Below are 250,916 nucleotides of genomic sequence, written 5' to 3' on the forward strand. Positions count from 1 at the left end.
TGTGTGTGTGTGTATATATATATATATATATATATATATATATATATATATATATATATATGTGTGTTTTTATTTGTGCTGATAAACTTTAAGTATATATATATATATATATATATATATATATATATATATATATATATATACATATATATATATATATATATATATATATATATATATATATATATATATATATATATATATATATATATATATATATATATATATATATATATATATACTTTTAAATTTGTTTTCTATTTCGCTCCTGTCCAAATCTTGATATATTTTTTGAACTTTTTTTTACTTGTTTGTCCTTGGCTGGGATTCTTGATTCTTCTCTTCTTTTGAATCTTGGCTCCAACTGACTGAAACGGTTTGGAGAATTTTTCTTCCATACAGTTCTGAGGGAAGGAAATAAATCTTTTTTCAGCTGCCTCAGCTGTTGTCTGCTTTCCTTTTGACTTTTCTCACTAGGGAAGCTTGTCTTTTAATTTCCCTCTTTATTCACTCCTGGCCTTTGGCTCCATTTATTCAGCCTGCTCTTTGCAAGGCCCATGGCAATATAAATGCAAACTTTACAGCTGGACACCACATTAAAGTCATTTGACCATATAGTAGAAATCGGAAGCTGGGGAAATGTCCTTTCATCCAGGATATTTTTAGATGGAAATTGTAAAAGTTTGAGTTATAAGCATCAGGTGTACAGGTGAAAGTTGAAGAATTCAAGAATGGGGGTAATGACAGCTGAAGGGTTATCAGAATACATCCAACTTACTAAAAATAATAAAGTACAAACTGAACACACTTAAATCACTGAGAAATGATAATAAGACATTGTAAAATGCAGGAAGAAAATCCAGAATTTCAAACAAAAGATCTTAATTGGTTTTTTTTTAATCGCCAGGAAAAATGGAGATTAAAATGTCAGAGACAAGAAAGTTAAGAACGATTTGAAACAATCAAAATGCTTTTAAGAGGGTCATAAATTACAAGACCTTTTGCAAATAACTAGAGAATAGTCTGCTGTAATTGATTAAGTCAATGGTTTCTAAATTCTCTTTAAAATGTTTTATTGTATTATAAATACAAGTAGTACATTATATTATTTGGCTACAGTGGTATTTATACATTATTGACGAGATTATTAACACTATTTTTTTGGATAACTTAAACCTTAAAAGATAAGTATTAACTATGATTTCGGAGATGACAGTGTTGATAAGCCTAAAGTTGTGTAAATTTTACATCCAAAGCTAAATGTGGCATTAATAAACTACTGGAAAATACACCCAACTCTTTGTTGAACAACAAAGGTTTTTGTCTTTATATTGTGACTAAGATATTCATTGAATTGCTACTTACTGTTTGTGCATATAAAAGGAAAGAGAGAGACAATACAAACAACTACAAAAATAAAGTTTAAAAATAGAAGTTATTTGGTTTCCTGTTGTTTTAGGCCTCTATTAAAGAATGAAGTCATTCCTGTGCTCTGAAAGGCCTCTGAGCTCTTCAGAAGATAAAGGATGAGAAGGGTGTTTGCCAGGTAGGGTGAGAATCAGGACTTAAGGCTTGGGAAGATCTGGTGGAAGTGGGGAAAAAGTCTGTTGGGATCCCAGGCACGGGAAGTGGAGCATGGGACATCTCAAGCCTTGGGTGTCACGGTTCCAAATAGCATCCAAAAGTAAATCAGAGTCCAAGGCAAAGTATTGTTCAAAGTTCCAATTTATTAAGAGAGCCATGTTGGCACATCTGGGAAAACCCGAAACTGAAAGCTTCCCAGTTTTTCCCACCCAGTTGAAAGTTCAAGATCTTGTCCCCACACCCACCAGTCTATCACATGATCCAATCTCCCACTGCCATGCTGGCAGTTTCACCCATCCAATTCCGGTCAGGTGCAGACGTGCAAAGACAAAGGATGACCTTGGCTTTCTGTTCTGACCCCCCCTCGTTCCACACCAAAGCACACTCCGAGCCAGAGATAAATTACGGCATTTAATTAACAGACAAACAGGTCCTTGGCAGCAACCCAGCACAGACAAGCTTGGGTAGCAATAAACACAGATAAGGCTTGGCAGCAATCCAGTCTGCCAAGCTCATACAAAGTTCTCTGACATTCGATTCTGTGTTGACTTCTGCACAGAGGGGCGTGTGCACAAGTAGCTTTTTATAGTCTGGAGAGGAGCCTAATGACCACCAGCTGAGTGCAATCACCTCCTATAATTGCGTAATTGTTCCTGACGCCTATTAGCTCTTCAATGGCATGCATCCAGGAACAATTCACTACTGGCTTCCGGCTCACTCTCCCTTGTCTCCTCCCCACTGGTCCAAGGCTCAGGTGCCTCCTGGTGGCCAACCAGCCTCTCTGCACCCTGCTCGGAGTCGGAATCCTGTCCAGGGTCCTCCACATCCTCCGGAGCCAACTCAGAGGGCCCCTCGCTGTCGGAGTGTGGTGGAAGCTCCAACGGCTCCTGCTGGACCACAACAGCTTTCTAGAAAGAATTTTGTTGTGACTACATAGTATGTGACTCCTTACAATTCCGCTTCCCAATTTCCCACAATAGAAAATGCATAGCAGAATAATAGAAAGTGTGGCAGGCCAAAGACCCAAAAGAAAAGATGGCTGCAGGCCTGACATTGGGAGGGCCAGGGCAGGAAGGCCTTCAATGGCCTCTCCCACCCAGGAAGGACCTCATGCTCCACCTAACAGCCTGCACATTCATTTTAAACAGATTAACAGATTTGAAAGGGATCTTGCAGGTCATCTAGTCCAACCTGTTGTGGCGATGAAGAAAAGATCCGCAGGCAGGAAGAAGGTTGTGAAGGCACTCTCAACAGCTTGTGAGAGCTCTCCTTTTATTGTCATAATAGCAATAGCAATAGCAGTTAGACTTATATACCGCTTCATAGGGCTTTCAGCCCTCTCTAAGCGGTTTACAGAGTCAGCATATTGCCCCCAACAATCCGGGTCCTCATTTTACCCACCTCGGAAGGATGGAAGGCTGAGTCAACCCTGAGCCGGTGAGATTTGAACAGCCGAACTGCAGAACTGCAGTCAGCTGACTAGCCTGCAGTGCTGCATTTAACCACTGTGCCACCTCAGCTCCGTTAAAAACAGTTTACGTGGTAGAAACTAATTCATTCATCAAAGTACCCTTGTACTGATTGGATTAGCTAGACAAAGTCCAGCTATGTTTGAGAAGGTTAATAGACAACCAGATGTTGTTGCAAGCAATGGAATGCGCCTACGTGCCAGATGTTGTCTCACATTTGTTAAGGAAGGATTAGGTTAATGATTATTGTGCTGAGTTGCGTTCCTCAGGCTTCACACTTATTAAGGAAGGATCATTGTGCTGATGTTGCATTCTTCAGCAGTGGTTTGCCAGCTTCTGAGAATAGCGCACATCCCCACGCCAACCCACCACTCACGCAAAAGATCCTACACCATTTCTGACAGACGACAATCCAGTCTCTTCTTGAAAGCTTCCAGTGATGAAGCTCCCACAACTTTTAATGGCAAGCTATTCCATTGGTTGATTGTTCTCACTGTCAGAAAATTTCTCCTTATTTCCAGGTTAAATCTCTCCTTGATCAGTTTCCATCCATTATTCCTTGTCTGGCCTTTGGGTGCTTTGGAAAATAGTTTGACCCCTTCTTCTCTGTGGCAGCTCCTCAAATATTGGAACACTGCTATCATGTCACCCCTGGTCCTTTATTTCATTAAACTAGACATACCCAATTCCAGCAGCCATTCTTCATATGTTTTAGCCTCCAGCCCCCTAATCATTTTGGTTGTTTTGCACTTTTTCTAGAGTCTCAACATCTTTTTTTTATAGTGTGTGAATTACTGTATTTCATGCTTCAGAAGGTTCCTGCTGCTAAAGCAGCTTTTTCCACACAGCAAGCATCTATGGCGTTTCTCTACTGCATGGATCCATTTACAGTGCATTAGATAAATGCTTGAAATGAAACATTTTCCACGCTCCAGGCATTTATATGGTTTCTCTCTGGTGTGAAGCCTGATACATTGTGTAAAACTAGTACTACTGTTGGAAGAAATGTCTATCTGGGTTCAGTTCCAAGTGGGGAAAAAAACACTGGATTCATGGAAGTTGCTTGGAAAGAAGGTTTATTGTTGAACAGGTTCACATGGCTTGAGATCCTGGACAAAAAAAGGGGGAAGAGATGCTGAGCGTGCCTGAATTTTATACCCTCTCTGGGCTTTTGAATTTGACCTTGTATTCTGATTGGTTGTCAGACTCCCATTGAGCCATGCAGGGGTAACTTTGTGCATGTATTTAGGAAGCCCCCCTCTCAAAGAATGAAATATTTTGGGGGATATTAAAAGTAGCAGAATATTATATTCCCCCAAAGAAGAAATGGAGAAACAGGTCCTGAAAGGCAGAAAGCAGCCCCAGTCTTTCTTAATAGCCTCCAGCAGATGCCTGAAGTCTTTAGAGATGGATATTTTGTGCCTGGGTCAATCTATTCACAAACAAAACATCTTCAGCTCCAGCTGATGGGATTAAGAAGGACAGGACATGAATTAGGACATAATAGGATTGACTCGCCACCATTAGAATAACAAAAGACACAAGACTCACTACATTGCACAATCCCCTAGCAGTTTCTGTCCCATAATCCAGCCTGAAACCTGATGGAAAGGAGTCCAGTAATTTTTGGATACTAAATTTCTCCGATTACATCTCTGTGCCTGAAGCTACAGCAAGAGTTCGGGAGATCACAGAGGAGATACTTCTCCCTATTATTATCAACACCATGGTCATTTGCCTGTTATTTTCCTCACTCATTCTCCAGAGATTCCAAAGATTGCCATTGACATAAACATCAGATTCAAGAGCAACACTATTTTGCATCAGAAATGCCAGGTAAATAAATGTCCCCAACACAACAAAGGACTTGGGATAAGGCTAACAAGAGGCCAGGGACTATGCTGGCCAATGTATTCTCGTCCCTTTTAGACGCAATGCCTCATCTGGGCTCTGTCTGAATTTGGAAAAGCCATTGTTGGAAGAAAAATCCATCTGGTTCCGTTCCAAGCTGGGGAAAAAACGCTGGAGAGAAATAGATGCTGAAAAGGCTGATTGGAAAGAAGGTTTAGTGATGAACAGAACCACCAGGGTTTGAGATTCTGGGGCAGCTGACCAAAGGGTTGAATAAGCGGTTGGATCTTTATAGGTTTCTGCAACTTTGAAGTTTGAACTGTTCTGGGGGGGTGCGCAATAAGGGGGCTTGTGTTTTGAAAGGGTGTTGGGCAGTTCCTATTGTGGCTAATGGCTTTCCTCCTGTGTGGGATCTTGGGCAAGGGGCTGCTTTCTAATCCTACAATTCTACGTTTGTACAGACTTAGCTGCAGGGAGTTTCAAAATATCCTGTCTTGAAAGGATGAACCAAGTTTCTAAAAGCTGGCCTCTTCAGTTTCTTCTTGGGGGTTATTAAGAAAGACTGAGTCTGCTTTCTGCCTTTAAGAGCATGTTTTTCCATTTCTCCCTTTGGGAAAATATAATATTTTGCCTGTTTTAATATTCCCCCAATATTTCATTCTTTTAGAATAGAGTAGAATAGAATAGAACAGAGTTGGAAGGGACCTTGAAGGTCTTCTAGTCCAACCCCTTGCTTAGGCAGAAAACCCTACATCACTTCAGGCAAATGGTTATCCAACATCTTCTTAAAAACGTCCAGTGTTGGAGCATTCACAACTTCTGGAGGCAAGTTGTTCCACTGATTAATTGTTCTAACTTGTCAGGAAATTTCTCCTCGGTTGCTTCTCCCCTTGATTAGTTTCCATCCATTGCTTCTTGTTCTACATTCAGGTGCCTTGGAGAATAGTTTGACTCCCTCTTCTTTGTGGCAACCCCTGAGATATTGGAAGACTGCTATCATGTCTCCCCTAGTCCTTCTTTCTATTAAACTAGACATACCCAGTTCCTGCAACTGTTCTTCATATGTTTTAGCCTCCAGTCCCCTAATCATCTTTGTTGCTCTTCTCTGCACTCTTTCTAGAGTCTCCACATCTTCCTGCTCATCTGACAACTGCCCAACATTCTTCTGAGAGGCGGGTGCTGACTTTCTACACCAGTGAAGCCTTGCAAAAGAGCCTTTGTCTCGTTCTCGTTCTCACCCTCCTTCTAGCCATCCGATTAAAACTTTCAGAATGCAGAAAGCCAAACCGGACAGACCAAAAATGATCCTTTTGCTTCTACTGCTGCTGCTGCTGCCCAGTAAAATCTCCGGCATGCTTCCAGCCAAATGTCCCTTAACTCTGGGGAGAGATGAAGTAGAGATATCGAATCACTACAGGCCAGGAGACTATCTCATCGGTGGGCTGATCTCCGCAACCAAAGCTTGGTTCCTACAGCACAGTTTCCGCACAACTCCCTCGGTTAAATTCTTCCTGTAAGTCGCCCTGTGGCTAATTCCACTTAGCTGATTTCTAAAGCTCTCAAACTGCTTTTGAATTTTTAAAGTAAGGTTCCAAAATAAGAGTTCTGGAATCTCTCTCTCACACTTAAACATTTGTTTTAAGATAATCTGTCTGATTGCTTGAAATATCAGTTCCTCAATTTCTCTAGCACTACTGCAAAAATGTCTGCTCACTCTTGTAAAGGACCTTCCAGCAGATCTCAAAACATAAATCTCATTACTTAAGTGTGAATACCACTTTATAATGCCTTGGTAAGGCCACACTTGGAGTATTGCATTCAGTTATGGTCGCCACAATGTAAAAAAGATGTGGAGACTCTAGAAAGAGTGCAGAGAAGAGCAACCAAGATGATGAGGGCAGGTGCAGGAACTGGGTATGTCTAGTTTAATGAAAAGAAGGACTAGGGGAGACATGATAGCAGTGATCCAATATCATTGGCAGAAGAAGAGGCAGGGGAGCTTTGGGAAATTACGGTTGTTACTGAAGTCATGTGATTCACATACATCTGCAGGAAAGGACCTACAGAACATTGGAACATCCTCTCCTTCTACTTTGCCATTCAGGAGATCAACCGGGATCCCAAGGTTTTACCTAACATCACCCTGGGCTACAACATCCATGAAAACTATTTCAACAAGATCATAACATCTGATGCTTTATTGGACCAACTTTCGACTGGCCGGACCAATGTTCCAAATTATAGATGTGGTAAATCAAGAAACCTCCTGGCTCTCCTTGAAGGGGCCAACTCTGACATCTCCATCCAGATTTCAACCATGCTGGGCACCTACAAAATCCCACAGGTAGGGCTTTCTGGGACTCTGATCTCTTTGGACTTCTTTCTCCTTTCTTTCCATTGTGATAGGGCTTTGACATGGTCAAAATGGATATTGATGCATTAACTTCCCAGTCTAGATCAGAAGCCTATGTTGGCTCCTTGCAAAATGAACATTCACCAGAATATCCATGAGCTTCTCCAAAGGATCCTCTTTGATAGAGCTGACCATTTATTATTATTTTCATTTTCTATTAAGGATGGCACCACCTCAGTGAAAGGCTCCCTAGTTGTATCTTATGATTAAGGATTGTAACTGATTTATGATCTACGGCCTAGCACTTTGTTGTTTGATGTGTGCACTTTTGAGAATTTATGCACCAGAGATAAATTCCTTGTGTGTTCAATCACACTTTGCCAATAAAGAATTATATTTTATTCCGATCCGTTCTGTTCCATTCCTGTATTCTATTCTGTTCTCTTCTGTTCCGTTCTGTTCTGTTCCATTCCTGTATTCCATTCTGTTCCATTCCATTCTGTTCCATTCCATTCTGTTCCATTCCATTCAGTTCCATTCCATTCTGTTCCATTATATTGATTCCATTCCATTCCATTCCATTCCACTCCACTCCACTCCACTATTCCATCCCATCCCATCCCATCCCATCCCATCCCATCCCATCCCATCCCATCCCATCCTATCCTATCCTATTGGCATTCCACTTGCTGAAACTTCTTCCTTTCTGTTTCAGATCAGTTATACTTTTGTTTCACAAGTTTTCAGTGATAAAACACTCTTCCCCTTTTTCTACCACATGGTCCCAAAAGAAGGCGCTCACTATCCAGGGATTGTCAAACTGCTACTGCACCTCGGGTGGACTTTGGTGGGGCTCCTTGCCCCAGATACCGACACCGGTGAGAGAGCCATGAAGACTTTGAGCCCAATGCTTCTCAAGAATGGCATTTGTATTGTTATAGCGCAAAGCTTTTCTGAGGAAGCCAGCTCTATGATCATCAAGGCCGCTCTGTTCCAGAGATGGCGACAAGTCAATGTCTTTGTTTACTGTGCTGAGATGAGCTCCTTCCTCCAAGGATTGTATCTGATTCACAAGACAGCTGAGAGCTTGACCCAGCCCGTGGTAGGCAAAGTCATGATCATCACAGCCTTGTGGGATGTCTCATTGCCCCTGAACAATAACCAACTCTCCTTCCAGTACTTCCACGGGCTCTTCTCTTTCCTCATCCAGTCGCACGACAGGATGAAATTTGACTTTCAGGTCCCTTATTCTGCTATTGAGCAATTTGCGAGTCGGTCGTTTGATTGCAATGATGCAAGACGGGCTCCGTCTGTGAAAGAATGGAGGAGATGCATGGAGAAAGAGCGACTGGACACTCTGCCCGAAGAGGAGATCGAAGCGATCTTATCTCTAGACAGGTTCTACATTCACAATACCATCTGGGCTGTTGCCCGTTCTTTAGATGCTGCCTGTTCGTCCAGATCCAAAAGGATGGAAGCGAAGCACGGGAGGAGAAGAGGTGCTCCAACGTTGGAACCATGGCAGGTATTTTCCCTCCTGTGCCTGGGAATCCATTCTCCGATTCCTTCCTAGTTTAATGAAACTGAGCACAACATCTATGTTGCTAAATGAAAAATTTGCAAAGTTAGTTTGTCCCCGTTTACAACTTTTCTTGCCACCGTTGTTAAGTAAATCATTGCATTTGTTAAATTAGCAACATGGTTGCTAAGCAAATCTGGCTCCCCCATTGACTTTGCTGGTCAGAAGGTTGCATGACCATGGGACCCTGCAACCGTCATAAATATGAAGCAATTGCCAATCATCTGGATTTTGAGCACGTGACCGTGAGGGATGCTGCAATTGTTGTAAGTGTGAAAAACAATCATAAGTCACTTTTTTTCAGTGCTGTTGTGACTTTGAAGAGTCACATTAAATAGATCAATATGTCTAGCAGAGGTCTAGAATAATCCCTGGACTGTAAAAAATGCATTTACGAAATGGGCGGCTGAGATAAGAAATGTTACTTCGTGTTTTCTACAGGCTGCAGTTTTCTCTTCCACTCTAGCTTCACCCTCTCCTTCAGAGCTCCGGGTTCCACAATTCTTCCATGAAAGGGGTACGTTTGGATGAGATGGGAGTCGTAACAGCCGACTTTGACATCATAAATTGGGTCGTCCTCTCCAACGAGTCAATGACCAGGGTGAACTTTGCAACGCTGGAAAGCCAAGGAGCTGAAAACTTCAAATTTGTTATTAACCAGGATGGTATTGAGGATTTGAATTGGCTTAACAAGGTAGGGACATTTAATTGCTTCATTTCACTGTCTGCTGGTTTTTGAAGAATATCAGTAGATCTTCCAAGCAATTGTTTTCAATATTTGCTGTTGTTAGTCGTGAAGTCATGTCTGATCAATCATGACTCCATGGACAAGGTTCTTCCAGGCCTTCCTGCCCTCTACCATCCCCTGGACTCCATTCAGTGACTCCATCCAGCCACTTCATTCTCTGTCATCCTGGACACCTTCACACCTGAGGGGCTCATCTTCCAGGGTCATATCTTTTTGCCTTTTGGTACCATCCATAGGGTTTTCATGACAAATATACTGGAGTGGGTAGCCACTTCCTTCTCCAATGGACCACGTTTTGTCAGAGCTCTCTGCTTTGACCTGTCCGTCTTGGGTTGCCCTGCATGGAATAGCTCATAGCTTCATTGAGCTACATAAGCCCCTTTGCCACGACAAGGCAGTGATCTATGAAGGGGTTGTCAATATTAGTCAGGGTCAAATAAGTGGATTCTTTTCAATAAGATAGAGGGCATTTTTCTTAGCTCTGCTTCTCAGGTCCAACAAGAGGAAATAATGCCACATGAGATACTTCCCCCTCCCTATTACTGAATTAGTGTTGTCCACATAATCCCCATTTAGTGATCCTACGTTCCTTGCTTCTCTTCCGGTCCATGTCAGTTCTCTAAGAAAAATAAAGAAGTCCAGTTGCCTCTTGAGAAAAACAACATAATTGTCACCTTTGGGACAATTATGACCTGGATGACTGAGAATCCCCATAAACATTTATCTGACATCCTTTCAAAGAAATAGGTGGAGTGGCAAAGCCTAACAGGTTATATACACACTTTAAGCTGCCCTTGGATACTGTCAGAATACTGTAAGAGTCCATTGGAGCTGAGTGGCTAGTACATTCAAATCAGAGGTGGGTTCCTACCAGTTCACACCAGTTCGGTAGAACTGGTTCGTCAAATCTAACCGGTTAGAAGAGGTTCCACCAATGGACCCGGAAAGCAGGCCACACCTACAGAAGAGGTTTCAAAATTTTTTGAAACACACACACACACACACACAGACTCACAGAGAGAGAAAGAGAAAGGAAGAAAGAAATAAAGAAAAAAAGAAAAAGTGAGAGATGAAAAAAAAGGAAAAAGGGACAGAGAGACAAATGGAAGAGAAAGAAAGAAAGAAAGCATGCGCTGGCTAAGGAATTCTGGGAGTTGAAGTCCACAAGTCGTAAAGTTGCCAAGGTTGGAGACCCCTGCCCTAGGCTATTTTTCTGGTAAACTTGCAGGATTCATTTTTCTCGCCATGTACATGTAAACATGCAAACTAGACTCATGTTGTTTTTCTGTGTCATATAATATATGTGGGTATATGCATATTCATTTATTTATTTTGTCATGGCGTAGTGGCCTAGAGGTGGAGCCCTCGCCTCATAATCAGGAGGCGGTGAGTTCAATCCTAGGTAGAGGCAGATATTTCTCTCTCTGGGAACAATGAGAATATATCTGCTGAAAAACAACAAAAACTCCGCATTGGCGACAGGAAGGGTATCCGGCCAGTAAATGCTCAGCTTCATTTAGTTGCCTGGACTCACCCCGCAAGGGATTATGGGGTCATTAAAAGAAGGTGATGTTTATTCAGTGTACATTGGAAGTGGTGACCCTTTGGGAGCTGTATGCAATTAAATGTCATTGTAATGTATGACGATGAGTGTATATCTAAAGTGACAATAAAGTTATTCTAAGTGTTAAGTCTAAGTCCTATAGAGAATTGAGTCCTGGTTCCATTTCCTTGATCTTTTCTCTTTCTCTGTGTAGACTTTCCCTCCATCCCAGTGTGTGGAAAATTGCCGGCCTGGATCCATCAAAGTGGCCCGTGAAAGCGAACCTATTTGTTGCTACGATTGTGTTCCTTGTGCAGAAGGGACTATGTCTACTCAAGAAGGTAAGAAGGAGACTTTAGGGAAAAACAGACAGTTTTCAGTGAGAAAGTACTGGAAGACCTTCCTTAATGACTGTTCTTACAATCTTGGAAATGGTGTTTTATGGCCTGTAAAGCACTTCAGCCATAATAAAACATTGTGTTGCCCATCAGTCACACGACTGCATTTTAGGCACTTGGCAACAGACCAGGGGTGGGTTTCAAAAATTTTTGGAACCTACTCTGTGGGTGTGGCCTCCTTTGTGGGAGTGGCTTGCCGGCCATGTGACCTGGTGGGAGTGGCTTGCTGGCCATGTGTTTTCTTTCTTTCTTTCTTTCTTTCTCTCCCTCTCTCTCTCTCTCTCTCTCTCTCTCTCTCTCTCTCTCTCCCCTTCCTTTTCTCTCTGTCCCTTTTTTCTTTTTTTCTTTCATCTCACTCTTTTTCTTTATTTATTTATTTATTTATTTCTTCCTTTCTTTCTCTTTCTCTCTCTCTCTATGTTAGTCTCTCTCTCTCTCTCTCTCTCTCTCTCTCTCTCTGTGTGTGTGTGTGTGTGACAGTGGTGGGTTTCAAAAATTTTTGGAACCTCTTCTGTAGGTGTGGCCTGCTTTCCGGGTCCATTGGTGGAACCTCTTCTAACCAGTTCGGTAGATTTGACGAACCGGTTCTACCGAATAGGTGCAAACTGGTAGGAACCCACCTCTGCAACAGACTCACATTTATAATCAGCTGAAGGATCCTCTGGCCCCATGATCACATTTTGCATCATTTTTTGCCAATTTCTGGCAAAATAAAATGCCCATTCAGAAGAATGGATACATTTAAAAATATGATTTGATTAATGACCAGAATAAAAAAAAAATTGTAAAAGCAACCATAAAAATAAAAATGCATGGGAAAAACCTAAGGGTAGCAAGTTTGAGGTTACTTGTCTACAGTGTTGGAATAAATAGGAAAAATATCACCTTAATGCAAACACGGCAAACAATGAGAAAAAGTAACTGTGAGATTCAAAGTTTTCCAATTTTCATCCATACTACTGACTCCCACAGTTCTCCTTACCCAGAAACATGCAGGATATCAGTTATGCATTTTCTGGCTCTTGAAAATCATCTTTACCCAAAACAATCATGAGTGATTAAAGGTAAAGGTTCCCCTCGCATATATGTGCTAGTCATTCCTGGCTCTGGGGGGGGGGGGGTACTCATCTCCGTTTCAAAGCCGAAGAGCCAGCGCTGTCCAAAGACGTTTCCATGGTCATGTGGCCGGCATGACTAAATGCTGAAGGTGCATGGAACGCTGTTATCTCAGCACCAAAGATTTTTCTACTTGCATTTTTACATGCTTTCAAACTGCTAGGTTGGCAGAAGCTGGGAGCTCACTCTGTTATGCAGTTCTAGGGATTTCAACTGCTGAACTGCCGATCTTCTGATCGACAAGCTCAGCATCTTAGCCACTGAGCCACTGCGTCCCTTTCATGAATGATTAGGTTCCCTTAAACTCCACTGAAGATGTTACTAGCCAGGTAATGAAACGTTCAGAAACCAACCCACAAGCTTGGAGAATGAATCTTCACCCTCCATCATGAGTGAATTTAAAAGAATAAGTTGTAAGATATTGTTTTTCCTCTTTTCAGATGCAGAGGAATGCACCAAATGTCCAGAAGATGAGTACCCGAATGAAGACCGAGATCAATGTATCCCTAAAGTTATAAATTTTCTGAGTTATCAAGGACATTTGGGGATCATCTTAGCTTCTTTTTCCCTCCTCTTATCCTTAATGACAGGCTTTGTGTTGGGAATCTTCATTAAATTCCTAGAAACCCCCATCATCAAAGCCAACAACCGGGACCTCTCTTATGTCCTCCTTGTCTCCCTCCTGCTGTCCTTCTTGTCCTGCTTCCTCTTCATTGGCCAGCCAAGCAAAGCCACCTGCCTCCTCCGACAAACAGCCTTCAGCATCATCTTCTCAACAGCTGTCTCTTCTGTCTTGGCCAAAACAATCACAGTGGTGATGGCCTTCCTGGCAACAAAGCCAGGGAATCGGGTAAGGAGATGGCTGGGAAAGAGCTTCACCAACAGTCTCATTCTTCTCTGTTCTAGTGTCCAAATTGTTCTGTGCTCCTCTTGGTTAGGGCTATACCCCCCATTTCCGGACTCTGATAAGAACTCTCAGCCAGGACAAATCCTCCTGCTGTGCAATGAAGGATCTCTGACCATGTTCTATGGTGCTCTCGGCTACATGGGCTTCCTGGCTGCCATTTGCTTTGTGGTGGCTTTCCTGGCCAGGAAGTTGCCAGGATCCTTCAATGAAGCCAAGTTGATCACCTTCAGCATGCTGGTCTTCTGCAGTGTTTGGGTGTCCTTCGTGCCTACCTACCTGAGCACCAAGGGGAAATACATGGTGGCCGTGCAGGTCTTCTCTATCTTGGCTTCCAGTGCTGGGCTACTGGGCTGCATCTTCTTTCCCAAGTGTTACATTATTGTACTAAGGCCTGATCTGAATACGAAGGAGCATTTAATGATAAAAATAAAATAGAAAAGTGATCCTTACACAAGATTTCTTCAAGAGTGTTATCTAAAATCTGCCATTCATATTTAATAATTGATCATATTATCAATCAGCATCTCACCATCTTCATCCCACCCATTTGTGCTTAGATCAGATGTAAGTAATTGTTCTTGGGATGTAATTGGTGTGTTTATGTCTGTGCGCATTTTACATTTCTAAAATGTACACAATGCTTCTTATACATGCTAGTTTTCCATAATAAAAAGAATGAGTTGTCGTATGAAACAAATGAGTCATGTTCATTAAGTGGCATAAAGAAGAATAGAACTGAGAGTTATCACAGACCAATATCAATTCAGGTCTCATATCAATTCAGATTTTTCAAGCACCATCTTTTATAACTAGTTTGCCAAGGCTCCAAGTAATGAACGCAACCAATCCAGCAACTCATAGGCTTTCTGCCTTCTCAAAAATTCCTTTATTGAGTACATAATTTCAGCACGTTTGAAATGCAAAACCAGCTCTGGCTATTTCCCCACGCTTTCAGTATAATTAAAGAATAGACAGCTCCCTCCCTCCTTGTCACAGGTCATGTTATCCAATTAGGTATTCTGGAATCTCCTTGGTAACCTCTTCCAGCCTCTGGCCAGCAGCTGGTAGGATGACCTTGGTTCCCACGAGATAGTAAGTTGTTGATGTCTGGTCTGACATTCCAAAGCTCCCTCCCTGACCCAAAGTGTGGAGAGACACATCATCTATGTCCAGTCTACAACACAATCCTTTCAACAGTTCCAAGAAGGCTCCAAACCCATTTGCAATACTCAGGTGACCCTGATGACACAGATAAACCTCCAGATGGCCTTAATGACTCTCTAAAAAAATGCAAATGACCAGCTGTCTGCAAGAAGTATAAACCCTTCCATTCCCATCCAGCCAGAGCTGAAGAAGTTTCTTGGATGAAAAGCAAAGCATCACCAAACAAAAAACCAGAAAGTCGGGTTGCCTCCTGAGAAAACACCTGTGGGACCTTGGAGTCATTCTGGTTGTTTGGGCCCAACACCAGGGCTGTATACATAGCAATAGCAATAGTCTCATATACCGCTCCGTAGTGTTTTCTTTACAACAATTTATAATGTCAGCCTCTTGCCCCCATCAAACTGGGTCCTCATGTTACTGACCTCGGAAGATGGAAGGCTGAGTCAGCCTTGAGCCCATCAGGATCAAATTCCAGACTGTGAACAGAGTCAGCCTGCAATACTGCATTCTAACCACTGCACCACCAGGGCTCTGCAACCCAGATTCAACATGTCCGTCCGTCCCCAAGACCACAAGTTTGCAATTAGGGCTGTGAGGTTCTGCTCGGGCAGCCAGTTAACTCCACGCTTAGGAATCTCTTTCAGACCACGTTTATTATCAGGTATCCTTAATAGCAAAACTTACAGTTCAGTGTTAAGATTCTTCTGACTTTCCATGATCTGTCCCATCACGTAGTGTAAAAAGATGATGATTTTATCCCCATGCTGAGTGGAGATGTAGAATGCTACTATTCCGGTTCACAAAAGCAATTGAACTGCCCGGCTATAAACTTTGCATGTGGGCAAGATGCCCCAGTGGCCAATCATAAACAGAGATGTTATCACATGTCATGGAACTACATTTCCCATAAGGCAGTCTCTGCCTGCATTTCCCATGAGGTAGTTTCTTAAAGGAGACAGTTCTTAATTCCTACACTAGCTATATACTGCTGGGGCAGCACAAGGGCACTTGACAACTAGTCCACATTTACATCCATTTGCAGCATCCTACATACATGGGACGATGATTTGCAAGGTTTTTGTTGGAATCAGTGTTTACAGGTACTGTATGAGTGCAATGGTTAGAATGCAGTATTGCAAGTTAATTATGCTGACTGCCAATTGCCGGCAGTTCGGCAGTTCGATTCTCATGGGCTCAAGGTTGACTCAGCCTTCCATCCTTCCAAGGTCAGTCAAATGAGGACCCAGATTGTTGGGGGTAATGTGCTGACTCTGTAAACCGCTTAGAGAGGGCTGTAAGCACTGTGAAGCAGTATATAAGTCTATGTGCTATTGCTTCTGGTCGTAACTCATGAGGATCATAAAGTAGGTCAGTCACATGACCAACCTGATTTTACAATTTTTATTGCCATGGTTGTTAAGCAGACCCAATGGTTCCCTATGGATGTGATTTTGCTGGAAATTGGAAGACAATTCTGGCTAAAAATCAGGAATTTGGTAGACGTTTTCCAAATATCACATTTTATTCAAAGGCATAAGCTTTTGTGAGCTGCAGCTCACTTCATCAGATGCATAGACTGGCCAGACAAATAAGAGGATTTAAATTGGAACAAACAAGAGGAGGTGGGGAGGAAGGGGAAATAGAGAGGGAAAGATAAGTTAGTTATTTAGATTACATGTGAGACAAATTACAAGTACCTTATCATTTAGCAAATGTCATGTATTAAAAAGCTTAGTGGTTCTTCTGCTAACATGATCCTTAATAATTTTAGCACTCTATGGATTGTAGGAAGAAATATCCATCTGGTTCAGTTCCAAGTAGGGAGAAAGACACTGGAAATATGGAGGGTGATTGGAAAGATGGTTTATTGGTGAACAGGACCACATGGGTTTGAGGTCCTGGGCAGCTGACCACATGGAGTGGAGAGTGAGGGTTATTTACACCTTCTCTTGGGCCTTGCCCGTGAGCTTCCTGTTCCTGTGGCAAAAACAAGTATTCTATTGGTTGCTGTAGGATCACAGTTAACTTTGTAGGCTATCCCAGGCTTGATTGAAGCTTGCTGGGTGATGCAATGAAAGGCAATTCCTGTTGTGGCTAAGTGGCTTTGCCCTGCCTTTGTTCAGAGCCAGACCTTGCTGTAGGCAGTAATGGATTGCCAAATCTGCATTTCTAAAGCTGCCCCAGCTCAGTATCTGCTTGGATGGGGGGGCTGCAGGGAGTTGAGGCTCTGAGTTTCTGTCTCCAAGAGCATGTTTCTCAATTTCTCAACCAGGGAAATATAATATTCTGTCTTTTTAATATTTCCTAAAATATTTCATTATTCTAGGAGATGGGTGGGTGGTACCTTTCTACAGGATCAAAATCAATACTTCCCCATGGCCTCTCTTTACTACTCAAGGAAGTCTCTTTGCTGGAACTTATAACAGAAAAGCAGAATTGGAAGGGACCTTGGAGAGCTTCTAGTCCAACCCTCTGCTCATGCATGGATCTCTACACCACTTCAGGCAAATGGCTGTCCAATCTCTTCTTAAAAACATCCAGTGTTGGAGCATTCACAACTTCTGGAGGCAAGGCCTTCCACCAGTGGTGGGATTAAAATAATTTAATAACCGGTTCTCTGCCCTAATGGCCATCTGGGTAGATGGTCATGTGATTGGGTGGGCATGGCCAACTTAACATCACTCAGGTCGAGCTATTACAATGTAACAAGGGTTAACCGGAGAGGCAGTTTCTATAAGCAGGGCAATAAAGATTAGGCTAGAAACAACACCAGACTGTTTCCTTCCCGCCTTCCTACAGGGATTAGCCCTGTAAAGTGGGAAAAAACAAAAGGAGATTTTTTCCAACAACCGGTTCTCCAAACTGCTTAGAAAGTTAACAATCCGTTCTCCCGAATAGGTGCGAACTGGCTGAATCCCACCACTGCCTTCCACTGATTAATTGTTCCAACTGTCAGGAAATTTCTCCTTCATTCTAGGTTGCTTCTATTAAAGTGCTTTCTACTTAAAGAGAAATTGCATTGTTAGACCAGATTCTGACATATGCCTGCTACTAAGGATTACACTGCATGGCTCGTTTTTATCATAAGTTGTTCTTTTGTATTTAAAGCAGGCCTCAGTACAATAATGTAGCATTTAGGAAGAAAAATGCAGGCCAGCAACCCAGCACTGGAGGCCAAGATAGAAAAGATCTGCACGGCCACCATGTATTTCCCTTTGGTGCTTAAGTAGGTGGGTATGAAGGAAACCCAAACACTGCAGAAGACCAGCATGCTGAAGGTGATCAACTTGGCTTCATTGAAAGTCCCAGGCAGCTTCCTAGCTAGGAAAGCCACCAAAAAGCAGATGGCAGCAAGGAAGCTCATGTAGCCAAGAGCACCATAAAACATGACAAGAGAGCCTTCGTTACATTGCAGGATGATTTCTCCAGGTTGAGAGTTCATATCAGAGTCAGGAAAGGGGGGCGAAGAGCCCAGCCAAATTGCACAGAGAACAACTTGGACAATGGAGCAAGAAAAGACAATGGTGTTGCTCAAAGTCTTCCCCAGCCATCTTCTTACCTGGTTCCCTGGCTTTGTGGCCAGGAAAGCCAGCACCACCATGATTGTTTTGGCCAAGACAGAAGAGACAGCAATTGAGAAGATGATGCTGAAGGCTGTTTGTCGGAGGAGACAGGTGGCTTTGCTCGGTTTGCCAATGAAGAGGAAGGAGGACAAGAAGGAAAGCAGAAGAGAGACAAGGAGGACATAAGAGAGGTCCCGATTGTTGGCTTTGACAATGGGAGTTTCTAGGAATTTAATAAAAATTAACAACACTAACCCTGTGGATAAGGACAAGAACAATGCAAAGGAAGCAAGGATAATTCCTAAATTTTCATCGTAAGAGAGAAAAGATATAATCTTGGGTACACAGTGATCTTGAGCCTTGTTTGGATGCTGATAGTCCCCACACAGGATGCAAAGATCTGCATCTAAAGAGGAAAAAATAGATCAATTTCAGTGTTGCACGGTAGCCCAGTAAGATCTGCAACAACATTTGCTTTAATTGTCACAGCATCTAGGTAACTTTAGTTCAGCTCAGAAAAGCTAACCAGGATTGGTCCCCATTGTTCCTTTGATAGAAGATCACCAGGTCAGAATGGAAACTTGAAGAAACATTCTGGAAATAGGGAGCTGCAAACTATTTTAGGAATATTTTGGTACTCATCGTTAATTGGTTCAGGAAGCCATGATGAGTACTCAGAACAACAGGTACCAAACAAACTAAGTGAGTTAACCACATGGCCCTTTGTTTCAGCTAGGAAGGACTATCTGTCTCTCCATTTTCCTATGTCAGTGACCTTCCCAGCATGGCCAACTTCCTGTCCACCTTCTGTGGCCATCCCCCTTTTGCAGAGACCTTCCCAGCATGGCCAACTTCCTGCCTGTTCTCTGTGGTTGTCCCACTTTTCCCATCACAATGTTATGAGTACCAAACAAATGAGTACCAAGATAATATTTTTGCATCAAAATGCATTTAGAACCAAATTTGAGGAGTTTTGAAGCAATCAAGTACTGAGGTACCACTGTATTCAAAATACTTATAAGTATACAGACTAAAGTCACCAACTTTGATAAGGAATCTCTCATTGTTATTTATCTTCACTTTTAACCTGTCAATTGATGCTATGAATGATTTAGTTGTATTTTGAGGGGGAAACACTCCAAGTAGCAGCTGGAGTACAGCATGGCAGAGTGTCAGTACCATCTGGGTGGAATTAAACTTCTGAAAATGATGTGCTTTTTTCCTTCACTATAAGGAGAACTATAAATCCAAAAATCTGATACTATCCTGAAAAAACTCAACGTTTGGAAAAAAATGAGAAGTTTCTCCAACAGTGTTTCTCAATCTTGGCAATTTGAAGATGTGTGGACATCAACTTCCAGAATTCTCTAGCCAGTATGCTGAGGAATTCTGGGAGCTAAAATCCATGCATGATAAAGGTTACCAAGCAGTGGTGGGATTCAATTTTTTTTACACCAATTCTGTGGGCATGGCTTGGTGGCAGGAGAAGGATACTGCAAAATCCCCATTCCCTCCCCACTCCTGGGGGAAGGATACTGCAAAATCCCCCTTCCCTCCCCACTCCTGGGGGAAGGAAACTGCAAAATCTCCATTCCCACCCCACTCCAGGGGAAGGATACTGTAAAATCTCCATTCCCTCCCCACTCCAGGGGAAGGATACTGTAAAATCTCCATTCCCACCCCACTCCAGGGGAAGGATACTGTAAAATCTCCATTCCCTCCCCACTCCAGTGGAAGGATACTGTAAAATCTCCATTCCCACCCCACTCCAGGGGAAGGATACTGTAAAATCTCCATTTCCTCCAGATCAGCTGGGACTTGGGAGGCAGAGAATAGCTGGGGGCGGGGCCAGTCAGAGGTAGTATTTACTGGTTTTCTGAACTACTCAAAACTTCCGCTACCAGTTCTCCAGAACTGGTCAGAACCTGCTGAATACCACCTTTGTTACCAAGGCTGAGTAACAGACTTATTTAGAGACTATCTAAGGGCATTCTTGTCCTTTCTCTCAAAGGAAGGAGCTGTGTATCAGAGCTACCTACCTTCCTGAGTAGAAATGGTCCCTCCTGGGCAGGGAGCACAATCATAGCAGCAGACAGGCTGCCCCTTTCGAGCTGCCTTGGCGTAGCCAGTCCTACAGCTTTTGGTGCACCTGGAATAAGGTGTGATCTAATAAAAGAGACAAGAGACATCCAGAAGAAAACATTAAATGAAATCTTGGTCTACGGAATGGAATTCTAGCTGGCAACTCTTAGCTTCTTTCAGCCTTCTCAAAACTGGTGTTTTCCAGATGCAAGACTGTGACTCCTAGCCTTTCCAGTCAATAACTGGGTTGGAAGGATCTGAGGTTGTTATCTCACAATTGGCGTCAATAGGTGGTACAACAATGGAAACCTTGGATAATCTCCAAAGCTAAACTGGGTTAGGCACTTTTTTGGGGGGACCACCTGGACTTCTGGAAGAAGGCAATGGCAAAGCCTTCTGTATGACATAGGTAGTCCTTGACTTACAACCATTTATTTACTGACCATTCCAAGTTACAATAGCAATAGCAATTAAACTTGTACACCACTTTACAGCCTTCTCTAAGCGATGTCAACGTCTAATGCGTTTCCATGACTACTATCAACTTGAGAAGGGAGGAAAATGCCATGCATACTTTTGGCCAGAGTAAAAAGTCGCATATTTCTGTAAATGGGATGTGAATGCGCATGTCCAGAACCCTGCTGTAACGTCCAGTTGGAGGATGTGATTGATGACTTCAGGCAGAGGGGAGGGGACACAGGGGTAAAATTCAGATGATGTTAAGTGGGATTTAGTTTTGGCTCCACAGAAGTCCGTGCCAAGATGTTAGTCTTAATAAATGAATGTTTTTTTTAAACTTTGTCTGGAGGCTTGTAAATTAATTAGGCCAACTCTTGGAAACTTCACAAGCAGTTTACACAGTCAGCTTATTGCCCCCAACAATCTGAATCCTCATTTCACCAACCTTGGAAGGATGAAAGGCTGAGTCAACCTTCAGCCGGTGAGAATCGAATTGCCGAACTGCTGGCAGCTGGCAGTCAGCAGAAGTAGCCTGCAGTACTGCCTTCTAACCACTGCACCACAACTATGGCATTGAAAAAAGTGACTTACAACCATTTTCACGCTTACTACCATTGCAGCATCTTAACCAACAAGGCAAGTCTTTTCACTGATTAATTGTTCTCACTGTTAGGAAATTTCTCCTTAGTTCTAAGTTGTTTCTCTCCTTGATTAGTTTCCACCCATTGCTTCTTGTCCTGCCCTCAGGTGCTTTGGAGAATAGCTTGACTCCCTCTTCTTTGTGGCAGCCCTGAGATATTGAAAGCCTGCCACCATGTCTCCCTGTTCTGACCCCCCTCCGTACAGTGAGTCACTCCGACACAAGATTACTCCTAGACAATTTATTCTCAGTAAATTAACACACCGACAAGACTTTGGCAGCAACCCAGGATTCCACAGATAAGAAATACACCCAAGAGCTTCTCCAGCTTTAGTATAATAGTTGAGTCCTGCAAAAAGCCTCCTCCCAAAGTCTCTTCTTATATACTCTCTTGGGAGGAGCCTAATCACAACCACCTAGCCCCAATTATCTTCTATATCTCCGTAGTTGCTGTCGGCGCTTATCTGCCTGTCTTTGCCTGTCGTCCGGGACCCTTAGCTCCTCCCCACTGCTCCAGGGCCTGACGGCACGGACAACTCCCCTTTGGCTTTCACTGCTGCTCCATGCCTCAGGCGCCTCCGGGTGGCCAACCAGCCTCTCTGATCCCTGCTCGGAGTCTGAACCCTGTCCAGGGTCCTCCACATCTTCCAGAACCAACTCATAGGGTCCCTCGCTATCGGAGTCTGTTTGCAGCTCCAACGGCTCCTGCTTGGCCACAACATCTCCCCTAGTCCTTCTTTTCATCAGCCTAGACATACCCAGTTCCTGCAACCATTTTTCTTATGTTTTAGCCTCCAGTCCCCTAATCCTCTTTGTTGCTCTCTACCTTATTAAACTGCAAGGGCCATAAAATAGCCTCAGGGTGGATCGTGAACTTGAGTCCGGCATCCGCTGCCTTCTCTATGCTCCCAATTTTCACTCTGCCATGAGTCCCATTGGGAAACTGCACCCAGTTCATAATGTCAAAATTGGCCGTCAATTCGCCATCCTTGTCCATGTAGAGCCCGCTTGAGGAATCATTTGAAAACTGGATCACTCTTAAGAAATAGTGAAGCTGGAAAGGTGGAGAAGACAAGAGGAGATTCATGTCCTATTATAAAACAAAGGGAGAGGGATTTTTTGGAGATCACAGATCTCCAGAAGGCTGGTTCATGCAGCACTTGCTTGCTGAATTAGAGGTAAACCTCGCTTAATGGTTGCCCTGTTTAGCAACCATTAGTAGTTTCAATAGTATTAAAACTAAAACCTTTATAAGTAGTCCTTGCACTTAACGAGTGTTGCAGCATCTTTGACTGTACTTCACAACCAGCTGCATTGACAACCATCAGAGTGTCTCATGATCACCAATGTGGTCACCATTTGCGAGCTTCACAATCGGCTTCTGACAAGTAGAGTCAACCAGGGATGGGTTGCTGCTGGTGTTGCTGCCGGTTTGCTTTGTGCGTGCTTTGCACATGCGCCAGAACATGAAAAAATGAGTTAAACCCATGCCGGCAACGGGATTGCCGAACGGGGAATCGGTTCAGGGGCATGGCCAGCCTGGATCGCTGCAGGTTCGAGCGACCAAGGCCAACATACCACTATCGATTCACCTGAACCAGTGTGAACCGGTAGCAACCCACCTCTGGAGTCAAATGATGTTGTAAGTCTATTGCTAATTTATTTAAGAGATTTACATGAACTGACTCTGGGCGTCATACAGCAATAAGAAGAAACTGTCAGACGCAAGGAACTGGAACAACTCTGTGAATGGGCCAAAGCAGATTCCTTATTGTTGATCACCTGTTTTACAGGAATCTCACCAGACTGACTTGGGAATCCGTAGAAAAAAAGCTTCATTAGTCTAGCCCCGGGATGGCGAACCTATGGTATGCGTGCCACAGGAACTAGTCCCTGGTGCCCAAAAGGTTGGGGGAAGGGGTGGGCTTCAAAAATTGCAGCAAAGAGTTCGCTGCCCTGTTGCTGGGTGGGCATGGCCTAGTAGGCTTCCTGCACCACGGCAGGGGTGGATGTTTTTCAACCTCCCAGGCTCTGGAGGCTTTCCTCGGGCCTCTGGGAGGGCGAAAAATGTTTCCCCCAGGCTCCGGAGGCCCCCCAGAGACCAGAAAAGGGCTTCCCCCATTTCCCCCCTTCTCTGAGCCTCCGTTCAGGCCCTGCACTTACCTAGCAGGATGAACGGGCCACATGAAGACTCCTGGGAGGGGAGGGGAGGGGTGGGCAGAGCCAGCTAGGAGTGGCATTTGGGGGTTCACCAAACTGGGCAGTTTGCCCGAACCTGTGCGAACCCCCAACAGCCCACCCTTGGTTGGGGGCTGTTGCCCTAAGCTACATGCTTAGTATATTGTGGAATTACTGTTGTTTGGTTTTTAGCTGTTGGAATTTAGCCAGCTGTGTGAACACAGTCAAATCGTCACAATGAAATAACGTCATTTTTCATAAAAATTATGTAGAGGAAGCCCTCGATTTAAGATCAGTCACTCAGCAACTATTGAAAGTTATGACGGACTGCCCTGGGGGTACTTATGTCCTGGATTCAAAGAGCCATAGATGCCCCCCTCCCCATGGTCACATGACCATGTCAGATGCTTGCCAACTGGCCCACATGTTTAGCCCTCTGCTAAATTTCCATGTCTGCTTTTGCGGAAAACCAACATTTTCTTCCATTTTTTGGCAAAAGTGTCCCATAGCGAACAATGAGCTCACTTTAAGACAGCAACATTCATTTAATGGTTGGTTGAAAAATCACATGGGTGAACTGCTTTACGACCAACCAGAATTACAAGTGTAATTGGCAGGTTCCATTATGGTTGTAAGCCGAGGGCTACCCGCACATTCTAGGAATGATAAGCAAGTCAGAAGAACCCTTTGTAAAGTGAGCTTCTTTGGAGGGAGACAAGTTGAGGAGAATACCTGCCATGGTTGCAACCTGGAAGCGTCCAACCTATTTTCGCTTGACCCTGGGTTCCTCCTGGATCTGGACAGAAGGGCAATCTGTAAACTCCGTATCACAATTTTGATAGTGTTGTAAATGGTGTATCTGTCTTGGGACAGGACTCTCTCCAGCTCCTTGGGAGGTAAGGTCTCCACATTCCCATTCTCCTTGCATCTTCTCCAACCTTTCACCGAGAGACCCAGCTTGGAGTAGGAACAGGAGAATGCTTCTTTCCAAAATGTTTCCAGGAAGAAGGAACGGGGCTCATGAGAGTCTAACGTTGCCCTTGTGCTTGACCTGTCTAAGGAGAAGGAACCTTGGATGTCCTGGAATAAAAAAGGTGAATAAGCCAAGATCAACTTGATGTCCCACACAACTGTCGTGACCCAGACTTTCCCCACTTTTGAATCGAAGTTGCTGTTGAAGATTTGATGGAAACGGATAATTGGACCGAAAGCAAAGTCTGTGTCTGCATAACATAGAAATACGTTGACCTGCTTCCACAGGGTGGTTGGTACACTGTGGGATGTCCTTGTGTAGGAAATCATGCGGGAATATCGTCTTGAGAAGGCAACACAAACATCATTCTGGATCAGCATGGTGGTCAATGTCCTAGTGAACCTTTCTCCATTGGCACTATCGGGAGCAAACAAGCCAATCCATGTCCATCCGAAATGCAGGAGCAGTTGGACAATCCCTTCGTACTGGGTTTCTTCTTTCGGAACCATGCGGTAAAAAAAGGGGAATTGAGATTTGTCACTATGAAGAGAAGGAGCCAGTCCATAACTAACCTAAACAAAAACCCCAAAAGGAAAAAAAAAACATTGGGAAAAATATTCATATTTTATGAGTTCATTTAAAAAAAGATTATTGTTTAACATTGCTCTCCATTTGTTCTTATTTCAATCTGTAACTTCTATTATAGTGTATTTATTTATTTATTTGATTCCACTCTGTACTCCCTTTTTATGACCCTGTAATCCCTTAATTCAGGACAGAGTCATGGCGACTGGATGGAGCTGAGGATTTACTGGCTGTCTGTCCTTCCTAACGGCTATAGGGAGTTCACAGCAGGTATTTTCTCTTTGTATCCTGATAGAGAAACATCTGTCACTGCCTAGGATTGAATTATCAACCTTCTGAGTGGGAGGCGAGCGTCTTCACCACTAGGCCACCACACTGCTATCTTGTCACTCCAACGGCTTACAATAATAAAAAGGAAGAAAATTGAAAAAGCATGTAAATAGAACGGAAATAAAATGAACGACGACAAAAGAACACAATGAGAAAGACCATCTTTTTGGCCTGGATACATGGAAGAGGGGAGTCAGCACTGGCTCCTGGCCATATTTTTGGAAATAGTTTCTTCTTCCTAGAAACAAGTGACCAGGAATGGCCCAAAGTCACTTAACTGGATTTGTGCCATTTTGTGCCAATCTGTGTGATGTCTTAAACCACTACACCAAACTGTCTTTCTACCTCCAATTAGGGGTGGATAACTGCTTGGAAATCACATTGTTTTGAGAAAAAGAGAGCCTTGGGACAGTCATTTTCTGCCCATTAGACCAGGGATGGGTTTCAATTTTTTTTACTACCGGTCCGATGGGCGTGGCTAGATGGGGGGCATGTGACTGAATGGGTGTGGCCAACTTGACGTCACTCTTGCACACTCAGTCACATGACCCCCCCCCTCACCAAACCATGCCCACCAAAACTGTGGTGAAAAGTTTTGATGGGGGGGGTGGCCTCTAGCGTTGACGGAGCTAAGCCTTCAAACTACTCAGTAAGAAAAAAAAAGTTTTTGTCCTCCCTGGCCCCCAGGAACACTCTGCAGACTTCAGCAGGGCTGGGGGAAGGGGAAAGTGCTCTCGTTTTTTTAAAAAATGGGTGGAAAACGGGACATTTTTGCAAAAAAATGGAGGCATTTTTCCCTTCCCCTAGCCCTGCTGAAGCCTGCAGAGTGCTTCTGGAGACTGGGGGAAGGCAAAAAGGCCTCCGTTTTTATTTCTTTGAAAAACAGTTCTAAGCTTACTGGGAGCATACACCAGTCTTTTTTTCCCTAGCCTGGAGAAATCACAAAATTAAAACCTACACAATTGGTTGCTGTCCTCTTGTATAGTGTTTTGAATAGTATTTGTCAGGTCTGCCATCATAAACACTTCAGCGTGCCTTGCTTCACTGGTATCCTGCCATAAAATGCAGGAGGGATGGAGGAAGGGACTGTAAGGAGGGAGGGATGACAGGAATCAGAGGTGCCAATCAGCAACGGACCAGAGCATCCAAGGACAATGAACATGTGAATGGAATTGAAACTATACCAAAGAGGTGCTAAATCTCAAAGTTTAGTTACCAAGACACAGAATTCAAATACTATTGGACATTCATGAACTGGTCAAAGGGTGAGGGTCCAGGGAATGGGGGAAAGGCAGGTTTTGAGCAGGAATATTCAGATCCAGCTTTGCTTATGCTGCAACCACTTGGCTTTAGTAAAAGCTATACCTTTCGCTATAAATGGAGTCGAGGGTCTTTCTTTCCTAAATGCCCAAGCTGGGACAAGCCTGACAGTATTCCAATTTCTACCTGTGGGATTTTGTAGATGCCCAGAAGAGTGGCGATTTGGTTGGAGATTTCAGAGTCAGCCCGTTCCAAAACAGCAAGGAGAGGATTTGGTTTCCCACAGCTGAAGTTGGGGATACTGCTTTTCCCACCAGCGAGAAGATCTATCACAGCATCAGAAGTGATTCTTTTATCAGAGTAGTTCTCGTAGAGATTGTAGCCCAGGGTGATATTTGGTGAGAACTCAGAATTCTGACTGATCTCCTGAATGGCAAACCAGAAGGACAGCACATGCCAAAATCTCATTTGTGACTCACTGCACAAAAATATAGGTATAGGTAGATGATCAGATGGTCATTTCAGTCCTAATAAAATTCACACCAGTCCTAGTAAAATTCACAGCTTTTTTCTGTGCTCTAATCTAGAGCAATGTTTCTCAACCTTGAAGGATAGGATCTTTGGAGAAAATCAATCTAGGTGGTTGTTAAGAGTCAAGACCGATTTGACAGCACATCAATCAAATGAATTAGTTCCTTAAAGCAACAGCATTTAGCTTTCAGGCTTCCTCAGGAAAAGATCAGATTCCCTTAATAAAATTAGTGGCCACGGGAAGTTTTGTAGGGGAAGACTCATTTTTAGCCTAATTGTCTAACACTGGGAAATTCTAGCTAACGTATCAACTGAGATATGGATTAACAAGGCCTCTCCAATTGCTACATTAGAAAAAAAATACAGACAACATTAAAATAATGAGACATCAGAGGCAGGAACCACAAATTTACCACAGTTAAGTGATAGTTTACCACACATCTGTGGCCGTTCTCTCCGGTTCAGGAGAACTGGTAGGAGCAGCTGCAGGAGGCTTCGCCCACCCGTCCCTACGTAATACATGAGCATTGCGCATGTGCAGACAGGGGGCGTGCTTGCTTTGCTCGCACACGCCCTTTTGCGAACCAGTAGGCAAGGTAAGTGAATCTCACCTTTGATCTGAGGTAAGATGGTGGCCAATGAATTTTATAAATAAATAAAATTAAAATTTGGATGTTGGGTGAATATGGAATACACTTTCCTCAATAAATGAAGTAAATCTGAGAATTTCCCTCCACTCTATTCTATTCTCTATTCCCTCAGCTCTATTCCCCCCACCTCGTCCCAGCAAATATTTTCATGCACAGTTACACAAAAGCAGTTACTCTTGGTGCAACCATTCCACAGGTGCAACATTACCTATAAAGTTTCAATTGAGAAGGCTTGGAGAAGGCAAACGGCTCAAAGAAACCAATTTTTGGAGAGACGATGCCGCTTATGATGTAGCTTCCAGGTCTGTAGTAATTCACAGCCTTGTGTCCATCTTGGACTAGATTCAATGGGCATTTTGCCCTCAGGGCTCTGTAGGATGCTGTGGGCAGCAGCCAAAGCAGGAGGAGGAAGAGGAAGGAGAGAGGGACCATGGTGGCATATAGTCACCTCCTTTCCCACCGTTGTCACTGCCTTGCCTTCGCTGCCCCAGATGGGAGCCCACCAATTCTTCACAAGAAGGAAGACATTTCAAGAACAAAGAACATGTTTGGGTTGTGGGTTATTTGCAGTAAACAGTCACAGCAAGGTAGCAATGCTTCGTTAACTTTGATTGATTCTGAAGAAGCCAAATGTTTGACTTAGCCGACGGAAGAGGCTGTCATGTGATAGGGTAGTTTGTCATTCAATCAAAGTCTTCCAAAAGAGACTTCCCAAAAAATGGAAATCTGGTAAAGATAATCCTGTATGTGGCAATGGATAGGATGGGATTCCCTTGTCCCTTTTAGTGCTAGAGTTGTAGGAATACATAGATGGAAAATCATCAGAAACTCCCTGGTAGTAGATTTGGCTAAGAAATCAAAAACATCATTCTAGAAGAGTGTTTTTCAACCTTGACCTCTTTAAGATGTGTGGACTTCAATTACAGGAAGAAAAGTGAGCATCAGAGAGAGGAAGGGGGTCAAGCTATTTTCCAAGCCACCTGAAGGCCAGACAAGGAAGAATGGATGGAAACTGATCAAGGAGAGATTCGACCTGGAAATAAGGAGATTTTTTTTCTGACAGTGAGAACAATCAACCCATGGAACAGAAGTTGCCTTCAGAAGTTGTGGGAGCTTTGTCACTGGGGGCTTTCAAGAAGAGATTGGACTGCCATTTGTCAGAAACGGTGTAGGGTCTTTTGCCTTGTGGGGGGGGAATAGATGACTTACAAGGTCCCTTCCAACTCTGTTAATCTGTTAAAGGTTTAAATGGAAATCCTGTAGTATTGTCAAAAAAAAAAAAACTTGAGAGGTCCATATGGTCACCTGGATTCAAGCCAAACTCAAAGTTTTCTTTATCTTGAAGAGTCGAGGTGGCGCAGTGGTTAAATGCAGCACTGCAGGCTACTGCAGTTCTGCAGTTCGGCTGTTCAAATCTCACCGGCTCAGGGTTGACTCAGCCTTCCATCCTTCCGAGGTGGGTAAAATGAGGACCCGGATTGTTGTTGGGGGCAATATGCTGACTCTGTAAACCGCTTAGAGAGGGCTGAAAGCCCTATGAAGCGGTATATAAGTCTAACTGCTATTGCTAACTGCTATTGCTATCTTTAATAATACACTGGAGAGACCTGGTGTAATGTAATGATTGAAGAGCTGGATTAGGACTGGAGAACCCACATGCAAATTCATTCTTAGCAGGACAGCCAAGCTGTGATGAGAGAGGGAAGATAAATACAGCTCTGCCCCTAAATAGGAAGGAAGGTGAATTTACTTCCAGCAATTCCTTGAAACCCTCAGGGATGGGCTGTGAAAGGAAAACTGGAATAATCAAAGATTGCTCTCTTTACAATGCTAATTCCACATATGGATAGTTTCCAGCAGCTCTAAAAAGTCTGGCGTCTTTTAAGATATTTATACACTCATAAATACAGACCAGTGTTTCTCTTTTTAAAAAAATTTTTTTTTATTAACAAACATGTAAAATACACATACACAAAACTTAGACGTACACCACATTTACACAATACAATACGAATAGGAGCTTCCTGTTCTTTCTAATAGCAATTATCAATCGATACCACTCACCTTATATTATTTCCCCTTCTATTGTATTTCATTTGGATTTCACCATTCTTAATTTATTTTACTCATAACTATTATTTTTTGAGTTTTGTTATATTCCTTCAGTGTTTCTCAACCATGGCAATTTTAAGATGTATGGACTTCAACTTCCAGAATCCTTCAGCCAGCATAGCTGGAAAATTCTGGGGGACATTACGTTATCTTACAGATACTGCAATATAAATTCTTGCTTTTTGTTCATGTTACTCTCTCCCTCACTGTTTTTTTTTTTTTGCTTACCTTTATCCCATTTTCCCAGCTGAATTTCCCCACTTTTTGTCTTTGCTGATCATTAATAATAAGCAAAGTTGTATTATTATTGTTGTTATTGTTGTTACTTCACGGAATCGAGTGGTGTCTGTGCTTGTTCTGATTGGGATCAGGGGTGAAATGCTACTGGTTCAGGCTGATTTGCCCGAACCAGTAGTAAAAATGCTACTGCTTCGCCCGAATAGGTAGTAAAAAAATATATGCTACCGGTTTAGATGAACCAGTTTTTCCAACGATCAGCTGTGCTGCACGATTTATATTAGCTAGAAAACAGGATCTCCAGCTTTTTAGCTAATCTAAATTGCATGGCACAGCAGATTCCCTCCACCTTCTTGCTGTTCACTTACCTTTGCAGGTTGCACTCAGTAGCAGGCTCTGCCCACCTACCCGGGTGTCATTTTGATGCTCTGTATACACACAGAAGGTCCTGCACATGTGCGGAGGTGCACGCTCACATTGCTACCGAACTGGTAGAAAAGGTAAGTGGATTTCACCCCTGATCTGGATGTAAGGATAAACATTTCATTTACTGGAACAAACTAAACTGAAATTCTCCCACTGTTGGTTCTTCTTATCATAACTGAAATTCACCCAATGACTGTGAGCCAGTCACGATTTTTCAGCCTACTCTGCAAAGCTGCCATTAAATAGAAAATAATGGGAAGCCCTGCTATCAACACCACCTTAAACTCTAGCGAAAAGTTGGGGCAGAAATCAGCAATCAAATAATTAATATGAATCAGTTGTATGTCTGAAATGGACTGAATAGGACCACTTGTCTGAAATGGTATAGGGGTTTTTGCTGGAGCAAAAGACCTCCAAGGTCCCTTCCAGCCCTGTTATTCTGCTATTCTATGCTGTTATTCTATTAATACCTTTATGGTGCTTTTAAAAGCAATTCTTTAGCATTCAGTCTAATAACTTTAATACTGTGAGCTTCACATCATTTAATCTGCACACTGCCCCCTGATAAAGAACAGAGACAAGTTTGAAATGCTGCATTAAAAAAAACAGAATTGGGTAACGATTCAATCTCATGGCAGCTTTAACTTAAATGGTTGAAGTTTGCACTGCTGGTATATTACTCTGTTCTGGGACTATTTCTACTTAATTTCCTCTGTAGTGAGAAAAAGCTTGTCATACATGAATTCTTGATATATTATGAATTAATAAAATGATCAGCCTATTCTCATTCTGCAAAGAACCTTGAAGTTTCTTGGAAAGGAAATAAAAATGGAACTAAACCAAAAGATCTAAAACTCTGCTCCCAGCAATCCCCATCTGCGTTATTTCTAGAGAACATTTATCATGAGGCTCTTGTTCTGTTTGGCTCCGACATGGAAAATATTTTCAATCCCTGATAATTTTGCATTTTGCTCTTATCTCTTTTTGTTTTTGGCCATGGAAGCTGAAAGCTCAGGGGAAGAAGAGCAAAAGATGACAAAGCAGGGAGCCAAAAGGTTTCCTACTACTGAGATTTATTATTTATCATATGGCACGTTTGCATCACATTTTGGAGACAAAAACACAAGAGATTAAAACCTAAAACATTATAAATTTATGTTTTGTCTTCAAGACTAAATAGAATGGAATTCCAGTACTGGCAGGAAAATTCTGGGGGTTGAATTAAAGTTGCCAAGGTTGAAAGACAACTTTATTATACTGGAGACAAAGATTTGGGCTCCAAAATAATAAGTATAATATGGGTATTGTAGTACTAGTCTCAAAATAGCCTTTAATCTGACCCAGGAAATTAAAAGATTATTTGCTAAAGCTTGTAGTGACATGTGAAACTCTGCTGAACACTACACCAAGGAGCAAGCAAACCCCCCCCCCCAGCCCAACATACACTACCTTGAGAAGGAGGACAAGGTTTCAGTCCAACTGGAAATGTTAAATGGAGAGCAAGCTTACTTCACACGTTCATACAGACAGGCGTCTCTGCCTTAAACTCTTCTCACAAACTCCCAGGGACTGGGAGGAAATGGAGGCTTCTGCCAAGGTTTTCGAGCCAACTTCAAGATATTCCCTTGTGCTGCATTCTGGTATTTTTAAACTGGCTTGAAACCCAAGGCCATTCTGGAAAGGAGGCTAAACAAATGAATGCAACAGCCCCTGGGTTTTCGGCAAGAATAAAATAAGTGATCTGATCGCGATAATTATAGGGGAAAGAAAAATCGTTCTTTTCCCAATATGAATTGGGAATATGGTTGGATGCACAGGTGCACCGTTGGAGGAAAACATGTTTGTGTAAATGCTCACAAACTCATTGGTGCAAAAAAAAAAGGAAGAGAGGGAGGGAGAGGAAGAGAGAGAGAGGGAGGGAGGGAGGGAGAGAGAGAGAGAATGAACAAGTCATAATACTTCAAACATGCATAGGGAGATGCACACACATTTTGTTCATCTCCCTATGAAAAAGGAGAACCCCGAGCCCCATGTTATATTCCTTTTTATAGTTAACACAACCAAGAAAATGCAAGAGAAAAGTTGGTTGGACACTGGCTGCACTTGATGCTTAATCAGCATGTCGATTGTAAAGCAACTAGGCATACGGACAAGACCTCTAGCCTGTCCCATTCGGGTAGATGGAATGCTGACAGCGTCAGTTACGGTAGTAAACATGTTACCTATTCGCATCCCATCGAATCACACATGTTCATTAAAATGAGGTCTGAGTCAGAAGGGGCGTAAATTGTAAGGGGAAAAGGTTGTTTGGAGTTCATGAAAGATATAAAACAGATCCCCAATTTGTACTAACAAACTTTTTTCTTATCTGGAGCCAGTCTCCAGCCTGTTTATCAGTTTAGGAATGTTCAAAGCTAATGAACCCTAACGTCATTTTAAAAGAGAGAAAATAAATCAAAATAAAATGCAGAGTAGCTATGTTAGTTAGCAAGTTACAAAGCCCATGTCATGTGCCCTTCACCCCCTCAGCTGAGACCTGAAGCACCCCCATCTGAGGGGACACTGGGACCCCCTCCCCAAAAGCCAGAATGAAGCTCCTGAGGAAAAGAAACACAATTACTGAAAGGAATCAAGTATGTGGGTAGAAAAAACAGTTGAGAGGACGAACATTCTGGAACAAATTACCTCAGAAAATGCTCAACAGCCAAGAAGCGAGTCTGTTCCGAGGGTGGGGAAATGGCCACCTTCAAAAAGGAGGAGGAGGAGAGATAGCAACTAAATGAAGCTAATTTAATCAAGAAAGAAATTAAAAAAGGAATATTCCTCTTGGGAATGCTTCATATTATTATTAGGCTCTTGGTAGCATGTGAAGTGGACAAAACTGAAGCTAAATTAGCCAGGCACAAAGACCAGTCTGAATGCCCTGGATCTTAAAAGAGCTGAAGAGAAGTCCTGAGGAGAGATGGACATTCAGAGCAACCCAACGGGGAGGAAGAAGGTGGCAAGACCCTGTAAAGGAGGGGCACAGGAAGCCAGGCGTGGGTGAGAGATAGAACAGAGGTGAAACAGCTAACATTCCAAATGAACTTCTCCTTTTTCGAAATGTCATGCTTGTCTCGTGTATGGAAACACCTTGAGAATGCACAGTATGGAACACGGCATAAAAGTAGCATCCTGGGCAGAGCCCAGGCAGTTCAGATTTTGGTGTGTGAACACGCTGAACTCGATGCATCAAATAAACCTGTTTCTCTCGCACCTTCGTGGTCTCGAGTCCTGGTCTTTCGTAAGTAGATTGCAAACCTCAAATCTGCTGCAACAAGGTAAATAAGTAAATTCTGAATCTACTGCTAACCAGAGCAGACAAAACATTTACTAGACCAATTCTTGAATACAGCTCATCTGTCTGGAACCCACACTATATATCGGACATTAATACAATTGAGCGAGCCCAGAGATATTTTATGAGAAGAGTCCACCACTCCTCTGCTCACAACAGAATACCTTATACCACCAGGCTCGAAATTGTGGGCTTAGACAACTTAGAACTATGCCGCTTTCGGTCTGACCTAAGCATAGTACATAAAATTATCTGCTACAATGTCCTACCTGTTAACAACTACTTCAACCACAATACATGAGCACGCAGTAGATACAAACTCAAGGTAAACTGCTCCAAACTCAATTGCAGAAAATGTGACTTCAGCAACAGAGTGGTCAACGCCTGGAATGCTCTACCTGACTCTGTTGTTACATCCACAAACCCCCACAGCTTCAACCTTAAACTATCCACTGTAGACCTCACCCCATTCCTAAGAGGTCCGTAAAGGGGGCGTGCATAAGCGCATCAACATGCCTACCGTCCCTGTCCTAATGTTCCCTTTTATTCATATCCATTTCATGTATTCAAAATCATGCTTATACTTATATGTTATCTAATACATGCTTGACTGTTCTGAACTCCCTTCTCCGCCCAGGAATGAAAGCCAAAAGCCACGTAACTCAAAAGATTTCTTTTAATCAGTCCAAGCTCTTGTTGGCTGCAAGCCCAAATAAACAAAGATAATAGCTCTGGCAAAAGTCCTATAACTCACAAAACACTGCAAGCCACTTATCCAAGTTAGTGGATCTGGCTATTTGAGAGACCGCCTTCTGCCAATTACCTCCCTGCGTCCCATCAGATCGCATAGAGTTGGCCTCCTCCGTATTCCATCCGCCAGTCAGTGTCGACTGGCGACTACTCGGAGGAGAGCCTTCTCTGTTGCGGCTCCGACACTATGGAACAATCTCCCCGTGGAGATTCGTACCCTCACCACCGTCCAGGCCTTCCGCACAGCCCTCAAGAACTGGCTAGCCCGTCAGGCCTGGGGATAAGTTTACTTTTGCCCCTCCCGAATGTTGAGTGAATGTTGAGTTTTACTATTTAATTTACCTTTGTGCACATTTCTTTTTGTATTGTCTGACACTCCCTTCCCTTTTGACTGTAAGCCGCCCTGAGTCCCCTCAGGGAAAAGGGCGGCCTATAAATGTCTAATAAAACAAAAAAACAAAAAATAAAAAAAACAAAAAGCTTCTCTCGATGTGTGAACGCGAACAAGAACAATCACTAGAACAGGAACGGAACGTTGACTTCTGCCACCAGGGCGTGGCACCATCAGTCCCTTTTATCAGCAGGAGGAGATCCTGATCAGCCTCAGCTGTTCGCAATCACCTCCTGTAGTTAACTCCTTTGTCCTTTACGCTGAGTAGACCTGCATGCATCCTGATACAACTCCCAAATGCTTTCATGAACATTCCCTTTGATCCAATGCTCTGCCGCCACCTGGTGGCCAACCAGTCTCTTCTCGCCCTGCTCGAAGTCGACACCCTGTCCAGGGTCTTCCACCTCCTCCAAGACCGACTCAGAAGACCCCTTGCTGTCGGAGTCTGGTGACAGCTCTAACGGCTCCTGCCGGGCCACAACCCCTGACTAAATAAATAAATAAAATAAATAGTTAGCTCTTCAGATAGGATCCAACCTCCTTCTCTTTTTCTCTTTCCCCCCCGTTAAGTCACCAGCTTGCAGGCTGCCATTTCCTCTGGAGAGCTTGGGACAAGGCTGATCATTCCTAGTTCATCTGGTCTCTGCCACAGAGAGGAGTTGTTCTTTCTAAAAATGCAATGCCAGACCCAGCCTCGGTCCAGAAAAACCAAAGAAGGGCGTTCTGCAAATGAAGTCAAACTGGAGCTGAACTGGTCAGTCTCTACCAGGTCGGGGTTCCGCTTCCTTCCCATTTCCTTGCTTCGGGAGTGACCAGCCCCTTCCCAGTCCCCAGGAAATCCATTTGGATGGTTTTTTATTTCACTATTGTTGCTCAAAGAATAAAAATGGGATAGAAACAAATGAATAAATAAAAGCAGGTGACAGAAGATGCGGGCAGGAAACAAAAGAAACAAGGCTGTATTAGCAATAGCAATTAAACTTATATACTGCTTCATAGGGCTTTCAGCCCTCTCTAAGCGGTTTACAGAGTCAGCATATCGCCCCCAACAACAATCCAGGTCCTCATTTCACCCACCTCGGAAGGATGGAAGGCTGAGTCAACCTTGAGCCTGGTGAGATTTGAACCGCCAAACTGCAGCTAGCAGTCAGCTGAAGTGGCTTGCAGTACTGCACTCTACCCACTGCGCCACCTCGGCTCATTCTCAGCTATGGGTCTGACATCTTCACTGCTACCTTTTTGCAATAAAATGATACAGGTAATAAGAAGTCTATCACCCCCAGGAGAACCAATTATGTGACGGAGTCATTTTTACTGTCCATATCATATGAATCTAAACAGAAGGTTCAATTGAATAGCTTTGCCTTGGCAGGTTATGTGAAATCAACCTTTTCTGAGCTTTCAGGTGGAAAGGGCTATCTGTCACTTGTCCCAAAGCTGCTTTTTTCCCAAGAGGCTTTCTTGTTTTTCTTTGAAGACGTTTTGCTTCTCATCCAAGATGATTCTTCAGCTCTGACTGGGTGGTGGGAAATGAAAAGATTGATACTCCTTGCAGACAGCTGGTCATTTGCATTCTTTTAGAGAGCTGTTGAGGCCACCTGGAGGTTTATCTGTGTCGTCAGGATCACCTGAATGCTTTAAATGAGTGTGGAGCCTTCTTGGAACTGTTGAAAGAACTGTGTTGTAGATTGAAGATAAATGTGTTGTATCCAGAGGTGGGTTCCTACCAGTTCACACCTATTCGGTAGAACCGGTTCGTCAAATCTACCGAACCGGTTAGAAGAGGTTCCACCAGTGGACCCGGAAAGCAGGCCACACCTACAGAAGAGGTCCCAAATTTTTTTTTGAAACCCACCACTGGTCCTTGGAGATGATTATTCTACACTATCATGCTCATACTTATAAAACTCAGTGCCTCTGTGAAAGGTAAGGATGACTACTGCATTTGTGGTGCAATGAGAACATTGCCAAGAGCCAAGGTGGCGCAGTGGTTAAATGCAGCACTGCAGGCTACTGCTAGATCAGCAGGTCAGCGGTTCAAATCTCACCGGCTCAGGGTTGACTCAGCCTTCCATCCTTCCGAGGTGGGTAAAATGAGGACCCAGATTGTTGGGGGCAATATGCTGACTCTCTGTAAACCGCTTAGAGAGGCCTGAAAGGCCTATGAAGCGGTATATAAGTCTACTGCTATTACTGCTATTGCCTGTGTTGAAGTTGTTTTAACGCAAACCAAAGATGCCTTTTAAAAAGCAAGTTTACATCATATTCTTATAGCAATAGCAGTAGACTTATATACCGCTTCATAGGCCTTTCAGGCCTCTCTATGCATGCCAGTGCTGTGTGTGAGGTAATTTAAGGTGGTTCTGACAAGTGTCGTTGGCATCTTCATATCCGGTCACATGGGCGGCAAGCCATTCCCAAAAAGGAGCCACACCCACAGAGTAGGTTCGAACAATTTTTGAAACCCCACTGGTTGTATCCCTCTCCCTCTGCTGAGAGAGGGATGTTCAATTTTGACATAGACGGCTTCTTTAACCCCTCTTTCAGATCAGTGGTCCTCTCTGTCTAAAATGTGGATGTTGCTGTTTTCAAAAGAGTGTCCTTTGTGTTTCAAATAAGAAATGGTTATTCAAACTTAGTTATCCACCCTTTTTAACATATTGTCCCCCCTACCTTTTTACTACATTTTCCTGTATTGTTTTAAATATATATTTGTATCAAAAAATTCTTTGAAATCATGGTAATATACAAATAATGATACCTTTATTTTTTAAGTGGAAGTACTTACAAGTCAAGAAATCATTGGCAATGAAGATAAATACAAGAAAATGCTTAATACACAGGAAATAACAAGAATCTCCAACAGACAACTTTACACATGAGAAAACATCAGGCTGTGGGGTGATGTCAAATCCGTTTTTGCCCTCCTCCACCTCACTCCCCAAGCTAAAACATATAAAAAGATTACAGAAACTGGGCATGGCTAGTCTAGTGAAGAGAAGAACCAGGGGTGACATGATAGCACTGCTCCCATACTTTAGGAGCTGTCAGAGAGTGGAGGAGGACAACCTATTTTCCAAAGCACTCGAAGGCCAGACAAGGAACAATGGATGGAAACTGATCAAGGAGAGATTTAATCTAGAAATTAGGAGAAATTTTCTGACAGTGAGAACAATCAACAGCTTGCCTTCAAAAGTTGTGGTGGCTTCATCACTAGAAGCTTTACAGAAGAGATTGGACTGCCATCTGTCAGAAATGGTATAGGGAGTGAGGCTTTTTCTCGTGTGCCAAAATTGTGTGTTTTTGCCCTCCCCAGGCTCAAGGAGGCTTTCATCGAGCCTCCGAGAAGGCAAAAATTGCTTCTCCCGGGCTCTGGAGGCCCTCCAGAGTCCGGAAACAGGCCCATTTCTGGACTTCCGAAACTTCTGGGAGGGCAAAAACAGCCTCCCCCAGGTTCCAGAGGTCCTCCCTGAAGCCTCCTGGCACCAAAAACAGAGTGTGGGGGGAGGCGCACTGAAACCCCCCGTGCTCCTCCCACGCATGCATGCACATCTCCCGCGTGTACATCTCCCACATACGCGGTACACAAAAATCAACTGACTGGCAGGAGGGCGCGTACATGTGGTGGATCTGAACTGGTCAACCGCTCACATGCCCGCAGAGAGGGTTCCACGTGCCACCTGTGGCATGCGTGCCATAGGTTTACCGTCGCGGGTGTAGGGCCTCTTGTTTGCGCAGGAGGTTGGACTAGATGACCCACGAGATACCTTCTTATTCAAAGTCTTAAGAGTATTTGACAGTTTTACCATTACCATCATCATGACATTTTTGTAAAATTCAACTACTCATTCAGCACTATAGAACAATTCAGGACAAACTTTTTCTTTCTTCTAAAGGGCATCTCATCAAATGCTTCGACAGGGATATGATATCCCTGTTGGTGGCCTTTTTTTAAACAACGCTAAGCATGCTTCAGTCTATTTTCCCGGCGCTTAACTTGAACTCTCTGATGGACTCCACTCTGCCCCAATCTAATTCCAGTCTGAATCTCTTAAATGGTGGTAAATACTCGCAATGCATTCTCACAATGGGGAGAGGGATTCATACTTCCTTGATCACAACAAATGAAGCAAAATAAAAATTCAGTTCATTCCCCCTCCCTTTTTTTTTTGGCCAAATCTATAGAACATTTGGTATACTGATAGCTTTTCTTTTATAAGTCTTTTTTTAATATCCCTTGCAAACCTTTTCATTTCATTTTCAACCTAAACATTTTGGGTGACTTTTGCCAATCACTCTCTCTCTCAGCCTGACCCATGCCACTCCACAGGATTTGGGAAAAACAAGAGAGATTTGGGTATAACGAATGAAGGTAAAGGTGTCCAAATGTAAAAAAAAAAGTGAGACAAAAATATGATAATGCCAAATCCAGTCTAAACTGGGTGACTGTGGACAAACCATAAGAATATGAAGACCAATCCTAGTTAAAAGAAGTGGTGGCTATGATTTCACATTCTGGTATATATAATAATAATAAATAGCAATAATTCCTCCTCCTTCAGGCATTCCTCTTTGGCGTCCTTTCAATCTTTTCACTTCTTTCACATTATCAGAGAAAATATTTTGGATGTATATTTAGGATTTATTTTGTTCCAACAAATGACAGCAGTTACCGAGGCCTATTTCAGGAACTAAGCTAGAAAGCCTAACTTGGGGCCACTTAGAACATTAACACTTGTGTTAATTAACACAAATTGGAAGAAAAATAATAATTACAAAGTGTCATAATTACTGGTTTGGTAATAATACTGAAAAGAACCAAATGGTTTACTTCTTATAAGAAGTGAAGTTCAGATCCAGGATTTTAATCAGAGATCTCTTCAGGGGATCAAAATGATATCCACATCATGATCCAAACTGTTCATGTCTTGAGTGCATCACATTCAAAGAAAAATGGCGTCTCATGGGGGATTAACCAATCAGAAATATTAGTTGGCAATGATTATGATTCCTTTTTGAGGAACAATATGAAGTTGTTCTTTATTAGGGCCACTTTACAGGTCCAACTGTCACTATCCTTTCCACATTCCGCTCATTTAGTGTTTCTCTCCTGAGTGAAATGTTTCTAGGATGTAAGATGATAGGCCTTATTAAAAGTCTTTTTGACCCATTCCTAGGTATACTTTTTATACCAAATGGATATGGCCTTCCCACACATCGCTGCATATTTAAGTCCATGTAGCTCAACTAAATGTACCATGTTTTCTCCTGTTATTTTTTTTAAGGGGATAAAAGGCCGGTCCCGGTAATTCCATTTACTCCAGGCATCCTTCCGACAATACAATCTCTTATGAGAAATAAGTGCAACATTCTTTTAAATTTATTTCCACACTTCAGGGTTCGCAACTTGGGAGTCCTCCTGGACCCACAGATCTGGCTGTCCCGGCTGGCCTGGGGCTAAGATTATAGCCCCACTCGAATGGTATGATTGTTGCATTTTTTTCTCTTTTAATATGTTGTATTGTTTATTGTTTGTTGTTTCCCCCTCCCTTTTGAATTGTGAGCCGCCCTGAGTCCCCTTAGGGAAAAGGGCAGCATACAAATAAAGGCAAACTAAACTAAACTAAACTTCAGGGGTTTTTATGGTTCTGCCATGTGGATTCCTTTAAGTCTGACAAGGCTACTGAACTTTACAGTCAACATATTACTATTTTTCCCTTTATAAAAAGAAAATATGTGTGATGAAAGCTCCCAAGTTATTGTTTTTCTCTTGTGTGGATTATTTTGTGTTTCGTGAGGTGACTATTTCGGCTAAAACTCTTTCCACAATCTGTGCACTTACAGGGTTTCTCTCCCGTGTGGATTTTTTTATGTCTCATGAGGTGACTTTTGTGACTGAAGTGCTTTCCACATTCTGCACATTCGTATGGTTTCTCTCCCGTGTGAATTATTTTATGTATGATAAGATTACTGTTCTGACGGAAGTTCTTGCCGCACTCCATGCATTTGTACGGTTTTTCTCCTGTGTGGATCCTTTTATGGCAAATAAAGACGCTGTTCTGACGGAAGCTCTTTCCACACTCGGTGCATTTATACGGTTTCTCCCCAGTGTGGATTCTTATATGCATCATAAGGTTTGCACTTGCACTGAACTTCTTTCCACACTTCAAGCAGGCATATGGTTTCTCTCCAGTATGGAGTCTTTGATGGTACCTAAGACCATTTTTATATGAAAAGCTCTTTCCACAGTCTGTGCACTTATATGGTTTCTCTCCTGTATGCATCCTTTTATGATAAGCGAGATGACTGTTCCTATTGAATCGCTTCCCGCATTCCAGGCATTTATATGGTTTCTCCCCTGTGTGGATCCTTTTATGGCAAATAAAATAACTGCTGCAATTGAAACTCTTTCCACATTCCAAACACTTGTAAGGTTTTTCCCCCGTGTGCATTCTTCTGTGATATGTAAGATGTAAGGCTGCAGTGAAGCTTTTTCCACACTCCAGGCATTGATAGGGTTTTTCCCCTGTGTGAATCCTTTTATGTTTGACCAGGTGACTGTTCTGACTGAAACTCTTTCCGCACTCCAAGCACTTGTATGGTTTTTCTCCTGTGTGGATCTTTTTGTGGCGAATAAAGTAACGGTTGCAATTGAAGCTCTTTCCACATTCCAAACACTTAAATGATTTCTCTTCTGTGTGCATTTTTCTATGATATGTAAGATCTGAGCGTACACTGAATCTCTTTCCACAGTCCAGGCATTGGTACGGTTTTTCCCCTGTATGAATTCTTTTATGTTTCAAAAGGCTACTGTTCTGACTGAAGTTCTTTCCGCACTCTGTGCATTTGTATGGTTTTTCTCCAGTGTGGATCCTTTTATGGCAAACAAAGACGCTGTTTTGACGGAAGCTCTTTCCACATTCTGTACATATATATGGTTTCTCTCCTGTGTGGCTTCTCACGTGCATCACAAGGCTTGAACTTTCACTGAACTTCCTTCCACACTTCAGGCACGTATACGGTTTCTCCCCAGTGTGGGTTCTTTTATGTCTTGTTAGGTGGCCACTCTGATTGAATCGTCTTCCACACACCTGGCATATATATGGTTTCTCCCCTGTATGGATCCTTTCGTGTATGATTAGTTTACATCTCTGTGTGAAGGTCTTTCCACAGACCAGGCACACATATGGTTTTTCCCCTGTGTGGATTCTTTCATGTATGGTAAGTTTACATCTCTGTGTGAAGGCCTTTCCGCACTGTGAACATTTGTATGGTTTTTCCTTTGGAGGAGTTTCTGCGGGTAAAATAAGCAACTGTTTCTTATTGGAGCCCTCTTCATACTCACGCTGCTTTTCATTATTATCAGAAATACGATGACTGCTTAAATTGACACCTTCCTCACAATTTATAAATGCATATGGTGCGTCCTTGAGATGCGATCGGTAATGTAAATTAATGGAAGAAATATGATTGACACTCTTCCCAGCCTCTTGATATGTGTTTTGTTCCTCTTCAGTCTGGTATTTACGGAAATCAAATTTCTTGTCGCCTCTCTCACCACATCTATTATATATTCCTTTATCTTCTCGTTGTTGAACTGGCTGGGTTGGGAAGTCATGGACTGCATTATATTCAGAAGAAGGCGAATTCTTCCCTTCCTTCCATATGCAGGTTTTCTTACTTCTTTGTGATGCCTCTTGGTTTCCAAGCGTGGCTTCTTCAGACTTGATCATGTGTAATAGGGTTACCCTGGTCTCCTTATAATTACTTTGTTTCTGGTCATAACCTTTGAAAAGGAAAGAGAAACTTAGTCACTAAATTTCCAATAGGAAAAAAAAAAGCTGGACCTGTTATTTTGGACTATCTAAGATAGTGATGACGAACCTTTTTTGCCTCAGGTGCCAAAAGCATGCACGTGCATGCGTGCCCACCCCCTTAATTTAATGCCCTCCCTGCTGCCCCGCACTTGCACGCACAGCTTTCTTGGAGCCTGGGGAGGGCGGAAAAAAATGGCCACCTGAGCCCCCCCCCCTCTCCCCTGCAAGGCCCTACGGAGGCTAGAAATGGCCTGTTTTACGACTTCCAGTGGGCCCAGTAGGTCCGTTTTTCGCCCTCCTCGGGCTCCAGGGGCTTTCTAGGAGCCTGGTAAGGGCAAAAACGGCCTCCTGAGCGCCCCCCCCCCCCAAGCCCTGTGGTGGCTGGAAATGGCCTGTTTTCTGAGGAGGACACAGATAAACCTCCAGGTGGCCTTAATGACTCTCTAAAACAATGCAAATGACCAGCTGTCTGCAAGAAATATAAATCCTTCCATTCCTCACCATCCAGACAAAGCTGAAGAAGCTTCTTTGATGAGAAATGTCTTAAAAAACAAAAAACAAAACAGAAACCCAGTTTCCTCTTGAAAAAGCACTTTTGGGATCTCCTCCTTCTCATAGTTTGCCACTCCATCGAGTAAGAGGACCAGGAGGAAGATTGACTGGAAAAGCGATAAACTGATGAAAGGAAACTTTAAATGCGTGAGAATGTTCAGAAGATGCTAAACTGCCAATACATATGGTATCAATGCAAGAATGTTAAAATACGAATCTGCTTATGCAGAAGTTGTGTGCCATCTGCCTAGTCCAGCACTAAAATTAAACTTATGTGGCTTCTTGAAATCTTTCCAGATTTCCAAACAGCGGTTTTTAAAAAGCTGCCGAGAGTTCTCAGCCCTATAGGGAGTTTACACATGATTTACTCAGAGCCAAAGGAGGGCCTTTTGACCAAACAGCTAGTATGAGAACTGCCACTGGTTATTAGGTAACCTAGGAAACTGGATGGTTATGAGGAACAGAAGTCAGAGAGATACAGGACACTTTCTTCCTGTGCTTATTCTAGTTAAGTGCTCTTTTCTTTGCACTTACGACAATTAACTAAGCCCAAACAAAGCAAGGCCTTACCCAGAGCGGCCACATTCCTAAAATTCTCCAGCATGACTTCCTCATGCAAGGCTCTTTGGCTGGGATCCAGCAGCGCCCACTCCTCCTCCGTGAAATACACAGCCACCTCCTCGAAGGACACCGAATCCTGGAATTCAAAGGATACGTTCCTCAGCAGAAGTCCCAGGAAGTTCTGTCCCAGATTTCATATATCTTAAATAGCAAAAAGTTTTGCAAAAGAGAAAATGCTCCTTTTTTTTGACCTAATCAGTTCTCATAGGGGGTTGGACTAGAGTTGGTCCCTTCCAACTCGGTTACTGTTAACCTAACTGGCAGGTGCCTCTTGAAAGATTCACTACCACTCTGAAATATTCACAAGCGCACAAAGGCGGAACTGGAATCTCTAGGTTGGAGTTGAACAATGCAGCCATCTTTGAAAGCCTTTCCTTGGTTGAACATGGAATCATAGAGATGCACGAGGAAGGAGAGGCACCGTGACCCATTTGCAGGTTGGAATTTCTTCCTGGAACACTTTGTCTTCAGGACTAAGTGTATTTGTCCGACATGTTTCACTTGGAAATCTTTTGTTTCTTTTTTATACTCCAAAGATATTATCTTCTTCAGGAGCAATCCTCTTGCATAAATGCAAACCTCATATAAACATCTTTTAATCCGATGTGTTTATGTAACTTATTTAATGCTAATCAATTCTCAGTGTTGTAATTTGCTTTGTTTATTAACACATTGAGTAGTCTTAAAGGTAAAGGTTCCCCTTGCACATAGGTGCTAGTCGTTCCCAACTCTAGGGGGCGGTGCTCATCCCCGTTTCAAAGCCGAAGAGCCAGCACTGTCCGAAGACATCATGTAGCCAGCATGACTAAATGCCAATGCACACGGAACACTGTTACCTTCCCATCAAAAGTGGTCCCTATTTTTCTACTTGAATTTTTACATGCTTTTGAACTGCTAGGTTGGCAGAAGCTGGGATGAGTAACGGGAGCTTACTCTGTTACGTGGGGTTAGGGATTCGAACCACCAAACTGTAGACCTTTCTGATTGACAAGCTCAGCGCCTTAGCCACTAGCTACCACGTCTGTCAGCATTCCAGAGGCTGAGGTGGCGCAGTGGTTAGGGTGCAGTACTGCAGGCCACTTCAGCTGACTGTTATCTGCAGTTCAGCGGTTCTAATCTCACCGGCTCAAGATTGACTCAGCCTTCCATCCTTCCGAGGTGGGTGAAATGAGGACCCAGACTGTGGGGGCGATATGCTGACTCTGTAAACCGCTTAGAGAGGGCTGAAAGCCCTATGAAGCGGTATATAAGTCTAACTGCTATTGCTATTGCTATTCCAAATATCATCCAAAATTAAATCCGAGTCCAAGGCAAAGCTTTCCTCAAACTTCCAATTTATTAAGAGAGACACTGAGCCACCGCATCCCCTTTGAGTAGTCTTACCAAGGGTTTAATAAAAGTAAATAAATCAAAATGACTCTTTGCTTTCACACGCTAGCTCAGTGGTAGTCAACCTGGTCCCTACCGCCCACTAGTGGTCGTTCCAGCTTTCATGGTGGGCGGTAGGGGTTTGCTGTAACTCTGCTTTATAAATTTTATAAAGTAAATTTACTTCCCTACTTTATAAATCACCATTACTGTGGAACCGATGGGCGGTTAGAAAACGTTACTACTAACAGAGATACAAAAGTGGGCGGTAGGTATAAAAAGGTTGACTACCTCTGCGCTAGCTGGTTCTTCTCCTTGCATCTGCCTTAGGCTGCAAGGGATTTATTTTAAACCAATGCAGAAATTTGAATTTAAACAAATTTAAATATTCAGCTGTTTACATGAATAAATAATATTGATTTGTGGGGTTGTGCTTAAATAATCATTTGAAAGTGAGAGTGAGCCAACTCCTGACCTCAACACGTAATCTCTTTAACAGGCACTGCATTGTCCCATGATCAAACCAGACATCCCCATTTCCCCCCAAAGATTTCTGTGCTTTAAGGAAGCTCTCCTACCTGAGCTGTGGCTGCCTCGCCATGCAGAGATGTTTCAGTCACTTCCATCAACAGCCTTCCGCTCCCTGCGATTGAGGTAAAAGGGAAGCACTATAAACTAACCCCAGCCCAGAACGTGTGTGTAAAAACAGCACATGAATGAAAGCACTTCAAGGCTTCCATGCCCTCAAGAACCAACCTTCACTTACGTGGCAACGTGACCCAAATTGGATCCTCCTCCAGGATCCTTCCCGACAGCTGCTCCATCGAGGGGCCGGAAAGACCTTCTCTTCCTTCAGGTGGTACCAAAACTGCCTTCATGAAGGGCTCCTGCATCTGAAACAACAGCCAGAATCACAGGAGGACAACAGTTAAAACAACTGAAGATTGGAACAAGAGAAGTTTTCTATGCCTTCAAAGATGGATTATTTTATATCCATAGGTAAAGATGCAAATCCTCCCTCCTGTGCGATAATCTGGATGGGGAAACGTCAAACTGGAGATGAAATGGAGGGAAACCACAGTCTCTTCTAGTACTACAAAGTGCATTTGAGGCAGACAAGTCAGTGAAGGGACAATATTGTTGTGGAGCGAAGCTAGGAGCAGATTCGGGCAGTGAGGAGGTTGGGGAGGAAGATGGGCCAGTCCTGGAGTCTGTGGAAGGCTCTGATGAGCCAAGGTGGCGCAGTGGTTAAATGCAGCACTGCAGGCTACTGCTAGATCAGCAGGTCAGCGGTTCAAATCTCACCGGCTCAGGGTTGACTCAGCCTTCCATCCTTCCGAGGTGGGTAAAATGAGGACCCAGATTGTTGGGGGCAATATGCTGACTCTCTGTAAACCGCTTAGAGAGGCCTGAAAGGCCTATGAAGCGGTATATGTCTACTGCTATTGCTATTGCTATTGCTATGATGAGGGCTCTGTGTCGGAGGCAGAGAGGGGGCCAGGGCCAGTTATCAGCTGCCTTCAGAGTCAGACATTAGTGAGGCAGACGAACAGCTGGAGCCTGTTCCCAGTGTGCGCATGCACAGAATTGCCAGACGAAGGGAACAGTTAAAAGAACAGGGGTCGACTTGGGGGTAAGGCCACACCACAGTGGATGATGAATGGCCCCTCCCAGAGGAAATAAAAGGGGAGCGAAAGGGGAGTGGAGTTTGCAGGAGACAATTAGTTCGCTTAATTGGTTTGTGACTCTCCGAGGCTCCTTGCCAAGTTTTGCAGATATCGGCGGCAGCTCTCCAAGCCAGATAAGGTCTGTGACTGTAAATCCTCCCTTGAAAGACTTTGCTGGATGTGAATGAGCAGAATTCACAGTAAATTAATAAAGGGTTTTTTTGTGGGGAACAACTACATCTCAAGGGGATCCTCCCAGGAAGATCGAGTCTCTCACCTGTTGTCGCCGCTCCATGTGGCTGAGCAGGAAGCCTTCGGCCAGGGCCACCGCCTGGGAACAGCTCTCCGTCCCGCACTCCCTCGACTAGCCCACCATCTCCAGGGGCAGCACGGCCAGGAACTGCTCTAGGATCACCACCTAAGCTCGGCTGCTCTTCTTGGGCTTCGGCAACCAATGGCAAAGCTGCTGCAGGTGACTGCAAACTTCCCCGCGGACTCCAGGTAGCAAAAGCAGCGGAAGCTCTCGACCTCTGAGCCGAGGGGCTCCTCAGGGATGGTCTCCCGCCTGGCTCCAGCCCTCCCTGCCGTCCTCGGCCTCAGCTGCAGGAAGGTCTGGAGCTCCTCTCCACCCTCCGCCTGACTTCGACATGTCCATCTTGACGGCTTCCTCACAGCGGTGTCTATTCCGCTCCTCTCCTTCTCAGCTGCATGTAAGCCAGGAGCCTCTGGATGCTGAACCGCTTTCCTGTGGACAAGCCAGACACTCAAAAGAGCAAAGAAAGCTTCTCATTTCTTTGTTTTTTTTGCACCTCCCCTTCTAAGTCACCGGAAGAACAGTTTAAAGCAAAGGCGGAGCCAATCAGTCAAGCCATTGGAATAGAGAGCCAAAAGGAACCGGAGATCATCTAGTCCAGTTGTCACCAGCTGGTGGCCCGCGAGAAAATTTTGGTGGCCTACCGAAAAATTATTTGCATTTTTATATCGCACTGAATACTATTTATCTTTAAAAAGTGGCCATATTAGTGGTGCGTGGGATTTAAAATTATGAATTTAGTGGTCCCTGAGGTCCGAAAGGTTGGTGACCCCTGATCTAGACCAACCCCGTTCAAGCAGAACATCTATCCTTTCAGACAGGTGACTATCCAATCTTTTCTTTAAAAACCTCCAGCGATGGAGAGCACGTCATACAGGCTACTTCTGCTGTAATGGTGTATGTAGTCCCCTGCTTGGGCAGGGGGTTGGACTAGATGACCTACAAGGTCCCTTCCAACTCTGTTAATCTGCTGACTGCCGGCAGTTTGAACCTCCCCAGGCTCATGGTTGACTCAACCTTCCATCCTTCCGAGGCTGCAAAACGAGGACACAGATAGTTGGGGGAAATAGGCTGACTCTGTAAACCGCTAAGAGAGGGCTGTAAAAGCCCTATGAAGCGATATATGTCTAAACGCTATTGCTTACATTACAACTTCGGAAAGTCCTCCTTGCCAATTTCCCACGATCGGGTTCCCGGGCCACCCATCTAAGTCGTTCACCCGCGCCCCCGTCCTCTCCAACAGGACCATAAACCCAAATGCAAACCAAGACAATGCGTTGCCTCATCTTTGGCTCCCCGGTCTTCTTAAATCGATCCCACGGCTGGCCGGCGGGGAAGGCGCTTTAAAAAGCTCCCAGGATCGCGCCACCCGCGGGGGGATCTCCATGGGAGACACAGCGGGGCTGAACCGGCCAGGTGTGTGTGTGGGGGGGCTCTCTCTGTCTGCGGTGGGCTTCCCACCCACCCCTTTTTGGGGGACACCCCCACCCCACCTCTTTCCCAGGCTTCCCGGGAAAGGAAGCCTTTCGGACGGCGCGGGTTTGCGCTTCCCCACGACCCCGATCCGGGCAACTCGCTCCCGGCTCTTCTATTAGCCATAAATCACCTCCGAGGGTGGAGGGGGGGGGAAGATGGGGAGGTCTCGGAATGCGGGGCGAGAGAGCGCTTCTTCCTAGAGAGGCATCGTTCCCGGCAGCCTCCCGTTCCTCCTCGCTCCCCCCACTTTTTTTAAAGGGCCGTCGCCGCCCCCTCCCTCCCCGCCTCTTTCTCCTGCGGTAGCCGAGCGCTCGCAAAGCTCTGCGGCGCATGCTCCGTCCGAAGGTTGGTGGGGTGGGGTGGGGTGGGGTGGAAACTGCAAGATGCGCGGTGCGTTGCAGAATTCCTTGGCTGGATTGGCGCTGAGATTTCCTGGGGGAGTTGGAAGAGAGGATCTTGCCAACCGATTTTGAGAGGGGATCCGCAGGGCTCGCCCAGTGTCCCTAACAGAGGTGGAAGGGACCTTGGAGGTCATCTAGTGACTAGTCCACCACCCCCTTGCTCAGGCAGGAGATCCTGTACCATTTCTGACAATAACCAGTTGAGGCTTCCTTTCCCTTCTGGGAGAAGGAAGATGCAAAAAAACCCCAAAACGTTCAGACATTATGTCTTTTTCTCGTCACCCACTACTGATTCACAACTTTCTCTTCATAACTACCACCACCCTAAGAACACAGTAACAGAGTTGGAAGGGACCTTGGTGGTCATCTAGTCCAACCCCCTTCTCAAGCAGGAGATCTGGTACCATTTCTGACACGTGGTTGTCCAGTCTCTTCTTGAAAGCCTCCAGTGATGAAGCACCCACAACCTCTGGATGGAAGCAGTGCCATGGGTTGATCTCACTGTCAGAAAATTCCTCCTTAGTTCTAAGTTTGGTTTGGTTTGATTTATTGGATTTATATTCCACCCTTCTCCCAGGGACTCAGGGCGGCGTACAACATTAAAAAAACACATATTACAAAAGTTTAAAAAAAAATAGAATATCCAAAAAAGTTGCTTCCCTCCTGGATCAGTTTCCATCCACTGTTTCTTGTCTGGCCTTCTGGTGCTTTAGAAAATGCAGTAGGTTCTCCCCCTCCCCTCTGTGGCAACCCCTCAAATATTGGAAGACTGCTATGATGTCACCCTTGGTCCGTCTCTTCACTAGACTAGCCATGCCCAGTTCCTGCAACTGTTCTTCATAAGCTTTAGCCATCCAGGCCCCTAATCATCTTTGTTGCTCTTCTCTGCACTTTCTTTATCATAAAGTTTAGAGATAAGTAGTAGCAGCTTTCTTCACTCTTTATTTCTTTATTTCTCCTGAAGTTGAGAAATGAATAATAGCCTTCTGAGTAGAAGAAGAATTTTGGGGGTTAAAGCAAAGCTGCTCTAAGGTCTACAAAGAAAAAAAAAGTGGGGTTTACAAGTTGTCTTCTCTGAAGAAATTGTAAATCAGAGCATGGTTGGAGATGAAGCTACACACTCCAAATCTGTCCAATCCACAAGCTTAACCAAAATGTGTTTGGGTTTCCTGCCTGAGCAGGGGGTTGGACTAGAAGACCTCCAAGGTCCCTTTCAACTGTTATTTTGTATTCTATACATTTCTAATTATTCCAAGGAGACTCGTGCATCAGTCATCATCTAAAATCTTCCCATTTTCTTTTTTATTACAAGCAAAGCAAGACCCCGATCTTTGGTATCCATCACTTTGCAGTTGGTAAACACAAAGAGGCAAATCCACAGTAGCATGTAGCATGGAGACTCTTATCTTGTACTTCCCCAGGTTTAGCTGCTGAATTTGGTCTGCAATTTTGCTGCTATTCCAGATCAAACTTTTTTTAAAAAAAGCTGGAGCCTGTTCCCAGTGTGCACATGCGCAGGATTGCCAGATGAAGGGAACAGTTAAAGAACAGGGGTCGACTTGGGAGTAAGGCCACAGGCCCCTCCCAGAGGAAATAAAAGAGGAGCTAAAGGGAAGTGGAGTTTGCAGGAGACAATTAGTTCGCTTAATTGACTTATGACTCTCCGAGACTCCTTGCCAAGGTTTTCCAGAAATCAGCCTGGCAGCTCTCCAAGCCAGAGGTTTATGACTGTAAATCCTCCCTTTAAGGACTTTACTGGTTGTGAATGAACAGAATTCACAGTCAATTAATAAAAGGAGATTTTGCAGGACCAGGAATTGGCTTCATGTTCTTGGAAAGCCTCGGTGAGAACAGGCATTGTGCATTGAACTAAGTAAGTGGCCCTTCCTGGTGCAATTTGGTTTATTAAATTACCTGTGCTCCCTTTTCACTGGGAGTTCATGTTTCTAAGATTCAATCATTTCATCACAAAGGTGCTTTTTCAAGAGGCAACTGGACTTTCTTGTTTTCTTTCAAGACGTTTCAGTTCTCATCCAAAAAAAACTGCTTCATTTGCACTTCATTTGAAATATTTGCACTTCAGTTTGAGATGCAGACAACACAGACTCATGGCCAACAGCCTGTCTCTGTGTTCAACAGGGAAGGGACACTGGACAGAAAACATCCTGCAAAAGGCTTCACACCCATTTGCACCACTCAGGGGACTCTGAGGACACAGATAAAGCCTCCAAGTGACCTCAATGACTCTCTGAAAGAATGCAAAGGACCAGCTGGCTGCAAGGACTATAAATCCTTCCATTCCCCACTATTCAGTCAGAGCTGAAGAAGCTTCTAATTTGAAGGAACCGATCTCTAACTAAAGATACAAATGGAAAATGGGGGAAAAATCCCTCAAATATTTTATTCTGAAATTAAAGGAGAAACACTGTAGCAGAGGTACAGCAGGGGAACAATTTGCATTGTTCTAGAGAACTGGTAGTGGATCTATCTCCATCTATTCTCTGCCTCCCAAGTCCCATCTGATTGGGAGGGAATGAGGATTTTGCAGTAACCTTCCCCTGCCATGCCCACCAAGCAACACCCACCATACCACGCCTCCAAGCCACACTCAGAGAACCGGTATTAAAAAAAATTGAATCCCACCATTGCACTGTGGTAAACTTTTTGCAAAGTTGCATAATATGTGGATTCTTGGAGAGAAGATGTAATCCAGTTTTTTTTTTTACTATGAGGTTGGTGTTAACAGAGGTAGCTATTGTGTGTTTAACAGTTTTACCACTATCATAGTAGTTTTTAACATTAAATCTGATTCTGCCATGTTTATTCTGCATTGCGGGATAAACCTTTCCTTTCTTCTATAGGGCACTACATTAAATGCTTCCACGGGGATATTATATTTTTCTTGGCTGTTGTTGTTTTACAAGGCTAAACATTCCCATCATCCTCAATCTGTTTTCATGGGACTTAACCTGATCCAATATAATCCTTGTCAGCCTCTGATATAACAGTCCTTGATTATATCAGGAAAAATATTCAAAATTGATCTAACAATGTGGCTGATATGTTGGTGAAGAGAAGCCAAAAAACCCAAAACACCAACCCTATCCACATTCCACTCTTTCATAGTTTTTTCCTGAGTGAAACTTTTATGGTATTTAAGAACACACGTTCTTTTAAAATAGTTGCTGTGTTCCATTTCTTGGTGTACTGGGTCTCCTGTATGGATCAGTTCTTCCTACAATCTGCAGGTTTTCCATCCATTAAGTTCATCCAAACTCACACATATATTTTCTTTGGGGGGGGGGATGATCAGTACTGTCACCAAAAGTTTGTCCATATTCAGACTTTCCTATGGGAAATAAGCGCAGTGCCACATTTGCACACCATTTTTACGGTTCTCTAACATGGATTCATTTCGATCTGATGAGACGACGTTTTGAACTGAATATGTCTGCAAAGTCAACTTATTTCTGGTGTGTTTCACACGTGGGCCTTCCCTTGTGATGGAAGCTCCCAAGCTACGGTTTCTCTCTTGTGTGGATTCCGTTATGTTGTAAAAGGTGATTTTTTTGACTGAAGCTCTTTCCGCACTCTGAGCACTTGAATGGTTTTTCCCGTGTGTGAACCCTTTTATGGGAAATAAAATGACCGCTGCATTTGAAACTCTTTCCACATGCCAAACACTTATATGGCCTCTCCCCTGTATGAATCCTCCTATGACAGTTCAGATCTGAGCGAACACTGAAGTTCTTTCCACACTCCAAACACTTATAGGGTTTCTCGCCGGTGTGCATCCGTTTATGTTTAGTAAGGTGACAGTTTCGCCTGAAGTTCTTCCCACACTCTAGGCATTTGTAGGGTTTTTCTCCCGTATGGATCCTTCGATGGTAAATGTAGGTAGTTCTCTGACGGAAACACCTTCCACATTCTGTACATTTATATGGTTTCTCCCCTGTGTGGATTCTTACATGTATCACAAGGCTGGACCGTCCACTGAAGTTTCTTCCACATTTCATGCACACGTATGGTTTCTCCCCAGTGTGGGTTCTTTTATGTCTTGTTAGGTGGCCGCTCTGACTGAATCTCCTTCCGCACACCAGGCATATGTACGGTTTCTGCCCTGTGTGCTTTCTTTTGTGAGCTGTAAGGCGACTTCTCCTACTGAATCGCTTTCCGCACTCCGGGCATTTATACGGTGTCTCCCCTGTATGAATCCTCTTGTGGTACATGAGATCCGAGGATCCACTGAAACTCTTTCCACATACCAAGCATTGGTACGGTTTCTCCCCGGTGTGAGTCCTTTTATGTTGCATAAGGCTACTATTCCGTCCGAAGCTCTTCCCACACTCCAGGCATGTGTACGGTTTTTCTCCCGTATGGATCCTTTTATGATAAATAAAGGTAGTTTTCCGACTGAAGCTCTTATCACAGTCTGTACATTTATACGGTCTCTCCCCTGTGTGGCCCCTTACATGCTTGATAAGGTTTGAACTTCCACTGAACTTTCTTCCGCAGTGAAGACACGTATATGGTTTCTCCCCAGTGTGGGTTCGTTGATGTCTGGTAAGGTGACCAGTTTGACTGAATCTTTTCCCACAGACCTGGCATGTATACGGTTTCTCCCCTGTGTGGGTCCGTTCATGGACAGTAAGTTTACATTTGTGAGTGAAGGTCTTTCCGCACTCCAGACATTTGTATCGTTTTTCCATGGGGGGATTTTCTGGGGGTAAAATAAGCAACTGTTTCTGGCTGAAAACCTTTCCACACTCATATGGGTTATCCTCTCCATCGGACATAAGATGACGGTTTAAAGTGAATTTTTCTACACAATTTATAAGTGCATATGGTGTCTCTTGGATGTATGATGGGTGATGTAAAACAAGAGAAGAGCTGATACTTTGCACATATTCTGGATGTTCATATTGTTCCTCTTCAGTCTGGTTTGTACAATATTTACTAAAAACAAATTTCCCTCTGTCTATCTTGTCACCGCCAAAATATTTTTCACTTCTTGCTCGTTGATGAAGTTGCTGAGTTGGGAGGCCGAGAACTTCACTGTGACCAGAGGGAGAAGATTTCTTCCTTCCATTCTTTAGAAAACTTTTCACACTCCTTTGAAGTACTCCCTGAATTCCAAGCATCATTTCTTTTGACGGGAATAGCATTAAGCTGGGCTCCTGGTAGTTCTTATGCTCCTGCCCATAACCTGATTTTGCAAAAAAAGAAAAGAAAAAATAATTAATCATTATGTTCATTACAGAAAAATGCCAGCAACTGCTTTTTTTGCTTGTTCTGATCTCTACAGGGAACTTACACATCTTCAACTCAGAGATAAAGGGAGGACCCTTTTGTCCAAACAAATGGTATGAGAAACTGTTAGAATATTCATGACTGGGAGAGACGTGGTAACAAGGTCAACCAATGAATAAGCATAGTAACTAAGTCAGCCAATGGGACCTGAAACAGAACTGAGTCTGTGCTGAGAATTGAAACTGAAACAAAACTTAAGACTCTGTCTGCTCTGAACTCTGAAAAGAAACTGTTCTCTCCTGCTTGTGTTCTGCTTGTAACTTCTACCACGTTGGAAGAATCTACTATTGGTATTGTACATTTATTCATCTGTTGTTATGTATATAAAGAAGTTAATGAATCCAGCTGAATCAGTTATCTGCGTGTGCTTTCCGGATTTGATTTTTCTGCAAGAAACTCTGACAGAAACTGCCACTGATTATGAGGCAACCTAAGAAACGGAGCAGTTATAGGGAACAGATATTCAAGGCAGGGTCTTCCTCACCTAAAGCTGTTTTGGTTATCTGCTCTGGAATCAGACTAAAGAGAAACCGTCATCTTGGCTAAAGAACTTCCTCAAAAACCCAGATGAGAAAGGGTCCTTGTAAAGTGTCTACCATCTCTTCCACTTACTCTGGTCTTAGAAAAACAAAAAGGAATCCTAGAACGTCCTTCTTCTAGGTAGAAATGGATTTCTGAGCACTTATGGCAACAAAAGACTTCCGCAAATGTCTGAATATCAGAGCAAAACCGGTCCTTACCCACAGCAGCCAGATTCCTGGAATTCTCCAGCATGACTTCTCTGTGTAAGGCTCTTTGGCTAGAATCCAGCAGAGCCCACTCCTCCTCCGAGAAATACACAGCCACGTCCTCAAAGGATACAGAGCCCTGAAAGTCAAAGGAAATGTTACTCACCCCAGATTCCCCAGAATGTTCTCTTCCACATTTCCAATTTCCTAAAAGTAAGTTTTTGTAAGACAGAAAATGCTCCTTTTCTGATTCAATGTACAACTCAGTTTCATGGCTGCCTCTCCAACAATCCACCTATTAGAATTTCTTCCTACCACAATTCATTTCCATGAAAGACTTTGAAGAATTATGCTATTTTGGCCCATCTCTTTCTGTGTGAATCTTTTTTGTGGGCAGAAGCTACCATTTTGATGTAATAACTCCATTCCTCATATATATCACTTTTCACTGAACCCATTTGAACAAGTCAGACTAATGTTTTAGACTTTAAGAGAACTGACTTCAACAAGAATTTGTGTGTGTGTTTTCCCAAGTATCTTGAACTGTTTTTCCTTTTATACTTTTAACTGGTTCTGCTTGGTTATCTTCCATAATTTAGCTGCTCTGATTTCTTTAATTAGTTCTGAATTGGCCTACTAATCTTTTAATGAAACTTAATGAATTAAAAGTGACTCCCGCTTTTCATTTTCTGCTAGCCAATTTTTTTTATTTTTTATTTTATTAGACATTTATAGGCCGCCCTTTTCCCTGAGGGGACTCAGGGCGGCTTACAGTCAAAAGGGAAGGGAGTGTCAGACAATACAAAAAGAAATGTGCACAAAAGTAAATTAAATAGTAAAACTCAACATTCACTCAACATTCGGGAGGGGCAAAAGTAAACTTATCCCCAGGCCTGACAGGCTAGCCAGTTCTTGAGGGCTGTGCGGAAGGCCTGGACGGTGGTGAGGGTACGAATCTCCACGGGGAGATTGTTCCATAGTGTCGGAGCCGCAACAGAGAAGGCTCTCCTCCGAGTAGTCGCCAGTCGGCACTGACTGGCGGATGGAATACGGAGGAGGCCAACTCTATGCGATCTGATGGGACGCAGGGAGGTAATTGGCAGAAGGCGGTCTCTCAAATAGCCAGATCCACTACCATGGAGCGCTTTATAGGTGGTGAGTAGGACCTTGAAGTGCACCCGGAGATCGACAGGTAGCCAGTGCAGCTCACGGAGGATCGGTGTTATGTGGGCGAACCGTGGTGCGCCCACAATCACTCGCGCGGCCGTATTCTGGACTAGCTGAAGTCTCCGGATGCTCTTCAAGGGCAGCCCCATGTAGAGCACATTACAGTATTCCAGCCTGGAGATCACAAGGGCTCGAGTGACTGTTGTGAGGGCCTCCCGATTCAGGTAGGGCCGCAACTGGCGCACCAGGCGAATTCTTGGTTTTGCACACACTTCAGATAGCAAAGGAGGCATTTTAAATAAATTAATGTAACCCACTGAAAGGTACAAGAAACTTAAAACCCCAACTGATTCCATAAATGAATCCAGTATCTCAGTATGGCTATAATGGGGCAAACCAATAAGGAAGATAGGAAAAGCACCTAGCAAGGCAATGGGTCATACAAAAGTAATCTGAATCTGGGACAGATATTTAATTTGAGAAAATATCTCAGGGGTGACTCTCCCTAGTTCTCATCAAGACAAACAAGGGGGGGGGGCAGAGGCACTCAGATTTGCAAGACTCTGTTACCATAATCCTACAAAGAACCTCCCATGTTGTTGGATTCAATTTTGGCCTCCCTTGGAGAGCTTCTGTAGCTTGTGCTTAAACAATCATCTTGAAAGCGGAACCAGCTAAATTTCGATCTTGACACTTGATCTCCTCAATAAGCTTTGTGTAGACTCTCTTACTTGTCCCAGCTTCTACCAAACTAGCAGTTCGAAAGCATATAAAAATGCAAGTAGAAAAATGGGGACCACCTTTGGTGGGAAGGTAACAGCGTTTCGTGCACCTTCGGCATTTAGTCATGCCAGCCACATGACCACGGAGACGTTTTTGGACAACACTGGCTCTTGAAACAGAGATGAGCACTGCCCCCTAGAGTCGGGAACGACTAGCACCTATGTGCGAGGGGAACCTTTACCTTTTCGACTCTCATGACACAAACTAATCACCTATAGGACTTTCTGCTCTGATAAAGCTCTTTACCTGAGCTGTTGCAGCTCCACCAGACAGAGGAGAAGTTTCAGCGGTTTCCAATGACAACCTTGGGTTCCCTATGATCAAGATAAAAGGAGATGGAGCAAAAATATTTGGAAGCTGGGGGAGTCAGCTATCGAGAAATGCTATGAATTAAAAGCAGAAGTATGTGTAGGAGAAGCACAAGAATGAAACGATTTCAGATTTCATGGGCCCGCAGAAGTAGCCTTTCACTTACATGGCAACAAGTCCTGAGCTGGATCCTCCTCTGAAAAGCCCAATCGTCGCTCCACAGAGCGGACAGACAGAGATTCTCCACCATCAGGGTGTCCCGTCGCCATCTTCATCGGCTGGCCCTGCCATTTAAAATATAGCCAGGATGAAAAAAAGAAGAAATCTTAAAACAATTAAGGATGGTGTCTCCAAAGCTGGACCATGTTAGATCCATAGTTGGAGATGCACATTCCCTTGGGATTCCTTTTCCCCCCTGAATACTCCAACACTGGAAGTTTTTAACAAGATGTTGCATAACCACTTGACTGAAGTGGTGTAGTAGGGATTCCTGCCTGAGCAGGGGGTTGGACTAGAACAGTGTTTTTCAACCACTGTGCCGCGGCACACTAGTGTGCCGTGACATAGTGTAAGGTGTGCCGTGGGAAAAACACCTGCCTATAGTCAATATAGGCACAGAGTTAAAATTTTTAAACATTTTCTAATGGTGGTGTGCCTCGTGATTTTTTTCATGAAAAAAGTGTGCCTTTGCACAAAAAAGGTTGAAAAACACTGGACTAGAAGACCTCCAGGGTCCCTTCCAACTCTTGTTATTCTATTCCATTCTATCCTGGGTGGGGAACCAGAATTGTGGGGCTCAAAGTGGAGGGAAAAATAAAGTCTCTTCCAGGGCAACAACCCGCATCTGAGCCGGGCAAGGGAACTGGATCTTCCTCCCGGGAGGGGATCCCCTTCACCTGCCGCCGCCTCCGCTCCTCGGCCTGGCTGAGCAGGGAGCCTTCGGCTAGGACCGCCAGCTCTCCGCCCGCACCTCCCGCAGCAGCCAGCCCTCTATTTGCGGGGGCAGCCCGGCCAGGAGCCGCTTCGGGATCTCCCGCTCCTCCTCGGGGCTACAGACCGCCCGGGGCCCCGCCAACGCCCGGCAGCCCAAGCGGCGGAAGCGCTCGGCCTCTGAATCCGCGGGAGACTCTCCGCTACGCCTGGCTCCGGCCCGGGCCTTTTCCCCCTCCCCGCCCTCCTCCTCGGGCTCAGCGGCGCTGCTCCCGACCTCCTTCTCCTCCGCCAGGCCATCGGGCTGCCTCGCCGCGCCTCTAGCCCGCTCTTCTTCTCTCTTGCCCGGCCGCTCAGCTGCTCCGTTGCACTCAGCCACCCTCCGCGATCCTCCGGATGCACTTGTCCACCTCCTTCCCGGGTAAGCGAGGTCGCGCTTCCTCGGAGTCTGGATAAGGGGAAACCCAGCTGCAATTCACCTCCGCCCTCCGCTCCGACTTCAGCGCAACGCCCCCTCGGCCTCTGGGAAGAGGAGGCGAGGGCTCCTTTGCTTCTTCTCCCTTTGGAAGGGGAGCGAGGCTCCTTTGCAACCTCCCCGGCGGCCAGCCACTCCGTCTTTTTCCTCCGGGACGGCACTGGCTAGCGAAGAGTCCCGCCTCGTGCTTCAGCCCAAACGTCTGAAGTTGTCAGCCCCCGGTTGGCTTTGAATAGAATAGAATAACTTTATTGTCACTTTGAATGCACGTTAATCGGCACACATTGAAAAAAAAATTCGTTACATTTCAGCCCTCCAAGGATCACCACCTCCAAGATATGCCACATGAACATGACAATTAATCATCAATCTATTTTATTGATTTAATGTACAAAATTATGTACATTAATCGGCGTACATTGCAATGAAATTTCCTTGCATACAGCTCTCAAAGGGTCACCACCTGCAATGTACCCTAAGTGGCAATAAATAAATAAATAAATCAAAAACATATGTACACTCATTGGCATACATTACAATGAAATTTCCTTGCATACAGCTCTCAAAGGGTCACCACTTCAAAGATGCACTATAATAGAAACATGACAAGAAATGAATGAATGAGTATATATACCCACTTATGTTATGTGACACAGAGAAACAAAACAATCTAGTTCGGATATATACATACACAAAGGAATCTTGCAAGTTTACGGATGGCCTAGGCCCCAGGGGACAAAGCTGTAACAGACTGTTAAACCTGCTAGAATCTGGTATTTCTGCCTTTGTTAGGTCTCTCCAAGGATTCTCCTGCTTGAGCAAGGGGGCTGGACTAGAAGACCTCAAAGGTCCCTTCGAAGTCTATTCTATTCTGAAATGCATTCTGATTGAGGAAAGATCCCAAGCAACCTAGGGGAGCAATTGTAGATCTTAAATGATTCAGAGAGAATTTCAATCAGGGTAGGGAGCAACTCTCTCCACAACCCCCCCCCCCACTTGGTATGGGTAGTCCTCGACTTACAACAGTTCATTTCGTGACTACTCAAATTTACAATGGCACAGAGAAAAAGTGACTTATGTCTTGTTGAAAGAAATGTCCTTTTGGGTTCAGCTCCAAGTGGGGAAGTAGACACTGGAGACATGGAGGCTGCTTGGAAAGATGGTTTATTGTTGGACAGGGCCACATGGCTTGAGCCCTGTACAGAAAAGGGGATCACATGTTTCAATGTTGATGGAGAAGAAGAGAGAAAAAGGGCTGAGGAAGGGGCTTGCTAGGCTTTTTATAACCTGTTCAGTCCCACCTCTCTGTTTCCTGTTCCTGTGTAAGAAATGTATTCTGACTGGTTGTCAGACTCCCATGGTGCCATGCAGGGTCTACTCTCTAGGCTGTGATGAGACCAGGTATAGATGAGTTCTCAGATGCCATGTGGAGAGTTGAGTAATATCCCTTCCCCCTACAGCTGCAGTGAGGAGAAGTCTTTATTATGTAAAGTGGGCTAGCCTGGCCATCTTAATGGCCCATTAGCTGGGGATGGGCAGAAAGCTATAGGCAACTATTCTGTCTTTTAAAACATGTTTCTTTTCACATCCAAAGAAATATTCTGCCTTTTCAATATTTCCTAGGATATTTCATTTTTCTGGGAGAGGGCTGGATGATAACTTCCCACAGTCTGTTTTTCACATTTACGATCATTGCAGAATCCACATGGTAACATAATTAAAATTCAGATGCTTGGTACATAACAGGTTCATATTTATGAAGGTTGCGGTATCCCAGGATCATGTGATTGCCTTTTGCGATCTTCTGACAAGCAAAGTCACTGGGGAAGCCAGATTTACGTAACATCCATCTTAATAACTCAACAAATGCAGTGATTTGCTTAACAACTTGCAAAAAGGTCATAAGATAGGGCAAAAGTCACTTAACAAATGTTTCACTTAACAACATAATTTTTTGGCTCAATTGTGGTCGTAACTTAAGGACTACCAGTATTCTTAAGCCATGGAAGGGATCCCTTCCTGGAGGGTCTGAATCCAAAGTTGGTCGGGAATTTGCCTGGGCTGAGAATCGGAGGGATTGGACTAGAAGATCTCCACATCCACGATGGACATGGGCTACTTCTTTTTTTTAAATATTTTATTTTTATTTTTTATTTTCAAAACAAACACAACACATCCTTCTTTACATACTGTAGAAAGTGTATCAGTTGGTTACAAAAAGATTTTCGTGCATCTCTTCCACAGTCAACAAACATAATTCATATTAACTCAAGTATTTTAACTCAGATACTTATACATGTCACCATCATCATACCTCCATTTTCATTTGACTATAATTGTTTAAACGTCCTTCATCATAAAATATACCAAGATTTAATACATAACCACATGCTGGCCTTTCAATTACTATTTCTAAAATCCTCCACTAACACTAAATCCTTATGTCTTATTCTAGCTAAACATCCATAATATTTAGTAACAAAATTTTCTAATCCTCCTTTTCAAATCACTGTTTACAATTTACATCCAGTTTCCTTATGTTGTACCCATACCTATATATATGTTGTTATCCTTATCCCTCCTTTATTTAACTATATCCTGTATTTCCACCCTGATAATCAAGACTTTACAGCTGGTTTTGTCATTCTATGTTCACATGATATAATTTATGGCTTTTTTTTGCTGGAAATCAGACTTTTTAAAGTTTGTAAATACTTCTTTGAGGCAGAGAGTTCCCTGCCCCACGTGCTGAATAGATAGTCCTTGACTTACAACAGTTCATTTAGTGACCATTCGAAGTTACAACAGCACTGAAAATAGTGACTTGTCTTTTACTCCTACGACCATTGCAGCATTCCAATGGTCGCGTGATTTATCTTCAGATGCTTGTCAATGGACTCACATCTGTGATGGTTGCAGGGTTCAGGAGTTGTTTTGCAACCTTTTGACGAGCAAAGTCGACGCTGGATTCATTTAACAACCGTTTTACTGGTTGAACAGCTGCAGTGACCCACTTAACAAATGTGGCAAGGAAAGTCATAAAATGGGACAAGTTCACTTAGGAAAGTTTTTCACTTCACAACATCAATGTTGGGCTCCATTGTGGCCGATGAGGACTGCCCGTATCTTGCCCTGCACCCTTTCAAGGGCACACTCCAAATTGAGTAGCATCCAGCAAGAAAAGGTGTTAGCTGCACATGAAAAGGTTCTTCTCTTGCACTCAGCTCCAAAGCGTTCCCATAAACAACCAATTATATATGCGCTGATATCGACAATAGTGGGAAGGCCTTGAAAGCAACCGTGAAATCAAAATTTGGTTCGAATATGCTGGAGAAAGGGGACCAGCAGAAGCCACAGAATGTGCCTTTCGGCAGCCATGGGATCGAAGGCCAGCGTAAAAACCGCCCTACAATGTGGAACTACAGAAAGCCTCACCCTCTTCTGCCTCTCCCACCGTATCGCATTGCAGCCCACTTTCCCTTAAATGCCGAGACAAAGGTGTGATGTCATTGGCCCACATGGAAGCTTTTTCCTGGTCTTCCAGTGACCTAATCCAATATATTTTCACCTGTCTAATCTAGAAATTGGATGTGACATCTGTATAATATTGCTACAAATGCTACATATCTGTATAGTATTCTACAAAGAACAGTGGGGCGGGGGTCAACTTATTTTCCAAAGCACCAGAGGTCAGGACAAGAGACCATTGATGGAAACTAATCAAGGAGAGAAGCAACCTGGAATGAAGGAAGTTCAGGAACAGACTTCCGGTTTGCTCGTAGGACCATTTTTCGCCCTCTGGAGCTTTCAGGGAAGCCTCCTGAAGGCCCCTGAAGGCTCCGGAGGGCAAAAACCAGCCCTAGGAGCAAACCGGCTTCCAGTTTGTCCATAGGTCCATTTTTCACTCTCCGGAGCCTTCAGGGAAGCTTGGAGGTCAAAAATCGGACAAACCGGAAGTCACTATTCCTGAACTTCCAGGTTTCCCATAGGTCTGTTTTTCACTCTCCAGAGCCTGAGGCCCCCAGAAAGCGTAGGGGTGGGTGGTGGGTGAGGCTGTTTTGGCCCTACCCAGGCTCCTAGAAACCTCTGGAGTCTGGGGAAGGCGAAAAAACTGCACCAAAAGCAGGGGGGAGGGGCCTTGCACCAGCGTGTTTTTTTGCATGCATAGCATGGGTGTGGCATGCTCACGCATGCCCCCCCCCTGTGTTCGCCCCGCTTTTGGCATGGGAGCCCAAAAAGGTTCGTCATTACTAGTGTAGAGCCTCCTGTTTGAGGAACGGATTGGACTAGGCCTCAAAGGTCACTTCAAGCTCTATTCTGAACTGAAAAATTGAATTGTTATAACAGTGCATAGAATTTATTTAGTTATTTAGCGTATGGCAAATACATGGACTTCTAGTAGTTCAAATGTGAATGTCCAGTCCACCCAGCCATTCAAGAAAAGGGTGGTCTATGTTGAAAAAAAATCAGACATTGGGCCGGTGTAAGCTCTTGATGGACATTCGGACACAATGTAGTGGATATTTTGTCGAGGAGCACCACAGTCACACTGAGGGGTAGAGACAAGACCCCACTTCACGGTATTGTAAGTTGCAGTAAGGTCAATGAATACAACTGTGGTTTTTAGGCCTCGCTGGAAACCAGTCTCAATATGTCCTGTTAGGACTCTTTTGTTTATCCGTTGCCCTGTATTTAGAGAGCCATGTGATACTTGGTCGGCTGGTTATTCAAGACCTCGTAGACAGCCATCTCTATTTTATCACTGCTTAATGTAGTTATAGACAAAAAAGCATATTTAACGGGGAAATCTACACAATCAGACACAGGGATTTCAAATCCTGCCCCCCGCCCCAGTAGCTTCTACTCCCACAGAACTAAAGCTTTTCCTCCAAATTAGGGAACCTTTGCTCCCTCAGTCAGGAAGATCCTGTTTGCATCAAGAAATGCTGCTGCCTTGACAGCAAGACTGTTGGTGGCGCAGTACTGGAAGAAGGAAGAATTGCCTACTATTCAAGAATGGACGTTAAAAGTAACAAATTTAGCAGAGATGGCTAAAATATCAGCATACCTTAAGGACTATTCAGATGCGAAATATAAGCTGGAATGGAGAAGATGGATTGATTATATTCAGAATAAATATGGGACTAAGAAACTCCAGAGAGCTTATGAGTGAGTGAGCAAGGAATGATACAACTTGTTTAAAGCCAGGTTTACAAAAGGGGAGGTACAAGCGAGGGATGACGCTAAAGTTAGTTTATTTTAGTATATGGTTGCTAAATGTTTATACCCTGTATTTGCTCTGGGAGGTTGTGGGGGAAGGGATGTGGGATCGGGGGGGGAGGGAGGGAAGGGGAAAGATATATAATTGTAAAACTCATTAAAACTTTTAATAATAATAAAAAAGAAATGCTGCTGCCTTGTCCTGGGAAGCAGCCTCCATCTAGTAAATGCCAACAGCATCCCAGTTCCCAACATTTCAAGATCATATACAGTTGAACATAGGAAACCCCCAAACCAGACCAAGGAATGTCCAACTTCAGCTGGGCAGCAGCCAGCAATCTAAGCCTGTGACGGCATGGCTTTGACTGGGTGGGAAATTATGGCCAACAAACCCATCATTTGATGAGTAACAGACAACAGGATCCTTTCCGATTAACACAGTCAGGGCATTATTTTTGATGATGTCATTCTATGAATGGCGCTTCATGTAATCCAGAATTTGAATTTGTCTTTCCCGATCCAATTCAGTTTCTCAACTTCAGCGTTTTCCCTTGTCACTTTGTGTGGGCAGGTTCCTAAGATTCATTCTCTCCCCATATTCCACGCTCTACCTTTAAATATCCTGAGAAGTAAACAACACCAATTTGAAGCAATCGACCTCTAATGAGAAATGTGAAATAAAAAGGGGGGGAAATTTATTTACAAACTTTAAAAAGTCTGATTTCCAGCAAAAAAAGCCATAAATTATATCATGTGAACATAGAATGACATAACCAGCTGTAAAGGTGAGGCAGTTACCCAGGGCCTGAAATGCAGTCATGTCTTATTTTCCAACGTACCAAAAGACAAGACAAGAAACAACGGATGTATTGAATTCTGGACGAAGAAAGAGGCGTCGGACTCGTTGAGGTACTGACAACCACTTTATTTGAACAGATCAACTAGAAAACAGCAAGGTAACTGTTGGGAGTATACTCCTAGTGTTGGGTAGGCAATATATATCTTTATACAACAAATGGTTGTTGTTGCTTTAAAGGAGTGGATGTACTTATCAGGTGTAATTAACTTTACTATAAGGAGGAGTCAAAAGAGGTCACTCTCTCTCTCTGCTTGTCCTATGCTTGATGACTGGAATGAGAACTGCGACTGTCAGCTATTGTTTGTTCTCTGAATTGCGTTTGGACTAATATCTACTATCACTGCTTGTGAAGCAATTATCAGTAGTAAAGCTATTAGCAGTGTCTGAAACTCTATTCATGTTTCTACTAGCAACATTCTTTTTCTCTAGCTGTACATTCCGCTGCACTACTTTCTATCTCCCAACGGAGATACCCCTAACAGTAACAACTTCAGCACCTTGCTCTGCTTGACACCTATTTATATTGGAGCGGTCAAGCAGAGCAACAAATAGGAACATTGTAAAAAGCCTGCTTCCAGACAGGCACATCTTAACCAATAGGCACGAGCCTTTGGTTGCTGGGCTGTCAGTTGTAAGTCGAGGAATTGCAGCCGGTCGCAAGTCAAGGACTTTACACTTCTTCCCCCCCCCAAGTGGGTGCGTGCACAGTAGCTGCGCATGCATAATCTGCGGGGAGGAGCTCCGGGTGATGTCACGCTGTTCTAACCCTGGAGGCAGGCCCGGCTCCTCAGGTAAGTCCTGCGGCGGTAGCGAGGTGGATTGAGGCGGAGTCCCAGTGAGCTGCTAGAAGGCAGTGGCTGGTTGCGGGTCTTTATAGGAGAGGCCTGACTGGGGGAAGGCCTCAGTTGGAAGACAGCGCCTCAATTGGTCGATGTGGCGCCACCATTCTTGCCTGTCTTGCAAGACAACCCTATAGGGACAGGGCCCCATTAAGTGTGCGACGATGGCTGGCACCCACCTAGGTTCCCCTGCAAAGTTCTTGGCAAAGACAGGGTCCTCCTCCAGGAACTGGCGTGTGGGAGTCCCTAGGCTTTTGGGCCATAGGTCACTGTATTGGGGGTACAGCTTGTCCAGGATTGTCTGGCCCATCAGCAGCTCCGCAGGGCTTTTATTAGTGGTGGGGCATGGAGTGGAATGTTGCCCAAGGAGGTAGGCTGCCATCTTGTCAGGCCACCCTCCCTGGCCCATACACCCCAGCACTTCCTTGGCCGAGTGGACAGCCTGGAGGGGTGGTATGGAGCCATGAGGGCATGGCGGATCCCCAAGCCGGCTAGGAACCCCTGGAACCCTGCAGCTGTAAATTGGGGCTCATTGTCAGATAACAAGGTATCTGGCAAACTGTGGGTGGTGAAAATGCACCACAACCCTCTTATAGTGGCCTCAGTGCTGGTGAACGGCATAAGGAGTAGTTCTACCCATTTAGAGTAAGTGTCCACTACCACCAGGAAGTTCTAGCCATGGAATGGACCTGCATAAGCCATGTGGACCCTGGACCAGGGTCCTCTGGGCAGTTCCCATTCGTGGACTGGTGTGGCAGGAGGCACTGGCCAGGACTCCTGGCAGGGGTGGCAATTAGCCACCCATGACGTGATGACATCATCCATCTTGGGCCACCAGACATAGCTGCGGGCGAGGGCCTTCATGCGATCTATGCCGGGATGGCCCAAGTGAAGGCACCTGGGTTCTCAAAGTGGGGGGAACCACCACCCTGTCTCCCCAGAGTAGGCACCCGACCTGGGTTGAGAGCTCTAGCTGGCGGGTCCTGGAGACCTTTATTGATGGTTGACTTATAGTTGGTGCAAATCCTGATGGACCCGTCAGCCTTAATGGGAATGGCTATAGGAGTCTCCCATTTAGAATGGTTGACAGGCTCCAGGACACCTTGCGCCAGGAGCTTATCCAGCTCCGCATCAACTTTCGGTCTCAAGGCAAACGGCACCCTGTGAGCCTTCAGGCAAATGGGGGCTACCTGTGGGTCTATATTTAAACTAATAGGGGATCCCCTGTATTTACCCAAAGAGCCATCAAAGACATCTGCAAACTCCTCAATGACGTCAGGCAGCGGCAGGGTAGTTGGCACGGATGCCCACTAGGGAGAGACCGAGAAGGGGAACCAATCCAGCCCAAGGAGAGCAGGCAGGGGTTTGGTTACCACGATCACCGGTAGATGACTATGGAAATTGGCATAGTCCACCAAAACAGACAGGCAGCCTAAGGTAGGGATTGAGCGTCCCTGACAGTCACGCAAGGCTGTGGTTGGTTCTTTCAGGTGGGCTCTGGTGATGGTCAGAATCAGGTGAGTCAGAGTGTCCCATGAAAGAATGGACTTTGAAGAACCAGAGTCCACCTCTGTGGTGCACGGGGCCCCTCCGATGTGTAGGGAGATGTGGATTCTGGCCATCCTCCATGTGGGACGAGTTGCTGCTCACGGAAACGGCTGGGCAGTCGATGTTGAAGCAGTCCTTTCGGAGCACGAAGGCCAGTCGGAGGGCAGATTGGCCCTGCAGACATGGGCCAAGGGTCCTTTTTTGTTGCAGCGGCGGCAGGTTGCAGACATGAATGGGCAAGCCGCGCGGGGGTAGGCTCCGCCACAGCCCAGGCAGTTGCCGGGAGAGGCTTTGGCCAGAGCAGTTGGCCGCTTAGATGGTTATGCCTTCAGGCGGTCCACTTGGTCGTCATCTGCGAAGGTTTTGTCAAGTGGAATGAGGTCATCAATTAGGCAGGTTTTGGGGCTTGGAGAGGAGAACTGCTGGCTCTGCTGGATCTCAGCAGTGGATCCATCAGACATCTCTACTGCTCTGGCTTCGTCCATGGCTGCTTGCAAGGTCACTTCAGAGCGAACCAGCAGTCTTTGTTTTAGGCGAATGTCCTGCACCCACAGACAAATTGCTCAGTTTGCCTTTAGAAGTTGTGGGTGCTCCATCACTGGAGTTTTTCAAGATGGGACTGGACAGTCACTTGTCTGAAATTGTATAGGATCTCCTGCTTGAGCAGAGGGTCGGACTGACCTCCAAGCTCTCTCCCAGTTTCATTCTGATTGGTGTGTGCCGCCATTCCAAGTCCAGAACTGGTTCATAATTATATTGGGGGGAAGAGTCCATTGGAAATTCAAAGCGTTGCTAAGCAAATACTACCCACAACACTTAGTTTCATCACTATCATAATTTGTGTAACATTGAACCTAATTCTGCTGTGTCTATTCTGCATGGTAGGACAAACCTTTCCTTTCTCCTCTGGGACACCGCATCAAATGCTTCTACGGGGATGTTATAAACTTCTTGGTTACTTTCTTTGCAAGATTAAACATACCAATCAGCCTCAGTCTGTTTTCATGGAACTTGAAACCTCAGCAACCATATAAATCCTTGTCAGCCTCCAATACAAGTCCTTGATTAGATTAAAAAAAATATATTCAAGACTGGCTAAAAATGTGGAAAGGGACTCATAATTTGTTGGCGAAGACATTAAGCAAAAAAGCCACCAATTCTCTTCATGTTCCACTCTTTTATACAGTCCCTGAGTGGAACTTTTATGTTATTTAAGAAGACACGTCCTCTTAAAATAGTTGCTTTGCTCCATTTCTTGATGTACTACCACTCCTGCATGGATCAGCTTTTTCAGTCCGCATCCATGAAGTTCATCCAAACTCATATATGCATTTTCTTGGGGGTGGGTGGGAGGGAATGACCAATATTGGCACCAAAGGTTTGTTCATGGTCATAGGCTTTCCTATGGGAAATAAGGACAGTGACACATTTTAAACAATTTCCACACTTCAGGAATTTTTATGGTTCTCTAATGTGGATTCATTTTGATCTGATGAAACACCCTTTGGAACTGAATGTTACTGGAAAGTCAACACATTTCTGGTGTGTTTAGAAAGCACTTGTGATGAAAGCTCCCAAGCTATGATTGTTCTCCTCTGTGGATTGTCTTATGTAGTGAAAGGTGATTGTGTCGACTAAAGCTCTTTCCACACTCTGAGCATTCAAATGGTTTCTCCCCTGTGTGGCTCCTTTTATGACAAATAAAATGACTGCTGCATTTGAAACTCTTTCCACACTCCAAACATTTATACGGTCTCTCCCCTGTGTGGCTCCTTACATGTTTGGTAAGGTCTGAACTTTCACTGAACTTCCTTCCACAGTGAAGGCACGTATATGGTTTCTCCCCAGTGTGGGTCCGTCGATGTCTCGAAAGGTGACCAGTCTGCCTGAATCTTTTCCCACAGACCTGGCATATATATGGCTTCTCCCCCGAGTGAATCCATTCATGGACAGTAAGCCTACATCTGTGAGGGAAGGTCTTTCCGCACTCCGGACATTTGTATGGTTTTTCCATGGGGGGATTTTCTGGGGGTAAAATAAGCAACTGTTTCTGGCTAAAACCCTTTCCATACTCATATGGGTTATTCTCTCCATCGGACATAAGATGACTGTTCAAAGTGAAGTTTTCTACACAATTTATAAGTGCATATGGTGTCTCTTGGATGTATGACGGGTGATGTAACACAAGAGAGGAGCTAAGATTGATATTTTGCCCATACTCTTGATGTTCATATTGTTCCTCTTCAGTCTGGTTTGTACAATATTCAATGAAAACAATTTTAGCGCTCTCTGTCTTGTCACCACCAAAATATTTTTCACTTCCTACTGGTTGCTGAAGTTGTGGAGGTGGGAGGCCAACGACTTCATTGCGATCAGAGGGAGAAGATTTCTTCCTTCGATTCTTTAGGAAACTTTTCGCTCTCTTTTGAAGTACCCCCTGAATTCCAAACATCTTTTCTACAGACTCGAATAGCGCTAAGCTGGGCCCCTGGTAGTCTTTATGCTCCTGCCCATAACCTGGTTCGACGAAAAACAAAGAGAAAAAAAAATCATTACATTCGTCACATAAATTTTCCACATTTTTGCATTTACAAGATTGTCTGAGTTCCTCTTTAAATGCCTGAGACTTTCATATCATTTTTAGTTCTGCCTCAAACATTATGTTTTGAATAGTTCCCCACTTATTTTTATGAGGTATGTCTAGTTCCCCACCTCCTGGGAATCTCTCTTCCTCCTGTGAAAGACCCCTGGGGGGGGACGCAAACCTTGTTTTGTCATCTGAAGTGTGAATAATCAAGTACAAGAGATATCAAGAACAAAATGTATGAAGCAATTGTGATGTTTATCACTGCAAATGTAGTTTCAAGAGGGCCCTACAATATATTCTGACACACCTAGCCTCAATTCCTGAAGGCATTTGAAATGACATCTTATAATCATGAATCTATCTTTGCTAAGGTGAACATCATCCTCAAATATAACGGAATCTCCTGGTTGAAAGTAAAAACTAAAATAGAGTTTCCCTGGTAAGGCTAAGCTTCCCTCTGCCCCACTCTCTGCGGCCTAGGATCAGACAGGGGAGGCAGCTGTTCCTTGTCAAAGGGGACATGTTGTCTCTTATCACCGCTGCACTCGGCAGCCGATCCTTCCCTGCCTTTCTTTCCTGAGGAGGAAATAAACGTAACAAACAAAATGGAGGCTGTACCTCTTTGTATCCCCGTCTTTTAGACATGAGCAGGGTTAAACCCCGTCATCTCTTTGCCTAGCCCTATGAGACCTGAATTGGCCTCCCTGCTCCAGACACCCACCCCCCGTCCCATCAAACCAAATAAAAGTCTCATCCATTCCCAGTACAGCCCTTAAGCACCAACCTTCCATCCTCCATCAGCTGATGGCCTCGACCTTCCACCTCCTGAACCTCTTCGGTTATGCTGCCCATCTTGCCTAACAGCAGAACTACAGGCATTCCTTGTTTAGTAATAACTGCCCCAGACAGTGACCGTTTAGATATGATGAAAAAGTTGACTAATCCCCACATTCATGACAGTCACAGCATTTCTCTCAGTCGTGTCCCCCCCAATGAAATCAGTCAGTACATCTTTGTTTCTCTCCCCTTCCTCACAGGGTGGAGAGATTGCCTAAACAAGCTATTTCTTCCTTAGCTGCTTTTCTGCACAGAGCAGGGCATCGCTGTCAATGTCAAGTTAACAAAATAGACCAGAATTGTTGCCAATAAACCAGGAAGCTGGTTGGCATATAGCCTAAGAAAGGGAAAAGAGAACAATTGAAAAAATTCATGAAGGCAATAATGTAATAACCGAAAATGAGCAAATTAAAGAAAGCGTTTCATAACTTTAACTCAGGGGTGTCAAACTGGCGTCCTGTGTGGTCCAGGCCACACCCACCCCAGCTCCATAAAAAACACCACGAAATGTCACGTGACAGACAAGATGAGAAAATAAGATATAAATATTAAGAAGGAAGTTTATAAGCTGAGGGATTTGGTGGTATTTCTGCAAGACCAAAAAAATAATATAGAATATTAGATGATGAAATTAAATGAGTTTGGGTCTTTAGCAGAAAACAAAATAGACCAGAATTGTTGATTAGAGGCTGGATTGCAGCTGCTGCCTAGCATGATAAGACTCTAATGTCACCATCAAGGCATTTTTTTCCCTTCCTCTGGGTGAACAGCCTGCATTCTTCCAGTGTACATTCCCCTGTGTGTCTCAGCTTGTAATTCCTGTCTCCAATGAATATGGAAACAAACAATTCTCTTGCAAATTATCCAAGCATTAGGGCGAGCATTCCAAAGCACGAATGGTGAGATTTACTATGTTACCCAACTTCCTCACGTCACACTTCCACAAAGCTTTCCCCTTTGGGATTACCCAGCTGTAAAGCAAAGGAAAGCTGAAGTAAACTCCTAAGTGAAGTCATGGTCACGTAATTTATTACTTACTGATTGCTTTGATTAACAGAATAGTAACCCCAGGTTACAATCAGACTAAAAAGAAACTGTCGTTTTGGCTAAAGAACATCCTGAAAAGCTCAGATGAGAAAAGCTCTTGTAAATATCTACCATCTTCTCCACTTACTCTGGTCTTAAGAAAAACAGAAAGAAACCCCAGAACGTCTTTCTAGGTAGAAGCTGCTTTATGAGCAACTTATGGCAACAGAAGACTTCCGCAACAGATCCTCCTGCAGAATGGTGACACAAAACCGGTCCTTACCCACAGCAGCCAGATTCCTAGAGTTCTCCAGCATGACTTCTCTGTGTAAGGCTCTTTGGCTGGAATCCAGCAGAGCCCACTCCTCCTCTGAGAAATACACAACCACGTCCTCAAAGGATACAGAGCCCTGAAAGTCAGAGGAAATGTTACTCAGCCCAGATACCCCAGAATGTTCTCTTCCACATTTCCAATTTCCTAAAAGTAAGTTTTTGTAAGACAGAAAATGCTCCTTTTCTGACACAATGTATGACTCGGTTTCATGGCTGCCTCACTGACAATCTACCTGCTTGGTTAAAAAAAAATTCTTAGCAAAATTCGTTTCGGTGAAAGACTTTGAAGAGGGACGCCATTTTGGCCCATCTCTATCTGTGTGAAGCTTTTTTTTTTTTTTTTGCAGAAGCTACCATTTTGATGTAATAACTCCATTCTTCACATATATCACTTTTCATTGAATCCACTTGAACAAGTCAGACTAATGTTTTAGACTTTAAGGATTTCCTGCTCTGATAAGGCTCCTTACCTGAGATGTTGTGGCAGAGAGATCAGATAGAGCTTCTCCACGGTCAGGGGGTACCCTGGCCATCTTCATCGGCTGGCCCTGCCATTCAAAATATATCCAGGATGAAAGACATGTCAAAGGAATTAAACAAAAGAATGATGGTGTCTCTAAAGCTGGACTATGTTACAGCTTAGTTCAGGAATGTCAAACTCAATTTAATTGAGGGCCACATTATAATTGCCCTCAAAGGACCAGTTGCATGTAAGACTAAGATGACTCACCCCTCACTGGGCGCGGCTGACTCAAGACGGTTTGGGTCGGGATGGAGCAAGTGGCACTGGTTAATTCAATGTGGGGACAACTTGGTGCCCCACAATCCCCCTTCCCCAAACTACTGGCAGCTAATTGCATTGTCCTGCCCTTGTCGGAGTCTGAATCTGCGGGGGGGGGGGGGAGGGGGGAGATGAGCTGGAATAAGAGCTGACAAATATGGAGAGGGCGGCTCTGTTGGCCTTGGAGGAAACTGTGGAGGAGCAGAGTCGGTCCATGCCTAGCTTTTCTGAATTGGAAAGGCTTGCAGACGGGGAGGAGCAGGAGAGGCAGAGCTCAGGCAAAGAGCAAGGACCACCTCCTCCTGATCCTAGAGCACGAAGAGAAAAGAGAAGGAGAGAACAACGCAGACTGAGACAGCTATGAGGGAGGGGAGTGCCCTGCCCCCCCCCCTTCACAAGGCACACCTGGGGACTGAGGTGTAAGGGGGTGCCGGTGGGAGGGGCATTTGTTGGGAACAAGCGTTGAATTTGTGTAGCCTCGTGTGCACTTGCCAAGATTACTGTGCTGTGCCTTGTGGCACTTGCCAGGTTTATCTGCTTTGCTGAACGTCTTGCTCTGGTTACTGCTTGGCTAACTTGGCTTACTGGACTACTCACAGCCAGAGGCTGAAGGTGTTTGTGAGAGCTTTGCTGCGGGACTTGTAGTAAACATGGGGACATTTGGGGGAAAGTTGGAGCAATCAAGGGGAGTTAGTCCTGTTCTCTGGCTGTGTTGCTTTCATGTCGTGCCCCGGGTCATCACATGTGCACAGGCACACACTGTATTCCACGTTTTGAGACTTTTATCTACAGAGGAAGGAGAGGGCCGTCTCCCCAAGCCCTAGCAGTTTGCTAGCTCAGATGTGGATAAGTCTCCAAACTTGGAATTGTGTGTGTGTGTGAATGTGTGTTTCCTCCGAATCCAACTTCTGCCTTGACAGCTCTCTGGAGAGCAAGAGGAGGAGGCAGGGGAACAACTCTCCCCAGTTCTGCACAAGTGAGGCTGGCCCTTATCGAAAGGGAATCCCTGTTTCCAATTGTGTCTGGTAAGGATGCTGGCTTGTTGGAGCAGCCTTCCCTTAACCTGCCACCCTCTCCTCCTATCCAGATTATCTTTCAAGGCAGAAATTTGACTTGGAGGAAACTACTTCCTACAAACCTTTGCCACATTAGCATTATGGTTGCCCTCAAAAGGGCCAATGGCATGTAAGACTATTGCATCACGTTAGTTCAGGAGTGCATTATGTCTAAGACCTGGGCCAAACAATATTAACATTTCAAATATGAACAAATAATTAGTTCAAACAAATCTGCAAAAACAAATTTAAAACAAAGGAAAAAAACCCCAAACTTTGTTGTTCTCTCTCTCTCACCTTTTTTTCTGACCTGGATGTTTGGCACCTTTTCCTGGCTACAAGTTCATCCATGTTCAGAGTTAGGTTTTGAGCTGTGGAAACTCTCAGGATAGAGCGGAGGTGTGCATCAGTGAGAAGACTCCTGTGGGCTCTTTTGTTCGCCCTGATCACAGAGAAAACTTTCTCACACAGGTGTGTGTTACCAAACATGCAGAGCATTCGAGCAGCTCGCAGGCGGAGTTGGGGCATCGTTTCAGGGATGAACCTGGCAAACTGCGCGGACCCTACCGAATCATACTTTGCCTTAAGCGTGTCGCTACACTGGAGTTCCATCAGCTCCATCTGGATGTCTGCGGGTGCCTCCTTCACGTCGACCGAAAATGGATTACTGAGCAGTCCAAAATCGAATGTCTGCACTTCAAACTCAACAAAGCGGCGGGCAAACTCCATGTGAAGCGTGCTCAGTTGATCCGCAAACTGAGCGTGTGAGAACACAGCGGTGGAGACTTGGCTGATGATTGTTTGGCAACAGGGAAAGTCGCTCAAGTTTCCGTGCTGCATCTGAGCTTCCCAGAGTTGCAGCTTTACTTGAAAGCTTTTCACTGCATCATACATGTCCGTGATCGCAAAGTCCCGTCCCTGAAGCTGAAGCTTTAGTGCCGCGAGATGTTTCGTAACATCGCACAGGAAGGCTAATTCGCACAGCCACTTTTCATCCCGCAGTACCGTGGAGTCTTTTCCTTTACTTTCAACAAACTGACAAATGTCCAGGCGCAACTCAAAAAACCTACTGAGCACTTTTTCTTGACTTATCCCCCGCGCCGCTGCGTGATAGGGCAGATCGCCAAGTTCAGAATGCATTTCCTCAAGGAAAGACTTAAATTGATGATGATTTAAACCATTGGCTCTTATAAAGTTAATTGTCTGTGTTACAGTGCCCATTATATGTTCCATCTTCAGAATGTTGCCGCACAGTGTTTCCTGGTGTATGATGCAGTGATATGCCGTCAGCTCACCTGTGCAATTCTCGCTCTTCATCTTCTCTCGCACCCTTCCCACTAATCCACTCTCTTCCCCGCGCATCGAAGGTGTCCCATTTGTTGTCAGTCCCGTAAGTTTGTCCCAGGGCAGCTTCATGTCATTTACACATTTAGACACTGCTTCAAATATGTCTTTTCCTGTGGTAGTGCCATGCATTGATTTCATATCCAAAAATTCCTCTGTAATGCATAAACTTGGGTCCACTCCACGGATGAAGATTGTCAGCTGTGCCACGTCAGAGATGTCACTGCTCTCATCCACAGCAAGTGAATACGCAATGAAATCTTTTCCCTTTTCAACCAACTGTCCTTGTAAAACCGTGGCAAGCTCACCTATCCGCCCAGCAATAGTATTTCTGCTCAGGCTTAAGTTCAAAAACGCTTCCTTTTGGTCAGGACACAAGACTTCGCACACTTTAACCATGCAGCGCTTCAAAAACTCGCCTTCTGTAAATGGCCAGGCCGCTTTAGCGATCTCTTCCGCCACTATAAAAGTAGCTTTCACAGCAGCTTCACGCTGTGTCTTGGCTTTTATGAACGACATCAGGTTCTTTCTCAACTCTTCCACCGTCTTTATCTTTTGCTGTATGCTCATGTTTTTGTACCTGTCATGATGTTTGGTCTCATAGTGCCATCTCATATTATATTCTTCAAATACAGCCATAATATCTCTGCAAACAAGGCACACGGCCGTACCTTCAATATCAACAAACAGATACTCTGCCTCCCACCTCTTTTGAAAGCAGCTGTTTTCAATGTCCACTCTGAGTTCGGCCATTTTTTGGGGGGGGGGGTTAGTTATCGTCTTCTTCACACAGATGTTGTATATATGGAGTTTGAGACTGTACAGGAAGCTCAAAGCCCCAGGTGCTGCGTGAAGCAAGCAGTTGTGAGCGCTCTAGGTATCCACTCCGGAGGATCAGTAGGATGCTGTGAGTCCAGATGTTTTGAGCAGGGTTAACAACGTCCCAGCATCTATGGAGAGAAAGCAAGTGACTACAGCTCTCTTTGATACAATTGAAATTATATGTTTTATACAGGAGAGATCATGGATGGATGGAGTGGGGAGAATCACCAATCTACCATCACTCTTGTGGGAAGCCCCCTCCCTTAGAAAAATTTAGTATTTTGGGAAATATTAAAAAAGCAGGATAGAATATCTCCCTTGAATGAGAAATAGGAAAAATCTTAAGGGATTTTTAAGCTCCCGTTTCCCTGCCCAAGGCAGGAAGTGAGGAGGCCAGCTTTTAGAAAGGCAGATTTGGTAATTCATTCAGAAAGACTGGGTCAAGACACAAACTCAGATAAGCAACAAACCAAAGGTTGACAAAATTAGCTCAGACAGACACCTAGGATTTGCCTTTCCCCTTTTGCCTAGAGCGCCAGCCATAGGACCCCTTAGGAATCCAGAAGGTATAAAGCCCACCCACTCTCAATTCCATTTTGTAAGCCATACGAGAATCACGTGTGGTTGGCGGTTGTGCTTTATCAATAAATGGATTCCAATAAATGGATTTCCAATCAGCCTCTATTTTATTTCCGGTGCCTTTCCTCCCAGCTTGCAACTGAACCAGATGGATTTTTCTTCCAAGCTGGTCTAGCAGCCACAAGGGCTACTCAATCTCTCTAGTTAAGCTACCCCCATTTCTGATCAGATTCTGATATTTTCAGGGCTGTCTTTTGGCCTCGGATTGTAAAGGGGGGGGGGGAGATCAAGACCCACCCATCTTTCCCAAATAGGAAACCAGGAAGCCATTTCTCCCCAACAATTCTCCTGCCTCCAAGAAGCCCAGAAATATAGCTCAAAATCCCTGAAATATCCACCCGAAATTTAGCTTTGCAGGCAATGCAAAGACTTCCATGTGGAATAATCTGGGCAAGGAAAGAGAACTCTATGACTGAAAGGGGAGGGAAACTAAAGTATCTTCTATTGTTATAATCTGAATGACTGTTTCCAAAGCTGGACCATGTTATATCCATAGTTGGGGATGCAAAATTCCCTAAGGATTCCCTCTTCCTCCTGTGGAATCATCTGGGTGGGGAAAGAGAATTCTAGGACTGAAAATGGAGGGAAACCATTTCTTTTTAAAAAAATAAATAGTTTTTATTAAACATTTTTACCTTTAAAAACAGAAAAACACAACAAAAAGGTAGAGAAAAACAAGACAAACAATATAAAGTAGTTATAAAGCCTTCTGTATCAACATTCATGTTTAGCCTTTGTACTTCTCCATTCTCCAATGCCTTCCTATCAGTTTTAATAAGGTAAGAACAGCCGTACTAACACTTGTAATATTAATTGTTCGTATCACCATTATATTTACATTGTAAAAGTTTGATAGTAATTAGTAATTTTGGTTAACCAAAGTAACCAAGGGAAATCATTTCTTAACAGCCCACAGCTGATATTTTGCGCCCATTAAGAAAGGTGGGGCCAGCCTATGCAGAAACAAAAGACCTTTCAACTCCAGTGATGGGATCAAACGTTTACATTCTCCTCCACCCAAATTCTCAAAATAGGATATGACCATTTAGGATTAACCCACTACTATTTAGCAGAAGACACAGAATTCACTACATTGCACAATTTCTTAAGGGCATTTCACACAGTGCACAACCTCCCCCCCCCCGCACCCCACAGCCTTTGAGGATCTCTATAAAAATCCTGGCACTCCTCTAGCTAATGGTTCAGCTGACCCACAACTGCTGTTGGTTCTGTTCATCATTAACATTTTCCTTCCCATCAGCCTCTCACCACTTGCATTTGTGTCTCCAAAGATGGACTGTGTTAGAGTCACAGTTGGAGATGCAAATTCCCTTGGGATTCTCTCTTCCTCCCGTGGAATAATCGGGGCGGGGAAAGAGGACTCTGGGACTGAGCTGGAAGCCTCCGCCGCCCGAAGGCAGCTCTCCTCTCCGCCCTCCTTCTCGGGCTCAGCGGCAGGAGGGCCCGGCGCTGCTCCCGACCTCTTCCGCAAGGCCCATTGTGCTTACCCCGTGGCTGCTCTCCTGCCCGACCGCCTCCGGACGCTTCGCTTCCCGGGTAAGCGAGATCGCGCTTCCTCGTGGTCTGGATCGGGAGGGGGGGCGGGGGGGAGCTCAGCTGCAATCCGTTCCCTGCTCTCCGCTCCGACTTCAGCGCCACTCCGGCCTCCGGGAAGGCGAGAGCGGCTTCTTGCTTCAAAAGGGAGCGAGTCCCCTTCGCGACCTCCCCGGGCTGCCAGCCACCCCGTGTCTTTCCTGCGGGACGGGACGGCTAGCGAAGACTCCCGCCACGTGCCTCCGCCCGGGTCCCCAGTTTTGCAAAGCCCGCCGGTGGATTTGGCTCCGCGGATTGGAGAAGATCCCGAGCAGCCTGAAGGAGGGAGGAGCCTCAGCTGATTGGGCGAGAATTCCAAATCCGCCTAGGGAGCAACTCCCCCCCACTTGGTATTCTCAATAGAGTGGAGTGGAGTAGGATGGAATGGAACGGAACAGAATAGAAAATATGGAATGAAATAAGAAACAGGAACAGGAGGAAGAACAAGAACAGAACCAGGAATATTCCAAAGCACCCGAAGGGCAGACAGGGAACAATGGATGGAAACTGAACAAGGAGAAATTCAACCTGGAAATAAGGAGGAATTTTCTGACAGTGAGAGCAATCAACAAGTTGCCTTCGGACATTGTGGGAGCTTCATCACTGGAAGCTTTCGAGACTGGACTGCCATCTGTCAGAAATGTGTAGGTAGGGTCTCCTCTCTGGGGAGGGGGTTGGACTAGATGACCTACAAGGTCCCTTCCAACTCAGTTAATCTGTTGGCCAAGTGTGATTGGACAGACAAGGAATTCATTTCTGGTGCATAAGCCTGTGACAGCATGGCTTTGACCAGATGAGAAACGATGGCAAACAAAAACTATTTGATGAGTTAGGAAGAACAGTCAGCAGGATCCTTTCTGAATAACACGGCCAGGGTATTGTTTTTGGATGGTGCTCATTCTACGAATGGCACTTCAACTAATCCAGGATTTGAATTTCCCTTTCCTGATCCAATTCAGTTTCCTAAATTCTGTGTGTTCCCTTTTCACTCTGTGTGTGCAAGTTCCTAAGGTACATTTTTTTTCAAATTTCATGTCCCACCTTTACGTATCTTGAGGAGTAAACAATATTAATTTGAAGCAACTGGCCTCTTATCTGGAAATGTGAAATAAAAAGAGAGGAAAGTTTCTTTACAATTTCAGCAGCACAAGAAAGTAGAGATAGTCCTCGACTTATAACTATAATGGAGGCTGGAATTGTATGTCGTAACAGTCACAAATTGAGGTACCCACCTGAGCAATCTGATTTTATTACCTTTTTTGCAGCAGTTGTGAAGCATATGCCGCAGTCGTTTAAAAACGTCTATGGGTTCTATGGGTGTTTTTTTTGCCAGAAACTTTGAAAAGTCCTGTTCCAAGAAATAACAGATAGCAACTAATCAAGAACATAAGCAGTCTGGAATTAAGGAGAAACTTCCTAACACTGAGAACAATTAATCAGAGTTAATTCAACTAATTCAGATGTTGAGGGGCTTCATCACTGGAGGCTTTCAAATGGTATAAAATGGTACAGGGTCTCCTGTTTGAGCAGGGGGTTGGACTAGAAGATCTCCAAAGTCTTCCGATTGGGGTGTGCTGCCATTCCAAGTCTACAACTGGTTCATATTTATCTTTTGAATCGTAAATTCAAAGAGTTGCTAAGCAAGTACTATCCACAGTCTTTAGAAAATTCCAATATTTTATTGTGAAATTAAAGGACAAGCACCGTAGTAAATTTGTACAAAGTTGCATCAAATGGGGATTTGTTGAGAGGGGGAAGGATTTTCCTGTATTTATTAAGGGAGGAGGGTCAGCAGAGGTAGTTATTGAGTGTTTGAGAATTTCATCACTATCATAATATTTTTGTAACATTAAACCTGATTCTACTATATTTATTCTGCACTGCAGGACAAACCTTTCATCTATGGGATATCGCATTAAATGCTTCAAGAGATATCAAATCTTTCTTATTTGCTTTTTTTACAAGGCTAAACATTCCCATCGGCATCAGTCTATTTTCATGGGATTTGAACCCTGCCCAACCATATAATCCTCATCAGCCTCTCATACAACAGCCCCAGATTACATCAAGAAAAATATTCAAGATTGGCCTAACAATGTGGAGTGTGGCTCATAATTTGTTGATGAAGACTTATGAAATTAAAAACACGAACTCTTTCCATGTTCCACTCTTTTATAGAGTTTCTCTCCCAAGTGGAACTTTTCTAGTATTTAAGAAGACATGTCCTCTTAAATAGTGGCTTTGCTTCATGTCTTGATATATTATCTCTCCCGCATGGATCAGCTCTTCAGTCTGGAGGTTTAGCTTTCCTGAAGATCAATCAAATTCAGATATGTATGTATTTTCTTGAGGGAGGGGGGGGAGAATACTGGTACCAAAAGTTCATTTACGCTCATAGGGAAACAAAAGCAGTGCCGTGTTTTAATCCATTCCCACATTTTTATGGTTCTTCCCATCTGGATTTATTTAGGTGTGATGAGACAGCATTTCCCATTGAATGTCACTCCAGTCATCATCATCACTTCAGTATTTCACATACGGGTCTCTTTTTTCAGTGTCGTTGTATCTTTGAACGGTCACTAAATGAACTGCTATTAAGTCAAGGACTACCTGTGCTTCTATGATAAGCCACATTTGAGTGAAAGTGGACGTTCTTTTCGCAGTCCTAGCGCTGGTACAATTTCTTCCCAGCGTGCATCCGTTTATGCTTCTTAAGGTGACAGTTTCGCCTGAAGTTCTTTCCACACTCCAGGCATTTGAAAGGTTTTTCTCCGGTGTGGATCCTTCGATGGTAAATGTAGGTAGTTCTCTGACGGAAGCCCTTCCCGCACTCTGTACATTTATATGGGCTCTCCCCCGTGTGGATTCTCACGTGGATCACAAGGCTTGATCTTCTACTAAACTTCCTTCCGCATTTCAAGCACGCGAATGGTTTCTCCCCGGTGTGGGTTCTTTTATGACTTGTTAGGTGGCCGCTCTGACTGAATCTCCTTCCGCACACCAGGCATATGTACGGTTTCTGCCCTGTGTGTTTTCTTTTGTGAGCTGTAAGGCGACTTCTCCTACTGAATCGCTTTCCGCACTCCGGACATTTATACGGTCTCTCCCCTGTATGAATCCTCTTGTGGTACATGAGGTCTGAGGATCCACTGAAACTCTTTCCACATACCAAGCATTGGTATGGTTTCTCCCCGGTGTGAGTCCTTTTATGTTGCATAAGGCTAAAGTTACGCCCGAAGCTCTTCCCGCACTCCAGGCACTTATAAGGTTTTTCACCTGTATGGATCATTTTATGGCGGATATAGTGACTGCTCTGATTGAAGCTCTTATCACACTCTGTACATTTATATGGTTTCTCCCCCGTGTGGGTCCTTACATGCTTGATAAGGCTGGAACTTCCACTATACTTCCTTCCACACTGCAGGCACGAATATGGTTTTTCCCCCGTGTGGGTTCGTTGATGTCTGGTAAGGTGACCAGTTTGACTGAATTGTCTTCCACATACCAGACACGTATACGGTTTCTCCCCTGTGTGGGTCCGTTCATGGATAGTAAGTTTACATTTGTGAGTGAAGGTCTTTCCGCATTCCGGACATTTATATCGTTTTTCCAAGGGGGGATTTTCTGGGGGTAAAATAAGCAACTGCTTCTGGCTAGCACTCTTTTCACACTCATATGGGTCCTTCTCTTTATGGGGCCTAAAATGACTGTTCAAAGTGAGTTTTTCCGCACAATCGATAAATGCATATGGTGTCTCTGAGATGTATGGTGGGTGATGTAAAACAAGAGAGGAGCTAAGATTGATATTTTGCCCATACTCTTGATGTTCACGCTGTTCCTCTTCAATTCGGTTCGTATAATATTTACCGAAAACAGATTTTGCTTTGTCTATTTTGCCATACCCGAAATGTTTTCCAACTTCTTCCCGTTGCTGAAGTGGCTGGGTTGGGAGGCCGAGGACTTCATTGTGACTGGAAGGAGTTTTCTTCCTTCCATTTCTTAGACAGCTCTTCACACTCTTCGAAGCTGCTCCCCGATTTCCAACCATCCTGTTTTCAGACTGGATCCCTTGCGCTAGGCTTGGCTCCTGGTTATTTGGCTCCTGGTTATGCGCCTGCCCATAAGCTTATTTGAAAAAAGAAAAAAAAAGTTCGTTATTTTCATCACAGAAAAATGGTTCACCTTTTATTTCTGCACATTTCCTGGACTGCGTTCTTTGTGTGTTTTTCTTATATATAGGTAGTCCCCCAAGTTGCAATTATTCGTTCAACAGTGGTGCTTGATTAATGATATTTATCTCCCAAAGTTGCAACTTTTTCAGGTGTTATGACCCACATCTGTCTCTGAACATCCCCCTAAACATAAAATAAAACTTTGACAATCTCCCGGTAGAAATATAAACAGAAACTGAATTTTCCTGTCAAGGATAAGAACTGGGCAGAGGTGGCTTAGAAGTTCTTCTAAGACGATAATCCTATGATAAAGGTTAGATTCAGAATAAAGTTGGTTACCAGCCACAGTTCTACCCAGCTGGTGTGCCATCAATCAGTATTGGCATCAAGACTGAACCACTTTACTTCTTTCAAACCTTATAGCTATTCAGGATCGTGGGAGCCTGGAAACCATCAAGGTGGTCACTCCATTTACGTTTAGTCTTTGAGAGAAAAAGCCCCAGAATGTCTTTCTGAGCACTTATGGCAACCCAAGTCTTTCCACAAATACCTGAATCCAGAGCAAAACAGGTCCTTACCCAGAGCGGCCACGTTCCTAGAATTCTCCAGCATGACTTCCTCGTGCAAGGCTCTCTGGCTGGGATCCAGCAGCGCCCACTCCTCCTCCGTGAAATACACAGCCACCTCCTCAAAGGTTACTGAGCCCTGAAGATCAAAGTAAACGTTCCTCAAAAGAAGAAGTGCCAGGAAGTGCCCTCCCAAATTTCCAATATCTTAAAAGTGAGTTTGATAAGGCAGAAAATGCTTCTTTTCTGACATAATGTACTACAAGGTTTTTATAAGCTGCCTCTCCACAATCCACCTGTCTGGTTAGAACTTCTTCCTACCACAATTCGTTTTTTTTTCCTTTGCACGAGCTATCATTTTGATGAAATAACTGCACAAATTGCACATATATAGCTTTTAATGGTATCTCCGTGGACATATGCCATAATTTGATTGCTGTGGTTTTTAAACATTTTTTCCGAGTTGTCATACTAATACTTCCATAAAATGTAATGTTAAAACTAATTCCTGGCTTTTATTTATTTGTAACCTGCCTTTATTGTTTTTACAACACACCTTCCTCTTTCTATTGATCTCCACAACAACCCTGTGAAGTTAATGGACTTAGTGTCACTGGTGCAAAGCCACCCAGCTGCTGTGCATGGTTAAAGCAGGACAAGAACTCACCGTCTCCTGCTTTCTAGCCGGTGCCTTAACCACTAGACCAAACTGTCTTTATTTCTTGCAAGCCGATTGCTGGGGTTTTCCACATACTTTGGATAGCAAAGGATTTATCTTTAAAAAAATTAATGTAACCCATTGTGGAAAGTTAGCATCCACCCCTCTCCTAGAAGAATGAAATCTTTTGAGAAATATTAAAAAGGCAGAATGTTATATTTCCCCGGATAAGAAATAAGAGAAACATGCTGTTGGAGACAGAATGCAGCCCCAACCCTTCTTGATGGCCCTCAGCAGATCTCTTAAGTGTAAATTCAGCACTTAAGAGATAAAGAGATAGCTAGCTCTATTCATAGGCAAAAATTCCCTGCAGTAAGGTCTAAACAAAGGTAGGATTAGCCCTCAGCCACCAGAGGAATCGCCCAACAAGTCCCTTCATTGTGTCAGCCAAACTTCAACCAAGCTTAGCTGAGACAAACTCCTATGATTTGAACATGGTACCGTGGGAGTCTGACAACAGCCAACAGAATACATGTTCTTGCACAGGAAGAGGGAGTTCAAGTGCAAAGCCCAAGAGAAGATATAAAAACCTGTCACTCCCAACTCCATGTGGTCAGCTGTCCAGAACCATGTGCTTGGTGGGTCTGCTTCACCATTAAACCATCATTCCAATTAGCTGCCATGTTTCCAGTGTCTTTCTCCCAGCATGGAACTGAACCAGATGGATATTTCTTCCAACACCATTACAGGTACAAGAAACTTAAAAGCTCAAATGATTCCAAGAAAAAGGGAGAGTGGGGGTGGGTGGGTAGGTTCACTCAGACTTGCAAGGCTCTGTTAAAACTAATTTAAGAATTAGTTTTACTCACAAAGAAAGTGATATTATACCTTCTGTATCTTTGGTTTAAAATTTGGTCTGCCTTGGAGGGCTGCCTCTTCTGTAGCTTAAACCATCACCTTGAAAGCAGAATCAAGCAAAATCTTGACACTTGGCTTAATAAGCTTTGTGTAGAGTCTCACGATACAAACTTTTTAATACCGCACTAAATACTGTTTACCTTTAAAAAAAAATCATATTAATGGTCCACGGAATTTAAAAACATGAATTTTAAATGGTCTCTGAGGTCCGAAAGGTTGGTGACCCCTGCCCTAAAGGACATCCTGTTCTCATGAAGGCTCCTTACCTGAAATGTTGCGGCTCCACCAGACAGAGGAGATGTTGCAGCCATTTCCATCCACAATTTTGAGTTCCCTGTAATAATCAAGATAAAAGAAGACGGATAAAGAATATTTGGAAGTTGGGTTAGGTTAGGTTAGGTTTATTGGATTTATATGCCGCCCTTCTCCCAAGGATTCAGGGTGGCGTACAACATAAAAGAAAACACATATTACAAAAATTAAAAGGGACATTAAATAAAGTATCCAAAAACAAACCCAATTAATATGAACAATACAATTTTAAAAATTAGATTAAAATTGACAATTAAATTAATCATTTATTTTATTCTGTTCAGGCCAGGCTGGCTTGCTGGAAAAGCCAACTTTTAGGGCGCGTCGGAAGGACCAGAGGTTGGGGATTATACGAAGCTCTGGGGAAGCTCATTCCAGAGGGAAGGCACTCCCACAGAGAAGGCTCTCCCCCTGGGGGTTGCTAGCCAACACTGTTTGGCCGACAGCACCCTAAGGAGGCCAACTCTGTGGGGTCGCACTGGGTGGTGGGAGGCAACTGGCGGCAATAGGTGGTACCCTGGGCCTAAGCCATGGAGCGCTTTAAAGGTCATAATTAGTACCTTGAATCATACCTGGAAGACAACCGGCAACCAGTGCAGGCCGCTTAAAAGGCGCATAACATGGGAGCACCTAGGTACCCCCTTGATAACCCGCACAGCTGCATTCTGGACCAGCTGAAGCCTCCGGGTGCTCTTCAAGGGCAGCCCCATGTAGAGAGTGTTGCAGTAGTCCAGGCGAGAAAGGATGAGGGCATGAGTGACTGTGCACAGAGCATCCCGATCCAGGTAGGGGCGCAACTGACGTACCAGGCGAACCTGGTAAAAGCCCCCACTGGTCACGGCCGTCAGGTGTTCTTCTAAACTAAGCCGTGTATCCAGGAAGATTCCCAGATTGCGGTCCCTCTGTGAGGGGGCTAAAGTTTCTCCCCCTGTCATCAAAGATGGAACAAGATGCACACATTGGGATGACGGAAACCACAGGCACAGTGTAAATTAAAGGCAAAATGATGTGTAGAAGAAACACAAGAATGAAATGACTTAAAAGATTCACGCCCTGCAGAAGCAAGTTTCCACTTACCAGGCAACAAGACCTGAGTTGGATGCTCCTCAGAGAAGCCCATCACCTGCTCCATAGAAAGACCAGAGAGAACTTCTCCGCCTTCAGGAGACACCGTGGCCATCTTCATCAGCTTGCCCTGCCAAAAACATAGCCAGGGTTAAAGAAGAACAAAATTTAAAAAGAATTTAACATTGGAACAAGGGGATTCTTTTGGGCGTCCAGAGCTGGACCATGTTTTACATCCATAGTTGGAGATGTGAATTCCCTTGGGATTCCCTCTTCCTCCTCTGGGATAATCTGGACTGGGGGGAAAGAGAATCGTGGGACTGAAAATGGGGGAAAACCAAAGTCTCTTCTATTGTTGCAACTTGTGTTTGTGCCTCCAAAGATGGTTATATCCATAGTTGAAGATGGGAATTCCCTTGGGATTCCCTTTCTTCCCAAGGAATAAACTGGATGGAGAAAGAGAACTCTGGGCCTGAAAGGGGAGGGAAACCAAAGTCTCTTCTATTGCTAATCACCTGCATTTGAGGTGGGCAACTAGTTAAAGGAAACCACGCCACGGGGAGATCATCCCGGGAGGAGAGATTCCCATCACCTGCCGCCGATCTGCCTCCGTTCGTTCCTGGGCCCGAGGAGGAAGCCTCTGACCAGGGCAGCCGCCAAGCGGGGGCAGCTCTCCGCCCGGCCCTCCCGCAGCAGTCAGCCCACCATCTCCGGAGGCAGTCCGGCTAGGAACCGCTCCGGGATCCCCCCTCCTTCCTCCATCCCCGGGAGCTCGGCTGCTCTTCTTCCTCCTTCTCCCGGGGCTTCGCCGAGGGCGAAGCTGCTGCAGGCGGCTGCAGAGCGCCCGGGGCCCCGCCGACACCCGGGAGCCCAAAGCGGCGGAAGCGCTCGGCCTCTGAGCCCGGCGGCTCCTCGGGGAGGCTCTCTTCCACGCCTGGCTCCGGCCCCGGCCTCCTCCTTCTCCTCCTCCCCGCCGGGCTCAGCGGCGCTGCTCCCGACCTCCTACTACGCAAGGCCAGCGGGTTGTCCCCGCCACGCCTCTAGCCCGCTCCCCTCCTCTCCTGCCCGGCCAGCCTCCGGACGCTCAGCCGCTCCGCTGCCGATTTCCCTTCCCTGCAGCCGCCTCTCCTCCCCCGGGAAAAGCGAGATCGCGCTTCCTAGCGGTAAACGATCCGGCAGCTGTAACCGATTCCCGGGAATCCGCTCTCACCGGAACGTCCCGGCCCCCTCTCTGCTTCCTGGGACCCGAGGCGAGAGAGCGAGCGAGGCGGCTTCTTCCTACAGAGACGAGGCTCCGACAGCCTCCCTCCCCTCCTGCCTCCCCCCTTCCTCCTTTATAAGGTCCCCGACGACCACCCCTCCCCGCCCCCTTTCCTACCAGAGGAAACTGCTGACGGAAGCTGGTCTTGTGTTCTCCGACCCAGAGGGAAAAGAGCCTCGGGAGGGGCGCCAGGCACCGGGGTGGGGAGCAGATGTTGTGTATTGAACTCGCGCCTCCCCTCCCCGCTTTTTGTACAGGCAGTCCTCGACTTGCAGCAGTTCGTTTAGTGGCCGATTGAAGTTGCAGTGGCACTGGGAAAGGGAGCCTAATGACTTTTTTCCCAGACTCATGACTGTTGCACATGGTCACATGACCAAATTTTGGATGCTTGGCAACTGGTTCATGTTTATGACCACTGTCAAAATGGGCAGCAATGTACTATTTATATGTAGGTATGTATGTGCCTGTCCATCTATCTATCCTTATCTGTCATCTATCAATCATCCACCTATCATCTATCATCCATCTACCGATCATCTATCAATCTATCACCTGTCCTTCCACCCATCAATCCATCATCCATCTACCTATCATCTATCAATGTCTATCATTCATCCACCTATCATCTATCAATCTATCATCCATCTACCGATCATCTATCAATCTGACTATCACCTGTCCGTCCACCCATCAATCCATCATCCATCTACCTATCATCTATCAATCTATCATTCATCTACCTATCATCTATCAATCTATCATCCATCTACCTGTCTTATCAATTTGTCTGTCTGTCTTATCTATCAATCTCTCATCCGTCCATCCATCCATCCATCATCCATCTACCTGTCACCTATCAATCTATCATCGATCTACCTATCATCTATCATTCTATCATTCATCTACCTGTTTTATCAATCTGTCTGTCTGTCTTATCTATCAATTGGTCTATCATCCGTCCATCCATCCATCCATCCATCCATCCATCCATCCATCCATCCATCCATCTATCATCTAGCTAGCTAGCTAGTTAATCTGTTGCATGTGTATATGTGTGTTATGTATGTATGAGTAGATATATATTTTTTCTTTTGAGAGTGGGCAAAAATTTCATTTTTAATATGGGGTCAGTGTACTCACAGTAATAAATGACAATAAAGGTTATTTTATCTTTTCTCGACTTTCTGACAAGCAGTCAGTGGGGAAGCCAGATTCACTTAACAGCCAGGTTATTCACTTAAAAACTGCAGTGATTCACTTAACGACTGCAGTGGGAGAGCTCGTAAAATGGGGGCAAAATTCACTTAAGAAATGTCTCCCTTAACAGTGGAAATTTTGGGCTCAGTTGTGGCCACACGGGTCAAGGACTACCTATATATTCTTAAGCTGTGGCAGGGCTACCTCACTAGAGGTTCTGAATCAGGATTGTACTGGAATTCGTCTGGGTGACTGAGGGATTCCTGTCCTGTTCAGAGATCGGACTGGAATACCCCCCCCCCCCAAATCCCTCCCAACCTTTGGAGATGAGATACATATTTCTTTGGGGTATGAAGTTTTGTGCTCCACATCAACGAAAAAGGGGTTAATTGTACATTTCACTTTTTAGGCTTTTTTTGTTGTTGTTAAAATATCATCTTCTTGCACTTATCCCCAAACTGTTCCTGTAATAATCTGGAAACCAGCTCAAAGCAATTGTGAAATCAAAGTTTAATTTTAGCATCTTGGGGACACCCCCCCCCCAAAAAAAACCTCACAGAAGGTGCCTTTAGACATCCAATGGATCTCAAAGGATAGCTGTAAAATCCTTTGTCCGGGATGCCAACAAAATTGAAGGCTCATCGATGCAATGCCATGGATTTTTTTAAAAAATCCTGTGACAAAGAAATCTACACAGGATATCATGTGCAGGGGAGATTTATTTATTTAATCTGCATCCTGCCTTTATTTTTTAGAAACAGCTGAAGGCAGTGAACATATCCTACACACCTTCCTCCTCCTATTTTCCTCGCAACAACCCTGTGAGGTGGGTTAGGCCGAGAATGACTGACCCAGTCACCTATCTGGCTTTATTGAGCCACGGTGGCACAGTTGTTAATGAATTATGGACAAGCACAGAGTCACCAGGATCCTCTCTGAATTTTCATCCTATTGGTTTGGATGATCTCATGCTTTGAACAGGGTTTCTCATAAGCATTACATTTAAACTGGCCCTTCTTGGCATGGTTCAGTTCATTTAGTTCAGCCTCTGCTCCCTCTTCACTTTGTGGTTTCAACTTTTCCAGGTCCATTCTTTTCACATTTCCTAAACAACCCCAACACCATCATTGCAACCTCATGCTCTTGACTTCATGCTTCTATGACAGTATTCCCCTTGGAGGCTCTTTCAATCTTTTCTCCTCCTTTTGGTTGTTGCGTTCCACATATTTTCTTTATCAATACTCTTTTTTTTATAGAACACTTTTTGTGAATATACATTTAAGCCTCAACAAGTAGCAGCGGTTACCAACCCAGACAGAGATCAGAAGGTCAGCTAGACCACCAGAATCTGGATCACCTGGAACATCACTGGTGCAGGCTGGAAGAAAAGATATAATTAAAAAGATCAAGTAATACTGCTGAGAACATAATGTATGGATTCAAATTCAGCTCCAGTATCTGTCAAAATGGTGTGTTTTTTTTTTTGTGTGTGTGTGTGTGTGTGTGTGTGTGTGTGAAAATGAGATCCACAAGGGTGCAATCAATCCTTCCCTCTTTTTACGTGGATCAAATTCAAATGCTACTCATGTTGTGGCTTTGCTTGTTGGGTGAACAGATCGGAAACATAAAAATTCACTCCTCGCTGATTATAAGGCATCAGCTGGGCCAGGCACACACGGTGAAGGTCAATCTATTCATTCAGGGGGCGGGGGGAGAGGTTTGCATGACTGTCTACTTGCTATGATCCTTGGGGAGGACCAAGCTGACAAGAGAGGCAAAGATATTCATCCAATAGAGAAAAAAAAACCTCCAAACAAAGCCGTCAGTAGAAAAAAATAGGGAGAGAAGTCTACAGTGCAGACGTCAGAAGTGGCTCCAGGAGGACAGAAGAAGTGGCAGAATCGGATTTACTCCCCCCACCCTGGAGTACTATGGGAGGTGGAAAAGGGTCAAAACAAGTCAAGATATCATCCAGGAAGCTGTGGAGCCCCAGGAGCGGTGGTGGGATTCAGCCAGTTCGCACCTATTCGGGAGAACCGGTTGGTAACTTTCTAAGTAGTTCAGAGAACCGGTTGTTGGAAGAAATCTCATTTTGGTTTTTTTCCAACTTCACTGGGCTAATCCTGTAAGAAAGGCAGGAAGGAAACATTCTGGTGTTGTTTCTAGCTTAATCTTTATTGCCCTGCTTACAGAAACTGCCTCTCCGGTTAACCCTTAGTACATTGTAACAGCTAAGGCGAAGCGCCCATCGACCTGAGTGACCTTGAGTTGGCCACGCCCACCCAGTCACATGACCACTGAGCCCCACCTACCCAGATGGTCATTACGACAGAGAACTGGTTGTTAAATTATTTGAATCCCACCACTGCCCAGGAGAAAGGGGAAAAGAAGACCTTGGAGAAGTCTTGTAACCCTGAAAGTGCCAAGCGATGTGCACTGAGCATACTGCAGCTGGTCTCCAGGAATAAAGGAGGCCATGAGGGAAAGGCAAACCAGGGAAGCCCAGTGGTCTCCCAGGAGACTGCAGAATCCCAGGAACAGAGGAGCCGCTAGAACAGTTGAGAGAAACCCTAGAACAGTGATGGCTAACCTTTTTGTTGTGTGCCGAAAGTGTTTAAAACCCATAATGCAATGCGTGCACGCCCCCCCCGTATCCCCATTTGCATATGTGCGCAATTCCCCCTGCCCCCCGTTTTGTGCCTAGTAGGCCTCCCTGCAGCCTCCTGGGAGCAAAAATGGGCCACGGGGGGACGGACGGACGGATGACGACACTTGCCATACCTCCCGTGCCCCATTTTGGGCCTAGTAGGCCTCTCTCTAGCCTCATAGGAGCAAAAACAGACAGTGGGGGAACTGTGCCGTTCCCCCCCCCCATGCTCCATTTTGGGCCTAGTAGGCCTGCAGCCTCCTGGGAGCAAAAACGGGGTTACGGGTGCCGCACCCTCCACCCCCTTGCATGTGTGCAGGTCACCCCCTCCTGCCTGCGTAGCAGAGACCCAAAAATAGCTGGCCATCAAGAGGTGCCCGTGCATGCACGGTGGAGTCAAGCTGGGGTGAGGGCTCGTGTGCCCACACACATGCCATAGGTTCACCATCACGGCCCTAGAGGTAAAATGGATGGCCATGGAAGAGAGTTCTAGAGAGAACCAGAGGAAGACTTTAGCGTTACCCAGAGGGATGGCCTGGAAGACAGAGACTGGGTTATCGTGAAGGGGTGGTTGCGGGAAACAAATCTATTTCCCCCAATGTTTACCCACAGGTGCACTTACCTCACAACTGAAGGGCCCTGAGGTGGCCACCTTCTTTATAACACGCAAAGACATCTGGGGGGAAAAAAATGTTGGCAACAACTCCGATTCATTTTCAAGTAATGGAAAGGAAGCGGTGTTTTCTCAAGGCCACCTTGAAGAAGTTTCAGCCATCATTACCCTTTCCATGTTCATTTAGTTTCTCTCGGGAATGGAGCCACTTTGGAATCTACAATTGTAGATCTTTGTAAAAAAAATAAATCTTGGCCACGTTCTTACGTTTTCTCCTAAATGAATCAACTCACTGCACATTTAAATTCCATCTAACTTACTTGAATGCACTTATTTGTCTTTATGTGAGTTTGCGCCTGTAATTTCTCTTAAAAAGCCAGGGCTGGTATTGAAAGTTCCAGCAATTCTCACAAAATAAAACCTTTTATGGGAAACAATGGCCCTTTTGCGTCTTTCCCCACACTTTGGGTATTTTTATAGTTCTCCCACATGGATTCCTTTAGGTCTGATAAGGCTACTCTCCAACTGAACATTGCTGTACGGTACACACATTTCTATTCTTTCCACTAGGTTCTTTATGAAAGGGAAAAAAACCATTTGGAATGAAAGCTCCCGAATTATGATTTTTCTCTTTTGTGGGTCTGTACGTGTTGAGAAAGGTGATTTTTCTGGTTGAAGCTTTTTTCACATGCCACACATTTGTAGGGTTTCTCTCCCGTGTGAATTCTTTTGTGTTTGATAAGGTTTGCATTCTGAGTGAAGCTCTTTCCGCACTCCATGCATTTGTACGGTTTTTCTCCTGTGTGGATCCTTTTGTGGCAAATAAAGTTACTGTCCTTACGGAAGCTCTTTCCGCACTCCATACACTTATGTGGTTTTTCTCCTGTGTGGATTCTTATGTGGATTCTAAGGTTTGAACGTCCACTGAACTTCTTTCCACAAATCAGGCAAGTATATGGTTTTTCCCCGGTATGCGTTCGTTGATGGTATCGGAGGATAAAATTATAGGAAAACCTCTTCCCGCACTCTGTGCATTGATATGGCTTCTCTCCTGTGTGCTTTCTTTTATGAGATGTAAGACGGCTGCTTTTATTAAAACCTTTTCCGCACTCCAGACATTTATATGGTTTCTCCCCCGTGTGAATTCTTTTATGGCAAATAAAATAACTGCTGCAACTGAAGCTCTTCCCACATTCCTTGCATGTGTACGGTTTCTCCCCCGTGTGAATCCTTTTGTGCTGCAAGAGTTTATAGTTCTTACTGAAGCCTTTTCCACACTCGGTGCATTTGAATGGATTGTCTCCTGTGTGAATTCTTTTATGTTGCAAAAGGCTACCATTCTGGCTGAAATCTTTTCCACACTCCATGCATTTGTACGGTTTTTCTCCCGTGTGAACCCTTTTATGGCAAATAAAATGACTGCTCTGATTGAAACTCTTTCCACATTCCGGGCACGTATAGGGTTTCTCCCCGGTGTGCATCCTTCTATGTTGCAAAAGGCTGCTTTTCTGACGGAAGCTCTTTCCGCACTCCAGGCATTGATACGGCTTCTCGCCTGTGTGAATTCTTTTATGTCGCAAGAGGCTACTGTTTTGACTGAAGCTCTTTCCACACTCCGTGCATTTGTATGGTTTTTCCCCGGTGTGGATCCTTTTATGGCAAACAAGGACGCTGTTGTCACGGAAGCTTTTTCCACACTCCAAGCATCTATATGGTTTCTCCTCCGTGTGTCTCCTTACATGTATCATAAGGTTTGAACTGCCACTGAATTTCTTTCCACACTGCAGGCACGTATACGGCTTCTCCCCTGTGTGGGTTCGTTGATGTCTTGTAAGTTGGCCGCTCTGATTGAATTTTCTTCCGCACACCAGGCATATATACGGTTTCTCCCCTGTGTGGATCCTTTCATGTATGATAAGCTTACGCCTCTCGGTGAAAATCTTTTCACACTCCAGACATTTGTAGGTTTTCTCCCCCGTGTGGATCCTTTCATGTATGGTAAGTTTACCTTTCTGGGTGAAAGTCTTTTCACACTGCGGACACTTATAGGGTTTCTCTCTTAAGGGATTTTGGGGGGGTAAAACATGCAATTGTTTCTGATTACATTCCTTTCCAAACTCACGTGGTTCCTCATTTTTATGGGAAATAAGACGACTGTTCAAACTGAAAATTCCCCCACAATTTATAAATGTATAAGATGTCTCTTTGATATATGATGGGTTATGTAAAGCAAGAGAGGGACTAGGATTGATAATCTGCCCATTCTTTTCATATTCATATTCTTCCTTTTTATTCTGCATTGGGCAATGTTTACTGAAATCAGATTTCTCTCTGTCTCTTTTAACGTATCTGAGGTATTTTCCTTCTTTTCGTTGGGGAATTTGCTGGATTGGAAGGTCATGGATTTCACTGTGACCAGGAGAAAATTTCTTTCCTTCATTCATTATGCAACCTTTTGTACTCCTTTGTGATGGTTCTTGATTTGCAAGCAGGCTTTCTTCAGACTTTATCATTTGGAATACTACCATGCTGGGCTTCTTATTCTCGTGTTCTTGCTCATAAGCTAATTTGAAAAAAGAAAAGAAAAAAGAAATTGTTACTTTCATCATAGAAAATGGTGCCTCTGTGATTTCCGCATATCCAAGATTTTGCTCTTTGTATGATTCACTTATATACAGGTAGTCCTCAAGTTACGACCATTTGTCGAGCCACCATTCAAAGTCACAATGGCACTGAACAAATGGTACTCCCCCCCCCACCCCAGTTTCCAAAGTTACAGCTGTTGCAACACATCTTTGATCACATGAGCAAAAGTGGACATTTGGCAGTCTACCCAAACTTACAATTGCAAAGATGCATCAACTATCCACATCCGCTTATCTCCACCCATCTCAATCAGAATAGAGCTGGTGAGGGACTTTGGAGGTCTTCTAGTCCACCTTGCTGCTCAAGCAGGAGAACCTATACCAGGGATGTCAAACTCAAGGCCCATGGGCCACATGCGGCTTGTGGGGTTCTTAAATCTGGCCCACGGGACCAGCCTAGAAATAGCAAAGGACCAGCCCACAGTGCCTCTGGCAGCCAAAACTGGGTGTAGGAGGTCCTGCACGCAGCAAGCATGCCCCATTTTTGGCCTTCTGCAGCACTCTGCCGGTGAAAACGGGGCTCAGGGGGCCCGCATGTTTTGGCTGGCAGGATGCTGCAGGAGGATGTCCAGGCAAAAAATGGGGCACGGGGAAGGTGCGCGCAGACCTCCTGTGCCCCGTTCTGGTCAGCAGGCTGCTGTAAGAGGCATCCGTCCCATCTCCCCTCCCCCCAAGCCAGCCCACGGAGGAGAGTTACAATGCTGATTTGCCCCTCGAAGAAAACCAGTTTGACACCCCTACCTATACCATTTCAGACAGGTGACTGTCCAATCTTTTCTTAAAAACCTCCAGTGACGAAGCCCCTACAACATCTGAAGGCAAGATGTTCCACTAGTTAATTATCCTCACTGTTAGGAAGTTTCTCCTTAATTCCAGGTTGCTTCTCTCCTTGATTAGTTTCCAACCGCTGTTTCTTTCTCCTTTTGTCCTTTGGAAAATAAATTGACCCACTCCTCTTTGTAGCAGCCTCTCAAATACTGGAATGCTGCTATCATGTCCTCTCTAAGCCTTCTTTTCTCTAGACTAGCTAGACAGCCAGCTTAGCACAAAACACACATCTACCATTGCCAGTTCACACTCTTCTTGCTCTGCCACTTTGCTGGCCTACACTCTGCTCACCTTACCACCCTGGCCTACCTTCATTCTTCTGGCTTTGCTGGCCCTGCTGCCCTTAGCTGCCCTTCACCGTCTTCCTCCTGCTGAGGACAAGGCACATCTGGCCTGGCCTTATGCGAGGCAGCTGCTGAACGCAGCGGGCTTTCTTCCTGTGGGCACTCACGTAGTTCTCCAAACAATGTGGACTGTTCTAGCAGAGCTTCAGAAAGCTTCTGTGGCCTCACAAGAAGGTCAGACTTGCCTTCAAATTACATGGAAGACATCAGTGCCAGCAAGGGCAGAGTGGCAAAGGGTAGTCTTACCTCTTACACTGAAATCTCCCTTCCAATCAGATCACTTTGCCCCTTCTCAGCCATAAAAAAAATCAAACAAATCAGCACCTGCATTTCGTGCGTCGGATGAGGAGAGCACATCTTTCTCCAGTCCTGGCCACTTTGTGAGCATTTTAACAAACTGCATCACTATTTGGTTTGGTGGCAGCAGTGACTCAGATAGAAAGTCCATACAGAGACTGGTAAGGACAACCGAGATTATAGAAAGCTCACTTCCCATTATTTGGGATACTGCTTATAAGTACTATGTACTTAGACCTCAAAGCATTATTAGAGATCCCACAGACCCACTTTACGGTCAGTTTCTGTTGCTCCCCTCTGGGAGGAGGTGTCGAAGTATTTCTAGCAGGACTACTAGATTCTGTAATTCCCTATGCCACCCATTTAGTAAACCCACAAGATTCATTTTTCTTGCCATGAACAGGTAGGCATCCGAACTAGACTGTTTTTGTGTCAGATAATATATGTGGGTGCATGCATGCATGTATGTATGTATGTATTTAATCATGTTTATGTAGTATATATTGAAGGTGGTGTCCCTTTGAGAGCTGTATGCAATGAAATTTCATTTTAATGTATGCCGATTAGTGTACATTCATAGTGACAATAAAGTTATTCTAAGTTCTAAATCAGGTCAGGCATATGACCACTATTAAGTGTTGGGCCCCGGATGACCTGGATGGACCCTTGGCTGTCATGGTGGCTATGAACATCTGAGCCTATATATGAATAGTAAGAAACCAGACCATTTGAATGACCAATCAACAAGAGAACCAATCAGCTGTCAGAATTTAAATATAGCTCCAAATGAACAACCAATCACATGACCAACTGACCAAACTGGCACACAAGACATTTATAAATGAAGGAGAAAGGACAAGAAAATCCTGCTGATGATGTTACCTAGACTGGTAGCGAAACGTTCAGAAACTAGATCAAAACAAGTTTGGAGAGAAAACAACTGCCAAAAATCTAAAACCTGAGTTACAAGTAGTTTCTATTATTTCACTCCTGAGCTGAGCCCACGTTACTTTCTGTGGGTGTAACCTCTTCAACTTGGTATTTATCCTGGCAAATGCAGTTTCAAGAATATCCTCCACTGTTTAGTCACACGCTGACTGAAATTCATGAGGGCATTTCAAGTAACAGGAAAAAGGACATCTAATACATCCCTATCCTGTCCTGTTCCACAGTAAAGTTTTCCCACAAACATCAAGAAATCTCTGAAAATACATTGAACTACAAACTGAAATTGAATATTTCCGGCAAGGATAAGAACGTGTGAAAGGGATGACCTTGAGGAACAAGGTTTATCACCAAGACAAGAGTTAGATAAAAGAAACATGACTTCAGGGCAGAACTGTAAGCTGAGAAAATTGTCTCAGAAAAATACCTTCCTTGTTATCGCAAAGAGAAAGGAAGGAAGGAATACACGGAAGGGAGGACTGAGGCAGATGGGGGAATGATGTAATGGGCAATAGAAATTATCTTGAAAGAAAGCCCCTTTTCTGTATATCTCTTGCCAACTTTAGATCATTCGGCCTGAACATTCCTGAGACCACCACTGTAACTCCATGCTATTTTGACAGGATTCGTATTTGAGGAATCTCTTTCAACCTTTTCTCCTCTTTCAAATATTCATTTTCAAACAGGGGTCTCCTTGGCAAGTTTTAAAACTTGTGGACTTCAACTCCCCGAATTCCCCAGCCAGCATGGCTAACTGAAGAATTCTGGGAGTTGAAGCCCACAAGTTTTAAAGTGGCCAGAGACCCCTGATTTAACACATTTTCTTTGTCAATTTTATTCCAGTGATGGTCCTGAAGATTTCTCCACCCTCCAGACATATCTCCCAAAAGAAGGCTCTTTCTGGAAAATAAGGGTGGAATCCTTTCTGAATCTCTTCCCTGTGCATTGTTGTGGTTCTCCCACATGGATTCCTTTGGACCTGATAAGGCAACTCTTCCAACTGAATGTTGTTCCACAGACTACATATTTCTACTGTTTTTCCACAAGGGAAAATTGTCTCAGAAAAATACCTTCCTACTAGTTATCACAAAGAGGAAGGGTGGAAGTAATGCATTCAGGCTTGCTAGATTCGGTTACTGTAATTTTATAATAAGAGTAATATTGTTATGCATGATTACTTTAATTTCCTAGTCTGGTCCATTATTCCCTTTCTAGAGTGGTAGAAGATCCCACTTTGGTTTCTAGAGATGGCAGGCTGAATAAAAATTGATGATTTTTAAAAAAATAAATAAATCAGGTTTTTAAAATTTAAATCAGATTTTTAAATTTAAATTAGATTTTTTTTATTTTTATCAAATTTATTTTAATGAAATGCTTTTGGGATAAAAATCTATCTAAAGATAGTTTTCTACTTAAGATACATTAATAATTTACGGTAGTTCATTCAGCATGAAATGGAGCTTGGTTAGCATGAGGCTGTATATTCTGTAATATTTACATTTTTGGGAAACTCATTCAATGAATCCAAGCTCTGCAAGCTAAATAGAAATCCTTTATTTTGTTTGCAAACAATAATATTAAAGATTCTAACTACCAGCAGGAATGAGTCCTTTCATTTAAAGAGCTCCTGTCATTTCAGATTCATCATGGCAGTGCCTGTTACTGGGCATCCACTCAGCTGCTGCCTGCCACATCACTCACCTTGTATCACTGCCGCATCACCAGCCGTCCCATTAAAGTGAATGGGACTGTCGGTGAGTCAATAGCAGGTCAGAGGAGGAGCCGCTGCGGGACAGAGATGACAGTTGCACTTTAAAAATTATGATTTAAACTGAGTTGATTTAAATCAAATCCACGCTGTGTGACGGCCTCTGATACTCAGGGCATGCAAAATGGAGCAGCTCATCTGCACTTCATTCCTATGGTTCAGACCAGGGGTGGGTTCCTGCCAGTTCTAACCTCTTCTATAGAAGAGGTTCCACAAATCTACAGTGCTGTTTAGAACCGGTTCCAGCTCCCTCCCCCCCGCCCATCCGCACATCATCAAGAGGAAGAGCGAGAGGAAGAATGCTGGGAGTTGAAGTCCACAAGTCTTAAAGCTGTCAAGTTTGAACACCCCTGGATTTTTTTTTCTAAAGGGTTAGGGGTGCAAGGGTCTTGTAACTTGACAGCTTTAAGACTTGCATGCTTCAAATGCCAGAGTTTCTGAGCCAACATTTTGGTTGCTAAGCAAGAGCGTTGGTGTTAATTTTACAAGTTGGCCATGCCCACCCAGTCACATGACTGCCAAGCCACTCCAACTCGGTCACATGGCTAACAAGCCACTCCCACAAAGCAGGCCACACCTACCGAAGACGTTCTTAAAATTTTTGAAACCTACCGCTGGTCCAGACTCAGATTTCTCTGGGTACATGGAAGGGAGGACTGAGACAGATGAGGGAGGTGATGTAATGGGCAGAAGAAATGACCTTGAAAGACAAGCGAAAGAGCCATTCAGGGAGTCCAAACAGAACTGTAATATGAGAAAACCTCTCAGACAAGGCCTTCACTATTCTCAGAAAGGAGGGAGGGGGACAGGGAAGTAAATTTAGACTTGCAGTATTCTCTTAAAGTAAAGGTTCCCCTTGCACATATGTGCTAGTCGTTCCCGACTCTAGGGGCGGTGCTCATCTCCGTTTCAAAGCTGAAGAGCCAGCGCTGTCCAAAGACGTCTCCGTGGTCATGTGGCTGGCATGACTAAATGCCGAAGGCACACAGAACACTGTTACTTTCCCACCAAAGGTGGTCCCTATTTTTCTACTTGCATTTTTACATGCTTTTGAACTGCTAGGTTGGCAGAAGCTGGGACAAGTAACGGGAGCTCACTCCATTACGCAGCACTGGGGATTTGACCTGCCGACCTTTCTGATCGACAAGTTCAGCGTCTTAGCCACTGAGTCACCGTGTCCCTTCAGGATTCTCTTACTATACTAAAAACCCAGTTTTAGCCTGTGTGACCTTTGTTTCTTAGTCTGGTGTCCCTTGAATGGTTGAGAACTGAGCAGAGGTGAATTAGAAGAACCTCAAGATCCCTTCCAACCTTGAAACAAGAGGGGAATAAAAGCTCAGTTGAGAAAGGATCCTGGGAAGTATCGACCAATTTTTCCATGTATTTACTCTGGAATCACAATAAAAAAACAAAATGAAAACAGAACTTCTCCCTCAACCTTGAACATGCTTTGTCCGAGTTTGGATGATAAAAAGACTTTCCACAATTAAGTGAGTCCAGAGCAAAATGGATTCTTACCCAGAGCAGCCACATTCCTAGAATTCTCCAGCATGACTTCTCCATATAAAGCTCTCTGGCTGGGATCCAGCAGCTCCCACTCGTCCTCTGTGAAATACACAGCCACCTCCTCAAAGGTTACCAAGCCCTGGAGTTCAAAAGAGATATAAGTTTCCTCAGCGGAAGTGCCAGAAACCTCCCTTCAACATTTCCAATATCCTAAAAAAATGATCTGCACAAGAGAGAAAATGCTCCTTTTCTGACACTATGTACTGCTAGGTTTAATACCTGTCTCTCTGACCAGCTAGCTACCTGTCTGGTTAGAATTTCTTCCTTCCGCAATTCATCTCAGATAATCCAGCTTGTCGCATCTCCTTTTGTGTCAAACTTTCCATTTTTTTCAAACAAGAAACCATTTTGATGTAAAAAAATTCCACACCTCACATATATAAGAACTTTTAACTGGATCTGCTTCAATATGCCCCACAATGTAACTGATTTGTTTAACTGGTTGTGAGATGGCCTATTAATGTTTTAATGGAGGTTGTTGGAAGAAGTACCGTATTTTTCGGAGTATAAGGTGCACCGGAGTTTAAGACGCACCAAGGTTTTGAAGAGGCAAATAGGTAGGTAGATAGATAGATAGAGGGAGAGAAAGAGAAATACAGTAGGTAGGGAGGGAGAGAGAGAGAGAGTAGTTAGATAGGTAGGTAAAGGGATATATATATAGAGAGAGAGAGAAAAAGAGAGGGAGAGAAATATAGTAGGTAGGGAGAGAGTGTGTGTAGGTAGGTAGGTAGAGGGATAGAGAGAGAGAAATACAGTAGATAGGTAGGGAGAGAGAGTAGGTGGGTAAGTAGATGTTTCCAGGTGTATGTATCCATGTGCTGTAGAAGGAAATCGCTGACAATCTGCAGCACCTAAGATTTTGTTTCTGCTGGCACAGCACTTGATCAATATAATTCTCACCAATCAGTTAAAGAGCTTTCCAAAGGGGGAAAAAACCTCCCCAGAACAGTCCATTTTTTGCTCATTCCTGCCCTCCCCAGCCCCCAGGAGCTCTCTGAAAGCCTCCATAAGGCTATACACGGCCATTTTGGTGAAGGAGGGGGGGGGTTCGGGACACAAAAAATGCTGTATTCAGTGTATAAGACGCACCCAGATTTTCAGCCTCTTTTTTGAGAAAAAAGGTGCATCTTATACTCTGAAAAATACGGTATATCCACCTGGTTCAGCTTCGAAGCGAGGAGAAAGACTCTGGAAACACGGAGGCTGATTGGAAAGATAGTTTAGTGGAGCAGAATCATCAAGCACATGGTCCTGGTACAGCTGAATACATGGAGTGGAGAGTGAGGGTTGTTTATACCCTCTTGAACCTTGCTCTTGAGCTTCCTGTTCCTGTGGCAAGAGCATGTACTCTATTGGTTGCTGTCAGACTCCCATGGGGCCAAGTGTGATCATGTTTGTCTGAGTCAGGTTTGGTTGAACCTTGGGCTGATGCAGTGAAGGGACTTTTTGTGCAATTCCTATTGTGGCTGAAGGCTAACCCTACCTTTATTCAGAGCCAGATCTTGCTGCCGGCAGTAATGGATTGCCAAATCTGCATTTCTAAAGCTGCCCCAGCTCAGTATCTGCTTGGGTTAGGGGAGGAGGCAGCAAGGATCTGAGGCTCTGTCTCCCTTCATATTTCTATTTCTCTTTTAGGGGAAATACAATATTCTGCCTTTTTAATATTTCCTAAAATATTTCACTCTTCTAGGAGAGGAGTGGGGTGCTAACTTTCTATAAAGTTGACAAATTTAAAACGACTCGGTGCTTTCATTTTTTGCTAGATAATTCATTCTTTGACACATACCTCTGGGTACAAAGGATTTATTTTAAATAAATTAATGTAATCCACTGCAGGTTCAAGAAACTTGATTCCTTAAATAAAGGAACTGATTCTTTAAATGAACTCAATATCTCGATATGAATGTAATGGTCCAGGAGGAAACGTTCCTGCCAGGACAATGATCCTACCACAGAAATCCGAGTCTGGGACAGAAATGTAATTTGAGAACATTTCTCAAGTGTCCCACTATCAAGTTCTCACCAAGATAAAGTGAGGAAGGAGGCAGGTTTACTCAGACTTGCAAGATTCTGTTACTATAACCCTGCAGAGAAAGTAGCATTACCTTCTATAGCTTTAGTTTTAAAATTGGTCTACTTTGGAGGACTAACTCTTCAGTAGGTTGTGCTTAATCAGTCATCCTGAAAGAAGAATCAAGCTATTTTTTTTTATTTTAACCACCTGACCTCCTTAATAATCTTTGTGTGGACAATTCACAGCACAAATGCCCCCTCCCTCCCGATTTTCCTGCCCTAGTGAGGCTCCACACCTGAGCTGTTGCAGCTCCACCACATGTAGATGTTTCAGTGGTTTCCATCCTCAACCTTGGGTTCCCTGTGATCAAGATAAAAAAAGATGTATGAAGAATAGCAATAGCACTTAAGACTTATATACCACTTCACAGTGCTGTACAGCACTGTCTGAGTGGTTTAGAGAGTCAGCCTATTGCCCCCAACAATCTGGGTCCTTATTTTTACTAACCTCAGAAGGATGGAAAGCTGAGTCAACCTTGAGCCAATCAGGATCGAATTCCTGGCAGTGGGGCAGAGTTAGCCCGCAATACTCCATTTTAACCACTGCACACCAACGCAGCTCCTTTTTGGGAATATTTGGAAGCTGGCTGAACCAGCTATTGGGACACGCTATAAATTAAAGCCGGAATGATGTGTAGAAAAGACACAAGAATGAAATGACTCCAGAATCACTGCCTGCTGAAGCAATTTTCCCATACCTGGCAACAAGACCTGAGTTGGATTCTCCTCCGAGAAACCCAACATCTGTTCCAGAGAGAGACCAGAAAGATCTTCTCCACCTTCAGGAGGTATCGTGGCCATCTTCATCAGCTGGCCCTGCAACTTAAAATAAAGCCAGGATCAATGAAGGGTGGAAGTTAAAACAATTAAAACATTGCAACAAGGAGATTCTTCTCTGCTTCCAAAACTGGACAATATCCCTTGATGGAGATTTGCCTGGGATTCCTTCTTCCTCCTGTAGAATCATCTGGAGGGGAAAACAGAATTCCGAGACTGGAAACAGGGGGAAACCAAAGTCACTTCTATTGTTACAACTTGCATTTGTGTCTCCAAAACTGGACCGTATTCTATCCATAGATGGAGATTCAAATTCTCTCGGGATTCCTTCTTCCTCCCGTGGAATAATCTGGATGGGGAACCAGGATTCTGGGGCTGAAAGTGGAGGGAAACCGGAGCATTGTCTATTGCCTTTTGAGCAGGGCAAGGGAACTGGATCTTATTCCCAGGAGGGAAGAGACCCTCGCTTTCTGTTGTAATTTCCAATGGTCACTAAATGAATTGTTGTAAGTCGAGGACTACCTCTAATTTGGACAAGCAAAGACAACCCTGGGACTGAAATTGTTGGGCAAACCAAGGCATCTTCTATTGGCAGGATCTGCCTTTGTGCTGGGCAAAGGAACTGGCTCTGCCTCCCGGGAGGGGATATCCCCTCACCTGCCACCCCTCCTGGGCCCGAGCAGGAAGCCTGAGTTACAACTTGCATTTGGGTCTCCAAAGTTGGACAAGGTTATATCCATAGTTGGAGATGGGAATTCCCTTCTTTCTCCTGTGGAATAATCTGGACCTGGAAACGGGACTCTGGGACTGAAAGGGAAGGGAATCCAACCTGCTTTTGAGGTGGACGACTAGTTAAAGGAAACCACACCACGAGGAGATCCTCCCGGGAGGGAATACCCCCTCATCTGCCTCTCCTCCTGCGCCCGAGGAGAGCTGAGCGGGAAGCTCTCCGTCCCGCCCTTCTCCGGGGGCAACCTGGCCAGGAGCCTCTCCGGGATCCCCCGCTTCTCCTCCACCCCCGCTCCTCCTACTCCTCTCGGGGCTTCTGCCAGCCGGGGCGAAGCCGGTGCAGGCGGCTGCAGACCGCCCGGGAGCCCGAAGCGGCGGAAGAGCTCAGGCTCTGAGCGCTGCGGTTCTTTGGGGACCCTCCCCCGCCTGGCTCCAGCCCGACCCTCCTCCTCCTCCTCCTCCTCTCGCCCAGCGGCGCTGCTCCCGACCTCCTCCTCCTCCTCCTCCGCAAGGCCATAGGGATGCCCCGCTGCTCCTTCTTTCTCCTACCCGAACAGCCTCCGGACGCCCAGCCGCTCCGCTCCAGATTCCCCTTCCCCGCAGCCGCCTCCTTCCCGGGAAAAGCGTGGAGGGAAAAACACCAAAAGGTTTGGAAAAACGGAACGCAAACTCCCTCCCCACTCTCCCCCCCTCCCCGCAGCAGCGCAACGCCCCCTCCCTCCCCCGGGAAGGCAAACGAGAGCCTCCTCCTAGAGCGGCTTAGTTCCCCCCTCCTTTAAATGGAAACAGTAACAGAATTGGAAGGGATCTTAGAGGTCACCTAGTCCAACTCCCTGCTCACGCAGGAGACCTACACTAGGGTTTCGAACCACGGAACTGCCGGTCTTTCTGATCAACAAGCTCAGTGTCTTAGCCACTGAGCCACCTTCCATCCCTCTGTGTTTTGTTTTTTTTCTTGTGGGTGGCAGCTGCTGGCAATATAGCACTGCAGGCTACTGCTAGATCAGCAGGTCATCGGTTCAAATCTCACCGGCTCAGGGTTGACTCAGCCTTCCATCCTTCCGAGGTAGGTAAAATGAGGACCCAGATTGTTGGGGGCAATATGCTGACTCTCTGTAAACCGCTTAGAGAGGGCTGAAAGCCCTATGAAGCGGTATATAAGTCTACTGCTATTGCTATTGCTATAGATAGTCCTCAACTTCCAACGGTTCCTTCAGGGACCGTTCAAAGTCACAATGGCTCTGAAAAAAGTGACTTAGGGCCACTGTTCACACTTACAACCGCACATGATCGAAGCACAGGCGCTTGGCCACTGACTCATATTTATGATGGTTGCAGTCAGTGTCCCGAGGTCATGGGATTCTCTTTTTGTGACCTTCCGGCAAGTGAAAAATCCACAGGGGAAGCCGGACTCACTGAACAACCAGGTTACTAATTTAACAAGTGCGCTGATTCACTTAACGACGGTGGGGAAGAAAGTTGTTAAAATGGTAAAGTAAAACTTATTTGACAAATGCCTCACTTGGCAACAGAATTTTTTTGGGTTCAGCTGTGGTCGTAAGTCGAGGACTGCCTGCAATCTCTATCGCGCCTGATGCGTTACATTCGGAAGGGAGGAAGCTGGCTGGGGAATTCTGGGAGTCGAAGTCCACAGGACTTAAAGTCGCCAAGGTTAAGAAACACTGCGCTCAAGGGTGCTGGAGGTTTGAAGAGCAGATGGATGCCACGCAGATTTGGGAAGGAATCGCTGGGAGTGGAAACTATTGTCTGGCTCTCAAATAACCCTCCTCCTCGCTACAGGTAGTCCTCCACTTACAACAGCTCACTTACAGATTGTTCGAAGTTACATCAGCACTGGAAGAAGTCACGCATAACGACTGTTGTGGCATCCCCTTGGTCACGTGATTTACATCCGGATGCTTGCCAACTGGTTCATATTGATGACCGTTGCAGTGTCCCGGGCTCAACAGGAAAGCCGGATTTGCTTAACCACCGGGTTACTAATTTTAACAACTACAGTGGTTTCACTCAACAAATGTGGTGAGAAAGGTCATATAATGGGGCAAAACTCACTTAACAAATGTGTTACTTAGCAACATCAGTTCTGGGCTCAACTGTCGTCATAGGTCGTAGGGTTACCTGTGTTCTTTTTTTTTTTTATAATACATTTTATTTATTTCATTTTCATTTTCATTTTATACAATCACTTATATACTGTGCATAAAAAAAAAAGGAAAAAAAAACCCAACATAACACTTCATTCCCCCATACACCCTCTCTTCTCCCCCTCCAACTTTCCTTTCACCCCTCCAGCATTCCCCTCTTCTACTTCCCTACCCCCTCAGACATCTCCCCCTCCCTCCATCTCACCCTCCTTACATTCCCTCTCACTCCCTCTTTACTTCTCCCTTCTCTTTCCCTCTTCTCCTCACTTTGGTGTATCCATACAATTCAGTTTGTTTTTAAAATAAAAGTAGAAAAAGAAAAAAAGAAAAAAAAAAGAAAAACGAGCCGCAGTATACAAGTGAATTCTTATTGTTCTAAGGATTGAAACTGTAATTCCACCCTCCCCCCTCCCCCCTATAATCCCCCCTCCCTAACCCCCTTACGGCTTCGCAGGTCCCATACCCGGCATAATTCTTTAACAAGCATTTGAGTATAATAAGGCCAGCTAACTTTAAAATTAAAAAAATAAGATAAAAGTAAAGCCAAAAAGAAAAAGGAAAAATAGTAGAAAATAAGAAATTAAAAAAAAACACACACTCACACACAAAAAGAAGAAAGAAACAAAAAGGGTCAATAAACCCACTACGTTAACACAGCTTCCCATTATCTGTAAATCTTAAACAATGTAGCTCATTCCAAATTTCGGTTATTTTGCTACTTGCAGGGTTTCAAACTGTATTAGAGCCAGGTAAGTTGATCAATTAGGATTCCCCAACTAAAAGTCTCATTGCTTTGTCTATCTATTCAGACCTTTAATTTATCTCTTTTTTATCCAAATATCCAAACCTTTCTATAACACCATTAAACTCAAATACTTCTTTCGTTTTTCATTTCCAACACCTCCCTTTCTATCCTTACCCACCTCCACATATAAATTTTTTACCTTCCACCCTGCCTTTATCCATATCCACATATATATTTTATCCACATTCATTGCTCCTCCCATGTTTACTCCACTTTCCTGAAGATTCTCCGACCAATCTTTCTTAACCTTATATTGAGATAGCAACTCAAACAAACATCAGCTTGCGTTCTAGCCCCAGGTAATCTAGTTAAGCTTTCGCTACCCCTCCCTCTCCCACGCACCTCCCAACTCCGTTCGTCCCAAACCACAACTCAAAAAGATCACAATTTCCGCTCTCCTCGCCTAAGAAAATAGTTCATGCGCAATTTGAGTTAGAGTTCAGACAAAACTTATGTACAATATATGTCCACAATCAGCAACGCTTCTTTCAGTCTCCATGTCTTATCATCGATATGCCACTTTTCCATTTTATCCCAGACGGAAATCATAAAGCTTTAAGAACATCGCTTAGTCTTTATTCTTTAGTCTTCTGCCCTTCCGGAAGAGGAAAGCAACACCCTCCGCCTTGTAGCCACGTGTCTCGCTGTTTGTCTTCTCCTTCTCCTTGTCTCTCTCCAGGTCCGGATGAATCAGGAAGTCCCGCCTTCAGGGTCTCGTAGTAAAATTTTCGGGCTTCACAGACAGAATTAATGCGATGTTTTTGGTTGCCAAATGTAACTGTAATACCAGCTGGGACTTCCCATTTGTATGGAATCTGAGAGTTTCTGAGTTCTTCGGTTAAGAAAGCGTACTGTCTCCTTGTTCTTAATATTTGAAATGGTATCTCTTTAAAAACAATCAAGTCCTCCCCATCAATTCTCAACCTCTTTCCGTAAAGCCTCTGTATTATCTCATTTCTAGATTCCCTTGTAGTAAAGTATATTATTATGTCCCTCGGAAGCTGTCGCTGTTTTGCTACCCAGGAATTCTGGCGGTAAATTCTTTGAATCTGCCAATCAAAGTTAAGTCCCGGACTTCCCACCAAGCGGCTGAAAGCCTCAAAGAAAGTCTGTTTCAAATTCTCCTGTTGGTTTTCACGCAGTCCTCTAACTCTTATAGCAAAGGCAGTCTTATCATAATTTATCATGACAAGTTCTTTTTGAGCAGTTTCAATTTCCTGTTGCAACGTTTGAATTTTTGATATCAGATTAAGGTTAGTTTCTTCCAAAAGTTCCAATTTGTCCTCCGTTTCAGCAATATAATCTGTCATGACTGTCATTACTCCGATCATATCCTGCTTTGCCTGAGCAATTTTAGCATCAAATTGATCACATAAATCCGATATCAGTTGATTAATCTCCTGTCTGAAATCATTAAGCGTTTTGAGAAGAAATTCTTGTGTTAGCAAATCTCCCATGGAGGGTGTAGGAGACAAGGGTAGCGACTTCATAGCAGTTTTTGGAGATATGTTATTAAGGAAGCGCTTCTGTTTAGATTTGGGAGCCATTCCAGAATAAAAATAAAAGACAAGCAATCAAGCGAGCCAAAAATCAAAGTCTCTGCTCCCCTCAGTTAATCTTTTAGCAATTAGTACGGAGAAGCCTTCAGGAGGGTAGGGCTAACTAAGTACGTCACATCAAACACAAAAGCTACGAGATCGCCATCTTGTGACGCAGCTAAAAAAGAAAGGGAGCCTTTTGCGAAATTGAAGCTGGTATTTTAAATAGTAATGGAAGAAATTCCTCGGGAATGGTCCCCGCCCGGATTGACTTTTAAATAGCTTAGCTTTGTCCTGGGGGGGGAGGCAATCTGCCTAGGCTGCAAAAAAGGCAGCGCGGAAAACTGGCCGGAGTAAAGGCTCAGCTAATGTTGAACCTCTTCTCCATTCACAGCAAAAAGAAAAGCTATGAATTACAAAGAGATCCTAACGACTGACCTTCTCCCTGCCCCTTTCTGCCAGAAAGGGGAGATATCTATAGATCTTATAAGATATACGAACCAGAGTCCTGGCAGGAGCTTTGTTGAGCTCCCGACGGTGGCAGCTCCACCCCCCGAAGCCAGGTTACCTGTGTTCTTAAAGTCATCGCAGGGCTCTCTCACTGGAGACTGGAATCCTTGAAGGTGAATCCACAGTTAGAAGTGGATTCTTCTAGACTCACTGAGGATTTTGTCTTGCGATCGGACCAACCCAGTCTGATCCATGGACTGGCATCGGGCTGCAGCATACGAGAAACCGGGCCATACAAAAAAGCAATGGCTCATCCATGGGATGCAGGCAACATGGAAAACAACGTCCCCTCTGATCCACCGAAAAACCTCTCTTCATGGAACTGGTCCCTGGTGCTCAAAGGTTTCGGGGCCTCTAGACTAGAAGATCAAGGATGCTCCAAACTTTAGGATTCCATGATGGAGAAATTCTTGCTATGACCATCTTATTACGCCTCTGCTAAGAAATAGCAATCGCTGTTATAGCAATGGACGTATATACTGCTTCACAGCCCTCTCTAAGCGGTTTTACAGAGTCAGCCTATTGCCCCCAACAATCTGGGTCCTCATTTTATTGATCTCGGAAGGATGGAAAGCTGAGTTAACTTTTAACCTGATGAGAGTCGAACTGCCAAATTGCAGTCAGCAGAAGTAGCCTGCAGTATCGGCATTCTAACCACTGATCCATTGCCCCAAACTGAGTTACACCCAATAAGTGGTGGGTTTCAAATTTTTTTAGAACCTCTTCTGTAGGTGCGGCCAGGGTTGTGGGAGTGGCTTGCCAGCCATGTGACTGGGTGGGAGTGGGCAACTTGTAAAATGTGCTGAAACTCACTTAACAACACCCTTGCTTAGCAACCAAAATGTTGGCTCAGAAACTCTGGCATTTGAAGCACACAAGTCTTAAAGCTGTCAAGTTACAAGACCCTTGCACCCCTAACCCTTTAGAGAAAAAAACCCAGGGGTGTTCAAACTTGACAACTTTAAGACTTGTGGACTTCAACTCCCAGAATTCCTCCTCCAGTCATGTTGGCTCAGGAACTCTGGGAGTGAAGTGTGCAAGTCTTAAAGCTGTCAGGTTACAAGACCCTAGCACCCCTAACCCTCTAGGAAACAAATCCCAGGGGTATTCAAACTTGACAGCTTTAAGACTTGTGGACTTCAACTCCCAGAATTCCTTCTCTTGCTCTTCATCTTGATGATGTGCAGACGGGCAGTGGGGAGGGAGCTGGAACCGGTTCTAGATGGCACTGTAGATTTTTGGAACCTCTTCTATAGAAGAGGTTAGAACTGGCAGGAACCCACCCCGGCACCCAATGGAAAAAGGGGTTAGTTGCACATTTCACCTTGTGTGTTTGATACTTGTGTGACAAGGTTATTCTCTTGCGTTCAGCTCCAATCTGCATCAAAGCAACAGTGATATCAAGCTTAATTTAGCACCTTGGGTGGGGATCAAAGGGGCTTTAAAAGCTCAGTCTGATGGGGATGTCTGGAACCTCCTCTGCCCCTCCCACTCTATCCCAGGGCTACCAGAGGGGTATCACCCCTACCACCTTCCCTTAAGCTCTCAGAGCAGTTTAGAATTTTATAATGTCATAGTCCCTTAAGTAAACTTTTCCCATGATTTGCACATTGTGATAATCTACAATACTTTCATAGAGACTCCTTAACTAGAAACTGGAGATCTCTATAGTGTTGCTGTAACTTATTAATAATGTATAGAATAAATTGGACATTTGATACAGAAACTGCTGGTAATTGAAGACTTCTCGGCTATCCTTCTGTATTTCACCACTTATATTGAAATTTGTCCCTCTTTTTCACTGTGTTTTATATTTTTATACCTTTATTCATATGGACATTTTTTTTCCTTGTATGTACAACCAAAAATGAAGAAATAAATGAATTTAAACATTTAGGTCTTGAGTTACATATCAAAAATTGAGTGGCAAAAGAGATAAAATACTATGAAGTAATAGAATATTTATAGCTTGTTTATTTCTTGTAGACATTTCATTACCATACTAGGTAAGTATCATCAGTGCAATTTCGTAATGAAACACGTGCAACGAAACCACCAAGCTCAGAGAGCACCAAGGACCTCTGCATACCAGGAACTGCTCAATACAATCATAAACTAAAAAGTGTTTCTGATTTTTTCCTTCTATTGGCCAAATCTAGAGAGCACCGTTTTCCGATAGATCTTTTTTTTAATTAGCCCCTTTTCTGAATATCCCTTGCCAACTTTTGATTATTCAGCCTGAACATTCCTGAGACCTCACTGCAATACCATGCTATTTTGACAGGATTCCTATTTGGGCCTCTTTCAATCTTTTCTCCTTTTTCAAGCATTCCTTTTCAAACAGGGATCTCCAACCTCGTCCATTTTAAGACTTGTGGAGTTCAACTCCCAGAATTCCCCCTTCAGCATGGCTGACTGAGGAATTCTGGGAGTTGAAATTCACAAGAGGTTGGAGACCTCTGATTTAACATCTTTTCTTTGCCAATTCTACTTCAGTGATGGTCCTGAAAGGTTTCTCCACCATCCAGACATTCCTCCCAGCAGAAAGCTTTTTCTGGAAAATAAGGGCGAAATTCTTTCTCAATCTCTCCCTGAAACTCTCTGCATTTTTATGGTTCTCCCACATGGATTCCTTTAGGCCAGATAGGGCTACTCTTCCAACTGAACATTTTACCACAGACCACATATTTCTAAGTTTTTTTCCTTTTGGAAGAGAAAACAGTTGGAATAAAGCTCCCAAGTTGTGATTTTTCTCTTTTGTGGGTCTGTTCGTGTTGAGAAAGGTGATTTTTCTGGCTGAAGCTTTTTTCACACGCCACACATTTGTAGGGTTTCTCTCCCGTGTGTATTCTTTTGTGTTTGATAAGATTTGCATTCTGAGTGAAGCTCTTTCCGCACTCCAAGCATTTGTACGGTTTTTCTCCAGTGTGGATCCTTTTGTGACGAATAAAGTCACTGTCCTTACGGAAGCTCTTTCCGCACTCCGGACAGTTATATGGTTTCTCCCCTGTATGGATTCTTAGATGGATTTTAAGATTTGAACATCTACTAAAAGCCTTTTCACACTTCAAGCATTTATACGGTTTCTCTCCAGTATGGATTTGTTGATGGTATCTGAGGACAAATTTATAAGAAAATCTCTTTCCACAGTCTGTGCATTGATACGGCTTCTCTCCCGTGTGTTTTCTTTTATGAGATGTAAGGCAACTCCTTTTATTAAAACCCTTTCCGCATTCCAGACATTTATATGGTTTCTCCCCCGTGTGAATCTTTTTATGGCAACTAAAGTCACTGCTGCAACTGAAACACTTCCCGCATTGCTCGCACTTGTACGGCTTCTCCCCCGTGTGAATCCTTTTGTGCTGTAGGAGTTTATAGTTCTGACTGAAGCTCTTTCCGCACTCCAGGCATGCGTATGGTTTCTCTCCTGTATGAATGGCTTTGTGTTGGAAAAGAGTGCTATTCTGACTGAAGCCTTTCCCACATTCCAAGCACTGGTAGGGCCTTTCCCCCGTGTGAATGGTTTTATGTTGTACGAGGCTACTTTTCAGATGGAAAGTCTTTCCACACTCCAAGCACTGGTAGGGTTTCTCCCCGCTGTGAATTCTTCGGTGTTTCGCAAGGTGAGAGTCTTGCCTGAAGCTCTTTCCACACTCTATACATTTGTATGGTTTTTCTCCCGTGTGGATCTTTTTGTGGTAATCAAGGACACCGATGTCGTGGAAGCTCTTCCCACACTCTGTACATAGATACGGTTTCTCCTCCGTGTGTCTTCTTTCATGCTTCAGAAGGCTGGAACGTCCACTGAACTTCTTCCCACACTGCAGGCAGGTGTACGGTTTCTCCCCTGTGTGCGTTCGTTGATGTCTCGTAAGGTGACCGCTCTGATTGAAACTTTTCCCGCACAGCAGGCATATGTATGGCTTCTCCCCCATATGGATCCTTTTGTGGGTGACAAGGTTGGTTCTCTCAGCAAAAGTCTTTCCACAATCCAGGCACTGATAGGGTTTCTCTCCCGTGTGGATCCTTTCATGTATAGTAAGGTTACCCCTCTGAGTAAATGTCTTTTCACACTGAAGACATTTGTAGGGTTTCTCCTTTGGAGGAATTTGGGGAGGTAAAAGCAGCAATCGTTTCTTACTGAAATCCATTCCACGTCCGTATGGTTTCCCCTCTTTATGGGAAACTATATGATTGCTGAAATTAAAAGTTTCCCCAGAATTTATAAACGGTGTTTCTTGGATGTACGATGGGCGATGTAAAGCAAGGTAGGAGGTAGAGCTGATACTTTGCCCATCCTCTTGATATTCATATTGTTCTTCTTCAGTCTGGGTTGCATAATATTTAGTGAAACCAGAGTTCTCTTCGTCTCCTTTGCCGCATCTGAGATATATTCCCTTTTCTTCTCCTTGGTGAACTTCCTGGGCTGGGAGATAAAGGACTTTACTGTATCCAGAGGATTCCTTCCCTCCATTCACTTTACAGCTTTTCTTACTCCCTTGGGATGGTTCTTGACCAACAACCGTGCCTTCTTCAGATTTGATCATTCGGAATACGATTATGCTGGGCTCCTTGTAGTACTCATGCTCCAGCCCACAAGCTGATTTGAAGAAAGTGAAAAATAAAAAGTTAATCATTGCATTCATGACAGAAAAACAGTGCACTCGTTCCTTGACTTACGACTCTAATTGAGTCCGGAATAAATATCATAGCTTGTGGTGGTCATTAAACGGATCACCACGTGAAAGTGCCCGATACTATGATGTGCTTTGCAGCATTTGTTAAACAAATGTGGCAATTGTTAATCAAATTGGTTTGCTCCTATGGACATTCCTGGCAGGAATCAGAAGTAAACACCCGAAACCATCAAAAAATACCAAATGTTCTAGTCATGTGACTGTGTGGGATGTTGCAGATAACTGTAAATACAAGCTTGTTGCCAAGGGCCCAAAATGCTATCAAGTGACCTGCAGGTTAGGAATTGGCAGCCATGGAGGTGGGTGGACATAGATCAGAAATTCAGAAACAGTTCATTTATTCTTTACGGTAGATGTATGATAAAGCAAAGAAATATTGGCGTAGGATACATATCTTAATACAGAAAATTCTTAAAGTGAATATAAAGAGAAAACCAGAGACTTTTCTTTTTAGTTTAACGGAAAAAGATCTGGAAAACAAATTCGGAGGTCTGATGTTATATATGTTGAAGGCAGCAAGATTACTCTAAGCACAGAAATGGAAGGGCACCTTGATCCCCACAATGGATGCATAGCTGCAAAAATTAAGAGTTAGCAGAGATGGCTGGATCGACTGCTTTGATCAAAGAAAAATAAATATATACTTTTATTTCTACCTGGAAACTGTTTCTGGACTCTGTGCTTGAAAAAAAATGAAAACTTTGATTCTGGGTTTTACCGATGAGTTAGATTTGTTGCTATAGAAATGGACAGTTTAAACTATTTTGTAAAAATAAAAAGTTGAGGTTTGATGTAAAATGCCTTATTGTTCTGCACCAAAGGGAGTTGGAAGTCCATGCCTTTTTTTTTCTTTTCCCCCTTTTCTTTTCCTCCCTTTTCCCTTTCCCTATTTCCCCTACTATTTATTTTGCATTTTCTTTGTATGCTATATTATTAACTAATAGAAAACGGTTTAAAAGGAAACTAGAAAAACAGGTCATAATTAGCTCTGAGGAAGTCCACTGTAACTTCAAATGGTTACTAAGCAGGGAGTCAGTTAAGCAAGAATGATATTGCATATCGAAGATTCTGCTGGCTAGAAGAAACCAAACTTTCATTTAGTTATGGTTCTTGCTGAACCAATAAAGTGGCACGCAAAGCCCTCTCTGCGGGCACGTCAGCTGCCGCCCTGCCCTAATTCCTTTGCGCGTGTGTGTGTGCCTCCTGCTGGCAAGCTCGTCTTCAGGTCTCTGCTGCGCATGCATAGGGCACATGACTGGGACACAGCCACACATGCATGGGGAGCAGGGCACATGTTCAGGGAGCGCTCGCATTGCATTTTGGGGATTTGCGCACATGTGCTGGAACCAGCAGCGACCCAGGCCTGCCACGCCCCCAAACATCTTGTTTTTTGCTTCTGCACATGCGCAGAGCAATGTTTATTGCACTGTGCATGCGTGTGTGGCGCGCCTACAAGCGAACCGGCAGTAGTGTAAGCATTAAGGTAAAACAATGCCAGTTGTTCTCAGCTTTACATGGGGTTTACAAATGATTTACTCAGGGTCAAACCAGGGCCTTTTGACTAAACATGCTAGTATGAGAACTGTCACTGGTTCTTAAGCAACCTAGAAAAGTGGGTGTTTGTAAGGAACAAATGTCAGAGACATTCAGAGCAGTATCTTCCTTTCCTGAAGGGTTTTAAAGTGTCTTCTCTTGAATCAGACCAAACATCTTTACTTAAAGAATATCCTCAAACACTTAGATGAAAAAGAATCCTATGCAATATCTACAGTATCAAATCTATTTATATATTTGTTTTGGCCTTAGAAAAGTCCCAGAATGTCCTTCTCCTAACTGGAAGTTGCTTTCTGAGCCTTCATGGCAACCAAAGATTTCCCACAAATACCAGAATCCAGAGCAAAACAGGTCCTTACCCAGAGCGGCTACATTCCTAGAATTTTCCAGCATGACTTCCTCGTGCAAGGCTCTCTGGCTGGGATCCAGCAGCGCCCACTCCTCCTCCGTGAAATACACAGCCACCTCCTCAAAGGATACCAAACTCTGAAAGTCAAAGGATATGTTCCTCAGCAGAAGTCCCAGGAAGTTTCCTTCCAGATTTCCAATTTGAGTTTTGCAAGAGAGAAAATGCTCCTCTTCTGACATGACATACTACCAATGGTAGTATTATAGTAGATTTTCTAAAGATTCACAAGTGCACAACGATGGAATTAAAATATGCATGTTGAAGTAACAACATAGCCATCCCAGAGAGATTTTCTTTAGATCAAAATGTAACCCTAAATTTGAGAGAAAATGTAACCCCCAAAAAGCCAATGCAATACTAAATTGCATTAACAGAGGGATTCAATCAAGACCACGTGAGGTACTAATACTATTCTATAAAGGCTTAGTAAGACCACACCTAGAATACTACATCCAGTTTGATCACCATGCTATAAAAAGATGTTGAGACTCTAGAAAAAGTGCAGAGAAGATGATTAGGGGTTTCGAGACTAAAACATATGATGAACGGTTGCAAGATCTGAGCATGACTATAGCAGTAGCAATAACAGTTAGGCTTATATACCGCTTCATAGAGCTTTCAGCCCTCTCTAAGCGGTTTACAGAGTCAGCATATTGCCCCCAACAACAATCTGGGTCCTCATTTTAATAGATGACTATTCTAGTGAAGGACCAGGGGAGACATGATAGCATCTTCCAATATTTGAGGGGTTGTCACAGAGAGGAGGGGGCCAACCCATTTTTCAAAGTACCTATAGGCCACACAAGAAATAATGGATGGAAACTGATCTAGGAGAGATTCAACCTAGAAAGAAGGAGAAATTTTCTGACAGTGAGAAAAATCAACCAATGGAACAGAAGTTGCCTTCAGAAGTTGTGGGAACTTCATCATTAGAAGAAGAAACTGGACATCCACTTGTCAGAAATGGTGTAGGGTCTCCTGCTTGTGCAGGGGGGTTAGACTAGATAGCAATAGCAATAGCAGTTAGACTTATATACCGCTTCATAGGGCTTTCAGCCCTCTCTAAGCGGTTTACAGAGTCAGCATATTGCCCCCAAGAACAATCCGGGTCCTCATTTTACCCACCTCGGAAGGATGGAAGGCTGAGTCAACCCTGAGCCGGTGAGATTTGAACAGCCGAACTGCAGTCAGCTGAAGTAGCCTGCAGTGCTGCATTTAACCAATGCGCCACCTCGGCTTGGTTAGATGACCTTCCAACCTGCCTGGTTGGAATTAATTCCTGGCAAAATTAATCTCAAAGAAAGACTTAAAAGGTCTACTAAGCACGTGTGTTTTTATCTCCTTTTGCAATAATGTTACTTCTTCGATTATTTTGATGGGTTTAAGTAAACCTACTAATGTGTTTATAAAGGTGAATAAACAAAGGACCCAATTCCTCTTCTTGCACATCCCTAAGATGAGAAACCATAGCATAGAGTCGCTCACTGATATGGGTGTTTGTATGTCTAAGTGTGATATATAAACATAATAAAAATAAAATAACTTTCCTCTTAGATACAATACTATAACCTGTTGCTTAACCTGCGTTCATAAGAACCTTAAATACTCAATTGATCCCATAAATGAGTTCGATTTCTCCAAATGTTGCATGTCAACAAGCAACTTGAACACAGGACCAAGCCGTTAAATCTTGATCACATTACTTGATCACAATCTGCATTCAGTCTCATGAAAAAACAGATCCCCAAATGTTTCCCAGCTCTGATGAAATTTCCTACCTGAGCAGTCACTGATCTACCACAAAGAGGATTTTGATTCTCTTCAGAATTATTCCTTCCCAATAACTGCTCCATAGAGGGACGGGAGAGAGTTTCTCTTCCTTCGGGAGGTACCAAGACCATCTGCTTCAAGGGCTCCTGCATCTGAAATTAACAGCCGGAATCACAGAAGAACGAAAGTTAAAACAATTGAGCATTGGAAGAAGGGGATTCTTTTCTGCCTCCAAAGCTGGATCACTTTATATCCCTGGGTGGAGATGCAAACTGCCCATGGGATTCTTTGGGGTTATTCCACCTGGAGAATAATCTGAAAGGGGAAATAGCACATTGGGTTTGAAAGCGGAGGGAAACCAAAGTCTCTTCTATGGTTACTGCCTGCATTTGTGTCTTCAAAACTGGACGGGGTTATATCCATAGTTGGAGATGTGAATTCCCTTGGGATTCCCTTCTTTCTCCTGTGGAATATCTGGACTGGGAAACAAGACTCTTGGACTGAAAGTGGAGGGAAACTTGAAAGCTGGATTTTGAAGTTTGCTTTTAAATTAAACTCCCCCTTCCCTCCATCTCTTCTTGATTTTAAGGTATTTCTGTAAGGGTCTGATGGTTGAACAGGGGTTTGGACTAGATGACCTCCAAGGTCCCTTCCAACTCTGTTCTGTGATTCTTCTATCGTTACAACTTGCATTTGGGTCTCCAAAGCTGGGCTGTATTATAACCAGAGTTGGGGATGGGAATTCCCTTCTTGCTGTGGGATAAACTGGACGGGGAAACAGGACTCTGGGACTGAAAGGGGAGGGAAACCAATGTCTCTTCTATTGCTACCTGCCACCTGCGTTTGAGGCGGACCACTAGTTAAAGGAAATAACGCCACGAGGAGATCCTCCGGGGGGGGGGTAGGGATCAGCTTACCTGCAGCCTCCGTTCCTGGGCACGATGAGGGCTGAGCGGGAAGCCTCCAGCCAGGACCGCCGCAGCCCGGGAGTAGCTCTCCGCCATCTCCGGGGGCAGCCCGGCCAGGACCCGCTCCGGGATCCTCCTCCTCTCGAGCCAGCCGGGGGCGAAGCTGCTGCAGGCGGCTGCAGAGCGCCCGGGGCCCCGCCGACGCCCGGCAGCGTAAAGCGGCGGAAGCTCTCGGCCTCGGCTTCGCTGCCGATTCCCCTCCCCGCCTTCCTACCCGAGAAAAGCGGGATCTCGCTTCGTCCCGTTCTGGATTCGGGGAAAGCGCAGCTGCCATTCACTCCGGGTCTCCGCCTAAGGGAAACCTGGGACTAGGGGCGAGAGAGAGCGCTCCTTCCTAGAGCGTCGACCCTCCCTCTCCTGCCCTCCTTTGAAATGTCCCCGGAGGCCGCCCCCTCCCTCCCTCCCTTCCTACCCCTTTCCTGCACAAGGCGACGGCTGTCAAAGCTCTCTCGCGCATGCTCCGTCCCACTCCCAAGGGAGGAAGCTAATGAGCTGTGTGTGTGTGTGGTTCCTGCGGCTTTGGAAGAAGCTCAAGCAGCCTCTGGGGAGGGGATCAGCATAGGACTAGAGCTTGGAGGTCTTCTAGTCCAGTGGTCTCCAACCTTGGCAACTTTAAGACCTGTGGACTTCAATTCCCAGAATTCCTCAGCCAGCTTTGCTGGCTGAGGAATTCTGGGAATTGAAGTCCACAGGTCTTAAAGTTGCCAAGATTGGAGACCACTGTTCTAGTCCACCCCAATCCCCCCCACCCCTCCAGCAGGAGAACCTTTCAGAGAGGTTCTTCAAAACTGGATTCCAGTTGTGCTCCAAGGAGGGAGCTGTTGTCATGCTGTCTAATTTCCCTCCTCTGACTTACAAGTTTTGTTTAGTGGCCGTTCAAAGTTACAACGGCACTGCAAAATGTGATTTATGACCCTTTTCCAGTTACCCCGGTGATTAAAATTTGGATGTTTGGCAACCCATTCATACTGATGGCTGTTGTGGTGTCCCAGGAGCCCTTTTGCGACTTTCTGACAAGCAAAGTTCAGTTTTGGTCGCCACGATAAGAAAAGATGTGGAGACTCTGGAAAGAGTGCAGAGAAGAGAAACAAAGATGATTAGGGGACTGGAGGCTAAAACATGAACGGTTACAGGAACTGGGTATGTCTAGTTTAATGAAAAGAAGGACTAGGGAAGATATGATAGCAGTCTTCCAATATCTCAGGGGTTGCCACAAAGAAGAGGGAGTCAAACTATTCTTCAAGGCACCTGAGGGTAGAACAAGAAGCAATGGGTGGAAAATAATCAAGGAGAGAAGCAACTTAGAACTGAGGAGAAATTTCCTGAAAGTGAGAACAATTAATCAGTAGAACAACTTGCCTCCAGAAGTTGTGAATGCCCAAACACTGGAAGCCTTTAAGATGTTGGATAGCCATTTGTCTGAAATGGTATAGGGTTTCCTGCCTAGGCAGGGGGTTGGACTAGAAGACCTCCAAGGTCCCTTCCAACTCTGCTATTGTATTGTATGAAGTCAAGTGGGAAGCCAGATTCACTGAACAACTGGGACACTCACTTATCAACTGCGGTGATTCACTTAACAGCTGTGGGAAGAAAGTTTATGAAATGGGGCAAAACTCATCACTTCTGGGCTCCATTGTGGTCGTAAGTCGAGGACTATCTGTATTCTTAAGCTGTGATGGGGGCTCCCTTATTGGAAGTTTGGGATCCAAGATTGGACAGGAATTTGTCTGGCCTGCCAAAGGATTCCTATCCCGTGCTGGGATCCCACTAGGAAACCTCCAAGGCACCTCCCAATCTTAGGAATCCATAGTGGAGATGGGCTATTTCTTTGGATTTCTTCTTACTAAACAAAATCTTACTAATTTTGTTCTCATCTTACATAGCAACCGTTTGAACCAGAGGTGGGTTCCTACCAGTTCGCACCAGTTCAGTAGAACCGGTTAGAAGAGGTTCCACCAGTGGACCCGGAAAACAGGCCACACCTATAGAAGAGGTTCCAAAAATTTTTGAAATCCACCACTGACACACACACACACACACACACACACACACACACACACACACAGACTCACACAGAGAAAGAAAAAGAGAAAGAAAGGACGAAATAAATAAAAAAAGAAAGAAAGAAAAAGTGAGAGAGAGATGAAATAAAAAAAGGAAAAAGGGACAGACACAAAAGGAAGGAGAGAGAGAGAGAGGGAGAGAGAGAGAGAGAGAGAGAGAACACATGGGCGGCAACAGGGGTGGGTTTCAACCGGTTCGCGGTGGTCCCTGTGAACCGGTTGGTCGGCGAACCCGGAAGTAAGTAACTTCCGGGAACGGCGAAGGGCGCACCCGCCCGCCCACGGTCCTTACCCGGTTTTGACAAGTTCTGCGCTTCCACGCATGTGCAGGATGCATACAGCGCCTGCGCAATCCTCCAGGAGCAGCTGGAGCGTCGCGCAGACGCTAGTACGCATGCGTGCGCCGCGCGCGTGCATGAGGACGCCGCCGGCCCCGTTCCAACTGAATCGGTTGGAACGGGGCGAGAAACCCATCCCTGGGTGGCAAGCCACTCCCACCAGGTCACATGGCCAGCAAGCCACTCCCACAAAGGAGGCCACACCCACAGAATAGGTTCGAAAAAATTTGGAAACCCACCACTGGTTTGAACCTATGATGGATGTCCCTGGGGATACTTATACTCCTGTTCCAACAGACACATATACCCCCAGTCACATGATCACATTGGGTGCTCAGCAGCCAACCCACATTTATCGCTGTTTGCAGCATGCTGTAGTCATGTAACTGCATTTTACGTTTTTGCCAGAAAGCAACTTCTACTTTTCAGTAAAACTAAACCATAGCAAAGTGTCGGCTCACTTAAGGACCACTGCAAAAAAGAAAAAAAAAGGTACAAATGGGTGTACTTCCAAAAGAACTAAAGCTTTTTTCCCAAATAAGGAGTTATTTATTATCACCCCATTCCTAAGAGGTCCGTAAAAGGGGCATGCATAAGCGCACCAGCATCCCTACTGTCCCCATTTACTTGTATTCATTTCTTTCGTTCCTGTCCATGTTTATATTTATACCTGCTATCTTGTACATGTTTGACAAACTAATAAATACAAATACACTTCTTTCAGTCTCGGGCTTTGACCAGAAGGGAAACAAACTTCGTCATTTCATGAGTTATGGATAAAAATATCTTATTTACGCCTAGAGATTGATAAGAAAAAAAGAGGAAAAATTATCTATACTTTTACAAAAGATACATCCCTAGAAAGTCGCATGTTCCAAGAGAAAGGGGAAAAAAAAACCCTCATTTCATATAGATTCTTCAATAATTAAATTAAGAGACAACTCTAATCAAATTTTTGAATAATTGTCTAAAATAAGCTTGTGGAGATGAGGAAGTTGGTATTAGCCTTTATTAAGGTTGGAGTCCGAGATATTTGTGTATCCGTCAGTTTCACACTATTATCACAACATTTTTAATCCGTGCAGCACATCCAAACTCGTATTGTTGTGGGTTTAGGGTCAGTCCTGGAGTTTGTAAATATGCGAGGTGTTTCTCCCAAAATAAGATCTCTTATGGGAAAATAAGGGCCTAAATTCAAAGGGAGATTTGAATCTTTTCTCAGAGTGGGCATTTTTATTCTCACACATGGTTTCTTTTAGGCCTGATCATGTTACTCCTCTGATTGAACATTTTTCCACGGTACACATATTTATATTATTCCCCCCATACCCCCATGGTCCTTTTTTCAGGGGAAAAGGTTTAGAAGGAAAGCTTGGGTCTTACGTTTTTTCTCGTTTGTGGATTCTTTCATGTTGTGAAAGGTGATTGGTCTGATTGAAGCTTTTCCCGCAATCTGCACATTTGTAAGGCTTCTCTCCCGTGTGGATTCTTTTGTGCTTGACAAGGTTCGCGTTCTGTGTGAAGCTCTTTCCGCATTCTGTGCACTTATACGGTTTTTCTCCTGTGTGGATCCTTTTATGGCAAAGGAAATTACTGTATTTACAGAAGCTCTTTCCACAGTCCGTGCACCTGTAGGGTTTCTCCCCCGTGTGGATTCTGACGTGGATTCTGAGACCTGAATGTCCACCGAATTTCTTTCCGCATATCAAGCATATATATGGTTTCTCCCCAGTGTGGGTTCGTTGGTGTCTTGTGAGGCAATCCCTATAGGAAAACCTCTTTCCGCACTCTGTGCATTTATATGGCTTCTCTCCTGTGTGTTTTCTTCGATGTGATGTAAGCCGACTGCTTTTATTAAAACCCTTTCCACACTCCAGGCAGGTATATGGTTTCTCTCCTGTGTGAATCCTTTTATGACAAATAAAGTCACTGCTGCAACTGAAACTCCTTCCACACTCCTTGCACTGGTATGGCTTCTCCCCTGTGTGAATCCGTTGGTGTTGCAAAAGTTTATAGTTCTGATTGAAGCATTTCCCACACTCCGCACATTTATAGGGATTTTCTCCTGTGTGAATTTTCTTATGCTGCAAAAGGCTACCATTGTGACCGAACCGTTTCCCACATATAACGCACCGGTACGGTTTTTCTCCCGTGTGAATCCTTTTATGGCATATAAATTGACTGCTCTGATTGAAACTCTTTCCACATTCCGGGCACGTGTAAGGTTTCTCTCCAGTGTGAATTCGTTTATGTTGCAAAAGGTTGCTTTTCTGACTGAAACTCTTCCCACACTCCAAGCACCGGTAGGGTTTCTCTCCTGTATGGATCCTCTTGTGTTCCACAAGGTGACAGTTTCGCCTGAAGTTCTTCCCGCACTCCAGGCATTTGAATGGCTTTTCTCCTGTGTGGATCCTCATGTGGCACAGCAGGACACTGTTGTCCCTGAAGCTCTTTCCACACTCCGTACATATGTATGGTTTCTCCTCCGTGTGGCTCCTTATGTGCTTCACCAGATTCGAACGTCCACTGAACTGCCTTCCACACTGCAAGCATGTGTAAGGTTTCTCCCCTGTGTGGGATCGTTGGTGTCTCGTAAGGTGACCGCTTTGACTGAATCTTCGCCCACATACCAGGCATACGTATGGCTTCTCCCCTGTGTGTGTCCGTTCATGTATGATCAAGTTTCCTCTCTGAGCAAATGTCTTTTCACACCTCAGACATTCATATGGTTTCTCCCTCGGGGGAATTTTGGGGGGTAAAATAAGTAATTGTTTCCTACTGAAATCCACTCCACACTCATATGGTTTCTCCTCTTTATGGGAAATTATATGACCGCTGAAAGTGAAATTCTCCCCATAATTTATAAATGCATATGGTGTCTCTTGGCTGTACGATGGGCGAGGTAGGGCAAGGTAGGAGGTAGAGCTGATACTTTGCCCATCCTCTTGATATTCATATTGTTCTTCTTCAGTCTGGGTTGCATAATATTTAGTGAAACCAGAGTTCTCTTCGTCTCCTTTGCCACATCTGAGATATATTCCCTTTTCTTCTCCTTGGTGACCTTCCTGGGTTGGGAGAGAGAGGACGTCATTGGATGCCGGAGATTCCTCCCCTCCGCTCACTTTACAGATTTTCTTAATCCTTTGGGATTGTTCTTGACCAACAAGCATGTCTACTTCAGACTTGATCATTTGCTCCCTGTAGTTCTCATGCTCTTGTCCATAAGCTGATTTGAAGAAAGCAAAAGCCATAAAAAGAAAAAGAAAAACAAGTCTTATAAATTGTTCATGAACAAAAAGCGCTGCAAACATTGTTTCTCGCATAAACAAAATTTTGCTGGTCTCGTCTATGTATTCCTAGAACACTATAAATTTATGATTTCCTTTAAAAGCCATGTGAATGCTGAGAAGATGCTAAACTGCCAATGCAGGCAGTATCACTGCAGAAATATGAATTTCAATTGCTTGTGTAGTTGCTGTGTAATGGTTTATAGTACGAACTGGATTCACCGCTACTTACATTCTTGAAATCGTATCAGGCTTCTCTAACAGCAGTCTATGCAACTATCTTGGGCTGAAGCACTCAAAGGGGGGCGGGGAAACCCACTTATTTTCAACCTTGCGGGAAGTTTAAAAATGATTTACTCAGAGCCAAAAGAAAGACCCTCTGACTTAACTGCCAATATGAAAAATTCTCACCGATTTTCAGACAACCTAAGAAATTGGAGGGCTGTAAAGAACAGATGTCAGGGACATTTGGCTCAGTACCTTCCTCTCCTGAAGCTGTTTACTGTGTTTCCCCAAAAATACAACCTGGCCTGATAATAAGGCCATGCCACATTTTTCTAGTGGGCAAAAATATAAGCCTTCCCCTGCAAATAAGTCCCCTGGACCACCCCCCACCTCTGGACAGGCAGAGCGCCGCTCACCAACCTGGCAGTATCCCGAAGGTGCCAAGCTGCGGGAACTGGGGGGGAGGCAAAGGTGATCACGTTGCTTGGCACCTTCGGGATACTGCTAGGTTGGTGAGCAGCGCTGTGCCCAGCTGAAGAGGGGGGTTGCCGGGCACAGTCTCAGGGGCGAATGGTTGTGTAACCACAGCCATGAAGCGACCACGCTTACGAGCAGCCACCCGGCAAACCCCCTTTCCAGCTGGGCACAGCACCATTCACTGACCTAGAGGTATCGCCAAGCCACGTGAGTGCCTGTTTGCCGCCGCCTGGCTCCCGTGGCTTGGCGCCTTCGAAATGCCAGTGAATGGGGCTCTGCACAGATGGAGAGGGGGGTTGTGCGAGTAGCAGTTCCGCTCTCGCTCACGTGCGTCCCAGCCTCACAATGCCCTGGCCCAGCTCTCCCTGCAGAGCCAGAGCACCTCTGCTGTCGCCGCCACCACGACCACCATCCCAGCATGGCTTTTCCAGCGGCTTCCAAACCGAGTCTTCCAGCAGTGGCCGCTCTGGGCGTACGCTCTATGGTTGTGGGCCAGCTGCCGGCAGAGCGTTCAACCATACAGCGTACACCTCTTTTTTGTGGGTAAAAAGAAAACAAGACCCTGTCTTATTTTCGGGGAAATACAGTAGGTTACCTGCTCTACAATCAGATCAGAGAGAAACTACACTCTTCACTAAAGAACTTCCTCAAACACTCAAATAATAAAGGTTCCATAAAGCAGGGGTCTCCAAACTGTGGTCTGTGGCCCACTACCGGACCGTGGGCTAATCGCCACTGGGCTGCATGAGAAGACGCCCCACTTGTGTGAACCTTGTCCTGGATCCACTTGTGCAAGTGTCCTCATGGACACTCATAGCCCCACTTGTGTGAGCCTTGTTGCGGGTGCTCATGGCCCCACTCATGCTCATGTTGATGCAAACATCGTATGCGCTCATGCATGCACACAGAGAAACACATGTGCTGGCCCCTCCCACAAAATCATCCCATCCTCTCTTACCCCCCCCCCCCCGCCTCCAGTTCCAGGTTGCCAATCCGGTAAGGTTGAGGGAACTGTGCAATAAAGTATCTCTAGTATCAACTTCTACGTAAATTTATTTTCATCTTAGAAATAAAAAGGCCCAGAATGCCCTTCTTCTAGCTAAAAGGTGCCATCTCACCACATGGCAACAATTTCCACCATTATTTGAACCCAGAGCAAAGTGGAGCCTTACCCAGAGCGGCCACACTCCTAAAATTCTCCAGCATGACTTCCCCATGTAAGGCTCTTTGGCTGGGATCCAGCAGCGCCCACTCATCCTCTGTGAAATACACAGCCACCTCCTCGAAGGACACCGAATCCTGAAAGTCAAATGAAACATTCCTTAACAGAGACTCCAAAATGTTCTCTCCCAGACTTTCCAACATCCTAAAAATGAGTTTTGCAAGAGAGAAAATGCTCTTCTTTTGGACATGATACTAGGTTTTATCGCTGCCTTTCCAAAGATTTCATATTTCATATGTGCCACTTAATTTGGTTAGAATTTAATGTTAATGCTGTTCTCTTGCTATAAATAGACTTCTTTGGTTGTTTTGTGAGTACTCCCAACTAATATATTAATAGCTAGATGATAACCCGGTATTTATTTTTCCAACCCTCCTTCCATGAACGTCTCCACAATTTCTAATGTTGGATTTTCCCCCTTACCAGAGGGAGCCCTCTTGTGGAGTACTGTGAAGCCATTACCATGGCAACTCCACAGCGCTCCAAATATCATCCAAAATTCAATCAGAGTTCAAGGCAGAGCTTTCCTCAAAGTTCCAATTTATTAAGAGAGGCACGTTGGCCCATCTGTGGAAAACCTGAATCTGAAAGCTTCCTGTGTTTCCCACCCAGTTGAAATGTCATGATCTTCCCCCCTCCCCACCACGCACCCACAAGTCCATCACATGGTCCAATCTTCCACTGCCATTTTGGCAGTTCCACCAATCCAGTTCCGGTCAGGTTCAGAGGTGCAGAGACAAAAGATGACCTTGGTTTCTAAAAAGGATTTTTTTATTTTGACAACAACACATTCTACTCCTTACTATTCCTCCTCCCAATTCCCCACTAATGAAACAGCATCGTAAAATAAGACAGAGTGTGGCAGGCCAAAGATCCTAAAAGGAACCGGCTGCAGGCCTGACATGCTGTACAGTTGAAGCCATTTTAAGGCAGTACAGTAGAAGCCGTTTTAAGACACAACATGCTGTATACAGAACACACACCCCGAGGGGTGTCTTACCACTCTCCCCCCTGAGTATTTTTTTCCAGAGAGTAAGTCATCTGTGTAGTGATTCCTCTTCTTGCATATGCCTAACATTGCGAGGCATTTGTTTTAAGGCACAAAACCCCCACAAACATGGAAGTGATTCTATAAATATATTCAGCTTCTAATATGTTGCGCTTCAACAGTGAACTTGGAAACCATGCCAATGAATCCTGATCTCAACACTTGACCTCCTTATCATGATCTGCATTGAGTTTCATGACAGAACCAGATCCCGAAATGTTTCCCTGTTAGGTTCCCCACCTGAGCTGTTGCTGATCCATGACAACGAGGATTTTGATCCTCCTCAGAGATGCTTCCCCAGAGCTGCTTCATAGAGGAGGGATGAGAGAGAGCTTCTCTTCCTTCAGGAGTTACCAAGACTGACTGCTTCAGAAGCTCCTGCATCTGAAATCAACAGCCGGGATCACAGAAAAATAATTAGATTAAAACAACTGAACATAGGATGAAGGGGATTCTTCTCTCTCTCCCCCCTACCCCAACTGGAGCATGTTATATAGCAATAGCACTTAAGGCTTATATACCGCTTCACAGTGCTTTACAGCCCTCTCCAAGCTGTTTACAGAGTCGCTATATTGCCGCCACAACCTGAGTCCTCATTTTGCTGAACTCGGAAGGTTTATAGAGGTTTATAGAGGTTTATTTGCATTTGTAGGCCGCCCTTTTCCCTGAGGGGACTCAGGGCGGCGCACAGAAAACCAGGGAAGGGGCGATACAACGTTGAGACAACAACACATAATAAAATAATGAGCAACATGCATACAACATTCGGGCGGGGTAGCAATCCTTATCCCCAGGCCTGACGGGCGAGCCAGTTCTTCAAGGCTGTGCGGAAGGCCTGGACGGTGGAGAGGGTACGAATCTCTACGGGGAGCTCGTTCCAAAGGGTCGGGGCCACTGCTGAAAAGGCCCTCCTCCTTGTAGTTGCCAGCCGACACTGGCTGGCCGATGGAATACGGAGGAGGCCTAATCTATGAGATCGTATAGGTCGTAGGGAGGTAATTGGCAGAAGGCGGTCTCTCAAGTATCCAGATCCACTGCCATGTAGGGCTTTATGGGTGATCAATAGCACCTTGAAGCGCATCCGGAGATCGACAAAGGAAGGACGGAAGGCTGAGTCACACCTTATATTCATAGTTGGAGATGCAAATTCCCTTAGGATATTTCTCCATGTTGTGGAATAATCTGGATGGGGGAAAACACGACTCTGGGACTGAAAATCATGTGATGCCACAACGGTTATTAAGTGTGAAAAATGGTCGAAGTCACTTTTTCCCCAGTGCCATTGTCACTTTGAATGGTCACTAAAGAAATTGTTAAGTTGAGGGCTACCTATAATCTGGATGGGGAAAGAGGGAATTCTGGGACTGCAACTGGCGGGAAACCAGAGCGTCTTCTATTGATAGGACCTGCCTTTGAGCTGGGCAAGGGAACTGGATCTTCCTCCCAGGAGGGGATACCTGCTTCCCCTCCTGGACTGGAGGAGAGCTGAGCAGGAAGCCCGAGTTACAACTTGCATTTGGATATCCAAAGCTGGACGGGGTTTTATCTATAGTTGGAGATGGGAAATTCCCTATTAGTCTTCTCATCGTTCCTATCACCCATCTCCTCCCACGTATGACTGCAGGATGATAACTTTATCGCTTGTATCCTTACGATTGATATTGTTATTGTTTCCTGATTGCTTATTTGTACCCCATGACAATCATTAAGTACTGTACCTTATGATTCTTGACGAATGTATCTTTTATGTACACCAGAGATAGTCAACCCTTTTATAACTACCGCCCACTTTTGTATCTCTCTTAGCAGTAAAAATATTCTAACCGCCCACCGGTTCCACAATAATGGTGATTTATAAAGTAGGGAAGTAACTTTACTTTATAAATTTATAAAGCAAACCCCTACCGCCCACCATGAAAGCTGGAACGCCCACTAGTGGGCGGTAGGGACCAGGTTGATTACCACTGATGTACAGAGAGGTTATGCATCAAAGACAAATTCGTTGTGTGTCCAATCACACTTGGCTAATAAAGAATTCTACTTCTACTTCTATTCTTCCTGTGGAATAAACTGGATGGGAAACAGGACTCTGGGACTGAAAGGGAAGGGAAAACAAAGTCTCTTCTATTGCTACCTGCCACCTGCATTTGAGGCGGAGGACAAGTTAAAGGAAACCACACCACGAGGAGATCATCCCGGGAGGGAATATCCCCCTCACCTGCCTCACCTGCCTCCCCTCCTGGGCCGGAGGAGAGCTGAGCGGGAAGCCTCCGGCCAGGGCCGCCGCCACCCGGGAGCAGCTCTCCGCCCGGCCCTCCTGCAGCCACCCACCCACCCATCTCCGAGGGCAGCCCGGCCAGGATCCGCTCCGGAATCCCCCATCCCGCTCCTCCTTCATCCCCGGGAGCTCGGCTGCTCTTCCTCCTCCTCCTCTCGGGGCTTCAGCGAGCTTGGGGCGAAGCTGCTGCAGACGGCTGTACAGCGCCCGAGACCCCGCCGAGGCTCGGCAGCCCAAAGCAACGGAAGCGCTCGGCCTCTAGCCCGGCGGCTCCTCGGGGAGGCTCTGACTCCGGCCCGGCCTCCTCCTTCTCCTGGGGCTCAACGGCGCTGTTGCCGACCTCCTTCTCCTCCTCCTTCCATCGGGATGCCCCGCCGCGTCTCTAGCCCGCTCCTCTCCTCCCCTGCCCGGCCGCTCCGCTGCAGATTCACCTTCCCCGCCTCCTCCTCCTCCTCCTCCTCCCCCGGGAAAAGCGAGATCGCGCTTCCCAGCGATCAGGAGAAATGCAGGTGCTACCGATTCCCGGGAATCCGCTCACGGGGAAACGCCCCCCCCCCCTGCACTCCTCCGGGAGGCTGGTGCTACGGGTGAGAGAGAACTCCTTCCTAGAGAGGCACGGCTCCTCCGGCCTCTCTCTCCCTCTCTTGATCCTCCCCTTTAAACATGTCCTTGAAGGCTCCCCCTTCCCCCCACCTTCTTTCCCGCAGGAGCCCCCTGCTTGTCAAAGATCCCTCTTGCGCATGCTCCGTCTCACTCCTGGTCATGCTGGGTTTTTGATTCTTCTTGCTCCTTTCTGGTCTTTGGAAAGAGGAGGGGATTCCCCCCCCCCCCCCAGTACAGCCAGCAATAGCGGTAGCACTTAGACTTATATACCACTTCACAGTGCTTTTACAGCCCTCTCTAAGCAGTTTTACAGAGTCAGCCTATCACCCCCAACAATCTGGGTCCTCATTTTACCCACCTGGGAAGGACGGAAGGCTGAGTCAACCTTGAGCCTGGTGGGATTTGAACTGCCGAACTGCAGTTAGCAGCTGAAGTAGCCTGTAGTACTGCACTCTAACCACTGTGCCACCTCAGCTAGTCCTCGACTTATGACCATAATGGAGCCCAACATTCCCTCGGCCAAGTCAGATGTTTCTTTGTGACCCGTTTTGCTACCTTTCACACCACAATTAAGCGAATCATTGCAGTTGATAAAATTAGTACCACGGTTGTTAAGTGAATCCGGCTCCCCATTGTCTTTGCTGGTCGGGAGGTCGTAAAAGGGGACCACATGACCTTGGGACACAGCAACGGTCCTAAGTATGAAGCAGTTGCCCAGCATCTTTAATTTTGATCACGGGGGAGGTTGTAACTCTAAAAAATGGCCGTAAGTCACATTCAGTGAATGGTCATTAAGTGAACTGCTGTTGGTCGAGGACTACCTGCATTTGAGTCTTTGGGCTCCTTACAGATCTTTTAAAAGTCAGGATCCCCAGTACAGCTAGTCCTCAACTTACGACCACAATGGAGGCCAACGTTCCTACGGCTAAGTGAAACATTTGTTAAACAAGAGGGACAAAAGAGAAGAAGAGCCCCCAAAACTAGACAAGGCATATCAAACCACAACTGGGCAAGAGCCACTGGTATCACAAACTTATGGCGTGGCTTTGACCAAATGGACGGGATGGCAAATAAACCCTATCGTTTAATGAGTTATAGATAGATAGAAGCATCTCACTTATGCTAGGAGATTTAGGATACCAAAAAGAAGGAAAACCATCTACACTTTTAAAGAAGATACAGCCCCAGAGAATAGCATTTTCCATTGGAAAGGAGGAAAAGAATAAATTCAACAATTAAATTAACGAAGAACTCCAGCCAAATATTTGAAGAGTTGGCTAAAAGTAAAAGATTTTGGAGAGAAGGACGTATATATCTGTCTTTATTAAGGTCCGTTGAGGTATTTGTGCATTGGTCAGTTTTACATTATTATCATGACATTTGTGTAACATTCACCTGGATTCTGTCACACTTATTCTGTACTGTGGGACAGTGCTGGCCAAGGTTTTCCTCTCTTCTGAGGGGCACCTCATCAAATACTTCTATATCCCTCTTGTTGGAGGCTTTTTTTTACAAGGCTAAACATTTTCCCCCAGCCTCATGGGAGTTGATTCCAACTCTGTTAATCTGTTCATTGATAATCCCTGTTAGCCTTCTTCATGTTAGACCTTCATTCATGGTCTTTTCCCATTGCCAAGATTGGCAACGTTGCCAAGACAATCTCAATCTTACATGGGAAAAGACCCGAATATAACAAGACCAGCGTACCTACACCCATGAAAATCTACGAAAACACACACACACAAAGTTGTTTTCATAGATTTTCACAGGTGTTAGGTATGCTGATGTTTGGGCATCCCAACATCTGCAGCACGGCAAGAGATAAGATCTTATGGGGTGCCGCAGGGTTCGGTCTTATCCCCCCTACTATTCAACATCTACATGAAACCGCTGGGAGAGATCATCCGCAGGCACGGGATTAGATACCATCAATATGCGGACGATACTCAATTGTATCTGTCCGCCCCGTGCCAAATCAATGAAGCGGTTGACGTGATGGGCCGGGGGCTTGAAGCCGTCATGGACTGGATGAGGATTAACAAGCTCGTGCTCAACCCAGAAAAGACCGAGTGGCTGTTGTGTTTTCCTCCCAAAAATTTGGCCAATAATCCAACACTCAGGCTGGGGGGTCAAATTTTACACCCCTCAGAGAGGGTTCGCAACTTGGGAGTCCTCCTGGATCCACAGCTGTCATTCGACCACCATATAGCGGCTGTGACCAGGGGGGCATTCGCCCAGGTACGCCTGGTGCGCCAGTTGCGACCCTACCTGAATCGGGAGGCCCTCACAACAGTCACTCGGGCCCTTGTGACCTCTAGGCTGGAATACTGCAATGTGCTCTACATGGGGCTGCCCTTGAGGAGCATCCGGCGACTTCAGCTAGTACAGAACGCAGCCGCGCGAGTGATCGCGGGTGCACCCCGATTCACCCGCATTACACCTATCCTCCGCGAGCTGCGCTGGCTACCTGTCGATCTCCGGATGCGCTTCAAGGTGCTATTGATCACCCATAAAGCCCTACATGGCAGTGGATCTGGATACTTGAGAGACCGCCTTCTGCCAATTACCTCCCTACGACCTATACGATCTCATAGATTAGGCCTCCTCCGTATTCCATCGGCCAGCCAGTGTCGGCTGGCAACTACAAGGAGGAGGGCCTTTTCAGCAGTGGCCCCGACCCTTTGGAACGAGCTCCCCGTAGAGATTCGTACCCTCTCCACCGTCCAGGCCTTCCGCACAGCCTTGAAGAACTGGCTCGCCCGTCAGGCCTGGGGATAAGGATTGCTACCCCGCCCGAATGTTGTATGCATGTTGCTCATTATTTTATTATGTGTTGTTGTCTCAACGTTGTATCCCCCCTTCCCTGGTTTTCTGTGCGCCGCCCTGAGTCCCCTCAGGGAAAAGGGCGGCCTACAAATGCAAATAAACCTCTATAAACCTCTATCTTTTTCTTTCATAAACTTCTGTTTTGTCATTTGCAAGGAAACAGAAACTCATGCAAGAAATGCCATACAGATCTGTTCTGGGGTCATGGCAAGTCACGTTTAAGTGTCTTTAGGGTCAGTCCTGATAGTCAAGAGTTTGTACGTACTTGAGGTGTTCCTCCCAAAATAAAATCTTTTATGGGAAATAAGGGCCTAAATCCAAAGGGCCATTTGAATCTTTTCTCACTCAGGGCATTTTTAAGGTTGGCCCATGTGGTTTCCTTTAGGTCTGATAAGTCTATTCTTCCAATTGAATATTTCTGCACAGACCCCATATTTCTATAGTTTCCCCCCACAAGGGTCCCATTTTTAGAAGAAAACATTAGAGAGGAAAGCTTCCGAGTTTTGGTTTCTCTGTGGTTGTGGATTTGTGTTGCGAAAGACAATTTGACTGGTTTTCCCCATTGTTGGCGCATTTATACGGTTTTTCTTCTACATGGATTCTTTTGTGATAAGGTTTGCGTTCTGAGTGAAGCTTTTTCCGCACTCTGGGCATTTGTACAGTTTTTCTCCTGTGTGGACCATTTTGTGGCGAGTGAAATTACTGTACTTCTGGAAGCTGTTCCCACATTCGATACACTCGTAGGGTTTCTCCCCCGTGTGGATCCTTTCGTGGTTTCTGTGCTCAGCTCGTCCACTAAATGTCTTTCCACACATCAGGCATGCATATGGCTTCTCCCCAGTGTGGGTGCGTTGGTGTCTCATCAGGCCGTCCTTATAGGAAAACTTTCCACATTCCGTGCATTTATATGGCTTCTTTCCGGTGTGTTTCCTTTTATGAGATGCAAGGCGACTGCTACAATTAAAGTCCTTTCCGCATTCTAAGCATTTATACGGCTTCTCCCACGTGTGAATTCTTTTATGGCAAATAAAAGAATTGCTGCAACTGAAGCTCTTCCCACATTCCCTGCACGTATACGGTTTCTCCCCCGTGTGGGATTGTTGGTGTGTTTTAAGGTGACCGCTCTGACTGAATCCTCTTCCACATACCGGGCACACATATGGTTTCTCCCCTGTGTGGGTCCGTTCATGTACGACAAGGTTACTTCTCTGAGTGAACATCTTTTCACACCTCAAACACTTATAAGGTTTCTTCTCCCTTGGGGGAGTTTTTTTGGGGAAAGTAAGTAACTGTTTCACATTGAAATCCACTTTTCACACTTATAACCATTGCAGCATCCCCACATGATCATGTGGGAAGTTATCACCCAGCCCTCTCCCAGAAAAATGAAATATCCTAGGAAATATTGAAAAGGCAGAATATTTCTCTGGATATGAAAAGAAAGAAACATGTTTTAAAAGGCAGAATAGTTACCTGTAGCTTCCTGCCCATCCCCACTGTTAATGGGCCATTAAGAAGGCCAAGCTAGTCCCTTTTACATAATAAAGATTTCTCCACTGCAGCCCTAGGGGGGATGGGAGTAAAGGCATGATAATATTGACTCTTTACTCAACTGACCACATGGCATCTGAGAACTCAACTAAACCTGGATTCAAAACACAGCCCAGAGAGTTGCCCCGCATGGCCCTATGGGAGTCTGACAATCAATTAGAATACATTTCTTACACAGGAACAGGAAACAGAGAGGTGGGACTAAACAGGGTATAAATAGCCTAGCAAGCCCCTCCCTCAGCCCTTCTCTTCTTCTCCACCAACATTGAAGCATGTGATCACCTTTTCTGTACAAGGCTCAAGCCATGTGGACCTGTCCAACAATAAACCATCTTTCCAAGCAGCCTCCATGTCTCCAGTGTCTTCTTCCCCACTTGGAGCCAAACCCAGAAGGACATTTCTTTCATCAATCACATGATCAGAATTCAGGCTCCTGGCAATCAGCATGTATTTATGTTGGTTGCAGTGTCCTGGAGTCCTGGGATCACTTTTGCGACATTCTGTGAAGCAAGTCCATGGGAAAGCCTGATTCACTTAACAACCATGTTACTAATTTAACAACTCTCAGGGATCCACTTAACGGTGGTGGCCAGAAAGCCGTAAAAGCGGGCAAAACTCAGTTAACAACTGTCTTGTGTAGTTAGCACAATGGAAATTTTGGGATCAATTGTGGTTGTGTTCTGACCTAGGCTTTCCGAGAGCATGAAGCAAACAAAAAAACCCTTTTATTAATTTCCTGTGAATTCTGCTCATTCACATCCAGCAAAGTCTTTCAAGGGAGGATTTATAGTCACAGACCTTATCTGGCTTGGAGAGCTGACAGGCCGATATCTGCAAAACTTGGCAAGGAGTCTCGGAGAGTCACAAACCAATTAAGCAAACTATTTGTCTCCTGCAAACTCCATTCCTCTTTAGCTCCTCTTTTATTTTCTCTGGGAGGGGCCATTCATCATCCACCTGTGGCCTTACTCCCAAGTTGACCCCTGTTCTTTAACTGTTCCCTTCATCTGGCAATCCTGCGCATGTGCACACTGGGAATAGACTCCAGCTGTTTGTCTGCCTCACTGATGTCTGACTTTGAAGGCAGCTGATAATTGTCAGATGGCTCTGGCCCCCTCTCTGCCTCCGACACAGAGCCCTCATCAGAGCCCCCCCAGACTCCAGGACTGGCCCATGTTCCTCCCCAACCTCCTCACTGTCCGAATCTGCTGCCAGCTCTGCTAGTGGGCCACAACAGGTTGTAAGTTAAGGACTTTCACAGGATTCCTCCTGTTTATCAAAAATAAGAGGACTGCCTCAACTAAAATTCTGCAGATATTGTGTGTGTGTGTGTGTGTGTATTTTGTTTTATGTATAATTCTTGATGTCAGAGAGAAGACTACGTGGAGACTGATATTACTGATACCATGCCATTAGTATTCAAATTAATTTTCTACCTTGACAATTCACAACATGCAGACTTCAACTCCCAGAATTCCCTAATGAGCAGAAGATCAGATAAGGGCAAAAGTGGTTTTCAACAAAAGAGAGGAAGGAGAGAGAAGGGCTTGTGTACCAAGATATTAGTTCCTTGGACATGTCTTTCCTCCCCATTCTCTCTTGGATTTCATTTCCATCAGAATGGAAAAGGCTCTAATGCTGGAAAAAGGTAGAAGGAAATTGAAATTATGGCCTGTAGAAGAGCCGAAGGACCAGGTTAGTGACAGATTATCATGGAGAAAATCATGTGATCACTCAGACCTGACCTTGATTTGATGGCACATAAGCGACGCGATGACTCAGTGGCTAAGACGCTTAGCTTGTCGATCAGAAAGGTCGGCAGTTCGAATCCCTAGCGCCGCATAATGGAGTGAGCTCCTGTTACTTGTCCCAGCTTCTGCCAACCTAGCAGTTCGAAAGCACGTAAAACATGCAACTAGGAAAATAGGAACCACCTTTGGTGGGAAGGTAACAGCGTTCCGTCCGCCTTCGGCATTTAGTCATGCCGGCCACATGACCACAAGATGTCTTCGGACAGAATTGGCTCTTCGGCTTTGAAATGGGGATGAGCACCACCCCCTAGAGTCGGGAACGACCAGCACATATATGCGAGGGGAACCTTTACTTAGTTAATTACAACTGTTAAGTACATCCACTCATTTAAAGCAACAATGACCATTTGTTATTGTATTTAGATATATATTGCCTACCCAACACTAGGAGTAAACTCCCAACAGACTTTTCCTCCTCTGCATTTGGCCAGACATTGTTGAATGAAAAGGAGTTCGATCATCACCAGCTCAGGTTTGACTCAGCCTTCCGTCCTTCGAATACATGTTGGGGGCAACAGGCTGTCATATAACATCATTGACATGATGGCGCAGTGGTTAGAATGCAGGATCGAACTGCTGACACTGGGCTGAGTTAGCCTGCAATGCTGCATTCTAACCACTGCGCCACTACAGCGATGGTGAATATTACCTCTAACAATTCAAGGTGTGGACTTTGAATGCAGTTGTAGGTAGTCCTTGATTTAGGACCAAAATTGGGATTGGAACCTCTGCGCTAAGTGAAGCAGCCCTTAAGTTTCACCCATTTTACAACCTTTTTTGCAATGGTCATTAAGCAAATGCAGTTTCTCCCATTGACGTCACTTGTTGGAAGTCCTCTGGGAAGGCTACAAATGGCAGTCATGTGACTTAAGATTGCTGCAACTGTCTACAGACACGTCAGTTGCCAAATACCTGCCTGACCATTGTTCTGACCCCCCTCTGTACGGTGAGTCACGCCAACACAAGATTACTGCTAGACAATTTATTCACAGTAAATTAACACACCGACAAGACTTTGGCAGCAACCCAGACTTCCACAGATAAGAAATACACACCAGAGCTTCTCCAGCTTTAGTATAATAGTTGAGTCCTGCTTGAGCAGGGGTTGGACTAGAAGACCTCCAAGGTCCCTTCCAACTGTGGTATTCTGTTAAAGATAAAATTCAGAGACATATTACTACTCAAATACAGCTGCTGACTTATCTAGGCACGTTTCGGTGACCAGGAGAATTTTTACAGCTTTGTCCAGTCCCCACTCCCCCCACAAATGTTGCTTTTTGAGATGAAGTTTCCTATCTGGCTACAATGAAAAGCACAAAATAGGCTGTCCACGACTTACGACCTCGAGTCCAACATTTTTGTCATTAAGCAAGGCAGCAAATACAGCAATCACTGTCCCATTTCAACAACCTTTTCTTGCCACAGTTGTTAAGTGAATGACCAGTTAAGCTAAGTGAAACATTTTGTCCCGTTTTACAACCTTTTGTGCCACCGTTGTTAAGTGAATCACCACCACTGTTCAGTTAGTAAGACTGTTGTTAAGTGAATCTGTCTTCCCCATTGACCTGGCTTGTCAGAAGGTTGCAGAAGGGGATCACATGAACCCGGGATACTGCAGCCGTCATAAATATGAGTCAGTTACCAAGCTTAGATCATATGACCATGGGGATGCTGCAATGGTGATAAGTGTGAAAAAACAGTCACTTTTTAAAAGTGCTGTTGCAATTTCATATGGTCCCTAAGTGAAGTGTTGTAAGTCAAGGACCACTTGTCAATATGGCAGCATTTTCTTGCCTTAGTTCAAACAATTTCACATGTCAATGACAGATGAGCAATATTAAGGATGCCTGGTGCTATTATGCAATGTGGCCACAAGGTGGCAGTAATGTCAAATGGATGGAGACACATTCTTGGAAAAAGACCAAAAATGGCTGTCTCTAAGTTTCTCACTGGTGCTCCCATGACAATAGTTTCCTCCTTTTTAATATATATATTTGTTGTAATTATGACAGATGTTCTCATGACTTCTCCATTGGTATAGCCCCTCTCTCTCACACACAGAAACCTATATTTAAGCCTTACTTAGCTTATGAGCAGCCTTCACAACACTTAAGCATGCAACTGTAGGAAGTTATCACCCAGGCCTCTCCCAGAAAAATGAAATATCCTAGGAAATATTGAAAAGGCAGAATATTTCTCTGGATGTGAAAAGAAAGAAACATGTTTTAAAAGACAGAATAGCTGCCTGCAGCTTCCTCCCCACCCCCACTTTGTCATTGAGCCATTAAAGCCTGAGCTAGTCCACTTTACATAATAAAGAATTCTCCCCTTCAGCTCCAGAGTGATGGGATTAAGGCATGATAATATCGGCCCTTTACCCAACTCCCCACATGACATCTGAGAACTCAACCAAACCTGGATTCAAAACGCAGCCTAGAGAGTTGTCCCTGCATGGCCCAAGGGAGTCTGACAACCAGAATACAAACTCAAGATCAGAATACAAGCTCAAGATCAAAGGCCAGAGAGAGCATAAAACCAGGGACTCAGCTTCTCTTCTGCCCCTTTCCCCCTTCCCTTCTCTTCTCCACCAGCCATGTGGTCCTGTCCACCATTAAAACCATCTTTCCAAGCAGCCTCCATGTCTCCAGTGTCTTTTTTCCCACTTGGAGCCGAACCCAGAAGGACATTTCTTCCAACACAATGTAAGTCATCTATGTTTGGCTTACATTAAATGTAGTGGTCCTTTTGCTTTGACAAATGAACATTTTTTCCCCATTTTAGGGCATGAACATCAACTAGGCCTTTGAGTACTGCCTAATATAAGGGATCCCCAACTCCTGCTCCATGGAATGGCCCCTGCAGCATGCCAGAAATCGGTCCGCGCAAACAAATGAAGCCCCATCCATGAGATGCAGGCAGCACACAAAACCATGACTCCTCCGGTCCGCGGAAAAACCTTCTCCATGGAACCAGTCCCTGGTGCCCAAAAGGTTGGGAGCCTCTGGCCTAATATGATCCCAAATGAAATTTAAAAACAGGAAAATAAACAGAAATGGCAAGGAGTGACTTTCGTACAAGAAGACGTAGTGCAGAAAAGTTTTCAATCACACATGTTCACTCTAACAACTATAAGATGTCTGGACTCCAACCACTCCTAATTCTAAATCTGGGAGTTGGACTCCAAACATTTTAAAGTTTGAGAAATACTGACCTACAGAATCTTAGCTGAAGTGACTAAGAAACATACTGGAACCATAAATGTTAAATTAGTGAGTTTCTTCAATTTCACGCTTCTCAAGGAAGTCAAGAGGACCTAGACAAAAATGATAGATTTATGATGGTTTAGTTTCTGAGAAATATATAGCTATCCTGCCTTGCTTTGTGCACTTCCGCTTCACATTTGCTTCTTGGGATTTCCTGATGAGATACTGTGCTAAGACAAAAAAATTTATTCCACAAAAAGAATAATTATGGTGCCTTACTCTGCAAATTTTTGGTAAATAATTGCTGGACATAGAGCATGACAACTTTTGTCCCATTCTGATCACGACTAATAATTTTCTCCTCTTCAAATTCTTATAGCAATAGCAATAGCAGTTAGACTTATATACCGCTTCATAGGGCTTTCAGCCCTCTCTAAGCGGTTTACAGAGTCAGCATATTGCCCCCAACCATCTGGGTGCTCATTTTACCCACCTCGGAAGGATGGAAGGCTGAGTCAACCCTGAGCTGGTAAGATTTGAACTGCCGAACTGCAGATAACAGTCAGCTGAAGTAGCCTGCAGTACTGCACTCTACCCACTGCGTCACCTCGGCTCTTGTCGTCTCAAACAATTCCTGATGGGTTTTCCACACTCCAAATATTCAGTGGTTTCCCCCCTGTGTGAGTCCTCTGATGTCGAATAAGAAGCGTGCTAGAGAAAAAATTATTTCCACACTCCAAACATTTGAAGGGTTTTTCCCCTGTGTGACGCTGCTGGTGCTTACTAAGAAGTGATCTCTCACTAAAGCCCTTGCCACACTCTGGGCATTTAAAAGGTTTCTCCCCCGTGTGAGTTCGTTCGTGTCTAATCAGGAGGTTGCTCCAGGTGAAGCTCTTTCCACACTCCAAGCATTTGTAAGGTTTGTCTCCGGTGTGGGTTCTCACATGAGAAATAAGGATGGAGTTGTGACTGAAGCTCTTGCCACACTCCTGGCACTGGAAGGGTTTCTCCCCGGTGTGAATCCTTTTGTGAGAGGTGAGGTGTATATGCTGACGGAAGCTCCTTCCACAATCCGGGCATTTAAACGGCTTCTCACCCGTGTGAATTCTTCGGTGGGAGGTCAGGTGGATGTGCTGACGAAACCTCTTTCCACACTCCACACATTTAAAGGGTTTCTGTCCCGTGTGCATGCCTTGGTGTGCGGCAAGGATCCCACTCTGACTAAAGCATTTCCCACACTCCTGGCACTTAAAGGGCTTCTCCCCTGTGTGAATCCGTTGATGTGCCGTAAGGCTTCTGCTCTGACTGAAGCATTTCCCACACTCTGGACACTTGTACGGTTTCTCCCCCGTGTGGCTTATCTGGTGCCTAATAAGGTTCGTGCTGTCGACGAAGCTCTTGTCGCATTCCAAGCATTTATAGGGTTTCTCCCCAGTGTGGATTCTTTTATGTCGAATGAGTTCAGAGCTGCGACTGAAGCTTTTCTCACACTCGGGACATTTAAAGGGTTTCTCCCCCGTGTGGGTTCTTTCGTGTCGAACCAGTTCAGAGCTGTGACTGAAGTTCTTTGCGCACAAGAGGCATTTAAATGGCTTCTCTCCCGTGTGGGTCCTTTCATGCCGAATCAGGTGTGAACTCTGGCTGAAGGTCTTCCCGCACTCTTGGCACCGGAAGGGTTTCTCTCCCGTGTGGGTTCTCTTGTGAGAAGTCAGGTGTATATGTTGACGGAAACTCTTCCCGCACTCCGGACACTGGAAGGGTTTCTCTCCCGTGTGGATTCTCTCGTGGGAGGTAAGGTGTATGAGCTGGCGGAACCTCTTCCCGCACTCCAGGCATGGGAAGGGCTTTTGTCCCGTGTGCATGGCTTGGTGCGCCATGAGAATGCCGCTTTGGCTGAAGCACTTCCCGCACTCTGAACATTGATAGGGTTTCTCTCCGGTGTGGCTCCTCTGGTGGGAAGTGAGAATGCCGCTGTTGCTGAAACACTTCCCGCACTCCAAGCATTTGTAAGGCTTCTCTCCCATGTGGCTCCTTTGATGGGAAGTGAGGTTTCTGCTTTGGCTGAAGCTCTTTCCGCACTCGGGGCATTTGTAGGGTTTCTCTCCTGCATGAAGCCTTTTGTGCCTAATCAGTTCGGAGTTGCTACCAAAACTCTTCCCACATTCAAGACATTGAAACGGCTTCTCTCCTGGGTGGGTTTTCCAATGCATGTTCCTATCTGACGTTTCATCCCAACTTTCTACGTAGGAAGAAGCCTCGTGGTTTTTTCCATCTTTTGGAAGGTCTGGGTGGACTGAAATTTCATGGGAACCAATGTCCAAATTAGCGAAAGTTTCATTCCTTTCACCAACCAGGTTTCCGTTTTCCTTCATGGCCCCTGAATTTCCAAAAGTGTCTTCTACATCTTGGCATGTGTAACTGTTCTCCAGCACAGATTGTGACACCTCTCCATCATTTCTTCTGATCCACACCTGCCCATCTGAAATGAAGAGAAACATCTGATGTAAGTCAAAGTCCAGTTGAGGAATCAGTACAGTCAGATACTTAAACCAGATAACTAACTCTACACCCTGTCTGGAAAAAATATATTTAAAGGAACAACCTGCTGTCCAATTCATTAATGCTAGACATGAGTTAGTGTTTGCTTGGCAAGAACTCCATCCCAATGTCTGTCCTCACTAGCTTCTTTGAAAGTGTCCACTCTAAAATAATTAGGAAACTTTCTCTATAAACAACTCAGTATTCGACAAAGGCCCCGATTCCTGGAGGTGAAGTTGGCTCAACTACTTGAAAGGTATAAGGGGCTACCCAAGGAAATGTAAGAGTATAAAGCAAGTTTTGACAGCCAGTTTGGTTTTGTGACTTAGGCATCAGGCTAGAAAGCAGGAGAATTTGAGTTCAAGCCCCTCCTTAGCCATGACAGCCAGCTGGGTGACTTTGGGCCAGTCACTTTCTCTCAGGCCACTCCGCCCCACAGGGTTGTTGTCGTGGGAAAAATAGGAGGCAGTTATGTTGGACGTAGTTGCCGGCTTGATTTATTTGTAAAAATAATAAAAGCAGGATACCAATAAGTAAATATAAATTAGATGGATAGATAGATAGATATAGATGGATGGACGGATGGACGGAAGGACAGATGGACAGACAGAGGTGATAGATGGATGATGGATGAATGGATGGATAGATGGATAGATGATTAGATGAGAGAATATGGATGGATGAATGGATGGATGAATGGATGGATGGAAGGATGGATAGAGGCAGATAGATGGATAGATGGATGGATGGATGGATGGATGGATGGATAGATAGATGGATAGATGATTAGAGAGAGATATGGATGAATGGGTGGATGGATGGATAGATGGATAGATGATTAGATGAGAGAGATGGATGGATGGATAGATGGATAGATAGATGATTAGATGAGAGAGATATGGATGGATGAATGGATGCATGGAAGGATGGATGGATAGAAGCAGATAGATGGATAGATGGATGGATGGATAGATTGATGGATGGATAGATAGATGGATAGATAGATGATTAGATGAGAGAGATGAATGGATGGATAGATGGATAGATAGATATTAGATGAGAGAGATATGGATGGATGAATGGATGGATGGAAGGATGGATGGATAGAGGCAGATAGATGGATAGATGGATGGATGGATGGATGGATAGATGATTAGAGATAGATATGGATGAATGTATGGATGGATGAATGGATGGATGGAAGGATGGATGGATAGAGGCAGATAGATGGATGGATGGATTGATAGATGGATGGATAAATTGATGGATGGATGGATAGATAGATAGATGAAATAGATGGAGGGGGGAGAGATATATTAGATAATCTCTCAGTTCATGGTATCCACACACTGTGTATCCCCTGTAAAAAAGGTGAACATTTTCTCCTTCCCAAAATACCAGAACCAGAGGTCACCCAATGAAATTAAATCTTGAAAAAAAAACAGGACAGACAACAGGAAGTCTGCAACATACTTTGACTTTGAATCCGACTTGGAATTCAACAATTCAATTTTGCTACCACGAAACGTGTTGCCGGCTCTCCGATTGGCCGGCTTCAAACAAGAGGTGAGCCAATTTATGGAAGCCATGGAGAGCAATGCCTATTAGTTGTGATGACAGAGTGAGGCCCTCTGAAGGCCATACGCTGGGATACCAGTAGGCTTCCTTGTGCAGTTGGTTGTGAGAATAGATTGCCAGACTAGATAAGCTAAGGGTCTGATCCAGCATGTTCTTCTTATATTATTTTTTTTCTTGTTCCTCTGGCATTTCTAGCCTTTTTTCTCTCTCCTGCTTATACTAGCACATCTTTTCTCTCACGCTTGCAATGCTTACGTTCCTCCGCCACATTCTGGAAGGGGATACTATTGTAGGTCCTTCCAGCTGAAGCGACAGGACTTTCCTGTGATAAGAAGCCTTCTTTTTGGAATGGGTCCACGGCAGAAGCTTCCATGCTCCTGTAAGGTTTGGAAAGAACAGACAGAAAATGAATTGGGCACCTGGGAGGAAGAGATCACTCACTAAGCAATATATCTGCCAAGTCTGAAAAGAAACAAAAAAAGAATCTGCCAATAAGGTAGAAGTAGAAGTGATGTGCCAGCGCCTGGAGGCTGTTAGAGTCTGGATGGGAGCAAACAAGTTGGCACTCAATCCAGACAAGACCGAGTGGCTTCTGATGTTCCCTCCCAAAGATTGTCCAACTGTTCCATCTCTCAGGCTGGGGGGGCGAAATTATATGCCCCTCAGAGAGGGTTCGCAATTTGGGAGTCCTCCTGGACCCACAGCTGACTCTAGAACACCATCTGTCGGCTGTGACCAGGGGGACCTTTGCCCAGGTTCGCCTGGTGCACCAATTGCGACCCTACCTGGATCGGGAGGCCCTTCAGACAGTCACTCACGCCCTTGTGACCTCAAGACTGGATTATTGTAATGCGCTCTACATGGGGCTGCCCTTGAAGAGTATTCAAAGACTCCAATTAGTCCAGAATGCAGCCGCGCGAGCGATTGTGGGTGCACCAAGGTACACCCATGTTACACCTATCCTCCGCGAGCTGCACTGGCTACCTATTAGTCTCCGAATCCGCTTCAAGGTGCTGGTCGCTACCTATAAAGCCCTACATGGCATCGGACCTGGGTACCTGAGAGACCGCCTCCTGCCGATTACCTCCCATAGACCGATTAGATCTCACAGGTTGGGTCTCCTCCGGATTCCATCTGCCAGCCAATGTCGGCTGGCGACTCCCCGGGGGAGAGCCTTCTCTGTTGCAGCTCCGGCCCTCTGGAACGATCTCCCTGTCGAGATCCGGATCCTTACTACCCTCCCAGCCTTTCGCAAAGCCATCAAGTCCTGGCTGTTCCAGCAGGCTGGGGGGAGCTGAGAAGCATCTACCTCCACAGAAATTGTGAATGTTGGTTTTGTTTTTAATATGTTGTCTTTGTCTTGTTCCCGGAGTCCTCTGAGAGTGGGCGGCATACAAGACAAACAAACAAACAAACAAACAAACAAACAAACAAATAAATAAATAAAGGTGTATGGAGAGTATAAATATATATATTGTTGGAAGAAATATCCACCTGGTTCAGCTTCGAAGCGAGGAGAAAGACACTGGAAACATGGAAGTTGGTTGGAAAGAAGATTTAATGGTGAACAGAACCACCAACCATATGGTCCTGGTGTAGCTGAACACATGGAGTTGAGAATGAGGATTTTTTAATAGCTTCTCTTGGGCTTTGCACTTGAACTTCCTGTTCCTGTGCAAGAACATGTACTCTATTGGTTCTTGTCAGACTTCTGTGGGATCATGTTTGTCTGAGCTGACAGGTTTGGTTGAAGCTTTTCTGGGTGATGCAATGTTTTTAGGAGATTGCAATGCAGTGAGCTCTGTGTCTCCTGCTAAATAGTCCTATGATGTCCTAAAGGGTCATGTCTCTTATTCCCATCACCCTGGAGCTGAAGGCCTTTTGTCTTGTAGATAGGCTGGCCCAAGAAAGGTGAGGGCTGCTTTCCAAGAGCATGTTTCTCCTTTAGGGAAATATAATATTCTGCCTTTTTAAATATTTCTCCAAATATTCCATTCTTCTAGGAGGGGGGTGGGTGCTAACTTTGTACAATATATCTTCAGGCTTATCCTTAGGAAACTTACAGTTATTTAATAAAGATGGATCATGTTGGCAAGCATTTATCCATTCAATCCTAAGGAATTAAGATTTTTGTGATGACACCTCTTCCTTTAAAAGCCAGTTGAGCTTGACTTCAATATACACTCTATTGCCAAATGTATTCGCTCCCCTGCCTTTCCTCGCCAATGAACTTACTGTAAGTGACATCCCATCCCAATCCATAGGGTTCAATAGGACGTTGGTCCACCCTTTGCAGCTATAACAGCTTCAACTCTTCTGGGAAGGCTGTCCACAAGGTTCAGGAGTCTGTTTATGGGAATTTTTGACCATTTTTCCACAAGTGCATTTGTGAGGTCACGCACTGATGTTGGACGGGTTTACGTGGCCTACCACTTCGTGGCTGAGTTGCTGTCATTCCCAAACACTTCCACGTTCTTATAATACAGCTGACAGTTGACTGTGGGATATTTAGGAGCGAGGAAATTTCACGACTGGATTTGTTGCACAGGTGGCATCCTATCACAGTTCCACGCTGGAATTCACTGAGCTCCTGAGAGGACCCATTCTTTCACAAATGTTTGTCAAAACAGTCTGCATGCCTAGGTACTTGATTTTATACACCTGTGGCCATGGAAGTGATTGGGAACACCTGGTTCTGATTATTTGGATGGGTGAGTGAATTCTTTTGGCAATATAGTGTATCTTGAATGCATATATACCCAGACGGTGAATAGATATCGAATCAATGCACATGCAATTGTAGGAAGTACACACACACACACACACACACACACACACCAGAAAGAAGGCTTTCCTAGGATCAAATCATTCACATATCTCCAGTACCCGCAAAACCCTCCAGGTAGTCCATCCAATGATTAAGTTTTATGAATGAAATACTTTTATATCTTTTGAGAAAACTGGAGAATTCCATTCAGTATTCATTTACAGAAATCCAAAATGCCTTCAGCCAGAGCTTCCCCAGGCTGGAGCTGACGGGGTTACGAATTTAGATTCCTCCCACCCAAATTCTAAGGACAGGGCATGACCTTTTAGGACCTCATAGGATTTACCCACCACGATTAGAATAGCAAAAGTTACAAGGCTCACTAAATTGCACAACCCCCTGGAGCATCTCAATCACCAAACCCCAGAACCCCTAGCAAAATCCACCCATTCACTCAGCCATTTTGTCAGCCACCCCAGGAACAGGTTGCTGTCACTGACGTTTCCAGAAAGTCAAATAAAGAGAGACCTTCTGTCCTTGTAGCCAGCCTCCATTTTATTTCCAGCGTTCCCGTCCCATCCCGGATTGGGACAGGACTGGATTTTTTTCTTCCAACACAGTTATGTTCGCAACAACATACAGGATTTTGCCCTTGTCTTTCTTCCCAGACGTTTTTGGACTTCCTAGTTCATCTTACAGATGTGAAATTTCTTGGTGATGATCTCCTCTCAGAGTCCTAACCAGAGCCAACCCTGTTTGGCCTTTTGAACGAAGCTAGATGCCCATATTGTCAGCAACCACTAAAAGCCTCTTTCCTCCCAATTCAGACAGAGGCTTTCAAATAAATTTAGGCAGACCTGACTCCTTCTAATGTAAATGAGTTCACGAGCCGAGTTGCTTGAAATCTTGAAAGTAAGATTTGGGGCCGACTCTGAGAGAAGCAAATCCCTTCTTCCTTTTGTTGGAAGAAATATCCCTCTGGTTCAGTTCCAAGCTGGGAGAAAGACACTGGAAATAACATGGAGGCCGACTGGAAATGTAGGAAGTTAGCACCCAGCCCTCTTCTCTAGGAAAATGAAATATTTTAGGAAATATTAAAAAGGCAGAATATTATATTTCCTTGGATGAGAAAAGGAGAAACATGTTTTAAAGACACAGCAGCTCCCTGCCCCCTCCTTTGTCAATGAGCCATTAAGGCCTTAGCCAGTCTATTCTACATAACAAAGTTCTCCCCACTTCAGGCAGAGACATAATAGGAATCCCAAAGCCCTTTCATTACATCATCACCCAGCAAGGCTCAACCAAACCTGGGACTCAGGACAGTCTACTGAGTTGCCCCTCCATGGCCCCATGGGAGTCTGACAACCAATCAGAATACAAGCTCAAATTCAAAAGCCCAGAGAGGGCATAAAACCCAGGGACTCTCAGCATCTCTGCACTTTTTCTTCAAGATCCTGAAACATGTGATCCTGTCCACCATTAAAAAACCATCTTTCCAAATAGCCACCCTATTTCCAGTGTCTTTCTCCTCACCTGGAACTGAACCCAGAAGGACATTTCTTCCAACAGAAAGATTCTGTTTATTGGTGAACAGAACCATCTGGGCTTGGGGTTCTGGGGCACCTGACCAATTAGATAGATGAATGGCAGGATTTTTTATACAGGACCTGAAATGCTGCTTGGTGAGGGGAGTTGTGCAACGAAGGGGCTTGTGTTCTGAAAGGATGTTGGGCAATTCCCATTGTGGCTAATGGCTTTCTTCGTGTGCTGGATCTTGGGCGAGGGGGCTGCTGTGATAAATCCTGCCATTCTGCTTTCGTTAGCTGTCAAACCTGGCAGCAAGGCTTTTCAAAATAGCCCGCCTTGAATGGATTTCTGCCCGCAGTATTTGCTTTGCTTATGAATGGAGCCATCTAGATAGCTGGCTTCCTCTTTCAATTAGCTCTTTATCGCCTTAAGCGCTGGCACCTGCTGTGGGCTATTGCTAAAGACTTGGGGGCTGCTTTCCACCTCTAAAAAACATGCTTTTCCATTCCTCCTTTAGGGAAATATAATATTCGGCCTTTTATTTTTAATAGTTCCCAAAACATTTCATTCTTGGTGTGTGTGTGTCTGTGTGGCTTCACACACTTTTAAAGGTGCAGCCTGCATCTTTGAGCATTTGATGACAAGGAAAATCCCTTCTCAAAACAAAACCACAGTGACTTTTGCAATAAAGGAGGAGGAGCCTGGGATGGATTTATTGCAAAAGGCGTGCAGGGGGGGGGGGGAGGAGAGGGGGCGTGGACTCTTCCCTGCCTCTCTCTGCCTTTTCATTTCTCAGCCTTCTCTGGGCTGGCTGGGCTTTTGTGCATTGCAAGCTCCCTCCTGCCTTCCCTACTACAGCCAAGCCGAACTTACCAGCTACGGGGACAGCTGCGCTCCTGAATGCTAATCTCGCCAGAAAGGCTCAGCTTCCATAGAAAAGCAAAGCCAGGAAGAGGGGGGGGGGGAAATATGGGGGGGGGGGAGGGAAGAAGGAGGATTCAGCCGGAAATGGGTTTTCACCTGTTTCCCCCCCCCCATTGCCCCCCTAATGCCTTTCTAGGACTGTTTTGTTCACTCTCTTTAACCCTTGGAGGAAAGCTAGCAACTTTGTTCTTTTCTGTCACGGGGGGGGGGGCGGGGAGAGGAGGAAGAAAGAGAGAGAGAGGGAGGAAGAGAGAAAAAGGAAGAGAGAAAAAGGGAGAGAGAAAGAGGGAGAGAGAGAAAAAGAGAGGAGAGGGAGAGAGAAAAAGAGGGAGTGATAAAGAGAGGGAGAGAGAAAGAGAGAGAGAGAAAGAGGGAGGGAGAGGGAAAGAGGAAGGGGGAGAGAGAGGGATTGGGAGAGGGAGAAAGAGAAAAAGGGAGGGAGGAAGAGAGGGAGAGAGAAAGAGAGGGGGGAAGAGGAGAGGGAGAGAGAGAGAGAAAGAGGGAGGGAGAAAGGAAGGGAGAGAGAGAGGGACTGAGAGAGGGAGAAAGAGAAAGAGGGAGGGAGAGAGAGAAAGAGAGAGGAAGAGAGAGGGAGAGAGAGGAAGGGAGAGAGAGAAAAAGGGAGAAAGAGGGAGAAAGAGAAAAAGAGAGGAGAGGGAGAGAGAAAAAGAGGGAGAGAGAAAGAGAGAGAGGGAGGAAGAGGAGAGAGAGAGAGAGTGAGGGAGAGAGAAAGAGGAAGGGAGAGAGGGATTGAGAGAGGGAGAAAGAGGGAGGGAGAAAGAGAGGAAGAGAGAAAGAGAGAGAGGAAGGAAGAGTGTGGGGGGGGGGAGAGAAATGGAGGTAAAAAATGGGATCAGTTTGGATGAGGTGGGCGCATGCAAGGTTGAAGAGCAGTGATTTGGCTCCTGAGCCCAAGCAGAAACTTTCTACCTCAAACAAAACAATAAAGAAAATTCCGTAGCCTGAATATTCGGGAGCTTGGGAACCGGGTGGCCAGTTACATTGCGCTCTTTTTCCATCTCTGCCGCGTGTCTCTGCAGATTCTCAGTCACCCAGGTCATGGTTGTCCCAAAAGTGGTTTCTTCCCTAAACCCCCAAAACTTTAACCTTAGACTCTCTACTGTCAACCACACCCCATTCCCAAGAGGTCCGTAAAGGGGGCGTGCATAAGCGCACCAGCGTGCCCACCGCCCCTGTCCTTCCCTTTTATTCATACCCATTTCATGTATTCATCATCATGTCTAGACTTATATCTGTTATCTAATTCATAGTTGACGAAATAAATAAAGTACTTTTTCAAGAGGCGTTTGGACTTTCAACTCTTCAGAGCTGAAGAAGCTTCTTGGATGAGAAAAGAAACGACTTCAAAGAAAAAACCAGAAAGTCTAGTTCACTCTTGAAAAAGCATCTTTGGGACGTCTCTGCTGCATTTCCTGCTTGAAAAAGGGTAAAGACTGATTTTACGTATTGTACAATGCAGTCTAGCAAATGCAGTGGTGGGTTTCAAAATTTTTTCGAACCTACTCTGTGGGTGTGGCCTCCTTTGTGGGAGTGGCTTGCTGGCCATGTGACCTGGTGGGAGTGGCTTGCCGGCCATGTGTTTTCTTTCTTTCTTTCTTTCTTTCTTTCTTTCTTTCTTTCTTTCTTTCTTTCTTTCTTTCTTTCTTTCTCTCTTTCTTTTTTTCTTTCTTTCTTTCTTTCTTTCTCTCTCTCTCTCTCTCTTTCCTTCCTTTTCTCTCTGTCCCTTTTTCCTTTTTTTCTTTCATCTCTCTCACTTTTTCTTTTTTTCTTTTTTTCTTTATTTCTTTCTTCCTTTCTTTCTCTTTCTGTGTGTGTGTCTGTGTGTGTGTCAGTGGTGGGTTTCAAAATTTTTTGGAACCTCTTCTGTAGGTGTGGCCTGCTTTCTGGTGGAACCTCTTCTAACCGGTTCGGTATATTTGACGAACCGGTTCTACCGAACTGGTGCGAACTGGTAGGAACCCACCTCTGATAGGATGGGACAGGATAGGATAGAATAGGATAGGATTAAGAAGAGAAGAGTGAAGAGAATAATATAAAGAATAGAATAATAGAATAGAATAATAGAATAGAATAAATTGAGAATAGAATAGCAATAGAATTCTTTATTGGTCAAGTCTGATCGGACACTCACAAGGAATTTGCCTCCGGTGCATACGCTCTCAGTGTGCATATAAACAACTAAGTAATATAATCATAAAATGTAAGCCAAATTGACTTCAGTGGGGTTCTCTCCTGTAATGAGAGATAATAGGTATCTTTGAGATGAACCAGCCCTTCTGGGACCTGTGGGAAGAAGCTATAAACATTACAGCTGTGTTAGAAATATTGTAAAGGGAATGATGTGTTAATTGATCCAAATCAGGTCTCCGTAAAGTTACTGATTTACAGCCTCTGACATCCTTTAAACTTACTCAAGCAGAAGAATTAATTAAACACTTATTTCAAACGGTAAAAATAGGTAAACACACACAAGCAGACACACAAAATGCAATGTCAACATAACAGGATTCAACTGAAGAGACTCAGTCCACATCACTTGATTTAATCAACTCCTTCTCTGGGATCCCATACGCCTCTGGGGTCACCCTAAAATCAGGACCTAGACATGTCCACACCCAGGACAAGCTCCCCTTATAAAACAATTCCTATGTACCCCATTTTCTCTGCAGCTGCCCCCATAAGGCAAATTTCTTGGCTCTGGGGAATGAATCATTCTCCTTTCCTCACAGCTGTTTGGATTTAATTTTTATTTATTCCTACATAACGTCGGTTTGGGTTGGGACCCGAAATTATTCTTCTGATAGGGCCTTCGCTTCTGAAGTACAGGTAGTCCTTATAACAGTTCATTTAGTGACCGAAGTTATGATGGCACTGAAAAAAGTGACCTTTTTCACACTTACGACCACTTACATGATTTACATCCACATGTTTGGCAACCGACTCACATTTATGATGGCTGCAGGGTTCTGGGTCATGTGATCCCCTTTTGTGACCTTCTGACAAGCAAAGTCAACCAGATTCACTTAACAGCCATTTGACTAATTTAAGAACTGCAGTCATTCACTTAACAAAGGTGGCGGGAAAAGTTGTAAAATGCAACAAAATTCACTTAATAAATGTCTCACTTAGCAACATAAATGGGCTCAATTCGTAAGCAAGGTTTCTGGTTTTATCTTTACATTCACTGTGAGAATATGAATCTTAGTCCAATATGTCTTTGCAAACTGGATTAGTCTTTCTCAACCTCGGCCACTTTAAGTTGTGTGGACTTCATCTCCCAGAATTCCAGCTGAGAATTCAGCTGGGAATTCTGGGAGATGAAGTCCACACGTCTTAAAGTGGTGGAGGCTGAGACACACTACATTAGATGGTTCTCCCATCAGTAACACAGCAGCATGCTTTGGGTGGTGTGGGGTTTCCCCATTTCCCCCAGCATTTCTTTCACTACACACTTCCACAGTGTTGTTCCCTGACACAAAATCAGAAAGTCTCCTCCCCAAGGAAGGGATACATGGAGCGTATCTGGACAGGGACTTTTGGGGAGGCCCACCGTTGATAAGAATGCAAAGAAGTAAATTAAAATCTTAACTTGTTTTTACTTAGTTAAATAAAGTACAGAGGGCCAGCAGGAAGGGGTGGGCGTAAGATCCAGCCTGAGCTGCTATGTTGCCCCTTCTCGCCTCTTAGAGGTTAAAGCAAGAGAGGCGAGATGGCTAGAAAGGCCAAGAGGAAGGAAAGAGAAGGGGAAACCAGCTGTTTCCTCTCCTGTGTCCTGTCTTGCCCCTCCTTCTCCCCCCCTCCCCGCAAAGGGGTCTTTGTCTAGGGATGCCTGGTGAGTTCCTCCCTGGGAGGGGAGGGAGGCTACCTGGGATGGCGGTGCCAGGTGAAGGCAGTAGGAAGGGGGGCAGCTATGGAGAGCCCACGCCTGCGGAGGGATGGAGACCCAAGGGGGAGGGAGGGAGGAGGGAACCATTGGAGGATTCAAAGAGGTCCAAAAGACCACCCTCTCCCAGACATCTGGCACTCTTGGTCTCGAGCCCACCGCCCACCCACCACCTTTTAAAATGAAATGCAATCCATGGAGGAGGAAAGTTTAACTCAAGCTCGAGTCCCTTCCTGTGCAGGTGGTCTTTGGTGTTAAACATCTGGGGGTGCAGACAATGAACCATCCGCTTGGTCTTTTCATATGTTATGCTCTGACCCAGCTTCCCAAACACAACAAGCCCTCTGCAGGGAACTCAAAAGATTCCTTTATTTGGAGTGCCGGCAGCCCCGGTAAAATTTTTCTCTCTCAGCCTAACAAGTCCGGCTGGCCGGAAGATCAATAGTTGTCTGCCACATCTATTCATCTCTGCCCCCTGCCTTTCATCCCCAGAGCTCGGGTGGGGCTTCGCTAGCAGCGGTGGCTCTTCCTTCCCCAGGATCGGCCCATGGATTTCCACTGCTCTCCTCTCCTCTGCTGTCTGCACATCCGTGCATCAGGCACTGGAACCAGTTGTTCCTCCTCTTCCTCATCAGCGACCTCCAGACCTGGGGGCTGTTGACTCTCCATCTGAGGGCTGATGGATGGGCCAGGCTCCATTTCTTTCTCTCTCTCTCTGCCAGCTCCATTCCCTCTCCCCCCTCGGAGCTCTCAGGTTGCCTTGATGCTGACCCTGACTCCCACGCCTCCTCCCCCTGCTCTGATTCGGCTGCTGGAGGGGCCTGACACGTTATCTTCAGCAAGTGTGCTGCAACCTTGGGACGCAACAGTCATAAATATGAATCAGTTGCCAAGCATCTGAATTTTGATCATGTGATCCAGGGGAATGCCGCCACGGTCGTAAGTGTGGGAAAATGATCATAAAGTCACTTTTCCCAGTGCCGTTGCAACTTTGGATGGCCACTAAAGGAAATGTTGTAAATCGAGGACTCCCTGTATAACACTTGGAATGCCTTAAAAAAAAAGAAAAATGTGCATGTGCGTGTGTGTGTGTATGTATGTTCCAATATCTCAGGGGTTGCTACAAAGAAGAGGGAGTCAAATTATTCTCCAAGGCACCTGAGGGTAGAACAAGAAGCAATGGGTGGAAACTGATCAAGGAGAGAAGCAACTTAGAATTGAGGATAAATTTCCTGACAGAACAATTAATCAGTGGAACAACTTACCTCCAGAAGTTGTGAATGCCCAAACACTGGAAGTCTTTAAGAAGATGTTGGATAGCCATTTGTCTGAAATGGTATAGGGTTTCCTGCCTAGGCAGGGGGTTGGACTAGAAGACCTCCAAGGTCCCTTCCAACTCTGCTATTGTATTGTATTGTATTGTATTTCTCTCTCTGTGTGTGTATGTATATCTATATATCTATATCTATATCTATATCTATATTGACAAGGGCTCTGAATTGAGTGCTTCTCAATCAAATTAATTCAGCCTTCTCCAGGCTGATACCCTCCAGATGGGAAGTTTTTCCATTGGGTCTATGACAATTCGCAACGGCCAATTGCTACCACCAACTTGCCACGGCCAATTCACTGCAGGACCCCTGGCCATGGCCATCTCACCACACGACAGCTCTCTGTGGGACAAGAGTTACTACATATTATAACAAAGAAATGGTGGGATAGAATCATGAAAGAAAGGATGCGCAAGGAGGGACAGAATGAACCATAAATGGCAAACAGTAAAATAATTTTTTTATTTATTTTAAATAATTAAATAGAATTGTTAAATTGTCCCTCAGAGTTACCCCATGGCAAGTTGGCCGTGGCAACTTATCCAGCGATTTATCTAGTTGGCCATGGTGAGTAGGCTACAACAAGTTGCCTGTGGTAAGTTGTCCCGTTCCCTTTCCATCTTCCTAGGTATTCTGAGATTTGCAGTTCAGCACATCTGGGAAGCCCCAAGTTGTGGAAAGTAGGCTTATGGCTTTGTTCTCTATTGTTACAGGTGTGATCATCTCTATGGTACTTGCTCTTTGAGGTCTAACGTTTCTCCACCAGAAGATGCCACAGTTATCAGCTGGCATTGCTTACCAGATCCTTTACCACTTTGAGAATGTGCTACACCCTGGCTTTTTATAGCTTTGGACCCTGTTTCCTTTAAGAAGAAGTTTCAGAGATTTGCACTCCCCTGCTCCTGATGGGATCTACCCTGGAACAATTCAAAAATGGAGCAAAATCTGGCTGGACCAGAAGCAGGAAGGAACTCTGATGCTCTCCAGGTGGAGCTGGGGGCTGCTAAGATGATGCCAGGGGAGTCCATCCACATGGGGGATGCCCGATGCCTTCACTTCCGGCACTTCCGCTACCCAGAGATCTGGGGACCTCGAGAGGTGTTCAACCAGCTCCGTGATCTTTGCTTCCTGTGGCTCCAACCTGAGCTTCGTACAAAGAATCAGATTCTGGATTTGGTGATCCTGGAGCAGTTCCTCGCTGTCCTTCCTCCAGAGATGGAGAGCTGGCTTCGAGAATGTGGGCCGGAAACCAGTTCTCAGGCAGTGGCCCTGGCCGAAGGATTCCTGCTGAGTAAGGCTGAAGAAAAGGAAGAGCAGCAGGTGAGTATCCTGGTCCAGGTATTCCTCGATTTATGACCACAGTGTGAGCTCAGGATTTCCGTCGCTAAGCAAGACAGCTGTTAAGTCAGTTCTCCAACCTTTTTCAACCTCTCTCGCCACAGTTGTTAACTGAATCACTGCAATTGTTTTTAATAACAATTTTATTAATTTATTATTATAATTAATAAAATTATATGGGAGACATGATAGCAGTATTTCGATATCTCAGGGGTTGCCACAAAGAAGAGGGAGTCCAGCTATTCTCCAAAGCAGGACAAGAAGCAATGAATGGAAATTAATCAAGAAGAGAAGCAACTTAGAACTGAGGAGAAATTAATCAATTAATCAATGGAACAACTTGCCTCCAGAAGTTGTAGATGTTCCAACACTGGAAGTTTTAAAGAAGATGTTGGATAATCATTTGTCTGAAGGGTTTCCTGTCTAAGCACTGGGTTGGACTAGAAGACCTCCAAGGTCCTTCCAACGGTATTCTATTCTATTCTATTCTATTCTATTCTATTCTATTCTATTCTATTCCATTCCATTCCATTCCATTCCATTCTATTCTATTCTATTCTATTCCATTCCATTCCATTCTAAATAAAAAGTGTGGAGAAGAAGGGGAAAGAAGAAAGAAAAGGCATTGCCTTCTAACTCCCGTAGGGCAATAACATCAAACCACATTTTTTTAGTCTTACATAGTACTTTACACTAGCCATTTCCATGACGCCATATCTATCTAATTGGTAAAGCCCCAAATCAAAGTTTCATATTTTTTTTCTACCACGAAGTCCAGAAACGGTTTCCAGGTAGAAACAAAAATAAGTGTGCTTTTTCTTTAATCAAATTAGTCGATTTAGCCACCTCTGCTAACTCCATCAACCTTTGCAGCCATTTGCCCATTGTGGGGATCAAAGTGTCCTTCCATTTCTGAGTGTGCATCACTGCAATTGTGAAGTTGGTACTATGGTTGTTGTTGTGGCCCCAGCAGGAGCCGTTGGAGCTGCCACCAGACTCCAACAGCGAGGGGCCCTATGAGTCGGCTCTGGAGGATGTGGAGGACCCTGGACAGGGTTCCGACTCCGAGCAGGGCGCAGAGAGGCTGGTTGGCCACTAGGAGGCGCCTGAGCCTTGGACCAGTGGGGAGGAGACAAGGGAGTGTGATCCGGAGGTCAGCAGTGGGGAGGAGCCAAGGGAGTTGTTCCTAGATGCCTGGCACCGGAGAGCTAATAGGCATAAGGAACAATTACGCAATTACAGGAGGTAATTGCACTCAGCTGGTGGTCATGAGGCTCCTCTCCAGACTATAAAAGGAATGCTTGTGCACACGCCCCTTTTGCAGAAGTCAACGCAGGAACTAATGTTGGAGAACATGATCGTGAGCTTGGCAGGCTGGATTGCTGCCATGGCTTATCTGTGCTGGATTGCTGCCCAAGCTTATCTGTGTCGGTTTGCTGCCAAGGACCTGTCTGTCTGTTAATTAAATGCCGTAACTTATCTTTGGCTCAGAGAGTGTGTTGGTGTGGGACGAGGGGAGTCAGAACAGTTGTTAAGTGACTCTGGCTTTGCCACTGATTTTGCTTATCAGCAGGTTGCAAAAAGGGATCACATGACCCCGGGAGACTGCAATTGTCATAAATATGAGTCAGGGTGGCCAAGCAGCTGAATTTTGATCATGTGATAATGCAGATGTTGAAATGGTCATAAGTGTGAAAACTGGCCACGAATCCCTTTTTTCAGTGCTGTTGTAACTTTGTACGGTCACTAAACAAACGGTGGTAAGTCGAAGATTATCTGTAGTTGCAAGGAGCAAGTAGCCACAATCCTGAGAAAAACGTGGTGATCCATTGCAGGTAGTCATCCAGTTACGATCACAATTGAGCCCAAAATGTACTCGGGTGAGTGAAACGTTTGCTAAGGGAGTTTTGTCCCTTGATCCCTTGTTCTTTGATCTCTCTTGCCATGTTAAGGGAATCACTGCAATTGTTAGTAACACCGTTGTTAAGTGAATCTGGCTTCCCTGCTAGGAATATAAATCTAACGGTTGGGTTGGCAATCATGTAACAATGCTATACCTGTTTCTTTAAATCATACTGTAAAATGTGATTGGTTGCTGTTTTCTTCAATCAGCCATAAGAGGGAGCCAGAACAACTGTTAGCTCTCTGTTCGTTAGATGCTGGGCTGATCTGATCTGATCTGAGTGCCGTGAGCTATTGTAAGTTTTGCAACTGCTAGCAAACTTTGTGTACTGTTTGTATGTTTATGGACTATGTTATTTGGATTATCCTTAACTGAAAAACGTTGATGACTGACTGTCTTATGCGTGTATGACTTGGACTGTTTGATGAACTCAGGTACCTCTATGTCCACGAAAGTAAAAGCCTATTGAAACTGCAATGTCTCTGTACGATGGTTTGAGTGTTCTCCAACACAACTCTCACAACGCTTCTCTGAACATACTCGCTCTCCCAACGGGGAGCTTACCTAACATTCCCAATTGGCAATTTCCGCAAGACATTGCAACTGCCATAAATATGAACCAATTGCTAAGCATCTGAATTTTGATCATGTGATCATGGGGATGCTGCAATGGCTGTAAGTGTGGGAAAATATACATAAATCACTTTTTATGAGGTGGCGCAGTGGTTAGAATGCAGTACTACAGGCTACTTCAGCTGATTGCTAGCTGCAGTTCGGTAGTTCAATCCTGACTGGCTCAAGGTTGACTCAGCCTTCCATCCTTCCAAGATGGCTAAAATGAGGACCCAGATTGTTGGGGGCAAGAGGCTGACTCTGTAAACCACTTAGAGAGGGCTGTAAAGCACTGTGAAGCGGTATATAAATTTAAGTGCTATTGTACTTCCTTCCCTTCCTTGGTGGTGCAGTGAATAGAATGGAGTATTGCAGGCTAACTCTGCCCACAGCCTAGAGTCTGATCATGACCGGCTCAAGGTTGAGTCAGCCTTCCATCCTTCCAAGATGGCTAAAATGAGGATCCAGATTGTTGGGGGCAAGAGGCTGACTCTATAAACCGCTTAGAGAGGGCTGTAAAAGAACTATGCAGCGGTACATAAGTGCTATTGCTCTTGCTGTTTTGGTGCTGTTGTGACTTTCAATGGTTGTAAGTTGAAGGCTATCTGTAGTTGCAAGGAGCAAAGAACAGCAATCTTTAGAATAACACCGTGATCCCTTATGGTCCCTTTCTCACCTGGGAACTTTCTACTCTTCTTTTCCAGGCTCAGGAGAATTTCCCAGACTTGGCCAATGAGAAGGAGAAAACTCCTTCGAGCATCAGACCCAGAACATTTTTCAGGTGGATTGTGGAGGAGGAGGAGCCTGAACAGGTTGCTTCTTGTCAAGGTAAGGCCTTCCTTGATGGATTTCTCCTTCAGATCCCTGTCTCACCTCTATTTGAAATCTGGAAAGATTTTTTTGGGGGGGGGGATAATTTGCAGCCTTTTACAGTTGCTTTGTTTCACCAGAGACAAAAGTTTGAATGGCTTCTTTTTCATTAACTGTATTTATAAACCTTTCGAGGCAGTGTACAATAATCCAACAAATAGATCAAAATCCATATTAAAAACAAAAAAAATTGAAGGGAAAAAAAAGCCAAGATAAATCCCTTCCGTGTCCCCCCACAGGTGAAGGGATGACACCTGTGATCCAGTCGTGGTGGCCCCCGTATGGAAATGGAATAGAAACAGCTGGCGAAGAACCACCTCAGGTATGAGAAGGACTCTTGAATAGATAAGCAAGGGATTTGAAGTCTCCACCCTCTCCATAGTTTAATGGGACCAGTTACTATTGTCCAGACCGGATTACAAGAGGCTCATCTGGGTTCGGGTGCTTGAAAACTGCAGGCAGTCGGTCATTTGCGTTCTTTGAGAGAGTCGTTGAGGCCACCTGGAGGTTTATCTGTGTCGTTAGGGTCGCCTTAGCAGCGCAAATGGGGGGTGGAGCCTTGTCGGAACTGTACTGTGTTGTAGACTGGAGATAGATGATCTACAATCAGAGGTGGGTTTCCCATAATTTTACCACTGGTTCGCCGTGTACCGAAAATGTGTGTGCGCGCATGTGTGCCTTCCACGTTTGCATGTGGCCTTCTGCGCACGTGCTTTGCTCACCCGTGTGGCTTGCACACATGCATGCGGCTTAGAAAATGTGGGGAAAATAGAACGGCATAGTGCCGGGGCGGATGGGTGGGCAGGTCCAGTTCATCTGAACCGGTCCGAACCGGCTGAATATTACCACTGTCTACAACACAGTCCTTTCAACAGTTCCAAGAAGGCTCCACACCCATTTGCACTACTCGGGTGACCCTGATGACACAGGTAAGCCTCCAGGTGGCCTCAATGACTCTCTCAAAGAATGCAAATGACCCAACTGTCTGCTAGGAGTATTGATCCCTCCATTCCTCACCATCCAGTCAAAGTTTTCAGTCTTGCGTGAGAAGTGAAATGTCTTCAAAGAAAAACCAGAAAGTCCAGTCTTGAAAAAGCACCTTTGGGACAACCATGGCCTGGATGATTGGGAACCTCCATGGACTCGTTATCCCCCTGGTCTGAAAATAGGTTTTAAAAGAATTCACGTCCTTCCCTTTGGTCCTTCAGGATCTGGTGACTTTTGAAGATGTGGCAGTCTACTTCACGGATGAGGAGTGGGCCTTGCTGGATCCAGACCAACGAGCCCTCCACGTGGAAGTGATGGAGGACAACTGTGGAAATTTGGCTTTTCTGGGTAAGTTGTGTTTCTTGAGGGCCCTTGATGGAGCAAATGGATGAGGCCAAAAGGCCTACTTCTTTTTTCAGGACTTGTTCTATTCTTTTTTTTTTTTTTTTTTTTGCAGATTTTTAAAATTATTTTTTCCCTTCTACAACACCTTACAGTCATTACATCAACATTGTTATGTCATCATACCTATACATGTATGTAATATTTCGCTTCTATATTTACACACCTTTATACACAGTTCTCTCTATATATATTTATATATAATTTTTTGGCTTAATTAATGTTATTCTTGTTTTGCAGCCATTTGTACCAATTGTTCCAAATTTCATAATATTCTGACTCTTCTTTATCTTTATCTTTTAATTTCAGTGTTAATTTGTCCATCTCTGCACAATCCAAAGTTTTTTTTAATCACTAATTCATCCGAGGGGGTATTGTTTTGTTTCCAGCAAATGCTATTCTAGCTGTAGTTAGCAGATGTGTTAATATGTACTTAGTTTTCTTTGTATATTTCCCTTTGATTATTCCCAGTAGAAAGATTTCGGGTTTGTATTTTATCTGTTCTCCTGTAATTTCTTGCACCCATTTCCAAATTTTTATCCAACATTTTTGTGTTTCCGGGCAGGTCCACCATATGTGATAATAGGTCCCTTGTACTTTTTTACACTTCCAGCAGGTCGGCTTCATGTTTGGGTACATTTTAGCCAATCTTGTTGGTGATAAATGCCAACGATAAAACATTTTGTATATATTTTTTTAAAGTGCTGCTGATCGTGTTAGTTTATAATTTGTGTTCCAAATTCTTTCCCAATCCACTACTTACCTGGCAGGGGAGTTGCCTTGATCACGAAGGACTTGTTCTATTCTTAGGAATTTTTTTCACCAGAGATCCCAACATCCAGCAGCATCTGTGGATGGAGGGAGATGATGGGTGGCTGGTTTTGTAAGAGAGTCAGGTTGTTCAAAACGTAATTGCATTGCAAACTCACCCCTTCATATGAATGATATCACTTGCTCGTGTAACGTCAGGCTGCTGCATTCCTCATTCCAACAAAAGTGGCCAGATCTCACAGACCCCGCCCCCCCAGATATAATATCTGGAATTATTGTAGGAAGCATGTGAAACCAGTCCCCAACACTTTAAAACTGCATATTCTTCATAGCATAGCAGTTAGACTTATATACCGCTTCATAGGGCTTTCAGTCCTCTCTAAGCGGTTTACAGAGTCAGCCTATTGCCCCCAACAATGATCCGGGTCCTCATTTTACCCACCTCGGAAGGATGGAAGGCTGAGTCAACTTTGAGCTGGTGAGATTTGAACAGCCGAACTGCAGAACTGCAGTCAGCTGAAGTAGCCTGCAGTGCTGCACTCTAACCACTGCGCCACCTTGGCTCTCTAGCTTGAGCATTGTTTCTCATTGTTTGTCAACTTTTAAGATGAATCAGAATAGAACTGGAAGGGGCCTTGGAGGTCTTCTAGTCCAGCCCCCTGGCTGAAGCAGGAGATTCTATATCATGTCAGACAAGCGACTGTTCGGTCTCTTCTTAAAAACCTCCAGAGATAAAAGCACCCAAAACTTCTGGAGGCAAGCTGTTCTATTGGTTAATCATCCTCATTGTTGGGAAGTTTTTCCTTAGTTCTAGATTATCTGTCTCCTTGATTAGTTTCCATCCATTGTTTCTTGTCCTGCCTTCTGGTGCTCTGGAAAATAAATTGACCCCCCTCTTCTTTGTGGCAGCCCCTCAAATACTGGAATACTGCTATCACCCACCTAGTCTTTCTTTTCTCTAGACTAGCCAAACCCAAATCCTGCAACTATTCTTCATATGTTTTAGTCTCCAGGCCCTTAATCATCTTTGCTGCTTTTCTTTGCACTTTTTTCCAAAGTCTCAACATCTTTTTTGTAATGTGGTGACCAAAACTGGATGTCGTATTCCAGGTGGGGGATCTTACTTTATAAAGTGGTACTAATGCATCACGTGATTTTGATTCCGATTTTGATGCATGGACTTCATCTGCCAGGATTATCCAAATGTGAAGGTGGAGTTTGTGGTTGCATGATGACACTCCATCCCTTTTTAACACCTTTCTCTCTTTGTTCCAGCCGGGGACAGCTGGAAGGCCAAAACAGAGGAAAAAATCAATGGACTGTTTTTAGAGAAGGCTGTGGATAAGGAAGAGGAAAAGCAGAGCTGGAAGGTGGAAGAGAAAAAAAAGAGGACGACTCCATCCCCTGTTTTTCGGGATGCTTCCACCTGTAAATTCCCAGTTCTAGAAACCAAATGCAACAGGAAAAGGAGCAGCCAGGGCCTGGTGTGCGGGGAAAGCTTCAGCTGCAAGTTGAGTCTCAACGCACATTTGAAAACCCACAAAGAGGAGAAACCCTTTAAGTGTCCTGACTGTGGGAAAAGCTTCTCCCAGAGGAAAGGGCTGATAAGGCACGAGAGGATTCACACGGGGGAGAAGCCCTACGCCTGCCTGGAATGTGGGAAGAGCTTCTGTCAGAGCGCGGCCCTCATCACCCACCAGCGCATTCACACTGGGGAGAAGCCGTACACTTGCCTGGAGTGCGGAAAGAGTTTCTGCCAGAAGACCACACTGGTCCGCCACCAGCGAATCCACACAGGCGAGAAGCCCTACGCGTGCGGGGAGTGCGGGAAAAGTTTCAGCCATCGGTCACAACTGACGTCCCACCTGAGAGTCCACACAGGGGAGAGACCGTACAAATGTTCGGAATGCGGGAAGAGTTTCAGCCAGAACACAAACCTGACGTTGCACCAACGAACTCACACCGGGGAGAAACCCTTCCGGTGCCTGGAGTGCGGGAGGAGCTTTAGCCACAGCTCGACTCTAATGGCCCATCAGAGAACTCACACGGGAGAGAAGCCGTTCACCTGCTTGGACTGCGGGCAGAGTTTTGCCCAAAACGCCAGCCTTATTTTCCATCAAAGAACCCACACGGGGGAAAAACCCTACATGTGTCCAGACTGTGGTAAAAGTTTTAGCACCAGCACCAGCCTGACTTCGCACCGCCGGATTCACACAGGCGAGAAGCCCTATGTGTGTGCCGAGTGCGGGAAGAGCTTCTGCACGAGTACAAATCTTGTCACCCATCAAAGGATCCACACAGGCGAAAAGCCATTCAAATGTTCTGAGTGTGGGGAGAACTTCCGTAAAAAAGCCCATCTTCTGCGCCACCACCTCACGCACACCGGAGAGAAGCCGTACAAGTGCGTGGTGTGTGGGAAGAGATTTAGTGAGAAAAGGAACCTTAATTCACATCAAAGGATCCACTCGGCGTATTGGAGTGAGGATCCTCGCAGCAGCGGTTGGGGGCTCCCTTCCCTAAATTCAGATTGTCCTCCCATTTCACAGGATGATGGTTCTTTCCAGAGCCATTTGCAGCACAAATCTAATCCAGAAGGAAATTTGGAGTGTTCTGCACTCCATTTCTCAGTGAACAGATGACAGGATGCAGGGTGGGTGGGGCAGCTCCACCCTCCCCCCCAGCTTAATTTTTACGCTTGCACCTCAGCCCACCGGTACAACCACAGGGTGGGCAGGGCTTAATTTGGGCTTATTTGGGGTGTGTAGGGCTTATATTAGGCACAGGTGGGAAAATTGGTCTAGGGCTTGTTTTGGGGGTAGGTCGTATATTCGGGGAAACATGGTAGATTGCCAGTTTAAATGTAAAATAACAAAATAGCCTTACGTTTCTGTTTTGGATAATGGATCGTGTGAATTGCTCTTTGTTCTTATCCATTTGGCCAGTGAAGGTTCCTCAAAATACACTAACAGTAGAAGGAAAAAAAGTAGAGTACAATACACTCCAATCCAGGCAGTCCTCGGCTTACAATTATTCGTTTACTGACCACTCAAAGTTGTGATGGCACTAGAAACAGTGATTTATCAGTCCTCAGGCTTAGTGACCCTGAAGGGTCCCCCTGTCACGTGGTCAAAATTTAGGAGCTTGGCAACTGCCTGTATAGGACTCACCAAGGTTTACAGCAGAGTTCCCCACATTTTCCAGGTTGGCAGCCCAGAGTGGGGAGAGAGGGGATGATTTGTGGGAGAGGGAGGCAAACACCTGTAGCTTGTGCGAGTGGGGCTGTGAATGCCCATGTGAGTAGGGCTGCAAGCACCCGCAATGACGCTTGTGCAAGTGGGGGGTGTGGGCACCCGTGATGATGTTTACGCGAGTGGCACCACAAGCGTTAGCGATGATGCTTGTGAGAGTGGGGCTGTGAGCGTCCCCAACAATGCTTTCAGAAGTGGGACTGCGAGTACCTGCCATGCTAGTGGCGATGCCCATGCAAATGGGCTCCACTGTGTGAGTAGGGCTGTGTGTGCCCGCAATGCTGCTTGTGCAAATGGGGCGACAAATGCATGCGATGATGCTTGTGTGAGTGGGGCCATGAGTACCCATGAAGCTCGTGGCAACACTCATGTGAATGGGCTACGAGTGCCTGCGCGGGTGAGGCTGCATGTGCCAGCAATGACACTTGTGTGAGTGGAGCTGTAAGCACCCCTGATGAGTGCATGAGTGGGGCTGTGAGTATCCACCAGTGGTGGGATTCAGCCAGTTCGCACCTATTCAGGAGAACCGGTTGGTAACTTTCTAAGTAGTTCAGAGAACCGATTGTTGGACGAAATTTCCTTTTGTTTTCTTCCACTTTACAGGGCTAATCCTGTAAGGAAGGCAGGAAGGAAACATTCTGGTGTTGTTTCTAGCCTAATCTTTATTGCCCTGCTTACAGAAACTGCCTCTCCGGTTAACCCTTATTACATTGCAACAGCTAAGGCGAAGCGCCCATCGACCTGAGTGACCTTGAGTTGGCCACGCCCACCCAGTCACATGACCACCGAGCCCCACCTACCCAGATGGTCATTAGGACAGAGAACTGGTTGTTAAATTATTTGAATCCCACCACTAGTATCCACGATACTCGTGGTGACGCTCACATGAATGGACTGTGTGTGCCTGCGTGAGGACTGCATGTGCCCGTAATAAATCTTGTATGAATGGGGCCACAAGCGCCTGCAATGATGCTTGTGCATTAGTGGCGCCATGAGCACTCACAACGACAGTTACGCAAATGGGGAGACTTCCTGCGATGATGCTTGTGAATGGGGTTGCGAGGCTGGCTAGGAGCACTTGCCACAATGCTCATGTAAGTGGGGCTACGAGCTCCCGCGATCTTTGCCACAATGTTCATGAGTGGGGCCATACCTGCAGGCGCATGTGCTTGCACCGGCCAGCTACTCACGTAGCCCGATGACCAGTATGGTCATTTTGAAAAATCCTTTCTTAGCGAGCACTTAGAAGCCAAGAGGAACATATGTGTCAAATTTCAAGTTTGTAGGCTTTACGGTCCTGGAGATTTTGCGATGAGTGGTTGATATTTGGCTTTTATATATATAGATTTATCCCTAGTAATTTAGCTTTTAAATAGGCGAGAAATGTACTGAAAAATCTCATAACGGAGGCAGGAAACTCTTGATGGGAGGCTGTCCGCCATTCAGGTGAATATGGTACCACTGTCTCCCCCTCCCGCCGCCAGAACTAGACTAAAATCTATGAATCAATATCTATTCATCTTGAAAGTGAGATGCCATCGCTGGAACCTAAAAGTTGTGTGTTGAAATTAGAGCCACTCTGGAACAAAACTGGAAATAGGTGATTCTTCCTTGGAGATTTCCAGTTTCATTATTTTGGGGCCATGAATGCTCAGTGAGAGGAGCTTTAATTTTTCCTTTTTAAATATTTTTTTTTCTTTGCTAGCCTTCCTCTTGAGCAGTTGGTCAACTCCCGAATATGGATCCTTAAAACATTAGTGTAGAATAATTCCAAGTTTAACTGAATACAAAAATCATTTCAAGGCCTCTATTAAATTTTATGCTGAGTTTTTTAGTCGAGAAGGGGTGTCAATTACATCTATCTGTCTGTCTGTCTATCTATCATCTATCTATCATCTAAAAATGGCTATGTGTGTATATATGTTCCAGCATAACTCTGGAATGCCTTGAGCAATTTCAACAAAACTTGGTACACAGATGTCTTACTCTCTGGAAAAAATATTGGGGTAAGACACCTCTAACACCCCTCAAGGTGTGTGTTCTGTTAAGATACAGCCTGTTGTGCCTTAAAATGGCTTCTGCTGTACTGCGTAAAATGGCTTCTACTGTATAGTGCAGTGGAGTTGCCATGGTAACGGCTTCACAGTACTCCACAAGGGGGCTCCCCTAGTAAGGGAGAAAATCCAACATTAGAAATTACGTTTGGCCTGGACATTTTCCCCCTATAAATAAATACCTGGGCAATACCGGGTTATCAGCTAATTTGATATACAAATGCTGAGAGGAAGTGTATTACGTTGAAATAAACCGATTTTTAAGTTCTTATGTGGTCAGAACAGTATAATAATACCACACAGTGGAAGTGTTAATCTCTGGTATTAAAGGATCCAAACCATGTGCCCTATATCAAATATTTAGGATTCCTGGAAAGTCCATGTAACATTTAAAAAGGGTGTGCAATTAGTTTTACCAAGAGGTTGAGGGAAGAACGAAATATTTTGGGAAATATTAAAAAGGCAAAATGTTATATTTCCCTAAAGGAGAAATGAAGAAACATGCTCTTGGAGAGTCTTTCTTAAGAGCCTCAGGAGATGCTAAGGCCAGCTTTTAGAAATACAGATTTGGTAATCCATTCAAGGCAGGATATTTTGAAACTGTAAAGCAGAATGGTAGGATTAGAAGCAGCCATCACCCAAGATCCAATACAGGGAAAAACCATTAAGCCACAATAGGAATTGGGGATACCCTTTCAGAACACAGGTGCCTTCACTGTATCATCCCCAGCAAATTTCCACCATACCTGGGAGCTCAGACAATAGAGCCAGCTATAACCCCTACATAACCACTACGACACCCAATAGAACACATGTTCTTGCACAGGAACAGGAAGCTCAAATACAAAGCCCAGAGAAGGTATAAAAGCCGCCCACTTTCAACTCCATGTGTTCAGCTGCACCAGAGAACCATGTGCTTGGTGGTTCTGCTTCGTCATTAAACCATCTTTCCAATCAGCCTCCGTGTTTCCAGTGTCTTTCTCCTCGCTTGGAACTGAACCAGATGGATATTTCTTCCCGTAGGGTCACATGAGCAACTAGCAGTGTTGTGGAAGGTCATTCTTTCTTTCTCCCTCCCTCCTCCCCCCCTCTCACACTCGTACCTGCCACAAGCTGGACAGGGATAGTGAAAAGGCCACATATAGCCCACGGGGTGTAAAATGAACTTCCAGTTTCTGGCACATGCATATGCAGTGGCCAGCTAATCTTCCGGTTACTGGCGCACATGTGCATGTGATGATCAGGTGGCTGGCATGCACGTTCACGCTGGAAAAAGGAAGACCAGCTCTTCCAGTTTCCGGCACTGCTGCATGCATAAAGGCCAGCTGATCACCGTGCGCACAGCACCAGAAGCCCGGAAGAGGAAAGGGTGACGATGCACGTGCCAGGTGAAATGGCTCCGCATGCCACTTTGGGCATGCGTGCCATAGATTTGCCATCACAGGTATAAGCAATACTGAGGAAAATCATTTCATATTTGTGATAACAAACTAACAAGAGTTGGAAGGGACCTTGTGTCAACTCAGTTGCCATAGTGAGGAAGGAGGGGGGGAGCGCATTCCACGTATACCTTCGGCTAGAGTCAGATTACTACAGCAGGCTTGTGAGGGGGCATCTCGTTGGAGAATGTGATTTATGACACAGACTGAGGGGAGGGAAGGAACGGGGGTAAAGTTCAATCATAATTCATATGAGGCTCAGATCTGATTGCATTTGGTATTGCCGAAATGGTGTTCCTAATAAAAGACTGGTTTTCTTTTGAAACTTGGCTCAAGGCTCATGAATCTATTAGGGCATCTTTTGGAAATCTGACACCTTGGAGATTTTCTAGTTCAACCCTTTGCTCAACAGGAGACCCTCTACCATTCCAAACAAATGGCTGCCTAATTTCTTCTTAAAAACCTCCAGTGATGGAACTCCAGTGGTGGAATTCAATTTTTTTTTACTACCGGTTCTGTGGGCGTGGCTTGGCAGGCATGGCTTAATGGGCCGGGTGGGGGAGCGATACTGCAAAATCTCCATTCCCACCCTACTCTGGGGCCAGCCAGAGGTGGCATTTGTTGGTTCTCTGAACTACTCAAAATTTCCGCTACCAGTTCTCCAGAACCTGTCAGAACCTCTGATTTCACCTCTGGATTTCACCTCTGTGGAACTCCCATAACTTCTGAAGGCTACCTGTTCCATGGACAACAAATCCTATCCTTAAATAAACTCTTTTCAAGTATCTGAAGAGGGCCATCATATCTACCCAACTTCTGAAGAGTGAGTACACCAAGTTCCTTTTGCTTTCTTTCTTAAGGGAACCACATGTCCAGTTCTCCTGGTGAACTTTATTCTCCACCTCTGAATGTGATGTTATGTATCCACATTATATGAGGATTATTGCACTGATGATGTTACCTTGTTTGGATAATGAAACATCTGCAAGAAAACACCAAGTTCAGGGAACACCGTATTTGGACTAGTTAGACTAGAAGACCTCCAAGGTCCTTTCCAACTCTGTTATTCTGTTCTGTTATATCCACTGTTTAAAATGCATTTCCAACAACTGGACAATATACTTAAAATAGGGCTGAAATAATGCACAACAGTAGAGTTAGTATGCCATTCACAGGTTATAAACCATTCTAGCAATAGTCTACAGTTAGAATTTCCTGTTTTAAAGTCACATCAAATGATTTACTAATATATTGATTATGAAGGATGCCTATCTTGAAGGTTGATGAACATGATAGATACAAGATCATTTTCAACCTAGCTTATGAAGTTTGTTATCCAGGCGATGCTGAACGAGCTTGCAAATCATAACATAGTGTGGTTCATTGTCAAAGGCCTGAAACAAAGATATTGCATCATCATTCCACAATCTGCTAAAACGTTATAGCACTGAGGTCTTTGATTTCTTTCCCTTTGACACTATCAAACGATCTCATCTTCTGCTCTCCTTTTCTCCTTTGGCCTTCAGTCTTTCCTAATGTCACTTTTCCACTCTTCTCTCTTCTTATTTGAAAGTCTTCTCATTTAGCAGCCAAAGTATTTGAGCTTCGGCTTCAGTAGCTGTCCTTCCAAAGAACAATCAGGGTTGATTTCCTTCAGTTTGATCTCCTTGCAGTCCAAGTGTCTTCTCCGACACCCCAATTCAAAAGTGTCAATTCTTCGGCGCTCAGTCTTCCTTATGGTCCAGCTCTCACAGCCATACCTTACTGCAGGGAAATCCATAGCTTTGAGCTTAATTTGAAAGAGACTTGATCTTTTTTATGCAGTACCACCACATGCAGTTTTAAAACAGCAATCGGAGAGTTGAGCCTTTTCTGTATTTCTGGTAAGAATTTAGTGATTCCTGAACATTATCCTCTCATCCCACTTATCAGCATGCACTGACCAGCCTCCCTTTGAGGTGTGTTCTTTCATGCCTGCGAAGGTGTGTGTTTGAACTGAAGCACTTGCCACATTCCAAGCACTTGTACGGCTTCTCCCCGGTGTGAATTCTCTGATGGGTCACGAGTGAGCTGCTCACGCTGAAACTTTTCCCACACACAGAGCACGTGTAAGGCCTCTCCCCCGTGTGGGTTCTCTGGTGGGTACTGAGGTGCGCGTTCCAATTGAAACACTTCCCGCACTCCAGGCATTTGTATGATTTCTCCCCCGTGTGATTTTTTTCATGGGTGCTGAGGTTGATCTTCGTAATGAAGCACTTCCCGCACTCCGCGCACTTATACGGCTTCTCTCCGCGGTGAATCCTCTCGTGTATGATTAGGTGAGAGCTGCGAAGGAAGCCTTTCCCACACTCTGCGCATTTGTAGCGTCTCTCGTCGGTATGAATCCTCTGGTGAGAGGCGAGGTTGCTGCTGACGTTGAAACTCTTCCCACACTTTGGGCATTTGAACGGTCTCTCCCTGGTGTGGGTTCGCTCGTGGCGACAGAGGTGTGCGTTGGAAGTGAAGCACTTTCCGCATTCTGCGCATGTGTAGGGCCTCTCCCCCGTATGGGTCCGTTGGTGTCTGCGCAAGTGTGTGTTTGAACTGAAACACTTCATGCATTCCAGACACTTATACGGCTTCTCTCCCATGTGCGTGGTCTGATGGGTAATCAGAGAAGAACTCTGCGTGAAGCTTTTCCCACATTCCAGACATTGATACGGCTTCTTCTCACTGTGCGATCTCTGATGTCGGCTTAGTTCGGCCCGCTCACTGTAGCACTTTCCACAGTCCAAGCACTGATGCGGCTTTTCTCCTGTGTGTGTCCTTTCATGCCTCCGTAAGTGCGTGCTCGAACTGAAGCATTTTTCACACGCCGAGCATTTGTACGGTTTCTCCCCCGTGTGCGTGATCTGATGGGTAGTAAGAGAATAACTCTGCGTGAAGCTTTGGCCGCATTCCAAACATTTATATGGCCTCTCTCCGGTATGAGTTTTTTGATGCCGGTTCAGCTGGGCGACTTGAATAAAAGACTTGCCACACTCCTGGCATGGAAACGGCCTCTCTCCTGTGTGGTTTCGCTTGTGCAGGCTCAGTTTGGTCCTCGTGATGAAGCCCTTCCCACATTCCAGACACTTATGGGGCTTCTCTCCCGTGTGGATTTTTTTATGCTTGATCAGGTCCGAGCTGCGAGCGAAGCCTATCCCGCATTCGGAGCACTTATGAGGCTTCTCACCGGTGTGAATTTTTTTGTGCTTCAGGAGATCTGAACGGCAAGTGAAACGTTTTTCGCACGCGGGGCATTCATGCGACTTCTCCCCCGTGTGAATTTGTCGGTGTTTGACAAGATCGGAACTGCGAGTAAAACATTTGCCACACTCTGCGCATCGGTAGGGTTTCTCGCCGGTGTGAATTCTCTGGTGGGAGGCAAGGTTACTGCTCATGCGGAAACTCTTTCCGCATTTTGAACATTTGTAGGGTTTATCGCCTATATGGGTTCTTTGATGGACCCTGAGGTGTCTTTCTGAACTGAAACACTTTTCGCATTCCAAACATTTGGAGGGTTTCTCCCCACTATGCGTCCTGCGATGGGAAGCTAGATTGCTGCTCTCGCTGAAGCTCCTTCCGCACTCTAAACATTTGTATGGTTTCTCCCCTGTGTGCGTTCTCTGATGCACGCTTAGGTGCATATTCGATGAGAAGCACTTCCCGCACTCCAAACACTTGTACGGTTTCTCCTCCATATGAATCATTTGGTGCGTAATCAGGGCCGAACTCTCCACAAACCTTTTTCCACATTCCAAGCATTTAAAGGGCTTTTCCCCTGTGTGGGTCCCCTGGTGCCTCTCTAAATTTGCCTTCCAAACGAAGCTTTTCACACAATCCGGGCATTTGTACGGTTTCCCCCCCGTGTGAGTGTTTTGATGCCTGCTCAGTTGTGCGCTTTGGGTGAAACACTTTCCGCACTCCAGGCATTTATGCAGGCGGTCAGCCGTGTGGGTTGTTTTGTGCGTGGTAAGATTCGTCTTCGTCGCGAAGGCCTTTCCACATTCCGAGCATCTGTACGGCTTCCCTTCTAGGTGAAATCTTTGGTTTGTATTTGGTTTGCTTTTATCCCTGATTCTCCATTCATCACCTTAAGAGATGAAGAGCAAAAATGGGTAATTAGGTCTAAATTTGTAAACTCCCCCCTCCCCCCCAATCACTATTTTATGTAAAAAACTGCAGTAATAAGAGGAACTTAAAACACTTCTGCACAAATAGCAATTGTCATCCATCCCACTTAAGTTAGTTAGCAAAAAAAAAAAAAAAAGACTCCTGGCCCATTATTAAAGTAGCGTATACTTTATGAAGCACAAAGTGATTACAGATGTAGAAAGGCAAAATCTATTGGCTTGGTACGAAAAACATATAATTAAGTTCCTCTTTTTCTCTGGCTACTCTGTTATCAATCAATGTCCAATTAGAACTTCTCAAGTTGTTTAAGAAATGGGACCTGTGTTTACACCTTCTCCATCTCTGCATTTTTTTGACCTTGTGTTGGATTGGGCCAGCACAGCTTCACTCCTAATCCCCTCTGTCCTTAACCCTCCATGTTCCAATCTTTCCTCTCCCCCTGTTGCAAATGTCAGGCTGGCAAGATGCGATGTGAAGCACTAGAACTTAGACTTAACTACCGCTTCACAGTACTTTACAGCCCTCTCTAGGCGGTTTACAGAGTCAGCCTCTTACCCCCAACAATCTGGGTCCTCATTTTACCGACCGCAGAAGGATGGGGGACTGAGTCAACCTTGAGCCAGCCAGGATCAAACTGCTGGCAGTTGGCAGAATTAGCCTGCAATACTACATTCTAACCACTATGCCACCCTGGCTTTTGACGTTTGGCTCAAGTGCACCAAATTGCTCCATTTTTAACTGCAAGGTAATGTTGATTGTAAGCAGCGTCTGCAAAATTCACCCTTCCTCCACTGAATTGGCCAGAGGGAGATGGGACACCTGGATGTCTATCACCTAAACTAGAACAATAGGAAATGCTCACAGAGGTACAGTTGTCCTGCCACTTAGGCTCATTGCAGCATCCCTGCAGTCACATGATCAAAATTCAACTGTTTGGCAACAAACATGTACTTTATGACATACAGTTGCTGTATGCCAGGGTCACGTGTCCTTCCCAGCCAGTTTCCAACAAGCAATGTTAGAAGCCAGCTTCACTTAACAACTGTGGTTAAAAAGATCATAAAATCAGGTGGAAATCACTCAATGACCACTTCACTTAGCGATGGGAATTCTGGGCTGATTTGGGACCATAACTCAAGGATTACCTATATAAATGCCTTAGAGGAGTGCAGATAGAATAAGAGAATTGGAAGCAACATTAGAAGACATCTAATCCAACCGCTTGGTCAATATAGAACCTTTCCGGATTAGCGGTCCGGAGCAGGGGATGAGTCATGGGGGAAGGTTTCATGCAGAGGTGGGTTCCTACCAGTTTGCACCTATTCAGTAGAACTGGTTCATCAAATCTACCGAACCGGTTAGAAGAGGTTCCACCAGTGGACCCGGAAAGCAGGCCACACTTACAGAAGAGGTTCCAAAATTTTTTGAAACCCACCACTGGTCCTTGGATCTACACTATCATGCTCATATTTATAAAACTCAGTGCGTCTGTGAAAGGTAAGGATGACTACTGCGTTTGTGGTGCAATCAGAACATTGCGTGTGTTGAAGTTGTTTTAAAGCAAACCAAAGATGCCTTGTAAAAAACAAGTTTACATCCTATTCTTATGCATGCCAGTGCTGTGTGTGAGGTAATTTAAGGTGGTTCTGACAAGTGTCGTCGGCATCTTCATATCCGGTCACATGGGCGGCAAGCCACTCCCACAAAGGAGGCCACACCCATAGAGTAGGTTCGAACAATTTTTGAAACCCACCACTGGTTTCGTGGGAGGGGCAGATGCATGTGAGGCCCACGTGAGTAAAGTCCCAAGCACTTGTGACGCTCGTGCGAGTGGGACAATGAGCCCCTGAAATGCTTCAGCCGGCCACTCAGGCGGCCCGGTTGTGAATAGGCCACGGCCCGCAGGTTGGGGACCTGATAGAGAACATCCCTGAGCTATCACTTTTTCCAAACTGACCTGGATGTGTGATATTATTTCTAAAAACATTTTGGTACACACAATGAAAAAGAGCCATGGTAGCACAGTAGCTAGGAAGTGGAATTGCAGGCTAACTCTGCTCACTGTCAGGAGTACGATTGTGACTGGCTCAAGGTTGCCTCAGCCTACCATCCTTCCAAGGATGGTGAAATGAGGAGCCAGATTGTTGGGAGCAAGAGGCTGACTCTGCAAACTGCTTAGAGAGCGCTGTAGAGCACTGTGAAGCGGTCTATAAGTCTATTGCTAAAAGGTGAGGGTGAAAACAGTGGAAGGCTACCTATTGTGAGCTGGCAGCAGAGCTGGCAGCGGATTCGGACAGTGAGGAGGTTGGGGAGGAACATGGGCCAGCCCTGGAGTCCGGGGAAGACTCTGACGAGGGCTCTGCATCGGCGGCAGAGATGGGGCCAGTCTGACAGTTATCAGCTGCCTTCAGAGTCAGATATCCGTGAGGCAGACGAACAGCTGGAGCCTGTTCCCAGTGTGTGCCTATGCAGTTACCAGGCAAAGGGAACAGCTAAGGAACAAGGGTTGACTTGGGAGTAAAGCCCCAGGTGGATGGTAAATGGCCCCTCCCACCGGGAATAAAAGAGGAGCAAAAGGGGAGGGGAATGCAGGAATGAACTAATTGCAGGAGACAATTAGTTCATTCCTGCATTCTTGCCAAGTATTGCAGCGTCTGAAAGATATTGGCCTGGCTACTCTCCAAGCCTGATAAAGGTCGGTAATTGTGAACTCTCTTGAAAGACTGTGGGGCCGGGACTTTGCTGGAGAGGAATTTACTGTAAATTAAATAAAAGGGGTTTATTGGGACGAGGACTCGGCTTCGTGCTGCTGGGGAAGTTTAGGTCAGAACACTACCTAAGGATGATATTGGGGTTGGGGAATGCATCTTCAGCTACTGTTTCCGCCTCAGAAACACTGAATTGATTCCTAGGAAAGAAAGTGCCTTACCAAGAGATGCCAAAATCCCTTTGATCTCCTCTATGATTTCTCTATGCAAAGCTTTCTGGGCAGGATCCAGCAGTGCCCATTCTTCCTGGGTGAAATGCACAGTCACATCCTCCAAGGTGAACAGCCTCTAACAAAAGAGAGAAAAATCTTCCTGGCTCACAGATCACTTAGAACAGGGATCCCCGACCCCCACAGTCCATGGACTGGCACCAGTCTGTAGCATGCCAGAAACTGGGAATGTGGAAAAATCTCTCTCCACGGAACCAGCCCTTGGTGTCCAAAAGGTTGGAGGCCACTGACTTAAGAGGTTTCTCTGCATACGAAGCAGACTCTTACCCAGAGTGACCAATTTTATTTATTTATTTCATTTATATTACTGTCAGAGGTTTGGTAGCACTACGTTTTGGCAAAAGCAAAAAGAAAGAGGATTAGGGGGCTGGAGGCTAAAACATATGAAGAACGGTTGAAGGAACTGGGTATGTCTAGTTTAATAGAAAGAAGGACTAGGGGAGACATGATAGCAGTGATCCCATATCTCAGGGGTTGCCACAAAGAAGGGGGAGTCAAACTATTCTCCAGGGCACCTGAGGGTAGAACAAGAAGCAATGGGTGGAAACTAATCAAGGAGAGAAGCAACTTAAAACTGAGGAGAAATTTCCTAACAGTGAGAACAATTAATCAGCGGAACAGCTTGCCTCCAGAAGTTGTGAATGCTCCAACACTGGAAGTTTTTAAGAAGAGATTGCACAACCATTTGTCTAAAATGGTACTATAGGTGCTCACAGCTGTATGGGCACAAATGGGGCAATTCGTGTGCAAATGCACGCACACCGGCCAGACACTCATGCGGCCTGGTAGCAATTATGCCATGGCCCACAGGTTTGGGACCCTTGCCTTACCTGATCCCAATGCACAGCAGCCATTTCCCCTCCATCTTTAATCTCAGGCGGCTGAAGCTGTTTTTCCCAAATGACTCCATCTCCTGCGGGAGAAAGTGGGTGTCAAGATCATGAACATTCACTTCAGACAATGCTCGTTTCCTAGCAGGCTGGAGAAAAAGCCCATTTATTTCCTCATTTATACCAAAAAATTTTTAAAAAAGAAGGTACTACAGGTAGCCCTTAACAATTCATTTAGTGACAGTTTGAAGTTAGTGCGGCATTGACAAAAGTTAGCAATGACTTTTTCTCACTTTTCTCATATTTATGATGCTTGAAGTGTTGTAGCAAAACTCGCATAACAAATATCTTGCTTAGTAAACAAAAAATTGGGGCTCAACTGTGGCCATAAGTCGAAGACTATCTGTATCTGCCTCCTAAGCTCCTCTTTCCCCATTGAGCAAGGGTGGGTTCCTGCCAGTTCTAAGCTCTTCTATAGAAGAGGTTCCACAAATCTACAGTGCCGTTTAGAACCGGTTCCAGCTCCCTCTCCCCACCCGTCCGCACATCATCAAGAGGAAGAGTGAGAGGAGGAATTCTGGGAGTTGAAGTTCACAAGTCTTAAAGTTGTCAAGTTTGAACACCCCTGGTTTTTTTTTTTCTAAAGGGTTAGGGGTGCTGTAACTTGACAGCTTTAAGACTTGCGTGCTTCAAATGCCAGAGTTTCTGAACCAACATTTTGGTTGCTAAGCAAGAGCGTTGTTAAGTGAGATTCACCACATTTTGCAAGTTGGCCACGTCCATCCCATCACATGACTGGCAAGCCACTCCCACCCAGTCACATGACTGGCAAGCCACTCCCACCCAATCACATGGCCGGCAAGCCCTTGAAGAGTGTTCGAAGACTCCAATTAGTCCAGAATGCAGCCGCGCAAGCAATTGTGGGTGCACCAAGGTACACCCACGTTACACCTATCCTCCGCGAGCTGCACTGGCTACCTATTAGTCTCTGAATCCGCTTCAAGGTGCTGGTCACTACCTATAAAGCCCTACATGGCATCGGACCTGGGTACCTGAGAGACCGCCTCCTGCCGATTACCTCTCTCAGACCAATTAGATCGCACAGGTTAGGTCTCCTCCGGATTCCATCTGCCAGCCAATGTCAGCTGGCGACTCCCCGGGGGAGAGCCTTCTCTGTTGCAGCTCCGGCCCTCTGGAACGAGCTCCCTGTTGAGATCCGGATCCTTACTACCCTCCCGGCCTTCCGCAAAGCCACCAAGTCCTGGCTGTTCCAGCAGGCTGGGGGGGGGGGGGGGGGGGCTGAGAAGCATTTACCTCCACGGAAATTGTGAATGTTGGTTTTGTTTTTAATATGTTGTCTTTGTCTCATTTTCCCCCTTTCCCTTGTCTTTTGTGAGCCGCCCGGAGTCCTCCAGGAGTGGGCGGCATACAAGACAAACAAACAAACAAACAAACAAACAAACAAATAAATAAATAAATAAATAAGCCACTCCCACAAAGCAGGCCACACCTACAGAAGAGGTTCTAACATTTTTTGAAACCCATCACTGCCATTGAGCCATGAGTGACAGGGCTGAGTCTCATGTATAAAATGTTGGAGGTGTTAAGCACCCCGGTTTATGTTAATAACACTGGAGACTGGAGTCTTTCCCGCTTCATTAAAACCCTATTTAAATATGTGATATAGTTCCTTACTTAATGAAGCAGTGGTTCCTTTTACTTCCTGCAAGAACTTCAGCCTATCATCCTTTGAATCTTCATATGCTCCACAAAACTCTGGGTCAGTAAATCCATCATTTTCCTTAAAAAAAAAGAAAGTTGTGAATAAAAAATTAGCAAATTAATGATATGGAGTCGCTGCTTCTGAGATTGGCAGCCATTTAAATTTGATAGACAGACAGATAAATTATAGAGATGAGAGGCAGATGTATAGGATAGATGGATGATAGGTACCAGTAGATAGGTAAGATAGATAGATAATAGATGATAAATGGATAGATAATTGATAGATGATAAATGGATAGACAGATATAGATAGATAAGTAGATAGATATAGATTGATGATATAGAGATTGATAGATGATAGATAGATAGATATAGACAGATAAGTAGCTATAGATAGATGATAGATATAGACAGATAAGTAGATAGATATAGATTGATTATAGAGATTGATAGATGATAGATAGATATAGACAGAAAGATTGATACATGATAAATGATAAATGGATAGATAGATATAGATAGATAAATGATATAGAGATTGATAGATAATAGATAGATAGACAGACACACAGATGATAAGTAGATAGATAAAATAGATTGATAGACGATAGATGGCCGGGGTCATGTGATTCCTTTTTCCGACCACTTGACAAGGAAAGTCCATGGGAAGACAGGATTCACTTAACAACCGTTACTGATTTAACAACTGCAGTGATTCAATTAACAAATGTGACAAGAAAAGTTGTAAAATGGGGTAAAACTCAGTTAACAAATTTCTCACTTAGCAACATAGGTTTTGGGCTCAATTGTGGTCATTAAGTTGAGGACTACCTGTACGAGCCGAGGTGGCGCAGTGGTTAAATGCAGCACTGCAGGCTACTTCAGCTGACTGCAGTTCTGTTGTTCAAATCTCACCGGCTCAGGGTTGACTCAGCCTTCCATCCTTCCGAGGTGGGTAAAATGAGGACCCGGATTGTTGGGGGCAATATGCTGACTCTGTAAACGGCTTAGAGAGGGCTGAAAGCCCTATGAAGCGGTATATAAGTCTAACTGCTATTGCTATTGCTATTGTACGGGATGCCTAGATTGAAATGTTTCCCTGATCTCCCGGCCAAGTTCACTCACCCAACTCTGCAGCTGTGATGGAAAGCCTACTAGGGATGGCTCTGGGATCTCCACGTCTTGGATTGGCTTCTTGGTGCATTGATCCAGGTTCTGTTCCTGAAGATCCAGAGCGCAGATCTGGTTGCAAAAACGTTGAAGGAAGCGCTCTTGGAAGTGTTGCTGTAGCTCTGCGCTGAGTCTACCTGGGCACTTCTGAACTCCACTTCCTGAGAATTCCCTGCTGCTTCCAACCTGAATGGTGTTGAGATGTCCTACTTGACAGTCTGCTAAGTTCTGTTGCTCCATGATGGACATTTCTTCAAGGAAGCTTCGGAGAAAACCACCAGGGATTAATTCCCACTCTGGGCAAACTACAGAATTTTTCAGAGTATACACCTATTTCCCTCAAAAAAGAGGGTGAAAATCTGGGTGCGTCTTATACACTGAATATAGCATTTTTGGCTTCCAGAAACCCTGCCCCCTTTGCAAAAATGGCTGTGCATAGCCTTCAGGAGGCTTTCAAAGTGCTTCTGGGGGCTTGGGAGGGCAAAAATGAGCAGAAAATGGACCGTTTTTTGCTCTTTTTTCCCCCCGCCCCCAGGAGGATTCTATAAGCATTCTAAAGGCTATGCATGCCCTTTTTTTTCACAAAAAAATGGGCCATTTTTTGCTCGCTCCCCCCAAGCTCCCAGGAGCATTCTACAAGCCTCCTAAAGGCTACACATGCCCTTTCCCCCCAAATTCCCATCTTATACTCCCATGCATCTTATACTCTGAAAAATACCGTAAAGGTAAAAGTTCCCCTCGCTCTTCACTTTGGCCCCCTTTGTTACTTGAAGGGCATACAGATAGTCCTCGACTTACAACAATTCATTCAGTGACCAAAGTTATGACGGCATTGGAAAAAGGGACTCGTGGCCAATTTTCACAGTTAACAACCTTTGTAGCATCTCCATGATCATGTGATCAAAATTCAGAATGTTGGCAACTGGTTCCTACTTATGACCGTTGCTGTATCCCAAGGTCCCCTTCTGAGACCTCCTGATAACCTAAGTCAATGGGGAAATCACATTCATTTAACAACCGGGTTACTCACTTATCAACTACGGTGATTCACTAAAGAATAGTGGCAAAAAAGGGTTGTAAAAAGGGGGCAAAGCTCGCTTAACAAATATCTCACGTAACAATAGAAATTTCGGGCTCGATGGCGGTCATAAGTTGAGGACTAGCTGTATGTAATGGACTCAAACCGTGGTGGCAGGGGGTGCATCCATGGTGATCTGGAGAAGGCCTTGCATGCTTGCACTCAGCATCCTTTTTACGTACAAAAGCTAACACGTGTTTATCCTTGAGAGGCACAAAATAGTCCAGTCCTGCAGAGCTCCATCAGTACTTGGAGAAGTACTGGGAGGAAAAGCTGGGGAACCTAAGTGCCCCAATCAATCAATCAATCAATCAATCAATCAATCAATCAACCAAGCCATCAACCAACCAGCCCATCAGCCAGTCAACCAACCCATTAATCAACCAACCAACCCTCCAATCAACCCACCCACCCACCAACCCATCAGCCAGTCAAACAACCCATTAATCAATCAATCAATCAATCAACCAACCAACCCATCAATCAATCAACCCACCCACCAACCTATCAATCAATCAACCCTCCAACCAACCCATCAATCAATCAACCCTCCAGCCAACCCATTAATCAATCAACCCATTAACCAACCAATCAACCAACCAACCAACCCATCAATCAATCAATCAATCAATCAATCAATCAATCAATAACCCTCCAACCAACCCATCAATCAATCAACCCTCCAGCCAACCCATTAATCAATCAACCCATTAACCAACCAATCAACCAACCAACCAACCAACCAACCCATCAATCAATCAATCAATCAATCAATCAATCAATCAATCAATCAATCAATCAATCAATCAATCAATCAATCAATAACCCTCCAACCAACCCATCAATCAATCAACCCACCCACCCACCCACCAAATTATCAACCCACCCACCAAACTATCTACCAACCAACCTACCTACCATCAACCAACCCACCCACCCACCCACCAACCAACCAACCAAAACAGAGCTGGAAGGGACCTTGGAGGTCTTCTAATCCAACCCCCGGAGGCGGTGGCTGGAGTAGCTCCGAAGGCGGAGAATCATTCCAGGGTGGCTCCCTGTGCTTCTCCCGGGGATCCCTGAGTCGATCTCCGCCCAGATCTCACGTCCGCCGGGTCCCCGGAGAAGCACTAAGGCGACGGCAGCAACCGGAGCGGCCGTCCCAACACGAAAGACGCCCTGATTGCGGGAGGAGCTTCTTTCCTCCCGCTCTAGGAATTCCTTCTCCATACTTTTAACTCTTTCCAGGTCTGCAGCGGCCTGGGGAAGGGGGGGGGGGAGTCCCCTCGGCGGAATGCTGAGCCCGAGGGAAGTTCCTCCTGGCGCCTCCACTCCCGCCGCTGCTCATGGGACGCCCGAAGGAGGAGAGCGCGAGGGAATCCTCCGGGAGGAGTCGCCCTTGCAAAAGAAAGAAAGCGGGATCCGCTTAACGACTGAGGGAGGGCTGGGGGTTATGGCGAAGAAGGCAGAGGCTGCCGGTCACGCCATTGCATGATGATGATGATGAGGAGGAGGAGGAGGTGGAAGAGCCATCAAGACTTTTTTGACCCTACATATCTGTGATGCTTCTTCATGGCTGGGAGCTTCCTTTTGGGGGGAGAGGGGAGGCGGGAGAGCCATTGCAAGAGGGAGAAGCGATGCCTGGGAAGGGGGTGGGAGTAGAAATGGGGGAGAGAGATTCTTACAACTGGGTCACAACAAATGGATCATGGCTAGTCTAGTGAAGAGAAGGACTAGGAGAGACATGATAGCAGGGTTCTGATATCTCAGGGGCTGCCCCAAATAAGAGGGAGTCAAGCTATTCTCCAAAGCACCCGAGGGCAGAACAAGAAGCAATGGATGGAAACTAATCAGGGAGAGAAGCAACCTAGAACTAGGGAGCAATTTCCTGACAGAACAATTAACCAGTGGAACAACTTGCCTCCAGAAGTTGGGAATGCCCCAACACTTGAAGTTTTAAAGAAGAGATTGGACAATCGTTGATCTGAAATGTCGCAGTGCCTGCCTGAGCAGGAGATTGGACAAGAAGACCTCTAATGTCCCATCCACCTGTTTATTCTATTCTGTCCTATCCCCCATCCCTATTCTATTCCATTCTAGAGAAGGATTAGGGTGACATGATAGCAGTGTTCCAATATTTGAGGGGCTGTCACAGAGAAGAGGGGGACAGCCTATTTTCCAAAGGCCAGACAAGGAACAATGGAGGGAAACTAATGAAGGAGGGAAGCAACTTAGAACTAAGGAGAAATTACCTGACAATTAGAACCGTTAATCAGTGGAACAACTTGCCTCCACAAGTTGCAGGTGCCTCCTCACTTGGAAACTTGGAAAAGAAGAGATTGGAGAGCCATTTGTCTGAAATGGCATAAGGCAGGGGTGTGAAACTCACTGCCCGTGGGCTGGATGTGTCATGTGCTGGCCATGCATCCCCTTCCCGTTTTAGCGAAGGGGAAAAAACATCCCGATATGTCATGTGATGACCTGTGTTTGACACCCCTGGTATAGGGTCTCCAGCTTAAGCAGGTGGTTGCACTAGAAGACATCCAAGGTCCCTCCCAACTCAGTTATTCTGTAATTCACTTTAAGTGTTGCTGCCGATTTGCGTGCTGATGCTTAGGAGTGGTAGATTTCAATGAACAAGAACTCCAAGCGAGATTCCAGGACAGCAATAAACTTTTAAGGTCATTTATTGCCTCATGGTGCCAGGGTGGGTGGGTGTCCTTCCTCCCATCTATCGCAACTCCCTTAAGTGTGGAGAATGATCTCCAGAATTGGACTCACAAGGAAATCAAGGGGTAAATCTTATAGACTCCCCCCCCCCCCAACTCCACATCCCCTTTGAAAGATTAACAGGGAAGGAAATTAAAGTTTGTATTTACATTCCTTGGGGAGGCAGAGAATACAAGGAAGTCAATAGACACGCCCGGAGGGAATTCACATTGAGAGGTTTTGAATAGCACTTGGGGCTGTGAACTGCATGCCAATTGTTAATTTATCACAGTCAAGGCAGGGATGTTACACATTTCAGGGAGCAGAATTCCAGGGAGTAGCAGCAGGCCGTGCCAGAGGCCACTAATAAACTAATTATGGTTTTCAGAGTGGATAACAGTTATTAGGGAAGCACCAGATTTACAGGGGAAAAAAGTTTCTGAGGAAGAGATGTGCTTTACTAGGAAGAAAAAAAAGGGGTGGTGGTGGAAAAAAGGAGCAGGATCCCTGGTCAGCAATGTGTTCTGCGGACTATTCTTAGATAAAATATCGTTACTTTTGGCTTAACTCAAGCATTGTCTGCAGAGATAGCAAACTTTCACCTATTCCCAATATTTTTCCTTTCCGTGATGAGAGGATAAATTTGAGTTATTATATATTGAAGTGTCTGTTTGTCTGTCTATCCTCTCTCTCTCTCTCTCCTACCTATCATCTGCCTGCCTATTATTTATCATCTATCATCTCTCTCTCTCTTCTCTCTCTCTCCATCTCTCTATCATCTCTCTCTCCATCTCTCTATCATATCTCACTCCATCTCTCTATTATCTCTCTATCATCTCTCTCTCTCTCTCTACCTATCATCTGCCTGCCTGCCTATTATTTATCATCTCTCATCTCTCTCTCTCATCTCTCATTTCTCTCTCTTCTCTCTTTCTTCATCTTTCTCATCTCTTTCCATCTTTATTATCTCTCTCTCTATCATCTCTATCATCTCTCTCTCTCTCGTCTGTCTGTCTGTCTATCTATCTATCTATCTATCTATCTATCTATCTATCTATCTATCTATCTATCTATCCTTATCTATATCTATTCATCCTTTTCTATCTATCCTTTTATCTTTCTATCATCTTGCCATCCACCCTTCCATAGAAGAGAATATTTGTAGTTCAGGATTGAACTGTGGAGTCCCTTTTGCGTGCTCCTCCCCCTCCCTCCTTCCCTTGATGTGACATGGAGAAAATCTATGTGGGCTGCTAAGAATCCACAACAACTTGATGGCTTCTAACCAACCAATCAATCAAAGCATTTGAAATAGGCGACTTGCTTAAAGATCTTTTCCTTCTTACTTTGGTTTGCTTGGTTTCAAGTCTAGAAACTTACTCTCCAAAGCACCGGAGGGCAGGATAAGAAGCAATGGCTAGAAGCTCGTTAAAGAGAGATCCAATCGGGAAGTAAGGAGAAATTTCCTGGGCAGTGAGAACACTTGATCAATGAAACAGCTTGATTCCCGGAGTTGTGGGTTCTCCATCACTTGATAGCCATTTGTTCCTGATGCAATAAGGCCTCCTGTTCTGGGCAGGGGTTGGACTAGAAGACCTCTGAGGTCCCTTCCAGCCCTATGCTCTTCTGATTCTAGATATATTTTTGCTCAGAATATTCAAATCCTTCAGGAAACAGCCACCAGGTGGCGCCTTGTGCACCTAGCGGCTTCCAGCCTCAAAAAAGAACATGATTGGATCAGTTATGGCAACTCTTTAGCTCCTTGCCCAGAATCTTGCCACTCTAGGAAATAACACAACCTCTTTCTTTAACCCTTACATAGACGGTAGAAGAGTCTAGAGATAAATTGCTTCTCATAAAGAGCAAAAGTATGGCTGCTACCAATAACAATAACAACAGAGGCAGCACGCTGCAACACTGCTTATCCAGAAGGGGGGGGTTAGAGTGATGGGCATATATGTATGCAGACCCTCCTAAAGCAGGAGACAGTGGCATCACATTATTCTCTCCTTGCTTGCAAGAGAGATCTCATGCCTGCAGTCCTGGGAAAACCAGGGCTAATCTGGGAAAGCTTGTCCCCTTCCTGTCTTGGGGGATTCTGGAGAGTAAGTTTGAGCTGCAAGAGAGACATTTCCCTGCTGGAAAACCTGCCAGAGGTGAGCATGAAAGCCTTAGGAGGGGGAATCTGGGTGATTTTGGAGAGTTGGAAAATACTTCTGTGGCATCCTACCCTAAGGTGATGGAATCTAGATCCTGTTTGCCTCCAGCCCCTAAACAAAGATGATTAGGAGACTAGAAGCTAAAACATACAAAGAACAGTTGCTGGAATTGGGTAGGTCTAGTCTAGTGAAAAGAAGGATTAAGGATAACATGATAGCAGTATTACAGTATTTGAGGGGCTACCACAATACAATACAATAATACAATACAATAGCAGAGTTGGAAGGGGCCCTGGAGGTCTTCTAGTCCAACCCCCTGCCTAGGCAGGAAATCCTATGCCATTTCAGACAAATGGTTATCCAACCTTAAAAAGTGTTGCAGCATTCACAACTTCTGGAGGCAAGCTGTTCCACTGATTGAAATTTCTCCTTAGTTCTAGGTTGCTTCTCTCCTTGATTAGTTTCCATCCATTGCTTCTTGTTCTGCCCTCAGGTGCCTTGGAGAATAGCTCGACTCCCTCTTCTTTGTGGCAACCCCTGAGATATTGGAACTCTGCTATCATGTCTCCCCTAGTCCTTCTTTTCATTAAACTAGACATACCCAGTTCCTGCAACCGTTCTTCATATGTTTTAGCCTCCAGCCCCCTAATCATCTTTGTTGCTCTTCTAGAAGAACAAAGAAAAGGGGGTCAGCCTATTTTCCAAAGCACCTGAGGGCAGAACAAGAAGCAATGGGTGGAAACTAATCAAGGAGAGAAGCAACCTAGAACTAAGGAGAAATTTCCTGACCGTTAGAACAATTAATCAGTGGAACAACTTACCTCCAGAAGTTGTGAATGCTCCAACATGGGAAGTTTTAAAGAAGAGATTGGACAATTGTTTGTCTGAAAAGGTGTAGTTGTTCCCGCCTGAGCAGGGGGCTGGACTAGAAGACCTCCAAGGTCCCTTCCAATTCTGTTATTCTGTATTCTGGCCACCTATCTGGCCAAACCTTGCAGCTATGTTTGGGAAACCTGGATAGAGGTAGGGTGAGGTCTGTCTTGGCAGAAGGAGGTAAATAAAATGTCATTTTATTAGAGACGGAATGTGATGGTAATACTTCCAGTTTTTCTCCAGATCTGGTTCTTTCAGGCAAAGCTGCTTCGGAGGTCCGAGAGCTCTCAGAAATGGTTTCCACTGTGCAATAACTCAGAGAGGAGATGGATGCAAAAGGCCAAGGAGGCACGGGAGCAGGGAAATGCCTTCCCGCAGCTCAGGTTGAGACCCACATGGAAGCAGGTGAAAGAACTGGGCAGGAGGATCCGGAAGAAGACACATCCGCTTCAACTGAACTGCGCCAGCTTTTCAGGGGATTCTTCTACCAGGAGGCCAAGGGCCCCCGAGACGGCTGCAGCCGACTCCACCAGCTTTGCCAGCAATGGCTGAAGCCAGAACAGAACACGAAAGCTAAGATGCTGGATTTGGTGGTCCTGGAGCAGTTCCTGGCTGTCCTGCCCCCAGAGATGGAGAGGTGGATCAGGGAATGTGGAGCAGAGACCTGTTCCCAGGCGGTGGCCTTGGCAGAAGGCTTTCTTCTGAGCCAGGTGGAAGACAAACCTGAGCAGGTGAGAATATTTAAATCCGGTAACCGAGAATATTTGTACCTTGGGGTTGAAATGAGGGGTCCTTGGTGCTGTTGTGGCCCGCCAGCAGCCAGCAAGGAGGTTGGGGAGGAACATGGGCTAATCCTGGGGGGGCTGAGGAAAGCTCAGACGAGGGTGTTGCGTTGGAGGCAGAGAGGGAGTTAGACAGCAGTGAGGCAGAAGAACAGCTGGAGCCTGTTCCCAGTCTGCCAGAAGACAAGAACAAGAAATCAAGGTTGACTTGGAAGTAAAGCCACACCTTGGAGGTGATTGGCCCCTCCCATAGGAAACAAAAGAGGAGAGAACGGGGAGGGGGCTTTTGCAGGAAACAATTCGTTTATTTGGCCGGTTCAAGAGTGGAAAGTTCTGTGTGTGACTTTAAGAGACTCTGTGCCAAATCTGCCTTGCCCTGCGTTTGGAAACTAGTTATCTGGCAGCTCTCCAAACGAGATAAGGTGCATGTGGAGAAACATTCCTCTGAAAGACTGTTTACCAAACCTTGCTGACTGTGAATGAAAGTGAATGTGACTGTGAATTTTAGTCGTGTAAATAAAAGGAGTTTTGCAGGGACCAAGACTTTGCTTCTTGCTTTCTAAGGAAGCCTGGGTCAGAACAGGTGTTCTATTCAAAGTTGCAATAACACTGAAAGAAGTGACTTGGGACCCCTTTTCACACTTACGACTGGCTGTTGCACCCTCCCCATAATTGCGTAATCAAAATTCGGATGCTTGGCAACCGGCATGTATTTATGACAGTTGCAGTGTGCCGGGGTCAAGTCGATCCCCTTTTGTGACCTTCTGTCAAGCAAAGTCAATGGGGAAGCTAGATTCACTTAACAGCCGTGTTGCTAATTGAACAACTGCAGGGATTCACTTAATAACTGATAAGCAAGGTCATAAAACGGGGCAAAACTTAGATAACAACTCTCTGGCTTTGCAATGGAAATTCTGCGCTTAATTGCAGGGGTGGGCTTCAAAAACTTTAGCAAGGGGTTCTCTGCCAGGTTGCTGGGTGGGTGGCCATGGTGGGCGTGGCCTAGTCAACCTCCTGCACCATGGTGAGGGGAGGGGGGGTGTTTTTGCCCTCCCCGGGCTCTGGTGGCTTTCCTCGTGTCTCCGGGAGGGTGAAAACAGCCTCCCCAGGCTCTGGAGGACCTCTGAACCTTCAGTAGGCCCATTTTTCACTCTCCCTGAGCCTCTGTACACACCCTGCACTTATCTGCATTCAAAACGGGCCGTGTGGGGACTCCTGGGAGGGGTGGGGTGGGTGGGGCCAGCCAGGAGTGGGATTTGGGGGTATTCCGAACTGCACAGAATCTTAGTGAGAGGTTTTAAGTTGAGAATTACCTATATGGATTTCTTAACTGTTTCTATGTCAGAACTTAACTCTTTTTTTTTAGTTCCTCACATGACCAGACCTTACTATCTTTTCCCAGAAGAGATGGGAATTGAAAACTTATTCTACCTCAATTCAACAGAATAACGGAGTTGAAAGGGACCTTGGAGGTCTTCTAGTCCACCCCCCTGCTTAGGCAGAAAACCCTATACTTATTTCTGACAAGTGGCAGCCCAGGCTCCTCCTCCTCCTCCTCCTCCTCCTCCTCCTCCTCCTCCTCCTCCTCCTCCTCCTCCTCTTCTTCTTCTTTATTAAAGATTTTTAATAGATTTTACAATTGTATACCCTTCCCCTTCCCTCCCTCCCCCCCAACCCCAAATCCCCTCCCCCCCAACTTCCCAGAGCAAAATACAGGGTATAAACATTTAACAATCCATACACTAAAATAAACTAACTAACTTTAGCATCGTACCTTCACTTATACTTTAACTCCCCTACAGGCCAGGCTCTTCTTAAACAGCCTTTTAAAAAAAGCCACTTAAAAATGATGGAGCACTGACACCTTCTGGAGGCAAGTCATTCCACTGATTAATTGTTCTGTCAGGAAATGTGATTAATTTCTGTCTGTTGCTTCTTGTTCTGCCTTCAGGTGCTTTGGAGAATAGAATCTTCTTTGTGTCAGCCCCTCAAATACTGGAACGCTACTATCATGTCACCCCTAGACTAGCCAGACCGATTTCCTGGAACCGTTCTTCGTGTGGGCCCTAATCCTCTTTGTTGCACTCTGCGCTCTTTCTAGATTATGGGATTTTCTAGATTACAGGATGGATTTTTGTAGTAGAAGACAAGAATGTGTTTGTTCCTATGTGCTACATCCTAATTCAGTGATGGCTAACCTTTTTTGGACTAAGTGCCGAAAGCACATGTGCCCTCCTCAACCCGCAAAATGCAACGCACACACACTTCAACTCGCATGCCCCGCGCATGCGCGACAGAGAACCAATGACCAATTGGCTAGTGGGAGGTGTGCGCGCTCATGCCTAGCGCCATCACGGTCCAAATTTGTTCATATGTGCTATAGGCTAATCCTTCTCTTTGATATTTCCATGCAGGAAACACCTGTTGAGGTAGATGGAGAGCATCCAAAGCCAAGGAAGGTTTCCTGGGAGGCTCAACTTCCAGATATCTTATTAGGTAAGACATGATATCTTTTTCCCCAGAGAAATCTCAGCTCTCATCTTCAGGAACTGCTTTTGCAGTATGAATCTGACTCTGGACGAGTTGCTGTATCTCCCCAGCAATATTTTTTTAAAACAATTTTTTTTTATTTCTACTAAACAAACAACACACACAAAAAATAACCATCTCACATTACATCTTGTAGAAAGTGTGTCAATTGGTTACAATTAGCTTTCGTGCATCTCTTCCAGAGTCATTACTTACATTCATATCGAATATCAAAGTTCTTGATGAGTCTTACTTTCAACATATCATAGTTCTCATTTAACTGAAACTGTTTTAATGTCCTTTTGCCTAGAATAATCCATAGCAATGTTTTTGAATGTCTCCTTGTATCTCCTTTGCCTCCCCCACAGGAGAAAATATGTCATCATTTGTACCTCTTGAAGCATCTTCTTTTGACAGTGGAGCAGAGACAGCAGCTGTGCCCCCAGTTGAGGTAGGGAAATATCAAGAAACGATATGTGCCGAGATGATTTGCGGGGGTAGGGTTTATAAAAACAGGGTATAATAATCTGCAGTGACGTGCGGTCAGCTTTAGCCCTGGTGAGGCAGCTTTTTAGACTTGTGGACTTCAACTCCCAGAATTCCACAGCCAGGCATGCTCAGTTCCGATTTAAAGCGACAGCATTTCCCCCCCTTGCAAAATAAGTTTTCCCATTCTTTTTCTTCTCCTTCCTCCCTCTCTCCCTCCCTTCCCCCTCTCTCAAGCAGACACACGCACACAGAGAACTTCGATTTCTCTCTCATTCACTCACTCTCAAACACAAACACAGAAGTTGGATTGGATATATTTTCCAAAGGCTTGAAAGCAGCTCCTCTGCCATACCCCCCCTTCCTCTGCTACCTTCCGATCAAAATTTTTGAATTCCTCCCCCTTCCCCACACGCACCTTTTCCAGCTGTTTCAGAGACGATTTCAACTCTGCTTCTCCCTGCCCTGCCCTGCCCTCCCCTCTTGAAAAGCCAGAGCTCTGTCAGACTGAGCTAGTTGCTCCCAGAGAACTCTAAAAAGCCTCTAAAAATGCCCTCTACAGGAGGCGAGAGAATACATGCCTCATTTGCATAAGGAATTCTTTGCTTGTTAACCCTTGCTTAACTCTTAAAAGGCGAAAAATTCCTTATGCAAAAGAGGCCCCTAGTTCTCTGGCCTCCTCCTAGTTAATACTGAGAGCAGACACCAAGCCACTGTGACTTGAAATCTGGTAGCAACTACCCTGGCTTTAATTATTTTAAGAAAATTATTTAAAATCCTTTCCTTTCCCTGAGGAGACTGGTGAGGCCCCGCCTCCCTTGCCTCTAGTGATTGCACGTCCCTGATAATCTGTCAGTTTGTTGCAGAAAATTAAAATCCAGAAAGCACATATGGGTAACTGATTCAGCAGGATTCATTAACTTCTCTTTATATACATAGCAACACATGAAGCAGTGGTGGGATTCAGCCGGTTCGCACCTATTCGGGATAACCGGTTGTTAACTTTCTAAGCAGTTCGGAGAACCAGTTGTTGGAAGAAATCTTTTGTTTTTTCCCACTTTACAGGGCTAATCCTGTAAGGAAGGCAGGAAGGAAACATTCTGGTGTTGTTTCTAGCCTAATTTTTATTGCCCTGTTACAGAAACTGCCTCTCCAGTTAACCCTTACTACCATTGTAACAACTAAGGCGAAGTGCCAATCAACCTGAGTGACATTGACTTGGCCATGCCCACATGATCACATGACCACCAAGCCCCGCCTACCTAGCTGGTCATTAGGGCAGAGAACTGGTTGGTAAATTATTTGAATCCCACCACTGACATGAAGTAATATATACAATACCAAGAGTGGATTCTCCAACGTGGTAGTAGTTACAGGCAAAACACACATCCAGAAGAGAGATTGGCTTCAGTTCAGAGTTCAGAGCTTAATACAGCTAAGCCATGCTCAGACTTCTTACTTAAGTTTCTTTTTCCAAATAAGCCTCATTGGCTGACTTTGTTACCATGCCTCTGCCAGTTCATGAATATTTTGACATAATCCCATTTCAGGAATTGTTCTTAAGTATGACTCAGTGGGACCTCCTCAGCTTGACCATGGACATTATGGAATAGAGGTAACCAAGATAGGCCTCTCTCTATATCCTGATAGCATCGCATTCGTGTCAGAAGCACCGAGGCAACTGTCTTGGTTGAAAGTATTAGCCAGTGACATCAACGTTGCCCAAGGGACGCCCAGTTGGGGGCTACTTTCAGGTACCCTGGCTGGAGCTGGATCAAAGGACAGGAGCTCAACCCTGTCCCTAGGCAGCACTTGGGTTTCAAATGCAGGCTTGCTAACCTCTGGATCCCGCCTTCACGAGCACCACTCAACAACCTACTCATGAGGAGAAACCCCTTTTTATTTAGAAAGGCAGGGATACATTCACAGAGAAACCTCCAGGCCATACATCCTTAGGTGATTCACAAGCTGTCTCTGGGTTCCTCACAGGGAGCCTCAATTAGCATTTCAATCCCGACACAAACAGTCCTGGCCAACCTTGGTAGTGGCAAGGAAATCCTGGCAAGGAATCCGCTGGAGGGAACTCTTCTGTCTCTGACAACCATGCCTCTCATACCCCTCCTCCTTATATCCCAGACAGGGAGGGGCTTGTTGTTGTTGCCTTCTTTTCCTGGATAGCTGGCTCTCCTCTCTGCACTTCTCTGCGCATACATGCATTTGGGACAGACCCCAGATGTCCCCCCCCCATTCAGCTCAGGCCCCGAAAACAGCTGTCTCTCTACCTGAGTGATTAATTGGGCCCTACTCTGCATCTGGCTCTGAGACCTCCTGCTCCACAGAGCCTTACACAGGCCCTGATGTTTACTAACCTGTTCTGACCCCCCATTGTCCTACACCAAAGCACGCTGAGACAAAGATACTGCAAGGATTTATTAACAGACAGACAGGACCTTGGCAGCAAGCCAGCACAGACAAGACGTTGGCAGCAGTCCTGAACAGACTAACCTTGGCAGCAATCCAGCCTGCCAAGCTAGCCACGAAAGTTCTCCAACTTTAGTGAATATGTTGACTCCTGCGAAGGAGCGTGTGCACAATCATTCCTTTTATAGTCTTGAGAGGAGCCTAATTACCACCAGCTGAGTGCAGTTATCTCTTGTAACTGCATAACTGTTCCTTCTGCCTATTAGCTCTCCGTTGCCGGGCATCCAGGACCAACTCCCTTGTCTCCTCCCCACTGCTCCAATGCATGACCGCCAGATCACTCTCCCTTGTTTCCTCCCCACTGGTCCAAGGCTCAGGCACCTCATGGTGGCCAACCAGCCTCTCTGCACCCTGCTCGGAGTCGGAACCCTGTCCAGGGTCCTCCACATCCTCCAGAACCGACTCATAGGGCCCCTCGCTGTCGGAGTCTGGTGGCAGCTCCAATGGCTCCTGCTGGGCCACAACACTAACCTAACCCTAACCCAGGCACCCCCCCCCCGATCTCCTCTGACTCATCTGAGTCAACCACAATACCTCCAACCCAGTGTCCTAACCATGCAAGCCACTGTACTCCTTTACACCCTGATGAAAAATGTGGTTCAGGAGAGCTCACCCTCATGTTGGCCCCAGAACACCAACATACATTTTAAGAGAAATAAAGCCTCTTTCAGATCAAGCTGCTAACTTCATGAATCTGTCTTTGCCATTTTCTTTGTTACTGTATAAAGCAGTATTTTCTCAATCTTGGGAACTTTAAGATGTGTGGACTTCAACTATGGAAGCTGCCTTACACCCAAGACTGCATCAGTTTCTTCTATGCTTTATTAGGAACAAACAGTAGCTGATTTAGGAAAAGAATAAACCCATTGCTGTTGTGGCCCAGCAGGAGCCGTTGGAGCTGCCGATGGACTCCGATAGCGAGGACCCCTATGAGTCTGCTATGGAAGATGTGGAGGACCCTGGGCAGGGTTCAGACTCAGAGCAGGGACCAGAGAGGCTGGATGGCCACCAGGAGGCGCCTGAGGCATGGAGCAGTTGGGAAGATCAAAGGGAGTTTGTCCCTGACTCCAGGCAATGGAGGGCGGAGAAACGGAGGCAGCAGTTATGGAGACAAGACTCATAAGAGATAAACAAGCCCAGGTGGCTCTGGCTTGGCCTCTCCCAAGAGAGTATATAAGAAGAGACTTTGGGAGGAGTCCTTTTGCAGGACACAACCATTCGTACCAATCTGGAGAACTCCTCGTCTGGTCTGCTTTGTGTTCCCGTGTCTTTTGGAGTCTGGGTTGCTACCAACTTCTTGCCAGTGAGTCGTGTCTGGGCTTTCAGCCAATAGGATTATAATTGCTGTGAATAAAGAGTGGCAAACAGCTAAGCCTGTGTCTGCGTTCATTATCAGACGGAGTGGGGCCAAAACACATAGCCTTTTTGTAACATTTCTTTTTCCGCAAATTGTAGACAGAAATTTGAACAAAGAAAAGTTGTATACATCTTGTATGACGTGCGTTATTATTACTGGTTCCATATTCTATTAGTGTGTGTGTGTGGGGGGCACGATGGCTCAGTGGTTATAGATGCTGAGCTTGTCAGATGAAAAGCTGACAGCCTGGGTTCAAGGCGACATGTGATGAATGAGCTCCTGTTACTTGCTCAAGCTCCTACCCACCTAGCAGTTCGAAAACATGCAAATGCGAGTAGATCAATAGGTACCACGTTGGTGGGAAGGTAACAGCGTTCTGGGTGGCTTGGCATAGAGTCATGCTGACCACATGACCATGGAAAATTTATTTGGACAATGCTGGCTCCCTCCGCTAAGAAACAGATATTAACACTTCCTCTAGAGTTGAACATGATTGGACAGGGGAAATCTTTACCTTTATCATATTAGCACATTGTATAGCCCACCTCATCTCCTTTTGTCATGATTTCTCGTTTATTCCACTGCACCCTCTACATGTGGTTTGGAGTCTGTCTGCTAATGTACGTTGATTTCAGGGTCCTGCCTTCAGTCCCATGTCCTTGAAGGAGGTGGCCATCTATTTCACCGAGGAGGAGTGGGCGCTGCTGGACTCCGCCCAAAAAGACTTGCACCACGAAGTTATGATGGAGAATTCCAGAAATGTGAACACTCTGGGTAAGGGCCCTTCTTAACTATGGATTCAAATACCCTGTTTCCCCAAAAATAAGACCTCCCTGAAAATAGCAGCCATGAGGTGACCATGCTCGCTGCCTCCTGCACCTCAAAAATAATAAGGTCTCCCCAAAAATAAGGCCAAATGCTTATTTTGGGGGTCAAAAGAAAATAACACCCTGTCTTATTTCCGGGGAAACACGGTAGCTGCCAGTTGTGTATGGAGATTCTCAATCTGGATGATGGTCATGTGTTCTGACCCCCTCCTCCATCCCGTAATGAAAGCCGAGACAAGCTTAATTAGAATGACCTTTAATAGCAAGACCAGAATCTTGGTGGCTGAAAGCCAAGCAAACAAATAACAAGTCCGACAAACCTTGGCAGCAATTCAGACAAACCTTGGCAGCAATCCAGCCTGTCAAGTTAGTTTCTCTTTAGTCAATGCATTGACTTCTGCAGAGGGGCGTGTCACAAGCAGTCTTTTTATAATCTGGAGAGGAGCCTAATGACCACCAGCTGAGCACAATTACCTCCTGTAATTGTGTAATTGTTCTTGACACCAAGTAGCTCTTCGATGGTGTGCATCCAGGAACAACTCACTGCTGGTTTCTGGATCATTCTCCCTTGTCTCCTCCCCAATGGTCCAAGGCTCAGGCGCCTCCTGGTGGCCAACCAGCCTCTCTGCGCCCTGCTCGGAGTAGGAACCATGTCCAGGGTCCTCCACATCCTTCAGGGCCGACTCATAGGGCCCCTCGCTGTCGGAGTCTGGTGGCAGCTCCAACGGCTCCTGCTGGGCCACAACAGTCATGGTTATCCCAAATGCCTTTTTCAAAAGGCAACTGAACTTTCTTGATGTTTTTCCATGAAAATATTTCACTTCTTATCCAAGAAGCTTCTTCAGTTCTGAACTGAAGAAGCTTCTGGGATGAGAAGTGAAGTGTTTTCAAGAGAAACAAAAACAGCAAGAAAATCCAGCTACCTTTTGAAAAAGGCATTTGGGATACCTGGCAGAAGCTTTTCATGCCGAAGCTTCCAATTCAATAAATAAATTCAATAAATTCAATTCAATAAATAAAATTCAGCTGGTGAGACAATCTGCACTATGGTTGGTTGCTATGGATGTGGAGGGGGAGTTTCCCTCCCCCCTGTTTGCTCTGGGATTTACCTCCGGGTGCTACTGTTTCCTATCTTGTTTGCTGTAAAATATAGATGTACAATATATTTATTTATATAAAACTAAAAATTCGTGTCAGCGTCTCTCACTTCATCTAGACAGCTCTGCACAATTCCCTGACGATATCCTTCTGTTCCATGAAGTGTTATAAATATGTCCTTTAAATAAATAATTTCCTTTTTTTAGAAATAATGATTTTTTTCTTTTGATCACACCTCTGAGATTTGATCATTTTTTAAAAAAGGAATTATATCCCAGATTGAGTCTGGATTTTATTAAAATCCATCTGGTTTAGTTACGTTTAACTCTTCATTTTGTATACTTTACTGAGATTTAAAGTCTTTTTTTGTCAAACCTTTGGCCAGAGAAAAAATATTTTTGTTCCTCTTCCTTGAGTGTTTACCTCCCACCCTGCCCTCCCCCCTGAATCCCCCTCCCAACCTTCCCCCCCCCCCCGACTTCCCAGAACCAATACAGGGTATAAATCTTTAACAAAGATATTCTAAAATAAACTTAAAGAAAGTTAGTATCATCTTTCATTTGAGCTTTAACTCCTCTTTGCTAGGCTAACTCTAAACAGCTTATATCATTCCTTGTTTCTTCAGTCATAAACTATCTGGAATTTCTTAGTCCCATATTTATTTTGAATATAGTCAATCCATCTTCTCCACTCCAGTTTATATCTCTCATCTGAATGATCCTTGAGATATGCTGATATTTTAGCCATCTCTGCTAGGTTTGTTACTTTTAATGTCCATTCTTGAATAGTAGGCAAATCTTCCTTCTTCCAGTATTGTGCCACCAATAGTCTTGCTGCCGTTATTAAATACAAAATCAAGTTAGTCTCTATAACAGTACAATCAGTAATTATACCTAACAAGAATAACTGAGGGATAAACTTTATCCTTTTTTAAAGAACATTTTGCATAATCCACCATTTTTTATCCAAAATGCCTTTACCACCATATATGGTAATATGTAGCATCAACACAATCACCCCCTTTTTTATTCTTAACTGGGGCCACCAATGGCCCCTGGGGGCATGAATGGGTCCCTATTTGGGGGTAGAAATGTACAGATTTGTTCTGCAAGCCTTCTGGCAGATCATGGAAGGTATGATGTGAAAGCTATACAAGTCATCCTCATTTTAGGACCATTCATCTAACAATGGCTCACAGTTATAAGGCCCTGGGGAAAGTGAGCTACAACCTGTAGTAGCACATAACTGGTGCACCAGCTCAGGTTCAGTTTTTATTCTTTCTATCTCAAGCAGGAAATGAGAAGGAAAATGAGAACCGCCAAGAATCCGATATGATGACATCACCAGCAATCCATTGTCAACTGAGAAAAGAGATATTTGAGGTTCAACAGAGGTCTCAAACACACCAGGAAAGCCACTCGAAGCCTGGCGAGGAGAAATCATTGAGTTCTGGATGTGCTGGAGTCCAGGAACGTTTCCTGACCAAAGGGAACTGGGAAAGGACAAAAAAGGACAACTGCTACATATATAAAAAAGTACTGAAAGGTAAATTGGATTTGCTCCCCCTGAACAGGTAATCCTTGACTTAAGAACACACTTGGGAGCTGGATTTCCATTCCTAAGTGGATCAGTTGTTAAGTGAACCATGCGGTTGTTGAGCATAAACCAGCTTCCCCCATTGATTCTGCCGAGGTGGCGCAGTGGTTAGGGTGCAGTACTGCAGGCCACTTCAGCTGACTGTTATCTGCAGTTCAGCGGTTCTAATCTCACCAGCTCAAGGTTGACTCAGCCTTCCATCCTTCCGAGGTGGGTGAAATGAGGACCCAGACTGTGGGAGCAATTTGCTGACTCTGTAAACTGCTTAGAGAGGGCTGAAAGCCCTATGAAGAGGTATATAAGTCTAACTGCTATTGCTATTGCTATTGCTATTGTTGGAAGCCAGCTGGAAGGTTGCAATTGGCAATCACATCATCCCAGCTGTTCTGACCCAACTCCCCAAACATGTCAAATCCGCAGTATTTAAATCAAGTATTCCTTTATAAGGAGTGCCAGCAGTCCTGGCCAAAAAGTTTCTCTCAATGCAGGCTAACGAATCTGTCCAGCGGGGAGATGAATAGTTGTCTGCCACATCTATTCATCTCTGCCCCCTGCCTTTTATCCCCAGGGCGAGGGTGGGACTTTGCTAATGGCAGTGGCTCTTCTGTCCCAAGCCCTGGCCTATAGCTTTCCTCTGCTCTCCTCTCCTCTGCTTTCTGTGCATCCGCGTGTGTTCTGATCCCCCCCTCGTCCTACACCAAAGCACGCCAAGCCAAAGATACTTCAAGGCTTTATTAACACAGAGACAGGACTGTGGCAGCAATCCAGCACAGTCCAGACTTTGGCAGCAATCCAGCACAGACTAACCATGGCAGCAATGCAGCCTGCCAAGCTAGCCACGAGAGTTCTCCAGCTCTAGTGAATACGTTGACTCCTGCAAAGGGGTGTGTGCACAATCTTTCCTTTTATAGTCTTGAGAGGAGCCAAATTACCACCAGCTGGGTGCAATTATCTCCTGTAACTGCGTAACTGTTCCTTATGCCTACTAACTCTCTGTTGCTGGGCATCCAGGAACAATTCCCTTGGCTCTTCCCCACTGCTCCAATGCATGATGTCAGGATCACACTCCCTTGTCTCCTCCCCACTGGTCCAAGGCTCAGGCGCCTCCTGGTGGCCAACCAGCCTCTCTGCGCCCTGCTCAGAGTCGGAACCCTGTCCAGGGTCCTCCACATCCTCCAGAGCCGACTCATTGGGCCCCTCGCTGTTGGAATTTGGTGGCAGCTGCAACGGCTCCTGCTGGGCCACAACAGTGTGTCTGGCACTGGACCCAGCTGTTCCTCCTCTTCCTCATTATCCACCTCCAGACGAGGGGGGCTGTTGACTCACCATCTGAGGGCTGATGGCTAGCTCAGGTCCCACCTCTGTTTCTCTTTCTAGCAGCTACATTCCTTCTTCCCCCTCGGAGCCCTCAGGTTGCCTTGATGCTGACCCTGACTCCCACACCTCTTCCTCCTCATCTGATTCGGCTGCTGGAGGGACCGGTGGCTGACAGACTACAACACTGGGATGCTACAACCATCTTAAATACATGCTAGCTGCCTAGTGCTGAATTTTGATCACATGACTATGGGATGATGCAACAGTCATAAGTACGAAGACCGATCATAAGCAACTTTTTTTAGTACCGTTGCAACTATGAATGGTCACTAAACAAGTGATTGTAAGTGGAGTACTACCTCCGTGGCAGGGGTCTCCAAACGTGGCAACTTTTAAGACTTGTGGACTTCAACTCCCAGAATTCCTTAGCTGTGCTGGCTGAGGAATTCTGGGAGTTAAAAGTCCACACATTTTAAAAGTCGCCAGATTTGGAGACCCTTTCCCTATGGCATTGCAGCCAGGGGCAACTGGTATGAATGCAGAAAACATGGAACCTATTTTAACCAATCTTTCCTTCCTATTTTAGGTCAGCAAATCCACACTGGAGAAAAACCATGTAAACACAGGCAACCCAGAACGGACTTGGGAGATCTTCCTTCGCTCGAAAGGTTCCACCCCCCAGGAAAAACATACCCCTGTGTGGAGTGTGGAAAGAGCTTCAGTGAAAAGCGATCCTTGACTGATCATCAAAAGAGCCACCCTGAAGAGAAACAGCACAAATGCTTGGAGTGCGACAACAGTTTCCACACCAACAGCCAACTTGCTTCTCACAAAAGGACCCACGCCAGGAAAAACACGTACACCTGTAAGCTGTGTGGAATGAGCTTCAGAATGAGGAGTTTGCTTACTTTCCACGGCAGGATTCACTCAGGGGAGAAACCGTATAAATGCATGGAGTGTGGAAAGAGTTTCAGGTGGACCAGCGATCTTACGTCTCATATTAGGATCCATACGGGGGAGAAACCCTACAAATGCCCAGAGTGCGGAAAGAGCTTCAGCAGGAGCAGTTCCCTTACCTACCACAAAAGGATCCACACAGGGGAAAAGCCCTACACATGCCCAGAATGTGGGAAGCGTTTCAGCGACTGCAGTGCTCTGTGTTCTCATAAAAGGAGCCATTCCTCAGAGAAACCCTATCAATGCACTGACTGCGGGAAGAGCTTTGGCAAGAACAGCTTTCTCATCTCACATAAAAGGCTCCACACTGGGGAGAAACCCTATCAATGCTCAGACTGCGGGAAAAGCTTCAGCCAGAGCAGCCACCTGACTTCCCACAAAAGGCTCCACACGGGAGAGAAACCCTATCAATGCACGGACTGCGGGAAGAGCTTCAGCCAGAACAGCCATCTTACTTCCCACAAAAGGCTGCACACGGGAGAGAAACCCTACAAATGTACCGTGTGCGAAAAGAGCTTCAGCAACAGCAGTTCCCTGACTTCGCATAAAAGGGGCCATACGGGGGAGAAACCTTATCAATGCACGGAGTGTGGGAAGATCTTCAGCCAGAGCAGTCACCTCACTTCCCACAAAAGGCTCCACACGGGAGAGAAACCCTATCGATGTGCAGAGTGTGGGAAGATCTTCAGGTTGAGTAGTGAGCTTACGTCCCACAAAAGGATCCACACAGGGGAGAAACCCTATAAATGCTGGGAATGCGGGAAGAGTTTCAAACAGAGCAGCCAACTTACATCTCATAAAAGGACCCATACCAGGGGGAAAAATATATAAATATATTGAATATAGCAATAGAAGAGCACTTAGACTTATATACTGCTTCACAGTCTTTTACAGCTGTCTCTAAGTGGTTTACAGAGTCAACCTATTGCCCCCAACAATCTGGATCCTCATTTTACCCACCTCGGAAGGATGGAAGGCTGAATCAACGCTGAGCCGGTGAGATTTGAACTGCCAAATTGCAGTCAGCCGGCAGTCAGCAGAAGTAGCCTGCAGTACTGCATGCTAACCACTGCGCCACCCTGGCTCTGGAATTTAGAACTGGGATACATATTGTTGGCCTCAGGGCTGTTGTATTGTGTGTTTTATTGTTGGTTTTTGAGCCAATTGGAATCGCTGTTTGCAAATTGGGTGGCTTTATAAATCATTTAAAAAAACAACAATAATAGTCGTCGACTTAAGATCACAGTTGAGCCCCAGATATCAGTTGCTAAACGAGACATTTGTTAAGTGACTTTTGTATCATTTACACTCTTTTTTTGGCTGCAGTTGTGAAGTGAATCACCACACTTGTTAAGTTAGTAACACAGTTGTTAAGTGAATCTGGCTTCCCCATTGATTTTGCTTGTCAGGCCACAAAATGAGATCAACTGACGCTGAAACACTGCAACTGTCATAAATATGATACAGTTGCTGAGTGTCTGGATTTTGATCGGGTGACCATGGAGATGCTGCAATGGTCATAAATCACTTTTTCAGTGCCCTTGTAGAACTTCGAATGGTGACTAAACAAATGAGTAAGTTGAGGGCAGCCTGTATTGTGGTGTGCTCTACTCTCTTATGTTAAAACAAATGTAATGGATCTTTCTTGATGGAAAAATTTCCTTACCGCCCACCAGTTTTTGCGCAAGTGTGGAACATGAGCATATTTCTTTTTTTCAGACATGGGTTCTAAATTTGTTTCGCAATTTAACAACTACTTTTACTCTTATGTTTTGATCTGCACTCCACACAGTGCTTTTTTCCCCTCCTCTTTTCCCTTTTATTACAAACACCAAAAACAATGCTGTATTAGGTGCCAATTTTTATTAAGTGTCACCATCAAAACAAAATTCCTTTTCCTGCCTTTTTCTTCTTTACCTTTTTTATAGTATTTCACTATATCAAGGATCTCTTTTTCCCTTTTTTATTTTCTCCTTCTTCTTCCTTTACTTATTTCTTTCTTTTATTTTATAAGATAACAAAACTTAATTTATGAGCCAGACTAAACACTGCTTACTCTCCTCCTTTATTTTATCCCCCTTTCTCTATTTTTCTTCCCTTTTCTGTTAATTTTTTTTCTTTTCCTTTTTATCTCCTTTTTTTTAACCTTCCTTAGGGCAATGTACAAAAGTAAGGCTGAGCTACTCAGCCCACTTATTATTATTAGCCAACAACAATTCTCTCCTGCCTATAACTTTTCTTTCTCCTATTTTGCAACTGCTCTGCTCCGCTTTATTTTATAACATAACAAAACTTATCTGCCTGTCCCTGCTATCAGTTTCCACTCCTCCCCTTCCTCTGCCCACGTGTTTGCTTGTTTGTGTGCACGCGCACATTAGTTTATTGATGTGTGCACTGGCGCTTGTCCACTCAAAAGGAGGTTTTAACCTCCAAAGTCCCTACCGCCCACCTGGAATCCCAAAACGCCCACTAGTGGGCTGTAGGGACCAGGTTGACAACCCATGCCCTATACTATTTCAGATAGGTTGCTGTCCACTCTCTTCTTAAACACTTCCAGGAATGGAGCACCCACCACTTCTTAGGCCAGTGTTTCTCAACCTTGGCAACTTGAAGTCCTGTGGACTTCAATTCCCAGAATTCCCCAACCAGCTGGCTGGGAGATTCTGGGAGTTGAAGTCCACAGGACTTCAAGTTGTCAAGGTTGAGAAACACTGTCTTAGGCAAGCCAGTTCTACTGATTGATTGATCGATTGTCAGAAAATAGGTCTTTCGCAGAAAGGACAGCTTCTTCCTTATAAGGAGAGGCACCCCCCTAGCAAAAAGCAACCATCACTCCTCCCCCCCCCCAACAAGATCGGGTGACATGCCAGCCGCAGAGCCAACCGGGATCCACACACACAGCTCGTGGGAAAGGGCTTGCACGCAGGTACCCGGGACCCTTCCCACGTGCAAAGGCACAACACGCATCTATCAGAGCCACAAGTGTTCCCACTTCGCTTAGCTCCCATCAGCGCCTGGAGGAAACCCCGGAGGAAAGGCTGGGGTACTTGAGAGCCCTCGGGGGTGGAGTAGCGGCTGGGCAAAAATCCGGAGACGGAGAAAAAAGAGCCTCCCTGCGGGGCTCCCCGCCCAAATCCGCCGCCAGGGGGAGAGCGAACCACTTGCTACCAGAGGAGGCGACAGAAGCAAGAGCGGCCTGTCCCGACCCCGGAAGAGCAGCAGGCATAGTGGGTCTCTAACCGCTCTAGCGGTTCACTTCTGTGCTCTTAACCCTTTCCGAGCCGAGTATTTGAAGCCCCCGCTGAGCTAAGCCAGTTTAAGGCATCATCGAAGCAAATTAAGGGCTGGTCATTATGCAATTTTTTTTTGGGGGGGGGGGAGAAACACAGCTTTCAACACATTATTCTCAGATTTGATCGCTTGCTATCACTTGCTAATTTTATGACTTTGGTTATTTTGGAACAGATGCAGAGAAGAGCAACTAAAACGATTAAATGCCTGGAGACTAAAGCATACGAAGAACGGTTGCAGGGTATGGCTACTGTAAAGAAAAGGATTGGGGGTGACATGATAGCAGCATTCCAGTATTTGAAGGGCTGCCACAATCCTCTGGTAGATCCACAAAGCGCTTGATCTCTATTTTTTCCAGGCACTCCAGAACAGTACCTGTAATCCTTTCCTTCCTTTTGCAGCCTCTGTATTCTCCTTCCTCTTATTTCCTTATTTGCCAAGCCACTCCAAGCCAGCCAGAACACCAGAAGGAAGTAGGGAGGAGTACCTGAGATGCTGGAACTAGCAGTGAGCCGCTGAGATGTTTTAACTAGAAAAAAGTTGCTACTTCGGGATCCTTTGCTGCTCCAGAGCACTCAATGGTGGCAAGTCTTTGAGGCAACAACTTGTTGAAAGAAATGTCCTTCTGGGTTCAGCTCCAAGTGGGGAAGAAGACACTGGAGACATGGAGGCTGCTTGGAAAGATGGTTTTAATGGTGGACAGGACCACAATGCTTGAGTCCTGAACAGAAAAGGTGATCACATGCTTCAATGTTGGTGGAGAAGAAGAGAGAAGGACTGGAGGGGCTTGCTAGGCTTTTTATACCTTGTTTAGTCCCACCTCTCTGTTTCCTGTTCCTGTGTAAGAAATGTATTCTGATTGGTTGTCAGACTCCCATAGGGCCATGCAGGGGCAACTCTCTGGGCTGTGTTTTGAATCCAGGTATAGATGAGTTCTCAGATGCCATGTGGAGAATTGAGTAAAGTTCCAACGTTATCCCTTCCCCCTGCAGCTGCAGTGGAGAAGTCTTTATTATGTAAAGTGGGCTAGCCTGGCCTTCTCAATGGCCTATTGACAAAGTGGGGATGGGCAGGAAGCTACAGGCAACTATTCTGTCTTTTAAAACATGTTTCTTTCTTTTCACATCCAGAGAAATATTCTGCCTTTTCAATATTTCCTAGGATATTTCATTTTTCTGGGAGAGGGCTGGATGATAACTACCCACAAACTAATTGGGCCAGTTGCACCTAGAGAAACATTAACTGTGTACAAAAATGGCATGTGGAGAGCTAGTATCTGCAGGGTGGCTGCCAGGTAGCAGTTAAACTCAAAGTGGAACATCAAATTAAAAATTCAGAAATAGTAGAGCAGTTTTTCTCAACCTTGGCGACTTTAAGTCCCGTGGACTTCAACTCCCAGAATCCTATGCTGGCTGGGGAATTCTGGGAGTTGAAGTCCACAGGACTTAAAGTCGCCAAGGTTAAGAAACATTGCAGTAGAGAGATCGCAGGATCCAATCTGGGTTGGTCACCAGGACCAGAGGTTTTGTCTTTCCGACTCATGCCGGAGCCCATTCTCAGGGAACTTCTCTCTAGCAAAGTGTGAGCTGTTATGTGTGTGATATTTATAGTGCCTGTTGCATGTGACTTTTTTGATGTTGAGTAAAGAGATCAGCAGTAAGAGCAATATTGACAGTACGGCATCTCCAACCCTTCCATTTTGTAATTATAAACCAGTCAGAGTGCTTTAGCTGTAAGGCAGTATAATAATAAATAAAATTAAATTAAATATACGTATATTGCATTTATTGGGCAATATATCTAAGAAATACACGAAAAGGTGACAGAGTCTCTGACTAGGAAAAAGCGAGGCAGAAGACAAAGAATTTGTTGATGCTAGTGTGTACATGTGTAGCTACGTATGCATAAGAAGATAGTATGCATGCAATTATGTGTGTATTTTAGATCATTTGCACACGGCACCAGCCGGGTCCTAGGAGCCAAGATCACCTCCTCCAATCTGCTTTGCTTTCAAGAAAAATAAGCAAGAGGACAGCTATGTGAAGACTTGGAAAGGAGACCACCAGGAGAGCCCAGGGCTGCAGACCGTACTAGGAGAACGCAGACGCAGACCCTAGAGAAAAGCAAATTTTCCACCGCTGCCATGAAAACTCCACCAACAGTCTATGAAGTCGCCGGGAATCGAGCTCGATCAGAGGACCAGAAGCCCCGATTAACTCTTGATTGAAGAGCCTGGGGACTCCTGAGATTTTACCGGAAGTGGCGGATGGAGGAGGACCGGAAGTGGGTGCTGCTTTCAGGGAACCTCTCTCGCCCCGTCCCCGCATTTTCTTCTCCTCTTCGGGCTCTTCTAGGGTCTCCACGGAGATGTCGAGACCGCAGCAGCAAGAGCAGCCCAGGAAATGGAAACAGACGAAAGAGGGGCTGTCCTTGGAGGACCCCCCTTCTGCCCCTCTTACCTGCCCTTAACCCTTCCGAAGCCGAGTTGCAGCAAGCAAAGTCTGCCTTCCGGGGTCTTTATAGTGTAGCGTTGGTTTTATTTATTTATCTTTATCTCTTATTGGGATGTTTTAAAAAGATACCCACGTATCTGGAAGAGCAAGGATAGGTGGAGCTATTCCGGGAGAAGGAGTCTTTCATGGAAAGCTGAATGGATTGATTAGATTTATGTAGTCCTCGACTTACAGCAGTTGGTTTAGTAACCGTTCCAAGTTGCAATGGCACTGAAAACAGTGACTTATGACCATTTTTCAAACTTTAAGACTGTTGCACCATCCCCGTGGTCATAGGAACAATGTTTGGCAACAGTCTTATATTTATGACGGTGGGACGTTTGGCAACGGACTCTTATTTACAGCGGTTGTGGTGCCCCGGGGTCATGTGATCACCTATGTTGACCGTCCAAGCAAAGTCAATGGGGAAGCCAGTTTCACTGGCCAAGAGCCGAGGTGGTGCAGTGGTTAAATGCAGCACTGCAGGCTACTGCTAGATCAGCAGTTCAGCGGTTCAAATCTCACTGGCTCAGGGTTGACTCAGCCTTCCATCCTTCCGAGGTGGGTAAAATGAGGACCCAGATTGTTGGGGGCAATATGCTGACTCTCTGTAAACCGCTTAGAGAGGGCTGAAAGCCCTATGAAGCGGTATATAAGTCTACTGCTATTGCTATTAACAATTGCTACTTTAACAACTGCAGTGATTCACTTAACAAGGGAGACAAGAAAGGTGGTCAAATGGCGCAAATTACTTAACAAATGTCTCACTTAGCAACGGAAATGTTGCACTCAAGTCGAGGACTGCCTGTTCCCCCTTTCCTCTTGAACAGTGTTTCTCAATCTTGCTGGCTGTGGAAATTCTGGGAATTAAACCAAAGGTGCTTTTTCAAAAGGCAAACTGGACTTTCTTTGGCCTTGAAGACGTTTCAATTCTCCTCCGAGAAGCTTCTTCAGTTCTGTTCATCCCAGAAACTTCTTCAAAAAACTGAAGAAGCTTCTTGGGTGAGAAGTGAAACATCTTCAAGGAAAAACAAAAAAAAATCCAGTTTACCTGGATGGTTGAGAATCAACATAGACATCTCCATAGATGGAGGATCTTCATCTCCTGGGAATTGAAGTCCACACTCTTGAATGTCTATGGCTGCATTTCTCAACCATGGCGACTTTAAGTCCTGTGGACTTCAACTCCCAGAATTCCCTGGTCTATGGAGCTTCTCAGTAATCCAGATCATGGTTGTCCCAAAAGTGCCTTTTGAAAAGGCAACTGAATTTTCTGTTTTTTTTTTCTTGGAAGACTTTTCGCTTCTCATCCAAGAAGCTTCTTCAGCTTTGATTGGATGGTGGGGAGTGGAAAGCCACAATCCAGTCAGAGCTGAGGAAGGTGCTTGGACGAAAAGCAAAATGTCTTCCAAGAAAAAAACAGAAAGTTCAGTTGCCTTTTGAAAAGGCACTTTTGGTGCACACTCTTGAAGTTGCCACAGTTGAGAAACTCTCTTTAGGATGTAGTGATCATGGAACATTGCGTTTTGCAACCACATTCCTTAGCGATGGGTTTTGATTCCCAATTATTTTTGTTAAGTGAGGACTATCTTACAATCAGTATTGATAAGTATAAGCCATACAAGTAAAAGCTCTTTTAGGGTCCTCCACAACCTTTCAATGTAGGAAGGGATCCAGAAAGAAAGAAAAATATTAAGAAAAGCTGCATTAAAGTAACAAGATCCACTAGAAAAGAGCTTGCCAACAGGGAGCTGGAAGATAGATAAAGTCTTATTCTTCCCATTTATGGTTCATTACACTGTAACTTGCATGCCTGAATAGGTTAAAGGTGGGCATTGTTTGTGCTGGAAGAAATATCCACCTGGTTCAGTTCGAAGCCGGGAGAAAGACAATGGAAACATGGCATGGTGAAGCAGAACCACCAAGCACATGGTTCTATGGTGCAGCTGACCACATGGAGTTGGGAGTGACAGGTTTTTATACCTTCTCTTGGGCTTTGCACTTGAACTTCCTCTTCCTGTGCAAGAACATGTATTCTGTTGGCTGTTGTCAGACTCCCAAGGTGCCATGTACAAATCCTAGGAGTTTGTCTGAGCTAAGCTTGGTTAAAGTTTGGCTGATACCATGAAGGGGCTTGTTGAGTGATTCCTATTATGGCTGAGGGCTAACCCTACCTTAGTTCAGACCTGCAGGGAATTTTTGCCTATGAATAGAGCTATCTATCTCTTTATCTCTTAAGTGCTGACATCTGCTAAGGGCTATTAAGAAAGATGGGGGATGCTTTCCAAGAGCATGTTTCTCCATTTCCCATCCAGGGAAATATAATATTCTGCCTTTTCTCAAAATATTTCATTCTTCTAGGAGAGGGGTGAGTGCTAACTTTCTACATTTGGATCTCTTTGACAGATATTTTCAGCTACTGTAGCAGTATTTCATATTTCATATTTAAATAGGAAAACATTATTTATTTATTATTTATTTATTGAATTTATTTACCACCCATCTTGTAACTAATGAACTCTGAGTAGAAAGTAGCCATTCTGCTGTTCTCTGTCAGCTGCTATCTTATATTTGCTTGTGTTTTGCTGCTATGCGGTGACAGATTGCCCTGGGTTAGGAATATAATTCTAATGGTTGGGTTGGCAATATATAAATCATGTAACAATGCTGTACCTGTTTCTTTAAATCATACTGTAAAATGTGATTCGTTGCTGTTTTCCTCAATCGGCCATAAGAGGGAGCCAGAATGACTGTTAGCTCTCTGTTTGTTAGATGCTCGGCTGATCTGAATGTTGTGAGCTATTGTAAGTTTTGCAAAGAACTCTGAAGCTGGGGGATTCATCCCTCTTTCTAGGCTTTCATGTTTGGTAAAGAGGAATTAATGCTCACCTGGGAAGGATCTTAAAGGGCATCAGCGCTTGATATATTATCTGCTGAATCTACAGGAAAAGTTCTAGGTAATATGCAATATTACCGTATGTCTTGGAATCTGTCTCTGAGGCCGTAACAAGCATTCATACACAGTCACATAATTTTCTATGGACTTGACTGGAATGAGAAAACGTGAAATTATTTTTTTTAAAAACTGTTCTTTTCTACCATGACTTAAAAAAAGTTTTCTGGAGGTTTTTTAAAAAAAATAAATGGGAGATTAAAATATCAAAGCTTGATTGTCAAAATTATTAACTGAAATTTTGGAAGGTATTTACCAAAACTCATTTTTCTATGCTATTTTGACATCACATGTTCCTTTGTATTCAGATCTGGTCTTAGGAAAATAATGAAACATTTGGGAATGAAGATGCATCCCAGAAGTCCTGCATTGGAGGACAAGATAGAGAAGACCTGCACAGCCACCATATACTTCCCTTTGGTGCTCAGATAGGTGGGCACAAAGGACACCCAGACACTGCAGAAGACCAGCATGCTGAAGGTGATCAACTTGGCTTCGTTGAAGGATCCAGGAAGCTTCCTGGCCAGGAAAGCCACTGTGAAGCAGATGGTGGCCAGGAACCCCATGTAACCAAGAGCCCCATAAAACATGGTGACAGAGCCTTCATTGCACTGTAGAATGATCTCTCCAGATTGCGAGTACATATCAGAGTCAGGAAAGGGGGGGGAAATGCTCAACCAGATGCTACAGAAAACAACTTGGAAACCAGAGCATGAAAGGACAATGGAGTTGGCCAAACTCTTTCCCAGCCATCTCTGGACATTATTCCCTGGTTTTGTGGCCCAGAAGGCCAGCACCACTGTGACGGTTTTGGCCAAGACTGAAGAAATGGCAGCTGAGAAGATGATGCTGAAGGCTGTTTGTCGAAGAAGGCAGGTGACTTTATTTGGTTGGCCAAGGAACAAGAAGGAGGTGAAGAAGGAAAACAGGAGACAAAGAAGAAGGATATAAGAGAGGTCACGATTGTTGGCTTTGACTATGGGAGTTTCTTGAAATTTAATGAAGGTTCCCAAGACAAAACATGTGATCAAAGAGAGGAGCAAGGCAATAGAAGTCAAGGTGACCCCTAATTTTTCTTGATAGGATAGGAAAGTCTTAATCTTTGGGATACAGTGATCTTGATTCTTGTTTGGATGTTGATCTGCTGGACAATAGCTGCATTGTTCTGCATCTGAAAAGGGCAAGAGTAACATTTCCCTTAAAGCTCCTTGTTTTGTTAAATGCTAAAACCCTCTGTTCAAATTGGCTGGCTGCCAGCTGTTGATGAAGCTTAATTTGATTTCCTGACATGTAAAGGAGTGGACTCATGTGCTCAATGGTCTCTTCCAAGTCTGATTCTTTTGAAAGGGCATTTCCACTTTTAGTTCTGGTGATGTACATTTTACTGATTGATCTGCCATTGTCCTTATATGTAGTTTCCCCTGGTTCTTTCCCTCTCTTGCTCATATATAGACATCAAAGGAAGAATCACTTCCCTTTGATCATCCCTTTGATTTTAAAGACTGATCAGAAATTTTACATGAATTTTACTTTATATAAATGACCTTTGTGATCATATTACAAGCAACTGCATTTTCTTCGCTGAGGATGTAAAACTATTCAACACCACCAACAATGCCACTACTCTTCAGAAAGACCTTGACTATGTGTCAGAATGGCCAAACAATTGGCAATTCCAAATCTCAGCCAACAAATGCTCTGTCTTACACTCACTCCTTTACGTGGCACTAGGGATTCGAACTGCTGAACTGATCGGCAAGCTCAGCGTCTTAACCACAGAGCCACCATGTGCCTTTGAAGGGCCGCTTAGGACAACACGTTTGAGCAGAAATGGCAGAAAACACTTCTTTTAGCATGGCCTGAGAAAAATAAGACGGAGGCGGACCTTAAGTTGAGTTTGGAGTGGGTTGAAGAGTTCGGCTTTCAAGCTTTCCTTTTTCTAACACTTCTTTCCACTAAGACAGGAAGCTCCAGCACAAACTCCTGATTTTCTGCTTTTCACTCACCTCCTTCCCCCATGACATTATGTCCGGGAGCTTCCCACTTTTAAGGGAAATGCGGCGAATAACAATTTGAAAATAGAAAAGTGTGATGAAAATGAAAGATACGAATGGCTAAAAAGACTGTCAACATGCCCTCATGGAAAAAGTGTGTGTGGGGGGTAGGTGGTCTTCCCAGAAAAGAAAGTTTGCCCCTTTCCTTTGGTGCCACCCACCTTCAATGCTGGAGATGGTTCCTTCTGCACAGAAAAGACAGTCATAGCAGCAGATGGGCTTTTCTTCCTGAGCCACCTTCATGAATCCGGCATGGCAGCTTTCCACACACCTGGATGGAGGCAGGGACTGAGCAAAAGGAGGAAGACCATTCAGTAAGTGATTTATGATTTAATTTCTAGAGGGTTTGGTTGTCCTCAGTTCGCTTAACTTTGTTAAAATGGAAGCCTCTATAAAGAGCTCAACAATCCACTTGGTTGTATATTCCCTCCCCCTCCCTCCCTCCCTTCCTGATGATAGCAGTGTTCCCATATCTCAGGGGTTGCCACAAAGAAGAGGGAGTCAAACTATTCTCCAAGGCACCTGAGGGCAGAACAAGAAGCAATGGGTGGAAACTAATCAAGGAGAGAAGCAACTTAGAACTGAGGAGAAATTTCCTGACAGTTAGAACAATTAATCAGTGGAACAGAAGTTGCCTCCAGAAGTTCTGGATGCCCCAACACTGGAAGTTTTTAAAGAAGAGGTTCGATAATCATTTGTTTGAAGTGGTGTAGGGTTTCCTGCCTAGGCAGGGGGTTGGACTAGAAGACCTCCAAGGTCCCTTCCAACTCTGTTATTCTAGTCTGTCCTGTCCTATCCTATCCTATTATTCCCTCTCTCCCTTCCCCTTCCTCCTTCCCTCCCTCCCTCCCTCCCTCCCTCCCTCCCTCCCTCCCTCCCTCCCTCCCTTCCTTCCTTCCTTTTTTCTTCCATTTTTGTTTTGGTTCTACATTTATATATTCAATTGCTCAAGGTAAACTTTTACAATTTTTTTCCCTTTGGGTAAATGAACTCAAACCTAACTTGGCTCAAATATACCTCCCTTCATAGAAGACCAGTGAATCGTTTCCTTAAAGAATTAGGGGTATGTTTTCTCACAGCCAGACTGATAGTTAAGCAAAGAATGTGTTGCCTCTCTTGGAGGATGTAAATTCACATTGAAAATCTTTCTCCGAAGAAAGCAATTCTGTTATTAAGAGATTCATGGAGACTGAAGTGAAGATTCTCCTCACCTTCTTCATCTCATCCATCTCTGCCAAACTCTCTGGATTGACCCTAAATTTGAAATTTAGGGACCTCTCTTTTTCTAGGCTGCCAAACATCATTTTCGCAAATGACCTGTTATGAAGCAGCCAGGTGACAATGTTTAGCTCCGCTGTCAAATCTCCCTTCTCATCCAGATACACTCCATCTATGGAGTCATTGTAAAACTCAGAGTTCCCAAGGAAGGGATGAAGCTGGAATGGAAAAGAAAATGGGAATGTTTAGACAAGATGTCCAGATTTCCCTGGACTCTTTGTTTCATGATGACACCGCTCGTCAATCAATTTATAAATGCATGGCACAATATAGGGAACAAACCCCATCAGGACAAGAGTCAGCAGTCCATTTGCATTTAAAAGACAAAGGCCACTCTTTTTTTCCCTTTTAAGCAGAGACATTATTTATTTATTTCAAACACTATTATATTTGAGAGACTATTATTTATAATGGGAAGACAGAATTATTTTTGTATACTACATTAGTTCAAAACTGAGCTGCTAAGCAAAGATGTGTAAACTGCAATTTTATAAACACAACAAGGCATTTATTGTACACATTGCTCTTTCGCCAAGAACATCTTGAAAAAAGCTTAAAAATAGATGCCCAAAATATCCCCCTTTAAATATACATGCTCATTCCATTCTTAAATATAACATCTGTATTTTATTAAAAAAAAACCTCCCAAATCCCATGTTGAATGAAACCTAGGAAAAGAATACTACTAGAAGTACTGTAAGTAGTAAAGGCATAAATAGTGTGAAAAGCCCTCTGCAAAGTGATGACAGCACAGTACTTACAGGATGTAATACTCTTTATATTTGCATTTCTTTTAGTGAATGCTGCAGAAAGCTAAAACTGGTGGAAGTCGTACAAATCATTTGGGGGAGAAAGATTCCTATCTAGATAGGTCATTTTTTAGTATCAGAGAATCGAGGCAAAGCACTCACTGACTGTAGTTTTTACAAAGGCCACCCTTTTGAAGATAGCTTAGTCCACATTTTGGACAGAGAGGACCACTGGTTTGAAAGAGGGGGTTAAAGAAACCATCTGTGTCAAAATTGAACATCCCTCTCTCAGCAGAGGGAGAGGGATACCACATCATCTGTCTCCAGTCTACAACACAGGAGTCCTTTCAGAAGTTCCAAGGAGGCTTCACACTCATTTGCACCACTCAGGTGACCCTGAAGACACAGATAAACCTCCAGGTGGCCTCAACGACTCTCTAAAAGAATGCAAATGACCAGCTGTCTGCAAGGAGTATAAATCCTTCTTGATGGTCTTTCTACACTTTTCTAAGTAAATAACATTTGAACATACATGACAAAGACACGGCAGACTGGACCCTTTGGAGCTCTCACTCGAGAGTTTTACAAATCTTGCTGTGGATTTCATGTTGAGCCTACATTCCTGTGCCAATCATGGATGGACAAAACCTTCTCTCTTTTGCAGAGAAATGTCCTCCTTCACTCAGGAGGAAGAGATGCAAACATCCTTCTCTCCAGTGGTGGAGTCCTACCAGTTTAATAACCGATTCAGTGAACACGTGCTTCGCTGTGTGTTGTGTGTGCGCAGTCTAGAGAAAAATTACCTGCTGAGGTGCAGCAATCTGCTCCGCTGAGCGACTCAGCTGAAAAGATAAAGGTCAGTAAAGCTCAGGGGCATGCTGGCATGCCCACTTGATCATCAGAGCAAATTGGTTCGCTCCCAGCTGATTGTCGGAGCTACTGGTTTGCCCAAACCGGTCCGAAACAGTAGAATCCAATTTTCAGTTAGCTCTGAAGGTAGAAAGGAGAGGAGCAGGGGTGGGATTCTACTGTTTCGGACCGGTTTGGGCGAACCAGTAGAATCCCACCCCTGCTCCTCTCCTTTCTACCTTCAGAGCTAACTGAAAATTGGGTTCTTCGGGTAAGTCATGGCTGACTGTAGAGGGAAAAGAAATGAAGGAAATTCCCAAGGAGGAGGAATGGAAAGATGGGATTCAATTTGTTTCTTGTTAAAAATGATTTCTATTTTTCAGAAGAGCTGCGATGTTCTCACAATTATGAAGAGGATTCTTGGCTGCGGGAGGCTGCGGGAGAGAAAAGAAATACCTGCCAAGCCTTCAGCCTTGGACTTTCCAAGCTCTTATCACCTTTCATCTTTGTCCTCTTGGATCTGGACAAATCAGCTGCATGTAAGGCTTGTGCGACAGCCCAGACGGTTTTGTAAATAAAATAGTTGTCCAGACACAGAATCTGATCCCTCTTCTCCAGGGATGGAGTCTCCAGTTCATCTCTTTCTTTGCACCGACCCCAGATCTTTACAGAATGGATATCCTTGGTGTATGAACACATAAAAGATTTCTCTGCGAAGTTTTTCATGAAGATGTAATGCTTCCAATACCCACCACACTTTGTCAATTGATTCGTCTTCAAAAGAAAGGAAACAATGCTATGCATGAAATGAAAGGAAAGTCCCTGGTCAGTCAAATAGTAAGTTAAGTCCCAGAGCACCGAGGTCACCAGGACTTTTCCTGCAGCAGGTTCCTTAATCCTTTGCTGTACCCAGTCTAAAATTGCTAGTCCTGCATTGATCGAATCAAGTTCTGCAGCGTAAAGAAAGACATTCACTTGCCTCCAATTGCGATATGGAGGCAATTCTATGATGATCTTACGAGTGGTAGTTAAGAATCGTTGTGATATAACTGGACAAATGCCACTCTGTATAAGCAGGGGGGTCAACGTTGTCATGAATTTCTGCCCCTGGTCACTCTCCGGAGCAATCAGACCAACCAAAGTCCACCTGAAATGGAGGAGGAGTTTGACCATTCCTGAATACTGGAACCCTTCAGCGGGAAGCATTGGGTAGAAGAAAGGAAACTTAGCTTTGACTTTCAGAATCTGCGAAACAAAATTGTAACTAATCTGAAAAAGAAGGAAAAGTGGTATCAGGTCTGCCATCCTGCTACCTCATGCACTGCCTGCTATCAGGCTGCCATACTCAATGGGGAGGAGGAGGAGAAATGGTGGCTGATGAGGAAGAGCAAGAACAGCTGGGTCCAGTGCCTGATGTGTGAATGCACGGAAGGCAGAGGAGAGGAGAGCAGTGGAAATCTGTGGGGCAGCCCTTGGGATGGAAGAGCCACCCTTGCTAGTGAAGCTGCACCCTAGCTCTGGGGATGAAAGGCAGGGGGCAGAGATGAATAGATGTGGCAGACAACTATTCATCTTCTGGCTGGCTGGACTTATCATCCTGCTGTGAGAGAGAAACTTTTTTGCCAGGGCTGCTGGTGCTCCTAATAAAAGAATCTTTGAGTTAACTTCAGAGGGTTGGTCATATTTGGGGAGTTGAGTCACAACAGCAGAGTTAGCATGAGAGGAAGGAAAACTATGCATTGTGCCATCCTGTGAGTTCCACACTGTGGAATACAGAACCATCCAGCCTGTGAAAATTGTTACCCGAACAATTTGTTAGGACCTAATCTGATACTCATTGATAACCAGGGGGGGGGGGGGAGTTGGAGTAAGGGAAAAGTTAACCATATGCTTTGCGCGTGAAAATCCCAGATCCAGCTTTGCTTCTCCTGTAACCGCTTGGATTAGTAAAGTGTATTTTCACTAACAATGGATCTGAGAGTGTTTCTTTCCCAACTGACCAAGTTGGGATGATTGACAAGTGGTATTTTATCTGAGACCCATGAAAGCCAAAATGAAGGATACCAATTCTGTCCCAGAAGGACCTCTGCACAATTAAAATGTCTCATCCCAGCAAAGACTCACCTGTGGGATTTTGTAGGGCCTCAACATGGATGATATCTGGATGGAGAAGCCAGTTTCAGCCCCTTCCAGAACAGCCACTGTGTTTCTCTGCCTCCCACAACTATAGTTGGGAACGTTGCCCTCCCCATCTGAAAGCAGGTCCAGCAAAGCATCTGAAGTCTTCCCTGCATTGAAATAATTTTCATAGACATTGTAACCCAGAGTGATGTTGGGCAAGAAGTGGGGATTCTGGTTGATGTCCTGGATAGCAAAAAGGAAGGATAGCATTTTCCAATATTGTGTCAATTGTACCCTGGAATGTATTAAATATACAATAAAAATACTTTACTGAATCTCTTTTTACAAAAATACAAGAATTTCAAGAATTCTTCTGAATGGGTTAGAGCAATCCTGAAAAAATGTTTATATAACAACAACAACAATATATATATATATATATATATATATATATATATATATATATATATATATATATATATATATATATATATATATGTTGTTGTTGTTTTATTTGTGCTGATAAATAAATAAAGGGAGGCTAGTATAGATCTATTTCAAGCTATTTAGCTCTCATCAGCTAGCCATACCCTTACTGGGATTTGAACCTGGGCTATATTACATACTAGGCAGACTTCTTAGCCATTAGGCCACAGGCTCTTATCCGTTATCAGCGAAGCCAGGGTGAAAGGTATCTATTAGATTTTTACAACCCCTGGTAAGCCCCAATTATGGGAGGAAGCTAACTGCTTCCATCTAGTCTCCCTTTATTTATCAGCACAAATAAAAAAAAACACAAATATAACAAAGGCAACAGTAAAAAACATTGGGTTTCTGTCATGATGGACTCTTGTGACGAGCCGATTGACAGATGATGGAAGCAGTTAGCTTCCTCCCATAATTGGGGCTTACCAGGGGTTGTAAAAATCTAATATATATATATGTTATATATATGTTTTCTGAGGTTTTCGCGGGTGTTAGTATGTAGGTCTCTAGTTGTTCGGGTTTTCTCCCGCGTAGAATTGGAGATGTCTTGGCGACGTTTCGACAAAGTCTCATTCGTTATCTTCAGGCTGCTTCAGACTACTTCAGGTTTGGTGTTTCCAGGAGTAGTGACTATATATATACAGCTGAGCAGGTTTTGAGCATTTGGTGACATATTTGCATGGACTATTTTACCTATCCCAAGAAGGCTAAGAGATCTGCCCAGATATCTCACATATTTTAATGAAATTCAAGGATTTTTTCAATTTATATTTCTTTTTAAGATATTCAGTGCTACTTAAGTCTGAAGGAATCTATTTATTATTAGTTTTGGCTTCTTTTTGAGATCGTTAGTATTCTTTCAGTTGATCTAAGATTCCAGATCGACGTTAAGTGTTCTCTTTTTCTCTATAGTTATGTTCCTCAGTATTTAATATTGTTGATTGACCTATTTTTACATATTAAATACAGCATTGTTAAGTACACACTCAGACAAAAACCAACATAGAGAACAGAGAGCCACAACTCTTAACAAAGCCCATAAATTATCGATTCCTACACACGTTGATATGCCCACTGTGAAAAGTCTTTGATTAGATATTTAATTTACATTTCAATCATTACAAGATTGGTATATTTGGCATCCGTTGAACATGGAAATCACAGACATGGAAACTCAATAAAATAATAAATGCTGACCTGGGATTATCAATGAATGTAAGAATCAGAAACAGAAGGGAAAAGCTATCGCATTTTCATGGAGGGGGAAAAATACAGCATTCCTGTATTTCTGTGTCCATGTTGATCTGTTTATGGGGAAAGGGAGGAAGCAGCCTCTCCTCTCTCTCCATAGTCCTGCTCTGTTCTGTGGTTGTCAAGGAAAATGACTGTTTGTTCTTAAAAATCAAGAAAAGCCGAAGATCCTTGTTTGATGATAACACTTGAGGGTTTCAAAAGATGCTTATCAGGCTGCAGGGTCTGAGTTAAAGCCCCAAAGGTGAAACGGCATAATGCCAGCTGGTATTGTTGAAATATGTCAGAGAAAGAGGAGCTGTAATGCAGGCTACATTTGAAGGAACGTAGGAAGGGAGGTTAACTTACCTGGATACTGGAGTCACTGGAGAGTTTTTGAAAGTTAACCTTTCAAACGTAGCCTGAGTTGCAGAGAGGATGCCATCAATGGAAAGGTCTCCTGGCCTGTAATGATTCTTTGGGTCCACCTCATCCTTCTGCAGCGTCAGGGGGCACTTGGCTTTAAGCAGCCCCCAAACTCCCTGGGCCAATAGAAGCAGCAGAAGCAGCGACATGACTTGTGCTCCAAACAGGTGTGTGGGTTGAGTAAAAAGTGAGAAGACGAGGTCAAAGAAAGCTTTCTTATTTCAGATTGAATCCAACCAAGGCTTCATTTCTGAAGTGGAGAGGGGACAAAAGCTCCCTGCCTGCCCTAAAAACCTCCTCTCCCAGACTCATTTATGCATGGGTTTCCAATGCCATGGCAGCAGCCAACAAGGCTTTTGTATGAAAACAAGGTGAAAGCATGCTATGTTTTCCGTCAAGCCTTCTGAAAGCTTACAGAAGACTCTCAAGACAATAAGCAACACGTCAACAATTAAATCACTGTAATTTGAATAATGACAATAAGGAGAGAAGTTGCAGATGTGTTCCAATTGTGGAGGTGAGCCACTGAACTGGACAGGAAAGCTCGCCTCCAAACCTATCTACAAAAATGCTTTTTTTTTTACAAACCAGTGTTAAGAGAGAGTGTTAGAATAGCAATAGCAATAGCAGTTAGACTTATATACCGCTTCATAGGGCTTTCAGCCCTCTCTAAGCGGTCTACAGAGTCAGCATATTGCCCCCACAGTCTGGGTCCTCATTTCACCCACCTTGGAAAGATGGAAGGCTGAGTCAACCTTGAGTCGGTGAGATTTGAACCGCTGAACTGCAGATAACAGTCAGCTGAAGTGGCCTGCAGTACTGCACCCTAACCACTGCACCACCTCGGCTCTAGAATGTGTGCAACATGGATCCGGATATATTTAGTTTGTATTTGTGTTGGACTTTGGCTATAAGTAATAGGAAAAAAAAGAATAAAGAAAAATGGTTAAAGCAGAAATTAAATACCAATAAGTAGGCAAAGAAGATTGTTAGGGATATAATCTAACGGTTGGGTTGGCAATATATAAATCATGTAGCAATGCTATACCTGTATCTTTAAATCATGCTGTAAATGTGATTGGTTGCTGTTTCCTCAATTGGCCATAAGAGGGAGCCAGAATCACCATTGGATGCTGATCTGATCTGAGTGTTTGGAAGCTGCTGTTAGAAGTGTCGTATAGTGATCAGTGTGAGCTATTGTAAGTTTTGCAACCGCTAGAAAACTTTGTGTACCGGACTGTTTGTATGATTATGGACTATGTTATTTGGATTATCCCTTAACTGAAAGATGTTGATGACTGACTGTCTTAACTGTGTATGACTTGGACTGTTTGATGGACTCTGATACCTCTATTTCCATGAAAGTAAAAGCCTATTTAAACTGCAGTGTCTCTGTATGCTGGTTTGTGTGTTCTCCAACACCACTCTCACAACGCTTCTCTGAATGCACTCACTCTCCCAACGGGGAGCTTACCTAACAAAGATACCGAAGTTAATGGAGTTAGAAGAGTTAGTTAGTAGAGTTCATTCCAATAATCCAGACAGGGAGGTAACTAACACATAAGAAACCTGGGCTCCAGGTTACCACCAGTTGGATTTGTGCAAAAGCTCTCCTAGAAGTAGGAATCCTGAGTCCAGAAGGACCCCCAGTTTGTATATCATTTTGGTTTGGGAAAGTACTACTCTATCTAGAGTTATTGATGGAACAGCTTTGGAACCAGGCTACCAAAACCCAGAGACGTTCAGTTCCACTTAGGGCTGAGATGCAACCTACCATCACCACCCAGTCCCTCATAGTCTGCATGCATTGAGTAGGTACCACTAAGCACACTGGTACAGTCCAGGTTGGAGATATACAACTGAATACCCTGAGCAATCAGATCAAGTTTTATGTGTAGCACTTTGGTATGTAGCCTAAAAGACCATCAATAAAGAGCAAGATGGAGAAGACCTGCGTGTCAACCATGGACCTCCCTTTTGTGCTCAATCACATTGGGTCCCAGAAAATGAAACTGAGAGAATCTCTTCTGATGATTGAAATCATGGGATGTTCCAGCAGGGAAATAAAGTTTGAGAGAAATTTCTCCTTTTGCTGACATTTTGCTCAACAAGGGTGATCCCTCCAACTTGATAATCAGGATAAGGAATGTAATAATTGAAGGCATTCAAGCGAGCATGCTGGCTTGCCTGGTTAGGATGCTGAGTTGGAAGTTAAGAAGCCCATGTTCAAGACCCACGTGCTGCCGTGGGGCAGGATTGAACAACCATTCTTCTCTCCAGTCCTCCTGGGACATGAAAGGAATCCAGAACTGGTAGTTCCCATGGCAACGGTGATGTCACTGGCTAATCCTTTCAACCAGGACTTGCCTCTGTGCTTCTCACATGGGTATGGTGCGATTGAAAGCTTCTATAGCCTGCCAAGAAATATTTTCAAAAGTTCAGCATTCCATTCCGTATTTTTTCCCTGAGGTTCTTTAATTCCAAAAAGAGCGTTGAAAAAGCAAAAAGGGACAACTGACCACAGCCAACTCACCATGGCCAACTCGCTGCGGGACAATTCGCTGTAGGACAACTTGCTACAGGACAATTTAACAATTCAATTTAATTATTTAAAATAAATTAAAAAAATATTTTAATTTTTGTCATTCACATTTCATTCTGGTCCTCCTTTGGCGTCCTTTCTTTAATGATTCGATTCCACCATTTCTTTGATATTAGTGTAACTCTGGTCCTGCAGCGAGTTGTTCCATGGCGAAATGGCCACAGCAAATTGGCCATGGCAGGTTCTTCATGGCAAATTGTCATAGACCCATGAAAAAGACACATTTTTCCTTTCAAGAGAAAATGGAATGGGAAAGCAAATCTGGAAGATTAAAGGATGAGCCAGTTCTAATAATTACAATTGTAAACATCCCACCCAGAGTTTTCATTTCCCAAACAGAAGGACAGTCTTGGAAAACGCTATCAATATATGCATCTATCTATTTATCTATTAAGTTTTTATCCCACCTTTTGGGAATGGTGCGGTGGCTCAGTGCTTAAGATGCTGAACTTGTTGGCTGGAAAACCTGGCAACCCAGGTTTGAGACCTGAGCACCACATGATGGGGTGAACTCTTGTCTTTGCCTCAGCCCTGCCAACCTAGCAGCTTGAAAGCATACACATGTGAGTAGATAAATAAGTACCACTTTCTTGGGAAGGTAATAGTGCTCCATGACATTATGCTGGCCACATGGCTAAGGAAATGTCTTTGGACAATGCTGGCTCAATGGCCATGAGATGAACGCTACTCATTATAGCCGGCAACCTCAAGTGGAGTAAAATCTGCAAGGACACCATTATCTTTACCTATCCCACCTTTATGAGGCAAACCTACCTAATACTCCTCTCTTCTCTTATTTTCCCAACAACCTACTACCTAATAGTCCTTTGGCTGTGTTCCAATAGTGGACCTGGATGATAAGATTAGTTGGAGATATGAAAGCTCTATGTTGGCAGAAAACCAGAGGGGATTGATCAAGGGAAGTTGCATTATTTTGGTATTTGCCCAAGGAATGTAAAGTGTGAGCATCTGGTGGAATATTATAGGGCAAGCCATCCCTCTAAATCTAGTGGTGACCCTGCCTTCTATTCTGTGATCCAAGATTGCTGGAGATCTTAAGGTGCCAATGCTTAATGCCAGATATGCATCTGAAACCTTGTTAGGCAAAGGCAATAATATAACCTTGTCTGAAACTGGATATGGGTACCTTTAATCATGAGAGTTCCCTTATCTGTTGACTATGATACTCTCAGCTTTAATAAATAGACCAGATAGAAAAAACCACAACATATAACCTAATTTTACTTTATTATAAAGTTATATTAACATAATTTTGAAAATCTGTTTATTTTGACATCACATGTTCCTTTGTATTCAGATCTGGTCTTAGGAAAATAATGAAACACTTGGGCATGAAGATGCAGCCCAGAAGTCCTGCACTGGAGGCCAAGATGGAAAAGACCTGCACAGCCACCATGTACTTCCCTTTGGTGCTCAGGTAGGCGGGCACAAAGGACACCCAGACGCTGCAGAAGACCAGCATGCTGAAGGTGATCAACTTGGCTTCATTGAAGGCTCCAGGCAGATTCCTGGCCAGGAAAGCCACTGTGAAGCAGATGGCAGCCAGGAAGCCCATGTAGCCAAGGGCACTGTAGAACATGGCAACGGAGCCTTCATTGCACTGTAGAATGATTTCTCCCAATTGTGAGTGCATGTCAAATTCAGGGAAGGGAGTGAAAGCTCCCAACCAGATACTGCAGAGGACAACTTGGAGACCAGAGCAAGAAAGGATGATGGAGTTGGCAAAGCTCTTTCCCAGCCATCTCTGCACATTGTTCCCTGGTTTTGTGGCCCAGAAGGCCAGCACCACTGTGATTGTTTTAGCCAAAACTGAAGAAATGGCAGCAGAGAAGATGATGCTGAATGCTGTCTGTCGAAGAAGGCAGGTGACTCTGCTTGGCTGGCCAATGAACAAGAAGCAGGTGAAGAAGGAAAGCAGGAGACAAACAAGAAGGATATAAGAAAGATCCCTATTGTTAGCTTTGACTATGGGAGTTTCTTGGAATTTAATGAAGATTCCCAAGACAAGACATGTGACTAAAGAGAGGAGCAAAGCAAAGGAAGTTAATATGATCCCCAATTTTTCGAGATAGGATAGAAAAGTTTTAGTCTTGGGGATACAGCAATTTCGGTTGTTGTTTGGATGTTGATCTGCTGGACATTTGATGCATTCATCTGTATCTGTAAAACAGCAAGAGTAAGATCTACCTTAAACCTTGTTCTTTTCTATAATGCTAACACCCCTTTGACAAGTGTTGGCTGGTTTGCCAGCTGTTTGGGAAAGTTAATTTAGCTTCTGGAAATGGCCAAAGAATTGATCTCATGGTCCCAATGATCTCCTCCAAGCCTGATTCTTCTTCTGAAAGGGCATCTATTACACTGATGAAAACAGCCACTTGTTTCCTATATATAGACGAGGTATTGTTGAAGGCAGTTTTTAAAAATACACTCCCAGATATTTTTTCGCCTGGTGTGTGTTTATCATTTTTGCTAGCTTATCCTGCTTTTTTCCCCTTCCCACCTATGCCTGGTGTCAGGGTTCCAAGTAATACACCCATAGCAAACAGAACTCTGAGGCAGGTAAATTCCTCAAAGAACAGTTTTATTTGGATATATCATATTGGCACAGGCTAGTGAAAAGTGACTCTGAATGTTCCCGTGATTTTCACCTAATTAAAAATAAAAGTTTTCCCCCTTCCCCAAACAATTAAGTCTAATCAAACAGTTGCATGGTCCAATCAAGGTGCTGTCCAGTTGCCTGGTAAGTTCACTCCTCCTCTCTCCGACACCTGTGGGAAAGTCCTTGGTTCTCAAAGGAATTTTTTTTGTTTTGGCTACAAACCTCCTCTATCTCTATTCCCCCCTCCCCATCCCTCAGCTGCAGTGTGGCAACACTGAAGCTTCAAAATGGCCTTGGTCGGGTCAGCTTCTGGGTTGACAGCTGGATTACAAGGAACAATTGCTTCCCTTTGGGCATGCATTTTGAAGATTGATGTGAAAACCTTGAGAAAAGCTTTCCAGTGTTTTAGTCTTCCTTCATCTCAAAGGAAAACTCTCCAGATATTTAGTTGAGTTGAGTTGAGTTGAGTTGCGTTTATTTATAGGCCGCCCTTTTCCCTGAGGGGACTCAGGGCGGCTAACAACTTATGGGAGGGGAAGACGTACAATAACATAAAAATACAGTATGTGGTTAAGATCAAACAACATTAATTCAACATTTGGGCGGGGGCAAACTATAGTCTTTACCCCCAGGCCTGGCGGGATAGCCAGATCTTGAGGGCTGTGTGGAAGGTCTGAAGGGTGGTGAGGGTATGAATCTCCACGGGGAGATCGTTCCAGAGGGTCGGAGCTGCTACAGAGAAGGCTCTCCTCCGCGTAGTTGCCAGCCGGCACTGGCTGGCAGATGGCACTCGGAGGAGGCCTAATCTGTGGGATCTTATGGGTCGAGAGCAGGTAATTGGCAGAAGGCGGTCTCCCAAGTACGCAGATCCACTACCATGAAGGGCTTTATAGGTAGTAAGAAGCACCTTGAAGCGCACACGGAGGTCAACAGGTAGCCAGTGCAGCTCACGGAGGATAGGTGTTATGTGGGCGAACCGAGGTGCACCCACGATCACTCGCGCGGCCACATTCTGGACATGGGCAGCCCCATGTAGAGCACGTTGCAGTATTCCAGCCTAGAGGTCACGAGGGCGCGAGTGACTGTTGTGAGAGCCTCCCGATTCTGGTAGGGTCGCAACTGGCGCACCAGGCGAACCTGGGCAAATGCCCCCCTGGTCACAGCCGACAGGTGGTGATCAAAGGTCAGCTGTGGATCCAGGAGGACTCCCAAGTTGCGAACCCTGTCTGAGGGGTGTAAATTGTGACCCCCCAGCCTGAGCGTTGGAACACTAACCAAATTTTTGGGAGGGAAACACAACAGCCACTCGGTCTTTTCTGGGTTGAGTACAAGCTTGTTAGCCCGCATCCAGTCCCTAACGGCTTCAAGACCCCGGCTCATCACGTCCACCGCTTCATTGAGTTGGCACGGGGCGGACAGATACAGCTGTGTATCGTCCGCATATTGGTGGTATCTTATCCCGTGCCTCCGAATGATCTCGCCCAGCGGTTTCATGTAGATGTTAAATAGTACGGGGGACAGGACCGACCCCTGCGGCACCCCATATGATAGGGGCCTCGTGGTCGATCTCTGACCCCCGACCAACACCGACTGCGACCTGTCCGAGAGGTAGGAGGAGAACCACTGCAAAACAGTGCCTCCCACCCCCACCTCCCGCAGTCGTCGCAGAAGGATACCATGGTCGATGGTATCGAAAGCCGCCGAGAGGTCGAGGAGAACCAAGATGGAGGCATGGCCTCCATCCCTGGCTCTCCAGAGATCATCGGTCAATGCGACCAAAGCGGTTTCTGTGCTGTAACCAGGTCTGAAGCCGGACTGGAAGGGGTCCAGGTAATCGGCTTCCTCCAAGGACCGCTGGAGCTGGTAGGCCACCACCTTCTCAACAACCTTCCCAATAAAGGGGAGGTTGGAGACTGGACGGTAGTTGTTAAGTACGGCTGGATCCAAAGATGGTTTCTTCAGGAGGGGTCTCACCACCACCGTTTTAAGTGCGGCGGGGAAGTGCCCCTCCCGAAGCGAGGCGGTAATAACCGCTTGGATCCAGCCCCGTGTCACCTCCCTGCTGTTAGCAACCAGCCAGGAGGGACACGGGTCCAGTACACAGGTGGAGGCACTCACAGCCCTCATGGCCTTGTCCACGTCCCCGGAAGTAACATCCTGAAACTCAACCCAGCGATGGTCAACCAAATCGTCCTCTCGTGCCTCGGCTGGTTCTGCAAAGGTGGAGTCCAAATCCGACCGAAACCGAGCAACTTTGTCCGCCAAGAACTGGGCATAATCTTCAGCCCTACCCTGCAAGGGGTCCCCCGTATCCCTCTTATTTAAGAGGGAGCGGGTTATCCTAAACAGGGCGGCTGGACGAGACTCGGCGGACGCAACCAAGGTGGCAATATAAGATCTCTTTGCTGCCCTAAGTGCCCTGATGTAATCCTTGGTGCAGGTTGTTAAAAGTGCTCGGTTCGGTTCGGATTTATCGGACCTCCACAGGTGCTCTAGGCGTCTCCTCCGGCGCTTCCTCTCCCGGAGCTCCTCGGTGAACCAAGGAGGCCTCCGGGATCCGCCGCCTCGGAGGGGCCGTAGTGGCGCAATCCGGTCGAGGGTCTCCGATGCTGCCAAATGCCAAGCGGCAGCCAGAGTCTCTACCGGACTGTGGGTGAGAGTATCAGGAATAACCCCAAGCTCCGTCTGGAACCTCAAAGGGTCCATAAGTCGCCTGGGGCGGAACCACTTGGTCGGTTCCTCCTCCCTACAGTGGGGGTTTGGTCTTCGGAAGTCAAGCCTCAGTAGGCAGTGGTCTCACCACGACAGGGGCATGATCTTATTACCCCTCAGACCAAGGTCACAAGTCCACTGCTCCGAGAGGAATACGAGGTCGAGCGTGTGACCCGCAGAGTGAGTTGGGCCCTGAATTATCTGGCTCAAGCCCATGGCTGTCATGGAAGCCATGAACTCCTGCGCCCCATCCGAGTGTTCACCGAGCGTAGGCAAATTGAAATCCCCCAGGACCATAAGCCTGGGGAACTCAACTGCCAGCTCGGCTACCAACTTGAGGAGCGAGGGGAGGGCTGCTGCAACGCTGTTGGGAGGCAGGTACGTTAGCAGCAGGCCCACTTGACCCTTGAGGTCCAGCTTCACCAGCAGGCACTCACACCCGACAAGCTCCGGAGCAGGGATCCTACGAGGAACCAAAGACTCCCGAATAACAATAGCCACACCCCCACCCCTTCTCTGAGCTCTCGGCTGATGAAGCACCTGAAATCCTTCTGGGCACATCTCTACGAGGGGGACTCCTCCCTCCGGGCCCAGCCAGGTTTCAGTAATACATGCCAGGTCTGCCCCCTCGTCTAAAATTAAGTCCCGGACGAGGGGAGCCTTGTGAACAACAGACCTGGCATTTAGCGACAACAGCCGGAGACCAGGGTCCTGACTACTCGCGCCATCTGGCCTCGGAGTGGGGCTCATAGGGCCGGAAGGAGGGATCGCTGTGACATAGCGAACCCTCCTTCCCCGGTAATGGCCAGCCCTAAAGTCCCCGCCATATCTGCCCCTCCCCGTTATGACCGTAATGCTCCGACCCACTCCCGTGTCCGTGGTTCCCCCAACCACACCTATAGCTCCCGCATTCCCGGACAGGCCCTCCGAATCAGACACACTCATTCGTTCACTCAGACAGTCCCCACGTGATAATTAAAAACACACAAATACAACAATATAGGATAATAAAAGTGGGCGCATTCACTCAGTCACATGCAGTCTCATACACTCATCATACCAATTTAAGATAAAAATTTTAGAATTTAAAAATTAAAAATTGCGCAGCGTGCAAAAAGCGTATGAGGCTTGTATAAGGTCTTAATTGTCTTAGTCTTCTCTTCTACAAATCTGGTGAGAGTTCTGGCAAGAGTTCAGTGAGTTCAATGGGGGGGAGCAGTTCAATGGGGGGGAGCAGTCCAGAGAGGGGTGTTCTGTCCCTCTCCCTTCCTCCATGTCCCAAAAACTGTGCCCTAAGCCGGAAAAGTTTCCTTTGAAAGGGCTGAGATGACATCTCTGGGCCTCCATAGATGATAATAAACCCACTAGGTGGCCAGATTGTAAGTCCAGGCATCCAGCTACTGTAAATAAAGGGGGCCAGATGGCAGAGAGGCCTCGTAGCCGTGGAAAAATCACACAGGACAGGCCACACCAAAGGGAAGGCCAGTTCAAATGGGGCGGAGGGGGGGGGGCATCCAAAAGGGCCACAGAGGCAGCAAAGACAACTACCCAATCTCGTCCAATATTCTGCCAGGCCAGCCCCTTCTCTGGGATAGTCTAAAGTTCGTACAGCATGAAAGCGCAAACAGAGATTGTCAAAAGGAGCCGAGGGCACCGCGTTTCGCAAGCCAGCAGAGCCGATAGAGCAAGGGGGGGGGGCGCTTAAAGAGGCAGCGGTTGCAGCAAGCAAACCGACTGCCCAGCTTCGTCCAGCGCCGCTTCAGATCACCTACCACCTCCCCAGAATTAAAGTCACAACCGCCAAACACCTTCCAAGGCTCCTCATGGTCGACGGAGGAAATGGGGCTAAAATTGCAAAAAGAAGCCACCGAGGACGGCGCCATCAGCGCGCCGCCGCCATGATCTTGGTTTATGCCGCCGAACGTCGTCAGAAATGCTGCGGGTGATTTCCTGGCCCGGAGGCTGCTCAGTCGCGACAACTCTCCAAATAAACGATGGTTCAAGTACCCCAAATGTCGCTTTCCCGCTGGGGCTCCCTCCTGCATAGTCTCGAGCCGGGTCGTTGGTATTTTTTGGGTGTTTTCCGCTCACCCAGACCGGAGAGAAGAGGTTAGCGGCCATTCGCCTCGCACATTTAGCCTTCCTCCACTCACTCCATCCAGAAGGGAACAAGCAAGCAAGATGCAGCATTTTACCATTGTGCTGTTGGACCCATGGGGAAAGACTTAGAACACAGAGCATAAAATTATATGTCAGTCGATCAAGGGATTCAAGAAGATAATAATAGAGCCAGATATTCCTCATTTTATTGGATAATTTAAAAAAAAAGTACAAGTGTTCACTGTTCTGACCCAGGCTTCCTCAAAAAGCAAGAAGCGGAGTCTTGGTCCTGGCAAAACCCCTTTTATTTACACGACTGTGAATTCCTTTCATTCACAGTCTGCAAGGCTTAACAAACAGTCTTTCAGAGGAATGTTTATCCACATGCTCCTTATATCATTTGGTGAGCTGCCAAACAACTAGTTTCCAAATGCAGGGCAAGGCAAAACTTGGCACAGAGTCTCTTATAGACAGAAACAGAACTTTTCACTCTTGAAATGACTGAATGAACAAATTGTTTCCTGCAAAAGCCCACTCGTTGTTTGTTTCTCTTTGTTTCCTATGGGAGGTGCCAATCATCTCCAAGGTGTGGCTTTACTCCTAAGTCGGCCCTACTTTCTTAGTTGTTCTTGTCTTCTGGCAGCTCTGTGCATTCGCACACTGGAACAGGCTCCAGCTGTTCCTCTGCCTCACTGCTGTCTAGTTCCCTCTCTGCCTTCTACGCTGAGCTCTTATCTGAGCTTTCCTCAGCCCCTAGGACTGGCCTATATTCCTCCCCAACCTCTTCACTGTCCGACTCTGCTGCCAGCTCCGCTGGCTGCCAATGGGCCACAACATTCACTCCTTTACTTGGCAATTGAGCAGCTCAGAAAGAAAGGGCCTATCATGTCGCCAGGTCTAAGACCGTGATTCTGACTCTGATGAAGCTGAACCAGTGGTATGTCAGCCTCAGCAGACACTAAGCTAGGACTCCACAGAGGCTGATCAAACCCAGGCAGCTTCAAAACATCTGGAGCAACCAGCTGTTGAGGTACAGTATGGCTGTTTGGCGAGAAAGAAATGCAGAGGAATATGACTTCACCCTTTTTTCTGATGGACATCAATCCCTTTCAAGGATTGATTTTATACTAATCACTAATGATTTATTTTCTAGGTTGAAGAAGACAAAGATTGCGGCGAGGGTCCTTTCAGATCATAACCCAGTCTGGATGGAATTGGGAAGGGTAGTGCAGGCAAGAAGGTCTTGGAGGTTGAATGAGCTTATTTAGATATGAAAAGTATATTAATGATTGTAAAAATTGCTATCTGAATACTTTGTTCTGAATATGAATAAGGGTACATTCATGGAATTTGTAGGGGATGCAAGTAAAGCGTATATGAGAGGAGTACTGATGAATATAAACAAAATACATAGACATAAACAAGGGCAAAAACGAAAAGAATTGGAAGAGGAAATTAAAAGAAAAATTTGAAATGTATCCAAATTGTGTTATAGAGGGAAGGAGGTGTTTCAACAGGGGGAGATTTAAAAGGCATTCCGGGAATTTTTTTACAGAATTGTACAAAGGGGACAAAATTAAGGGTTTAGATATAGACAAATACTTAGATAAAGAGAAAATACCCCTAGTTAGAGAAGAGTATAGGCAAAAGTTGAACCAACCAATAACCTCTGGGGAAATCCTGCAGGTAATCAAATAACTAAGATTAGGAATAATGTAAACTGCTTAAAGTTTGTGTAACGGTAAGAAGCTGAGTTCAACGCAGAGATCTTATTGACTTTTTCCCCCCCTTTTTTAAATTTCCTGGTTTTAATATATTTTAGACTGTGTTTGATAAAAAGCTATACTGTGTACGGGCTCTGGGAAGTCGGGGGGGGAGGAAGGTGGGGTCCGAGGGGGGAGGGGGGAAATATAGTATGTGCTAGATTTTAAAGTAACATGATTGCACTTGTATACTGTTGCTTTTTTAATTTTAGTGTAAAAATAGGAAGCTGAATATATTGATAGATAGTAGAAATACACCGAAGGGAGGAGCAGAGGGAAAGAAGAAAGAGGGGTAGAGAGGGTGGGAGAGAGGATTGGAGGGAGGGTGAGATGGAAGGGAGGGAGTGTATCGGGAGAGAGGAGTGATAGAGGGGGAGGGGAAGTAGGGTAGAGGGGAATGTTGGAGGGGAGAAAGGAAAGTTGGAGGGGGGGTGAAAGAAAGGGTGTATGGAGGGTTGAAGTGGTATATTGGGTTTGTATTTTGGGGGGTACTGTTGACAAGAATGGCTGTGTTTATTGTTCAATGTTATATGGCCCCGGATATGCACAGTATATATGTGACTGTATGAAATGAAAATGAAAATAAAACATATAAGGAGATAGAGGTACAGTATGGCTGTTAAACCCAGCAACTGAAGAAATAAAGCAGAGACTAGAGAAGGGGTGTCAAACTCACGATGACACATTGTCGTCATGTGACGTATCTCGTTTCCCCCCTTCACTAAACAGGGGGTAGGCATGGCCAGCATGTGATTCATCTGGCCCATGGGCCGCGGGTTTGACACCCCTGGAATAGAGGAAGACCTCACGGAGGCTGTTTGTCAAGCAAGGGAGTAACTATCTTAATTAAAGATAAGATGGAGGTGGCCTGATTTAAGCAGCATTTTTGCTCATTTTTCTTCTTTTTACAACAACTATCTGATCTCTTGCTCTGGTGTGCCATTCCTGTGAAGCATGTTTGGATAAAAACACCCTGAAACTTTAGGAATTGGCCCATAAACCTGGCATGTCTCTCTGAACCTCTGACTGGATTTTTGACTATTCTGCTGAAAGTGACACTTCCCTGAATCCAAGGCCTATTATTTATCTATGTAGCTTCAAGTAAATTTCTATTCTTACCTAGCAACTGTGCACATTGGCACCCTGAAACAGAATGGGCCCAGGCAGGGAGTGGAGAGAGGGAGGTGTTTCCTGTCACACTGAAATATAGTCTAAACAGGGAGGAAATATTGCTTAGAACAGGGGTGTCAAACTGGTGGCCCGCAGGCCAGATGCCTTATGGACAGGCCACACCCACCCAGCTCCACGAAGGCAAAAATCATTGTGATGCATCATGCGACATCAACATGACACGGTGAGCTTGACACCTGTGGCTTAGAATATCTATGGAGATTCTCAGTCATCCAGATCATGATTGTCCCAAAGAGCTGAAGAAGCTTCTTGGATGAGAAGCGAAACATCTTCAAAGAAAAACCAGAAAGTCCAGTTGTCTCTTGAAAAAGCACCTTTGGGACATTGCTTAGAATGGAAGTAATAAACTTGGCTGAAATGGCTAAAATATCGGCATATCTCAAAGATCATTCAAATGAGAGATATAAACGAGACTGGAAAAAATGGATTGACTATATACAAAATAAATACGGGACTAAGAAATTCCAGTTAGCCTATGCTTAAGATCAGAAATGATTTAAACTGTTAAAAGTCAGTTCAGTAAGAAGAAGCTAAGTTCAATCTAGAATGTCATTAATTTCTTTATTTCTCTTTTCTCAATAGATTTTAGACTGTGTTAGTTAAAAATCCATACCGTGTACGGGTTCTGGGAAGTCGGGGGGGGGGGGAAGGAGGAGGGGGGATGGGGGGGTGGAGGGAGGGAGGGGTATACACAACAAAAAAAAAATTGTACTTCAATGTCTTAATGATTGACAAATGATGACATATTTGTGTTTTTTTTTTAAAGAAAAATAAAAAAGTTCTCTTAAAAAAAAAAAGAATGGAATAACTTGCAAAAGGATTGCAAAGCACAGCTTATTTCAACAGAAATCAAAAAGTGCTCTTTTTGGTATGGATCAAGAATATGGTCCATAAGATGAAGGTGGCCTTCAAGGTGAGCTAGGATTGAATTTAAGATTTCCTCAAGTACACTAAAAATGGATAGACTGTAATCCCATAAGGGCAAGGAAGATCAGCTTTTCCGGCAATAGCATCATTAAAACATTTCATTTTTAAGGAAACGAATAGCAATTTGATTGCAACAGGCAACTCCTTGCTAACACTAAGCTGTCATTGCTTGAGCAGCTCTTAATGTTCTGCTTCCACCTTAACCCTGAAGACAATTCCTTACAGCACTCAGTAGGGGAAAAATTATATATATTAGAAACATATGAATTGCTAAGAGGCCTATCAAAATGCCTTCGTGGACAATGTTGCGGTATGTGGTCTTCCCTGAAAGGAAAGTTTCCTTTGGTGCCACCCACCTTCCATGGTGGAGATGGTTCCTTCTGGGCAAGGGAAACAGTCGTAGCAGCAGATGGGCTTCCCTTCCTGTTGCACCTTCATGAATCCAGGATGGCAGCTTTCCACACACCTGGAAGGAGGCAGGGACTGAACAGAGGAAGGAAGACCAATCATGTTACGTGATTTAATTACCAGAATGGAGAAGTTATCCCCAGTTCAAGGCTCAGCTTTGCTAAATCTGAAATCCATATAAAGAGCTCAACAATCTTCTTGGTTGCCTGTTGTGTCCCTTTTCTTCTTTCTTTCAAATTTATTTATACACTTCCATTTTTACTTTATGTTCAAAATTAAAATTAAATTGCTTAACTTATAGTTTTATGCATTTATTTTTTTCTTTGAAGAAATGAACTCAAACGTATCCTGGCTCAAATGTATGTCCCTTCAATAGAACACTAGTATACAGTCTTCTTAAAGAGTTAAGAATGTATTTCTCGCAGACAGCTTGATATCTAACTAAAGAATTTGTTGCCTTTCTTGGAGAATGTAGATGACATTCAAAACCCCTTTCTGTCCTAAGAAAGCAACCCTGTTGGTAAGAGATTCACAAAGACTGAAATCAAGATTTTTCCAACCTTGTTCAGTTTATCCATCAATGCCACACCTGTTGGGTTGACCACGAGATTGAAATTCAGGTATCCCTGTTTTTCAAGGGTGCCAAATTGCATCATTCTAGTTGTCCTGTTCTGAAGCAGCCAGATGACAACCTCCAGGTCTGCTGTTGGGTCTCCCTTCTCATCCAGAGACACTCCATCTATGGATTCGTGATAAAACTTAGACTTTTCAAGGAAGGGATGAAGCTGGTATGGAGAGAAAGTGAAAAGGTTTAGACAGGATATCCAGATTTCCATGAAAAGAACCCTGTCAGGCTGCGTTCCCCATTGCTTGCGCTGCAGCCTGCCACAACCTGGAAGGGGTGGGTAAGAGGGCCTGTTGTAAAAGGGGCAAAAGGGGGACACCAGGAAGCAGAGGTGTGAACCAGTTTCATCTGGCTGTTTCAAGGAATTTTTGGCATGAATTGAATGTTAACTGCTTGATGAAGTGTCCTGTTCTCAAAATATCCAGGTACCATCCTATTGGACACAGATGAAGTAGTCAAAGGGGAGAGGGCTAAACATTTGGCATAATATAGCAATTTGCACAGGTTTTCTTCAGATCTGGCCTTGCTTTCTCTGCATCCAGTTGTCTCTAATAAAAGATCCTTGTAGCTTTCAGGTGGAATCAAGTGTTCTTCTTTCCTAGAGAGCCAGCTAGGGCAATGCTGACAAAGCTTTATGTGATGAGAGAGAAATTAAGTTTCATTTTCCAAATATATCTATGCATGCACATACACACACAAGTAATCTGGAAGAACACTATGACATGTAATATAGACAATTCCTATTCTACAGAGTTTCTGGGCTGTGTAATTATTCCTGGGGAAAATATAGTAGTATTCCTGGAATCTCTGTATTATCTGTCCTTTGTCCTGTCCTATCTGGAAGATCTGTCATGAGACTCCAATGCCTGTCCTAACTTGTATCTATTCCTTACCTCAAGGATCACCACCCACCGGGCTGTGTCCCACTACCGGGCCACGATTTGTTCTGTACAGGGCTGCGAGAGAGATGGACAAGTGTTCACACATGAAGCTCCACCTGTTTGAGTGGAGGGCACCTGCATTGCGCATGAAGCTCCACTTGTGCGAGTACAAGTGCCTGCAACTAGTGCAAGTGGAGCTTCACGCGTGAGCACAAGCACTGTCCGTTCATGTGTGAGGCTCAATTTGGTGCAGTGGAGGGCATCCATGCCTGCGGTTTGCACATGTCTGGAGCTGTGCACATGTGTGTGAGCCTACCACTCACAGGTCACTCTTCCCCCCTTGGGTCACCAAGTTAGAAAGGTTGGAGACTGTGGCCTTACGTTGAATCCCTTACATTGAATAAAATCAAGGAGAGTTTCTTTCTTTTTCCTCTGTCTGTGTCCAATTCCCAAGTCTATTTTGTTTACAATAACTTTCTTAGCAGATATGTAAGTTTTATGTGTTTGGTGTGAATGCTAAGCGTTTTACATTTTTTTCTGAGCCAAAAAGCTTATGAATTTCTGGTGTGCTTTATTTATTTTCCTCTCTATGCCTTCACCTATGTAAAGTCTTCTTGTGTCTCCCCCCCCCCACATAATTTAACAGTGGAATAAATACTTAGTGGTTACTAACTGGTCTCTGATTGCCTTGGACACCAACCTCAAATGTTCTTTGTAAAAAATCTCAATCAATCAGAGCTGGAAGGGGCCTTGGAGGTCTTCTAGTCCAACCCCCTGCTCTAGCAGGATACCCTACACAGTTCCAGACAACTGGCTATCCAGTCTCTTCTTTACATCCTCCAGTGATGGAGCACCCACAACTTTTGAAGACAAGCCATTCCACTGGTTAATCATCCTCAGTGTTAGGAAGTTTCTCCTTAATTCCAGGTTGCTTCTCTCTTTGATTAGAAGTAGCCCATATGGTCTGTTTCCTGTCTGATATGCTTGGGAAAGGCTTGCAGAATAAGGCTCTGCTCCTTTTCCAGTTCTTTTTACCAAGACGCGTTACCAAAACTTTTTTTTATCAAGAACAGTTTGGACAACCATTTGTTTGAAATGGTAGAGGTGTTGGCTCCCCGTATGGGAACCAAATATCATCCAAAATTAAATCAGAGTCCAAGGCAGAGCTTTCCTCAAAGTTCCAAATTATTAAGAGAGACATGTTGGTACGTCTGTGGAAAGCTCTGCCTTGGACTCTGATTTAATTTTGGATGATATTTGGAACGCTGACAATAGGGTTTTTGCCTGAGCAGGGGGTTAGACTAGAAGACCTCCAAGGCCCCATCCAACTCTGTTATTCTGTTCTGTTAAAATGTGTAAAGTGATCTTGGGGACCTGCTGATAGAGAGAGGATTGAGTTTATGGTTGGTTCCCATTATGCTGTCTTGCTGTCCTTTGAAACGAATCTAACAGGGGAGATAGTCCAGAGATGGATCTTGAAGGGAACATTCAGGATTCACCCCATAAATAAAGAGATCAAAAGCCACCTGAAAGTCCTGGGAAGGTAGATAGGATTAAGAAAGGACTCAAATGGACTCTTCCCTGAATCCCCGGGGTACATGAAAGAGAGGAAGAAAAGCACAAACCGATTACAAAATTCCCCTAATTTGCTCATCTAAACAAAATCTAATTTTAGTTTTTCGGTGGAATCGGTTTCCCCATCCAGTCTATCTTGAAGAGAGGAGGTCTTTGAATAGCTGTCTTGCATTCCTATTGTATCTGTTCTTGGACTGGGTGGTGTTGCTTATGGTCACTCACTCCTTAGTCACCTCTTGATTTGATTATTGCAACAGGCTCTACATAAAAACCATCCTGAAGGTTCACTTGTCCTGGATGCACACCTGGGACTCATCTCTGTCACCTATGAAGCCATATGGGGCATAGGGTCAGGTTACTGGTGGTACTGTCTTCTCCCAAGAACATCTGTCCACCCTACACACTCACATATGGACCTGCTGCAAGTTCCCCCATATTGTCATCTTATGGGACCTAGGAAACCTGACTTTTTGGTGGTGGCTCTGTTCTCTGGAATGAACTGCAATAGAGAAAATATAAAATAAACAATATTTTACTCACTGGGGGGAAACAGAGTGAAACAGTGAAGACCTTGTAATGTTCCCTTTCAAAACCAGTTTACAAGGACAATATGTTGCTCAAGAAGTGGAAAGACCGGAGGGAAGGCAAAAGAGAGAGAAATGGAAAGTCGGAATTCAATTTATTTTTTAGATACAAAATAAGTTGCCAAGCTGCCTAGTTTTTACAATCAGAAAATGGATTCTTAGGTTGCAGGAGAGATGCATGTAATAGAAAAGAAATACCTGCCAAGCCTTGAACTTTTGATTTGCCAATCTATTTATCATCTTGGATTTGGACAAATAGGCTGCATGCAAGGCTCGTGCCACAGCCCAGAGGGTGCTGTAAATGTAATAATTGTCTATACGAACAACCTCATTTATGTCCTCCACGGACAGAGTCTTTAGTTTATCTCTCTCTCTGCACCGTCTCCAGACTTTCACAGAAAAGGCATCCTCGGTGTAGGAGCACATATAGGATTTCTCTGCAAACTGTCTCATGAGAGAATAAAATTGCCCCGACTCACCAAACCTGGTCACTCGATTTGGTTTCAAAGGAAAGGAAAAAATGGTATGAATGAATTGAACATGACGTATTTGCGCTTTAAAAAAATAGTTTAAGTCCCAAAGCACCGTTGTCACCAGCACTTTTCCTGCCACAGGGTACTCAATATTTTGCTGTACCCAATCTAGAATTGCTATTCCTGCATTGATTGAATCAAGTTCTGCAGCATAAAGAAAGACGCTCACTTGTCTCCAATTCTGATATGGATGCAAAGGTACGATGATGGTATTGGTAGTTGTTAAAAATCTCTGTGAGATAACTGGACAAATGCCGTTCCTTATCAGCATCGAAGTCAACGTGGTCATGAATTTTTGGCCCTGGTCAGAGTCCGGAGCAATCAGACCAACCAAAGTCCACCTGAAATGGAGGAGGAGTTTGACCATTCCTGAATACTGGAATCCTTCAGCAGGAAGCATTGGGTAGAAGAAAGGAAACTGAATTTTATCCTTCAGACTCTGGGAAACAAAATTGTAACTAATCTGAAAAGGAAAGAAAAGTGGTGTTTTATCTGAGACCCATGAAATCCAAAAGGTAATTCTGTCCCAGAAGAATCTCTGACCAACAATTAAAATTGATCTTCTCAGCCAAGACTCACCTGAGGGATTTTGTAGGTGCCCAACATGGATGATATCTGGATGGAGAGGCCAGTTTCAGTCCCTTCCAGAACAGCCACTGTGTTTCTCTGTCTCCCACAACTGTAGTTGGGAACGTTGCCCTCCCCCTCTGATAGCAGATTCAGCAAAGCATCCGAAGTCTTTCCTGGATTGAAATAATTTTCATAGACATTGTAACCCAGAGTGATGTTGGGCAAGATATGAGAAATTCGATTGATCTCCTGAATAGTAAAAAGGAAGGAAAGGACTTTCCAGAATTGTGCCCCTAATATGCTGCAAAATAATGCATTAAACATACAATAATCAATAAAAAAGAACAGATTTATTTATTATCTTTTTAATTAAAGAGATTTATGTAATCCCTTTTTATCAAAATATTTCTAATCTGCCATAACCCAGGCATCCTTCTGAATGCATTAGAACAATGTAATATAAAATAATAAAAAAATAATCTAAACAAATAAGATATATTTGATTATAACTGAAAAGCACAAACTGTGTGACAATTGAGCAGATTTTGAGCATTTGATGACATATTTGCATGGATATTTGCATCTATCCTAAGAAGGCTCAGAGATCTCTCCAGATATGTCCCATATTTAAATGAAACTCAGGGACTTTTTCCAATATATGTATATTTCTATTTAAGATATTCAGTGAAATGTAGGTCTATGTAAATCTATTATTAAAGATAAAGGTTGCCCTTGCACATATGTGCTAGTTATTCCTGACTCTAGGGGGTAGTACTCATCTCTGTTTCAAAGCTGAAGAGCCTGCATTGTCCAAAGATATCTTTGTGGTCATGTGGCCGGCCTGACTAAGAACCAAAGGCGCACAGAACGCTGTTACCTTCCTATTTTTCTACTTACATTTTTACATGCTTTCGAACCGCTAGGTTGGCAGAAGCTGGGACAAGTAATGGAAGCTCACTCCATTACATGGCGTTAGGGATTTGAGCCACCGAACTGCCGACCTTTCTGATCTTGTCGATGCGTTAGAACAATGTCTTAGCCACTGAGCCACCACCTCCCTGAATCTATTATTAGCTTTGACTTATTCTTGAGATTGGCAGTATCTGTGCATTTGACTCAGCCTTCCCTCCTTCCGAGGTTGGTAAAATGAGATCCAGATTGTTGGAGCCAATATGCTGACTCTGTAAACTGTTTAGAGAGTGCTGTAAAAGCACTGTGAGGTGGTATGAACTCCCCGTGGAGATTCGTACCCTCACCACCCTCCAGGCCTTCCGCATAGCCCTTAAAACCTGGCTGTTCCGACAGGCCTGGGGCTAAAGATTCGCTGCCCCTATCTCGAACGGTATGATTGTTGCGCTTTTTAATTATGTATTGTTTTGTGTTGTTGTTAAACTGTCTGTATCCCCCTTTCCCTTCTTTGAGTTGTGAGCCGCCCTGAGTCCCCTTAGGGAAAAGGGCGGCATACAAATGAAATAAAACTCTAAACTCTACATAAATCTAAGTGCTATTGCTATTGCTATTTGGTCTACAATTTCAGACTGACTAAAATATTCACTCTTTTTCTTTCTCATTTTGTTTTCCAGTATTTAAATTTTGGAGATGTTCAACCTATTTTTTAAGTGCCCACTCAAACATAAACTCCCGCAGCATGAGAAGCTGTCACTCCAACACAGCAAATGTTATTGATTCCCCAACAGGAGTTTGAGTTTTGGGAAGTCTTTGAGAGACTTAATTTGGGAGCATTCATCACACTTGTGTTGGAAGTACCGAGGAATTTTCCAGCAATAGCAATAGCAATAGCAATAGCAGTAGACTTATATACCGCTTCATAGGCCTTTCAGGCCTCTCTAAGCGGTTTACAGAGAGTCAGCATATTGCCCCCAACAATCTGGGTCCTCATTTTACCCACCTCGGAAGGATGGAAGGCTGAGTCAACCCTGAGCCGGTGGGATTTGAACCGCTGACCTGCTGATCTAGCAGTAGCCTGCAGTGCTGCTTTTAACCACTGCGCCACCTTGGCTCTTGAAAGGATTAGACGATGAGATCATCGTTGCCCAGGGATGCACAGTTGGGGGTTCCTTTCATGTCCCCAGCAGGAGCTGGAACAAAGGATGGGAGCTCATCCCACCTCCATGGCCCCGAGGCTCAACCCGAGGCTCAAACACTAGCTTGCTAACCTCCAACCCAGCATCCTAACCAACAAGCCACTGTGCTCATTTAAGTCTTTATAGGATTAGGGTACCGTACTTGGTATCAGTGCAAAACAGGAGTCACAGACATGGAAATGTAATGAAACAAAAAATGTTGATCTGAGATTCTTTGACATCATCAGTGAACCTGAGAACCAAATTCAGAAGGGTTGGCTATGACTTTTTCAAGGTAGGCAAACAATATAGCCTTCCCACTTCTTTGTGTCAAATCCACAAATTCATTGGGGAAAGGAAGGGGTAGAAAAGAGGAACCATCTCTCTAGCCACCATCCTGCCCTCCTCTGAGAATGTCAAGGAAAACGGCTATTTCTTCTTTAAAGTAAAGAAAAACAGAACATTGCTATTTGATAGTAGTATGTGAGACTTTCAAAGGTGCATAATTCCTTCTGGAACTGCTGAAATACATCAGAAATACAGTTGCTCTAGTGTGGAGCAGGAAGGTCAACTTACTCCAATACTGGAGTCGAAGGAGGTTTTTTGAAACTCAATCTTCCAAAAAAAGCCTGGGTTGCTGAGATGACACCACCAATGGAAATGTCTCCTGGCCTGTAATGATTCTTTGGGCTCATTTCATCCCTCTGCACAGTCAAGGTGCACTTGGCTTTGAGCAAGCCCCAGACTCCCTTGGTCAACTGAAGCAGCAGGAGAAGTAACATGATGAGCCCCCGACTCATCCTCCAGTCCTGTTTATGGTTTGAACAAAGAGCGAGAGGAAGAGGTGGAAGAAAGTTTTATTATTTGAGATAGAATCCAGCCAAGGCTTCATTTCTGAAGTGGATTTGTGAAGGCACCTCTCCATCTTCCCTAAATAGCCCCCTGGTTCCTTCTACCCCCAGATTCACTTAGGCACCCACTGTTTTCCAGGTCTATGATGTAAGGTCTTGTGTGTAACTCCAGGATGAAAATATATTAGTGATCTGCTTGTGTCTAATTTTCTGAAATTCTGCAGGAAAATCTCCTGAGAATTAGTACGAAGACAGCAATTATTCAACCCTATAATTTGTATCAAGGCAGCGAGAGGAGAAGTCACAGATGGCGTTGAAACTTTGGAGATGAGCCACAGAGCCAGGCTGGAAAAATATCTCTTTAAGAAAATACATTTTTGAAAACCAGTGTCCAGAAAGAATTTTAGCATGTGTTTAAATAGGAGCCCATTGATCAATGACTCACGCCCTCATTAACTGCTGCTTAGATCATTGCAACAAACTCTATATGCAGCTATTTTTGACAGTATCCAGAAGTTTCAGCTGGTGCAGAATGCAGCTATGTGAGCAATCTTGGGGGCCCAAAGAAGATGCATTCTGTGCATTCAGCTATATTGTGTGCCGGTCTGTTTCTAGATCCAATTCAAGGTGTTGGTTGGAACCTTTAAAGCCTTACATGGCATGGGGCAAGGTTACCGGTACATGTAGAACCATTTTTATCCCTTTATTGCCTTCTCCAATTCAAAGAGATACTTGTTTGGCAGGCTGAAGCAAAGAGGCAGTCCCGGAACCAGCGAAATCTGGGGGCTGGATAGGGGACAGAATGTATCTGCCCTCAGTGTGGAAGGGATTGCCACTCTCGAATTGGCTGTTTTAGCCACACCAGATGCTGCTTTAGGACATCTTTCCAGAGCACGATACCATAGTCTTTTGAGACTGAAGGATGCCAATATAATAATATATTATGTCAAGTTCTGACGGATGCCCTAATTAACTCATAAGCCTCAAGCCAAATTTCAAAAGAAATCCAGTTATTTATTAGGAGCAACATGTCAGCACTGTTCCTGAGTGAAGTCAACTCTGCCACATGTGATTTATACAATGCAATGCAATGCAATGCAATACAATACAATACAATACAATAGCAGAGTTGGAAGGGACCTTGGAGGTCTTCTAGTTCAACCCCCTGCCTAGGCAGGAAACTCTATACCGTTTCAGACAAATGGCTATCTAACATCTTCTTAAAGACTTCCAATGTTGGGGCATTGACAACTTCTGGAGGCAAATTGTTCAACTTCATTGTCTGGCCTTCAAGTGCTTTGGAAAATGGCTTGACCCCTGATTAATTGTTCTCCCTGTCAGGAAATTTCTCCTCAATTCTCAGTTGCTTCTCAATTAGTTTCCATCCGTTGCTTCTTGTTCTACTCTCAGGTGCCTTGGAAAATAGTTTGACTCCCTCTTCTTTGTGGCAGCCCCTGAGATATTGGAACACTGCTATCATGTCTCCCCTGGTCCTTCTTTCTATTAAACCAGACATACCCAGTTCCTGCAACTGTTGTTCATATGTTTTAGTCTCCAGTCCCCTAATCATCTTTGTTGCTCTTCTCTGCACTCTTTCTAGAGTCTCCATATCTTTTCTACACCGTGGTGACCAAAATTGAATGCCGTATTCCAAGTGTGGCCTTACTAAGGCATTATAAAGTGGTATTAACACTTCACGTGATCTTGATTCTATCCCTCTGTTTATGCAGCCTAGAACTGTGTTGGCTTTTTTGGCAGCTGCTGCACACTGCTGGCTCATGTTTAAATGGTTGTCCACTAGGACACCAAGATCTCTTTCACTGTTACTACTATTGAGCAAGGTACCACCTATACTGTACCTGTGCATTTCATTTTTGTTGCTTAAATGTAGAACCTTACTCTTTTCACCATTGAATTTCATTTTATTAGATAGTGCCCAATGTACAAGTTTGTTAAGATTCTTCTGTATCTTTAGCCTATCTTCTGGAGTGTTGGCTATTCCTGCCAGCTTGGTGTCATCTGCAAATTTGATGAGTTCCCCATTTATTCCCTCATCCAAATCATTGATGAAGATGTTGAAGAGTACTGGGCCCAAAAAAGAGCCTTGGGGTACTCCACTGCATACTTCCCTCCATGAAGCTGCAGTTCCATTGAGGACTACACGTTGAGTACGTTTGGTCAGCCAGTTACAAATCCATCGGGTGGTGATGCTGTCTAACCCACATTCTTCTACTTTATCTAGTAGCAGGTTATGGTCAACAGTGACCCTCTTTCCCCCCTCCTCCCAGAGTGTGTCATTAATCACATTGTCTGACACGGCACTTTCGTGGGCTGTAAAACCCACACCTTTCAGGCCAGCTCTGGTAATCTGAGATCCAACTTTGAGGAAGGTGTATGTGGAATTTGCTTCTGAATGTGGCTGCTGAACTGCTCCATCAGTTCTCCCAACTTCCTGCCTATGGCAACTCAAGAGCAGACCATGATTGCTTTGCAAGTTGACATTTATATCATCCTATCACACCTGGCTAGATAGGGAAGGTATGTTGTGGTTCCCTCAGTTAAAGAATTCCAAGTGGTGAAGTCCAAGAAGGCAGTCTTCTCTGCCATTGCCTTCACCCATTGGAACTTTATCTTCCCAGAGGTGAGGTGGGTCATGGCTCTCCTGGATTTTTGGAACTGTCTAAAGACACAGCTCTGCCATCTTGCTTGGGACTCAAAGAGGAGCATGTATCCATGGGGCTGGTTAGCACCCTGAAGGCCCTTCCCTTGCCTTTCAATTAACGTTTAATGTTGAATTTCAACTATAGGTATTTATTATTTAGAGCCATGGTGGTGCAGTGGTTAGAATGCAGTATTGCAGACTAATTCTGCCTTTGGCAGTTCGAGTCTCACCAGCTCAGGGTTGACTCAGCCTTCCACCCTTCCAAGGTTGGTAAAATGAGGTAAAATGAGGTAAAGTCAGCAATATGCTGATTCTGTAAACCACTTGTGTTGTAAAGCACTATGAAGCTATATATTTTATAATATTTAAGGTAAAAGGTAAATGTTCTCCTGCACGTGGGCTAGTTGTTTCCGGCTCTAGGGATCAGTGCTCATCTCCGTTTCTAAGCCGAAAAGCCAGTGCTGTCCGAAGATGTCTCCATGGTCACGTGGGTGGCATGACTAAACACTGAAGGTGCATGGAATGCTGTTACCTTCCCACCAAAAGTGGTCCCTATTTTTCTACTTGTATTTTTAATGTGCTTTAGAACTGCTAGGTCGGCAGAAGCTGGGACAAACAATGGGAACTCACTCCGTTACACGGCGCTAGGGATTCAAACTGCCCACCTTCTGATCGACAGGCTCAGCATCTTAGCCACTGAGCCACTGCGTCCCTTCCACTTATTATTTAGCTTATGTCATATTATCATGGACTAACAATCTATATTAACATTTCACCTAGATTTTATTGAATCACACAATAAAATATAAATGTTACAAAAAGATCTTTGTTCAAATATCCACATTTAGGCCATCTAACCATTGAATGAACAAAGATAATAAATGAAATATGGAAAGAATATTCCTTTTTTTCTTAGTCCTTTTGTGCAGCTTATCAAACCACAGCAAACATCCCAAGAATGATTTTTATCCATTATATTGATCAATAGCTGATTTCAAGTTTTCAAATTTGGTTAGTCCCATTTTTGCTAACTGGTATACAGGGTCCTTAGGCTGTGAGCTCAGCTATCTGCTAATAGCCCTACCTACAGACTTCAGCTGAACCCTGGCAAGACTGAGTGGCTTTGGGTTTGGGGGCCTCTTATTCTTCTAGGCAGGGGTGGGGTTCAATTTTTTTTACTACCTATTCTGTGGGAGTGGCATATTTTGTAGGCATGGCTTAGTGGTCATGTGACTGGGTGGGCATGGCCAACTTGTAAAATGTGGTGAAGCTCACTTAACAACGCTCTTGCCTAGCAACCAAAATTTTGGGCTCAATTGTAGTAATAAACCAAGGACTATCTCTGCCTTCCTCTGCATGGCAGCTTTGTCCTAATAAACTCCTTCTCCTTTCTGGCAATTTTCCTCTCTGTTAGAGGCACCAAAATAATCCAGATAATGTAAGGTTTCCTGCTACAGCAGGGGGTTGGACTAGATGACCTCCAAGTAGCCTTCTAGCCCTAAATTGCTGTGCTGTGATGTGCTGTGCTGTCTATCTTTCTTTCTCCCTTTCCTCTGTAGGAAGCAACCCCATCCCAAATAAAATATTGCTCATAAAAAAGGCTCCCAGAAAAGGAAAAATCAAGCTGCTAACAAAGAAACCTGCCTGAGTCTCATTCCACACTCCTGCCAGATAGACATAATGAGACAATGAGCCTATAGAAAGTTTGGCTCTATTCACTCAAGCAGGGGAATCATCCAAACACAAAGTCCATATTGCACAAACCCCAAAACTTCAAAAACATAGAACCATATAAGAATCCTTCCTTTTATGCAGTTTGTTGTTCAGCTGACCCAGAAACAAACTGCTGAATGTCACTTTGCAAACCTCCTTCCAAGCAGCTTTTCAATTTGAAACAAGGGTCTCCAAAGTTTGCAGCATTAAGACTTGTGGACTTCAACTCCCAGAATTCCACAGCCAGGCATGCTCAGTTTGGAGACTCAGATTTAAAGCAACAGCATTTGTTTTTCTCCTTTGCTGAATCTCCCGGCTAAAAAGTGAGTTTTCTTCTAATACCTCCCTCCTTCCCTCTTTCTTTCTCTTTCTTTCTTTTTCTTTCTCTTTCTTTCTCCCTTCCCTCCCTCTGTCTCTCTCTCTCTTACTTTTTAAAGCCTTTTTTCCCCTTGCTTCTGATGGGAGAACCAGTTCAAGGGTGTGGCCAGGCTACCATTACTACTGGTCTGGTCTGGTACGCCAGATTTTCACTACCTCTTCTGGTGTACCGTACTGTGAGGAACCCACCTCTGCTTCTAGGGCTACGGTGAGAATGAGAACTTTTTGACTTTGTCAACAAGCATGATCTTTTCTCAGGGAATCTTAGGCCAGACACTTGAAGGCAGACATACATTAGGCCTCCATGTTGTCTCAGAGCAGATGTCAAAATCCGGAGTTGGAAGGAATATTCACCACCATATTGATATGGTGAGATCACAGCATGATTCATTTGCAAGTAGCATGTTAGATAGAATTTTGCAACTTACTCATGAGGCAATTTGACAGGGGATAGGACTCTCAATAGGAAAAGTTCTTCCCATGTATGGGCACCTATGTTGACTAAAATGGAATTGGTGTTGTCTGGGGAGGCTACTGAAAGGGCAATATTATTGGACTTTCTGGAGGTATTTTTGGGGTAGTGGTGGTGGAGGGCATTAAAATTTTAAGGCTTGTTTATCAAAATGATTAACTGAAATTTTGGAACATATTTACCAAAACTCATGTTCCTATTTTATTTTGACATCACATGTTCCTTTGTATTCAGATCTGGTCTTAGGAAAATAATGAAACACTTGGGCATGAAGATGCAGCCCAGAAGTCCTGCACTGGAGGACAAGATGGAGAAGACCTGCACGGCCACCATGTATTTCCCTTTGGTGCTCAGGTAGGTGGGCACAAAGGACACCCAGACACTGCAGAAGACCAGCATGCTGAAGGTGATCAACTTGGCTTCATTGAAGGCTCCAGGCAGATTCCTGGCCAGGAAAGCCACTGTGAAGCAAATGGCAGCCAGGAAGCCCATGTAGCCAAGGGCACTGTAGAACATGGCAACGGAGCCTTCATTGCACTGTAGAATGATTTCCCCAGATAGTGAGTGCATGTCAGACTCAGGGAAGGGGGTGAAAGCTCCCAACCAGATACTGCAGAGGACAACTTGGAGACCAGAGCAAGAAAGGATGATGGAGTTGGCAAAGCTCTTTCCCAGCCATCTCTGCACATTATTCCCTGGTTTTCTGGCCATGAAAGCCAGCACCACTGTGATTGTTTTAGCCAAAACTGAAGAAATGGCAGCAGAGAAGATGATGCTGAATGCTGTTTGTCGAAGAAAGCAGGTGGCTCTATTTGGCTGGCCAATGAACAAGAAGGAAGTGAAGAAGGAAAGCAGGAGACAAACAAGAAGGATATAAGAAAGATCCCTATTGTTAGCTTTGACTATGGGAGTTTCCTGGAATTTAAAGAAAATCCCTAAGACAAAGCATGTGATTAAAGAGAGGAACAGGGCAATGGACATCAAGATGACCCCCAATTTTTCTTGATAGGATAGAAATGTCTTGATTTTGGGGACACAGGTGTCTTGGTTCTTGTTTGGATATTGATCTGCTGGACATTTGATGCATTCTTCTGTGTCTGAAAAAGAGCAAGAGTAACATTTACTTTAAAGCTCCTTGTTTTGTAGAAAGCTATAATCCTTGGTTCAAATTTAGGCTGACTTTGGGACGCTTATCGTGATCTCCTGAAATAAAAAAAAAACCTCTCATGGACTTAATCGTCCCTTCCAAGTCTGATTCTCCTGAAAGGCCATCTATTTTTCTGATGAAACTAGACACTTCTCTCCCATGCATAGACAGCATCCTCCAATGCCACTCACCTTCCATGGTGGAGATGGTTCCTTCAGGACATAGAAGACAGTTGAAACAGCAGATGGGCTTCCCTTCCTGAGGCACCTTCATGAACCCAGGATGACAGCTTTCTGCACAACTGGAAGGAGGCAGGGGCTGAGCAGAGAGAAGAGGACCATCCAGAAAATGTCTTATGATTTAATTTCCAGAATTGGTGAAAAGAGAAAGGGGTTGGTGATCTCAAGGCTTAGCTTTGGTAAATTTGAAATCTATGTAAAGACTTCAACAATCTACTTTGTTGCTTCCATTCCCTCTTTTTAATTTTTTTTGTATACTTCTGTTTTTAATTGGGATTCTAAATGTACATTTTTAAATGTTCAAAGTAGCGTTTAATGGATTATTTTTCCTTTGGGGTTCTAACACATTTCTCTTCAGAGAAGAGTAGTGGATAGTTTCCTTAAATTGTTAAAGTTCTATTGATGGGTATTTGTGCTCTCTGAGCTTGCTTGTTTTCTTGCATTACCCAACTAGCTGCTCTGATGATGTTACCTAATTTGGGCAATGAAATGTCTGCAAGAAAACTACCAAGCTCAGAGAGCACCAAGGACCCCTCATGTCAACATGAGATGTTTGAGCTACAAACATTTTTCTTTATTGGTAAGGATATATTATTGGGACACAGTGGCTTAGTGGCTAAGATGCTGAGCTTGTTGATCAGAAAGGTCGGCAATTCGGTGGTTCAAATCCTAGCACCACGTAATGGAGTGAGCTCCATGTAAAAATGCAAGTAGAAAAATAGGAACCACCTTTGGAGGGAAGGTAACAGCATTCCATGCACCTTCAACATTTAGTCATGCCGGCCACATGACCATGGAGACTCTTTGGACAGTGCTGGCTCTTTGGCTTTGCAACGGAGATGTGCACTGCCCCCTAGAGTTGGGAACGACTAGTACATATGTGCGAGGTGAACCTTTACCTTTACCTTTATGGATATATTTCTCACAGAGAATTTAATATCTTACCAAAGTATTGTTGCCTGTCTTGGAGGATGTTGATGAAATGGTGTAGGGTCTTCTGCTTGGGCAGCGGGTTGGACTAGATCAGTGGTCCCCAACCTTTTTATCGCCGCGGACCAGTCAGACGAGCCTCCCTCGGCCTTCCGGACCGGCGGGTGGGAGGGCGGCCATCCTGGGCGCGCGTTCCGCAGGGCGGGGGGGGCTTCCTTCACGCCAAGGCCGACAGCCCGCGAGGCCGCCCCGCCTCCTCCTCCTCGGCCGCCGGGGGAAGGGAGGGGGAACCGACCCCGCGATCCGCTCGCTCGGGCAGCCCTTTTTCCTCGCTGCAGTTCGGCGGGGGAAAAAGATGGCGCCGTGTCCTACTTCGGGCGGGCGGGCGGCTGGCGCGGCGGAGGCCGGCTGCTTCCGAGGGGGTGGGCCTCCGTGCCGCGCTCCATGAAGGGAAGAGGGGGAGAAGGCGGGCTGCGGCCGAAGGGCCCCCGAGAGCCCCGCCGGCCTGACGCAAAAAGCGCTGCGGTGGAGCGGCGGGGGGGAGGGGCGGGAGGCAGGTGACACTCCAGGAGGGGGGGCAGAGCTGCGCCGCGAGTCTTACGTAAAGCCCCCCCTCCCCGCCTCGGTGGAGGAAAACATCTCCCACCTGGGTGGGGCTGCGCGCGAAGCGCCTCTCGGAACGGCGAAGCTCCCCAAGTTCCCCCGAAACGGCCGCGCTGCGCCCCTCCCCCCCGCAACCTTAGTTTCTCCTTGGGAGGAAAATGCAGCGCCGCCGCCCCCTCCTGCCCCCCCCTCATCATTCCACGGGGCAGGCGGGCCGGGCAAGTCCACGGAGAAAGTTTCGCCTTCCAGGCAGCCTCCGCCAGCAGCATCCCAAGTTCGGGCCGAGGCCGCCGCCGCTGCCCCCTCCCTCCCGGGGCGAGCAGAGCAAGAGGGCGGGGGGGAGATCGGGCCTCCCCTCGCCCCCCCAGCCCCGCACATCTGGGGCGGCGGGGGGGGGGCAGAGAAAGGGCGCGTTGATGAGGACTACAAAGTTGCAAATATGGCCCCCGGCCGCTGCAGCGATCATGGCCCCCGGCCGCTGCGCGGCCCGGTGCCAGGTACTCCACGGCCCAGCACCGGTCCGCGGACCGGGGGTTGGGGACCACTGGACTAGATGACCTACAAGATCCCTTCCAACTCTGTTAAAAAATTCAAAGCCCCCCTTGATCCCAAGAAAACAATCCTGTTGGCAAGAGAGTCACAAAGACTGAAAAGAGGTTTTCCTACCTTGTTCAGCTGATCCATCAATGACACCCCTTTCAGATGAACCATAAATGTGAAGTCCAGAGATCCCTGTTTTTCTAGGGTGCCAACCAGGATTTTTTTACAGGACTTGTTGAGAAACAGCCAGTTGACAATGACTAGATCAGCTGTCAGATCTCCTTTCGAATCCAGAAACACCCCATTTATGGATGCATTATACAACTCAAGGTTTTCAAGGAAAGGATGAAGCTGGAATGGAAGAGAAAATGGGAATATTTAGATGGGATATCTGTGGAAAGAAATTAATTTGTGGGACTACAAAACAATGAAGGTCTCAGATTCATTTTTCCAAGTTTTTCAGGAGACAAATCTATCAATGGTTGAAATCTAATCCTTAATATTTGAATAGTTTCTGGATTCTGAAATTATTCCCATGGAAAAATATAATACTGTACCTGTAGTGCCTATATTATCTGTTTCTTGACCTGCCCTGTCTGGAGAATATTAATGAGAATTGAAAGCCTGTTGCAGCTTTAATTTAGCAAGGTTATTTTGATTATCCCCCTCCCTCCAACTATCTTTGTCCAGTTCCCAAGTCTCTTTCCTTTAAAAGAGCTTCTTGTCCTACCCTCAGGTACTTTGGAGAACAGTTTGACTCCCTCTTCCTTGTGGCAGCCCCTGAGATATTGGAACACTGTTGTCATGTCACACCTAGTCCTTCTTTTCATTAAACTAGGCATACCCAATCCAACAACTGTTCTTTATATGTTTTGGCCTCCAATCTGCCAATCATCTTTGTTGCTCTTCTCTGCACTCTTTCTAAAGTCTCTAGAATTTCTCCTATAGCTGATCTTATGGGACTAAGGAGGCATGCTTCATTGATGGTGAGCCCTGGCTCAATTTTCTTTTGCTTGTCACTAGGTGTGACATGATAGCAGTAGCAATAGCAATAGCAGTTAGACTTATATACCGCTTCATAGGGCTTTCAGCCCTCTCTAAGCGGTTTACAGAGTCAGCATATCGCCCCCAACAACAATCCGGGTCCTCATTTTACCCACCTCAGAAGGATGGAAGGCTGAGTCAACCCTGAGCTGGTGAGATTTGAACAGCCGAACTGCAGAACTGCAGTCATCTGAAGTAGCCTGCAGTGCTGCATTTAACCACTGCGCCACCTCGGCTCATAATTCCAGTATATGAGGGCTGCCACAAAAAGAGGTGTGTGTGTGTGTGTGTGTCAATATATTATACAAAGTAGAGGAAGGCAAGACAAAAAACAATGGATGGAAACTAATCATGGAAGGAAGCAATCTGGAATGAAGGAGAACCTTCCTAACAGGACAATTAACTAGGGGAACAGCTTTTCTTCAGAAGTTGTGGGTGCTTCATCACTGGAAGCTTTCGAGAAGTGCCTGGACATTGTATAGGATCTCCTGCTTCAGCAGGGGGTTGGACTAGAAGACCTCCAAGCTCTATTCTGATTGCTTGCTTGCAAAGAGAAGTAGGACATTAAGAGACATTTGATTGAGGGAAAAGATGGCTTGTAACGTTCTTTTTGAAAACCAAATTAAAAAGAGAATCTATTGCTAAAGAAGAGAACGGATTGAAGGGAATCCCAAGTGGAGAGGAGTGGACAGTTGAAAATCAATTCATTTTTTTTAAATTCAGAATAAATGATTTCATTTTCCAGGATAGCTGTCCAGTTCTCACAATTCCAAAAAGGAATTCTTGGCTGCGGGAGAGATGCATGTATCAGAAAAGAAATACCTGCCAAGCCTTCAGCCTTGAAAATCCCAATGTCTTACCGCCTTCCATCTTTGTCCTCTTGGATCTGGAAAAATAGGCCGCGTGTAAGGCCCACCCCACAGCCCAGATGGCCTCGTAAGTGTAATAGTTGTCTAAGCAAAGGATCTGGCCCATCTCTTCCAGGGACAGTGTCTCCAGTTCATCTCTTTCTTTGCACCGTCCCCAAACTTTCACAGAAAAGTCATCCTTGGTGTCTGAGCACAGGTAGGCTTTCTCTGCAAAGTTTTTCATGAAGACGTAAAGCTTCCGATACCCACCACACTTTGTCAATTGATTCGTCTTCAAAAGAAAGGAAACAATGCTATGCATGAAATGAAAGGAAAGTCCCTGGTCGGTCAAATAGTAAGTTAAGTCCCAGAGCACCGTTGTCACCAGGACTTTTCCTGCAGCAGGTTCCTTAATCCTTTGCTGTACCCAGTCTAAAATTGCTAGTCCTGCATTGATCGAATCAAGTTCTGCAGCGTAAAGAAAGACGTTCACTTGCCTCCAATTCTGAAATGAAGGCAAATTGATGACGATCTTACGAGTGGTGGTTAAGAATCGCTGTGATATAACTGGACAAATGCCGTTCCTTATCAGCATCGAAGTCAACGTTATCATGAATTTCTGCCCCTGGTCACTCTCTGGAGCAATCAGACCAACTAAAGTCCACCTGAAATGGAGGAGCAGTTTGACCATTCCTGAATACTGGAACCCTTCCGTAGGGAGCATTGGGTAGAAGAAAGGAAACTGAATTTTATCCTTCAGAATCTGGGAAACAAAGTTGTAACTAATCTGAAAAGGAAGGAAAAGTGGTGTTTTATCTGAGACCCCTGAAAGCCAAAAGGTAATTCTGTCCCAGAAGGATCTCTGACCCAAAGCTGCACAATTAAAATTGATCTTCTCAGCCAAGACTCACCTGTGGGATTTTGTAGGTGCCCAACATGGTAGAAATCTGGACGGAGAAGCCGGTTTCAGACCCTTCCAGAACAGCCACTGTGTTTCTCTGCCTCCCACAACTGTAGTTGGGGACATTGGCCTCTCCGCCTGATAGCAGGTCCAGCAAAGCATCTGAAGTCCTTTCTGGATTGAAATAATTTTCATAGATATTGTAACCCAGAGTGATGTTGGGCAAGAAACGGGATTCCCGGTTGATCTCCTGGATAGCAAAAAGGAAGGAAAGGATTTTCCAGTATTGTGTCAACCTTACCCTGAAAAGATAACGCATTGATCAATGAAATTAACATTTTATTGATTCTATTTTTACAAGATAACTTCTCATTTGACTTAGCCCAAGAATTCTTCTGAATGGGTGAAAGCAATTCTGAAAATGATATAACATGAAAATAATAAGAAACTGCAAACTGTATGAATAAAATATAACTGATTATATTTCAAAGCACTACATTTGAGTGACATTTGATGACATATATTTCATGGCTTGTTTTATATTTCCTAACATGCCTAAGAGATTTCCCAAGATATTGCCTATATTTTAAGGAAAATCTGAGATTCTTTCAATTTATATTTCATTTTAAGATACTCAGTTCAATTTAGGCCTGAAGGAGTCTATCTATTGTTAGCTTTGGCTTATTCTTGAGATTGTCAGTATCCTTTCTGTTGGCCTAAGATTTCAGACTGATTTTAATTACCGGTATTCTCTTTTTCTCTCTCTGTTCTTCAGTATTTAATATGGGAGTTGTTTGACCTACTTTTAACATCATTAAA

The 250,916-nt window shown here is 44.8% G+C and overlaps 14 protein-coding genes and 1 pseudogene across 21 annotated transcripts; 3 read left to right on the top strand and 12 right to left on the bottom strand.

Annotated features, from left to right (window-relative positions):
• Window positions 1–6,256: 6,256 nt before the first annotated feature.
• Window positions 6,257–13,983, top strand: LOC106538157 (vomeronasal type-2 receptor 26). The gene is made up of 4 exons (XM_087707999.1): window positions 6,257–6,417; window positions 6,957–7,248; window positions 11,342–11,468; window positions 13,082–13,983. Exons 1-4 carry the CDS (start codon window positions 6,257–6,259, stop codon window positions 13,981–13,983), a joined length of 1,482 nt encoding a protein of 493 aa, XP_087564125.1.
• A 3,679-nt stretch (window positions 13,984–17,662) lies between these two features.
• On the bottom strand, window positions 17,663–27,250 carry LOC148047242 (vomeronasal type-2 receptor 26-like). The gene is made up of 5 exons (XM_087708000.1): window positions 26,969–27,250; window positions 24,367–25,179; window positions 22,283–22,510; window positions 20,315–20,441; window positions 17,663–18,681 (listed from the first exon to the last, which is right to left on the bottom strand). Exons 1-5 carry the CDS (start codon window positions 27,248–27,250, stop codon window positions 17,771–17,773), a joined length of 2,361 nt encoding a protein of 786 aa, XP_087564126.1. The 3' UTR covers window positions 17,663–17,770.
• A 13,599-nt stretch (window positions 27,251–40,849) lies between these two features.
• Window positions 40,850–46,464, bottom strand: LOC148047243 (uncharacterized). 2 transcript variants are annotated; one of them, XM_087711240.1, is made up of 4 exons: window positions 46,341–46,464; window positions 46,153–46,217; window positions 44,156–44,282; window positions 40,850–43,002 (listed from the first exon to the last, which is right to left on the bottom strand). In XM_087711240.1, exons 1-4 carry the CDS (start codon window positions 46,450–46,452, stop codon window positions 40,973–40,975), a joined length of 2,334 nt encoding a protein of 777 aa, XP_087567366.1. In that variant the 5' UTR covers window positions 46,453–46,464; the 3' UTR covers window positions 40,850–40,972. The 2 variants fall into 2 exon arrangements, with proteins under 2 accessions (XP_087567366.1, XP_087567367.1); XM_087711241.1 differs by lacking the exon at window positions 46,153–46,217 and having other exon boundaries at window positions 46,341–46,427.
• A 6,268-nt stretch (window positions 46,465–52,732) lies between these two features.
• LOC148047244 (uncharacterized) lies at window positions 52,733–59,109 on the bottom strand. Its single transcript, XM_087711251.1, has 5 exons — window positions 58,936–59,109; window positions 57,895–58,012; window positions 57,666–57,733; window positions 55,482–55,608; window positions 52,733–54,637 (listed from the first exon to the last, which is right to left on the bottom strand). Exons 2-5 carry the CDS (start codon window positions 58,001–58,003, stop codon window positions 52,950–52,952), a joined length of 1,992 nt encoding a protein of 663 aa, XP_087567377.1. The 5' UTR covers window positions 58,004–58,012; window positions 58,936–59,109; the 3' UTR covers window positions 52,733–52,949.
• Window positions 59,110–67,334: 8,225 nt separating this feature from the next.
• Window positions 67,335–76,315, bottom strand: LOC106538169 (EPM2A-interacting protein 1). The gene is made up of 4 exons (XM_014052601.2): window positions 74,516–76,315; window positions 72,853–72,930; window positions 72,333–72,459; window positions 67,335–70,116 (listed from the first exon to the last, which is right to left on the bottom strand). The coding sequence occupies exons 1-4, from the start codon at window positions 76,313–76,315 to the stop codon at window positions 69,179–69,181; spliced, it is 2,943 nt and encodes a 980-aa protein (XP_013908076.2). The 3' UTR covers window positions 67,335–69,178.
• Window positions 76,316–80,275: 3,960 nt separating this feature from the next.
• On the bottom strand, window positions 80,276–87,595 carry LOC106538171 (uncharacterized). Of its 3 annotated transcripts, none has more exons than XM_087711257.1 (5): window positions 87,518–87,595; window positions 86,320–86,437; window positions 85,197–85,264; window positions 83,367–83,493; window positions 80,276–82,741 (listed from the first exon to the last, which is right to left on the bottom strand). In XM_087711257.1, exons 2-5 carry the CDS (start codon window positions 86,426–86,428, stop codon window positions 81,282–81,284), a joined length of 1,764 nt encoding a protein of 587 aa, XP_087567383.1. In that variant the 5' UTR covers window positions 86,429–86,437; window positions 87,518–87,595; the 3' UTR covers window positions 80,276–81,281. The 3 variants fall into 3 exon arrangements, with proteins under 3 accessions (XP_087567383.1, XP_087567382.1, XP_087567380.1); XM_087711256.1 differs by lacking the exon at window positions 87,518–87,595 and adding an exon at window positions 86,900–86,935; XM_087711254.1 differs by lacking the exon at window positions 87,518–87,595 and adding an exon at window positions 86,823–86,935.
• LOC148047245 (uncharacterized) lies at window positions 85,501–86,177 on the bottom strand (annotated as a pseudogene).
• Window positions 87,596–89,316: 1,721 nt separating the features above from the next.
• On the bottom strand, window positions 89,317–103,293 carry LOC106538155 (uncharacterized). Of its 3 annotated transcripts, none has more exons than XM_087711246.1 (4): window positions 103,190–103,293; window positions 100,371–100,497; window positions 92,035–94,588; window positions 89,317–90,143 (listed from the first exon to the last, which is right to left on the bottom strand). In XM_087711246.1, the coding sequence occupies exons 2-3, from the start codon at window positions 100,402–100,404 to the stop codon at window positions 92,643–92,645; spliced, it is 1,980 nt and encodes a 659-aa protein (XP_087567372.1). In that variant the 5' UTR covers window positions 100,405–100,497; window positions 103,190–103,293; the 3' UTR covers window positions 89,317–90,143; window positions 92,035–92,642. The 3 variants fall into 3 exon arrangements, with proteins under 3 accessions (XP_087567372.1, XP_087567370.1, XP_087567371.1); XM_087711244.1 differs by lacking the exon at window positions 103,190–103,293 and adding an exon at window positions 102,728–103,166; XM_087711245.1 differs by lacking the exons at window positions 100,371–100,497; window positions 103,190–103,293 and adding an exon at window positions 99,465–99,534.
• Window positions 103,294–110,966: 7,673 nt separating this feature from the next.
• LOC148047246 (uncharacterized) lies at window positions 110,967–115,752 on the bottom strand. Its single transcript, XM_087711350.1, has 2 exons — window positions 115,626–115,752; window positions 110,967–113,615 (listed from the first exon to the last, which is right to left on the bottom strand). The coding sequence occupies exons 1-2, from the start codon at window positions 115,657–115,659 to the stop codon at window positions 111,706–111,708; spliced, it is 1,944 nt and encodes a 647-aa protein (XP_087567476.1). The 5' UTR covers window positions 115,660–115,752; the 3' UTR covers window positions 110,967–111,705.
• Window positions 115,753–121,809: 6,057 nt separating this feature from the next.
• Window positions 121,810–129,858, bottom strand: LOC106544844 (uncharacterized). Of its 3 annotated transcripts, none has more exons than XM_014061237.2 (4): window positions 129,783–129,858; window positions 127,314–127,457; window positions 125,976–126,102; window positions 121,810–124,040 (listed from the first exon to the last, which is right to left on the bottom strand). In XM_014061237.2, exons 2-4 carry the CDS (start codon window positions 127,455–127,457, stop codon window positions 122,194–122,196), a joined length of 2,118 nt encoding a protein of 705 aa, XP_013916712.2. In that variant the 5' UTR covers window positions 129,783–129,858; the 3' UTR covers window positions 121,810–122,193. The 3 variants fall into 3 exon arrangements, with proteins under 3 accessions (XP_013916712.2, XP_013916715.2, XP_087567368.1); XM_014061240.2 differs by lacking the exon at window positions 129,783–129,858 and adding an exon at window positions 129,301–129,753; XM_087711242.1 differs by lacking the exons at window positions 127,314–127,457; window positions 129,783–129,858 and adding an exon at window positions 126,676–127,197.
• A 3,402-nt stretch (window positions 129,859–133,260) lies between these two features.
• Window positions 133,261–178,876, bottom strand: LOC106544840 (uncharacterized). The gene is given in 9 exon segments (XM_087708001.1): window positions 133,261–133,391; window positions 133,394–133,988; window positions 138,939–138,943; window positions 140,148–141,525; window positions 169,482–171,652; window positions 174,623–174,749; window positions 175,522–175,604; window positions 177,217–177,322; window positions 178,372–178,876. Coding segments are annotated over 9 exon segments (4,890 nt in total). The 5' UTR covers window positions 178,666–178,876.
• LOC106551312 (uncharacterized) lies at window positions 154,423–164,011 on the top strand. Its single transcript, XM_087711248.1, has 5 exons — window positions 154,423–155,234; window positions 158,472–158,595; window positions 158,877–158,959; window positions 159,846–159,972; window positions 162,073–164,011. Exons 1-5 carry the CDS (start codon window positions 154,848–154,850, stop codon window positions 163,434–163,436), a joined length of 2,085 nt encoding a protein of 694 aa, XP_087567374.1. The 5' UTR covers window positions 154,423–154,847; the 3' UTR covers window positions 163,437–164,011.
• Window positions 178,877–185,704: 6,828 nt separating the features above from the next.
• On the top strand, window positions 185,705–199,874 carry LOC106543636 (uncharacterized). Its single transcript, XM_087708002.1, has 5 exons — window positions 185,705–185,966; window positions 188,432–188,513; window positions 188,915–188,997; window positions 193,506–193,644; window positions 198,295–199,874. The coding sequence occupies exons 1-5, from the start codon at window positions 185,814–185,816 to the stop codon at window positions 199,494–199,496; spliced, it is 1,659 nt and encodes a 552-aa protein (XP_087564128.1). The 5' UTR covers window positions 185,705–185,813; the 3' UTR covers window positions 199,497–199,874.
• A 7,802-nt stretch (window positions 199,875–207,676) lies between these two features.
• Window positions 207,677–214,722, bottom strand: LOC148047247 (vomeronasal type-2 receptor 26-like). Its single transcript, XM_087708003.1, has 3 exons — window positions 214,456–214,722; window positions 209,617–209,743; window positions 207,677–208,572 (listed from the first exon to the last, which is right to left on the bottom strand). Exons 1-3 carry the CDS (start codon window positions 214,720–214,722, stop codon window positions 207,677–207,679), a joined length of 1,290 nt encoding a protein of 429 aa, XP_087564129.1.
• A 5,759-nt stretch (window positions 214,723–220,481) lies between these two features.
• On the bottom strand, window positions 220,482–238,551 carry LOC148047248 (vomeronasal type-2 receptor 26-like). The gene is made up of 4 exons (XM_087708004.1): window positions 238,346–238,551; window positions 235,695–235,986; window positions 230,866–230,992; window positions 220,482–221,377 (listed from the first exon to the last, which is right to left on the bottom strand). The coding sequence occupies exons 1-4, from the start codon at window positions 238,549–238,551 to the stop codon at window positions 220,482–220,484; spliced, it is 1,521 nt and encodes a 506-aa protein (XP_087564130.1).
• Window positions 238,552–250,916: the final 12,365 nt, after the last annotated feature.

This window comes from Thamnophis sirtalis, unplaced genomic scaffold (genome assembly GCF_051295495.1).
Source record: "Thamnophis sirtalis isolate CommonGarterSnake01/CBP01778 unplaced genomic scaffold, rThaSir2_p1.2 scaffold_3, whole genome shotgun sequence".
In the NCBI taxonomy this organism is placed as follows: Eukaryota; Metazoa; Chordata; class Lepidosauria; order Squamata; family Natricidae; genus Thamnophis; species Thamnophis sirtalis.

Bases quoted from the DNA above. Each gene is read 5' to 3' on its own strand.
- LOC106538171 (XM_087711254.1), bottom strand. The intron at 85,265-86,319 runs GTAAGTGGAAAC...TGATTATTACAG, and splicing joins AACTCAGGTCTTGTTGCCTG to GGAACTCAAAATTGTGGATG. The intron at 83,494-85,196 runs GTAAGGAGCCTT...TTTGATCTTCAG, and splicing joins GTGGAGCCGCAACATTTCAG to GGCTCAGTAACCTTTGAGGA.
- LOC148047242 (XM_087708000.1), bottom strand. From the start codon at position 27,250: ATGAGATTTTGGCATGTGCTGTCCTTCTGGTTTGCCATTCAGGAGATC. The intron at 22,511-24,366 runs GTATTCTCCTCA...CCACCTTTCCAG, and splicing joins CCAGGTTGCAACCATGGCAG to CTTCACTATTTCTTAAGAGT. The intron at 18,682-20,314 runs GTAGGTAGCTCT...TTTCCTCTTTAG, and splicing joins GACCATTTCTACTCAGGAAG to ATGCAGATCTTTGCATCCTG.
- LOC106538169 (XM_014052601.2), bottom strand. From the start codon at position 76,315: ATGGCCGAACTCAGAGTGGACATTGAAAACAGCTGCTTTCAAAAGAGG. The intron at 72,931-74,515 runs GTGAGAGAGAGA...TTTGAATGGCAG, and splicing joins CATCCAGGTCAGAAAAAAAG to GGCCAGCCGATGAAGATGGC. The intron at 70,117-72,332 runs GTAAGGACCGGT...TCGTCGAACCAG, and splicing joins TAGGAATCTGGCTGCTGTGG to GTTATGGGCAGGAGCATAAA.
- LOC106544844 (XM_014061240.2), bottom strand. From the start codon at position 129,471: ATGAAGGAGGAGCGGGATGGGGGATTCCGGAGCGGATCCTGGCCGGGC. The intron at 126,103-127,313 runs GTGGGGAACCTA...TTTGACTTTCAG, and splicing joins ATGGATCAGCAACAGCTCAG to GATTCGGTGTCCTTCGAGGA. The intron at 124,041-125,975 runs GTAAGGCTCCAC...TCTTCAAATCAG, and splicing joins TAGGAGTGTGGCCGCTCTGG to CTTATGGACAAGAGCATGAG.
- LOC148047246 (XM_087711350.1), bottom strand. From the start codon at position 115,659: ATGCTGGAAAATTCTAGGAATGTAGCCGCTCTGG. The intron at 113,616-115,625 runs GTAAGGACCTGT...TCTTCAAATCAG, and splicing joins TAGGAATGTAGCCGCTCTGG to CTTGTGGGCTGGAGCATGAG.
- LOC148047243 (XM_087711240.1), bottom strand. From the start codon at position 46,452: ATGAAGGCAGTTTTGGTACCACCTGAAGGAAGAGAAGGTCTTTCCGGC. The intron at 46,218-46,340 runs GTAAGTGAAGGT...CCTCAATCGCAG, and splicing joins AATTTGGGTCACGTTGCCAC to GGAGCGGAAGGCTGTTGATG. The intron at 43,003-44,155 runs GTAAGGCCTTGC...TCCTTTTCAAAG, and splicing joins TAGGAATGTGGCCGCTCTGG to GTTATGACCAGAAACAAAGT.
- LOC148047244 (XM_087711251.1), bottom strand. From the start codon at position 58,003: ATGAAGATGGCGACGGGACACCCTGATGGTGGAGAATCTCTGTCTGTC. The intron at 57,734-57,894 runs GTAAGTGAAAGG...TCTTGATCATAG, and splicing joins AGCTCAGGACTTGTTGCCAT to GGAACCCAAGGTTGTCATTG. The intron at 55,609-57,665 runs GTAAAGAGCTTT...TTTGACTTTCAG, and splicing joins GTGGAGCTGCAACAGCTCAG to GGCTCTGTATCCTTTGAGGA.
- LOC106538157 (XM_087707999.1), top strand. From the start codon at position 6,257: ATGCTTCCAGCCAAATGTCCCTTAACTCTGGGGAGAGATGAAGTAGAG. The intron at 7,249-11,341 runs GTAGGGCTTTCT...TTCTCTGTGTAG, and splicing joins GCACCTACAAAATCCCACAG to ACTTTCCCTCCATCCCAGTG. The intron at 11,469-13,081 runs GTAAGAAGGAGA...TCCTCTTTTCAG, and splicing joins GACTATGTCTACTCAAGAAG to ATGCAGAGGAATGCACCAAA.
- LOC148047248 (XM_087708004.1), bottom strand. From the start codon at position 238,551: ATGTTACTTCTCCTGCTGCTTCAGTTGACCAAGGGAGTCTGGGGCTTG. The intron at 235,987-238,345 runs GTAAGTTGACCT...ATTATTTTGCAG, and splicing joins CCTTCGACTCCAGTATTGGA to CATATTAGGGGCACAATTCT. The intron at 230,993-235,694 runs GTGAGTCTTGGC...TCCTCTGTTCAG, and splicing joins GCACCTACAAAATCCCTCAG to TCCCTGCCTCCTTCCAGGTG.
- LOC106551312 (XM_087711248.1), top strand. From the start codon at position 154,848: ATGGAGCAAAATCTGGCTGGACCAGAAGCAGGAAGGAACTCTGATGCT. The intron at 158,596-158,876 runs GTAAGGCCTTCC...GTCCCCCCACAG, and splicing joins ACAGGTTGCTTCTTGTCAAG to GTGAAGGGATGACACCTGTG. The intron at 159,973-162,072 runs GTAAGTTGTGTT...TCTTTGTTCCAG, and splicing joins TGGAAATTTGGCTTTTCTGG to CCGGGGACAGCTGGAAGGCC.
- LOC106538155 (XM_087711244.1), bottom strand. From the start codon at position 102,775: ATGGAAACCACTGAAACATCTACATGTGGTGGAGCTGCAACAGCTCAG. The intron at 100,498-102,727 runs GTGTGGAGCCTC...TTTGAACTCCAG, and splicing joins GTGGAGCTGCAACAGCTCAG to GGCTTGGTAACCTTTGAGGA. The intron at 94,589-100,370 runs GTAAGAATCCAT...TTTTCAAATTAG, and splicing joins TAGGAATGTGGCTGCTCTGG to CTTATGAGCAAGAACACGAG.
- LOC148047247 (XM_087708003.1), bottom strand. From the start codon at position 214,722: ATGCTATCCTTCCTTTTTGCTATCCAGGACATCAACCAGAATCCCCAC. The intron at 209,744-214,455 runs GTGAGTCTTTGC...CCTTTTGCTCAG, and splicing joins GGCCCTACAAAATCCCACAG to TCCCTGCCTCCATCCAGGTG. The intron at 208,573-209,616 runs GTGGGTGGCACC...TGCCCTTTTCAG, and splicing joins AACCATCTCCAGCATTGAAG to ATGCAGAACAATGCAGCTAT.
- LOC106543636 (XM_087708002.1), top strand. From the start codon at position 185,814: ATGCTGGATTTGGTGGTCCTGGAGCAGTTCCTGGCTGTCCTGCCCCCA. The intron at 188,514-188,914 runs GTAAGACATGAT...CCTCCCCCACAG, and splicing joins ACTTCCAGATATCTTATTAG to GAGAAAATATGTCATCATTT. The intron at 193,645-198,294 runs GTAAGGGCCCTT...TTCCTATTTTAG, and splicing joins CAGAAATGTGAACACTCTGG to GTCAGCAAATCCACACTGGA.